Below are 288,358 nucleotides of genomic sequence, written 5' to 3' on the forward strand. Positions count from 1 at the left end.
CAAAAGTGTTTGCACACAAACATGCTGAATCAAACTCAAAGAATGTCATGGCTTAGCGGTTAGAATGCATTCACTGACATATTGAGTTCCCATTCTCCAGTCCTCTCTCTGCTGTATCTTTTTTTTTAATGTGGAGAAAAGGCACAAAAAAATAAACCATACATCAATCATAGTTTTATGTAGTTTTCTTTCTTGTAGGCTGGTTTGCGGATGTGTGTGATTCAGCATGGTCCATGACTAAGCAGAGGAAACTCTGATCAGGGAATTTCACAGAACTCCACAATATCCATCCAGTTACACATGGAAAGTCTTAGACAACACATCACTTTTCCATGAAAAGGTAAACAGAGGTTTAAACCCACCATTACAATTTTGTTACTATACAAGCATGTAAGTCAAGCAATATTTCCAACATTCAGATCAAAACCATGATAAAACCCAAACAATTGTTTGCTTTAACTTCAAGTGCCATTCTGCTGCTTTCAATAATATGTGAAACAAACCCTGGTATCTGCTAGTCCTAATGAATTGATATCTGCTATTTAAACTGAGCCCATCAGGACAAAAGATGAAGCCTCTGTGACATCGGTTTACAATACAGGTCCTGAAGCAAATTAGATTATTACTGACTGTCTTATATAGTCTCAGCTATTTCATTGGAAGAGTGTGGTCACATTTAGTATAGTATATATTTTATTTATTTATTTTTATGAGCTTATAGGAACACATGCTCCTGTGAAGTGCTTTTGTCTCTCTGTAACATGTTGGTACAAATGGAAAACGCTTGTTCATCTCAAAATTGCTAGGCATCCTTTCTCCATAACTTGCCTTTTAATTTCTTAATTTTGGCATCGATCTGTTATAATTGCACACAGTGGAGATGAATTTGTCAACACATCTCTTATTTTGGCTGCACTGAATCAAGGGCGTCAGTTGTGCAAGACTCTTTCATTCTCTACGATTCTGACATAATTCAGAACACATTGAGATTAACTAATTCAACACTGAGATACAGTTGGATTACCAGCAAAAGAAGCAGGTGTTATCTGGGCTCAATTGTGTATGCTAATATTACCTTTCAGATTAAACACAGCAGTAAGCATCTGATCTCTCTCAGGACTGACCCCTCACTTTGATCCACCCATCTTAGGTCAGCTCGCACTGACATCAACTAGAAAATAACTTCATTGTGTGGAATACCCAAGTATTGAACTTTTGTTACATCGGTTTTTTTTTGACACATCTCATGTATCACATAACATTTTAAACATGTTATTCATTATCTGGATGTGTTTTCTGATCATGTTGCTGAAGCTGATGTGACTGTAACTGATTTACATGTTTTATGTCTGGTTTCGCCGACAAGGCTTAACCCTCATATGGTCTTCAGGGTCTTTTTGACCTGCAAATGATGTTTTCTAAAATAAAATAAAAAAATGTTCTCTTTGTCCAAATGGCATGACACTTTGTATGGAGGTAAACACTTTCAAGATCTCAGCTTTTTATGTAAAATTCACTTTAAAAAAGACCCACATTTCTACCACTTTCTACCAGTAGATGGCTGCAGAGCTCCACTATTTGCTATGTGCTATTAGACTGAAAGACATCTTTTCACAAGTTTTTTTTTCAGTTGGATTCATATCTAAATATTATGAAATTACTATTATAACAATAAAAATTACTTTGTCAAAGTTCAGCATTTTTTTGTACTGAAAAAAAGTTTTTTTTATTTATTTATATAAATTTAAAAGTTATCACAATTCTCCAAAAACTGCACAAATGTTTAGTAAAAACATTAATAAACAGAGTAAAATTACAATTGTTTTAAAATATATAAATATTATATTGTTACAAAATTACATTTTGTTGCCTGGGGTCTCTGGAGACTCCAAAGACCATGAGTGTAACCCATAAACGAAGACCGCACAAGGCTTAAACCTAGTCCCAGACTAAAATGCATGTTTGAGCTGTTTTAACCGAAAAGCAACGTTCACTGACATATCTTAAAATATGTCAGTACCATTGTTTTGTCTGTATCTGTGAAACCAGGCCTTGTGTGTTATTTGTCCATATAATAAGTGCAAAAATATTCTCTTTTTTATGTTTTTTTTTAGATTAATTTCTTCAAAATCAGAAACAAATGCTCCAATCCAGAGCTCTATTTGTCACAGTAATCCAATCAAGTCCAATACAGAAAGTGTTTTTTTTTTTCCATATACTTCTATGTTACTACTCCACACTTTTTTTTATAGAGAGGCTTGCTAGAAAGTTCATATATTGTGTTTGTGATTATTCCTTCAGAGGGTAGCCAAGGATACAAGTTGAGATGGAGCAGTGTAAGGAGAAAGAAAAACTTGCTTTGGTTTGTTACATCACCTTCCCAAGAAGAAACAGTCATACCAAATACGGCCTTGGGTCTGTTTCTCATTTATGACTCTCTCACTCTTTTTTCTCCTCTTTGTGCTTTTTCCTTCTTCTCTCTGCAGAGGAAAGAAGGAGGCGTGGAAAAATTTAGTGGCTTTTCTCCAGGATTCTCTGAGTTGTGTGTTCTGTCCCAGGCTGGAGTGAGTGGCACTGCTCCTCTGGAGAGCACACAGTCAGCTCAACGGACGAGAGTCTCACAGCAAAGCTCTAGGACACAAGCTAATCAGCATCATCTCTGCCTGACCCATCAAGAACAGTTCATAGAAGGGAAATACCAGGAAGATAATGACCTAAAAGTTGTCTTTTTGCAGATATTTGAAATTCCATAGAAAGACTGCGGAATACAGCGCTCTGAATTCTGTATTCCAGAGGTAAGTGGCTTAATTGTGCAAATACATCTTTGTAAAATGAGCATTTGAGTGCATGAGTGAGACTGTGCAAGATGGTGTGGTTTTTAGTGTGGTTTGATGCATGCATTCATAAAATGTGCTAAAATCCATTTTTACTAAAATCAGCCATGGCATACACCCTTTTTACCCTATAAAGCTTGGTTTGTTTGTATGGCTTTTCCAATGCACACAATGTGTAGGCAGTTTTACTTCTTAATTATAGTTTTAATGTTAAGAATTTTCTGGGTACAGTAAATTCCAAAGCTTTGGGAGAAAAAGGGATTTTTTCTTGCACCACAGGAAGAGGCATTGCAGAAGAGGCAGAGCAAAGTGCTCTGATAATAGAATACATGAGGAGGGGCTCTGTGCTATGGGTGTGTTAAGATCGAGAACTTCAACAGGAAAGTTTTTGAGATCACTGTTACACTATGTAATCAAGTCTTTGTGATATGGTTGCTCATAACCTAATTGATTCTGTTGTGTAAAATCCACATTTTCTAGAAGGATGTTTTGTAGAATTATCACCATAACAGTCTGGTTGAGATGTTATTCTGCTTTTTGTTTACAAAGATGATATCTATCATACCCGGATGAGGATAATACTGATTATGAGGTTGTTTAATGGAAGCAAGAAGCAGAAAGGAAGTCAGGAAGCTCTGTTGCACTTTTCTACCACTGTAGACACTATTCAGATCACACCTTCTGCCCAGCACTGTAAAGACAGGGTGATGTGAAACACTTTTTCCACTGTCCCTGCCAGATGGATAAAGAATGCTGGGAGAATTAGAGCTCAGACATTAAACTTAAGTGAAGCAAAACTAGATGTGGACCCTTGAAAACACCAGAAAAATTAGATTCATTACAGTTCTTTCCCACTGACATACATACGAATACATACATCATTGTCACACATGCACAGAACCACAGTAATATGCCTCGTTTAGAGGTATATAAGGTATAAAGGTTTACCTTTGATAGGACTGTCCCAGTGACAAGCTAAAGGTACAATTTTTGCACATTTTTTTCCAGAAGTGTGGGACTTGGCTATCCAGCTTAAAGAAAGACTGTTATCCCCACTTGAACCACTAGAGGACAATGTTGAGACAACTTGTAATACTCATTTGGTTCTTTGGCCTTCAGACTTAAGGGGGCAGGAATTGAATTTTGTTCAAACATATGTTTTTCATCCATTACTGTTCGTTGGGCATTGAAACCTTGAAAACCTTTAATGAATGAGGCAGCAAAATTATGCTGGAAAATCCTGTAAGAGATTTCCATGATGTAAAAGTTCTCTTTTTGCAGTGTGCAGTTGCTTTTATTATGTTTTTGCCTCTGATCAATAGTGTTTGTAATTAATTGTATTTATTTGTTTATTTCTTTCTTTATACAGTGACAACTATTCACATGCATTTGCCAAGTTTTTCATACGGCTCTACTTGCACTTATTACTTCTCAGACAAACCACTAGTTAGCAGATAGGCCTAGTGTACATTATGTTATATAGTGTACATTTCCATCATTGTGTGCTAAAGTTTGAAAACCAAAAGAACTCACAAAGTAATCTTGTGTATGGACCTCTTTCTTTCTTTTCTTTTTTTTTTTTTTTTTTTTAGCTGTGTTAGCTGTGATAGATGTGATCAGTCCGTTTTGTTCTGATAGCATTGATTTAGCATTGAACATAAAGAAATTTATGTTGCAGTTTATTTAAATTTATTTTCTTAATTCATGTTTCTGGTCTTTTGTGCACAATGCACGTCATATATATATAATGTCTCAAATTCCTCTTGCTTTTATACTCCTTCCTTGCAATAAACTGGCTCCATTCTCACAACGCCCACTTTTCACTATCCAATCAGATCTCAAAGAAATTTTATTTTTTATTTAATTTTATATAGTTCCTCCCTACTTGTTTTCTTGTTGAATATCTTAATTATAGAAGTATAAATGTATTGTTAACAACACTTCATGATGATTTTAAAGAGTAGCCTACAACATAATTAACATAATTGCAATTCATTCTTTGTGTTGTAAAATTCCAGGTAAATTTAATGATTTATAATAAATTAATTCAAACTATGATTAAAACTGGAATGTTTGACTTGGGCCAAGAAATGATTTTTCCTCAGAACAAATGAATCTATCCCTCAGTGAGTAGATGGCTTTGGTCACTTTATTTTGTTAACAGTGAAAAAAACTGTGAAAGCCTGTTAACATGCAAAATTGTCTCTAAAAATAATATGTAGTATTCCTCAGGTTTTTTGCTTGTTTAATCATATTTGCGTGTATGGTAACATGGCAACCAAAACTAATTAATTTGTATCGTGACTCAAGGCTTCCAAGTTCAGCAACTCTGGGAGTGATGTGATGGAAAGTGTGTCATTTTCCTAAAGTCCTCCAGTCTAAAAGTTTTTACAACAGTACCTTTCAGTATGATTCTGAGCTCAACAAGGAGGGGACATTCTGTGTCCTGACATCTGTCTGACTGCATGTTGTTGCATTTTTGTTTGTGTCCAGTACTCTAGTGCTTTTTTCTATGTGTGGACCTTTTAGCGCTTTGTGGTTTTCACTGGCAAGTAAGGACAGTTGATGTGGGAAGAAATCCTTTTAAAATCCTGAAATTTGACAGCTGTGTGGATTTGGCTCATGGAGTGGAAACAGGTCACATAAATCTAACTGTGCTGCCAAAACTTTTCCTCTCCTCCTAAAAATAAGCGTAAACAGTCCAGAGGTATTTCAGAGAATGTTTGTGTCGTATTTTATGAGAAAAGATGAGAACACAAACAACCCAATAAGAGACTATATTTAAGTTATGACAAAACGGTGGATGAACAACAGTCATATGTGTTAGTGCCATTGCAAGTGAGTATAAGCTCTGTTATAAAGCGATGATGTGTGAAAGTAACAAAGCTTCAGAGGAGTATGGTGTAAATTCTTTTCAAAAACTTAAAAGCAGTTTTGTTGGTTTTTTTTTTTTTTTTTCCAGCTGTCTATTCCGATGCTTTTGTGGACAATGGGGACGAACCGGTTGTTACTGTATGCCCTCTTGGGTATAATGGCTTTTGGTCTATTCCCAAAACTTGAAGCTCAGGATGGTAAGTTTTACTGTGCTGCAGACAATACACAAGTAAATATCATAAAATAAATAAATAAATGTTTCCTTTGATTGGAAAGAGAGCTTAAAATTAGGTATTTTTTTCTTTGCAAAGTTTCATTACATCTATTTGTGCAACAGCAAGTAACAATAGGAGCATTACAGGTTGATTTTTAGAAGATCCCCATCAATGGTGGTCACTTGAATTAAAACTTTGAAATGTTTTGTTAAAGACAGTGAAGAGAAACATCTACAGTTTCAGTAAAGGGAGTTGAGCGTATTTATTTTTAATTTTAAATACTGTGTGAAGCCATTCAGAGCAGTGTGCAGTAGTTTGTTTAGAACTCCTAAATGATCAAAAACAATTAAACAGATCACTGAATTTTAAGTTTACACCACTAATCCTGAACCCTTCAGGATTAGTGGTGTAAACTTAAAATTCAGTGAGCTATTCAAGAGATTCAAGAGCTATTGTCAGCATCGGGAACGACCACAGCCAGTTAATATTGACTAAGGGTAATTCATGCAAAAATTTCCCAGAAATAACCAATTAACCATTCCCCCACACTGATAACATGACTAGTTTAGTCACATTTTCTGCATGCTGTGACTCCACTGCAAAGAGATGTGAGATAATGGATTTTAAGTGTAACAGAATTTTAAAAAAGCAACATCCATCCAACTGTCTTTCTGTCTCTTATCATCCATTCACTAATTTATCCATCATTTCTGTACTAAATTCTTAAAAAATAAAAAAGTACACTCACTTCAAATTTGATGCCTAAATTCTTTAAAGTATGACAAGGTATCACTGATTTATATCTTTGAGACTTTAGAAATCATCAGCAGCTGATGATGGCTAACCACCCAGCACAGCTTATGTCTTGAGAGCTTAATGTCTGATTCTTATGTGTGTGCTTACTGTCTTCACTGTGTAACCATATAAATAAAAAATGTTCCTCCACAACTGATACAGTGATGAACCCATATGTTTTCATCTTTGAAACGTTCACTAAACAAAAGCACATTTTTCACTTAATTCAAACATTAAAGACCCCATAAATCAAAAGGAAAAGTTTTGTCCCTTTCCTTTCAGCCATCAGTAATATTTTTCACTTTTAGCAGAACTGTATGCTTTTTAAATTTACAGTCTCTCTCTTCTGGAAAATCAGGCCTAATGTATTGATGACTTGTCCTATACTTCTAATGTCCCTGCCCCTAATATCACCTGCAACTGATTATCAGGCAGTAAATCATGGCTTATGTCTGTGACATAACTAAAGATTATTGACTATTTAAAAATGACCTTCAAGACCTTCAATACTATACCCTATATATCCTGGCAACACCTTTTTTCTTTTCTTTTTTTTCTCAACAGGAATTATGTTATCACAAAAAAATAATGTGCTCATTGAGTGATTTCATGGAGTCTTTAATAATCAAATATGTGAAAAATGCCAGTACAGCTGAGAGAAGTAACAGTAAAAGTGATTTTAAAGAAGTCCAAAGATGAGACAGAAGGGTCATGACTGGTGCTGTTATCACTGAATACTGTAACATGAGTCTGCATGGTCTGACTGAACACAAGAAGATGGAAAGATTCAATTGTCCAGGCAGCCTTTAGAGGTGCCCAAACACATATACAGAAACTTTGTAATGTACACACAACTACTCTAAATACACTGTAAATTAAAACTCTACAACACAATTCTACACAATTTTAGAGTATGAAAATGAGAAAGTTGCAGAGCATCTTCCTTGGTTCAGCAGACATGCAGTATATTGTGTTTGTGTTATGTTTTTATGATGGATTGTAATTATCCATGATTATGTTTTATGCTTGCACCCTTCCCCTGTCTCCCTCTTTTTTTTTTAACCCACACTTTTTGCATTATTTTGTCTGTCTCCCTGTCCTTTCTCCACTTCTCCTTCAAAGCCCCTGGGCCAGCCGACCTTGTACTCTTAATTGACGGATCAGAGAACGTTGGAGCTGCCAACTTCCCCCTCATCAGTGATTTGGCTGTCCAAGTGATTGAGCGGCTTGCCGTGGGCAGGGATGCAATCCGTGTAGCCCTTGTGCTTTATGGTGACGATCCCGAGATTCAGTTCTATCTCAATAGCTATGACAACAAAGAGAGCGTCCTCAGTGCTATCCGGGGACTTAAGTACCCTGGTGGGTATGAGGCAAATCTGGGGGCCGCCTTGGAGGAGGTGGCAAACAGTTTGTTGGGCCAAGATGCAGGAGGCAGGGCAGAGGAAGGGGTGCCCCAGGCACTGGTGGTAATCAGTGCTGGGGAGTCCACTGATGATGTCAGTCAGGGCGACAGGGCCCTAAAGCAGGCCAGTGTGTTCACTTTTGGTATTGCTGCGGGTGATTCTGCTACTGCCCAACTGGAAGCTATTGCTACAGACAAAAGCTTTGTTGTGTCTGCTCCTGATGTCAGAACAGTGGCAAGCATGGGTGACCAGATACTGCCATACATTAATGGGGTCACCCAGCGCACCATTGTGATTGAAGTCGATTTCACAGAAGGTATGTAATTACCGTATGAGAGGGATTCCATAGAGAAACTGAAGAAAAGGAAATAATAGAAAATAATAAAAATAATAATAATAATAAAATTATAAATAATAAAAGTACATTATCATGGGCGTGGACATCTGTTCAAGAATAATAATAATAATAATAATAATAATATTTTTAGGTGAAACTGTAAATGTCTTTTGTTTTTCTTTCTTTATTTTCCTTTTCTTTTCTTTTTTTAGTGCCAAAACTCATGTACCATATTTTGAGTACTGTAAACAATATTACACACTTTAGGCTAATTGATTTTCTTTATTTTTTACTACTTATATGATTTATAGATGTTAGCTTTATGGCAAGTAAAAATGGTTATAGTTCATACATTGTATCTGTAAAACAACAAATTTTAAATGAATGATGAGCACTAACTGCTTCATAGGTTACTTGATTTTGGTTCAGATTTGCAGAAGAACTAAGCAGAATTGTTTTTTTTTCCCCCTTTTAGCTTTGGCTGTTGGGAAGAGAGATATAATTTTCCTCATTGACAGTAGCATGGGTACCATCGTAGTCAATGCAGTGCGAGAGTTCATCAAAAGGTTTATTGACACCATGCCAATTGGACCTGATCAGGTGCAGGTCGGAGTGGCCATGTTTTCCACCACCACAAGATCAGAGATCAACCTCAACTCATTCAGTTCAAAAGAATCCCTAATCTCTGGTCTCGCAAAAATAAAACCCAAACCTTCGGTTGAAGTCAACATTGGTGCTGCCCTGGATTTTGTGAGAACCAACATGCTCAGAGCTGAGAGTGGGAGCCGCATTCAAGATCAAGTGCCACAGCTTGTGTTGCTCCTGACCAGTAAAAAATCTAAAGACAGTGTCCAACAGCCGGCTGAAGCTCTTCGTCAAATGGGTGTTCTTACTTTGGCTGCTGGCTCCAAAGCTGCTGATGAGGATGAGCTCAGACAAATAGCTTTTGATGACAGTGTGGTTTTCATGCTGAAGGACTTCAGGATGTTGCTGCGTAACCCCAGAGAAATCATCTCCCCTCTCTCTACATTGTCTGGCATTGTTGTGTCAGAGGGTCCAACTGAAACAGGTAATATTCTACAGACATAATCATTTTGTTTATAAAAAAAATGCAGATTGTGTTGCTCATAAGTAATTAATTTAAATTAATTAGATAAATGGATAAATTAAATACTGTACAACTATATATCTTTTCTTATGCACTTTTGCCCATTGATTTTATCTTATACAAAGTGAGATTCTTTAACTTCATTTAAAAAGTACTTAGATATCTAAAACTGTGGTTATATAAAATCTTCTAGACACAGTTGTGGATGTTACTACAGTCCGCACCCAAAGAGTTGTCCGAGACATTGTCTTCTTGGTGGATGGATCTAGCTATGTTGGAAGTAACTTTCAATCTGTGCTGGATTTCATAACTGGCGTGGTGAACAGACTAGACGTTCGACCTGAGCGAGTGCGCATTGGACTAATGCAGTTTGCAGAGGGGCAGAAAACTGAGTTTTATCTGAACACTCACAACACCAAACAGGATGTTCTCTCTGCCATTGCTCAGATGAGTATGATGGGAGGACGTGCATTGAACACTGGTGCAGCCCTACAGTATGCCCTAGCCAACCACTTCCAGCCTGCAGTCGGGTCTCGTAGGAGACAGGGGATCCAGCAGGTACTGGTGCTAATAACAGGAGGACCATCTCAAGATGAAGTGAAGCGGGTTGCTGACCGAGTAGCTGTAGAGGGTGTTTTGACTTTTGCTGTTGGAGCTGGCCAAGTGGAAGAGCGTTTCCTGAAAACTATTGCATTTGTTGAAGATTTGGCATACTACAGAAGTAATTTTGCTGACTTGTCAAGTGTTGTTGAGCCGATTATGACACCACTGATCACTGTTGTTGGGGAGACTGATACAACAATAACAGGTGAGCTGAATCATGCTGACATGACTTCATAAAAATCTTCAGTTTCATTATTAAAGGGCCATTGGCCTAATTCCAAATGTGAATATAAACAACAACATTTAGTTTTTTTTATATTAATTCCATGTAAAAAGTGGAATGTGACAAAAATGGCATCCACAAGTAGAACTTCTAAGAACATTTGCTAAAATGACCGTTCTCTGAAAAACTTGCCTGGAGCTCAAAAAATTAACCAACAAGTTTTGTAAAATAATTTTTTAGTTAATAAATGAAGATGTGTAAAATGAATAATATAAAATAATTATATTAATATAATATTAAAAATCTGTGAGGTGATAAGTATCACTATAAAGTCTATAAACAAATTACTTTTTGCACCTCTATTTTTTAACACTTTCATTGTTTTCACTTTTGTATTCAGAAATATACAATGTAACTTGATGTAGATATTTAAGCATTTTATTGTATTTCATTAATATTTTCTTCTTCTTCTTCTTCTTCTTTTTTTTTTTAAATCTTTCACAGAGATTGCAACACCAGGCCCCTCTGGTGGAGAACGGGACGTTGCATTCTTGATCGATGGTTCTGATGATGTCAGAGGTGACTTTCCCTACATCCGTGACTTCATTTCCAAAGTCATTGAGCCTCTAGATATAGGCATTAATAAAGTACGAGTTTCTGTGGTCCAGCATAGTGAGAGACCTAGTCCTAGCTTCTATCTGAACACCTACCAAACCAAAGATGAGGTGCTGAGAGCTGTAAATGGACTCACTCTAGCAGGTGGCAGAAGTTTGAATACAGGTGCTGCCTTGACTTTCATGAAAAACACCATCTTGTCAGCAGCACGCGGCAGTCGAGCTGGCGAAAATGTTCCCCAATTTTTGATCGTTTTGACTGGGGGAAGATCAAGAGATAGTGTCAGAGAACCTGCGGTAGCCCTAAAGACTGAAGGAGTTGTACCTTTTGGTGTTGGAGTGAAAAATGCAGACCCTAAACAGATTGAGGCCATCTCTCACAATCCATCATTTGCTTTCAATGTGAAGGAATTCAGCCAGCTCAACACGGTTCAAGAAAGGCTCAAGAACTATGTGAACCTTCCAGATCAAGAACTGAAGGTCTTTCTAGAGAAAGGTAAGAGCATTTTAGATTTGTATTTTGCTGTGGCCTTCTATATGCTGGTGCTTTATTTATTTATTTTTGCTGTGCTGTTCTTTTTTTCTAAATATTTCTCATTGGTTTACTATATCTTAGTTGATGCCAAAGATGTTGCAAAAGATATTGTGTTCCTTTTGGATGGTTCTGATGGTACCAAAAGTGGATTTGGTGCAGTGTGTGACTTTGTTCAAAGAGTTGTTGAGAAACTTAATGTGGAAAAGAGCAAATACAGAGTGTCTGTGGTTCAGTACAGTGACAATCCAGTGGTTGACTTCTATCTCAAGACTTACTCAACAAAGACAGAGGTTCTAAATGCCATAAAGGTCCTGAAACATAAAGGTGGACAACTAGCTAACACTGGTGCAGCCCTCCAGTTTGTGAGGCACCAGGTTTTCACTTCTTCATCTGGGAGTAGACGACTTCATGGAATTCCTCAAATACTAATATTGTTGAGTAGCAGACCATCTAATGATGAAATAATAGGACCTGCCATGGCCCTGAAAGATCTTGAAATAGTGATAGTGAGCATTGGTGTGAAAAATGCAGATATAAATGAGCTGAAAACTGTGTCAATCCAGTCTCAATTCACACATTATACTGATCGATTTGATGACCTCCCTTCAGTAGAGCCACAAATTGTTTCAACCCTAAATAATATCCCAAAAGAATCTAGAATTCCTAAAACAGAAATTCTAGACTCAGCTGGTAAGAGCTTTCACTATAAGAAATAAATAAACAATTATTTAGGCATTGAGTCTGCTACAAGCCTTAAATGTAAATGTCATATAAATCGCTACACAGGTTGATGTTTTAAGATGTGTGGAACTGAAAATTCCTTTTTACTTAAATCTTTCTTCTTAGGTATTTTCTCTTGTCTTCCATGTCTTTTGTTGACATCTTTTGCACATAAAGATGTTCATTCCATGGGAGTATTTTTGAACTATACTTTCAAGAGCTTTTTCTTATTCAACGCTGTTCACATCCTGACCCACAAAATAATTTTTGAGGGGTCGATGTCAATATTCTTTGATTTACTTGCATATATTTTGCTCGTGTACTCTTTTAAAGCTTTTGCTATTCAATTCATACATTGAATGATTCAGATGTGTTCCAATATCCTTTTTCTTTTTCTTTTCTTGGTAACTTGCCTGATCCAGGAATTAAAAAACGGGATATAGTTTTTCTCCTTGATGGCTCAGATGACTCCAGAAATGGACTTCTTGCCATCCGTGAGTTTATTCGGAGAATGGCAGAGGATCTTGACATTGACCAGGACATTGCTCGAGTTGCTGTAATACAGTACAGTGAAGATGCTGTGCCTCATTTCCTACTTAATACTTACAATAGTAAGAAAGCTGTAATTTATGCCATTAATGGCCTCACTGCAAAAGGTGGAAGGAACCTAAATACTGGGGCAGCGCTAAAGTATGTCAGGGACCATGTTTTCACTACTGCTTCTGGAAGTAGACATCAGCTAGGAGTCCCTCAGCTGTTGATTTTTATGACTGGTGGAGGGTCCAGTGATGATGTGGCAGGTCCCGCTGAAGATCTCAAAAACTTTGGAGTTCTGTCCATTGCCATTGGAATAAAGAATTCTGTAGAGGCAGAGCTCCAAAGCATAGCATTTTCACCTAGATTTCTTTTTAATCTTCCAGTCTTTGGTGAACTTTTACATATACAGCCCGATATTCTCTCCTTTATCAAATCTAAATTGGAAATAGAACCCCCTACTATCATTGGTAAGAATAACTACACTTGGCATTTTCCTCAAGTTCAAGCTTTTTCTTATAACTTTAAGCATTTGATAGTTTGGACATGAAAATCTACTTTCTCTTCACTAAACTTCTCACTTTAACCATGAGGCCATTTATTGATTGATTCAGCTTTTTAACATATGTTAAAGACTGGCAATTAATGGCCTTTGCCACTAAATATTTACTTTTTTCCTGTTCTGTTTATCTTTTGCTTTTTCCATCAGAGAACTTTCATGTTTTTCCACTGGTTCTCTCAACCATGGAAGAGTCTTACTACTTGCGGAGATTCCTCTTCATTTTAAGCTCTTGTTTGAGCCAATGATTTCTTAATCATTGTTGGTGTTTCATCAATAGCAACTCCTTGTTCTTACTTTTTCTATTCTAGTTGCTTGAATGATCTTATTCATGTGAGTGTGAAAAAATACTAGAGATATTCCGTCATAATAGATTTTTTGTTTCAGATATTGTCAGCATATTCTTAAAGACAGACAGAAATATAGCAAACTACTACATTACTATTTGGAATGTAAATTTGATTAAAATTGTTCACATATGAATTTTATTGTTAATACCATGGAAAATATTACTGTGTGCTGTTGTTTTGTCTTACACTTTTTAAATAAGTTAAGGCCATTTTACTAAAGCCATTTAATTTTCATCCCAGTTGAATTGGATACAGCTCAAAGAGACATTGTCTTTATCTTGGATGGGTCTGATGACACCAGGGACACGTTTAAACAAATGTGTCAGTTTGTTCAAAGAGTGGTGGACAAACTCAATATCGGGCTCAGTGGAGACAGAGTGTCTTTAGTCCAATACAGCAGAGAGCCACAAGTTCATTTTTACCTGAACACACATGCCACAAAGCAAGAAGTTCTCAATTCAATTGAGAATCTGCAACACCAGGGAGGAAGTCCCCTCAACACAGGAAGAGCCCTTGATTATACAAAAAAGAACATATTCATTGCCTCTTCTGGGAGCAGACTCCTGGATGGGGTTCCTCAGATTCTTGTGCTTGTGACTGGAGGAAGGTCTCAGGATGATGTTAGAGCTCCAGCTGCTGCTCTGAAACAGGACCAAATTGTTCCACTCAGTATTGGCAATCAAAATGCAGACGTTATTCAACTCCAGGCAATCTCGTATACTCCTGGTCATACTCTTACTGTTCCTCAGTTTGATGACCTTCAAACCATTGAGCAGAAGCTTCTATCATATGTAAAAAGAGTTCCTCGTCAGCCCAAGAGGCTTCCACCAGCTACAACAGGTAAGGAAAAATGTCTGTTTTTCTTCCTTTCTTTTTTGTTGTTGTTGTTTTTGTTTTTTCGTGGTTGATTTAAAGGTGATATGGACTTGTGACATGACTATATGTATATTTATGCTCAATTGCAACAGATGCTGAAAAAAGAGATATTGTTTTTTTAATCGATGCCTCGGATGGCTCAAAGGGAAGTTTCTTAGGAATGCAAAACTTTGTTCAGAACCTGGTTCAGAAACTGAATGTGGCACCAAATAAAGATCACATTTCATTGGTCCAGTACAGTGATGATGCAGCTTTTGATTTTCTTTTGAATACACATTCATCATCAGATGATGTTATAAATCACGTGAAACGTCTAATTCATAAAGGAGGAAGCTTGCGTCACACTGGGGCAGCCTTACAGTATGTAAAAGACAACCTGTTTACTGCTGCTGCAGGGAGTAGACATTTGGAGGGTGTGCCACAGTTTCTAATTCTGCTGAGTTCTGGAAGGTCTAATGATGACATACGTGGTCCAGTCAAAGCTTTGAAAGACATTGGTGTCATTTCATTAAGTATTGGCACCACAAATGCTGATACACTTGAGTTACAAACAATATCCCATCAACCAAACTACTTTTTCATTTCTGAATTTGAGAACACTCTTGATGTTCAAGAGAATATCTTAGCATTAATAAAAGGGGTATCTTACCAACGGCCAACGGCAACAATGACTTCTCGGGTCTCTGGTAAGAGATTTCTTTAATTTACTAATGTATGTGTGTACACCAGCCACTGGCAGCAGTGTTTTATGTATTATACGACATGATAGCATAAATAATGCCTTTATAAATTCTTAGATAATTTTTTAATTCAGTGTAAACACATGATCTAGTGTTGTAGAATATGCTATTAAAATTCTCTTTATTATAGTAAATCTCATTTCTTTGTTACAGAATCTGTTAAAAGGGATGTTGCATTTCTTATTGATGGCTCTGATGATTCTAAAATTGGTTTTGAGGCAATTCGCAGTTTTATCCAGAGGGTAGTTGAGAGTCTAAATGTGGAGGAAAATCTGGATAGGGTGGCGGTTGTTCAGTACAGTCGGGATCCCACAGCTAATTTTTATCTCAGCTCATACTCAACCAAAAAAGAGGTACTAAATTCCATACGTTCTATGAGGCACAAAAGTGGAAGGCCACTGAACACTGGAGCTGCTCTACTGTTTATTCAAGAAAATATATTTACACCATCCTCTGGAAGCAGACGTCATGAGGGTGTACCTCAGATTCTGTACTTATTTAGTGGTGGTAGATCTGGTGATGATGTCAGAACCATTTCACAGAATTTAAGAGAAAACAACATAAAAGTCTTTACAATCGGCACAAGAAATGCTGATACTCTTGAATTACAGACAATGTCTTCAAAACCAGCCTATTCTTTCTCTGTTCCTGACTTCACCTCCATCAACAGCATTGTCCAAAGAGTTGCCTCTGTTTTGATAAGTGGGGATGAAATACCTGAGCAATTTCCAACTCCTGAGGGTAAGAATTCTAATAACTGATATCTTTTCTTAAACATGCTGTTATGTTAAATGAAGAAGAGACTTACAGATGCAGATAGATTAGCTACTATATGTACTGTAAAATTTTGGCTTTGTTGTTTAAGTACTTTTGTCTTTCCTTCATGGAAATATTCTTCCCTTTATTTATTTTAGGACAGGCTTTGGATGCAGGAAGAAATATTGTGTTTCTTATTGACGGATCTGATGATGCTAGTGATAGATTCACAGCTATACGAGAATTTGTGGCAAGTTTGGCAGAAACGTTTGATGTTGGTCAAGAAAAAGATCAAATTGCTGTTGTGCAGTTCAGTAATACTGCAGCAACAAGCTTTAATCTCAGTACATACTCATCCTCTTCTGAGGTGGCAGATGCTGTACGCAACCTCAAACCAAAGGGAGGAAGGCCACAATATATTGGCCAGGCTCTACAATTTGTTAAAGACAATATTTTTACCCCTAGAGTTGGAAGTCAGCAAATGGACACTGTTAGCCAAAATCTTGTGCTTGTGGCTGGTGGCAGATCAAGAGATTCTCCTCGTGGACCAGCTAATGCACTAAAGAGTATGGGAGTAGCCATTTTTGCCATTGGGTCAAGGCTGACAGACCCCATTGAAATGGAAGCCATTTCCTCTCGGACAGATTATGCTATGGCTGTTTATGATTTTCATGACTTAAACAATGTCCGTCAAAGCCTGCTGACAAAACTTATGGGTGTAAGACAAAAAGGAGACACTAAAGTTGATGGTAAGAATTAAAAATAATACATGATAAAACTTGATTTGAAGAAGGGTATAGAAGTTCTAAAATACATGTTAAGAATACAGGTTTATAGGCCTGTGGTTTTTATTCCTGGTCCTGGGGACCCAATGCTCTGCACATTTCTCCTTTATTTAGAGAGACATACAAATAGTGCAGAGCAGTGGTTCCCATGCAGGACCAGGATTGAAAACCACTGATACTGGCTGATCATTTCAAGTTTCTGCTATTCTGAATACTTTAATTCTCTCTAAGAATTGCTATTCCCTCTAATCCTATAATTATTGCAATTCTAGGTATAGGATTTAAAAGGGATATTGCTTTTCTTGTGGATGGTTCGGACAGTACAAGAAGAGGATTTCCAGAAATACGTGATTTTCTGTACAATATTATCACAAATCTTAATGTGGGAATTGATAACGATAGAATCTCAGTAATTCAGTACAGCAATGTGGCTGTGGCAAATTTTTATTTAAATTCATTCTTAAGAAAGGAAGATGTATTGAATGCAGTAAAAGTGCTTAGCCATAAAGGTGGAAGGCCCTTAAACACAGGATCTGCCCTTCAATACGTAAGGGAAAATATCTTTATAAGTGCCTCAGGGAGCAGGCACAAAGAAGGCACCCCTCAAATATTAATTCTTCTGACAAGTGGAAAATCCAGGGACAGCATTTCTGAAGCAGCCTTTGCTCTTAAAAAAACTGGGGTATTAATATATGGAATAGGAGGAAAGTACTCAGACTCTGATGAATTAAATACAATTTCTTCTGAAAATAATGTGCTCTCATTGGCTGACTTCAGTGAATTACCAAAAATCAAAGTACAGCTACTGGAAGCAATGAAAGCCAATCCAAATTACAACAAAAAGGAAAAGATAGGTAAGTGTAATACTGCCTCTTTTAAATAATGAGTGAAATTATTTGGTAACACTTTACAGGTGCATTAAAATGCATTAATTCATACTTAAATGCACAGATAATACTGAGTAAATGTATGACTCGTGAAGAACTGTAAGTAATACTACTGGAGGCAAGTCTTGAAGAACCCAAACGTAGCTTTACTGAACTTAAAACATGATCAAACAAAACAAAGACTTGTCATGTCATGGCATGGCATGGCATGGCATGGCATGGCATGGCAAAACAAGAAACAAGAACATAACCTTACCCACAGTGGTACTAGACCAAGAACAAGGCAAACATGAGGGCTTAAATACACAAGGACTAATCACAAACAAGGAACACCTGTGCACAAACAAGACAATGAACCGAAAGGTGTGTTCAACATCAGCTGCGGCTAGATGCAACCGATCGGCGAGAGTAGCTGCATGCAGGCGGGGAGGAGCTGAAAACGGAGGAGTGAAGTCGGTCATTTTCTGCTTCCCGTAGTGACACACGCGCTGCGTTTATACTTTATCACAGCTGAAGTGAAATAAATGCAATATTTGACTAACACACAGATGTTTCAGAGACATCTTCATTCAAAAGTTTATGTACTGCTTACAGTGTCTGTTTTTTCATCAGAGCTTGTGCAGCTGCTCTTGAGAAACTGCGCTGGCTGACTCAGGCGGCTGCTCTCAAATCGCTCTCGTGGTACTTTGAAGCCATACGTCACAGTCACATGGCGTCGGTGCTGTCTCAGGTCGGACAAAATATCTTACCGACATGCACTACTTCAAGTCAGCCGCCGATTGGTCTGTGCAGCGCTGCATAAAGTCGAACAAGCCTAATGAGAACGTGAAAGAACACATGACAAAGGGAGCGCATGGCAGGATCACATGACTAGAACATGACAAACAAAGGTGTGTTCGACAATAGGCTTGTTCGACTTGATGCAGCGCCGCACAGACCGATCGGCAGCTGACTTGAAGCAGTGCATACTGGTAAGAAATTTTGTCCGACTTGAGATTTAATTAGGTTGTTTTAACATATATATAAATTAGGGCTGTCAATCGATTAAAAATTTTAATCTAATTAATTACATACTCTGTGATTAATTAATCTAAATTAATCGCATACATAATTTTTGCTGTGAAAGTATTAAATATTTCAATTCAAATTAATCAATGCAGGGTTTTTCCTGGGTCAAAAATGGTCAATAGCCTAATATTAGGGGTACTATAATGATCAAAAGATTAAAAGATATACAAGGCTTCCATAACAAATAATAGTAGGGTGCACAGGTTTCATGTTTACCCCCTTGTATTTAGATAATTACAGAGTTTTAGGGCACAAGGAAACACTACAGTACATGTGCATGTATGTTAATCTAACCACGTTTTACTGTCTGCACTGTTACCCGCTAAAATGTCACGGTTCCTACACATAATGTACATAAATAATAAACACATGTCAAAATGAAAAACACAGATACTTACATGACCAAAAGCAGTAAAGAATTTGCTTTAACATTTGCTGTTGCTTGCTCTCCGTCTCCAACGGTTGTAAAATGCGGAAATGTTTATCGCGAGATCTGGCAACAGTGATCGAGAGCTAACGTTCAAGTCTCGCGTTGCCAGTGGTCATGTCTCAGTAGAGCCACAGTTGCCATCTAGCGGTTGAGAATTGTAAATGTTTAATTAACTTAAAATTAAATACAGTCATATATGTGTGTGGTATATAATTATAATTAAATTATGGTTTGGCTATACCCTGAGATATATATATATATATATATATATATATATATATATATATATATATATATATATATATATATATATATATATGATATCGTAGAATGTAGGATTGTGTGACAGCAAAAATATGCTGTTTCATATATATACTTGCATATAAATGTATATTATACGTGCATATTTATGTATAAATGCAAGCATATCAAGAATCCCACAAGCTTTGTGGTCGAAAATAAACACTATTTTGGTTACACTCATTGGTCTGAATCAGGGCTATAGCCAAGCCGTAAAAACTAGACTATAAATTGCCTCGATTTCGCCGGGTGGACTAAAAGCAGACTACACATAGCCTATCCAATTCAGAGCTAAATCGTGACTACATATAGACCATGTAATGAAATGCCACTTAAATCTTGTAGAAATCATTGACATTGCGAACATGATGAGATATCAACCATCTCATGCACTTCCTGTCCAAAAACTACAATAAATCAGGATTGACTATATGGGGGCTACAAATAGCCGGTCTTACTACGAGCTAAATCGTGGCTACGCACAGCCTACACAATATAACATGTCAAAGATGTGAAACCAAACACCTTGTAATCACTGTTGACTTCACTTACATGATGCAATATCATACAACTCGCAAGTTATTTTGGCAAAAACGACATGTAACCAAATGAAAGATTATTTTGGCTAAAAGTGGGTTACACATAGCCGGACTATATCGGGTCTATAGTTAACCGAGACGGTGAAATGACGGCTATTGCTTGCTGGGCTCCCTCCTTCATTTTACAGTTGAATGGTAGCTAGAACGGCTCCAGGTTCAAAGGTCAATACGGAGTGGATTAATCTGCGTTATTTTTTCTCAGATTAATTAATCAAAATTAACGCGTTATTTTGACAGCCCTAATATAAATACATTTCTCTCTGGTTTTGTTTGGCAGCTGTAGTACCTTTTATGGTAAAAATTAAAATAAATATGCACAGACTAAATTTTAATTGGTAAGATGAATCTAAACTCAGTAGTTGGCCTAAAGTATATTGATTTACCCCATTACAATAGTCCATTTAGAGTAAAAAAGTCCATGTATCATAAAAATACACTAAATTGTAGGTTTAAAATTGTACATAAGGCACATTTAATGTCCAACATCAAATATTTTAGCAAAATGTATATTTTAGTCAGAATTATTGCGCTTCTATTGCATCCCGTCTGTTTAGTAGCACTCATTCACTGTGAAGTTTAGCAGCAAAATGGAAATATTTGCATGACTTTCTAACATTTACAGATTGAGAATAAACTTGTGAAAATTAAGTTATGTACTGAGGAAAACACCATCTCAAACGCATAAAATAGCACAAAACATATGCTTTTTGCTATGGTGGATCGATTTGATCCATGATCGACCTCTAGGGCTGCTTAAGAAAAGTGTGCACGTGCAATTATCTTGACTAGGTAAACCTGGATCAAATTAGTGGGACTGCATGAACTTCAATTACCTTTTATGAAACCACTTTAGCCCCAACTCATTTGTTAGGTTCATTCAAGTCAGGTTTTGGAGTTTAATCCTCACTTTTCTTAGCGTCTTTTATGAAACAGCCCTCTGTTGCTTTTATATGAAAATAAACATAATGAACAATACATGCAAAGTACTTGTTATTTCCATTCGAAAGATGTGTGTATCAATTATTTTTACTTTAATTATAGACATGTTTTTATATATTTTTTTTATAAATGACAACAATCACATAACCCATAGAGAGATCGCATTGTCCGAGACTTTGGGAATATCCGCACATTATTTTTACACATAAAAACATGGTATTAGAGTTTTAAAATTAAACATATCAGTATATCAAAATAAAACAGATCAATACATCACAGTTGTTTAAACCAATAAGCATAAAGCTGTGTCGTCATCAAGTCATTTCCCATCATGCTTTTGGTCAGCGCAGTCGGTGGAGAGCAACTGCACTCGACCATGCAGAATCCGATGAGGCCGCCTCTCCCTCGCGAGACTTTTTTGACACACATCAGCATCAGAGCAAGGCGGCCCACCCTCGGACACATTTCTAACCGGCATGCATCTCGCGGTGATCACCGGTAATTGGTTCTGTGCAGAATTTGCTCATCTCAAACAAGCCTACTTTCTGCTTCCCGTAGTGACATTCGCACTGTGTTTGCATAATTTATCACAGCTGAAGTGAAATAAGTGCAATATTTGACCACTACCCAGATGTTTCAGAGACATTGTAATTCAATACTTTATGTACTGCTTATAGTGTCTGTTTTTACAAAAATAAAGTTCAACATAAGCATATATTATTTAAATACCAATGTAGTGGGGTCTACATGACAAAACCTGACAAAATACAACATCGCGACTACATGAAAAGAGCTTTAACTATTATAAAAAATACAGATTTGTGAGCATTAGTGGAACTGAAGTTTTCAGAACAAACACGAAACACACATGATAGTTATCATGTGGTAAATCCAGTCAATCGTGAAACAGCTGTGTCATCAGAGCTCGTGAAGCCGCTCTTGAGTACTCTCGCAGTACTTTGATGCCATTCTTCACAGTCACATGGCGTCGGTGCTGCCTCAAGTCGGACAAAATTTGTAACCGGCATGCACTGCTTCAAGTCAGCCGCCGATCGGTCTGTGCAGCACTGCCTGAAGTCGAACAAGCCTCAAGAGAAGCACATGGCAAACAGGAACATGAAACATGATTAAACTTCAAAATTAAGACATGAAACATGAACATGAAAACAAAACCAAAGATAGATGTGACAAACTATGCCATTCATTAACAGTGTTGGGAGAAACTCGTTACAAAAGTAATGCGTTACAGAAACGTATTACTTTTTGCTGTAACGCAGTAGTGTAAGGCATTACTAATCAATTTTCAGTAATATTTTACTCGGTATATGTTCAGTAACGCTTGCATTACAACACACTTTTAGCCCAAAATTTAATTGTTAAAAAAAAAAAAAGTCCGCAAGACTAAAAATTTACTCACCCCAATGTCATCCATGATGTACATGTCCTTCTTTCTTCAGTCAAAAAGAAATTAAGGTTTTTGATGAAAACATTCCAGGATTATTGATTACCATTGGTCATTTTCTTTGAAAAAAAAATGAAAATATATGTGCTTTATATAGACACAAATGATCACATCACAAGTGCTTCCTCCAGACCGCGATTCCGTATTCTTCTAAAAGCTTACGCTGAATGTCCTACACCTTCCCTATTAAACTTACGTAAAAAAACAGAACTGGTGCCGCATATGGGAAGGTGTTTAAATTGATTGTTTAAAGCCCCTTGAAGCTGCACTGAAACTGTAATTTTGACCTTCAACCGTTTGCGGTCAATTGAAGTCCACTATAAGGACATGCACATCTTGGATGACATGGGGGTGAGTAAATTATCAGGAAATTTTTATTAGAAAGTGAACTTTAATGACTGAAAAATGTCGCAAGTAAGGTCTATTACCTGTTCATGGTCAGTCAATAGCCGTGTGTGGTGTCCAAGTATGTAAATAAAGACTAAATGACATATATTTGTTTAACAATTTATTTAATTCATCTCCCTCTCGCTGGTGTAACTTTGTATTGTGTGACATTGTTAAGTTCTTCTTCTGTAGTTATTTTGGTGAATGTAACTCAAAAGTAATACACGAGTAATGTAACACATTACAATTCTGAGACAGTAATATTGTGAGGTAAAGAATTACTTTTAAATAAAAGTAACAAGTAATCTATAATGCATTATAGTTTGGAAGTAACTTGCACAACACTGTTCATTAATGCCACATCAGCAACTAATAAATAATCTGATTAATAGGTTAAGCCATATATGAATTGTTATTAATTAAATGTGTCATCATGGATTCATTTCCTGTCATCATTAAGTATTAACTAATAGTATAAATGTGAGTATTATGTGGTCGAAGCCATAAATTTCAACATTCACCCATCTGATTAATAAATTTAGACATATATGAATTGCTATAAATTAAATCTGTCATCACGGATGAATTCCTTCTAAATAACTACTGTCGTATTGTTATGCATTGTGCTGAGTTATGAATCACGAGTTAATAGTCATAGAAATCGTTAAATAATGATTCATTAAAACATGATTCATTTTATGCAGAAATCTAGCAATGTATTATTCTTATTATTAAGTTAAAAAATCTGGCTATTATTATATGATATTTCAATAATAGTAATTAAACATTTGTATTTCTACTCAAGAACAACAATTAAGTTAAAACAATAATTTTCAACTATAACATTTTTCTTAATAATATGTATTGTATTGCATTGTGCTCCCCTATTTCAATGTTGAATGTTTGTTTCATAGCTGAGGGTGATAGAAAGAGGAGAGATGTTGTCTTCCTGTTGGATGGATCGGATGACACTAAGAATTTCCCAGCAATGAAAGAATTTGTGCAAAGAGTAGTGGATCAATTCAACATAGAGCCAAACAGAGACCGTGTTTCTGTGGTGCAGTACAGTAGAGACGCCGAGGTCCATTTCTATCTGAACAGCTACACGACAAAGGAAGACGTTCTCGACCGTGTCAGAGGTCTGAGACACAAAGGAGGTAGACCCCTCTACACGGGGGCAGCTCTCCAGTACGTCAGAGACAATGTCTTTAGTGCCTCCTCCGGCAGCAGACGGTTGGAGGGTGTGCCGCAGGTACTGATCCTGCTTAACGGGGGAAGGTCATTCGACAGTGTTGATGCAGCAGCCTCCTCTCTGAAAGAGCTTGGCGTCTTGACTTTCGGAATAGGATCGAGGGGCTCTGATAGCAGAGAACTGCAGAGAATCTCATACGACCCCAATTATGCTCTTTCCGTGTCCGACTTCAGTGAGCTTCCAAACGTCCAAGAGCAGCTGCTGGCCTCTGTCCAGGCTGTTGCAATTCCCATCACTCCAACTACCCCGACTCTCACCGGTATGTGCATGGCAGAACTTTACGAGAGCTAGCTCACAGCCTGTGCTTTGTTGATCTTCCTAAGTAGTTGTGAGCAGTGGGACCATTACCCATAGCTTAGGTAGTCGATGAGGTGGTTAAACTAATGTGACATTCTAAAGATGTTTTCAAATAACCTGGTGTGAATGACGCTGTTTTCTTTTCCTAGCTGATGATGCCGTACCCAGAAAGGACGTAGTGTTTCTGCTGGACGGTTCAGATGGCACTAGAAATACATTCCCAGCGATGCGTGAATTTGTGCAAAGAGTAGTGGAGCAATTCAACATAGAGGCAAACAGAGACCGTGTTTCTGTGGTGCAGTACAGTAGAGACGCTGAGGTCAATTTCTATCTGAATACCTACTCGACAAAAGGGGAGATCCTGAACACTGTCAGAGGTCTGAGGCATAGAGGAGGGAGACCCCTCAACACAGGGGCAGCTCTCCAGTACGTGAGGGACAGTGTCTTCACTGCCTCTGCGGGGAGTAGAAAGCAAGAGGGTGTCCCTCAGATTCTTATCCTCCTCAGTGGAGGGCGGTCAAGCGATAACATAGATGCACCTGCCTCTGCCCTGAAAGAGAGCGGAATCTTGATTTTTGGCATCGGCACCAGAAATTCGAGCAAAGAGGTGCTGAGAATTGCCAATGATCCTACCTATGCACAGTCCATCAATGAATTCTCTGATCTTCCCAGTGTCCAGCAGCAGTTTATCAGCTCCCTCAACAATGCGCTTGAAGAAGTCAAGCCAACGACACCTACCGTGGCGGGTAAGACAGATTCCCACACGTCTCTTTAAAACGGCACACTGAGCCCTCCTTGCAAAGTGTGCCGCAGACATTAAACGGTTTATGTTAGCAGCAATGCAAATTAGCCTAAGAAGCCATGGGTTTGAACTCTTCAGGGTGTTAAGCAGTGCTGAGTTTTAAAGTGTTTGTTTGTTTGCTCGTTCATCAGTTTAAGGCACAGTTTTTGTCTTTTGATGAAAATATCCTTTAAATTATACACCTCATTTTGTCATGTTGTATTCATTAGATTTAGGCAGCTCTACTCTGACCGAAATGAGATTCTATTTTAGCAAAGAGTAATAACATTTGACCGTTAGATTGGCTGTAAAATAGCTGAAAGGATAGGAGAGTTGTTTCCCTTTTGTAGTTGCCGAGTAGAGCACGCATACGCCCCGCAGACAATATCAGATACCCAGGGCTCACGTGACTTTGTGTTCCATTCCATTACCCGCAGCTGAGCGAAGGATGACTAGGAGGGATGTAGTGTTCCTGCTGGATGGTTCAGATGGCACAAGGAGCTCTTTCCCTGCAATGCGTGACTTTGTTGAGAGGATGGTGGAGAGACTGAATGTGTCTGAGAACAGAGACCGTGTGTCTGTGGTCCAGTACAGCAGAGATCCAGAGGCCCATTTCTATCTTAACACATACTCTAGAAAGGAGGACGTGCTTGACACGCTCAGGGGTCTGAGGCACAAAGGAGGGAGACCCCTCAACACAGGGGCAGCTCTGCAGTACGTGAAGGACAATGTCTTCACTGCCTCCGCTGGAAGCAGACTTGTAGAAGGTGTGCCTCAGTTACTGATTCTGCTGAGTGGTGGAAGGTCATTTGATAATGTTGACACGCCAGCCTCATCCCTGAAAGAGCTGGGAGTGCTTATCTTTGGGATAGGGTCAAGGAGCTCAGACAGCAGGGAACTCCAGAAGATCTCCCATGAGCCTAGTTATGCACTCTCAGTGAGTGACTTCGCTGACCTTCCCAGTGTCCAACAGCAGCTTTTCACCAACATTAACACAGTCTTTGTAGAGGCCACGTCTATCACTACCACAACCACAACGATAGGTAAGAAAAAGCCAAACCGGCTTCCTGTAATTCCTCCCATTTGAATATGGTTATAGAGACATGAGCCTTATTGTTCCTCTAGTTCTAATGAGTTGCAGAAGGAACTGTATTTCTTCCTGAAGAGTAAAACTTAATTGGAGGTGACACGATATCGAAAACACAAAAAGCATGATTGAGCACCAAGTGTGTAATACATTGTGGGTTTTTTTTTTTCTCTCTCTCTCTCTCTCTCTCTCCTTACAATGTCCCCCACCTGATCCATGAATGTCTGTTTCTTAGCTGAGGGCCGTAGACAGAGGAGAGATGTTGTCTTCCTGCTGGATGGATCAGATGGCACTAGGAATGGGTTCCCAGCAATGAAAGAATTTGTGCAAAGAATAGTGGAGAAATTGGAAGTAGCTGAGGACAGAGATCGCGTTTCTGTGGTCCAGTACAGCAGAGACCCAGAGGCCCATTTCTATCTGAACACGTACACGACAAAGGAAGAAATTCTTGACAGTGTCAGAGGTCTGCGGCACAAAGGAGGCAGACCCCTCTACACGGGGGCAGCGCTCCAGTACGTCAGAGACAATGTCTTTACTGCCTCCTCCGGCAGCAGACGGCTGGAGGCTGTGCCGCAGATACTGGTTTTGCTTAGCGGGGGAAGGTCATTTGACAGTGTTGAGGCAGCAGCCTCTTCTCTCAAAGAGCTTGGCGTCTTGACCTTTGGAATAGGATCGAGGGGCTCTGATAGCAGAGAATTGCAGAGAATTTCATACGACCCCAATTATGCTCTGTCCGTGTCCGACTTCAGCGAGCTCCCAAATGTCCAAGAGCAGCTGCTGGCCTCTGTCCAGGCTGTTTCAATTCCCATCACTCCAACTACACCGACTGTAACCGGTATGTGCATGGCAGAACTTTACGATACGCTGTGTCTTGTCTTTCTATTTGATGTCCCAACTTTTTTTTTACGCACAGCTTAGACGGTTAATGAGGTGATGAACTGATGTGTCATTATGAAGGTTATCGACATTTACGTGGTGTTAATGATGCTGTTTCCCCCCCCTCTTAGCGGAATACGTCGCACCCGGAAAGGACGTAGTGTTTCTGCTGGACGGTTCAGATGGCACTAGGAATTCTTTCCCAGCTATGCGTGATTTTGTGCAAAGAGTAGTGGATCAATTCAACATAGAGCCAAACAGAGACCGTGTTTCTGTGGTGCAGTACAGTAGAGACGCCGAGGTCCATTTCTATCTGAACAGCTACACGACAAAGGAAGACGTTCTCGACCGTGTCAGAGGTCTGAGACACAAAGGAGGTAGACCCCTCTACACGGGGGCAGCTCTCCAGTACGTCAGAGACAATGTCTTTAGTGCCTCCTCCGGCAGCAGACGGTTGGAGGGTGTGCCGCAGGTACTGATCCTGCTTAACGGGGGAAGGTCATTCGACAGTGTTGATGCAGCAGCCTCCTCTCTGAAAGAGCTTGGCGTCTTGACTTTCGGAATAGGATCGAGGGGCTCTGATAGCAGAGAACTGCAGAGAATCTCATACGACCCCAATTATGCTCTTTCCGTGTCCGACTTCAGTGAGCTTCCAAACGTCCAAGAGCAGCTGCTGGCCTCTGTCCAGGCTGTTGCAATTCCCATCACTCCAACTACCCCGACTCTCACCGGTATGTGCATGGCAGAACTTTACGAGAGCTAGCTCACAGCCTGTGCTTTGTTGATCTTCCTAAGTAGTTGTGAGCAGTGGGACCATTACCCATAGCTTAGGTAGTCGATGAGGTGGTTAAACTAATGTGACATTCTAAAGATGTTTTCAAATAACCTGGTGTGAATGACGCTGTTTTCTTTTCCTAGCTGATGATGCCGTACCCAGAAAGGACGTAGTGTTTCTGCTGGACGGTTCAGATGGCACTAGAAATACATTCCCAGCGATGCGTGAATTTGTGCAAAGAGTAGTGGAGCAATTCAACATAGAGGCAAACAGAGACCGTGTTTCTGTGGTGCAGTACAGTAGAGACGCTGAGGTCAATTTCTATCTGAATACCTACTCGACAAAAGGGGAGATCCTGAACACTGTCAGAGGTCTGAGGCATAGAGGAGGGAGACCCCTCAACACAGGGGCAGCTCTCCAGTACGTGAGGGACAGTGTCTTCACTGCCTCTGCGGGGAGTAGAAAGCAAGAGGGTGTCCCTCAGATTCTTATCCTCCTCAGTGGAGGGCGGTCAAGCGATAACATAGATGCACCTGCCTCTGCCCTGAAAGAGAGCGGAATCTTGATTTTTGGCATCGGCACCAGAAATTCGAGCAAAGAGGTGCTGAGAATTGCCAATGATCCTACCTATGCACAGTCCATCAATGAATTCTCTGATCTTCCCAGTGTCCAGCAGCAGTTTATCAGCTCCCTCAACAATGCGCTTGAAGAAGTCAAGCCAACGACACCTACCGTGGCGGGTAAGACAGATTCCCACACGTCTCTTTAAAACGGCACACTGAGCCCTCCTTGCAAAGTGTGCCGCAGACATTAAACGGTTTATGTTAGCAGCAATGCAAATTAGCCTAAGAAGCCATGGGTTTGAACTCTTCAGGGTGTTAAGCAGTGCTGAGTTTTAAAGTGTTTGTTTGTTTGCTCGTTCATCAGTTTAAGGCACAGTTTTTGTCTTTTGATGAAAATATCCTTTAAATTATACACCTCATTTTGTCATGTTGTATTCATTAGATTTAGGCAGCTCTACTCTGACCGAAATGAGATTCTATTTTAGCAAAGAGTAATAACATTTGACCGTTAGATTGGCTGTAAAATAGCTGAAAGGATAGGAGAGTTGTTTCCCTTTTGTAGTTGCCGAGTAGAGCACGCATACGCCCCGCAGACAATATCAGATACCCAGGGCTCACGTGACTTTGTGTTCCATTCCATTACCCGCAGCTGAGCGAAGGATGACTAGGAGGGATGTAGTGTTCCTGCTGGATGGTTCAGATGGCACAAGGAGCTCTTTCCCTGCAATGCGTGACTTTGTTGAGAGGATGGTGGAGAGACTGAATGTGTCTGAGAACAGAGACCGTGTGTCTGTGGTCCAGTACAGCAGAGATCCAGAGGCCCATTTCTATCTTAACACATACTCTAGAAAGGAGGACGTGCTTGACACGCTCAGGGGTCTGAGGCACAAAGGAGGGAGACCCCTCAACACAGGGGCAGCTCTGCAGTACGTGAGGGACAGTGTCTTCACTGCCTCCGCTGGAAGCAGACTTGTAGAAGGTGTGCCTCAGTTACTGATTCTGCTGAGTGGTGGAAGGTCATTTGATAATGTTGACACGCCAGCCTCATCCCTGAAAGAGCTGGGAGTGCTTATCTTTGGGATAGGGTCAAGGAGCTCAGACAGCAGGGAACTCCAGAAGATCTCCCATGAGCCTAGTTATGCACTCTCAGTGAGTGACTTCGCTGACCTTCCCAGTGTCCAACAGCAGCTTTTCACCAACATTAACACAGTCTTTGTAGAGGCCACGTCTATCACTACCACAACCACAACGATAGGTAAGAAAAAGCCAAACCGGCTTCCTGTAATTCCTCCCATTTGAATATGGTTATAGAGACATGAGCCTTATTGTTCCTCTAGTTCTAATGAGTTGCAGAAGGAACTGTATTTCTTCCTGAAGAGTAAAACTTAATTGGAGGTGACACGATATCGAAAACACAAAAAGCATGATTGAGCACCAAGTGTGTAATACATTGTGGGTTTTTTTTTTTCTCTCTCTCTCTCTCTCTCTCTCCTTACAATGTCCCCCACCTGATCCATGAATGTCTGTTTCTTAGCTGAGGGCCGTAGACAGAGGAGAGATGTTGTCTTCCTGCTGGATGGATCAGATGGCACTAGGAATGGGTTCCCAGCAATGAAAGAATTTGTGCAAAGAATAGTGGAGAAATTGGAAGTAGCTGAGGACAGAGATCGCGTTTCTGTGGTCCAGTACAGCAGAGACCCAGAGGCCCATTTCTATCTGAACACGTACACGACAAAGGAAGAAATTCTTGACAGTGTCAGAGGTCTGCGGCACAAAGGAGGCAGACCCCTCTACACGGGGGCAGCGCTCCAGTACGTCAGAGACAATGTCTTTACTGCCTCCTCCGGCAGCAGACGGCTGGAGGCTGTGCCGCAGATACTGGTTTTGCTTAGCGGGGGAAGGTCATTTGACAGTGTTGAGGCAGCAGCCTCTTCTCTCAAAGAGCTTGGCGTCTTGACCTTTGGAATAGGATCGAGGGGCTCTGATAGCAGAGAATTGCAGAGAATTTCATACGACCCCAATTATGCTCTGTCCGTGTCCGACTTCAGCGAGCTCCCAAATGTCCAAGAGCAGCTGCTGGCCTCTGTCCAGGCTGTTTCAATTCCCATCACTCCAACTACACCGACTGTAACCGGTATGTGCATGGCAGAACTTTACGATACGCTGTGTCTTGTCTTTCTATTTGATGTCCCAACTTTTTTTTTACGCACAGCTTAGACGGTTAATGAGGTGATGAACTGATGTGTCATTATGAAGGTTATCGACATTTACGTGGTGTTAATGATGCTGTTTCCCCCCCCTCTTAGCGGAATACGTCGCACCCGGAAAGGACGTAGTGTTTCTGCTGGACGGTTCAGATGGCACTAGGAATTCTTTCCCAGCTATGCGTGATTTTGTGCAAAGAGTAGTGGATCAATTCAACATAGAGCCAAACAGAGACCGTGTTTCTGTGGTGCAGTACAGTAGAGACGCCGAGGTCCATTTCTATCTGAACAGCTACACGACAAAGGAAGACGTTCTCGACCGTGTCAGAGGTCTGAGACACAAAGGAGGTAGACCCCTCTACACGGGGGCAGCTCTCCAGTACGTCAGAGACAATGTCTTTAGTGCCTCCTCCGGCAGCAGACGGTTGGAGGGTGTGCCGCAGGTACTGATCCTGCTTAACGGGGGAAGGTCATTCGACAGTGTTGATGCAGCAGCCTCCTCTCTGAAAGAGCTTGGCGTCTTGACTTTCGGAATAGGATCGAGGGGCTCTGATAGCAGAGAACTGCAGAGAATCTCATACGACCCCAATTATGCTCTTTCCGTGTCCGACTTCAGTGAGCTTCCAAACGTCCAAGAGCAGCTGCTGGCCTCTGTCCAGGCTGTTGCAATTCCCATCACTCCAACTACCCCGACTCTCACCGGTATGTGCATGGCAGAACTTTACGAGAGCTAGCTCACAGCCTGTGCTTTGTTGATCTTCCTAAGTAGTTGTGAGCAGTGGGACCATTACCCATAGCTTAGGTAGTCGATGAGGTGGTTAAACTAATGTGACATTCTAAAGATGTTTTCAAATAACCTGGTGTGAATGACGCTGTTTTCTTTTCCTAGCTGATGATGCCGTACCCAGAAAGGACGTAGTGTTTCTGCTGGACGGTTCAGATGGCACTAGAAATACATTCCCAGCGATGCGTGAATTTGTGCAAAGAGTAGTGGAGCAATTCAACATAGAGGCAAACAGAGACCGTGTTTCTGTGGTGCAGTACAGTAGAGACGCTGAGGTCAATTTCTATCTGAATACCTACTCGACAAAAGGGGAGATCCTGAACACTGTCAGAGGTCTGAGGCATAGAGGAGGGAGACCCCTCAACACAGGGGCAGCTCTCCAGTACGTGAGGGACAGTGTCTTCACTGCCTCTGCGGGGAGTAGAAAGCAAGAGGGTGTCCCTCAGATTCTTATCCTCCTCAGTGGAGGGCGGTCAAGCGATAACATAGATGCACCTGCCTCTGCCCTGAAAGAGAGCGGAATCTTGATTTTTGGCATCGGCACCAGAAATTCGAGCAAAGAGGTGCTGAGAATTGCCAATGATCCTACCTATGCACAGTCCATCAATGAATTCTCTGATCTTCCCAGTGTCCAGCAGCAGTTTATCAGCTCCCTCAACAATGCGCTTGAAGAAGTCAAGCCAACGACACCTACCGTGGCGGGTAAGACAGATTCCCACACGTCTCTTTAAAACGGCACACTGAGCCCTCCTTGCAAAGTGTGCCGCAGACATTAAACGGTTTATGTTAGCAGCAATGCAAATTAGCCTAAGAAGCCATGGGTTTGAACTCTTCAGGGTGTTAAGCAGTGCTGAGTTTTAAAGTGTTTGTTTGTTTGCTCGTTCATCAGTTTAAGGCACAGTTTTTGTCTTTTGATGAAAATATCCTTTAAATTATACACCTCATTTTGTCATGTTGTATTCATTAGATTTAGGCAGCTCTACTCTGACCGAAATGAGATTCTATTTTAGCAAAGAGTAATAACATTTGACCGTTAGATTGGCTGTAAAATAGCTGAAAGGATAGGAGAGTTGTTTCCCTTTTGTAGTTGCCGAGTAGAGCACGCATACGCCCCGCAGACAATATCAGATACCCAGGGCTCACGTGACTTTGTGTTCCATTCCATTACCCGCAGCTGAGCGAAGGATGACTAGGAGGGATGTAGTGTTCCTGCTGGATGGTTCAGATGGCACAAGGAGCTCTTTCCCTGCAATGCGTGACTTTGTTGAGAGGATGGTGGAGAGACTGAATGTGTCTGAGAACAGAGACCGTGTGTCTGTGGTCCAGTACAGCAGAGATCCAGAGGCCCATTTCTATCTTAACACATACTCTAGAAAGGAGGACGTGCTTGACACGCTCAGGGGTCTGAGGCACAAAGGAGGGAGACCCCTCAACACAGGGGCAGCTCTGCAGTACGTGAGGGACAGTGTCTTCACTGCCTCCGCTGGAAGCAGACTTGTAGAAGGTGTGCCTCAGTTACTGATTCTGCTGAGTGGTGGAAGGTCATTTGATAATGTTGACACGCCAGCCTCATCCCTGAAAGAGCTGGGAGTGCTTATCTTTGGGATAGGGTCAAGGAGCTCAGACAGCAGGGAACTCCAGAAGATCTCCCATGAGCCTAGTTATGCACTCTCAGTGAGTGACTTCGCTGACCTTCCCAGTGTCCAACAGCAGCTTTTCACCAACATTAACACAGTCTTTGTAGAGGCCACGTCTATCACTACCACAACCACAACGATAGGTAAGAAAAAGCCAAACCGGCTTCCTGTAATTCCTCCCATTTGAATATGGTTATAGAGACATGAGCCTTATTGTTCCTCTAGTTCTAATGAGTTGCAGAAGGAACTGTATTTCTTCCTGAAGAGTAAAACTTAATTGGAGGTGACACGATATCGAAAACACAAAAAGCATGATTGAGCACCAAGTGTGTAATACATTGTGGGTTTTTTTTTTTTCTCTCTCTCTCTCTCTCTCTCTCCTTACAATGTCCCCCACCTGATCCATGAATGTCTGTTTCTTAGCTGAGGGCCGTAGACAGAGGAGAGATGTTGTCTTCCTGCTGGATGGATCAGATGGCACTAGGAATGGGTTCCCAGCAATGAAAGAATTTGTGCAAAGAATAGTGGAGAAATTGGAAGTAGCTGAGGACAGAGATCGCGTTTCTGTGGTCCAGTACAGCAGAGACCCAGAGGCCCATTTCTATCTGAACACGTACACGACAAAGGAAGAAATTCTTGACAGTGTCAGAGGTCTGCGGCACAAAGGAGGCAGACCCCTCTACACGGGGGCAGCGCTCCAGTACGTCAGAGTTTTTAAGAAATTCTTGCCATAGCATTTAAAACAGCACTCATTTTGTGAGTGACACACTAAAACAGCCAGACTTGCCACAATGGTCAACGACTTCTATTAATGCACCGATACCGATACTAGTATCTATATCGGTATCGGCCGATACCAAGCTCATGTACTTGTACTTGTACTAGTAAAAATACCCCGATACCAAAGACCGATACCTCACGTGACTTAACTGACAGAATTTTCCATGCACAGAGACACTGGCGGCAGCAGCAGAAACAATGTCAGCCTCAGAGGTGTGGAAACACTTCAAAATTAATGATGACAACACACACATTGCGAACTACATGCTTTCATTATCGATCAGTGAAGGCGGGATAGGCGGAATCGCGCTGAATGACCAGAAGCGCTCTCTCTTGCATGCTCTCTCTCTCTTTCTTGCGCGCGATCCCAGTTCTCTCAGACAGCGCGCGATCTGTTCTTCTCACGCCTGAATGGTCAAATGCACAAATAGTTGTCAAAATGTCCATCGTGTGGAGTATCTCACGTAAATACAGTCGGTTATGGCTTAAGTGGACGTAAACATTTGGGTGAAAACAGGATACGTGTCAGTATCCATTTGGTCTTAAAGGGACCGTAGCCTATATTTGTCATTAATGTTAATAAAACAACAAAAGATGTTAAATAAATGTATACATTTTAAATAAACTTACTGTATCTGAAAAACAAGTTTATTTAATTTTTATCTCTGTAGTATTTGTTGTATTGTTTGTAAATTTCTTTTTATATAACAACAATTACAGTATATATATATTGGTAATTATGCCCATGGAAGTTTATTGGACACTGTGAAAATTTTGTTCTTTAAGTTTGTGACAAGCACATAAAAATTATTACTTTTTTCATTAGAGTAATGATAAAGAAACTGTCCTACATTCATTAGTCTCACTGTGTTGTGCTTGGAAAACTGCAACAAAACAAAAAGAGAGAGAGAGAGAGAAATTAATAAATGTATAGGCATTGATATCGGTATCAGTATCAGCGAGTACTAGAAAAAAGTATCGGTAGTCGTACTCGGTCCTTAAAAAATGGTATCGGATCCCTAAATTAAAATGGCACAAACAGTTCAAGTTCTTAACACTGCATCTTGAACACACAGTGTGCATGACAAGAAACACTAAAATGGTGCCAATCTAGAGCAGGTTTACATTTAAATGTACAAAATAGACTAAGAACTGATATTTACATAATCCCATAAATTGTGAAGAGTGGCAGAAGATCTTCAGGGGGTAAAACATTTTCAATGGATAAAGTCAATAAGTCCAAATTTTAAATTAATTAAATAGATTTGAGTTCTAAGAATTGACATTCTACTTGATTTGGTAATAAATTTGTGCACCTGTTTGTGAATCCTGTGGTCAGACTGTCAGATTAATTTGTGTATTTTCTTCTTTTTATTTCAAAACAGAGGTTACAATTTCAGTACCTCGCGGAGATAAGAGGGATGTTGTTTTCCTAATTGATGGCACAACAAAGATGCGCACTGAGTTCCCTGCCATAAGAGACATGGTTCAGCGAGTGGTGGAGAAGTTGGATGTGGGCCTTGACAATGTGAGGGTCTCAGTCGTGCAGTACAGTGATAATCCCAAATTGGAATTTCTCCTCAATGAGTACTCCACCAAGGAGGAAATTCGTCAAGCAATACGACGAATGAGAAGCATAGGTGGCAATCAGCTTAACACTGGTCAGGCTCTGGAATATGTATCAAAGAACATCTATCAAAGATCAGCTGGAAGCCGTGTAGAAGAGGGTGTGCCCCAGTTTCTCATCCTGGTAACCGGGGGAAAGTCAAATGATGACGTATCTGGTCCTGCTAACCAACTGAAGTTAAGCCGTGTTGCTCCCTTGGCAGTTGGAGCTCATGATGCTGATGCAGAGGAGCTGAAATTAATTTCTTTTAGTCCAGGACTAACATACACCATTAGAGACTTCCATCTACTTCCAACAGTGGAGCAACAGCTTTTGACCAAAGTCAGTACCATGACCAGAGATGAAATTTCGACCCCCCCTATTCCAAAAGGTATTCTACTTTTTCTTGTTTTATTAAGAAGTTATTTCAGGTTAATCAACATTATCAGAACGTTTGATGCCCAATTTAGTCATGTCATGTTTATTTTTACTCAAGCCCATAACTTTAATAGAATATGCAGAAAATGTATTAGTTAATTTCATTTGTGTTTCTTATCAGATCCACTTAATCTTGGAAGAAAGGACATCATCTTCCTCATTGATGGCTCTGAGAGTGTTGGACAAAGTGGTGTTGCTCACATTCGTGACTTTATCTTGAAAGTAGTTGATCAGCTTGATGTACGACCTGACCAAGTTCGCGTGGCTTTAGTACAGTATGGTGAAAGACCTAAAACTGAATTCTCTTTGAACTCCCACGACAACAAGCAATCTGTCATCTCTGCAATCAAAAGACTACGTCACATGGGTGGACGTGGCGCTGACCTTGCTGAGGCAATAAAGTATGTGATTCGAAATGAGCTCCAGGCTTCTGCTGGGGTACGTCTAGCACAGGCTTCCCAGCATTTGGTTGTGCTCACTGGTGGAAAGTCAACATCCGATGTATCTACTTATGGCACAATTCTCAAAGACGCTCGGGTCAATTGTATAGGAATTGGTGCAGAAAATGCAGACACAAGACAGCTGGCACAAATTACTACCACTTCTGATGACGTCCTGCAGGTGTCTACTTTCCCAAATCTTCCGAACATACAGAGCAAGTTTATAGCCAGACTTAATGGAACAATTGCAGAGGAACCTACCACTGAGCCTGATGATCTAGGTAAGTGTTATGTTAGACATACTGTACATGATGCGTTAATAATAATAGGCTCTAAATGTTTTAATTTTGCCTGTTTTATTTTTCTGGCTTACTGTAGATCCTGGACTCCCACAGCCCAAGGCTGCTGACATTGTCTTTTTGGTTGATGGCTCAATCAATCTTGGCAAGGACAATTTCAAAGAGGTCATGGAATTCATTCTCAATTTAATTGACCTGTTCTTTACTGAGAGAGACAAACTTCAGATTGGTCTAGCACATTATGCTACTGATGTGACCGACGTATTCTACCTAAACACCTACCAAAATAAGGATGATATTATCAATGCCATAACTCGAGCAGAGTACAAGGGAGGTCGAGAACTTAAAACAGGCAATGCCATTCGCCATGTTCAGAAAACACATTTTATTAAAGAAAGAGGCAGTCGGAAGGATCAGGGAATTCCACAGATCCTAATGGTAGTCACTGGTGGACGGTCAAGGGATGACAGTAAAACAGCGGCATTAGGTCTCAAAGCCAGTGGTGTGCGCATCTATGCTGTTGGGGTGGGTGATATAGAGGATGAGCTCAATAATTTGGGCAGTGAAGCTACTACGGTGGCCCGAGCCAGCACCTTCCAAGAGCTCTCTGAGCTGAATGAGCAGATTTTGGAAACACTTGATGATGAGGTGAAAGGAATAGGACTGTGCACTGGAATAAAGGATCCTACAAAAGGTTTGTTTGTTGATGTTGTTTTATCAAGTGAAAGTTTATGTGTACAGTAGGGGTGTAACGGTACATGTATTCATCCCGAACCGTGCGGTACTGACATCATGGTTTGGTTCATATAGTTAGATGACAAATACAGTCAGTGGTGTAATGTAACAAAGTAATAATACTTCGTTATTGTACTTGAGTATTTTTTGGGAGAATCTGTACTTTACTTGAGTTTTTATATTTCTGTCAACTTTTACTTTTACTCCACTACATTTCCTAAATAAAATGTATAGGCTACTTTTACTCCGATACATTTTTCCAAAGCATTTTCGTTACTTGGAATTACTTTCGTTACTGTTTTCATATCATTATAAAGTAATTAGTAATTAGTAGTATGTTTGCCGTCGAGTCTGAGAGGATGGTAACATTAGTATTACCTCAAGGGAGGTTAAAACAATGTGACAAAAACACCAACTGTTTAATGTCACAATTGTTACCATCCATTTGCATATAGTTTATATCCATTTGTTCGCTGTTGTGCATTTGTTATCAAGCGAAGTTGCATATTTAAACTGTCTCCTCATCATGCAGCGAGAGAAACACAAATCAGGAATGTATTCGATTTCAGTTATTTTTTTATCAGCACTGTAACATATTTTGATTAGATAATCATCAAGTTTTCTAAAATAGAGGCAAATGTGTACAAGTATACATATAATAGACCTATGCTATGCCTTTGTGTGTAAAGATGGCAATTTTTAAGCATGACTGTTTGGATTTATATGAAATGGTAACACTTTACAACAAGAGTCCATTTGTAACATTAAATAAGGTTAATAAAAGTATTGTTCATTGTTATTTTCAACATTAACATTTTAAAGTTATCTCTCACATTAGTTATAATGCACTATGAATAAACATTAATGATCTATGTATAATTAATATATTAGTATTTTTTATGTTTAAAATTTACAATAAACATTTTGCCATTTTTTTTTATTCAAAGAAAACAAAATGTAAGGAAGAGTTAAAACTGAAAACAATCTTGCTGCTCAAACTGTGTATAGAACGATTTTTAATATTTTTTTCACTGCTTTAAATTTTTATATTTACTTGTACTTAAGTATGTTTAATATAAAAAAATACTTTGAGTATTTTTTGAGTAAGTACAAAAAATATCACATACTTTAAAACTTTTACTCAAGTAATATTCTAAACAGTGACTAATTTCTACCAAAGTCAATTTCTGGTAAGATATCTATACTTTTTTCTCATTGTAGGGACATCGCTCCCCTAAACATGACAATGAACACAACGAACTGTGATTGGTTGCATAACATGTCAGTCATATGTCATCTTAGGCGGTCCTTGGCCAATTAAAGCTGCGATAGAGTCCAGACCATAGACTGTAAAAGGTCCAGACCTTCTGCCATCAGTCTCTGGCTACGCAAGACTAGTCAGTCACAGGCGATGTACTCTACAATCCAGTAGGAGGCATTAACGCAGTAATGCCACACTGTTTGCTAAGCGCCACAACAGGAAAAAGAGCAGAAGAAGAACAGCGCATGTGCGAATATATGTCTATGGTGCGAATGATCGCTTGAAAACAAGGCCTGCCTCTCAATGTGCATGCTATCCATCCTAAAAATAGTATGTGATATTAGTAATATCCAATACTATTTAGGGCGGATAGGGTGGATAGTATGCACATTGGGATGCAGGGAAGTCCTCTAGATGCACGCATGCGTCGAATGCATTTTTCTGTGCTCACGAACAAAGGAGTATTTAGGAGTCAAGTTTTTCAGTTTTGTTGCTGATTGTGACCAAATTTTTTTTTTTTTTTTTTTTTTTTTTTTTTTTTAAATATAACCTATGCAAGAGTGCAATTCTCACTATTAACTAGTTGCTTATTAACATGCATATTACTAAGATATTGGCTGTTTATTAGTACTTATAAAGCGCATATTAATTCCTTATTCTGCATGAATCTTGTTGATCTTATTCTACATCCCTTAATTACGGTGGCCCAGTAGTGCACAACACAACGAAATTAAAAAAGCAAACATAAGTTCACAACACAACGAAATCGAGACACAACACAACAGAATCGAGCCACAACACAACGGAATAAAGCCACAACACAACGGAATAAAGCCACAACACAACGGAATCAAGCCACAACACAACGGAAATGCTCCCGACCACTAGGGGGCTCTCAGAGCTCGGTAAAGTTAGTTTTCCTTGCCACTGTTCTATAGAGTCGGCAGTAATATCAATACCACGATTAGTTTAAACAGTATGTAACCACTGCATATCGACATGAAATATTAATTCAATATCACCTACGTGCAAAATACCTTCATATTTAGGCCTATACTTGTGAATGATTTGACGCGCTACCACGGCGCATGATGAAGGGAACGTCTGCCAATCCCACTAAGTGGTTAAAACGTATAATTTGTATTCATTAAAATTACTTTTAACATTTAAAAACAGACATATTCAAATTCCAAAGCTTGTCAGTCTTACCAACAGGAACTAACAACCTTTGGAATTTGAACATGTCTGTTTTTAAATGTTAAAAGTAATTTTAATGAATACAAATTATACGTTTTAACCACTTGGTGGAATTGGTGGATGTTCCCTTTATCATGCGCCGTGGTATCGCGTCAAATCATTCACAAGTATAAATATGAAGCTATTGTGAACGTAGTTGATTTTTAATTAATATACCATGTCGATATACAATGCTTACATACTTAAAACTAATCATGGTATTGATATCTTTGTAAAACTGTTGACTTTATAGAACGGTGGCAAGGAATAGTAATATTACCTCGCTCTGAGAGCCCCCAAGTGGTCGGGAGCATTTCCGTTGTGTTGTGGCTTGATTCCGTTGTGTTGTGGCTTTATTCCGTTGTGTTGTGGCTTATTCCGTTGTGTTGTGGTTTAATTCCGTTGTGTTGTGGTTTAATTCCGTTGTGTTGTGGCTTGATTCCGTTGTGTTGTGGCTTGATTCCGTTGTGTTGTGGCTTATTCCGTTGTGTTGTGGTTTAATTCCGTTGTGTTGTGGCTTGTTTCCGTTGTGTTGTGAACTTATGTTTGCTTTTTTAATTTCGTTGTGTTGTGCACTACTGGGCCACCGTACTTAATCCTACCCAGTACCTAAACTCAACAACCTTACTAACTAATAAGCAGTAATTAGGGGTTTATTGAGGCAGAAGTTAATAGTTAGTTAATAGTGAGAATTGGACCCTAAAACTAGAGTGTGACAATATTTTCTATTGTACCGAAATCATACCGAACTGTGACCCTAAAACTGAGGTATCTACCGAACCTTGACTTCTGTGTACCATTACACCACTAGTGTACCGTGTACAGTTTAAATGTTCTGAACAGCGGTTTACTCTTGATTGTTATTAATCCCAATTTCTACTCCCTGGCAGTATGCAAGTTGGATGTTCTTGTGGGGTTTGATGTGGCTGCACAGAACATTTTTGCTGCTCAGAGATCATTAGAGTCAAAGATGGCTGCTATTCTCCAACGCATTACCCAGATACAGCCCATCAGCTGCACTTCTGGCCAGGCTCCCTCAATAAAAGTGGGCATGTTAGCGATGGACTCTGCATCAGAGCCCGTTCAGCTGGATTTCACCAACAGATACACAGAGATTCTTGAGCCCTTCAGGGCCCTCCGAAATCGTGGACCTTTTGTTCTGAATGGTGCCACAATCAAGGCTTATGCTGATAGATTGAAGAATCAGCCTACAGATAGTATCAAGGTACATCCTTTTCTTTCTGGGCAAAGTTTTAACCTCAAAATCTAACCATATTGTATGTATTATCATATTTATATATATAAAAAGCAAATTATCTATGCTTTAAATTAATTGTGGTTTTACACTCAGGTTGTGATCCACTTAACTGATGGATTAGATGCCCAGTACAACATTCTGAAAGAGCGAGTTGAACTGATGCGTTTAGCAGGTAAGCACAATCATGATTATAAATATGAAAATATCTGATGAGTTGCATTACAATGCAATCAAATATCAATAGGTTGTAACAATATAATCAGTTACTTTATTGATTATTACTGTATAAGTATATTTATTTCTTTATTCTACTTTTGGAATGTTTGTTGTTGATGATTTAGACATCTTACAATATGTTACCACACACATTTTAATATTGCTTTTCTTTCTTTTTTTAAGGTGTTAGTAGCTTCATTCTTGTTGCACTGGAGAGAGTGCCACGATTTGAAGATGCAGTTCTCTTGGAATTTGGCCGTGGCTTCAGGTACACACGACCTCTGCGTGTCAATCTCATGGACTTGGATTATGAACTTCTAGAAGAACTGGTAAGAACTGTCCTCATTGCTCAGTCAAATAAGCAAACTAAGGGATGACCTACCTCAATGACAATTTTTTTTTTTCTCTTTTTAAGGATAACATTGCTGAGCGGGAATGCTGTTCCGTTCCATGCAAGTGTAATGGCCAGAGAGGGGACAGAGGAGCTGTTGGTGTTCCTGGACCAAAGGTCAAATTCATTCTTCTTTTAAGAAACAACATATTTTAGGCTAGAACATGGGTGAAAATTCTGAAATTTTCTCAGTGTGTTCTCATGTCCATGTGTTTTTGTCTATAGGGTCAATCTGGTGGTCAGGGCTTCAGTGGACATCCTGGTGATGAAGGTGGTCCGGTGAGCATGTATTCATTATCTACGATGAAATTCTAAAATGATTTCAAATGCATATATATTTATTTTTTTATTTTTTTTACTTTCTTTTGTCTGTGATTCCACATCTAGCTTCTCACTTGATTCCAATTGCCCTGTTTCTCATTAGTTAAACCTATTTTCTAGCATGCACTAATAATTAGACAGATCCTATACATACCTTTGCACAGTGTTGGGGTAACATGTTAAAAGTATTGCATATTATGTAATCAAATTACAAATAATTTGTTAATTTATGAATATAAACCACAACACTGGTGTTACTTCTATTTATTTAATGTATTTGCAAATAAAATGAATCCTCTTCCTACCCCATATCTATCATATATCTATCAGCAACCTTAAACTTTGCCGATGGTCATTAAATCAGTGTTTAATTAGAAGGCAACATTTTGTCAAAAATACAATGTTGGTGCATGTTGCATGTTTTATCTCATGATTATGATAATCCATATTTTTATAGGGAGAGAGAGGTCCACCTGGTGTAAATGGAACTCAAGGATTCCAAGGATGTCCAGGTCAAAGAGGTGTTAAAGTAAGTGAATTTCAAGTAAATCTCACTTGTTAAGAAGGCACATTATAGCTAAACATATTGATTGACTAATCCAATGTTTTTGTTGGTTTGTTTGCTTATTTGTTTTTTAGGGATCTCGAGGATACAATGGTGAAAAGGTAAGAACTCCTTTTATATATTACTTATGTTTATGCTCAATAGTAAATAATTATATAATAATATATTACTGTAATTAACATTTAACATTTACATTTCATCATATCGAAAGAATGTTTAATTGATAAAATTTGTTTTCTTTTAGGGTGAAATTGGAGAGATTGGTTTAGATGGAATCAATGGAGAAGAGGTCAGCTGCTGTCTAGCAAACATGCATAACCCCCTACAAAAAAAACAAACAAAAAACTTTTATCAGTGATCCATTGTCAGTGTTCTCAGTGAATGGCAGTTAAAATCTGTTGTTGTCTTTCAGGGAACAAGTGGCGTTGCTGGCCCTCCTGGAGATATAGGAAACCCCGGCCAAAGGGTAAGTCATGTAGAAAATAGTCATTGAGAGGGTCATGTGGAACAAATTTAAAATAAATAAGAGCTTATCTGATCTTTTTTGTGTTTCTAGGGGCCTAAAGGAGCCAAAGGCCAGGCAGGAGATGTTGGTCAGACTGGAATACGTGGTGATCCAGTATGTATTATATAAATAGTAATGTCTTACAGTAATTACTCAAGAATTTGTCTTCATTCAATAAGAAAACTTGATGTTGTTGTTGTTATAGGGCACCCCAGGAAGAGACAACAACCAGAGGGGACCAAAAGGTGACCCAGGCGATGCTGGCCCAGCGGTATGGTCAAATTTTTCTTAGTTAATCAGTCATTTTGCTGGATTCTAATGTTTATTTGATTGCGCCTTCTCAGGACCATAGAAAATGTTCATGCATCAATATTGTAAATTAACAAGCTTCATTTCAGCTTAATTTATAGTTCTGCCCTAATAATCTAATTTAAAAGTCATATAAGTTGTTATATCATCTATTTCTCATTCAGTTAGACTATTATGCATGTTACAGTATATTAGTTTCAGGCCATGGTCAAGTTCTGTAAGACTTACTTTGCCAAGTTTACATATCAGTGCTATAAAATGTGTGTTTGTATCTTTGTGAAAAAAATGCACAACTGTAATGCAATCTTTGGAGTTCATTGAAGTGTTTTCTTTAGGGAGAGCCAGGGGTGGACGGAAATAAGGGAGGTCCTGGTGAACCAGGCAGACGGGTATGTTTCCTTGACCAAAGGGAATGTCTTTTCTAACCAGTTCAGAAATCTTCTCCTAAAACCTCTCATCTTAATAAAATGTTTAGAACCTGAAGAGTCTAGAGAAATTTGACACTATTATGAGATAAACTCTAAATTTCTAATTTGGCTTTAATAACCATTCAGATTAGTACTTGTCACTTCAAGTTTAAGCCATGGTATCTATGGCAATACATGATTTTAAATGTTTTGCATCAGACCATGAAATGGTGAGTGGCAAATGTTCTGTTCATAATCTTGTTCACCTTCTCTTTTGAAAAAGGGCTCTGATGGCAGAAGGGGGCCTCCTGGTCAAGCTGTGAGTAGACATAAGCTATTCCATGCCATTTATAGAAATAAACATTATTGTAACACTCAAATAGAAATCCAACAAGATCTGCTTCCACTGTTGTTGTTGGTTTTTTTTGTTGTTGTTTTATTGATTGAATTTATTTATTAAATTTATTGATGGCCCTGTTGCATTTTTAGGGTGCTGCTGGAAGGCCCGGAAGTGATGGTTTACCAGGAGAGACGGGAATTGGAGGACCTCGGGTAAATTAATAACTTGTAAAAAGCAGCTGTGCAAAACAAAAGGCCCATGACATGTTATACATGCAAATATAATGGTTCCAATCTAGTTTACAATCTGCTCACATTTATTTTCATGCAAATTTGCACACTTGTCCTGCAATTTTACTATCAAATAGAAAATACATAATACATCATATAAATATTATGTATCTGTACTTATTTTAGGGTCCCGCTGGACCAATTGGAGCACCTGGTATTAGAGGAGAGGATGGAAACCCTGGTCCAAGGGTAAGAGAAGAACATGTTCTTTTCCTTGTTTTCTCTGATAATAAAAAAAAAAATTATATATATATGTATATGTATATATATATTTATTTTTAGGGGCCAGGAGGACTGCCAGGACCTGCTGGAGAAAAGGGTAGAAGAGGTGCCATTGGCCGTAAGGTACTGGTCATCTTCAGCATTAGCAATTCCTTTGCCAGGCAGTTACATTCTCATACTCCAGTTACCATTGGCAAGCTTAAGCATTTTTTTTTTTTTTTTTTAAAGAAAACATCTCACTGTCGACACTAAAGCAAAGTTTCTGGGAAGTTTGTATTTGTACAATTTGGGCAAAGGAAATTAACTCACATTTTTTTCAATGCATTAGTGTGAGAAGTAGGGCACTCTTTCAGCTGTTACATTTCATTCTATCTTAACCTCTCTGTGTATCACCATTTTATACCCTATTATTTATAAAATTCTAAAATTATCACTGCTTTCACTTTAAAGGGTGAACCAGGGGAGCCGGGACCTAAAGGTGTTGTTGGACCCCTGGGACCCCGCGGGGAGCCTGTAAGTGAGGAGTCACAGTCTGCACTAGTCATACAAAATATATTTTATACGTTGTGGAAAAAATAAAAAATAATAAGCATCAGAATTAATATGTGAGACATTGAGTAATAGATAGAATAATTATAAATATTAAAATTTAAATCTTAAAACATAGAGCACATTGTTCATTTATCATTTATATTAGCAGATTGGTCTAGATGAGTAGTTAAATTAAGAACACAAATAAGAGTAAAACTAAGGAGATTTCCTGTGTTTACAGGGTGAGGATGGACGAGATGGGTTTGGTGTACCTGGTCCTAAAGGAAGAAAGGTGAGAGTGTTTTTGTGTATAACAATTTTTTAGCATATTGCTTAAGTACTATTTACTCAAAATGTATTTTACACATAACACAATTTAATGTTGTTTTAGGGTGATGAAGGTTTCCCTGGTTTCCCTGGTCCAAAGGTGAGATTACTGTAGTTGACTGCAGCCTACAATAGTTTACAATAGTTATATACTAATGCACTCCTTTAAAGTTCTGCTGTGCAAAACAATAGAAGTAACTAGACGTTAAATCTTAATCAATTGAAAGGGTGAAGCAGGTGACCCTGGTTCAAATGGAGGACCTGGACCTAGAGGAAACAATGGCCAAAGGGTGAGTAATTTTGATTGAACTGTTTGTCATGAGGTCATGATGTCCATATTGCCGGTAATGACAGATAATATGTTTGTGTAGGGTACCTCAGGAGCACGTGGTGAGCCTGGTCAATTGGGAGATAATGGATACCCAGGTCCCATTGTAAGCACCATACTTTGATATAATACTGACTTCTTTGACGTTTTCAGATAAATCCTGCAACAAAAAATTACTTTGAATTAACAGTGTTAATTAAGAATTAATAGATGTGAATTAAGAGATGTTCTCTCCTCCAAAGTGTGCCATTTTCTTTGCAGATCATTAGCTTTGATTTACTCAAGCTTTTTTAACTAGTGTCAGACATTAGTTTGGTGCACAAAAATGCTCTGTGGAATAAATCCAGATTGCTCTACCCAGCTGTGTTCAGCTGTTGAGAAAGAGTTTCTTTTTTCTTTTCTTTTTTCGCCACTTATTTTTTTCTGTTGTCAAAAACAGGGCCTAAAAGGACCCAGAGGAGTTGGTCCAGAAGTATGTACTTTTCCTTTCTTTCACTTTATAAGTGTCTTTATTATTTAATCCTACTTAAATGTTTGTACCATTAATGACAAAACAATTTTTGGCCTTACAGAAATGTGATCTGGTCAAGAAAATTAGGGATAACTGCCGTAAGTATATTGACTCTCCAGTGTAAATCTAATTATGTTGCCTTTCTTATAGTTTGAGTTAGAATTTTATATACTTTCTTGTAGTTATGCTTTAAGGTTTTGAAATCTTTCTTTCTTTCTTTTTCTAGCTTGCTGCTATGGTAAGTGAACGATGAACAATCACTTCTGCATTTGCATTCTGCTGTTAGAATCACAGTTTCAAACACTCATTGTGTAACACTGTACTTCCAGTTCAGCTTTTGAATATTTAAATCCTCAGGTGCTCAGGAATGTCCCCTATACCCCACTGAGTTGGCCTTTGCCCTGGATGCATCAGATGGTGTATCACGCCCTGCTTTCAACAACATGCGGGAGACTGTTCTCCGCTTGGTCAGTGACATCACTATTGCTGAGAGCAACTGTCCCCGGGGCGCTCGTGTTGCTCTTGCGCTCTACAACAATGAGGTGACTACCGAGATACGCTTTGCAGATACCCAGAAGAAGCGAGCACTTGTTGAACGAGTTCAAGGGCTCCAGGCTCTGCAGACCCGTAAGCCGCGCAGCTTGGAGACGGCTATGAACTTCATTGCACAGAACACATTCAAGAGAGTTCGCAGTGGCTTCCTTGTACGCAAGGTTGCTGTTTTCTTTGTCAACGCTGCTGCTTCAATCACACCAGAATTCAGTGCCGCTGCTCTGCGCCTCTACGATGCAGGAATTTCCTCTGTATTCATTCTTAACCGTGAAGATCGTCCACTCACAAGAGCCTTGCAGGTAAGAGCAGCTGAAGGGCAAATATTGTAATTGGTGTAAAGAATAAGAACTAAGAACTTAATGCTTAGTTAATCTTGAAAATTTCAGGTCATATGCATAACAACTGTAATTTTAAAAATGTGTCAAGTAACTTCACACCTTCAGTCAGATAACTTCCAAATCAGTTTGCAGCTTACATAATTTTGCAGTGTTTGAAGTTAAATACCGGAAAATGTCAACTTCTTGGATAAATTAACTTGAATTAACTCTACATAAAAAAACTTTACCTGACAGGTTTAATAAGTGTTTTACTGCAACAGTAGTAAATGAAGTGAAAACTTGACACAACCATTGTTCTTATTAGATTGCTGGTGTAAATGAAACCATATCATTGTGTTACATTTACTCTGTTTCAGCTTAACAACACTGCATTAGCCCAGATTATTGTCCTACCCTCACCTGGAAGTGCTGAATACAACAATGTAATCAAGAAGATCATGACCTGCCATATCTGCTTAGGTAAAACTGTTATCATGAGTACACCACAATTTAGTATAAAAAGAAAAGCCACCAAACTAATTAAAGTCAAACCATGATCATAAATGACAAAACAGTAGCAAAAGAGAATGTCTGAATGTAATATTTCATCTGTCACAATTCTTTTAGATTTCTGTGCCCCGGATCCGATCTGTGGTAATATTGGACGTGGAGTCCGTGTCCGAGACCGGAGGGATCCCACCACTGACTTGGACATCGACATGGCCTTCATTCTCGATAGCTCAGAGAGCACCTGGCCTTCCGTCTTCTTAGAGATAAAGCAATATTTGGCTCTAATGATAGAACAGCTAGAGATGTCCCCTGAGCCAACCAGCACTACCCATCATGCTCGAGTGGCACTTGTCCAGCATGCACCTTATGAATACTTGAACAATGGCAGTGGAATACCCATCAGCGTGGCCTTTGGTTTGACAGATCACAAGTCACCAAGCAGTGTTCGAAGCTTCTTACAGGATAAGGTGCACCAGTTGCAGGGAGGACGTGCCCTTGCAGCTGCTCTTGAAGGCACTGTTGAACATGTGTTTGAGAAGGCTCCACATCCCCGGCACTTGAAAGTATTAGTTATTTTGGTGACTGGACCAGTTGAACTGCATGAGGAGAGGATAATAAGGGCCGCCACTGAAGTTAAATGCAAAGGGTACTTCATAGTGGTGATGGCAGTTGGAAAGCTGTTCAGTGCAGGTGATATCCGTGTCCTGGCCCAGGTGGCAAGCGAGCCTTCAGATGTGTTCTTTAAGAGGGTGGATAGACCTTCAGGCTTCTATGATGACCATATTCAGACATTTGCCAGACTGTTGCCCAAGTACCTCGGCCGTAAGTTAGAGAAATCATTTAACATTCTCAAAATCATGTATTAGTTTGTCATTTCGTACCAGGTTCTTCTCTAGGAACTGTTGCTGACAGTTTCTTTATTCTTTCTATATAGTTGAAAATGCTTTGTACCTGTCGCCTGAAGTCGTTAAGAAGTGCCAGTGGTATCAGAGTGACCAGCCACACAAAGTCCCATTCAATTTACCACAAACAGAGGAGTGAGTATATTTATGTGCAATGTTCCCTGTGAACTGCACATGCACGCATTTGATGTTGCTCCTGCATAGACAGACAGACAGACTCAGAAGACAGACAGTACTGTATGAGTTGCTAATTAATTTAACTCATGTTAATACTGAGTTTGTCGATATATTGTGTGAATGTCGCTATGACATCTTCCAGGAAACAACAGAAGCATTATGGACAGCAGGAGGTTCATGACAGAAAACATAAAGGTACTGACAGTATGCTTTGTAGGCTGTCTGTATTTGTTTAAAAAATAATGTTTAGGGTTTATGTCATGTCACATTGTGTGAATGTGTTTGTCCAGAAAAAGGTATGGAGGAACTGCATCTGGTTAATGTCACCTCCAGCGGATTCTCCCTACAGTGGTTGAGTGGAGATTCAAAGGCAACCCATGAGGTTACTGTGACTCGTCTGAAGGATCATAGTTTGGTACTGAGGAAAAATGTGACTGGCAGCCATCTCTCCATTACTGAGCTGGAGGCAGCCCAAACCTATCACGTAGTGGTCAACACTCACAGTGCCAATGGTCATGTTGCCAGCACCTACAAAGGCATTGTTCCCACAAGTAAGCTTGTGATGTTTTTCACATAAATTACTGTTTGTGTGATCATGAATTAAATCAAAGTACTATTTTGTAGATGATATTATAAGTATGATTTGATGAGTAAAGACTTGAAAAGGTATGCTTTAAAGGACCAGTCAATTAAAAAAAAATTAAATAGTAATCTACTTCCCTATAAAGCAGTATGATTTTTTTTTTTACCACTTTTGTGGAACACAAAATCATTATACAGTAGGTCTGCTGCAGATTAACTGTGGTACATTTATGACAGATGATGCAAGAGTTTCCTTGTCTGCATACCCTTATGAAAAGAAAATATATCTCCCTATATACTGTATGAGTGATCAATATATTAAATGATTTAATGGTATATTTGAAAATATACAGAATAATATATTGTGTTAATATATTACAATATATTGAATAATACATAAATAATTGCCACTTTTCATATATTGAACATACATTAATATGTTGAATACATTAATATGTTGAATACATTAATACATTATTTTTACTAATATATCATAATGTACGTAATTTTATATTCAGTAATACACTTCATAATATATAGATGTACATGTGATTAGATATGGTACTCAATGTGTAATATATTGCAGATATATTTATTCATGCAGTATAAACACACATATATAGAGAAATATATACAGTATTATAATATATTTCTTATATTTTATAATTATTTACATTATAAATGTTTCATATTTTCAAGCTAGTTAACAAGAACACAAGCACACCTGCATGTACTAAAGTAATTAGCAAAGAGACTATCACAAAGGCATTACTTTTTAAATTATAGTCCTAAAGGGTTAGTTCGCCCAAAAATGAAAATTATATAATTTATTACTCACCCTTTATGTTGTTCCACACCCGTAAGATATTTTTGATCAAATCTGCTGGCTCAGTGAGGCCTCTATTACCAGCAAGATTACGGAGCACCAAAGACACGTGATTTCAATAAACGAGGCTTCGTTACGTCATAAGTGTTTCGAAATTTCAATAGTTCACGTGACTTTGGCAGTTTGATACGCAATCTGAACCACTGATTCAAAACAAAAGATTTGTAAAGCTTTGAAGCAGTGTTTTGAAATCGGCCATCACTAGATATTGTTGAAAAGTCGTTATTTAGTTTTTTTGGTGTACAAAAGTATTCCCGTCGCTTTAAAATATTAAGGTTAAACTACTGTACTCACATGAACTATTTTAAATATGTTTTTAGTACCTTTCTGGGCATCTGAGAGTGTTAATTATCTTGCTGGCAATAGAGGCCTCACTGAGCCAGTAGATTTTATCAAAAATATCTTAATTTGTGTTCTGAAGATGAACAAAGGTCTTACGGGTGTGGAATGACATGAGGGTGAGTAATAAATGGCAGAATTTTCATTTTTGGGTGAACTTACAGATTAATCTAACCAGAGGCTCTACTCTTCAGCACAATGGTAACCCTAAAAATTTAGACATACCAGAAAACCTTTTAAATTCCAAAATAATAGAACATCAATCACTAACAGATCTCTACCTATATTAATATTGAGAAAAAAAAACATGAAATAACACTTAATTTTAACATTTACTCTGCTTTAACAGTTAGAAGCAAAGCATGCTGGGAACTATAAATCTGCTATAACTCATTCCGTGAATGTGTGTACACATATATGTGTGTACATACATTCACATTTATTTGGGAACATGTATGTGCAATATATGTGCACAATAAAAGATACAACTTTATGAATATTACATGTAATGTTATCTTTGTCTTAATTTTGAAATATTTTATATGTATCAATATATAGCCATACATGGTCAATGCATATATTGCAGTATATTGAAAAACATAAGCACTAGTAGGAAATGTGTTATGTAATATATCACATTATATTTTGCAGTATATTCCCATATATTTTGTTCTGTAAGGGTACAGGTGGAAACACTATGTGCTTAACTCCACAAAAGGAAGAAACTGCACTAAAACCTTATTTGGTTAGTGAAGTAGATTTGCGACCTGTGCTGGAAGACATTTTCAGTGAATAGCAACTTGTGGTGTGTTTCTCACAAACTTATTGGGTTCCTTTGACTTATATAGTACAAGACATAAACACTACTTTTCAGTGCGTTTTGGGGGATTGGGCAGCCCTAGTTCTTAATTATTTTTATTTTTTTATATATATATAAAAAAAGGAGACTGGATGTCCTACTCAAAAGCATCTTTCATATTCCCTGATCATGAAAAATCATGCAGGTTTCCGACGTCAGTTAGAGTGAACCATTGACTTAATTTCCTTTTTTGTGAATTGTTCTTTTAATGTTGGGCTTTGCAGGATGACATTAACCTCATATTCATCCTTTTGAACAGAATCAGCACATCCAAAGGTCCTTACTGTAAGTGATGTGATGGGGATTGTGCCTACTGCACCCTTGAGTAAACCAGAAACAAGTAAGTGACAGAGAATTTGCTTCACAGACTGTTTCAGTAGGATTTTTGCACATTTGATTAGTATAACTTAAAGACAAAAGACGAGGATGTATTTTATCATCCTATGTATGCTTCAAATCTTGCCAGAAAACTGAGATCTAGTAAACCTTAAATTTGTCCTTTTTAACAGAATCAGCAGAACAGAAAATTCTTAATGCCAGCAAAATGACTGGGTTGATGTCCACTGCACCCTTGAGTAAACCAGAAATTGGTAAGTGACAGAACAGAAGAATGCAATGAATAGAATATAACATAGAAAGCAGTGAGAATACTGTATTTTGATAGACCTTGCCCTGTACACAGTTCAGAGTTTGATAAGTATAATTGCATTATGATTACTGTGAACTATGATCTCTGCAGGATTTAGTTAACCTCAGATTTGTTTTGAACAGAATCAGCAGAACAGAAGGTTATTATTCCAAGTGAAGTGATGGGGAGTGGGCCTTCTGCTCCCTTAAGTAAACCAGAAATTAGTAAGTAACACAGAGTATTTTCTCTGTAATATATAAGCAATTTTTAAGCCAATATAATATAATGGGCACAGCACAGCTTTTGTAATTGGAATCGGTTTGCATAAAACAAACAAACACAGATGTAATTCATTCTTAGTGTATTACCCTTTGATTATTTTGATGGCCCTTTAGAGTTTAAATATGAATGCATTATTGTTGGCTGAAAACAATGAGCTCTGTGAGATCTGATTAATTCATATTGGTCATTTTGAGCAGAAACGGCGGAACAGAAGGTTCTTGCTCCGAGTGAAGTAATGGGGATGGTGTCCTCTGCATCTTTAAGTAAACCAGAAAAAAGTAAGTGATGCATACGATTAACAATATAGTTTACTGTATATTAGAAAAAAACTATTTTTAGTTTTTTACATATCCAGTAGAGCATAATATGTAAAACTTGATATTTTCTGTGATTCCGATCCACAAACAAACAGCACATGCATCAGCATAAATTAATGAAGGTTTTTCATTTACTTGTTTGTGAGATTCTAAGGACAAGTATTCTAGTTGAATTTTTTGGAGAACATCTTGTTTAAATCATACATGAAAGCAGCATTGTGGGTGCTTTGGGATTAAAAAAATCATGACATTAGAGGTTTCTTGTGTATCAGTCTTGTGCATAAATGTTAAAACATTAAGATCAACAATGAAATGTCTGCATATATAATATTCTTTGTACTTATTGTTTAAAAGATGAAATAACAACAGTTAAACCTGTGAATTTACAAGCCAGAAAAGCTGAGAAAACTGTATTGGAGAATCTGTACTGTATTTATTTATTCTGTTCTGTTATGATGGAGGCATTTGGCATAGCAAAGCATTGAGATCATTGTCTTATAAGTTGGTAATAGGGAACCCCTTTTCATTCAGGGCACTTTGACTTTCAACATAAATGCATCTAAAAAAAATAATAAACTAACCTAAATTACATTTAACTACACATCATTTGACTTGATAACCCACTAACAAAGTGCAATACTTACTTTGAAGGAAAACAATGGTTTTCACATAAAAGGCATGTTTACTCTGTAGGGGTTATGAAGCACACATTTGTATGATGGTCCCAGCACAGGCACAGTTAATGAGACTGACATCACACTAATTACCTGCAGATGGCGAGTGTACAATATATAAATCAAATGAACTAGAAACGACAGTATATGTGCTTCAAAGAGCTTTTGCAGACAGGGTCACTTGTTTTTTCTCGACCAACAGTGCTGATAATACTAAAGTGAATGCACTTAGAAACTTCAGTCATATTTTGAACCAAAGATATTTACAGAGGTCATACTATCTAATCTGTAAATAGAGGACTGTATGTGTTTTGGTGGCCTTTGCAAGTATAACACAACAAAGATTTAACATTACAATTTGAAATCAAGCTTTGATTTGAAATGACACATGGTTTGCATTTTCTTGATTTTGCTAATAATTTGCTAATCCCTTTCAATGAGTTATAACAATCACCTAATATTTACAGATTACATGTTCATTTTACTTACAACACTAACAGTCTTTGTCTTTCCTCTTTCATGATAAACCCTCTTTGTTTGTCTCTGTGTTTGCATGTTTCAGTTAACAATTTTATGGACCCATGCTCACTTGACTTTGACACTGGACTGCCATGCAAAGATTACCAAGCTAAGTGGTACTTTGACAGAAAGAACGGATTCTGTACACAGTTCTGGTATGGAGGTTGTGGAGGAAATGACAATAGGTTTGAGACTGAGGCTGATTGCCTCAAACGCTGCATGAAGACAGGTATGTGCGCACTTTGACCCCTTGACCTGAACACTGCAGCAGTCGATTTGTCATGTTATCTCTATTTTGTAGAGACTTCATGACTGAACAATGAAATTATGAATGAGTAAAATCAGACTATAAAAGCAGAGTTTACAGGTTGCAGTACTCATGTCAAGGTCTTAAACTCTTAAATCCCAAAATAGGATTATTTTAACAAACTATAGCTACAAAATTGTTAGTTAGATGACTAAAGCATTTACAGAGCACTAAAACATCTTAATCTAAAGCATTTACAGAACACTAAATGCAGTGACTTACTCAGCGGTGCAATGATGTATATCATTGTATGAATCACACAGTAACTCTCCAGCACACAAGTATAACTGCTGTATTAGTAGCCAAGAGACTTTCTCTAATTATGCACTCTTAAAAGGAAGTACAATCAAATGAAAGACTGAATGAAGATTTTCTCTTACTTCCACAGTGGCTGAGCATAAAGCAAGTGACAAGCAAGTCAAAGCTGTTCTCCCCCCAGCCCCAGCTCCAGGTTAGTGAACTGGTTACAATAACCTCTAGAAACCTCTTGAACCGTTTTCAAGAGTGATGAAGAGTTCAAATTCAAATTCTGAAACAAACCTGCTATTTTTCCAAAACCTCATTGAAGATCCAATATATTTAAAAAACCTTTTGCAAATAATTAGATGTTGAATATATTCTGTCATTTCTCTAATAGGTGCCCTGCACTCCAGTGTGGATATCTGCAAGCTACCAAAAGAAGAAGGTTCCTGTGCTAAATTTGTGCTTAAATGGCATTATGACCCGCTTAGTGGAAACTGTACTCGCTTCTGGTACGGAGGTTGTGGAGGGAACCAGAATCGCTTTGATACACAAGATGAGTGTGAGAAGGCCTGTGGAAAAGCAGGTGAGATTACTTCTAAAAACTGCATGTCAAAGTTATATTAGTGTAAAGACTTATTAAGGCATTACTTTAACGTTGTTTTTAACAGCACCTATTCAGCGAGGGATCATCGCTGCAGTTAAAACATAGGAACTAATGAAGACTGTAAGCTAACCGCTGACAACACTCAGAGGATATTGCACCGAAAACTAGAAGCTTCACCACAGCCAAGATGCCTGCACTGGACCCTGCCAGAGGATTTGATCCAAAGAAAACCTTGAAGTAGTATTTTCCATATAAGAGAGAAAAAAAAGCAGAACAAGTTTCTTTGTTTCGTGCTGGTGCTACAATCAGTTTCGTTAATATTTTTTAATTGTTTTATTTTTAATGTGTGTATGGGTTTGAATAAAACACAGTGTAAATGTCCAGGGCAAAATAGCTTCTTTTTTTTTTTTTGAAAGAATGTTCTGTTTTAATCACGTGGTTTGTTTTTGGAAATATCTTGATCAAAACATATCAATAAATCTTTGTAGTTATGAGACAGGTTCATGACAGTTCGATTTAGTAAATTCTGCTCCTAATTTACTGCAGTCCCCTTACTGGGTTTTTTTTTTTTTTACTGCTTGGAAGGAAGAATCTTAATTGCTCTTTCTGGTCATACCGCTGGAGATCTCCACTGAATCCACTGAATCTCCAAGCAAATGCTATGTTAATGTTTGCAAATTAGGCAATTATAAAATGAACCATCTGAAATCAATGTCTTTTTTTTTTTAAATAAGAATGAATTTTTGGAATCATTGCCTTACACACAAGTTTTGATTTCAAAAGGCAATTAGAATGTACTTTTCAAACTGTATTTTTTGGGGGGGGAGGGATGGTGGTTTTTTTAAACTTTGTATTTCACTTGGAAATGGGAAGATATAAATAAATTAGTCTTTATATAAAACTTTGATTTTGATTCATCCTTTCTTTTTCTTTTTTTTACATTTTGTAATGCATTAGAAGCTTAAAAATGATTTTACTCTTACTAGTCTGCTGTGAGTCATGCTGAGAAAAATTTCCTTTTTATGACTCTGAACTTTCAATCGAAGAACTGCCAAGAGAACAAGAAATTAAATGGACAGATGTGACCTTTGCATGCTCAAGGGAGGGCATAGTGTTTAATGCAGTATGCATTAGCAGCTTATATTTCATAGTTCCATGAACAACATTGTCTCCTTCCATTTACCTTCATGCTTCCACAACTTGATACATGGTTCAGACTTTGAAAAATAAAATAAAATGAATCAACTCTTTTACAGTGCAGGAAGCGGAGTGTATATCAGAAAGAGGTAAGCTTCTTCCTCTGTTGCACCAAGGCCGTAATTTCCTCTCCCTCCACTGAATAGTTGTATTTTTTTATCACGATGGAAATTACCCCAAATCAAGATTGTTTGGGGAGGACAGGCAGCTTCATCAACTGACGTTTTATAAATCAAAGTTTGTTATCTCCAGTTGCCATAGAACTTTAGAAACATTTCTCTGTGAACTCTATGTGACCCACTTTAGCATGCTTTCCTAGGAGCACTTCCTTATTAAACATCTGAAACCAGTTCGTCATTTATATTCACAAAATAAGGTTATTGGGTAAATTGCTTAAAATGGGAAAGTGTACAATTTCCATCAACAGTTGAGGCGATAATGCATGAATTATTATCCGTTTTTCCATTCTTAAACTGTGCGTCAATCGACACATTTTATACCATATAAACACTTTACACAGTGTCTCTATCTGATTTGTTATGCACATGTGTTGCATTTTTCTCTGCCAGTCTGTTTGTAAATCCATCACAGCAGCATATATGCATTATGTTCAATCCCGAACAATCTGCACGTGGCCTTGTGGGCTTTGCAGCAGTCCCTCTGGCCCCCTTCCCATGCTGAGATTAACTGTATAAGAAATGCATCAGTGCTTTCCAATAGGTTTCCTGTAGTGTTGAATGCCAGTTTTTTTGCTTTCATCACTGTTATATTTTACCATTTTTATATTGGGATTTTTTTTTTTTTAAATACTGATTTTATGCAATAATCCAATGTGATGGAAAGATGTCATTCTGCATTACATCAGTGTCTCATGTTTCTGTTGCTCTCGCTAATGAACGTTTAGTACTATGATCCTGTTTAGTTCTTTTTCTTAAAACAGAAGTAATTCTTTCTTGTTGTACTACACAGAATCAATGCACAATGCACTGTTGATAGTGCTAGATGTAAAGGTTTTCTAGCCTTCTCCTGCATCTCTGAAGCTCAAACAGTAAAGCATGGTGCTAGCAACGCCAACAAGAGAAATTTACTATAGGGCTGATATAAACTGTCACAGCCATACCAAACAGAATTCACAATACTCAGAATTTTCAGGTATATACTAAATCCAATATATGAATACAGTGCAGGGGCGGACTGGCTATCTGGAGCCCGTTGCTACGTAAATATATAAAGAAGGAATAATACATTAACCGTGCATCTGAATCTAACCATTCAAAGAAAACATTCACACATACAATATTTTTCTAATACTGACCTTTCAAAATGTAATTTCTGATACTGAATTTTTGTTTTTTGTTTTTTGCATCAAAATACAAATTCATCTCTCAACCACCATCACCAAGCATCAGGAAAGGAGTTCAAAAAAGGAGTGGAAAAAGAAGGGAAGAATTCATGTGTACACAAAGGGGCTACAGCAGTAGATATAGTGTTAAGTAGATATGACACTCTGAATGTCAACAAAACTGGGATTACAAAATGTCAGTGTGGTTCAGATGTCTGTGTAAGTAACAGAGTATATTTGTTCTCTTGGTTCTTTTAAATTAAATTCAGATGAGAAGTTCAAGCTCCTTTGCTCTGTGACTTTGTGCTTTGAGTTTATCCCAGGCTCATGTTATGACTCATTGTAGTGGCATTTTGGCTTTCCATTGGTGCAATAAATACAAAAACCAACTATATATTTCAAATCATAAAAGGCTCACCATAAATCCAATTAATCTGTAATCTGTGTCACATGAGAAAACTCAGTCTCCATTTGTCTGATCATGGTGGCCAAGCATTTCATGGCACTGACACCATATCTGTCTCCATGGTCATTGGCAACTTTGTAGTGTAATTTGACTCGTCTGCAATTTGTTATGCATTTTTGCTTTGAGTCTGGTGTGAACTAGCAATGAAACATTCAGGAAAACAATCATCAAACAAAAAATCAATTTGTACTCTATGTTCAGAAGATTCAAGATTCAATTAAAAAGTTACTTGTTCTTGATGACATTTTTTTTTAATTTATTGCTTATTGCTATAAATTATAGCGGGTAAATTGTATTTACCCAAATGTCCAAAATTCAGTTTGACAATTGACAAAGGTTGAAATGAGCAAAAAATAAATAAATTAATGAATACAGTTAAGTGTCTTACCTCATTTCCTTTCCCTCTGAATGATGAAATGTTTTGAGGGAAAATAGTCTTTGATCGCAATTATGTTAAACAGATGTTTGAATGCAACAATGACAGCAGATTGCTTGTTTGCTTCTTTTCTGAAAGACAAATTACACTAATTAAACTGTACTAAACATTACTTCATGAGTGTACAAACATTATTATGTATATGAAGCCATAGATATAAACAATAGATTTTTGCTGTTTTGAAGAGAATAAACAATATGCATTTAGCATTTAGGCTGCTGTGGCATACTGCTGTACATCTTTCTGAGAAATCTGCTGTCATAAAAGTATAATATGCACCAAAGTTTAATATTTACAGCTAGGTTGTTTTAAAAATAATTTAATATTTAAAAAATATAAATATATTAAAAAAAGAATGATCAATAAAAACAGTGATGCCTTAGTGACACCAATAATTATTTAGCTTTTTTACACAGTGGGGCATAATTGTCCATTAATTTATTGAACAGCGTCATGATGTCCACCTCAGTATAACCAAAATTGCAATCCCCTTTGGACTTCTACTGCCAGAACACTGATTAGCCCTCAACCCACAGACATCCCCCTGCTCTAGATGAAAGATGGGAAAAGGCTTTTTCCACTGACTAGTAACATCCTGATGCTTCTCATCTGCCTCCGTTTTGGGTCTGGAAAAAAACTGCAAGTCAGCCAGCAATGAGACACCATATGCTCACATTCTCTGGTCCAACATGACCTGGGAAAAGCAGGCCAGACTGTTTTCCCCACAGATCTGTATTTTTGACATGCAAGTATGGACTTTTCTGGTTAAATATTGTGAAATATCCACTTTTTTGTGCTACTGATTATTCTAAATGACCCACTCTATCTCAGTGATTGCAATGGAAAAGTAGCAAGGAAATGATTGGAACTAATTGTGATGAGAATTTTAGCTGCTTTGGCTGCGTGGTTAGTACATCTGCCTTTCCATATCCTGACAGACTTCAGCTTCTAGGGAGCATTATGTAATTTTTTGGCTTGTATATGTTAAGGTTTGAAGCCCACAGAAAAATTACTCTAAACTTTGTGGAGTAGTGGCAGTTTGGAATAACAAGAACTTTATCATCAATGTATAATGTGTTGAAAATGAGATGTCTCATTATTCTCAGTTTTTCTTCGCTATCACCCAACACTCTGCTTAACAATAAATACTGCTAAATAATAGTACTCACAGGGACAGTCTGTCCATGACTTTGTAGACCTTTACATTTTATCTAAAAAAAAAAGTGCATATTAGGACAATGTAAAAAAATCAAAAGTTGAGAAAACTTAAGTTTAAGGTAACCAACTTCAGGAGATTTTTGAGTTTTCTTAACTTGTTGTAAATTAAACTTGTTATACAACAAGTTGAGAAAACTCAAAAATGAAGCTGGTTGCCTTAAACTTAAGTTTTCTCAACTTTTTTTTTTTTTTTTACAGTGGATCTTAAAGGGTTAGTTCACACAAAAATGAAAATTCTGTCATTAATTACTCACCCTCATGTCGTTCCAAACCCGTAAGACCTTCATTCATCTTCGGAACACAAATTAAGATATTTTTCATAAAATCCAATGGCTCAGTGAGGCCTCCATTGCCAGCAAGACAATTAATGCTTTCAATGCCCAGAAAGCTACTAAAGATGTAGGCTATTTAAAACAGTTCATATGACTACAGTGATTCAACCTTAATGTTATGAAGCTACGAGAATACTTTTTGTGTGCCAAAAAAAACAAAATAATTTTGTTAAAATAACTTTATTCAACAATATCTAGTGATGGGCGATTTCAAAACACTGCTTCATGAAGCTTCGAAGCTTTACGAATCTTTTCTTTCGAATCAGTGGTTTGGAGCGTGTATCAAACTGCCAAAGTCACGTGATTTCAGTAAATGAGGCTTCATTACATCATAAGTGTTTCGAAATTTCAATGGTTCACCACGCGCTCCGAACCACTGATTCAAAACAAAAGGTGATTTTGAAAAAGTTGCTTCGAAGCTTCATGAAGCAGTGTTTTGAAATCGCCCATCACTAGATATTGTTGAATAAAGGTGTTATTTTGTTTTTTGGTTATTTTGTTTTTCGCCGCTTCATAATATTAAGGTCGAACCACTGTAGTCACATGAGCTGTACTATGTCTTTAGTAGCTTTCTAGTGTTAATTGGCAATGCAGGCCTCACTGAGCCATCGGATTATATCAAAAATATTTTAATTTGTGTTCCGAAGATGAACGAAGGTCTTACGGGTGTGGAACAACACGAGGGTGAGGCAACATGCAAGCACAATTTTATCTTCTTCTTTTTGTCTGCAATTTTCATGACCTCCATTATAAAAAGTATAAAACTACACAAAAAACTATTTACAATGTATTGTAGGCCTAATAAGAAAGTTGCAATGCTTAAACACTGTAATACACTATTTGCAGGGTATAATAACTGCATGGGTCCCTGGAAATGGCCGGGATATTTGAGTTTCCTGTTGGGTGGGCTTCAGGTCAACTGCCCAGGCAGCGAAGTTGATAATTACACCACTGTGTCCATGCAACTCGCCATCACAAAAGCAGACCGTATGAACCATTGGGATCACCCAGACAGCTGAACAATTTCAACAAACACAGAACGTAGAAAGCAGAAGTCATTAAATTAAGAATTGGATATTATCTTGGATGACAACTAAATCACTGCACAAAGAAAAACAATGACAAAAGATATCTGTAGAAAGAAGATAAATCTTTTTCTTTTCTTATCTAAGATCAAAATGCTGGAACTAAATAAATGCACAATGACTTGAAGCCAAACACAAAGCAGCTGCAGTTTGTTTGACTGTCTTAAAAGGATTTTATATAATCCGTGTGAGCTCAACTCACCAGAGAGGAGCACCTAAAACGTTTGCTATGGAAGTGTGTCTTGTATTTGGATGCCACCTTCATGTGTGGTGCGCTGGTGTTCATGTTGGTCTGACCGCTTCCGTAGTTTACATACAGAGACATAATGACAAAGCAATGTTATCCACCTCTGACTTTTACTGGACTAACAAGGCATGTGAAATACACAAAGATCAACTAAATCAGGGAATTCCATATGGGGCAAATTAAATGAGTCACTCTTTAAACTTTGTGAGGTTGTAAGCACTGCACATTCTTTAATCACAAGCGTCCCCTCCCCTGAACCACTTTCAACAATTAACTGTAGGAAAAAAGAAAAAAAAAACTTATAGTTTTATAGTTTATTTTATAGTTTTACATCAATTAGTCAGAACAAACAGCTTCTTCAGAATATTTTGCTATTTTAAAAAACTACTTCTCTGTCTCGCACGCACACACACTGTTTTAATACTTCATAGATTGGAAAAAAGGCTTATGACTCATCCACCCACATGGAAACATTTTCCCTTCACATGTGGCGGGACTTTTGTTTATTTAAATTCAATAAATATATTACTTGCTGTTTTGACAAATAACCCTTCTTCCTCAATGGTTCATAACACTCTCCGTCCATAAACAGAATGACGGTACTGTTGATCTGGACGATGGAGTTCAAATTTGAAGGATGGCAACACTTACAGTGCTGAATTGAAATTCTAAACAGATGGAGACAATGTGCAGTATTACAGTGAGACAAAACATGCGCAGTATTACAAAGAGACAAAGAAATCATTTTAAGAAGTAATTTAGTTTTCTGCAGCAACAGCAGGTATGTAATGCTTAAACATTGCCTACAGATTCATTTCCAGACCTTAATATTGCTACCATGTTGTTGAGAGACAAATCTATGATGACGAAATGTCTTCAAAGAGGACTGCATGAGAGAGTGGGGTGGAATAGGATTTGAAATCTGTTCACCTTTACTGCACGTCACCTCTGTGGCATGTAGCATGATGGGATACAGACATAGCATTTAACCCTTGGAAAAAGCGAACTCATTAGGAATGGCCAATAGCACTTTACGAACATCTGTCTAAGAAGAGTAAGATCTGGTTTTGTAAACATACCTCAGGGGTGCTTGTTTTATTAAGACACTAGGCCTAGGCAAAGAAAAACACCATCATATTAAGGTTGATTTATCATTTGTCAAGTACAAAAAAACTAAACAAAAACACCAACTTTCAAAGTTTAGGAATAGGTAACAGTTTCATTTGGCCTTGCAACAGTACTTAACAAATGGTTTTACGCACCCCAGCTGCTCCAGTAAAGCCTGTCTGTGACCCCTGACCGCTCCTGATGTCAAAGACTTCAGTTCAGCTGGTCTGCATTTATTACTATTTGAAGTAGTGTAAGGTCAATGATGATCTCAGATCAGGAAACATGTTTTTTGTCACTCGATCGAACAGCCCAAAAAAAAAAAAAAAAAAAAAAAAAAAAAAAGATTAAATATAGAAATATAAAATACTTAAGAAATAGGCTGGTTCAAATGAGATATATATATATATATATATATATATATATATATATATATATATATATATATATATATATATAGTGGGTACAGAAAGTATTCAGATCCCCTTAAATTTTTCACTCTTTGTTATATTGCAGCCATTTGCTAAAATCATTTAAGTTCATTTTTTTCCTCATTAATGTACACACAGCACCCCATATTGACAGAAAAACACAGAATTGTTGACATTTTTGCAGATTTATTAAAAAAGAAAAACTGAAATATCACATGGTCCTAAGGATTCAGACCCTTTGCTCAGTATTTAGTAGAAGCACCCTTTTGATCTAATACAGCCATGAGTCTTTTTGGAAAAGATGCAACAAGTTTCTCACACCTGGATTTGGGGATCCTCTGCCATTCCTCCTTGCAGATCCTCTCCAGTTCTGTCAGGTTGGATGGTAAACGTTGGTGGACAGCCATTTTTAGGTCTCTCCAGAGATGCTCAATTAGGTTTAAGTCAGGGCTCTGGCTGGGCCATTCAAGAACAGTCACAGAGTTGTTGTGAAGCCACTCCTTCATTATTTTAGCTGTGTACTTAGGGTCATTGTCTTGTTGGAAGCTAAACCTTCGGCCCAGTCTGAGGTCCTGAGCACTCTGGAGAAGGTTTTCGTCCAGGATATCCCTGTACTTGGCCGCATTCATCTTTCCCTCGATTGCAACCAGTCGTCCTGTCCCTGTAGCTTAAAAACACCCCCACAGCATGATGCTGCCACCACCATGCTTCACTGTTGGGACTGTATTGGAGAGGTGATGAGCAGTGCCTGTTTTTCTCCACACATACCGCTTAGAATTAAGGCCAAAAAGTTCTATCTTGGTCTCATCAGACCAGAGAATCTTATTTCTCACCATCTTGGCAAACTCCATGCGGGCTTTCATGTGTCTTGCACTGAGGAGAAGCTTCCGTCGGCAAATTTGCCATAAAGCCCCGACTGGTGGAGGGCTGCAGTGATGGTTGACTTTCTACAACTTTCTCCCATCTCCCGACTGCATCTCTAGAGCTCAGCCACAGTGATCTTTGGGTTCTTCTTTACCTCTCTCACCAAGGCTCATCTCCCTCAATAGCTCAGTTTGGCCAGAAGGCCAGCTCTAGGAAGGGTTCTGGTCATCCCAAATGACTTCCATTTAAGGATTATGGAGGCCACTGTGCTCTTAGGAACCTTAAGTGCAGCAGAAATTTTTTTGTAACCTTGGTCAGATCTGTGCCTTGCCACAATTCTGTCTCTGAGCTCTTCAGGCAGTTCCTTTGACCTCATGATTCTCATTTGCTCTGACATGCACTGTGAGCTGTAAGGTCTTATATAGACAGGTGTGTGCCTTTCCTAATCAAGTCCAATCAGTATAATCAAACACAGCTGGACTCAAATGAAGGTGTAGAACCATCTCAAGGATGATCAGAAGAAATGGACAGCACCTGAGTTAAATATATGAGTGTCACAGCAAAGGGTCTGAATACTTAGGACCATGTGATATTTCAGTTTTTCTTTTTTTAATAAATCTCCAAAAATGTCAACAATTCTGTGTTTTTCCTGTCAATACGGGGTGCTGTGTGTACATTAATGAGGAAAACAAAATGAACTTAAATGATTTTAGCAAATGGCTGCAATATAACAAAGAGTGAAAAATTTAAGGGGATCTGAATAATTTCTGTACCCACTGTGTGTGTGTGTGTGTGTGTGTGTGTGTGTGTGTGTGTGTGTGTGTGTGTGTGTGTGTGTGTGTGTGTGTGTGTGTGTGTGTGTGTGTGTGTGTGTGTGTGTATATGTATATATATATATATATATATATATATATATATATATATATTTTATACATACACACACACACACCGGTTTCACAGACAAGGCTTAAGCTATGTCCTGGAGTAATATGCATGTTTGAGATGTTTTAACTGAAAGCAACTTGTACTGACATATCTTAAAATATGTCACTGCCATTGTTTTGTCTCAAGGTGCACACCAGTAATGTTTTTTTTCTTTTTTTTTCTAGTGTACGTTTATAAAAGATACTTAAATATCCTAATTGAACCAAGGCCGAATCCTGGCTTAGGCTAAGCCCTGTCTGTGAAACCGAGCCTACAGTTTTAGTTTAACACATTGACCTCTCGGAAGTGCCAGGTTTCAGACTACAAAGGTCACAATAATAAAGCACAAAGGAAATGCATGCACAAACAAATGAGGAACCTGTCAATATTTTAATAACGTTTTGTGTTTTTTTTATTAGAACAAATTAGACCAAAGTGCAAAGAATCATGCTGTAAGTCTCCTTTAAAATTTTCAGAAAATGCACTGTAAAAAATGTGTAATTTTATCTGTAAAAATGCTATGGAAAAAAACGTAATAGATTAACATTAAGTTCCTGTACTATATACAGGGAAAAACCGTAAAAGCTATAACCAGGGGGTTACCATGATGGCATTTTGTGTTTGCATGAATGACTCTGTACATCTTCTTTATATTAGTATATACTTCAGCTCATGGAAAAGCTACTTTGATTCTTGGTTTTCTCCTTTACCACCTGCATTATTATGGTGGTTTTCAGTTTTCAGTATATGATAAAGATACAAAACAGATTTTAGTAGCAGCGTGCTTTGTTGAATTTACTGGTTTATATTCAAATTTTCTTGTTTGTAAATTAGTTTTATACTGTAAAATTCAGTTTTTCCTGTAATTGTGTTTACAGTTTTTCTGTATTTTTTTTACAAAATTATTCTGGCAACCACAGCTGTCAAAATTACTTATTACTTATAATTAATTATATATATATATATATATATATATATATATATATATATATATATATATATATATATATATATATATATATATATATATAAAAAAAAAAAAACTTAAATCTACACTAAACAGTTTTTTCCCAAAGGTTTTATCCCCGATGGGGGCAAACCGTGAACTTGCCTAGTGCCAGAGATCTGGCGCTTTCACAGTGACCATCATGCCCTTGACCAAGACACTTAACCTCAGGTCACTCAGATACCCAACCACAATTCCACAATAAAACGCATCTGCAAAGTTAAAGATCTAATAAGACCAGGTGCAATCTCAAAATGTAAAAAAAGATGGAAAAAAAAAAAAAGCAAAATGGAAGATAAAATTCAAAAGACAAAGAATAAAATGTATGGGTTTAATATTCTCACAGTACCATATGTGCCCATTGTTTCAGTGCATATAGAGTGCACTTTTAGTCTCAAGCTGAAAGGATGTGACAGTGTCCAACAGCTGGTATGTTTCCTCTACTTTTTAAAACCACTCTGCGTGAGAAACCAAGGAGGCAGTGCAAAACATCTGAATAGCAGACAGAGATGCACTGTCAACAAAACACTTGTCAGACAGTGGAAAACATCTTAAATACAACTGTGTGCCTCCCAAAATAAACTGCCTTAAGCTAACAGTTGTTTGCAACATTAAACAATACCTTTGCTAGTAAAGCAAGGATTTTGGGGTGGTATCATAAAATGAACTTTTCCTTTACTGCAAACTCTGCCAAATAACTTTCATGAGCTTATTTTTCTAAAAAGAACATTTAAAACTTTGTCATTAAAAAGTAAAAAAAAAAAAAAAGTCACTGCATCAACATAAGAGAATATTGTTTACATAGTATATAATAGAATGCATGGCCTTAAAAATGAGACTGGGGTTAAATATTGCAAGTAGTCATTTTGATTAACTGATCTGCCAAAATTTATAATATGATAAAATTGTAAATACACAAATGAAAATAGTTGTCATTTATTCCGTTGAGTGATTTTGTACAACAGATGTAAATGGAAGTCTTAACAAGGACGAACCATTGTCTTCGCTGGACCGAAATTACATAAAGACCAAATTTTGAACTGTAACATCAAAACAGCACAAACGGCTTAAGCAATATATGCATATAGTGAAGTATTTATGCTGAAAAATAATAATTTACAATATTGACAGCAAAGCAGATTTAAAGTTTGTACAAGTACAACCATGTCGAAATTGTCCTAAATCACTGTGGTTGATGAGTTCAAGAAGCAGAACAGAGAAAAGAAAGATGGAGGCTCCATCACTGAGCAGGACAGATGAGTGTGTGTGTGAAGGGTCCTGGACACCAGAGGTTTTCTTCTGTAAAACTCAGTATCTGAGAGGTGGTGAGGAAGAGGATGGGAGAAGATGGAGTGCTTATCAGTTCTCAAGAAAAGCCACGTAGTCAGTAAGTCTGGCCAGCTGTTGTTCGTTTGGAACCAGAGAGACCGGGGGCGGATCTGGAGAGAGGGGAAGGCAGAACAGAAACATGAGAGGAGAGGGGATTCCTTCAAGTCCTCTACGATCTGCTCTATAACACATAGACATACGAATGTAAACAAAGACGTGCCACAGAATAAACGCATGAATATGTGCGAGAGAGAGACTGTTACAGATGCAACAGCACAAGAAAGAAAAATGTCATGGCAACTGGTGAATTAATAAACTTCAGCTGCTTTTAGTGAAAGCTGCGGGGTCATCAGTACTGGGAATAATTTCTCAATCATCAGTTACTCAAATGCATTACAGACATCTGCACTGTCTCACGAGGCTCATGCAGAAACACAGATGTTGCTTGTTCCTGTTTCTTTGGAATGAATGTTTCTCGTAAAAATGGTTCTCAACAGTTACAGGCAAACACATAAAAAGCTGTGTGCACTAAAACACAAAACGCAAAGAGCACCATGGTTCAGATCTATGAACAGAAGGTGAACAAAAACTAATGAAATTCTTGTTGTTTACAGAACGAAGAAAACTGTGAGCGCCAATCAGCAATGAACATGAGAGCAGGATGAAAATGGAATTGGAGTGAAGTCACCCATTCACATGCTTGTTATGAAATAACCGTGCAGAACGGTGAACTCAGTGGAACAAGCTCTTTATACAGAGGAGGGGCCATGAATAAAAACTTATGGAGGAATGAGTCATAGAGTGGACAAAAAACATCTGTTCTTGTTGGTAATAAGAAGTGAAACAGTGCCCCCACCTGGTTTCTGTGGCATGATCATCCTGGTGTTTGGATCTGCTTGCCACCCATGGCTAACTACACCTTGAGTGAAAGAAAAATGGACATTTACATTAAAAAGTGTTGCACAATAGAGTGTTTGCACATCTCTAATCCATAGCAAGTTGCTTTTGCAGAAGATCAAGAAATCATCACAGCCAAAAGAAAATTATTTGTATTCTAATGATGACCAAACACACGTGAAAGTCCTCCAGGCTTGTTTAAATGTATTTCTTCAAAATATATGACATTTACATAAAAATCCATCTCGTGTGTGTGTGTGTGTGTGTGTGTGTGTGTGTGTGTGTGTGTGTGTGTGTGTGTGTGTGTGTGTGTGTGTGTGTGTGTGTGTGTGTGTGTGTGTGTGTGTGTGTGTGTGTGTGTGTGTGTGTGTGTGTGTGTGTGTGTGTGTGTGTGTGTGTGTGTGTGTGTGTGTGTGTGCGCATGTTTTTCTATCCCAGTATGAATTTCAGCCTGGATGCACACTGACTCATAGGGACTCGTGTTACCGTGGGAACATAAATTGAGGTCCCCATGAGGAAACAAGCTTATAAATCATACAGAATGATTTTTTTTTTAAATGTAAAAATGTATAACGTTTTCTGTGATGGATAAGTTTAGTGTAAGGGGATAGAATACAGTTTGTACAGTATAAAAAATCATTACGTCTATGGAGAGTCCCACAAAGATAGCGAACTAGACACGTGCGTGCGCGCGCATGTGTGCGTGTCGTGGCAGTCTGTCTTGTTTTATGTACCTTTGACCGCCTCTTCTACAGAGTATCCCACAAAGGCAGCGAAGTCATCTGCACTGATAGAGGTGTACGCTTGAGCAACGAGACCATATGCCCTCCTACGGGTGGACTCTACAAAAAAAAAAAAAAAAAAAACAAGAAAAAGACATGAGAGATTTTCAAAAGGTGGCAATCTCCCAAATGTAATACTTTTAATCAGCAATAATGCATTAAAATTATCAAAAGTGAAAGTAAAGACATGTTACAAAATATTTCTATTTCAAATAAATGCTGTTATATTGAATGGTTTTTTTTTTGTTGTTAATATTTTTTTGTAGGCCAGTCCTTTTTGAACGGGAACACCACAAGTGTCACTTTGGGCCATTTTGGTCAAGATAAAAGCGTTTCAAGACAAACTTACAGCAGCATGAGTGTGATAAACGATGCTATTTTTTCCATATTTTACTGAATATTGACAAAATTGGTAACACATTACAATAAGGTTCATTAGTTAACTACATTAGTTAACATGAACAATGAACTGCACTTATACAGCATGTATTAATCTTTGTTAATTTCAACATTTACTAATACATTATTATTAAAATCTTGTTAACATTTGTTAATGCACTGAACAAACATGAACAAACTATGAACAACTGTATTCTCATTAATGTTAACAAAGATTAGTAAATACAGTAACAGATGTGTTTCTCATGGTTAGCTCATGTTAGTTAATACATTAACTAATGATTAACTAATTAACCTTATTGTAAAGTGTTACCACTAACTTATCCACAGACTGCTTTTATCACTCAAATAAAAGCTCACTGAGGTATATAAGCTCAGATCAATGAGGCCTATGATCAATCAGCTCCAAAAGAAATACAAAACATATCCTAATTTAAAAAAAAAAAAAAAAAAAAAAAGGTACAAAAATCATCCAAAAAATTTTTTGGGAAGTAGTTATACCCTGTATGAGCAAAGTCAGTAAGTTTTAGTCCAATGTGACAACATTAACTAACATTTTCGGGAAAAAGAAAATCCTCTCTGGGTCAAAATGACCTGAACACAACTTTATGCAGCCTTGGTAGTGTAAGAGAGGACTTTCAAAAACATAATAAATCTTACTGACCCCCAATATTTTTAATGGTAGTATAGGTTCTCGTTATGTTTATGCAAACAAACTACTTTTTCTAGGCAATCATGTGCGTCAATCGTTTTAAACTGCTTTTCTTGTAAATATTTTTAAGTGAAAAAGTCTGAACTGTTTGTTTACACATTGAAGTTGCATTATGCATTGAGGAATTAGATTATGAAACAAAAGTAAAATCGTTTTGCTTAAAAATTAGTTTATATTGTAATAAAGAGGACAACTGTTGCGTTCATACGTTATCAAAATTGAAAGGTGATGTCTGTAAATGTATTTGTTTTCACACATCAGGGGCCTTATTCACAAAACATCTTAAGGCTAAAGTAGCTCCTAACTTGCCACTTTAGGAGAAACTCTTAAAAATAATGGGCGTGTCAGTCCTAATTTTAGGAGTCCTAAATTTTTGCTCTAAGAGTATTTCATAAAGCATTTTAGCGCTAAAACTAGCTCCTAAATCTGTGAAACGTTAGGAGTAGTCAAGATGACTCCTAAATCACTAAGACCAAATCACAAACAGTCCTAATCCACCTAAAGACACTGTACACTATTGAGGGAATAGCAATAGAGCCTTGGGTGCTGAACCTTTTCTTCATAAATGCAATACATTTTGATTTATAGATTTGAATCTACGATGAGTCTCATCTGTGTATATATTCCTCCTCTTGAGATGATTAGAAAGACCGTTTGAATGTGTTCCTCCCAAACTTTGTTTATAAAACATAATTTGTTGCGTGAATTCTGCATTCTGTTGAGATGAAGACACCCAAGAGGTGGACAATTATCTGTATATACTAGCTTAATTAGTGACACTTAGCCTACATTTTAAAACCTTTATGGCAACAATGGCAACATTTTCATTAAAAAAATATTTATTTGAATAGGGCAACATTTGTATTTTAAAACCTTTATTTTAATGTGGAAACATGACATTCTACAATATTTCTATGATTAAATCGCTGCCTCCTCCCCCATCAGCCAATCACTGTGTGTATAGTCCATAGCAACGAGGTCAACCCCGCCCTTACTCTTAGCTTAAGACTTCAGTTGATTCCTTAGTAAAAGTTTGTCCCAGCAGCTTTGTGAATAGGTTTTAAGAGAAAACTCTTAGCTAAGAACTTTTACTGCTATTTAGGAGAACTCTTAGTGGTAAGATAAAATGTTTTGTGAATACGGCCCCTGATATTATATATATATATATATATATTAAAAAAATCTCTTTAAGATAGATAGATAGATAGATAGATAGATAGATAGATAGATAGATTTTAAATGATTTATTATCCACAGTTTGCTATAGTGGAGAGAAGTATGATTCAAAGGCTTACAGACATTTCTAAACACTTTCAGGCCTTGAACTAAATAAAAAGCAACTTTCATAGCAACAGTGTTTACTAACAGCTACTGGTATACAACACCAAGGAGGTCAGCAGTGAATACAAGACTGCTGTTTGGAAATTACAGGCAGTCAACATGTTATACAAGGATGACCTCTACAGAAAGAAAACCAGATACACATGATGTGTGAAAAATGTTTGGTCTTAGCACCTCACAAGCAACAAGAGCACTTAAACACAGTTACATTCAGGGGATTCATTGTATATTGCTTATTTTTAGCAACAGCCATTCCAAGTGTTTGTCAATCCATGCCTCCAATTCGTGACTCCTCACTTGCCTTGACCCTCTATCATGAATAGCAAAAGCTGTTGAGCAAGGCAGTGCTGGGGGGAGGTGGAAGTGGTGTCCACATGTCCTATTCTGGTATCCTACCCCAAGGTCCCCCCCAGCCATATCTCATCCTCTTACCTTTTAAAAATAGAATGTGCCTTTAACCAGAGAAGAAAGTTGAGAGCAAAGAGTGCACAGAGTTCACTTGTGAACAGTTACCTTTAGAGTATAAAGATTCTCTATTTAAACTGTAAATAAATAAATAAACTCAAATCTCAAATTTGAATATTTTTATTTAATATCAAAGCATTAAGTCCACATTCGAGTAAACTGAACATATAGGAACTACATAACCACATATCATAAAATGAGACAACAATGATCAATTTCTGAGTAAAACAAATGTGAAAGTATGAAGATAACTTCTAAAGTGACAACAGCATAAATTTAACTACATTATAAAAAGTATAAAAATGGCACCTAGTTATATTGAAGTATTCTTAGGATGATAGAGCTGAAATGCTGACACTGCTTAGCAGTGATATAAGAACATTAAATCCTCTTCTTGCTCACTGTCACCGTCCTTGCTTGACGTTCTTGTCCTTCCTCACATCCTATTTAACCTCTAAGACACTTTTCCTTCCCTGCAACACATTTACTCCTCTTCCTGATCCTCAGCATCTTCAAATTCCTCCTCATCATCTGCTCCAAAGTCCATCTTGGACAACAAAGACTCCACATGTTCTGTATCCAGAGTGAAATGGTCCATTCTTTCAAAGCCTGGCTCTGGCCTTTCTTCAGCAAGTGAGCTCTTCGCCGCATCCTTTGTCTGGGCAATCAGGTTCTTGGAGGCCTGCAGGAACTCTGCGGCACCGCTTTGCTCCAGCGCCTGCACTGCCGTGTCCGTTAACTCTGTGGCTGCCTGAAGACGATCCCCATAACGCCTAGCCAGACTTCTGAGGGCAGCTACCTTCTCATCCTGCTCCTTGCCAATACGTTCCAAGAGGGCATTCTTGCGCTCTTCCAAGGCTGCGTACAGAGAATCGAAGCATTCACCAAGCCTTTGCTTGGCACTTTGAGCATTGTCTTGAACGGCTGTGCAGGCCTCCTCCATCTGGTTGAGCAATGCCTGAAGGCGACCGTTCCCTGCCACAAGAGCATCAATGGCGTTACTCAGCTCTCCCTTTTGAGCCTGATAGACACTAGCAAGTGGTGACACCTCACAGTCTTTATGTTGGCCAAACACCTTACACATGGAGCAAGTGGGAGTTTGGTGAGTCACGCAGTAGATGTTGATCTTCTCATCCTCATGCTCTTGGCACATTGGCTCCTTGGAGCTTTTGGGTTTTATTGAAGTTTCTGTGGTGCTTCCACCACTTCCACCCTCCTGCTGCTGTTTGTATATGTCAATTATGTTCTCAACTAGAAGATTTCTCTGAAGTCCATGCACACCATGACGATCGAGAACCACTTCAAATCGGCAAGTAGGGCATCGGAAGACACCACCAGAGAAACGATAAGGGTTTCGAGAGTCATAAAGATCACTAGCACATCCACGACACAGGTTATGTTGACAGGGCAGGATCACCACCGGTTTAGTGAACATATCCAGACAGATCGGGCAGCTCAGCTGTTTCTCAAGGCTCTCCATGGAGCCAGGAGACCCCAACAAAGAGGCAGTTCGCTGAATTTCCATGTCAGTGGTCGCTTTGTCTCCTTTAGCTTCAGTGGCTGTCTCCTCAAAATAAAATATGTTAAAAATAAACGGCAGCACGGCAGCAAATGATTCCTTGCAGTTATCAGGTCTGTTCTGGGACACAGTGGCCCTGGTCTTTATACTACCCTCAGCCAGTGGGTGACATGCCATTCCTCCAACCAATCAGAGCACACATTCCTATCCACTTGTTTTCAAGATTCATTTTTGGAGACGCAAAAGCCCCCACCCCTTTAAACCCATGTGTTGTGTCATGATGATACCATAACACCCCTACCCTTTCCTGTACAGTGAGATTTCAATGGTGAAACACTTCAGTGGTGACAAACAAGTTTCATATGAAGAAAACAAACTCTGTTACAAAAAACCCTTTGTATTTTTATATAATTATACATAAAATTATATAAAATTCTGTATATACACTTTTCCTAGTATTCCGAGGAATAGTATTTTCGAAGATACATTTTATTTTGAGGAACAACCTATAAATCTTTCAAAATGTGTAATTTCAAAATAATTTCTTGTTCAAATGTTCTTGAGTAATTTGTTTGTGAAAAACAACTGTTGATGTCCTACATAGTACATAGGGAACACATGAATACATGGAAAGGGTTATTTTTAACCTATCCTTGGCCTGGGTGGGTCAGGTGCTGGCACGTAGGGATCAAATGAAAGCTGTGTTTTAGCATGAGCCCCGAAAATACTATATTAAATATAGAGAAGAGATGGCATGTTTCTCCCTTAGTACTTTCCAACAACAACAACAAAAGGATACAACAAAATGTTGCATTTAAATGATACAGTAAGTTCCGACACTTAAAATGTCCCTAAAGTCAGCCATCATTCGAAGGATTCACACTTGGCCTCTGAATATGCAGAGTTAATGTCTGAGCTAAGTTTAGTCATGAACCACTTGAAATGGAATTTGAGAGCAAGATATGTGCCACTTCCTAGGGTAAATTTTTATATCTTTTTGCACATCCATCAATATTCAATGGTGATTTTTTACAAGCATACAATTTAAATGTTATGCTTGTAAAGCTAATAACACATAACCCTATGTAGCTTTAATTAAATTTGCATTTTAATTTTTTCTCTTTAATTAAAACATTAAAATTTCCTATCAAAATTATAATGCAGTTAACTATAAAGACAAAACACACAGGAATGAAAGAGCAAAAAACACTCTATCCTGTTACATTACATGCATCCATTTAGGAACTTGTTTGGCAACTAAGAGCAAAATTAGATCTCTCCTTTAATCCATTACAGACAATTGTTTGAAAAAGAGCTGAGAAAATGAGGTTTATTAATGAACAATTTACAACAACTTTTCCACTGTTTGTTCAGATTTAATTTCTTTGGATGCCCATGTTATTTTTATAATTTAACTTATTAATCAATAAAAATGTTTACCATGCTACAAAATAAAGCAGTTGCCAGAATGTGAGCTAAACACAAATAAATCCACCTCAATCTAACACAAATACTTTATAAAGAGAGAAATTGTCATGGTGAAAATAATACAAAAAAACAATTTCTTTATGAAACAGAGTCATAAGCCAAGTTAAGGATTACACCTCTGTATCTTATAATTTGTAATTTTTTTGTAATTTATGATTAACTGATGATGTCTGAATACATTGACTGAAAATCAACCACATTTTGGAAACTTCCCCAGCTCAATTTTTTGATTTGGTTACCATGTTTTTCTGTAGAAAGACAAACAAATAGTGATGAAAGCCAAAATATTAAATGTCACAGATATTTACTTGGTAGTCCACTATTTTGTAGAGGGGGGGTCAGAATTACAATTTTCACCTGAGATTTGGAGCCAATTTACAGGGGTGTAAAAATGACTTTAGAAAGATGGCAGCATCATTATTTTATTTTTACACAGAAGTGGGTAAGGTCTGTTAGTAAAATCTGTTGACTTCATTATATGCCAACAGTGACAGTTCAAAAATGACAAATAGCACTTCTTGTGTTTTTTGCCTCAAGTTGTCATGCTTGCAACTCAAGAAGTATTAAAGATATCATAATTGTACACATTTTCAATGGTCAAAAACCAAATCTGGGTCACTTTGTATACAGCTGATGCTTTTTTCTTTTAAAGAGAGTATCTGAAAAACAAATAATGTTGAAACTAGAAACATATCTCATGCTTTTATATTAACTCAGTTGCATAGAACATACCTGTCTGAGTGCCATAAATATTCATTTTCCATGCGTGTAACTCTAAAAGTATTTAAATAACTATTGGTTCATTCCGTGTCAAATCAACCAAATTTCTGAAACTTCCCTGGCTCCAATTTTTTATTGATTTTGTTAAAAAAAAAAAAAAAAAAAAAAAAAAAAAAAAAAAACTGTAGAAAGACAAACAAGAATATTAACAAAATCAAAAATTTGAGCCAGGGACCTCTGATTGAATTGAGACGGAATGACCCTATTATTTTTATTAAAGAACATACAGTTCTAGAAACTTCTGGAGTCACAAAATGAATTGTGGTTAATTTAACATATCAAAATTCCCAGTTTCTGTTAATAAAAAGTCTAAAAGACAAGAAGCTTTATAATAGACACGATTATAGCTTAAACACCAAAAATATCTAATATGGAGGGGGCCTTTTTGTAAAACAACAGGGGGGTTGAGAACCACTGATTAAGATGAGCGACCAACGATTCATTAATCACACTGTTTCATTATTACATTATAACATTCTGAAAACCAGTATATAATATATAGAGAGATAAAGAGGGCTGTGAGTCTAGTTCTGGCCAAGCATGGAACCCTACGATTTCTTAATTGTTAGATGGTAATGAGGATTTGTTTAATTAAACAGACAAGAATAACCACAGAGCAAATTAAAAGTTCAAGACCAATATATCTAACTTCATTTAAGTTTAGGAATACAGCATAAAATGCAGCATAAACCCCAAGCCACATGATCACAGTACCTCTTAAAGCTTCCATCACAGGGAGAATGCTTTCAGACCACTGGTAAGCAGCAATAGCAGTGTAGATCCCTGGAAAGTCTCGCTGCCAGATACGCTGTCCTACCGCCCATATAGCCGCCAGCTCTGGGTTTGCCTGTAATTAAAATCTGTATTATAGATTTCAAATTTATTCTGTTTTATTTTAGACTAATTGGAAGCAAACATAAAACTCACCGTTTTGATTGCTTGGGGTATCCGTTTCCAAAGATATCTGGCATTATTCCTGCATAAAGCAAGTGACTGTTATGACAATCAACTGATAATATAAATGTAAATTAACATCAAATATAATGTATGTAACATACTCACATGTCATTATGCATGAGATACAAGACTAGTAATTGAGAATACACCTGAGGTGTAGCAATGCCACCGGGAGCCTAAGATACAAGGTAACATACTTTAAAATTAATGACATTTAAGAGATGACAATGACAATTTACATTAAAAAAAAAAACAGTCAGACGTGCCTGTTGTACAATACACGTAAATAAACACGTGCACAAGGCAAATTATTACACACAAAACTTCATAGACATTTACACAGAATTTCCATATCACATTAATGAGTTTAAGAGTTAAATGTCTTTATTTTATCTTACACTGATGCCTAGAGCTGGCTTAACATTACTAATGTTGTTCAACTGACAACTGTAACGTTAGCGGTTTAATAGATAACAAACATCCGTAAAAATAAACGCATTAATAAATCAACCTCTCTGTCTGTTTTTACCTCCAGCTCTTGAGTTTCAAACTGCAACAGCAGCTTTTCATCAAGTTCAGCCATCATGACAGACACGGGCATCTTTTACAGGCGCTTCATATGCTAACGGCTAAGGAAAACAAATCGCTGCTGCTCTGGCTCTGCGACGCCACACTGACACCTGCTGGACTGGAGAGCAAACGACGCCACCACACCTCTTAACTTTGTACGGTCGGTCAACATGATTGACTGTCTTGATACTGCTGGCCAGCTGCTCACCAGGTCGTCTAGCGAGAAGAGCGTGTCTCAGGGTCTATAATCCACCTCTCATAACACTGCACTGTATTTAGAAACGTCTGTGTTTCTTGTTACTGCGTGACATCTATGCGTACACATAGAGAGGTCCTTGCTTGTTTGTTTAAAATATTAAAATATTACACTGTATTAATCCACGTTTCTTTGCTTGATCCACTCTTGTAAAACTAAGATTTCACATTGGGTTTGAGGAGATATGTTAACGTCAGTCTTATAAACAGTAAGATCAACTTACAGTTGGACCTGTCTATATTTAGATGTAACCACTGAGAACAACAACAGATGCACAGCATATGAAACTTATTAAAGTGTCAGGCATATTGTGAAAGGGGAAAACACTATTAACAGTGACACTGTTGTGAAACAATGTCAGACGACATTGCATTGGATTACCCTGTTGAATCAGAATTTGTACAGGCTCTTAAAGAAGCACAAAGTAAGGAGGACTCTACATGTGTGCAGACTCTTCTCGTGGAGGCAAGCAAAGAAAACCCAAATGTCATCATAGAGTTGTCAAATGATGATTGGATGAAAGACCCTGATGTCGAGCTCCCCCCAGTTGTGCTGTTGGGTAAGTACAACACACACAGCCATGCTCTTATTTGATCTTGAAAATGTATGATAATGGAAACTGATTTTGTGGCAAGAATATATATATATATATATTTTTTTTTTTTTTGGGGCCAAAAAATACATTTGGTTTAGCACCTAAACTTTTGCAGATAAAATCATTTAACTTAACTTAGATTAAATTGTAGTTTCTCTGGCAAAATGTGATGTATTTTTAACCTGGTCATTTCAAACTGTTATGCTAATATGGCTAGCTAAACAATGGCTGACAGGGATGGAGTGGGTTATAACTTTGAAAAGTGTGACATCCCCTTGCATACAACTAAGAACATTTTCTTTATAATTTTACAGAATGCACAGAAAATGAAAAAGAAAGACAGATAGAGATGTGTCTGCCCTTTTTTTAAAGGAATGGATGAGGTTTTAAAGAAGGGCAGGTCAGTCAGATCATTTGTGAAGACAATGTTGAAAGCTAGTGGTGAGGATTATGAGACCTTAAGCCGGGTTCACACTGTGCGATTTTGCCCATGATTTGGCCATCTGAGACAGATTTAGCAAATCCTAAAAGATTCCTCTGATCCTAGGGTAAAATCTGAAGTCTTTGATCGTTAGTTTGACATGTTCACCAACCTATTATGACTGTTGAGATCAAATTTTACCTCAGACGAAATTCCGGCACTCTGAGAAGATTTGGCGCACAGTCCTGCAGTGTGCTCACACACACATTGACAGTGGAGTATTTTTATTTATTTTTTAAATGATATGAGTTGTGGTCAGTCACAGAGAGGCATTGTTTTGTATTGCTCTTTTGTATTGTTTCAATAAACCTGTTTGTGAAGCATGCATGGTGTAGCCTCTGTTTTTGCTTTTTTTGTCTAATTGTTACAACTTACCCCAGCATGTGTTACAACCTACCCCAATACCGGCACACATATGTATTAGACATTAACTCATAAGGGCTGTGAAATTCTTACAGAGGTTTAAATTGGTGCTTTTTGTAGAAAACAAGTGTGGGTACTTTGTATAAAAGTTTGAGCACTCTAGCTCAAAAATGATGCATTTGGCACACTTAACTGGAAACACTTCAGGATTTTCGAAGTAGTCAACTGGTCGGTTGAATTCTACAGGATGTCCGAGAGATGTGTGTGTGTGTCGTGTTCTTTAATGGTCCGCCTGGAAACAAATGCTGTGACGCCAATCCCCCTTGTGGAAGAAGAACGTTGTTGTGTTTAAAACTGTGACAATGAGCGCTTACCAGGATCCAACTAAATGCTGGATTTTCAATAGTATGTGAAGTTCTTGGATCCATTGTTGCAGTAAACTTGCACAATGTTCTTGAATGAATAATTTATTCAATGCACATCAGTCTGTTATTGTAGGGACATCGACTTTTCATGCCCCTAAACATAATGCAGAACAAAACGAACTGTGGTTGCGTCAGTCAAATGTCTTCTTGGGCAGTCCTTGGCCAATGAGAGCTGCAATAGAGTTCAGACCTTCTGCCATCAGTCTGAAGGTCTGGCTATGCGAAACTACCCTCAACCAAATTGAGAAGCTAAAGTTCAGCTAAATGCTTTATTGTCATTCCCAAATCCTGAAATAAAATTAAAATGTAAATTAAAAATATATAAAATAATATAAAAATAAAGGTGTATGACTCTATCAGCAAAGGAGTGTAGAATCCAGGGATAACTTTTATTTAAATCAAAAACCACGAAATTCAAGAAAATCCAGGCAGAACAGCATCAAACAGACTATACAGCATAATACCTTAACTAAAACAAACTTATAACGTGACAGTACACCCCCCTCCCAGAAGGAGCGTCCTCGTGCCATAATAAGTCCACAGGGGTGGGAGGGTGAGGCGCCTTGGAGGTTGACGAGGGGCTGGTGAAGGGTGTGACTGATGCAGCTTAGCCAGGACAAGTAGTCTCCAGGGTGATACCGGCAATACATGCAGGGAGCCAGGAAGGCACCGGTAGCTCAGGGAGCCAGGGAGGTGCCGGTTACTCTGGAAGCCTGGGAGGTGCCGGCAGTGCAGGGACGGGCATCTCGGGGATGGCCTCCTTGGCTGTGTCTGGAAGAGCGGGCGACTCTGGAACGGCCTCCGTGGCCATGTCTGGGAGAGTGGGCAGCTCTGGGACAGCCTGCATGGCCTTGTCTGGGAGAGCTGACGGCCTCCGTGGCCATGGACAGGAGAGTAGCCATTATGGTCAGCACTGCACTCTGGGGTGTGAGCAGACTCTGGGCTGAGCTCTGGGGCTGGAGTGGACTCGGGTTGGAGCCGACACTGGAGCAGACTCAGGAGCTGGAGCCGACTCTGGACTGTGCTCAGGGGCTGGCGATGCAGAGGACTGTCTCTTCTTCCTCAGACTCCTCCTTTTGGCTTGGGTTAAAATGAATCTGGGACTGAGTGCTGAGGCTAGAGCAGACTCTGGACTGGACTGGACTCACAAATTGGAGCAGACTCATGGGATGGAATGGGCTATGGAGCGGAATCAGGGGTGTAGGGACCGGAGAGGGGAAAATTTCTTCACCTGGATGAGATAAACGCCAGATCTGCCACATTCGCTACTAGGTCAGCGCTGTTGAAAACCATCTTCTGGGCTCAAGGGAAAACTGGAGGAATGGATTTGAATGGGACTGGATGAGGGTTTCTATTGTCCTCTTTGACTTCATCAACCACAAAAACGGAGTCATTTAGCCAGAGGACGTAATTGATGAAATCAACTAAGGGTAAATAACAATGACCAGGAGACAGGAACTGAAATAACTCATCATCCATTCCCATCCGAAAGCAGACATTGAGCGTAGTATCACTCCAGCTCACCAGATGGGAATAATCCAAAAATTCCTCCACATACCGCTCCAGAGGATGTCCGTTCTGTCGGAGAAAGAAGAGATGATCTTCAGCCATTTCCATTGTTGAGTCTTTGTATTGGATTCTGTCATGCTGTATCTCAGAGACTCTCTCAACGAAGTAGTGTAGAATCCAGGGAAAACTTTTATATAATCAAAAACCAAGAACTCAGGAAAATCCAGGCAGAACAGCATCAGAATATACAGCATAATACCTTGACTAAAACAAACTCATAACGTGACATATACAGTACATTAGTAATAATTGCATTTAATTGGTTTTGTATATAGTATGTAAAGTGTGTAAATGCTTTTTAGAGGCATGCTATTCATGTTTATGATTCATTCTTAAAAAGCAACATTTAGGAGCTATTTGCATAAATTGCTTTGACTTAGTCTCACAAGTTAGTCATCTAAGTTTTTTCTTTAAAACTGGTCTAACATTTTAAGTGAGTTATATAACTAATTTGAGACCAAAAACTATGCTTTTATGCAACTGGCCCCAGTAACAAAGGTCACTTCTACTTCTGGTTCCCGGGCTTAAAAAATGTAAAGACCCCTACATTAAACCAACACAGCTAGTTGCCAATTTTCCTCCAGTGTCAACATGAAAATAGCAAACCATTAACTTGAATTTGTCCCCATTGCTTCAGCATATTTGACAGCCATAAAATACCCAGGTATGTCATCAGCTGTTTGGGAGATGTTTTAAATTGCACATAGTTACATGCGAGGTCACAGCTAATGTGTACTTTCACATGCACCTACACAACTGCATAAGAACTGCCTATAATAGCAATTAAAACCTTAAAGCCCTATGTTTAACAAATGTTTTGACTTAATTCAAGTAATCAGCACAGTTAATGCTAAATAAACTAATGAGTTTTCATCAAGGAGAAATTGATGCCCTTTCACTTGTCACTGGAATTACAGTTGACAGCTCAGGGCACTTTTGGAATTAAGGTCACAAGGTAAAGCACCTGGATGGATCAGATTCCGGGCAGCTGTGTGGTAAGTCTGATTGGAGGACAATGCTGTCACACCTCATGATTTGTTGAAATGGAGAGTCTGACTCTATTCCTGGCTTGTGTAGTGGTGATATCACCAGCAATGCTTTCCACTCAGCTGTGCATCTGGCATATTTATCGAACTGACCTCTCTGAACGCTCAGCCTCTGTGTTGTTGGTGAAAACAATAATCAAGGCACTCTTGTTATGCAATTTCCCTGCACTGATCACATGTCATTTGTACTAAAAATACAGGATATAGAGCTACTGTGATAATATAAATAGCCATAAAAACAGGCAGGTAAGAAGTGGAAAGGGTTGTCAATATTAGCCATGCTCTCCCAAGGTAGTGGGGCGTGCGCTGCGAGTCGAAAGGCCACGTTCTTGACAGAGAGAAGGCGGTCATCTTTAGACAGCAGTCAGAGGGTTAGGACAGAAAAGACCAGAGGTTATAGACAACCAGGGTTGCACTTTCTTTGTCCCCCTGTTATCAATGACCTGTTAACCCACCATTGGAGGGACATGCAGGATGGATTCTCTGATCCAGAACAGCTGAACAGAGTGTTAGAGTTTCAAAGTGATGAATTGCTGTGGACTGCTCAGAAACAGGGTGAGTCAGATTTGATGAATATGATGGAGATATAAAATGTTATTTTAGGGAAGACAATGAAGAATTTTTCATATATTTCAGCATCATTACTTTGGTCTGAAGTGTGCAGAAATGTGCACACTCAACTTTGTGCATTCAAAATGTTTTCGTGCATCCAAAATGTTTCAGAGAGGACTTTTACTTATTGAAATAGAAAAATCCAATGATATTTGTATATCAGTCAGGTTCTTGAGTTTCAATATCCTGCTGAAAAGGCATCACATGTTGTGCATCTGTTGTTAATAACGCCAACCAACATATGTTGAATTTTGGATACTGGTTCCCAGAATCGGATGCAGGTATGCTGGTGCACTTATCTGGCTTCTTAAATAGCTTAACCAGAAAGCCTCACTGCATGGTCTAGTGCTTGTTTTTTGGTGGACCAGCAAATCAATGTTGTTCACCAGCAAAATATTCCAGTGATGGATTTTTATTTATTTAATTATTTATTTATTTTGCTAGTGAACAACATTGTTTTCCAGGTTGACCAGCTAGACCAGCACAGAACCAGTTTGGACTGGCATGAAACACTGATCATTTTAGCAGTCTTATTCTGACATCACATATAGAAATCGTATTCTAAATAAACTAACTAAATAATGTCTTAAATAGTTCACTCAAAAGGAAAATGTATCATTATTGTCCTTATGTCATTTTAATCCATAAGACTTTCATTAATCTTTACAACACACACTTAGTTTAACTTTGTTAAACTTTTAATCCAAGTCTTATAAAGAGACACAAACTCTTTATATGATAAACAGATTAATTTATGCCTTTGTTTGCATATAAACATTGCTCATTGCACATATTTTGAGCACATCACATATGATAAGCGGAAGCTCAACCATACTTATTTGATATTTTCACTAAAATATCTTCGTTTCAAAGATGAACAAAAGTCTTATGGGTTTGGAGCGACATGAGGGTGAGTCAATGATACATTTCCAATCAAATTTGACATTTTTAATAATCACAGCATGAAAGTCTAGTGATCAATAATCAGATTTAACCATTTTGGTAGTGATCTGCTGATTTCGACATCAACTGGATATGTATAAGGCATATACGAGTCATACTTTAATCCAGGCTTCGACTACGACTACAGTTTGTCTGCTAGTAAACTCCCCTCACATTCCCTTCACTCCCTTTTGATGAGACAGGCATCTTACATGAGACACACTGACATATTAAAGCTTTTCATGCAAGGATAACAATGCTTGCGTCTTTTAAAATAGACTAAACGTGCCACGCTGTACAAGTCTTTTATCACTAGAAAGCCCTTAACTCATGGCATTGTGCTTCATACTGTCTGTGGGCGGATGCCACATTACTGAGGTGAGGAATCTGTGTGGAGTTGACACAGGATTTCTAAGGGATTCTGGTAATCTTCTGTGCATATGAATGCCATGCACAGATCAATACTCGAGAGCCCTGATCCCAGTTACTGTTTGGGTCTGTCTCCATGCAACACTCCTAATACTCATTCTACAGATTCCAGTAAAGATTTTCCTTGTGTGCCCTCAAAATAAATTATCTCATCCAACCCAGAGATTATGCCATTGCAATTAAACTCTGCTTCTACTATAAATATCTAACCTGTTATGCTACAGGCACTTTTTGGCATACATGGAAGTAACATATAAAATTTGATCCGTTTAATAGAGCATGTCTTAAATGTTCTTGAAAGACAGGGCTATTATTCAAATAAAACAAAAGTCAACAAATGGACATAGATGTTTGCAGCTCAAAGGATTTAGCATCTATCTCATACATCAACAACTAAAAATGGCGCCAGTAAGCTATGACCAACTGATGGAGAACAATGGCTTACTAAAAATAGAGGCAAAAAGTGCTTGAAGCCATAGGAAAACATGACTAGCACTATATAAACACAAGTCCTTGAAAGCGTAAGCCATTTGAAAATTTAGGAGGAGATGCTAAGAACTATGTGCTTTGAGAACCTCTGTTCAACCGTGCAGCTGAATGGATGGCAGGCTCTGCTGGATGATAACTGTGAGTTAGGACAAGATCATTGGGAAAGAGCTCATTTACGCTCCTTGTGGCTCTATAGAGCTGTAGTGAAGGGAGACTCCAGAGGGCTTCGAACCCTCCTTAAAAGGAACTATATTGATGTTGATGTGTTTTACAATGTGAACCGGGAGGAACTCGAGTGGCAGTCTCACACAGAAACCACATTTGGACCCTCAGGTAAAACAGTCATTTGTGGTATAGAAACTCTAGGTCAGTGTTTCCCAACCCTGTTCCTGGAGGCACACAAACACTGCACATTTTGGATGTCTCCCTTATCTGACCCGTCTATTTCTGGTCTTGGAGTCTCTACTAATGAGCTGATGAGTTGAATCAGCTGTGTTTGATTAGGAAGAGTATGAATATGTGCAGTGTTGGTGTGCCTCCAGGAACAGGGTTGGGAAACATATTGTACTTTTTTGTGTTGTGCTGGTGGATGAAACAAAGATTGAGTTATTCTCTGATAACAGAAATTAAACATTTTATTTTTCTACTGTGGATAATTTTTTATTAGATTTAAATATTCAGATTTGTTTTAGATATTGTTTTTAATTATTTTTATTTTATTTTTTTAATATTTTAATCTATTATTTAAGATTATCGTATTCCTGCTCTTATTACTTTATTCACTATTAATTATACTTTATTATTCATTATTACTCTTCTCTGAGACTTTATTTTCATTTTTTAGGATAGAATCTATTCTGAAAAACAGTAAATCATTTCCAAGTATTTCTGAATAAGTGGTTTCACTTTTGGGGTCAGAAAGACTTTTTTATTATTATTATTTCTTTGAAAGAATTCTCTTACTGCATTTAATTGATTATTTGAATACTTAAAATGTAATATTCCTGTGATGGCAACGCTGAATTTTCAGCATCATTACTCCAGTCTTCAGTTTCACACAATCCTTCAGAAATAATCACAATATGCTGATTTCATGCTCAAGAAACATTTCTTATTATTATCAGTGTTGAAAACAGTTGTGCTGCTTAATATTTTGTGGAAACAGATACTTTTTTTTCAGGATTCTTTGATGAATAAAAAAATTCAAATGAACAGCATTTATTGGAAATATTTTAGTATATATAAATATATTTTAGTAACTATTTAAAAGTCTTTACTGTCACTTTTGATCAGTTTAATTCATCCTTGCTAAAAAAAAAAAAAAAAAAATTAAATTCCTAAATTAATCTTCTAAATTAAACTTACTGACCCCAAATTTTGAATGGTAGTCAAGTATGCAATTTTGATTTAGGCTAATATTCTTTTAAAATAAGCCCTCATTTTAACATTTTGTTTTATTTTCTGTTTTATTAAAGCATATCACAGTGATTGTTTCCCATTTCAGGTCTTTGGTCTTTGGAGTATAAAAGAGAAGTGACAAGTCCACTGTGTATTGCTGCTGCACAAGGTTTCACTGAATGTCTTCAGTATTTACTGGAGCACGGCGCACACCCCAACCTTATCGCAGGAGGAAAAGCGGCACTTCATGAAGCCTGTGCAAACGCCAACACTGAATGTGTAGAGCTGCTGCTGGAACATGGAGCTAATCCTAACCAGATGACAGAGGAGGGACTGACTGGCTTACATCTCTGCAAAACACCACAATCACTACGGTATCATCATATGAATACTATACATACAACACTATAGTATTAATACACTTTATAATTATCATATTTTAAACAATGGTAAAAGAATTGGTAAAAAATTACGGTCAAATAATATGTTATTGTACATTAATAACTGATATGAAACCCATATTAATAATATTTTATCTCTAGTGCAAAATGTGCAGCAAGTTCTTCCCCCCGAAAATTATTGAACCTATTGTTTTTGCTGTGCAAACTGGATTATTCAAAAAGTAGGCCTATCTATAATAAATTTTTTAGGAAAAATCAGTTCAAGCTGCATGCAGGGTTTGTATTCTCTCATCATGAGCATTTGCTGTACATTTTTTTTTGTAGCTGTGCAAAAGCCTTGGTGAGATATGGTGCCAAGGTGAACATACCCAGTGAGGAAGAGGAAGAAACACCATTGCATGTGGCAGCTAGACATGGTCTGCCCCACCATGCACAGCTGTACCTACGATTCGGAAGCTGTGTAAACCATAGCAGTTCTTCGGGTGAAACGCCACTGGGGGTGGTTTGTGGAGTTGCCCCAGAAAAGACAGACAACAGCCAAGATGAACGGTACCTCGAGCTCTGTCGTCTCCTCCTGGCCTATGGAGCAAACATTAATTTAGCTGATAAAGAACGCCGCAGTCCTCTACACAAGGCAGCCCGCAATGTTCAGCATAAGATGGTGGAGCTTCTCTTGGATCATGGAGCTGATATCAATGCCATTGACTATAACGGATGTTCACCGCTATCTAGTGTTCTACAGAGCTCTGTGGTTCGGCAAGAATGGGAACCTCACATGGTGGTTCAGACCTTGTTAAATCGTGGCTCCATTAAAGTCTGGCCACAAGCACTGCTGAAGGTGATCACTAATAACACAAAGACAATAGCATTAAGATATTTCAATAATCTACAATAAAAACTCTTCTTGTTTCATAACTTAAAGGGTTAGTTCACCCAAAAATGAAACTAATGTCATTTATTACTCACCCACATGTCGTTCTACACCCGTAAGACCTTCGTTCATCTTCAGGAACACAAATTAAGATATTTTTGATGAAATCCAATGGCTCAGTGAGGCCTCCATTGATAGCAAAGCCACTGAACCTCTCAAGGTCCAAAAAGGTACTCAGGACGAGAATACTTTTTGTGCGGCAATAGAAAAACAAAATAATGACTTTTCAGCAATATCTAGAGATGGTGATTTCAAAACACTGCTTCGAAGCTTTACAAATCGAATCAGAAGTTCGGAGCACCAAAATCACGTGATTTCAGCAGATTAGCCGTTTAATAGGAGATCCGAATCACTAATTTGAAACAAAAGATTTGTAAAGCTCAGAAGCAGTGTTTTGAAATCGGCCATCACAAGATATTGTTGAAAAGTCATTATTTAGTTTTTTTGGCCCACAAAAAGTATTCTCATCGCTTTATAATATTAAGATAGAACCACAAACTCACATGAACTGTTTTAAATATGTTTTTAGTACCTTTATAGACCTTGAGAGGTTCAGTGGCTTTGCTCTCAATAGAGGCCTCACTGAGCCATCGGATTTCATCAAAAATATCTTAATTTGTGTTCTGAAGATGAACGAATGTCTTACGGATGTAGAACGACATGAGGGTGAGTAATAAATGACATTATTTTCATTTTTGGGTGAACTAACCCTTTAACATTTTCCTACAACTGAAAAAAAGCAGATTTAAAGTCTATTAATTTGCTGATGTCTCATGCATTTCCATTTCTTTGATCAGTTGAAAAAGTTATTAATTTCATGTTTGTTTGTTTTTGGTTTTAAGGTATTGACAGCCTGTGCAGAGGCGCCTAAAACTGTGGAAATCCTGTTTAACTCATACACACTTGTTCCTGTAACCTACAAATGGGTCGAGGCCATACCTGAGGATACCTTTCTTGTGAGTCTCTTTATCATTTCACCAGGATCTTTGGATTCATATAGATGAAATCTATGTGTAAACATGATTTATAGCATAATTGTTTTGTAGCAAAACAAGGCTAAAGGCTTAAAGGAAATCAGTCAATGAGTCAATGCATCCATGCTGTATGCATTATTGTACCATAGTGAAGTAAAATAAAAATAATAATAATAAAAAAAAATTAATACTTTTTTTTTCTTTTCTTTTTTTTTAGCTTCACCAACCCTTTTATGAGTCTCTTTTTGCACTGGAGTATAAACCACGTAGTTTACAGCATCTGTGTCGGTCTGCACTAAGAAAGCAGTTTGGGAAAAAATGCTACTCACTCATTCCCAGCCTCCCTGTGCCAAAGACAGTACAGCAGTATCTTCTTCTGGAACCGGAGGGGTACATTGACTAGAACCAGACCTTTTGGTAAATAAAACTAGACGGCTTTTTTAGTGTTATAAATGAAGTGCAGACAAAGCTGACTTCCTTACATTTCACTTGCAAAATCACAATACAGTGATATTTTTTGAAATATTTTCATATATAGCTGATATTAGTGTAAATAGCTTTACAATACATTTTATTGTTTGAATGGCATTGAATGTTGTGTATGCTATGAATTCTTCATTAATTTCTATAAATATGTAGGCCTAGTTACAGCTCATTTAATGTTTTTGTATAATTATTTAGTTAAGAAATATTTTTCTTGTTTGCCCTCCAATAAAATTATACCTTTTGACAACTCTGATTCTCCTTCATTTCTCCAGTATAAATGAGTTTGGTATAGATAGATATGTTACACTGACATGCTTGACATCTGTTCATGGACCTGTGGATTGCACTTGTTTGGTTGGCTTGTTGATGTAAGCACTTTTATGTTTGTGCTTTGTAAGGTGCCTTGTAAAAGATGCAAATCTTGGTCCTGGAGGGCCGCTGTCCTGCAGAGTTTAGCTCCTCCAACACCAATTAAACACACCTGAACCATCTAATTAAGATCTAACTAGGTATATAGAAACTTCCAGGCAGTTGTTTTGGAGCTGGAAGGAGCTAAACTCTGCAGGACAGCGGCTCACCAGGACCGAGTTTGGACACCCCTGTTGTAGGCTAAGTGATTTGCCTACATGACATCATATGATGTTAACATTGTGGCCATGAGAGGGCGACCTGCTCCATGGCTTTTAAGGCTTTTTAGAGGTTTCATCTCACGTATTTAGGCCTAAGTGTACATTATTTAAGTTATATCTCAAAAGTATCACACTGGTAATTTTCTTAATATGTAAAACATTTGACAAAATAAAGGAATGAGAGTGTGCAAGTAAAATATTTAGTAGGCTCTTAGGCCTACTGTCGGGGATTTGTCGTTGCGCCACATCCAGCATCACTGATTATATATTTAAAGGAACTAGATCTATCTCAGTGGTAAAAAGAACATTTTAACATATGTTGTGGTTCAAACTCAATGAGGGATGAGCTATCACCATTTGAGCTAGAACCCAAGGTTGCTCTTGTGTACTGTAAGTGGCTTTGGATAAATGTTATAATGAGTTCGGTGTACAGTACAGTCCAAAAGTTTGGATCCACTAAGATTTTTAATGTTTTTAAAAGAAGTTTCGTCTGCTCACCAAGGCTACATTTATTTAATTAAAAATACAGAAAAAAAACAGTAATATTGTGAAATATTGTTACAATTTAAAATAACTGTTTTCTATTTGAATATATTTCACAAAGTAATTTATTCCTGTGATGGCAAAGCTGAATTTTCAGCATCATTACTCCAGTCTTCAGTGTCACATGATCCTTCAGAAATCATTCTAATATGCTGATTTGCTGCTCAAGAAACATTTAATGTGTACAATTGTACAAAATATTTGTGTACAATATTTTTTTTACAGGATTATTTGATGACTAGAAAGTTCAAAAGAACAGTGTTTATCTGAAATCTAATCTTTTGTAACATTATAAATGTCTTTACTGCCACTTTTGATTGATTTAATGCATCCTTGCTGAATAAAAGTATTCATTTCTTTAATTTCTTTTCAAAAAAATAAAAATAAAAATTCTTACTGACCCCAAACTTTTGAACGGTAGTGTATAATGCTACAGAAGCGTTGTATTTCAGATAAATGCTGTTCTTTTGAACTCTCTATTCATCAAGGAATCCTGAAAAAAAAAAGTACACAACTGTTTTCAACATTGAAAATAATCATAAATGTTTATTGAGCAAATCAGCATATTAGAATGATTTCTGAAGGATCATGTGACACTGAAGACTAGAGTAACGATGCTGAAAATTCAGCTTTGCATCACAGGAATAAATTACTTTGTCAAATATATTTAAATAGTACACAGTTATTTTAAATTGTAATAATATTTCACAATATTACTGTTTTTTACTGTATTTTTAATTAAATAAATGTAGCCTTGGTGAGCAGACGAAACTTCTTTTAAAAACATTAAAAATCTTAGTGGTTCCAAACTTTTGGACTGTACTGTAGACAATGTTAAACTTAAATGTAGCCTATTGATCTTTTCATAATGCAATAGCTTTAGAGATACTTTAACTTAAAACTCTATCTATCTATCTATCTATCTATCTATCTATCTATCTATCTATCTATCTATCTATCTATCTATCTATCTATCTATCTATCTATCTATCTATCTATCATAATGTCTACATTCCACAGACTAAGTGCGCACTATGTTCGTCTCATGGTCCAGTGCGTAAATACTCGCTTTAGCTGCGTTGTGCCACCTGGGAGCGGTAAACGCACCGCTATTGAACTGAATGAGCGGCGGTGACGCACAAGCTTCACGAACGAACCGGATCAGACAGATTTTGGCGTGTCACTGTTAGCTGTTACTGTCACCCTTACCGAAGTCGTTTGTCCATCCCAGCTTTAAAAAGTTCTTCGCAGTCATTGTGTGGGCGTTAAAGTGCAGAAGAAGAAGAAAACGGGAGGCATGTGAAGTTACTGTCACTTTCACCAGAGATGAAGAATTCAGTGGAAGATGAGTGCGCTGATTCGGGAGCAGAGACTGGAGGGTGAGCGATGATAAAGAGGCATTATTTGCTAAGATAATTACATAAATAAATAGTATAGCGAATATAGACATAATGCACTAATTATATTAGACACCTTTGTGCTACAAACAAACATCAACACGCTTAGAAGAATCTGATTCATTAAAAGTGAGTCATTTTGGTGAGGATTCTGATACCTGAGCAGCGCAGGTCGTTAGTAAAAGCATCAGACAGCGCGCTTCTTTTGAAGTTTTCTCGTTTTGTTTCTACCTCTTTTGGCCCATTTCTTATTTAACCATCTGTTGTTTGGCATTAACACCCAAGACATCTGGCGCAGAGATTTACTGATGAAAAGTAACTGGAAAGCCAATGAATTGAGCTATTAGCGCATGCTTCTTAGGCTGCTTAGCACAAGAGAGTGACAGAAGTAGCCAATATACTAATCACATAGATCTGACATCAGCACGCTACCTGAGATTTAACTCTCTATTATTTCAAAGTCATGTGTGATCTGTACCATCATCATTCTGTGCTTTCAGCTGTGAACGATGAAAAGATGCATCCTGGTTTGTTTCTAGGTATGTCACATCATAATGGCTGTCGTGTGTTGTAGGTGTAGGTTCTGCTTTTGTAGGACAGTAGTCTTGGCACATTGCTTAAATCCTCCATTCTGTAGAACATGTGACCTGCTGTGTGTATATAATCTGCTTTGGAATATTATTTCTTTAGATATGCTCAGAATCATTTGTTGAAGAAAATGGCCTCAGCACCTTTCTAATGGTCTTCAGTTCTTCAATTAGCTGATGCATTTATCCAAAGCCACTTACAGTACACAAGAGCAACCTTGGGTTCAAGCTCAAATGGTGATAGCTCATCCCTCATTGAGTTTGAACCACAACATATCTGTTAAAATGTTCTTTTTACCACTGAGATAGATCTAGTTCCTTTAAACTTATCCTTAAAACGTACAAAATCGTATAAATTTATCTGACCTAAAAATGTGTTGTATTTGGTTGATCCGGTAAACATAATATGATGGACTCGTTCTTCCCATATTGAATATTTTCCACATGTAGTGATTGTCAGATTAGGTTTATGTGGTTGTCTTATTGCTATTGTTGTGTGCCTTATATTCTCATTTAGTTCATTTCCAAAACAGTAACTGACTGTAAACTGCATGAATGGCAGCAGATCAGAGAATTTCAAAAATGATGCTAATGATGCTCAAGAGTTCATTGTTGAAGCGTGAGACTAATACAGATCAATAGAAAATTCACCACTTCTATCGCCTTAATTAAGATTTTCATTATATACAGCACTCATTGATTCAGGATTAGCAAATGTAAAACACATTTGATTCACTGTAATGATATTATCAGCCACATTTAGAGGCTTTTATGATACTTTTCTTTGTATTAACTGTTATATAGAAACACATAAAAGTGCTTTTGCGGTTGAATGCGAAGTATAGACCATGGTATGTACAACGCACTTTAAAAGTTTGAGGTTGGTAGGATTTTTTGGTAACACTTTACAATTAGGTTCATTAGTTAACTACATTAGTCATCATTAATTAATAATGAACTGCACTTATACAACATTCATATATTCTTAAAATCTTATTAAGAATAGTTAATGCCCTGTGAACTAACATGAACAAACAATGAACAACTGTTTTTTCATTAACTAACATTAATGAAGATTAGTAAATACAGTAACAAATGTATTGCTCATGGTTAGTTCATTTTAGTTAATACATTAACTAATGTTTAACTAATGAACCTTATTATAGTGTTACCGATTTTAAGTTTTTGAAAGAAGTCTCTTATGCTATCGTCATTCTATCATTCTAATCATTCTAATATGCTTATTTGATGCTCAAGAAACATTTCTCATTATTATCAATGTTGAAAATAGTTGTGCATCTTAATATTTTTGTGGAAACCATGATTCATTTTTTCAAGATTCTATGACGAATAGAAACTTAAAAAGAACAGCATTTATTTAAAATAGAAAGCTTTTGTACCGTATAAATATCTTACCATCACTTATGATTATTTTAATGCATCCTTGTTAAAAAAAAATATTAATTTCTATTAATTTTTACTGTACAGTGCACTATATAACCAGTACAGACCATAACATTACAGCATTAAACATTCAAAATTCAAGTTTAACTACATGGAATTTCCATGTTACACTGTTCTCATTACCAGAGAAACAGGAAAGACAGCGAGAGAGAGGAAAGGAAAAAGTTTGACCAGAGAGCGATAAAAGAAAAAAAAAAAGTACAATGGAAAAAAAATACTAGGTTACTATAAGGCACATGTACATAAGGTATGAAATATTTCAAACAGGTCTTATTCTTAGTTTGTTTTTAACCTTTCTCAGCAACCGTTGAGCTGAGAGCATAAAAGGTTACTGACACAAAGCAGCTAAAGGCACAATCTTTGATCATAACTTCTGCATATATGTGTGTGTACTATATACACAAGAGGATCTACTTCACACACTATATACCATGACACCCAGGATTGTTTATCCAGATGTAGGACCTTCCTTTGAAACCTTGGGATCCTAAATCACTCTAACAGTCTCTAACAAAAGTCTCTCTCTGTTTCTCTCTCTCTCCTTTCTGTCATTCACTCTCTTCTCAGGTCTGACTACAGTCTTATGTCATCAGCAAGCAGTGAGTACATATCATTTGTTTGTACATTCCCCTATATGCAATTCAGATTAATTTTCTAATAAAACATGCCTTAATCAAACTCATACACACTTTTTCAACTCGTCATATGTGCTTGATGTACTTTAAATACCATCCTGTTGTTTTGTGCTCACTGGGGTGTTTGTAAGGGACTATTTGTAAAGCTGCTTTTGGAAAAATATATATTTTGGATGCACATTAGAAATTACAAGTGAAAGATTTCAGTCATTTAAAACACACTTGACAATTGTTGCCATGACAGTGAGATTAGTTTGTTCTAGAAATCACAGCTTGAAGAGCTTCGAGAGCTCTAACACCTCCGCTTGTTTGTGTGTGAGTGCCTGCTTGTGTGTGTGTCTGTGGCTGACCTTTCCCTGTGGCTGTGTTGGGCCCAGTCTGTTTCCCTATGGAGGGATTAATGTCCAATATTAGCCCATTAATCTGGGCAGCAGGAAACACTCCTCCCAGTGACAGCACAGGAAGCACTCTCTCACTCACCCACTCACATATAGACACACTCACCTACTCACACACACACTAAAATACCTAGAACCCATCAAGGACACCACATAATAGACTGTGTATAATTTACTGAAGAATGAAGAAAAGTGCTTCAATGTGGACTCGGGGACAGAAAATGAAGAAAACAGAATGAGACTGTTTGAGAAACAAGGAGGGGGAGAAAGAGAGGGACTGTTCTCACATATAAAATATATTTTATATGCAATTTATATATATTTATAAAAGTTTTAGTGTGGATCAGTGTAGTAGAGCAGTAGTCGTTTTGAATTCATATTTATCGGAACACCTCCGCATGGAAGGGAAATGTTTTTCACTTTTTCCACCACATTTCCCCTCATTGTTTCTGCATTCTGTCTCTATCTCAACAGTGTGACAATATGCTTTCTTGAAATGCTGCCATGAATAACTGCTTACTGCTGCATCATCAGTCATGTCAGCATTTCATCGCTTCTGCAGCTCATCAGATTTTCTCTGTATCCATGTGCACAACACTTTCCTCTCTATATCTTTGTTTTGTCACATCACTAACAACTTCAATGTTCTGCATAAACGGAATCCGGAGTCAAATGCGTATTCTCTGAAATCTGTTTTTCCTCTTTAGAGCTCTGTACACTTTTCTACAACATCTAAATGAATTGATTTTAATTCAAGTCAAAAATATTATTTAAAGGTGCCCTAGAATTAAAAATTGAATTTATCTTGGCATAGTTAAATAACAAGAGTTCAGTACATGGAAATGACATACAGTGAGAACTCCATTGTTTCCTCCTTCTTATATAAATCTAATTTGTTACATAACAGTCGGGGTGTACGCCCCCAATATTTGCATATGCCAGCTCATGTTCCAGGCATTAGACAAGGGCAGCCAGTATTAACGTCTGGATCTGTGCACAGCTGAATCATCAGACTAGGTAAACAAGCAAGGACAACAGCGAAAAATGGCAGATGGAGCAATAATAACTGACATGATCCATGATATCATGATATTAAACACTTGCAGTCTGTATAATTCATAAACACAACTTCATTCTTTATAAATCTCTCCAACAGTGTGTAATGTTAGCTTTAGCCACGGAGCACCATCAAACTCATTCAGAATCAAATGTAATCATCCAAATAAATACCATACTTACGCGATTAGACATGCTGCATGACGAACACTTTGTAAAGATCCATTTTGAGGGTTATATTAGCTGTGTGAACTTTGTTTATGCACTGTTTAAGGCAAGCGCGAGCTCCGTGGGCGGGGGAGCGTGAGCATTTAAAGGGTCCACAGCCTGAATCGGTGCATAGTTAATCATGCCCCAAAATAGGCAGTTAAAAAAATTTATAATAAAAAAAAATCTATGGGGTATTTTGAGCTGAAACTTCACAGACACATTAAGGGGACACCTTAGACTTATATTACATCTTTTAAAAAGACATTCTACGGCACCTTTAATATCACTCAGTCAACCTAAGTGCATTATGTTACATCAACAAGATGAAATGTAAGGGGTAGATAAGAGAGAAATAGACACAAGTAACAACTGCAGGTCACCACTTTATACAGTGTTGGAATGACACCAGATTGGGGTGTATATTAAGGTTAAGCTGGCGCTAAACATGGCGTCTTATTTAATGGTGTTGCTTAAGTCTCACACAGCCAAATAGATTACATTCCATTACAGACTCAACTGAGATTACAGATGGTTTAAAGTGATCAAGTCTTATTGCATCTAGCTGAACGCAGAGCTGTGTCTCAGGAAAGATACACAGACACCTACAGACCAGATTTCCTGTATTCAGACATCATTAACATGAGAATATGCTGCTGCATTTTTTTATTTATTAGTTAATTTATTAGTAATTTGAATAGATAACTTAAATTATGGTTTTATCATTACTGTGTAATAATTCACAAATTATAATTGAAATATGAAACATTGTATATTTTTATTTTATTTTTTATTATCTGTGTCTTGTCGTTGTCATTCTGTCTGTACACTGAAAGCTTCTGTCACCAAGACAAATTCCTTGTATGTGCAAACTAGAGCTGCACGATTAATCATATCGCAATCGCAATCGCGATGTCAAGCTTGTGCGATTATATGACGCAAAATGCTGCGATTTTATGAAATAAAATAATAATAAGTTAATAAAAAAAAAAAAATACATGTGTGGACACAACAACCCATTATCTGAGAGCTGTTTGCCCATTTTATACACCGCTAATAAAAAGAAGACCAGTCAGTTTCAGTTTAGGCAGTGGCATGTGTGGCGCGCACGGTCATGACTTTTCCGGTGTGCAGCGCAGAGAACGGGTAAAGATGGATGCGGAGCAAACGGTCACTGAACTGGTGGCAAGAAAAAACGCTACCTCTGTTATATGGCGATATTTTGGCTATAAGATTATAAACCCAGATTAGTAGTGGTTGAAGAGGAAAGAGAATTTAATTCGGTATCGCACGCAGCGCTGTTATCGGTGCGCACATGACGCACATACATACAAGGCTCGCGCGCACAGAGAGAGAGAGAGGCGCGTTATAGCTCGCGAACTCCAAATTGATTTCTCTAGCTGCGTTCCATTCGACAGGGTCCCTACGCAGTGTTCACTGCTCCCTACTCCCTGAGCACGTTGAAGTGAACTTCGCTGACAATAATCTTTAATTTGGAATGCCCTGCAAACGTCATCAAAGAAAGTCAACGACAGAGTCGCAGAGATTGATAACATAAATAAATACATAAATAGATATTTTAATTTACTTTCGAATTTAAAATGGACTCTTAACAGATTTGAAGCTGTAACTGTCATGCCATATGAAAATAAGTTCTCATTTGGTTAACTGTATAAATGTATTCTTAATCCATGGTCTCCTGCGCTTTCTTTTCCACGCGCAGCCGCATAAACACTCCTGAGGTAACGTTAAATAAAATAAAATAAAATAAAATAAAATAAAATAAAATAAATGATAGAGCCTTAGCTGCTTTTCAACACTTTTACTTTGTCATGCCTATTCATACAATAAAATATACAAATGTAACACTCATCGCCATAACCATTCATACTTTCGTTCGTATAAAATGTATGAATACTCAAAACCAGAGAGCCATTAAACTCTTTCAACGGCTCTGCTTCATCGTAGTTCTGAATGGTGACGTGGTGCGCAATGACAGTTGGGTAATTTTACCTCTCTACTTCCTGTGAAGTGATGTATCGATGTTCCCTTATTCCCTATGCCGTTCGCAGTGCCCTTCGAACTGAACATGTTCGCTCCCTTCGGAATGGAATCTCACTTAAGATGGCGAAATACCCTGTATAGTCCACTTCGCAGTCCACTTACGATCGAATGGAACGCACCTACTTTCGCATCCTCAGTGCACTTTGGATGGTCACATACACGCATTATGTCAGTCAAAATACCCCTCTCAGCAAGTATTCATGTAAACACATTCAGTTATGTCTTAATTGAACGAGGTGAGAATTCGGATGTATATCTGTCCGATGTGTGCGTGCAGGTCTTACTCTTAAAGTGACAGCAACCTATAAATACCTGCTGTTGTCTGTCATGTAAATCAAAGAACAAAACACAGCTTTAACAAAGATTAATCTATATTAAATTTATACAATGAACAGTGTCATTTTACATTTAATTATTACATATCTGTGCATGAAAATTAATACTACAGTTAGACCTTATACCAGTGGTTCTCAACTCCAGTCCTCGGGACCCACTGCTCTGCACATTTTGTATGTCTCTCTTATATGACACACTAAATTCAGTTCATGCAGACTCTCCTAATGAGCTGATGATCTAAATCAGGTGTGTTAAATAAGGGATACATACAAAATGTGCAGAGCAGTGGGTCCCGAGGACTGGAGTTGAGAAACACTGCCTTATACTTTATTTGTAACTTTATGTAGTATTTATCTATGCTTGTTGTAATTGGTGTAGTCTACAGTATTTGTTCTTTTTACAGTCTGTTCACTTGCCTTTAATAATGTATTATTTAGACTAGTAGTTTATGCTATGGTATCAGAATAGTTTAAGTGGGCTAAGTAATAAATGCAAAGTTAAGTTACCCCTATCCAATTTTTTTTTTTTTTTTTGTGCTGATCTGAAAAATGATCTGATCCGTGACGTCATAACCGTGATGTGATCCGAACCGTGAGTTTTGTGATCCGTTGAACCACTACAGATTAGTAAAGAAACAAATATCTTAAATGGGATTATAACAAGTTTGCAGTAATACAAAGATGTTATTTAATTTCATTTTAATTTGAAAACGCTGTGCATTTGTTTGTTGTTGTTGCTAGTTTGAGTTGAGAAATACACATTTCAGCATTATCAGTAATCTGTGTGTATTTTCATTGAGAACCAAGCAAGATGACTCATGATACTATTTGTTTATTATATCGCTATCGCAAATCGCAATCGCAATATTGACCTCAATAATCGCAATATGACATTTTCCCCAAATCGTGCAGCCCTAGTGCAAACATACTTGGCAGTAAAGCTTATGATTATAATAAAAAAAAAAAAAAAGAAATTAATAACTGATATCATTCCTCTTTTAATGTGTTTCATTAGATGTTTGTGCTAATCATCATACATTGAAAAGATTTTAGGGTTGTCAAAGATTGCAATAGCCACATTATTTGCAGTCAATATTTGGTCAAAATAAAAAAATAAATAAAGTTCAACCATTATAAAATACTGATAAAAAGTGTATGGTCAAAAGATGTCACTTGTCAAGATGTCAAATATACTGTCAAAATGACAGAATGATCAAAACATTCATTTAAAATGGGGAAATATCACAGGATAACTAAAAATTCTTTAAAAAACAAAGAATAAAAACAGTTATTATTCAGTATAAGCCATTAACATGATAAATTGGGACTTGCAAACTGGCCAATATGCTAATGAAAAAACAACTTTTAAAAATAAAACTTCTTTTATTTTAACATTTCCTTTGAATTAAATCTATCAAACAATGTAGAGACGTTCAGTATCTGTGATTTCTCCTCTTAATTGCATCAGTAATAAGTCAAATGATTCTGTTTCCTGAGAATCAACCATGTGTCTGCGGGGCAAAGTGCCATATCATTCACATTTAATTTCTTCCAGCTGAAAGCTTTTAGTAATTGAAATTAATAACTGGATCACATTAGGTCTGTCGTGAGACTGTCTGCATATGTGCATTCAAACTCGAGGCCATACAGTAGAAGAAATATTGTGTGGTTTTAAGTCTGAACAAGTACATTTGCTTAGCAAATATACTGCTTAGTTTTCCTACACTGATCAATTGAAAGGATCCTTCATTGAATGATGTGCGTCAGTTACACCTGCAAGAGTGCAGTGCAACTAGAGAAGTGTGTTTACTTGCGTGAGTGTGTTTTTGTGTGTACGTGTGTAAGAGCATAGCGTTCCCTCGGCCTCTGGTGCCCCCAACCTTAAACAACAAACAAACTGGGACAAGTCCCATGAGTCAGGAGACAGAGTTTGGGGGGGAAAAAGAGTGGAGGAAAAGAAAAAGGCAGGTGTCCATGCACTGCCACTTTCTGCTATATACTGAGAAAAATGTTTGATTCTGTGTTTGTGAGAGCAGCTGGACACTAACTGTGTTCTCAAAATAACAACACAAAGATATCTACAGCTGTTGCTGCTATAGATGTCAGCCAGACAGATGAATATACACCGATCAGGCATAACATTATGACTTCTGACAGGAGAAGTGAATAACACTGATTATCTCTTCATCACGGCATCTGTTAGTGGGTGGGATATATTAGAAAGCGAGTGAATATTTTGTCCTCAAAGTTGATGTGTTAGAAGCAGGAAAAATGGGCAAGCGTAAGGATTTGAGTGAGTTTGACAAGGGCCAAAGTGTGATGGCTAGACGACTGGGTCAGAGCATCTCCAAAACTGCAGATCTTGTGGGGTGTTCTCGGTCTGCAGTAGTCAATATCTATCAAAAGTTCTCCAAGGCAGGAACAGTGGTGAACCGGCGACAAGGCCATGGGCAGCCAAGGCTCATTGATGCACGTTGGGAACGAAGGCTGGCCCGTGTGGTCCGAAATGTAGCTCAAATCTGTAGCTCAAATTGTTCAAGAGAAGTTAATGCTGGTTCTGATAGAAAGGTGTCAGAATACACAGTGCATCGCAGTTTGTTGCATATGGGGCTGCATAGCCACAGACCAGCCAGGGTGCCCATGCTGACCCCTGTCCACCATCGAAAGCACCAACAGTGGACACTTGAGCATCAGAACTGGACCGCAGAGCAATGGAAGAAGGTGGCCTGGTCTGATGAACCACGTTTTCTTTTACATCACTTGGATGGCCGGGTGTGTCGCTTAGTGCACTATGGGAAGAAGGCAAGCAAGCAGAGGCAGTGTGATGCTTTGGGAAATGTTCTGCTGGGAAACCTTGGGTCCTGCCATCCATGTGGAGGTTACTTTGACACGCACCACCTACCTAAGCATTGTTGCAGACCATGTACACCCTTTCATGGAAACTGTATTCCCTGGTGGCTGTGGCCTCTTTAAGCAGGATAATGCGCCCTGCCACAAAGCAAAAATGGTTCAGGAATAGTTTGAGGACACAACAACGAGTTTGAGTTTGTGTTGACTTAGCCTCCATATTCCCCAGATCTCAATCCAATCGAGCATCTGTGGGATGTGCTGAACAAACAAGTCCGATCTATGGAGGTCTCATCTCGCAACAGGACTAACATCTTGCTGCTGCTAACATCTTGGTGCCGGATACCACAGCGCACCGTCTAGTGGAGTCCATGCCTCGATGGGTCAGGGCTGTTTTGGCAGCAAAAGGGGGACCAGCACAATATTTGGAAGGTGGTCATAATGTTATGCCTGATCGATGTATCTATACAAGGGTTTGTTACATTGTGCAGTATTACTTAGTATGTTGAGAGATCATCAGTGTTGAGATGTTTTTCACATATCATACAATTAGAATCGTAAAAGTTTCCTATGAGGCATTCTTTAATTCCTGCTCATGAATATTGAGGTTTGATCTCTGCAATCGTAAAATGTCACATATGCCTTTAGCACTTTGTTAACTTGGTCTTTTATGTACTTTTCTGCTCAAGGATATTGTGTGTGTGTGTGTGTGTGTGTGTGTGTGTGTGTGTGTGTGTGTGTGTGTGTGTGCACTAAGGTCTGGTCAAAGGTTCAGTGGAAGGGCAAACCTTATTCAGAAGTCCTGCAGGGAGCCAAAGCATTTCTCCAGGGTTACTAACCATCCACTAATGCAACTAATGAGGCTGTACTGTTCACTATACAGCCTGATTACAGAACATGGATGAAAAGATTCCATTCAGTCTTGAGAGCCCATCCTTTTTTTTTTTTCATTTCCCGCAGTGCTTTCCTTTATAGAAGTCAAAGTTGAAGAAGGTTTGCAGTGACAACTAAAGCGAGAACAAAGCAGAACATGTAACACACAAATACACCTCATAGACAGAAAGGCAAGAACTAAGTGTGTGGTAGACTTGGTAGCAGTGCACAAACTGAGGGAAGTCTAAGGAAATATACAGTACAGTTCAAAAGTTTGGAACCACTAAGATTTTTAATGTTTTTAAAAGAAGTTTCGTCTGCTCACCAAGGCTACATTTATTTAATTAAAAATACAGTAAAAAACAGTAATATTGTGAAATATTATTACAATTTAAAATAACTGTTTTCTATTTGAATATATTTCACAAAGTAATTTATTCCTGTGATGCAAAGCTGAATTTTCAGCATCGTTACTCCAGTCTTCAGTGTCACATGATCCTTCAGAAATCATTCTAATATCTAATATCATTAAAAATCTTAGTGGTTCCAAACTTTTGGACTGTACTGTATATCCCAAATAAGGGATATACAGTAGGACTTCCCATAAGAAGGACAAATATACTTGGGGGTCCCTAAATGTTTTTGTAGTAGGAAACATAATGACAACATCAATTTGTTTTAAACAGTCAGCAAAAGGGTAAATGTAGTGAATTAGACATGTTAAAGGGATAGTTCACCCAAAATGAAAATTATCCCATGATTTACTCACCCTCAAGCCATCCTAGGTTTATATGACAATCTTCTTTCAGACGAACACAATCCGAGATATATTTAAAAATATCCTTAGTCCTCCAAGGTTTATAATGGTTGTGAATGGTAACCCACATTCTGAAGACAGAAAAAATGCATCCATCCATAAAAAAAGTAATCCATACAGCTCCAGGGGGTTAATAAAGGCCTTTTGAAGCTAAGGGATGTGTTTTTGTTAGAAAAATATCCATATATAAAACTTTATAAATTCAAATATATGAGCTTCCGGCAGACAACCTTACACATATTACACACGTCAATTTGGGCGGAAGAGCAACCTTTGACCCGAACGCAATGACGAACGTGGAGGCGAAGAGGAGAGAGCAAAACAAAACACTGGTCACAATTTAGAAGTCTAAAACGAGAAATTTTAAAGAGAAATGTTGGAGGATTTTAAATAGAAGAGAAGCTTGAGTTTGTTGCCCAGCCGTATTTGTTTGAACTGTGAGAGGCATCTAAGCTTACGATACTCCTACATCGCATCAGAGGATTACTCATTTGGCACAAGTCAACTTGCGCATTCTGCGTGCGCAAGTTGAAAGTTAAATATTAATTTAACTTTAAAATTGATTTAAAGTTTAATGAAATGAAAATTCAGTCTATTTTCTAAATGTTCGGTATTGGTCTTTGTGAACAATTCATCCATGCGTGTTTAATTTTTTTTTTTTTTTTTTTTTTTATTAATTTGACCTTGTAATACAAACCCGATTCCAAAAAAGTTGGGACACTGTACAAATTGTGAATAAAAAAGGAATGCAATAATTTACAAATCTCATAAACTTATATTTTATTCACAATAGAATATAGATAACATATCAAATGTTGAAAGTGAGACATTTTGAAATGTCATGCCAAATATTGGCTCGTTTTGGATTTCATGAGAGCTACACATTCCAAAAAAGTTGGGACAGGTAGCAATAAGAGGCCGGAAAAGTTAAATGTACATATAAGGAACAGCTGGAGGACCAATTTGCAACTTATTAGGTCAACTGGCAACATGATTGGGTATAAAAAGAGCCTCTCAGAGTGGCAGTGTCTCTCAGAAGTCAAGATGGGCAGAGGATGACCAATTCCCCCAATGCTGCGGTGAAAAATAGTAGAGCAATATCAGAAAGGAGTTTCTCAGAGAAAAATTGCAAAGAGTTTGAAGTTATCGTCATCTACAGTGCATAATATCATCCAAAGATTCAGAGAATCTGGAACAATCTCTGTGCGTAAGGGTCAAGGCCGGAAAACCATACTGGATGCCCGTGATCTTCGGGGCCTTAGACGGCACTGCATCACATACAGGAATGCTACTGTAATGGAAATTACAACATGGGCTCAGGAATACTTCCAGAAAACATTGTCGGTGAACACAATCCACCATGCCATTCGCCGTTGCCGGCTAAAACTCTATAGGTCAAAAAAGAAGCCATATCTAAACATGATCCAGAAGCGCAGGCGTTTTCTCTGGGCCAAGGCTCCTTTAAAATGGACTGTGGCAAAGTGGAAAACTGTTCTGTGGTCAGACAAATCAAAATTTGAAGTTCTTTTTGGAAAACTGGGACGCCATGTCATCTGGACTAAAGAGGACAAGAACAACCCAAGTTGTTATCAGTGCTCAGTTCAGAAGCCTGCATCTCTGATGGTATGGGGTTGCATGAGTGCGTGTGGCATGGGCAGCTTACACATCTGGAAAGGCACCATCAATGCTGAAAGGTATATCCAAGTTCTAGAACAACATATGCTCCCATCCAGACGTCGTCTCTTTCCGGGAAGACCTTGCATTTTCCAACATGACAATGCCAGACCACATACTGCATCAATTACAACATCATGGCTGCATGGAAGAAGGATCCGGGTACTGAAATGGCCAGCCTGCAGTCCAGATCTTTCTACCATAGAAAACATTTGGCGCATCATAAAGAGGAAGATGCGACAAAGAAGACCTAAGACAGTTGAGCAACTAGAAGCCTGTATTAGACAAGAATGGGACAACATTCCTATTCCTAAACTTGAGCAACTTGTCTCCTCAGTCCCCAGACGTTTGCAGACTGTTATAAAAAGAAGAGGGGATGCCACACAGTGGTAAACATGGCCTTGTCCCAACTTTTTTGAGATGTGTTGATGCCATGAAATTTATATAACTTATTTTTCCCTTAAAATTATACATTTTCTTAGTTTGAATATTTGATATGTCATCTATGTTGTATTCTGAATAAAATATTGAAATTTGAAACTTCACACATCATTGCATTCTGTTTTTATTCACAATTTGTACAGTGTCCCAACGTTTTTGGAATCGGGTTTGTATTTAATCAATATGTCATAACTTCATCTTCCAGTGAAACAACAGACTTCTTTCTGGTGATGTATTTTGGACTTCTCCAATCATTTAGTCCGGTTAAACCCCACACCTTTCTTACGATTGACTGCAATCTCTCATTCAGATCCATCCAATTTAACAACCGATGGATAGAACCAAGTCTCCAACCTACATTTTCCCATAATCTGTTTCGCTTGGATGTTTTTCACAGTACAGAAGAAAAGATGTCACTACATTGTTTCATTGGAATTAATTTATTGTGGATCATTAATTATTAATTAATTAATTAATTAATCATTTATGGATCATTTTCTTCTTGTCTCTCTATCCACCCACCTCTTGTTATGTCTTTCTGTTAGGTGATTTGTCCATGGGGGACCTACAAGACCCTTTCCTAGTTTCTATCCACATCATCACTGACCCCGGTCAGGCCAGAATACTCCAGCAAGCTGCTGATCAGGTCCTCTCCTGGCTCCACCCGGATCTTACCCTCTTCAGGGTTTCAGAACGGGCAGGTGGTCTCTCTCGAAAGCCCAAGGTCCGCCTACAGCGCATCACTGAACCGCCATCACACCAGCCAGCCTTGGCCGTCATCCTGTTTCTACAGGATGAATATGGAGGTGAAGAGAGTCTTAAACGTCTCCACAGTCAGCTGAGATGCCCACCATGGCGATACCACCACACAGAGCGTGTAAACGGGCGAGGGCTGTTACCCCTTTCGCCAGCCAGCCAGGACTTTGTTACTTTGGCACCAGGCACACCACTATGGGCGCTTCGCCAGGTGCACTACGGCAAAGAGATTGTGCGCTTTACGGTCTACTGTCGCTACGAGACCTACACCGAACAGGTGCGTCTGTACAGGCTGCTCCTGCGCCGAAGGCTTGCCCAGAAGAAGGAGGATTTCTGCTTCTGTGTGGTCTACTCCAATCCTGAAACAGAAATCCAGCTGTCATTCAAGCGGATGCCCCGTGGCCAGAGCCCCGCCCCCACTGAAAATGCAGTGATGGAGATTCGAGTGAGGGATGTCGGTGAACTTGTGCCACTGCTGCCACGCCCCTGCACGCCCATCAGTGACGTCCGCTGGCAAACCAACGATTATGACGGGAACAAAATATTGCTTCAGGTAAGACAGAGAATATAGTATTAGAAAATTAACTTAAAGTAGCCTTTTTTGTGTAACAAGTATATTTGAAGTCCTAAAAAAATTTACGGCATGTAAATAGCATACCATATACTGACTTCTTTCCATGAAATGTCTGCAGTTCTAGAAAATGTCTAAACAATGTGAGCAGAAGTGTTGGAAAATGATGTTTTATTAACAAAGTTCGGGAGGAGCAGGTTCAGATAATTAACCTAATTAGCACAAGTGGAGAGCAGTCAGTTAATCAACTCAAACATTGACAAGACGTATATATACCGCAGACTTACCTCTGTTCATTTGACAGCTTATCAGAAACCCTCCACCACCCCATCTCCTCACTTCTAGTTCTGTCTATTCTTACTACAACCAGGGGGAGTACTCTGGGTTTGGGCTGAAATTTTGAGGTCCCCTCCCCCAGGACAGCACGCCAAATATGCATAACTTTTACTCTAATTATTTATATGTAAATGTGAACTTGTGAAATAAAGATTCAGAAAGAAAATGTATGAATCCAACAGTGACATACTATACTTCATATATTTTACATAGCATTGTAGTCAAGAGTCTATGTGGAATATTTGTACATTTATAAAGTATTATCATTTTTTCACACCACAGTACTGTTGAAATGAACTAGTGAATGCAATAAGGTGAATAAAATGTAAAAAAAAAAAAAAAAAAAAAAAAAATGTTTAGTTGAAGACTTCCCAGCAGTACACTACTTTTCCCACAATCCTATTGATCTCCACAAATCAGATAAGTCACTGTTACCATGGAGATGAGAATCATTGCAAACAGTTGTGGTGACTTTTGCAAGGTGAGACTAACTAGATAACAATAGCCAAATGTTAGCTAGCTGTCTGCCTAACTTTAGTTAATATGATTTGCAGTAGTGTGCAGTGTTAGGCTACACAATACATTTGATGCCTTGCAAGCAGAGTCGTGAATCCGTTTTTAATTAGTGGTTTCCTGAGATTACCTTCAGTGATTGGCTCATATTCTTTGCATCTCTTGCAGTGGTGTCCTAAGGGTGTTTTTGGTAGAAACCAACAAACCAAAAATTAAAAAAAGTGAAGCAGTGTGTTACCTTTGCTGTCTTCTCTTTCTGAATCATTACCTAGCTACAGCAGTAAACAACTGCTGCTAATACTTACACTGATGACAATAATACAGTGTGAATGCCAACCAGAGGGGCATGAAATTGAATTCAGGTTTAAATGAATCAATCAAACTAAGCATTAGTGCTGAAAGGTTTAGTTTACCCAAAAATGAAAATTATGTCATTAATTACTCACCCTCACCCTCATCTCAAAATCAAATTTGTTTCAAATCTGCCAGAGTCACATGAACTATTGAAGCCTCGTTTACTGAAATCATGGGATTTTGGCGCTCTGAACCACTGATTCGAAACAAATGATTCGTAAAGCTTTGAAGCTTCATGAAGTTGTGTTTTGAAATCGCCCATCACTAGATATTGTGGAATAAATTTGTTATTTTTGGCGCACTAGAATGTTGCTTTATAATATTAAGGTTGAACCACTGTAGTCACATGAACTGTTTTAAATATGTTTTAGTAGCTTTCTGGGCATTGAAAAAGGGAGTGTTATTGCTGGCGATGCAGGCCTAACTGAGCCATCAGATTTTATCAAAAATATCTTAATTTGTTTTCTGAAGATGAACGAAGGTCTTACGGGTGTGGAACGACATGAGGGTGGGTAATAAATGACAGAATTTTAATTTTTGGGTGAACTAACCCTTTAAATATGCCAAGATGATAGTGGAATTTAGTATACTGCAGAGTTGCATACAGAAAAAAAATAATATGAAAACAGCAAGATATCTCATAAATACAAACTGATTTTTAAAAATGTGTATCCTGGTTGGGATCCAAACACCTCCAGCCTGTTTGTGTGTGGAGTGTATTCAGTGTAAAAATTCTAAAAACAAACCTAAAGACATGCAGCTAAATTAACTAACATACAAACACATACAGGTCAATTCTGCCTGACCTGGATTAGCTGCGATCAAAGCAGGTTTGGCTCTCGGTCACAACTACAGCTTTATTACTAATCAACCCCTGCTGGTGCCAAATGGCACAGGGAGGATTTCAAGCGTAATACACATTATCTCTCTAATGAATATGCTCAGTTTAACTGGGTACAGACTTATAGACAAACTCTCTCACTTTACTAAGTCTCCTCAGAATCTGTGGACTATATAGTAATATAGACTAGTCACTAGCAAATTCAGCTATGCTATCACAGGAAATAATTCATGATATAGAAATGTACTGTTTTACTGTATATTTGAGAAAATAAATATTAGAGAAGACTTTTTTCAAAAACAAACAAAACTTTTGAACAGTAGTGTAAATACATTAAAAAACTGTCATTTTTACACGTCAAAATTTCACACATGTATTTCACTACATTTCCTTGCCAGTGACCATTTTTTTTACTCAGTGCTCAGTGAGTGTTAATTTGACCCTGCTGGGACCCATGAGGAATCCCCAGAGTGAAAAGGAACATATAAACTATTCTGAGAGGGAGATATAGCACATAAAAAAAAATGAATAGAATGGCAATGAGAGAAAAGTATGAATGTGGAGAACGTGGGAAATGTGTGAGTGGAACAGTGAGAAAAAGGGGCACAAAGAGGCTCAATGATGGATGGAAAACCAAAAGACCTAGAGGAAAATGATCGAGGGAGAGGTAGAGGGATGGAAGGGAATGTGCAGTGAGGTGTGAAGCAGAAAACAGTGGAACTTTGTTACCCTCATGCACACACACTCAGCAATGCTTAGAGAAATTTTCCTCTCTCACTCTTTCTCTCTCTCACACTCCACAGGTGTACAGTTACCTTATCGGATCCATATTCCCACATTGTGTTTTGTTTGGCAGTTGCAGGAACATGGCTTCTTTTCCCAAGATATTTTTATTTAATGTCAAACTATTATGACAGCTCACTGCAGAATCATCCTCCATGTTGTTCATCATTTTGCCATGTGAACAGTCAAGATTTAAAGCAGCTGGTATTCAACTAGTTTTGATTTAGGACCCAGGTTTTACATTTATAGATCATCAAGTGGGAACCCAATGTATTACATTAAAAAAAAGTAAAGAAAAATGTCAAACATTGAGATTTATTAAATTGCCATGCACTGTATAGGCCCATCAACATTCAAAATTATTAACAGAACACAACACAAACCACATTGTCCTTGTTATATTTATCCTTGTACACTACCATTCAAAAGATTTTTTAAAGTCTCTTTTGCTCACCAAAGCTGTATATATTTGATTATACAGTAAAACAGTAATATTGTGAAATATTAAAAAAAATTCACCTTCATTACTCCAGTCTTCAGTTTCACATGATCCTTCAGAAATCATTCTAATATGCTACCACAAAAACCCACCCCAAACTTTTGAATGGTAGTGTATGTCTGCATTTTGTTGTCAATATAGTTCTTTAAATGAAGAAATTAGGTTGCCTACTAATTGCAAATAATTTCATGCTCTCATTTTGACTTTGTCAGGTTCAAGGTTCACGCTATTACCGCAGACATACCATTGCAAAGTTCTATCACCTTCCTCCTGAAGATCCTCCGGTCACTTCCCTTCCTCCACCAGAGCTGCCCCCTCCTCCACCTCCACCATACGGTCGCGGCCCTGCTTCCTATCGGAATCGCCGTTACCACCGGAACTCCTCGTGTTCGAGGAGCCAGACCCTTCCGTCTCCTGTCACACACGCCTCCAGGACATCTCCACCGACGCTGTGTGATCAGGAGGGCCGTGTGGAGAGGCTCCAGAGGGATGTGGAACTCTTTCGGGCTGGATGGACAGGCCACCGCACACAGTCCCTCTTTTCTCTGCCTACAGATGAGTCCCGCTCCTCGTGTGCCTCTCCGTCAAGCTTCCGTCCTCGCTGCTTCTCTTCCATGGCTGCTCCAATTTTCCGTGTCAATGTCGATACGCTAGTGGGAGCCGAGGAGACAGATGTGGACACGGGACAAACCATCAGCGGTAGCTCTGTGGACCTGTCGGTGGTCTCAGGTTATTCCCATCCACAGCTGAGGCCCCGTCGAAAGGCCCCAGCCCCACGGCCCAAGTCTGCTCCTCCAATAGATGGAGGTCTTGACTTTTCTGAACTGACCTATAATAACACCTCCTTCTCTATAAGACAGACACCTGTGCCATTTAGAACACAGAGCGTCTCTGCAAAATCCACACCTTGTGTAGTACACAAACCCCAGCCAAAGAATGTGTGTGTCTCACAGCCGGATGCGTTGCAGAACAGAGGACAGCAGAACAGCAATGGTATCACAACAATAGATGACTGTAGTCAAGAAGGCACTGCGGAGGATGAGCAAGAATTTTATATCTGACACGTGCAGGACACTCATCTCATAAACATGTATGCAGGCATTTGGGTAAGAAGAGGGAGATTTTGATGTCTTTTATAATTGTTAGCTGAGTATTTAAATGTGGAAAACCCTTAAAGTGAAAGATCAGCTTAAAATGAAAAAATCTCATTTACTCATCCTAATGTCGTTCCAAACCCATAAGACTTTGGTTCATCTCCGAAACACAAAGTAAGATATTTTAATGAAACCTGAGATGTTTCTGTCCCTTCCATTGAAGGTCCAGGTGACCAAAAGATCTAAAAGGTCACAAAGGGAAGAGATACAATCAATTTATATGAACAGATTTAATTGAAGCTTTTCTTTGCATCTAAACAATGAACGACATGCATAGAGCACATTAAATATGTCGCAGTGGAGGGACAGTAGGAAAGTCTTGTGACTTTGGAATGACATGAGGACAAATAAATTATGACAGCATTTTTGGGTGAATTATCCATTTTAAAAGCTTTGTTCTATAGCAAATATGTTTTATTAGCAACAGGCCATGCTTAACAATGTGCATTCATAATGAATGACTTCAAGACTTAATAAAACTGGCTTTTATTTGTTGTATGTGGTGATATTCTGTAGTATTTCATAATAGTTGTAATAACAAAAGAGCAATTGCTTATGTCAGAGAACTCAATGAAGAATAAAACTCTGCCACCTGGTGGTTGAACATGGCAAATACACAGGTGCTAGACACTTGTATTATGCCACATCACAACATTATTAGAGAAAATATTAACTTCTCTACTATCTGTACAGTTTCACTATTTGTTCTGTATAAGAGTTTAGGAAATTGTTTTGTTTCTGGCCTGAATGTAATGCTTTACATTATTATGCATTTTAAATTATATGTAAATACTTTGTTTTAAATACCTCTGTCAGTGACCGAGATTTCATTAGAATGACTTCTGTGCAAAATATCAATGATTATATGGATAGACAAGAAAAATAAATCAAGGAATTCATTAATGTCTGTGTTTACAAATATAAAGTAATTATAATCTTTGTCATTTCATGGTGTGAATTACTTGCTATTGATGTGATGTAATAAAACCAAATAATTGTTATGTTTATTATTGGGGTTAGCAGCTGTTTTCTGGAGAAAATAATAAATAAATTGTGGGAAGTTGCTACTTCTACTACGATTGGTCCTGTTATAAATTATTTAGAAATTCTTTATCTAAATTTATTGCATGTTATCCCTAATGTGTCCAATATGTTCATCTGGTAAAACACAGGAAACAAGATATATACTTCATGGTAAAGAAATATGTATGCCTGTTAATCATTATTAGCTAATATTACACAATATGATCTGATTCAAATACTGGTTGCAAATGTGATTATTGAGTCATGTAAAAAAGTGACTAATTTCTCATGTATCCCTTTTATTTCATCCACCCCTGTACATTTCTTTTTTTCTTTTAAACAAAAGTTCAAGTATTTTAATTAAGTGAATTTTCATCTCACAGTTCTTTCAAAGCATGGTTCAATGTAGGGTCAAAGGTCAAAGATGTTTTCAACAGTCCACACCTTAATATTTCAGTACATTCATGTAACCTGTAACAAGATAGACATGCCCGGGTTTCGTCCTTGTGAGTTGCCCCTCTCTCAGTGCCAGAACACCCCCCCTCCCCCAACTAATCCCATGAGCGTACCTGGCACATCGCTACGGCGATACCGGCTCTCAGTGCTACCGCGCTCCGGCACTGGACTGGGAATCTGTTAATCCGGTCCAGCAGCCACAGAGCTATGGAAATAGGGCAGGAGAGGTGAACGACAGAGAGCACTCACCAAATATCACAGAGCTTCAGTTCCAGCACACAAATCTCGGACAGACCCTGCTAGAACATAAGTGACTTCTAATAAAGTCAGTTCCCATGAAGCAGTTGTGGATTAAACATGTGGGATCACACAAGGTTACAATGCCAGAATAATCAGTCAAGAATAATTATAATCATAATCATCATCATCATTATTATTACTACTAATACTACTACTATTAACATATTACCTACTATCACTATTACTACTACTGCTACTACTAATAATAACCCATTACCTACTATTAAATTCTAATATACATTAATAATAATCATAATTATTGTTATTTATCATACATAACACTTTATTTTACAGTGCCATAGTTACACGTTGCTACATGTACTTACTATAGTAATAACAGTAAATTATGCATAATTACAAGTAACTAATTTGTTAAGTTATTAGTTGTAGTAATAGTGCTGAAATACAATAATTTTATAATAATTACTAGTATGAATATTAATATACAGTTATTAATAACAGAATAATAATGCACTAATAATAATGTTATAATTATTAATAGTTATCATTATTATTAGTAGTAGCAGTGCTCAAATATAATAATTTTATTATAATAATTACTAGTATGAATATGTTTAATATCAGTTAGACTCCATCAAATGCACACTTCAGAATCTTAGCGGAAGTAGTAGGTCATCCGGGGACTTTTCACCTACTGTTTTTCAAATACGCTGTGTCCCAATTCAGAGGCTGCATCCTTCGAAGGCCGCAAAGGTCGGACCGAGCATTATTAAAGGTCCCGTTCTTCGTGATCCCATGTTTCAAACTTTAGTTAGTGTGTAATGTTGTTGTTAGAGTATAAATAAAATCTGTAAAAATTTTAAAGCTCAAAGTTCAATGCCAAGCGAGATATTTTATTTAACAGAAGTCGCCTACATCGAACGGCCAGTTTGGACTACATCCCTCTACTTCCTTCTTTAATGACGTCACTAAAACAGTTTTTTGACTAACCTCCGCCCACAGGAATACACAAGAGTTGCGTTTGTAGAGTGTGTTTGTCGCCATGTCGTCGAAACGCTGTTATTTTCATCCCGCAGTCCAATCACCGGGTCTGATTCCGGCTCAAATTTATAGGTTAAAATTAAAGACATGTTTACAATAACACTGAGCGCGTGCATCTCCACGTTATGGTAAGAGGCGTGACTTTTCCGGGCACGGTGCGCTCAGAGCTGTCGAATCACAACACAGGAACTCGTTACGTATTTCTGAAGGAGGGACTTCATAGAACAAGGAAGTCATCAGCCCGTTTTTATGACAGTGGAAACAGCGGTATACAGATAAGTAAATTATGTGAAAAATACTGTGTTTTTTTACACGCGAAACATGAACACATGTTATATCGCACACTATAAACACAATCAAAGCTTCAAAAAACCACGAAAAACGGGACCTTTAAATGGGACGGCCTAGCCTATGGGTTTTTTTTTTTTTGTCGCCTCTAGCAAATGTGACAGCTGCCATTGATGAGTGGCAGTAACGTTTGTACTGGACTTTTTAAAAGTTATATTAAACTGACTGAAAACAAAACAGGGTTCGAACTGTCTAAATATATGTTCACCATGGTCCATTTCTGTCTATAATAAAGAGTATAAACTATATGTAATCTCATCTTAAGTCAACTTTTGAATGACTTAAAGGTTTTTCTTATTTTCTTTTTACATTTGTATCATTTGAGTAAGCTGAAACCCAATACTTGCATTTAAAAGTGTAATTCGGCATTTTCTCTCAAAAAAAAAATTGTGTCGTCACTGGCGTGCAATGAATTCTGGAGGCAAGGCCGTGAAGGATACATCTGTTGTATTCTTTATTGCACGGGAAATGAAGGATGCATTTGGAGGCTGCATTTGAAGGAGATTTCGAATTGGGACAGCCTTCGTCACACCGCTGTGATGCAATCAGCCTTCGAAGGATGCAGCCTCTGAATTGGAAGCAGCTACTCTTTTGCCGTACTGTTTTTTTTTTTTGCATACTATGTAGTAGGGAAGTATTCGATTTCGGATTCAGCATAGAGTGTTTTTGCTGCGGTGAGCAATGTAGCCAGTCACAGACAAGTTTGTTGATCTCTTGAATGCAATGGCCAATCAGGGGTGTTTAATTTAGTCAGAATCCACTCACAGGTTTTTGTTTAGTGCCGAGTTCTGCACATTCGCGAATGTAAATAAGACACAATGTAAATAAGTTGCAGTGTAAATTTGTGCAGTGTAGACAACTTCATTGATTATAACGGAACTTTGTGAGATCGCGATGAACTGAGAAAAGTGACAACTTTTAGTGATTATAAAGTGCTTTCTAGGCCAATTACATGCTGAAAATGTTCAGAAGTGACATTCACATATAAATGCAGGATTCATTCTCGAAATTGCAGTGATTGACACATAGCACGGGACAAAAATGTCAAAGTAGATAGCCTACACATTAAGAAATAAATGCAGACTAAGAGATTGATAGAAAAATATTTGAATTTCCATATCAATATATTTGAAATTCTATTCCAAATTATGGAATTACTTGTAAATAATCTTAAATGTCTCACTGTGCATTTCTATTCTTGCTGGAGCCGTTGCTTACACATTAAATCTGCACTTCACTTATTTCAGAAGCACCCTCAGTGATTTGATTCTGAATTGGGCCTGGTTAATACACATATTTCATATAAATATAGCTACATATTTCATATTTAATAACAGTAATAATTATAGATACATGATGATGATTAGGATTGTTGTTGTTGTTGTTATTGAATGTTTTATGATCATAATATTTTTGTGCTTGTTGTTAATTTGTCATTATTATGATCATCACCACCATCATCATACTAATATATTAACAATTAAATAAGACAATAATGCAAACACAGAGCCTGTGTCTCTCCCACTTGCCCCTGCCTCTATCTATTTGCAATCCTTCTCCACAACATATTAATTGTGAGAATGTAATGCTGAAATTATATGTCCAGGCAGTATATGTCAAACACTGATATTACTCCCATTAGGATTGCCTAGTTGTAACTTTTTCATAAAGGACTAAAGAGAGTGTAAAAATTGTAACATTTAAGGCATATTTTTCAAGCTTTTAATGTTTTAGTCCATCAATAGCCTATTTGGCCCATGAGCAAACCTTCTGTATTCAAAAAATGTTTTCATAGCTAATTTTAAATATCTGACCTTCAAGATGAAAGAGGAGTTGTTTACTTCGGCAGCCATTCCTTTGGGTGCATTGTCCTTGCTCAAGTGACCGTGACTTTCCCATCATCGTTTCCCATCTTAAAAATTCAAATTCCATGGACGGAATACTGGAATTAAAGAATCTGTCTTCTCTACTGACTGCTGCCAAGTTGGCTGTACTAATTAACATGCCTTCTGATGGGCACAATCCAAATACCTGATGCTTACTGATCATTTCCCGGTTGCAATTTACCATGGGAAAATGTGTCTTCAATCCATTAGGGTCATTTATGGAAACTCCAATTATGGTGATCTGACTTTGACAATGTGAAAATACAATAGTTAAATATAACAATTTCTGAATGTTATAATGCAAACAGGATTGTTTAAAAATATAAAAAGATTTTCATGTTAGTGACCCTGTTCAAAAGTTTAGGGTCAGTAAGATTTTTTTTAAAGAAATTAATACTTTTATTCAGCATTAAATTGAACAAAATTGACATTAAAAAACTATATTTTTTACAAAAAAAAAAAAAAAAAAAAAAATCAAATATATGTTATTCTTTTGAAATCAAATAAACTTTATTAATCAAAGAATCCTGAAAAATATATGTATATTGGCTACCACAAGGATATTAAGAAGCACAACCGTTTTCAATTGATAATAAAAAGAAATGTTTCATGAGCACCAATTCAGCATATTAGAATAATACTGTATTTTGATCCAATAAACACTCTTGGTGAGCATAACAAACGTATTTCAAAAACATAAAAAAAAAAACCCTTAACCATCCAAACTTTTGTTAAAAATAAACAATTCAAAATAGGTTCGAAGTGTTTAAAAATAGCAAACATAACTGGTTAGACAAATGGCCAAGCACATGCAGATGTTACCAGTATGGTAAAACCTCATAACCTGCATTACATGAGAATATTAAACATTGCATCTCATGCAGAAATGCTGATGCAGCATGTTTACCGTGAGTTTCTGTGTGATGGCATTTTTTCACTCTATCAAAAGAATAAGCTGCTTGTGTAATGACTTCCTCTCTTTATTGTGTGTGTGTGCGTGTATGCGCGTGCGCGCGCGCGCGCGCCTTCTTCTCGAGTGCGGATTTGTTGGTCGGGCACATGCCTCCCTCTGCCTGGCTCCTTATAGTGCCGGGCGGGAGGCAGGAATTCTGACCGAGTGGTACGGACATCGCCGCCAGAGACCACAAACACGGAGCTCTCCCTTTAAACAAGGTCTCATGATCGACAGCTCTTTCAATCAGTTATCCTGGCGTGGAGGATCAGGGAGAACGCACGTCCTCCTACAATTTAAGCAAAGCGCGTGAGTGACAGTGACAGTGGAGCTGAACATCAGTAGAAGAACCGGAGCAGCTGACACTCAAGGAATCTACAGAGGACGAGCCGGCATGTACGAAGATTTCTTAAATATTTTAATTCAGTTATATACTTTTAATTAAATAGATTTTGATATTCTGTTTAAATGTAATAAAGATTTCTGTTCAGATAAATAACTATTTCTGTATTGTGGTTCACCCTGTGTAAATCACTGCAATTTTTCATTGCATTAATTTTGTTTTAATTCATATGAATGCTGTGGACTTAAAGGGATAGTTCATCCAAATATGACAATTTTCATCATTTACTCACCCTCATTTTGTTCCAAACCTGCCAAACATTATATATAAACATTATAGAAGATATTTTGAGAAATGTTTCAGTAGGCCTATTTGTTTGTCTATACATTGGAAATCAATGGTCTTCAAAACGGTTTTGTTACCAACAATCTTCAAAATATCTTGGTTTGTGTTCTGCAGAAGAAAGTCATAGAGTTTTGGAATGGCATGAGGGTGAGTAAAGGATGTCAGAATTTAAGATTAACCAACTTAAAGCTTACAGAGTTGAGCTGCTAAAAAAAGTGGCCGATAGTGGAAATGTATTTTTCATTGATCGTCATCATTATAAAAACACTTTAAAAAAATCATTGAACAGCTCTTTCAGCTTACAGCCTGGCTGAAATATACCAAATAATTTCACCAAATTATACATTATGCTGTGTTTATGCATTATGCATTATGCATGCAAATTTAGTAGTAACTTTTTCCAGTGTATGTAATGTTTGCAGATTTTGACCTGTTGATCATGCATCAGCTGTCTGTGACTTCCCTGTTGGTCTGTCTGTGGCTGGTGGAGCGCTGCCATGGCAACAGTAGCTTGGGAAACAGCCTCAATGATCTACACACACAGTTTGGCGTCAGCCTCTACCAAACACTCACAGAGACAGAGAACAACTCCAATCTGATCGTGTCTCCAGCCAGCGTCTCATTGTGTCTGGGTCTTCTGCAGCTAGGTGCCAGGGGGAACACTTTAGCTCAGCTTGAGGGAACTCTGGGATATGATGTCAATGGTAAGAGTAAACTCTATTATTGCTGAACTAGCAACACACTTGTATGTTGGCGTCCTAAATGTTGCAAAATATAAATCAGCAATGCCCTGACTACCTGCCATTGTCCAATACTTGAAGACAGTTATGATGATATAATAATACAACGGTGTCCTCGTAGATGCTCGTGTACAGGACATTTTGTCTCGGCCACAAGGAGACCTGGGCAATTCCAGTGAGGGGGTGCGGCTTCAGCTTGCCAATGCCTTATTTGTCCAAAGTGGTGTGAAACTCCTGCCAGAATTTATCCAGCATGCCTTGGGATGGGGTAACAGTAGTCTACTGAGTGTAAACTTCAGTAATCCCAACCACACTCATAGTCGGCTACAGCAGTGGGCACGTTACCAGAGTAAAGGTGAAAACTAATTATTGATTTCCATTAAAATTGTTTTATTATGACGAGACACATGATACTAGTATAGTTTATTAATTATTTAATAATTATGCTTTCTAAAGCAGATGACCATCTCCAGACAAGAGAGGAGCAGTTTCAGTCCAGCGAGGCCCAGGAGGAATCCTCCGGGGGAGACAGTTTGCTGCACATAGCTCTTCTGAGCACGGTGGTATTTCATGGTGCCTGGCAGAAACAATTTCTCTTTACTGAGACTCAGAACCTGCCCTTCACCCTCTCAGACGGCAGCACAGTCAAAGTGCCGATGATGTACCAGTCAACCGAAGTCAATTTTGGTAAGGGAAGGAACAAGACAGACACGAACCAACCAACATTTCCATGTGGGCCCCATGTGGGGTTCTGATGGACTATAACCCAAATGGGGCCCATTAACATTTGTCCATCGGCTCCACATGGGCCCCATGTATGTTAGCCCATGTTAGTGGGCTCTAAGTGGGGCCCATTTAGATGTTCATTATATGGGCTCACTTGGGTCCCAAATAGTGTGCTAATAATGGGGCCAAGGTGGGCTACACACAAAACCCTTATGGAGCCCACATGATCACATTGGACCCACAAATGGCCCGATTATGTTGTTTGCTTTGTTCTGCTTTTGTGGGACCACAGATCCCTTGACACGCAGGTGATAGTGTCAAAGACTATAGAATAACACAAGACGTGTCACTCGTATTGTTTTGAATGGGAGAAAGTGTAACGTGCAATATGGCGGAATAAGTCCCGCCTTCTAAATAAGAGCCAATCGCCGACTGGTAAAGTCATCGCGTCACTGCAGTGGCCGTTAGAAGCACTGGTTTCTATAGAAACAGTCAGACGCGCGCCTCAGAAATGAGGCACAAGAAACGCGCATTTAGGTCTGCGCATGAGCATTAGCTTGATCCAGCATAAAAATACAGGTTTTTTTGTCATGATTCGAGCGTTTGGAAAAAAAATATGAGACAGTTGTTGTCAGATTTCATTGGTGATTTAAAATATGAAATTTAATCGAAATCTTGGCAAACAGCTTTGGAGCTGCATGATGCCCAGGATGCCAAGAGAGGCGTTTCAAAGATGGCCGCCGAGTGACATGTCTTAAAGGGACTTTGATAGTGTTTAAATGGTGAGTGTGGGGTGACCGTTTTCTTTTTATTATTAATTAAATGAGAATGCGGAAAGAAAGAAAGAAATACTACTACTACTACTACTACTACTATTATAAATACAGTCTATTATAGCCCAAATGTGGCCCACTGACCCTCAAATAAACAATAATGGGCAACCAAACATGGGACCCACAACTTTAACCAAGCTGGAGCCCACATTCAGTCCATTAAAGTGCCCACTTTGACCTCATGGCCAGATGACGCCCATAAAACTCCTGTTTGGCTCACATGGACATGTTGGCTGGGCAGTTAAATTGAAGCCTATCGATCCATTGTTGTCCTAAGAATCATATTGGAGGTTTAATTTTTCTTTTTTTAAATGAAAGTTCCCTCGCTTTACCTGTCCACCTGTCTCAGGGCATTTCCGACTGCCTTCAGAGCAGGAATACACTGTGCTGGAGCTGCCATACCTGGATCGTTCACTCAGGCTACTGGTGGCGTTACCTGGTGACCGGAAAACCCCTCTGTCACAGCTGGAAAAGCAGCTCACCGCCCGTGCTGTGGGACTGTGGGATACTGGATTAAGACGCACTAAGATGGATATATTTATGCCTAGGTAAAAAAAAAAAAAAAAAAAACTACACATGAAAAATGATTTTATGCAGTTGGGATTCAAAATGAATAATACTTATATCCAGGTCTTTTGTGTATTTCAGGTTTAAGATGCAGAGCAGGTTCAATCTGAAGCCTGTTCTACAATCTCTCGGTATCTCTGATGTCTTCAGTCCCTCAGCTGCTGATTTCAGAGGCATCTCTGGTAGGAAAGTGGGTCTGAAAACAGTTTAAACCAATCACAGATGCCGAGAATATAAATAATTACAAATATCATCAGTTGAAATCAATGATTGCAAGTTTGCTCACTCTGTGAAGATTAAATCTGTTTAATATACCTGCAGATGGGGAAGGGCTTTTTGTATCAGAGGCTTTCCATGAGGCAAGAATAGAGGTGACAGAGGAAGGGACAAAAGCAGCTTCAGCTACAGGTATGTGATATTTGTTTGCTGAAAAGGATTAGTAGGGAACTGAAAATAAGAGAAATGTTTAGGGGAATACCTCTAGATATGAAGTTCTATCTGTTTAATGTTAATGAAGACTGTATATTGCTGTTTCTAAAAGAGGAAAGTCACACCTGGAAAGTCACGATAAAGTGGAAGTAGTGGCAGATCTTTTCTTCTGTATTGTGCTGTACATCCAAGAGTGACAGATTATTGGAAAAAAAAAAAAAAAAAATATGACGGGGACTTGGTTCTATGGGTTGCTGATTGGATTTTGACAACCGATGGAAGCAAGTCCCTGTCGTACATTTTTTTTCCCAATAATCCGTCACTCTTGCTGAAAAATGGAGGTAGATGGATGTGAGCTTGCAGGGATAAGGTTTAACTGGACTAAATGATTGGAGATCTTGCATACGTCATCAGAGAGAAGTCTGTTGTTTCACCTGAAGATTACGACATTTTGTCAAAATACAAGGCTGAATTATTCATAGTGAGATCAATGACATGCATTGATAAGATGACAGAATCACATCTGTATCATTTGAAACTGATTATTGTAATTAATTCACACCCCTGTATTTTTTGTTGTTGTTTTTTTACTTTAAGATGTGTCTGTTTTATATGCTCAACAAAGCTTCTCCCTGGGGTATGTGTGTGTGGGCCTGCTTGAGAATCAGTTGTAGTCAACAGATGGGATATAGTTGAATAGTCTGTTGAAGCTGTGAATCCACTGGGAAATAATGACAGCGCTTTCTTTCTCTATCTTTCCTTTTAGCAATGGTGCTATTGAAAAGATCCCGTTCAGCAGTGTTTAAAGCAGATCGACCATTTCTATTTATCTTGCGACAGATTAATACAGGTAAATACTAGAAACTATAATTAGCATTCATAGCATTTTTTTTCATATTTGATCAAAAATACAGTAAAAACTGTAATATTGTGAAAAATTATCATTTAAAATTTCTATTTTGATATATTTTAATTATTCCAGTCTTCAGGGTCACATGATCCTTCAGAAATCATTTTAATATGCTGATTTGCTGCTCAAGAAACATTTCTTGTTATCAGTTGAAAACTGATTTTTTTCCCCCCACAATTCTTTGATGAACAGGAGAACAGCATTTAATTAAATAGAAATCTTTTGTAACATAAATATCTTTAGTTTAATGTATCCTTGATCATTCATAAAAAATTTAGTGTTTTGAAATTTCATTTGTGGGCTTTCATTTCACAGGTTCGTTGCTGTTTATAGGCCGAGTTCTGAATCCAGCTGAGATGTCTTGAGAAGATCCATGCAATCACAACTGCTTCGTGAACTTTATGAACTCACACACACAGAGGACACTTGGCAAAATCATACAAATGTATATTAACAACTCAACACACCCCTCCTCCCTCATGGTTGGGGGGTCAGAGGAATATTTGAGGACCCTTAGGAGGGTCCACTGACACTTCAGGAAGAGGGACAAGACATTTGTACATATCTGTAAATAAAATTTTATTACATCAGGGTTTTTTGCACATCACAGCGTCTGCTGTCATTTTTTCCCCCTCTACCCACAATAAATTTCCTCATTTCTAATGGAAATGTTTGGTTAGCATCCATTACTGATTTAGTATTCAGTTGATCTGGCAGTTTTTTTTTTTTTTTTTAAACCAAGGTTCTGATTTCACACATACTGAAAAATGTAAAAAGGCTGTATTGAATTACAATGTGGCATTTAAGATGCAAATATATAGCATCAAAATAACTGAATCCCAATACGATTGCAAATTCACATGGGAGTTAAACTTCTAAGGTTTCAAGAATAAGAGCTCCGACCATCAAGAAAACACGGTCAATGTTAGTCACGAGTCAAAAACACCAAGAGGAATAACCTAAAACTTGACAAGACAAACACTTTATTGCATTACCTCAAACATCCATAACAGATAATTATATTTTAATTATACCTTTGATGGTCTCAGATTGGGAGCTCACAACACGACACTACTAAATGATGAATAACTCTGGCAGTTTTGGTTCTAGATCTCACAAATTTCAATAATTAGATAAACTTACTGATATATGTAACAGACAGATGTAAGTTAAGATCTGTGGTAATCAATAGAAAAAAAGAAAAAGAAAAAAAAAAAGACATTGCAATATGCCACTTGAATAACTTGTCCCTGCAAACGTATAGGTATAAGTGTAGGGAAAAAATACAATGAACATGGTAAGATTTGCAATCCTTTTAATGACATTGTGCCACTGAGAAATTAATGACAGAAAAATGTCATTTATTTACATGACTATTCACAGTGTAAAATAGACTTTATTCAAATACTTACAAAAAATGCTTTCCACCAAAACATTCTCTTAAATAATATTTTCAATGTCACCATGTACATATATACAGCATATTAAAAATACTTTTTTTTTTTTTTTTTTTTTAGAGAAGCCACAGATTCATCTTTATCTATAACATGTATGATGAAGATTTGGTCCCTACATTAGGGTGCAGGGTTAGGAGGGTGAGACGCACAAAGACCAAAAGAAGCAAAGGGATCCTGAATATTTGGCAGTAATGTAGGAATACATTAGCAGCAACTTCCCATGTCAATGAATAAGTGGCTCTTAACTATCATGGATGTTTAAATATAATTTTTACATTGTTTGCATGTTTCATTATTATATCCTTCCTGTTGTTCCTTCTGTAAATCAAATTTGGTAACTCAATGCAGAACTGTCATTTGCAATTTTCAGCAAAGTCAAGAAATCAAAGTTCAGATAAGTGTTGCAGTCCTTACTTTTTCAAAGAACTTTGCCATGGTTCTGTGGTCTGAAAACCAGATGACATGAACCCTTTTTTTTGCTAGAGGCAAATTTCTCAAAGCCATGTGTAATAATGGTGTTTTTCTTCTTTTTTTTTAAATCGATAAGAGCTTTTTTAAAGTATCAGGAAAACAAAACTTCAGAAAGATGTTCCTCTGCTGCCAAATGCTAAATCTTTTGCACCATCATCGTTCCTGAGATGAGATATTTTAATCATCAATAATTATTTTTGGAGTGTACAAGACTACATTTAATTATAAAACCTCAAAGTCACTCAAACCTCCAACATTAAAGAATTGCTTTGTAACTCGCCTTTTTATTGGTGTGGAATATTGCTGATTTAGTTTCTTTATTAGAGAGATCCAACCAAAGAACCACTTTCTAGTAAATAATCTTTTCTGAGACTGAACGCAGCAGTGAGTTTGCAGAGGTGCTATTCCTGAATGAAATGAAAAGGAAAACATGTTTATATTGGTGATCAATGCCTCGTGTCAAAATGTCACAGGGGACTGTGGGGGGAAATACAAAAATGCAAATGAGCTGAGGTGGAATCCGATGCCATTCAACCAGTTCTCTTTGGCACAATTAGATGGGAAAAAAAATGTCTAAGAAAAAGAAAAAGGAGCAGTGCGTGTTTATGACCATCTGACATAGAAACATTCCCATATCCCCCTAGTCCTGAGGTTTAGAGACAACCCATCAAGTCCTCATCGATAAAATCAGCTTCAATACTGATAAAAACTGGAGACACACGAGTCCCAAAAAACGTTACATAAATAGTGCAGATCTGTGCGCGAGTCTTTCAAGTAGGGCAGATGGAGTGCTCAGAAACCGTCCAGATGATTCATGCTGTTGGCTCTTAAGTGAATCTCCTCTAAGAAGTTCTCCAGCTGCTCAATCAAGACCCTCTTCTTAAACCTGTGCGCGCGCACACACACACAGTGTAATTAATTAGTAATTAGATGTATTAATAGAAGCATAATGTTTATGGCTTAATGCATTGAAAGTGCAGACATTTGTGTTCTCACATTAAGCCCAAAGTACACTTCACTTTGACGCAAGTGCTTAGGCAAACGTATAAGTATACCAAAAGTATACTTCTTTTGATAGCATACAATCACAGGCACACCAGAAAGATTAATCCTTGTCCAGAGTCTGTACTATTTTATATTTATTTCACACTGGCAGTTTAGTTCGAAACGGGGCATGGATCTCAAGAAAAAAAAACTCGCTAATAACTCGAACTGTGGTGCGGTTCGCGTGAATATGAAAGCAACACGGACCCTGGTGCGCACTTGTTCAGGAAGCAAAGTAACCTGCGTATGTATTTTAGCCAATTACGATGTATTTACTTAAATAAAACATGTAAGAGATGAGTGTTGACGATCTACCTTGGATTCGAGCAAGAGTTAGCCTGCAGAGTATTCGGGCGTTGTGAATGCAATCAGAGCAGCAAATGAATGGCAATTAGCTACCTCCACACAATAGTCTTTTTGCAAGCAGCAGAAAGCCGTCTACGTGCAACACACATAAAGCACACCCAAGTGTCGCTTACTCTGCTGCACATAATAGCACCAAATTAATAAACAATTTACTGACCCGCGTTCTGTTTTCTATCATGCACTGTGCACGTTTGTGATGACGTAAAATGAGCGCAAACGCACCAGGGCTCGACAGAATCAAGTTTAGTGTGAAACCAGAACAAGGCTGTGGGAGGCAGCAGGAACAATCGCTTCCAGGCTTGGACCACAGCAAACAAGCCCAAACTCGCTAACTTCCCTCAGTCCTGTTCTCTCGGATGTACGTCATTGTGCCCAATCTTCAAGTGCCCACTTCTGGCTGAACCCTTGAAATGGGTTTAAATGGAAACCCTAAGCCTTTGATCTCTTGTGGGTAAAATAAGTGGCAAAGCATGCATCTATTGTTGATAAAAAAATTTTACATAACATGCACCGTGAGTATACCCTATTGTATGCATAAAAACAAAGCTTACTTTGGGCTTTACTCTTCATACAAATACCAAATGTGTAGTCAATCTACTTAATTTTGAATCTGAAGGAAGGAGTATACCTGGCAGCCTCTTTGATTATGCTTTGCAGGAAGATCAGACGTGTTTCCAAACTGCCCTGGATTTGCTTGAGGAGGTAGAAGATTTTCTCATAACCTGCGTTAAGGACATGGGTAGAAAGCTTTGATGTATGGTGTCATGAGCAATGTCAAAAAAATAATTGTAAAACCACAGGAAAAAAATCAAATTTCCCAAGACCTGTAATATTCATTACAATGTACAAATAAAAATAACAAATGGAAACCAGCTGCAATACTATTACAGCTTTTCACATTGAGCAAAAGAAGCCAACATGTCCAATTGATTTCACAAGGCCCAAGACAAAGCGTTGGTGGGAGGCCTCCCCTCCTTTGCTAACTGGACACCATCCAGGAAAGAGCATCAAGAGAGGAAATGATGGAAACACTTGAACAGTGTTTAGTTGAAGACATCTGCACATGTGTGTTGTTACTTACGTCTTCCAGGTTTCCTTATCTCCTTGGTGATAAGCACTCGGAGTTCAGAGTTCAGCTCCTGGCTCTCTTCGTTTCTGATTTTTTTCAGCTGGCAGGGTGAAGGGTAGCGGCGTGGGGCCTCCTCTTCACCCTCACTGCCCAGAGAGAGCTCACTCTCGCTGGACTGGCCATTCTCCTGCACTCCGTCCTGCTGGATCTCAATCTCATTTGACTGAAGGTGGTTCCTTTGCTGAATCGGTTCAGACTCTGGCACAGGACTCAGCTCCTTGTCCAAGTTGTTGTTTGACTCAAGATGGTTGGTGATGTGGTTTCCCAATTCTGTGTGATCATTATCTGGTGCTGTTTTGGATCAGACATGAAACATGCATGAGTAAAATTGGAGCTTCTATGTTTTAGACACTCAAGGAACCAGAATTAAGTGACACTACTAAATGATTTTACTTACTTCTGGGTGGTGTTTTGGGAGGTGTATATGCCCGTCCCGGCCGAAGTAGTGGAGACATGCAGCGCCTGCGTTTGGGGGCCCCTACCCCAGCAGGACTGCTGGACTCTCCAGGACGTTTTCCTTTGCCTTGAGTGCCAGTAACAAATTCATCTGCCTCGTCCACCATCATCGCCTGACACAAGGAGAAGAGAAAAAGAGTTATTTGCCTGAAAGTCATATCTGTATAGTGCTTCTTTTTGAAAGCCTGAGATCTAAAAGTACCTTCTTGTCCAATTTGAAGGGGTTACCAAAGGTGTGCAGACGTTTAGGCTGATCGGGGTCTGCCTCTCTCAGAGGGGCTGGGCAATGCTTCAAGTAGTCCTGATAGTTGCCCATCTGAGCTATAGGCACACTGTGAAGCTGATCTAGTGTAAAAAAAATAAATAAATAAATATATCATGAATATAACATTATTATATAACAAATTGCAGTCAGAGGCTTGCAGTTCTTTCAGAAATCAGAAGCTACATTTAATTGAGTGAATCGCCCAGACATTCAGGAAACTGCTCCAAGGAAATCAATAACCATTCATGCCTGTCTGAGTGTTACCTTGATCTTGTCCTTTTAGAATGCAGATGCTAGCGTGCAGAAGGTTCCGCCTCATGCGACTCAGCTGGTCCAGCAGATGAGCCCTTGGGATATCATAGGGGTTCCGCAATCCTTGTGGTTTTAATGCCTGTGTTGTCAGAGGATAATGGCAAAGATGAGGGATCTGAATTGGCAAGAACTGACCATGGATCATTTGCTGAACAGTTCCCTGTTAAAAACATCAAGTGTGCCATATATGAAAAACACTTGCAATCAATTCCAGCCTTTTAAACATTAATCTCAGTCAGACTTGTTTTAAATTTAGATATCATATGTATGTGTATTCTTTGTGGATCTCCTGGTCTCCTGAGCACATAACAGTACAAAACATCTACAAAGTGTGCAGTATTTACAGTAGTGTAAATGTACACACTTTATTCAGAGCAGCTAGTTGAAAGCCAGCAAACTCCTTGGTGTTTGCCTCCATTGGCAGAGCTGGCCCATCTCCCATGATACTATGCAGCAGTTGTGTGAAATCCTTCCTGTGTGCCAGAGAGAGGGCGGAGCTTCTGCAGCGAAGTTTAATCCCACCTTCTGGTACAGTCTTTTTCCCTACTGACGCACAAACTCTGTCTGCCTCGACCTTCGTCTGTAATATACACAATTTAATAATATATAACTTCATGAAGCACTTTTAAGAATAAAGACTCTAGAAACAAGCTATATTAGAACACACCTGCTGACTGAGCTTTTTGAGATAGGACACAACACTATAGCTGAGGCCGTACTCCATGTTGTCAGCCAACAGGTTTGGAGCTCCCATCATTCTTAGTGCCTTCCGCAGGGCCTGGGAGAATCAGGATGAAGAAATAAAGAAAATAAATTAATTTAATTACTTTTGTAATGTTAAAATGAACATGATTGATTCCATTACTTACAGTGATGTAGTAGGGCGGCATTGTTTTAAGATAGTTTTCAAAAGACTGTCGCCACTTCGCTGGAGGCTTGAACTTATGCACAGTAATCAAGTCATCTATAAATGCATGATGAACAGTTATGTGACTTGTATCCATCAACAATCAAAAATACAAAAGCAAATATAGAGTGTCAATTTTGTTTTTACTTGAGATGTTAGATAGGACAAGAGAAAAATCAACCTTCATATGATAAATTCTAATAAATGAGATATTATTAATGAAACTTACCAAGCAAAGGCAGCACCACAGGGTAGTTATAGGGCATGACGAACAGGTTGACACAGGTGAGAGCTGTGCTGGCCTTTAGATAGCCAAACGGCTGCCCGAGTTCCCCATATTTAGCACTATTACACACAAAAACCTGAAAGAGAATAAAATGTTATAGCAATTAACATTCAGCCATAGCAGAAGTGCAAGTTAGTGAAGTCTGAAGATGCTTTCACACTAGCGTTTTTGGTGCCGAGTTCGATTCAGGTCAGAGTTATATGTAATCAAACCTTCCCAGTGATGAACTGAGTCTCTTGACTTATGCTTATGGTGAAAGTGCAATAATTATGAAGTGTAAAAATAATTTCTTCAAATGACAATCATTGCAATTATAATTTAAATAATTTATAAAAAAAAATAATTTATTGTGATTGTATGGCGCTAAAATACTAGCAGTACCTGCCAGCAGGTGTGCGGTGATTTCCTCTCCAGTATATACTGAGTGAGTGGGGAAGGCTCTAGCTCGTACTTGTCAAAGGGCACTTTATCAACCACCATGGGCTCTGAATCCACACATGAAAACTTTACTTGTGGGTGAGCTGCACGTGGAGGCTGCAGAGAAACAGAGTCAACTGAGCAAACAGCACACTAACAAGGCTTACAAGTTTACAATACACTAGAAAAATACAGTTTTTAATCTATCGTTTAACACCATACCAGCAAAGGCTATATTTGTGGCAAACTTAAGAGTAAAAAACATTTACAGTAATCATAATAAAAATAATATTTCAGTTAATTGTATACCATCATTTACATTATACTAGAAATACCAACACTGCATATAAACATTGCATTAGATATAAAAAGGACTGAACTACGGTGGCCCAGTAGTGCACAACACAACGAAATTAAAAAAGCAAACATAAGTTCACAACACAACGAAATCGAGCCACAACACAACGGAATAAAGCCACAACACAATGGAAATGCTCCCGACCACTAGGGGGCTCTCAGAGCTCATTAATATTAGTATTCCTTGCCAATGTTCTATAAAGTCAACAGTCTTACAAAGATATCAATACCATGATTAGTTTTAAGTACGTAAACGTTGTATATCGACATGAAATATTAATTCAAAATCACTTGAGTGCACAATAGCTTCATATTTATACCTGTGAATGATTTGACGCGCTACCACGGATGAAGGGAACGTCTGACAATTCCACCAAGTGGTTAAAACATATAATTTGTATTCATTACAATGACTTTAACATTTAAAAACAGGCATGTTCAAATTGCTTGTTACTTCCTGTTGGTAAGACTGACAAGCTTTGTCATTTGAACATGTCTGTTTTTAAAATGTTAAAAGTCATTGTAATGAAAACAAATTATACGCTTTAACCACTTGGTGGAATTGTCAGATGTTCCCTTCATCATTCGCCGTGGTAGCGTGTCAAATCATTCACAGGTATAAATATGAAGTTATTGTGCACTCAAGTGATTTTGAATTAATATTTCATGTCAATATACAGTGGTTATATATTGTTGAAACTAATCGTGGTATTCATGTCACTGCCGACTTTATAAAACATTGGCAAGGAATACTAACAATAACGAGCTCTGAGCGCCCCCTAGTGGTCGGGAGCATTTCCGTTGTGTTGTGGCTTTATTCCGTTGTGTTGTGAACTTATGTTTGCTTTTTTAATTTCGTTGTGTTGTGCACTACTGGGCCACCGTACTGAACAGATGGTACAGCATACACAAATTGAAACATGTTTTTTCTCGTACCAAAGTAGGAGAGTTCTGGTCAGGCCAAAAGGACTCCGGGATAGGCCAATGGCCAACAGGAACACCAGTTTTAGGGTTGGGTCTAACATAGATCAACTTATGACAGCTGTGCCATGATTGAGGTCCATACTTTATCTCTGTTGGACCATCTAGGAAAAACAAAACAAAACAAAAACAGTAGTTTCATTAATAATGGCTTGGTTTATTTATTTTTTTGTAAAGCATACACTACTGTTCAAAGGTTTGAATGCATTTTAAAAAGCGCTATATAAATAAAGGTGACTTGACTTTGAAAAACACTGCTCAAGTGTGGGGAAAGTACTTTTTTTCTCTTTGTTTTAGGAAAGAAATTAATACTTTTATTCAGCAAGGACACACTAACTGATCAAAAATTACAATTTTGTTACAAAAGATTTCTATTTCACAATTACCGTTTTACTTTTTGATCAATTCAAGCAGCCTAGGTGAACAAGAAACTAAAAAAACATTACAAATTGTTTTTACAGACCCCACATTTTTGAACAGTAATGTGGTGTTCAATCTGTGCAATTTATAAACATTTTTGTATTTTTTGTATGCTGCATTTACTGTGTAAACTGCATATTGTCCTGTGCAGCCATACAGCATTTATGTTTTGTTGTAATATCCAATAATCTACATAATATCAAATATCTAATATCCAATGTTTAGATTAAGTACCCATCTATCCATTTACCTATACTGGTTAAGCCTACCAGTAATGTTATCATTAATAAGTACTTTACTAAAAAAAAAAAAAAAAAAAAAAAACCTGCAAAAGGTCCTCCTTTACCTTCAGTAGGTGGAGGATCAGGTCCAGTCTTCTCAAAATTGATGACCACACCACTCTGGATCTTCTGCACCAGAGACTCCAGACACTGGTTCAGCATTCTCTGGGAAAACACGCTGTACGAGCGGCCTAAACATACAGTGGGAAACACAGTTTAATTGCATCTCACGTGAAATAAACTTGATTTCTTAAATGAACATTCTATTCACTACTACACATTATTTGAAGTAACTTATTACTGTCTGCTTTAAGATGAAACCGTTTACTGTGGCTTTTTTTTCTTGTCAGTTTACTGCCAGGCCACAGCTATTCAAGGCTACACACACACACACACACACACACACACACACACACACACACACACACACACACACACACACACACAGTAGCCGCCCTATTGTGTTTAGTATTTGATCAACATGAGAGGACAGACGTTGTTCTTTTCTCTATAGTAAAGTTCAGTTTGTCTCCATTACACAGATGAATTAGTCAGCACACACAAGTTCAGCAGAATCTGCACTTAACCACAGTTCAGCAATTCTCTTTAATTCACAATTCAAACACTTTTTCACAGCACTTAAATGTCACCCGATAGGTATGATCTGACATTTACTCAGCAGGGCATGTACAGCTTTTTAAAAGAGTAGGGCTGCCCCCTAATAGTCGACGTTAGTTGCTGAGAAGAGGCTTGGTCGACTAAATTTTAATCAGTCGGTTAGTCGCCGAAAAAACTTCACAGGAATTGGCGAAGTCACGCAGATCTGTAGCGCTGTTCCATGCGTTGATATGCAAGGAAGGAAGTCCAAAGTGTGGGAACATTTCAAGAATGAACACAAAAAGTGATGTGCGATCTCAAACATGACTTATTAAAAACATGCAAGTAGTAGCCTAACAATAACCACTTTACATGGCCACATGTCTATCGTTAACATTAACCTGGATAAATGTATGCTAATATTAGGCAAATATCCAAGTGTTCGTGTGAAAGCTAAATTATTACCACACTTTTTGCACAACGTTTAACTTAACTTTCACGTCCATGCCATCAGAGCACATCTTAAAAGCCAGCTTTACTGTGAGCAAGACAAAAAGCTCATTTCTCTTTGAATGTGGACAAACTTGTGTTCCTTTCTTATTATATGAGAAGACTGGAGGGGATGAGATTGGAGGGAAAAAAAAAAAAAAAAAAAAAAATTATATATATATATATATATATATATATATATATATATATATATATATATATATATATATATATATATATATATATATATATATATATATATATATATATATATAAATAAGTGATGAGTCAGGTAAAGCCTAATGGTCCATATTATTGCTGTTAATATGCGCTATTTATTTTATATTTGTCCTAAATTGGAAAAACATTTATCATATTTATTTATTTTTTTAAGATAATATAAATAACATCCTTATAGGTTACTAATTATTTTGTTTGCATTCTGATCTCAGAAAAGTTCAAGCGATGTTTGGCGGTGTCACTGCGGCAAGTTTTACGTGAGTGTTGGAGCACATAAATTTACATTGTAAATGCTCATTATTATGGTTTTGTATTTCACCCCCAACTAATTGACCAATGGCTTATATAAACGACTAACACTGTGTCTACACCAGATGAGAGGAGCGCGACGTGTCGCGTCAAAAGACAATAGAACCCATTATAATCCGTGATATTGTCTACAACTGTCGCGTCTGGTGTAAGAGTCGACTAGAAAATCTTTAGTCAGGTGCCCAAATTGACTTTTTCTTTAACCTCAAAGCTACAAACATCTATCTTCAAAATTTACATGTAAAGACCTTTTGTGATCTCAAACATTCTTGATCATGAATAATTCTCACACACACAACCAAATATTTCATGGTGGCTATAAAGCACTAGCACTAGAACCACTAAACATTGCCAGTTGACTTAAAAGGGTACTTCACCACTGGGAAAATGGGCTTTCAATTAAATTCAACTTAATTCAACTGCCGATGCAGTAGAAAGGTGAAAAAAATAAAAAATAAAATCGGTGACTAGAGAAAAAAGGTTGTTGTCTTCCCTTTTGTCAAATAGGTAGGAAAACTTCAACACCCATAATGTACTGGGCATGTTGCAATCCAAGGTCACTCCCATCAGTCTGCTGAAAGAAACTGCTGTTCTGTCAGTCCCGCCCAACAACCCCGCAAAGCTGTTGCATACAGGAAAGGCTGTTGCCATAGTGTTACATTATTTTACCATAATGCTGTTTAAAGAGAAGTCATAGTATGATCAGAGGTTCTCAACCTTTTTTCCCCCAGTGGGCCACACAATGGTACAAGTGCAAGTCTCACGGGCCGCATATAATTTACATATGACGTCACCAATGCAAACCAATCAGATTTAATGTTATTGTATTAGCAGATAATACTATTTTTATACCTAGATGTTGCACACAATAAGTAAATAAAAACTAACTTACTGACATTAGCTTTACAATAATAATAATAATAATAATAATAATAATAATAATCAGATAGTATTGCTCAATGAACATACACAAACTATACAATTACTTTAAGTTGCTATTTAATTCTGTATGACTCTATGACTCTCTTCAACAGCATATCGCAACAGTCACCAAACAATCACACAAACGACTTAAGCAAATGTTACTCAGCTCTTTTTACAAACAACATTGAGCGCATTGTAATTACAATCTCTGACGATATCAAGCATTCTGTCATGTCGCAATCCCTCGCACAGCATCGGATTCGTGAGCGCGCGTAGAGTTGGGCCAATCCAGCCGGTTATTTGCGGTTATTTTTATTGATTTAAAGTTCAAGTACATCAAATTCACTGTTCAGTCTTTAGAAATGGTAGGTTTTGCAGGTCAAGTTAGTACTTTACTACAGAGCAAACAGAAAGGCTGCCCATCTCACTCATTAACAGCAAACTGATTCTTCCATTCTTCGTAACTTTGCTGCTGATTCTACGACTCGTTTCCATGTGTTCCTTCATTGTATGTTCCTCATTTAGTTTTTCTCCTCTAATAACAAATTTGAGCATTTTGATCCCTAAATTTACAAAAATAATGGCTACTGTTGGAATTCTGCCAAAGCGCCCGCTTGTAAGTGTTCATTAACTGAGTGATTGCGTCATTACATTGCCTAGGCTATAGGTCTGATGTCTGAAAATAATAAATGCTCACCAAAATGATTTTATATGACAAATAAAGCATTATAGCTCATTTATATGTTTATTTCCCTTTAATTTAAATTTAAAAACAAAAATAAATTGTAAAGCTGTAATTTATTTTTTAATTGCGGTCGGCATATCGCGGGCTGCATTTATATTCGTGGTGGGCTGCGGGTTGAGAACCACTGGTATGATGCATTTTTCAGTGATAAACCTACCCTTACAATAACTGTTCTGTTAATAACCCTCTGTCGATCTGATTGTCTGTGGTTACACTTTCATTTGAGTTTACTTCCAAAACATGCAGTTCATTGTTTTTCTCTTTTCCACACCTTTGTGATAAAATTCTCACTTAAGTAGTTAAAATGCATACACACCTCCAGTGACCTCACACATGGGCGTAATAGGGGAGGAGTCAAGTGGAACTCCACCCATTGGTTCAGGATCAGAAGAGGCGTGGCCTGGAATGCGGAGCACTAAAGAGAAGAGTCGCTGGTCCCATCTGAAAGGCTCTTTGGTCAGCTCACTGCCAGGCAATGGTGTTGTCAAGGGTAAATGTAACTAGAGCAGAGAAAAAGGATGAATTAATTCATGTCAGCACATAAATGGAAAAATCCCTGGGGAAAAAAAAATCCTGTAGGAGACACTGACTTGACTAGTGCTCATTTTACCAGCTACTTTCACAGCTCTGCAAGCCATACTGTTAAAGAGAACAACAGATGATATGGGAAGGGAGGAGCAAACTATATCAAGAGAAAAAAAACAAGCAAGGGATAGAGAGGACAAAGCAAAATAGGAAACCCATGACTAGACAGGATGCTATCACGGAGGAAGTCCTCAAGTCTGGCCCATTCTGACACATGACCCACCTCATCTTGCACCCCAGAACTGCCGGTCAGTTTACTGCCATCAGTTATGGCCAAAATGATAGCAGGCTCCAAGAAAAAAGGGTTTCTACCCTGCAAAACACGAGACAACAAAAATTATAAAACAATAACCATAAAAACTGAGCACCTGCAGTGGAGCTCATTAGACAAAGGCACTTCAAATACACCCACTGTTTTTGATGTTAACACACCGATTTCATTATACAAGTCATAAACACTCCATATATGCACTGATAAAATAATGTATAATCAATCAGTTAAATGCTCTGCTCTTTCAATTTATTACACTTAATTGTATCTTCAGCACAGTGCAGATTTTATGGATGAGTCATTTCTGATACGTGAATACGTGAACCAGAGACAAAAGAGATCCATTACTAAGCATTCCAAATCTAAATTTACCTCAGGCACGCAGAGAAAAGATTTAATGACCCTGTTTTTCTTGTGTCATGTCACTACATGCAGCTCTATAACATGCCAATAATAAACTCAGAGACAGAATATATTGTCTAAATCATAATATGAAGATATATAGCATATATAAAGAATATGAAGCATATTTTAAATTCTCTTCTTTTCTGTCAAAAAAATAAGTTAGTTATGCTCCATGGCTAACCTGCTCCAGGATAAGTTATATTCTAGGTAAGACATGTCAAACCGAAAGGTTTGCTGACCAATTAGTTGTGAGCAAAGTGACACAGCTCTCATAAACAAAGTCACTATCCCAGTTTCTCTTGCTCCAAATTAAAAGGTCACCACATAATACATTTTTAAAAACAAAATCATCTGGCTTTTAGTGATGAGTATTATAATTATTTATGATTTATATAATTATTATACCCTTAAGCCATTACACAAGCAATTTTAGTTTAACGATTATTAAGCATTTAGTTTTAAATGTATAAATACATACAATATATACAAACACGCTTTAGAATCAATAGACAAAGCTTTAAAAATTACTGAAATCTGTATTATATATATATGTGTGTGTCTGCGTATCCTTGACAGCTGTGAAAACAATAACATGAAGACTGAACTGCAATCTTTGCTGGCTTTGTAGTAATTTTTAGCAGCCATTGTGCAATTTTTAATACTTCAGCTGCCTACATGCGAAAGATGCAACTGTTTACAGTACACGCATGCCCAGTGTGCATAAACAGTCATGTGACATGCATTTTTGGCCGTGTAGTGTAGACGGAGATCGTTTCTGAAACACTGAAAACGCCAGTGTAGACGAGGACCGTTTTCATTTAAAATGCCATTTAAAAAAAAAAAAAAAAAAAAAAAAAAAAAAAAAAACGCACTAGTGTAAATGGGGCCTTAATGTGGGGACACATTTCAAGTGAGAGCAAGGTTACATCTTGTTACCATGTAAGATACATTGTTACAGTTTTCATGTGTCAAACAAAACTATGAAAAAAAGCGTTTTTTTTTTGGCCATATGACAGATCTAATATTCTATGTCATAAAACTGAAGACTACTGCATAAAACTGAAGAATATTCAGTACATCCTATACTGTATTCTAAAATGATCTGATATTAACTTTTGCATGGATTTTATTGAAAAGAGCTTAGGCTCACGTAACCAGAAGTTTTAAGGTATATATGAATATGCTTAAGTTTTTCTGGCCTCATGAGTTTACATCTGTGAAATGTTGAGGTACCATCGTAGTAGTTTCGCACAGGTGTGAACGACATGGCAACGTACAACACAAAGTACCTCACGTGGGAAACACTGTAACACGTAAATGCACGTAACTAATGTAAATCAAGCAAGCTAGTATGCATAGGCTACGAAGTGTTGGCGAAATAACACATTGGCGGACTGGAGGTAATATGGAATTTTTTCCAGAAAACTTTTTGCACAAAATAAATTCAAGCACTTTCAAGGAACTGTATCCATGTATGTTTAATTTCAAAAACTTTCCAGGGCCTTGAAATTTTTTTCTTTTTTCTTTTTCTTTTTCAGATTCACAAACTTTCAAGGACCCGTGGGAACCCTGTCTTAATCTTCAGCAGAAGAGAAATGAATCGTGCTGACTCTTTTGTGAGAAGTGGATCTCTGATATCACACTTTCATGTGAAAACATTCCACAAACTCAGGATCTGAGTTGAATGAGAAAGTTGATGATCAGAGTCATGAAACCAACAAAGCCTGACTGGATTGTTTTAGTTTCATCAGCTCTAATCCCGTAACCCTGAGTTTGTTCAACTAGCACAAAAAAAAAATAATAATAATAAAAATTTATATATATCTGTGTGGGGAAATCTTTTGTCTTCCAGCAAAATTCCTCAACGTGTGGATTGCTACAGCAAGGGATGTGAATTTTTTTTAAATTACATGATAGGTTATATAATTCAATTTAAGTAACCTGAATTCGAAGGAAAAAAAAAAAAAAAAAAAAAAAAAGTGAATAGCATAAACTTGAGCTAGTAAATAACCACTGAGATGACCAAAGTAAAGCCCTTGCAACCTCACAGAAATGTGCTTAAAACCAATAAGAACCTTCAGTATGGCGTATTGCACAAATCACCCACATTTTTGACAAAATAAATAAAATGTAAAAAAAATAATAAATAATATTCTTTAAATTTAAAATAATTTATTCTTTCTTTCTTGCATATCCACATGGGTTCTATCAGCAATTTTCTCAGAGAAAAGTAATAATCGTAATAAATATCATGAGTGATCGGTCTCACCACACATAGCCTCCAAATCTTATCAGTGTGAGGTGATTTTGCATCTGTTGCAGTTTAATAGCTCAACATGCAAGAGTACAAGAACTGTGTCCTTAAGAAAACTCCTGAGAATTTCTCATTTACAACCAATTAAGCAAAATAAGACCAAGCTCAACCTGGAACAATTTTAACTAGAGCACACTTACACAGCATAACTGAGGTCCCACTACAAAACCTGCTTTAGTTAATCATCACCCTTATTTGCATCCAAGATGCAGTTTACTTATTACTACAGTGTGTCACCAGGGGCCCTTTGGGATTGTGTTGGCACAGTGTGAGCCTACTGGGTGCTTGTTTAACTGAGTTGTTGGGGATGGGCTCATGGGGTTAGGCCAAAGACTTTATACCAGTCCCTGGTTTATAACATACCTGTCCATAGTTGTCTATCCCCGAAACTAATCTATTGAGATTGAGCAAATCAAAAGCGGTCCTTAAAGACTGGCCGATCGATGTCAATCCAACTGCTTGCAGGTTCCTCAGCTCGGTCATAAAAGTGGCATGACTGTCCTTCCATCCAGCCTGAAATTAAGACACAGCAAATGATTAGTTATGCTTCTAAAGATACCCTCACATCACATCACTTCAGGCAGACACATTGATCTGAAATTGGCTGAGGGAATAGTGTAAAGGGCAGTGAAAATTCCTCTCTCTCTGGGTGGGAAAACTAAGTTAGGTTAGTCCCCCATCTCTCTTTCCTCAAACAAACACACAAACACACACACACACACACACACACACACACACACTTAGAGCTCTCTGCTGCCACACTGAACAAAATGTCGGCCATATTTAAACACACAAATTCATGCTGGGCAGAATGTTTTCACACCACATATTTAGACGTGGTGTTTTGAAACGCAAACAGACGAAGCGAGCGCTGAAAGTGTCTGGAGTAAAATAAATCAGGTTTGGAAAGAAATAAGAGTTTGTACCTTAATTCCAGCCGGTGCTTCCTCAAAACTCACTAACATGTATCTGTCTCCCCTGCTGGCCGGATCTCTGCTCCTCAGCTGTGGAGAAAAGTGGATGGAAACGTAGGTTTTTCGTAAGTTTTCAATAAAGTAAGAATGTGGAGCAGAGACGTGTATTCATTTACCTTCAGGAAAGTCTCAACTGCGCCCTTCGCTATGTCCAGATAGCTAGTGCCCAGATGGGAGCGCTGGTTCATGGAGGCGGACGTGTCTATCAGAAAAAGTAACACGGGCATTGTGTTGATAATCGCCCCTTCTACATGGACCGAGTGTCAATGCAAGCGGACAAATGCAGAGCAATCTTTTGTTCGCCTCCTGTCGCTGCTGTCAGCACGCTGCTAGCCGGCTAATGCTAACTGTCTCGCGCATTCTTTCTGTCAGAGTGTAACTGTAGTTAGTGTTGAAAGAGCGATGCCTTGTAAACTTAAGCAAACCTCAGACCCTGGGGGGAAAAGGTTGTTGATTTACAAGGGAAACGGGTGTTGTTGCTGTAATTTGAAAGAAATGCCTAACTTTTATCATGGTAACTTTCTGTTTAGTTTACGTCCATGATTCTCCTCACACTGAGGTCTGCTCGCGGGCTGCAGTGGTTTTATTCTGCGTTCAGCACTTGACTCCGCCTCCCAAGCCCTGCCCGAGTGCCATGCGTCAAAACGCCTCAACTGATTGGCACCTGAAAATGAATAATTTGCATATTCTCAAAAAAGCGAAGCTCAACGAGAGCATGCGCATTTGTAAACATTGTTTTTTATTTAAAGTGTTAGTTCACCCAAAATGAAAATTATATCAATTATTCACCCTCATGTCGTTCCACACCCGTAAGACCATAGTTCATCTTCAGAACACAAATTAAGATATTTTTGATAAAATCCAAGGCCTTTATTGACAGCAATAATGTCCAGAAAGCTACTAAAAACATATTTAAAACAGTTCATGTGACTACAGTGGTTCAACTTTAATATTATAAAGCGACTAGAATACTTTTTGTGCGGCAAAAATAACAAAATAGCGACTTTATTCCACAATATGGGCGATTTCAAAACACTGCATCATGAAGCTTCAAAGCTTTATTAATCATTTGTTTCAAACTGCCAAAGTCACAAGAACTATTGAAGTTTCAAAACACTTATGAAGTAACGAAGCCTTGTTTACTGAAATCACGTGACTTTGGCGCTCCGAACCACTGATTCAAAACAAAAGATTCATAAAGCTTCGAAGCTTCATGAAGCAGTGTTTTGAAATCGCCCATCACTAGATATTATTGAATAAAGTCGCTATTTTGTTATTTTTGGCGCACAAAAAGTATTTTCGCCGCTTTATAATATTAAAGTTGAACTCACTGAGCCATCGGATTTTATCAAAAATATCTTAATTTGTGTTCTGAAGATGAACAAAGGTCTTACGGGTGTGAAACGACATGAGGATGAGTAATAAATGACAGAATTTTCAATTTTTGGGTGAGCTAACCCTTCAACATTGTACATGTACTTTCGTTCAAATGCAGATACTGAATTATGCATACAAAAATTGAAGAAAAAAAAACAGACTAATACAAAATAAATAAAAAGTATTTATCAAATAAATACTCTATAAAGCTCTCAAACTTTTAAAGTCTTTATAGTTTTCTTATTCAAAGAGTCTCTAAGTCTCTACAAAAAGTAGCCTACAGTTTATATGTGTACTTTCTGTAAATAATGATTTACTGGATAAAATTAGTTTATACATTTAAATGAGATTTCTTTAACCTTGTTTCTAATATGGAACCACACCTTTTTCTTAGTAAATCACCTTTCCATTTAATAAAGAGTTCAAAGATTTAACCATGGGAAGTATAGAAGAACATAGTATTACGATGTAGTGACATGTTATTGTTGCTTTATTGACATTTATTCAGTTTTTTTCCCTTCTTTTTTGCTAGTAGCTGTTGAATGTCATTGTTCTCTTTATACAAAGTGACAAACAGAACTTCCTGGAAACAATGATAGCAACAACAGAAGGACAAATTTATCATGTTACTTTCCTAAACAATATGCACTTATGGTTATAAAAAAGCCAGCATATGTGCATGAATGACATGTTTGGTCACATAATCTGCAAAATTATTTGGGATATGCATCCATTTAGTTTGGCTTTCTTATCTTGAGTTAAGAGAATGTACAATAGTTTTGTGGTGTCTGTCTGCACATGATAAGGCCAAACTATAAATAGAACAACTTCCACTCTGTGTTTTTATTTTTTAGACCCAAATATTAATAAAAAAATGTGGAGAAACAAATTAAACTAACATAAAGAATGAAACTGATTGTTTCAATTGAACAAATAGATTGTGGTACAATTAAACAATGCTGATATACAAATGTCAATGAAATGGAAAAAAAATAATGACGTTCAACTTCCTGTTCTACAAATTTGGTATTCGCCAGAGTCAACACTGCACATCGCAAACGCATGCATCTGTGATTCATTTAAGAGTCGGATCGTCTGGTTACATAGGCAGCCAGAGAGGAACAAGCGTATGTATTTAGATGACATGGCATAGAGATCGTGTTTAACTGAACAGAAAACGCCGTGAGAGGTAATCAGCTGACCTGCAGCATCCCCGATCGTCACACTTCACCGTGCTGCAGCCAGGTCTAATAATCGACCTGCGCTCAGCGTGTTATGCAGCCGAGAGAGAGAGCTCAGGTGACGGAGAGACCACAGCGCCATGGCGGCAGAGATTCCCCGTCCGCAGACGCGAAAGCCCGTCCTGTTGAGTAAGATCGAGGGTTTCCAAGATGTTGTGAATACGGCTGTGATCATCCCCAAAGAGGACGGTGTTATCAGCGTATCTCAAGACAGGTCAGCACGCGTATGATTAGAAATACTAGAATTACAATGCAGGATATTCAAAACACGTCGTAATCTTATAAGCAGCACTGGCACAATAATAAATAACTTGTAATATGCAATACATGTGATATGTATTTGTTTTTGTTTTGGTTGAATAAACGATATTCGGAGGACTAACACGCAGTTAATTATCTCATAGGGAGCACAATAATAAAGAAGCTTAATATGCAAACACGTCCGGCTTATTTAAGCTGCTGCTATCGACGAACTGCGTTTGCGCGTATCGCGACTCGAGCATTCGTCTGCGGTTATTTTCTGAGTGGTGAATCGTTTGTGAACGAATCGGTGTATTTGAGAGAATCTTTTAAGTGAACGATTCGAATTTGCTCACTGAAGCGTCCCCTTTTTAAGCGCGTGACTACCTTTTCCTGCCTTTAAAGATTGACAGGAACGAACAGAAAGCATTTGAAATGTGAAGTATATGCTCATTGGTAACCTACTGAACAAAAACGCTCTTTAAATGAAAAAGAAAAATTGAATAAAGAGATTTGGAGCGAGACATCTCTTCCATGAACGAACTGGCCGAACGAAACATTTTGTTTGTGAACGAGGTCAGTTACAGTCTTGTTTTCAATAAGGAGGGAAAAAGTAGAAGAATTAATAATGTGTAAAAATGAATAATGACCATACACAAATACATTTATATAAGGGCTTTGCCAATGCCAAGCAGTTCAATGATGAATAGATCTGGGGGTAATAGATCTGCATTATTGTGAAGAAAACGCTTGGGCATAAAAGTCTCTTATAGTAGATTTGAAGTAAAATATTCCTCAATAAAGTACTTAATTTGGTTGTAAATGACTGGGCATATTTTAATCAACCGTTTGAATGAATGATTCAATGACTCGTATTATTGGCTCGTAATTAACACACAAAAAGAAATTCACTTGTCGCCACCTTCTGGGGTAACGATGTAACATACAGAAAGTGTCATTAAAGGGTTAGTTCACCCAAAAATGAAAATTCTGTCATTTATTACTTACCCTCATGCCGTTCCACACCTGTAAGACCTTCGTTAATCTTCAGAACACAAATTAAGATATTTTTGTTGAAATCCAATAGCTCCGTGAGGCCTCCATAGGGAGCAATGGACATTTCCTCTCTCAAGATCCATAAAGGTACTAAAAACATATTTAAATCAGTTCATGTGAGTACAGTGGTTCAACATTAATATTATAAAGCAACGAGAATATTTTTGGAGCGCCAAAAAAACAAAATAATGACTTATTTAGTGATGGCCGATTTCAAAACACTGCTTCATGAAGAATCGGAGCACAGATGAATCAGTGTGTCGAATCTGGTGTTTGGATCGCCAAAGTCACGTGATTTCAGCCGTTGGCAGTTTGACACGCGATCTGAATCATGATTCGACACACCGATTCATTTATGCTCCGATGCTTCCTGAAGCAGTGTTTTGAAATCGGCCATCACTCAATAAGTCATTATTTTGTTTTTTTGGCGCTCCAAAAATATTCTCGTCGCTTTATAATATTAATATTGAACCACTGTACTCACATGAACTGATTTAAATATGTTTTTAGTACCTTTATAGATCTTGAGAGAGGAAGTGTCCATTGCTCCCTATGGAGGCCTCACGGAGCCATCGGATTTCAACTAAAATATCTTAATTTGTGTTCTGAAGATGAACGAAGGTCTTACGGGTGTGGAACGGCGTGAGGGTGAGTAATAAATGAATTTTAATTTTTGGGTGAACTAACCCTTTAATTCATTAATGGAATCTGTGAAACAAGCTGTACTTTTTTTGTGATCGGATTTTAAATAGTTACTAACATTATATGTATATTTAAGGTGTTTCTACACAGGAAAAAATCCACAAAATTGTTATTATAAATATTAATAATTATTTTAAATTACTTTTAACAGCTTCTGTTCTTCACATAACTTTACATAATACATATGGCAGATTTTGGCAGCCCTTATCCGGGCTACGTTTTTTTTTGTTTTTGTTTTAAACTTTGCAACCAAATTTAGTTTGAGGTCTTATCTTGTCTGCCGATTAAGGTGATTAGGACTTATCTTAGCCAGCGACATTTATTCTTAACTATTCTTAAATTGTGCACTGTATTGCATGTCACTTCGGTAAGAATGTTTCTGCTAAATACATGACATTTTATAATCAAGACTATTAATTTATTTGCTTGTTTTCATTTTTTAGAACAATCCGTGTGTGGCTGAAGAGAGACAGTGGTCAGTACTGGCCCAGTGTCTATCACACAATGCCTGGTGAGTCCAACACAGTTCCTGGGCAGCTTTCTGATAGCCAAAACAGCTACATAGATAGAAACATTATGGGATATGAAACCACATAACTTCAAGAATTTTACTATCAAAGTAAAAAGGTGAAGTGAAACCAGTATGGGCATGAACTTCAGCTTGTGTTCACGTTCAGACAGGAGTTTCATTTCTCAGCAATGATGTCACATTTTTTGCTTGCTTTCTAGTTAACTATTGCAGACTATGACTAAGAGGTCACTGACTGTCAGTAGAGGGTTTGTGTTTGTAGTTGAATGCCGATCGATAGATTTAGTAGGATAGAAGATACTCATACTCGTTGTCTTTCTTATATTGCAGTGGCTTGTTCATGTATGTCATTTAACCCAGAGACAAGGAGGATCTCTGTAGGGTTGGAAAACGGCACTGTATCGGTATGTTAAGTAAAAAAGTATTATCGTCAAGCATGTTATAAGTGGCACTGCTGCAGTATTCTTACACACACCTGTTTTCTGTAGTAAAACATCACTAGCAGGTTATAAGATACGTTCCTAAGCTTCATTAAGACAGGAGTTTCTTTTTCCAGGAGTTTGTCCTATCAGAGGACTACAACCAGATGACTCCTGCACGAACATATCAGGGTAAGTCACAAATCTAGTCTTGCACAATTAAGTTTCTTAACTTAATATAAATCATATAAACATGTGCAAGCATCAAATGCTATCTATCGCTGTGATTTGAAATGTCAGAAAAAGTCAAATTTCTTTTCCTCTTGTTTTATTCTATGTTGATACACTTAGAAAAGTTTTGAAACAAGTTCAGAGTTTAGAATTTTAGGAGAAAATGGGTCTCAAATATTTGATTTAGTTTCTATTTTAATAACTCAGGCATGGGTTTCATATTTCATAGTATTTACAAAAAGGCCTAATTAGTAAAGCATCTGGTCATTTTGGGGATTTTATTATATTTTGTATCTTCAGATTTCACCATGACCATCATACATTAACTTGCTGTTATAAGCTTTTTTATAGAAGTAAAAGGTGAAAGAATTTTAATCCTATTTGGATGTAATTCTAGAACATACAGATGATTTATATTTCGGTTCCATTCATATAACAGCAACCAAAGAACAATGGATGACTGTTCCTTTAATAGCCATGTACACAACTGTAGTCAGGTCAGTTCTGTAGAAAGGAAAATATACACAGGGCAACTTTATTATTCAGTACTTACTCTGAACATTCAGCTCTCAATCACAGTATGTCATTATGGCCTGAAATGACATTAGCGTGATACGGCTAGAAAACCTTCTTTAAAAACCATGGCTTTATGTAATGCTCTCAACACAGATAAATGATAGCATTAGTGATATAGATACAGACAGAGTGATGTATAATAAGTGCTTTGGTTTTAGTTTGCTGGTTCGTTAATGAAATCCAATCTCTTGTGATTATTTGACTTTCTGTATTATTTGTTAATATTACATGTGAGAGCATAATTCCCTATATTTTTGAATGTGGTAATGTAATCCCTTCCTGCTTTGTTTATTGTGTTTTGTTTGTGTTAGCTCATCAGAGTGGCGTGACTGTGGTGCTGTTTGTCTTAGAGATGGAGTGGGTTCTAAGCACAGGTCAGGACAAGAGCTTTACGTGGCACTGCTCAGAGAGCGGACAGCAGCTGGGCACGTACAGGACCACCGCATGGGTGTCTGGACTACAGTATCCATTCATACGCTACTTCCAATATGAGATATCTCACAAAATCCCCAAGTTTTTATTCAGTCTGTATAAAATATGTAATCTCAGCAAAGTCAGTCACTGTCACTGATATTATCAGATTGGGCTGTCTTTCCTTTTGCTTTATTATAGGAAATTAGCTTCCTTAGATTATTGCTTGGTTTTTCTGCTTGAAATCACAACAATAAAGTATATTTTATGTTACAAATATAACTAGATAAAGGGATAGTTCACCCAAAAATGAAAATATTTCTTTCGTCTGTGGAAAATGAGAAATGTCTCAGCATTTTTTGACCATCTGAGGGAAATCAGTGGTAACCAAAACCAAATACCAACATTCTTCTTTTGTGTTTACCCAGAAGATGGAAAGTCATACCGTTTTGAAACAACATGAGGGTGAGTAAATGATGAGAAAAAAAAAAAAAAACATTTTTGGGTGAACTTTTAAATGCTGTAGGAATACAGGAATGTTGCTAGTATGTTTATAAATGTGCTGAAATCTAGTGATGCAACCAAAAATATTTGGCCAAAAATTTGACCCGAACATTGGCGTTTAATTAGCGTTTTTCCGATGACTAGTTTTGACTGTGTCACTGTCTATTTTGAATTACCAAAACTTTAATTTTGGTTTCAGAAAATAAATTCACTTTGGTGCATCACTACCGTATTGGTCTAGATAGAAGAGATTCAGGATGGGTTCCAAAATTTTGTAGCGTGAGCTTCTTGACGAACTGTTTAAGATTTGATGTGGAGACCAGACATGCCTTCGTTGGAGATCATTCCGGACAAGTGACAATCCTGAAGCTGGAGCAGGACAATTGCAGCCTTGTTACCACCTTTAAAGGCCACACAGGTGCTTACGCAAACAGCACTTTACAAATAGACACACAATAAAACTTTTCACCCGCTTTTCACAGGTGTCAGCACAATCTTTAACCATTAGCCCAGACACATTTTGCCATTGGCTGGTCAATTGAAGTGTAGAGATTCACACAAAATTTTGAGCACTAAAATGAATTAAATAAAGTAAATACTTTATCAAGCTTTAAGTTACAAACATAAACTGCAGAAAGCTAAAAAAAAAACTGATCAGCAAAGGGGTAGCATGAAAACAAGCAACAAATAGGTTAATAAATGGTTGCCTATTAACAATATAAGTAATAGAGTACCCCAGGGATGACGTTTTTTTGTAGGCCAACCCGGAAGTTAGCGGCGCACGGGTTCCCTCGATTGAAAGCCTATGCATTTTTTCCCATAGACTTTTGGAAAATCGCAGAAAATAAGCTCTGTGTTTAACAAAGGGTTATGACACTTACACGTTTTGTCTATCAAGATCATCTTTACAAGTTAACACAACATTTATAGATTTTGAAGCCTAAACAAAGTCGTCAGATATAAAAGGCTAACAGTAGGCTATAAACGGACTACAGCACACCATGGTCGCGGATCAACATCACCACCACCAAGCTTCCTCAAACTGTATTTAGAAAACGACTTTATTTATAAACATGCTCGCTGATTATGATCTGTGCTGTTATGAATACTTATCAACTTTTTCATGAGAAATGCTGTCCAAATGTCCCGTTTTTAATGATGACGTCTAAAGTCCCCGCCAAAGGAAGTAGTCCCTTTTAGCAATTTGTTAGCAACCGCCGATTTTAAGACACAGTAAAAGTTTAAAAAAATCACAAGTGGGTTATAACTGGTGTGTTTTATGTCATAGATCAAAACGTGAAAATATTTAGAGGCTTTGTTAACCACAAACCTTATTTCAGGTGATTTAGCAAAAACCCATAGACTTTACGGCGTTTGAACCGGAAGTCCTAAAATGCTAACTCTCTTCCGGATTTTGCCTACAAAAATGCGTCATCCCTGAGGCACTCTATTAAAGCATTAGTCCACTTTTAAATACACTTTTCCTTATAAATTTACTCACCCCCATGTCATCCAAGATGTTCATGTCTTTCTTTCGTCAGTCGAAAAGAAATGAAGGTTTTTGAGGAAAACATTCCAGGATTATTCTCCTTACAGTGGATTTCAATGGCTACCAACAGGTTGAAGGTCAAAATTATAGTTTCCGTGCAGCTTCAAGGGCTTTAAACGATACCAGATGAGTAATAAGGGTCTTATCTAGCGAATCGATCAGTCATTTTCGAAAAAAATACAACCGTTTATGCTTTATAAACAAAATATCACCTTGAACGTACTTTCCGCTTCCGCATTCTTCATAACGCTTACGCTGAATGTTCTACGCCTTCCCTATTCTACTTACGGAACGAACGCGGCGCCAGTTTCGTTTTTTTTCCGTAACTTGAATAGGGAAGGCGTAGGACATTCAGCGTAAGCGTTATGAAGAATGCGGAAGTGGAAAGTACGTTCAAGGCGATATTTTGTTTATAAAGCATAAACGGTTGTATTTTTTTCGAAAATGACCGATCGATTCGTTAGATAAGACCCTTATTACTCATCTGGTATCGTTTAAAGCCCTTGAAGCTGCACTGAAATTGTAATTTTGACATTCAATCTGTTGGTAGCCATTGAAATCCACTGTAAGGAGAAAAATCCTGGAATGTTTTCCTCAAAAACCTTCATTTCTTTTCGACTGACGAAAGAAAGACATGAACATCTTGGATGACATGGGGGTGAGTAAATTTATCAGGAAAAGTGTATTTAAAAGTGGACTAATCCTTTAACATGGCTTGGAAGGAAATCAGTTGGTCAGCACAAATAAGCAAATTAACCAACAAACAAGTCCTCAATGTACCATTTAAATGACTACCTCCAAACATTCTGGTGTGGCTGGCGTCCCCTGGTGGCCAGGATGACAATACTGTGCCAGAGTAACAGAAATATCATAATTTCCCCCTTGAGAAGCCTTAAAGTCCTCAAAACCAAAGTATTCCATTATTTGCACTGTAACTGACCCTGAACACTGTAAACGAACATCTTATTGAATCTTTTAACATTGACCCTGTGTGTGTTTATATGTGCAGGCAATGTTACAGCCCTGTCTTGGGACCCTGTGCAAAGGGTTTTATTCTCTGGAAGTTCTGATCATTCAATCATCATGTGGGACATTGGAGGCCGTAAAGGCACAGCCATTGAACTGCAGGGACACAAGTAGGACATTGGATAAATTGATGTAATGTATTTAAGAGATAAGAATTTAGAAAGCATGCTTGTGATGTCCTAATATTTGTGTCTGTGTGTGTGACAGTGATAAAGTGCAGGGCTTGTGTTACGCTCCTCACACTCGTCAGCTCATTTCCTGTGGCTCAGATGGAGGAATAGTTATCTGGAACATGGACGTCAGACGACAAGAGGTGAGAGAGATATTATAAAGATAAAGTATCATCTAGGACAAAAGGGAATGTCTCTGTTAACAGGATGTGTGATATTTATGTTAGTTACATATGTCTGTTTACATAGTTTTAGCATGTCCTCATCTGTTTTTTATCTCAGACCCCTGAGTGGCTTGACAGCGACTCGTGTCAGAAGTGTGAACAGCCGTTCTTCTGGAATTTTAAACAGATGTGGGACAGTAAGAAAATTGGTCTGCGGCAGGTACTACACACAAAAACATAGATTGAACATGGCAAAAAGATCAAATAAAATAAGATCATTTTTAAATAATGATCAATATTTTGTCTTGTTTTACAGCAAAATCTTAAATGAAAAATCTTTAAAACAAGATAAATTAGCTAAAGACGTTTATAGAATATACATTAGTTTAAAAGATTTTTTCATGTTTTTGAAGGTCTCATGCTCAAGGCCACATTTATTTGAATAAATTCATACAAAAATATTTATACAATGTAAAGTTACCTTTTTATTTTAATATAGTTGAAAATGTAATTTATTACTTTGATGGCAACATTGAATGTTCAGCATTATTACTCCAGTTTTCAGTGTCACATGATCCTTCTGAAATCACTCTGATACACTGATTTGCTGCTCAAGAAACATTTCTTATTAGTAATGTTATAAACAGTTGTGCAGCGTTATATCTTGGTGGAATCAGTGATTTTTTTCAGCATTTATGTAAAATAGAAATCTTTCATAACATTATAAATGTCTTTACTGTCATTTTAAATTAATTTAATGTATACTTATGTTTTATTTATCTAGTTTTATTGGCTCAAAACTTTTGAACAGTACTGTGTATTGAATTAAGTTTAAAAATATATCTTAAAACAAGTTTTAAAATATATATATGTAATTAAGTTTAAAATAAATTGATCTGAGAACTGTAAATGCATGGAGAATTGTTTTCAGAAAATATACCTCAAATTATGTTTTTCTGGTTAAGTTAAATGATTGTTTACAGTCCTTTATTTAGCCAAATCTTTAAAATAATATGAAGAAGCTTGATTTTGCGGTCTTTTTTTCAGCATCACTGTAGGAAGTGTGGCCAGGCCGTTTGTGGAAAGTGCTCCTCTAAACGTTCCACGATTCCTCTCATGGGATTTGAGTTTGAGGTGCGGGTTTGTGACAGTTGTCACGACTCCATTACAGATGAGGAGTAAGTTAAATTTTGATTATCTTCAATGTTTTGAGTCTCTCAAATGGTAGAATCACCCAAAGCTCTCTTCTTGAACCCTTCCCACATCTGGTTCAAGTCCCTCCCATCTAGGAAGAAGCTGAGAATCATCCAGGCCAGAACATCCAGACTCAAACACAGTTTCTTCCCGCAAGCAGTCAGACTTCTGCACCTAACCATCCCCCGCCCCGTCAAAAGACTATGACCATAACCCCCATTCTCACTTAATTCTACACAAATAATAGTTACCTACCAACCATGATGTATCAATAACATCACTCTACCTCATCAAAAGACTTTTTTATTTTCTGTTACATACCTACAGTGGCATGAAAAAGTATGTGAACCCGTTGCAGAATCTGTGAAAATGAGAATTATTTAATAAAATAAGAGGGATAATAAAAAATGCATTTTATTTTTTGTTTAGTACTGTCCTGAGTAAGATATTTTACATAAAAGATGTTTGCATTTAGTTCACAAGACAAAACAATAGCTGAATTTATTAAAATAACTCCATTCATAAGTATGTGAACCATTGATTCTCAATACTGTGTGTGGTTACCTGATGATCCACGACTGTTTTTCGTTTTGTGATGGTTGTTCATGAGTCACTCGTTTGTCCTGAGCAGTTAAACTGAGCTGTGTTCTTCAGAAAATTCCTCCAGGTTCTGCAGATTCATCAGTTTTCAAGCATTTTTGCATATTTGAACCCTTTCCAGCAGTGACTGTAGGATTTTGAGATCTGTGTTTTCATACTGAGGAACTCAAACACAACTATTAAAAAAGGTTCAAACATTCACTGATGCTCCAGAAGGAAACACGATGCATTAAGAGTCGGGGTGTGAAAACTTTTGAACAGGATGAAGATGTCACAATTTTTCTTATTTTGTTTAAATATCATTGTTTTTCATTTAGTACTGCCCTTCGGAAGCAACAGAAGATACTTGCATGTTTCCCGGCAGAAAAATTAAGTACAATTTACCTTGATATTTGAATTCAAAAGTTTTCACCCCTCGGCTCTTAATGCATCGTGTTTCCTTCTGGAGCATCAGTGAATGTTTGAACCTTTTTTAATAGTTGAGTTTGAGTCCCTCAGTTGTCCTCAGTGTGAAAAGATGAATCTCAAAATCATACAGCCACTGCTGGAAAGGGTTCAAATATGCAAAAATCCTTGAAAACTGATGAATCTGCAGGAGCTGGAGGATTTTTCTGAAGAACAGAGCTCAGTTTAACTGCTCAGGACAAACAAGAGACTCATGAACAACCATCACAAAACATAAAAACAGTCGTGGATCATCAGGTAACCACACACAGTATTGAGAATCAATGGTTCACATACTTATGAATGGAGTTATTTTAATAAATTCAGCTATTGTTTTGTCTTGTGAACTAAATGCAAACATCTTTTATGTAAAATATCTTACTCAGGACAGTACTAAACAAAAAATAACATGCATTTTTTATTATCCCTCTTATTTTATTAAAATAATTCTCATTTTCACAGATTCTGCAAGGGGTTCACATACTTTTTCATGCCACTGTATGTGCAATACTGTAACATATATACACGTATTTAAATATTTATTTTCTAATACTTCAACTCTACAACTCATACCTCAATACTGCTACACTTTATGTATATTTTGCCTTATTTATTTGTCTTATTTAATTGTCTGTCTTACACTGTACACTTATTATCTATATGTACTGTTGTCTTTTCTTAGTCCTTGTAAATATCCACTATGTGTGTCACCGTTGTTCCCTAAAGGAACTGGGTTTCGTTTTTAACCATTGCCTTGCTTTTGACTTTGTCCAGACGGGCACCCACTGCAACATTTCATGACAGTAAGCACAGCATCATACATATGCAATATGAACCAACCAGGGGTTGGCTGCTCACCTCCGGGACAGACAAAGTCATCAAGGTCAGTCATACCTGAGTGCGAGTGTACTGTTTTATAAATTGTGGAGATTTAATTTATTTTAAAATCTGTGGTGTTTACATGCAGCTATGGGACATGACTCCTGTGGTATCATGAGAATCATATGTATCATCTACAAGCAAGTCTGAACCTGAACCGAGCACCATGGAGAACGTTCAGAGTTCAGGTCACTTCCCATGGGCAGCTTCCTCTCATGGAGGGAACACTCAAGGATATCATGGCATTGAACTGATGTTTTAAACTGAGCATGTGCATTTGTATGTATTTGTGCATGTGGATTATGGGAACAAACTTGTAAATATTGTCCAGTCTGCTTAGTTCAGGTTGTTTATATTGACATAAACCAATGTTGTTATGTTGTCTGTAAAAAAATATCTTCGCCCTCATTTTATCATCATCTTATCTCTTATCCCAAACACAAATGAATCCTCATGATATTGCATCAAAGCATGCTGGAACTGTTTCTATATTCAAGTGCCTTTACTGCACATCAATCAGTGGTTTTGGCATGGTAAAAAAACGTTTGCTATTGACTCTTGGTCATGATCCGTTGACTCTTTAAATGTAAGCACTTAGTTTTACTGGTATTTTTACACCAGTAAATTTATTGGGAAAATTAAACATGCACATAATCACAAATGTTGTTGTTTACACAGGGTAAAGTTCAGTAATGCTTTATTGTAATAATATTGTGTTTGGTTTGATTAAAGCTGATGTTTCATAGACATCTCATGACTGTAAGAAACATTCACGGTATTCCATTCTTTCGATGGCTGAGAAAATATTATGGTGGTTTAAACGATAATTTGACATCTTTCCTCAGGCACAATTTCTGCTGTATGTTGAATCAAACAAAGATTCCATAATGAGTGACTTGCAAGATTCCAGTGAAGTTGAGTTGAAGTGAGTTTCCTATAGCACAATATGGACATTTGAGCATTTTTAACTGGTTATTGTAAAGCCACAATATGTAAAACACTACAGCTGAATGTTTGCAGAGTACGGATAGATAAAACAGCAGGAATATAGATGCTTTACTTTGGTGTAACCAATTGCAAATGGGGAGGTTGGATTACCAATTAGCATTTTAAAAGGACTAATCTGACAAATGAAAACTGGTTCATTTTGAAGCACACTGTTGTTGTTGTTTGGGTTCAGTAAGATTTTTCTTTTATGTTTTTGAAGGAACATTTTATACTCACCAAGGCTGCATTTGTTTTCTTTTCTATTTGTATATATTTTAAAAAGTAATTTATTCCTGTGATGGCAAAGCTGAATTTTCTGCATTATTACTCCAGTCTTCAGTGTCACATGATCCTTCAGAAATCATTCTAATATGCTGATTTACTGCTCAAATATCATTGCTGACAGTTGTGCTGCTTAATATTTTGTGGATTTCAGGACTCTGTGATCAAAAGACTTGATTATTTTAATGTGTTCTTTCTTGCAAAATAAAAATATTAATTAAAAAAAAATCTTACTGACCCCAAACTTCTAATGTAATCAATGTGAAGTCTTTGTTCATCGTGAATTAAAAGCCCACAATTTTTGTCACAGGATAGTCAGATTCTTTTTCTGCTTGTTATGGCTCTTTCTATACAAATTAATCATTTCAAATCCTGTGTATTCATCTCAATTACCAGCTCATCATAAACATGATTTGGAGAAAATGTCTCTCTTACATGTAATAAAAATGTAAATAAATAATAATGATTCCCCTAAAAGATTTAGACAGAGATTCATTGTTATTATAGTTTATTAAAAATCATGTCAATAGCCACAAATTTACATAAAAATACAATATTTTTAGTTAATAATTAGCTAGTTAATTGTAAACTCATTTGTAAGTGTGCATACGGGGAAAAATAATCTGCTGATGCAATGTCTGCAGTGTTGTCCAATTCATCAAGCATGTAAACTCAAAACCTTGTGGTAGCTGTACTCCTTATTCAGTACCTTGCTTAAAAAAAATAAAAAAAATAAAAAAATCTAACACTTTACAATAAGGTTCATTAGTTAAACATTAGTTAATGTTAACTAACATGAACTAGCCATGAGCAATATTTTTGTTACTGTATTTACTAATCTTCGTTAACGTAAGTTAATGAAAATACAGTTGTTCTTTGTTCATGTTAGTTCACAGTGCATTAATGTTAACAAGATTTTAATAATGTATTGGTAAATGTTAATATAAACATTAACAAAGATGAATAAATGCTGTAGAAGTGCAGTTCATTATTAGTTCATGTTAACTGATGAACTTTATTGTAAAGTGTTACCAAAACATCTTTAACATTCATGTTTTTCATGTTTGAGGTATGACTGTGTGCAATATATGTAGAAAAACACATTTGAATAATGTTAACCACAGACGCCATTTTACATCAAGAAACTCAAACACTGCCATTCCAAAAACAGAAGTGGGTGTATTAGTTGCTTGCCTCGAACTAATATAATAAAAAATAATTAGGAGTGTATTTGTTCAGAAGAATGGACCATAAGTTTGACATATTTCAAATATACATTTTAGCTCATTTTGGTTAATCTTTGTGGTATAGAAATCATGAGCTTCTCACATCTCTGCAATTCTCACCATTATTTAGAATGAATATCACAGTCTCTGTGAGGAATGATTTGGCCATTAACTCCACCGATTAACACTTGAATTTCACAGCAAACTCCTCCAGTGTGCTCATCAGCTTCTGGTCTTCAGCTGGAGAAGACCTGGAGAAGGCCAGCGGCAGATGCGTAGAAACCGCTTTTCTGTCTGCAGATGAATCAGTGTGTGGAACAGAGGTCAAAGTTCAGTTACATGTTAAAGAGACATTTAGTCTGCTATATATATATAGACATGTTTAAAAGATGATGTGTACAGCAAACTAACGCACACTTTCTGCTAAACAGAAAGGGAAGTTGTTGGGGAAGTTACTTTTAAAAGTAATGCATTAAAATATTGCGTTACTCCCTAAAAAGTAAGTAATTGCCTTCCTTAGTTACATTTTACAGTGAGATAAATTACATAAAGTATATTTGTGTTATTTAACATATTTAAATACAGCAGGTTTGCGTAATGTCCAGAATTTGCATTTCACTGTTTTAATTCATTTGAAGGAATACTGGATCTGTTTTGTGCAAGTGAGATGAGTAAATGCATGCTCACATTTAGTCTAGAATTACAGTAACCATCATGTTTACACAGCGCACACAACACCTCTGCACTTCACTCCAGATTTCTCTCAACACGGGGACAGGAAAGGTGTCGGTCAATACATTTTAAAAAGTAATCTGCTTAAAAAGTAAGTTGGACATTTTGTTGTAAATTTAAAAGCAATGCGTTACTTTGCTAGTTACTTGAAAAAAGTAATCCGATTATGTGACGCATGTTACATGTAATGCGTTACTCCCAACACTGCTGCTAAATGACAAATAATTTTATAAAGATGCTTGACCTTGGAAGAAGAGGCCACTGGGCTGTCTGCTGGCAGCATCTGATATGGCCAGCCACACCACTGTGTCAGCTCCCTGAGCTTCAGTACGGAGTTTATTCTTCATTTTCTCATAGAAATCTGGCATGGATGACCGTACCGCTGTGGATAGAACACAAATCTTAGTGGCTGAGGTTGCACAATACCTTTATCTTATAAGCAAGACATCTGATTTAAACACACTGCTCACCTGGGGTGTCTGCCCAGCCGGGGTGCATGGATGAGAAGTGGATTTCTTTGTGCTGAGCTGCCCATTGCTCTGTCATGATCACTTGTTGCCTCTGAGAAAGGCCAAAGTTTACACTAATCAACTCTAGTATTTTTACTGAAAACATAACAATAAGGAAAAAACTCAGCATAAACTCAGCAATAACATGAGGACAGTGATCCAGGCTGCATGATGTAAAAAAGCTTACACAGTGACCATAATAATGGTCATTGTAACAAAAGGCAGAGTGGTGATGCTGCTGGAATATGTTGTCTTGTGCCACGATTATTTTTTTAACAGCGATGGACTAGATTGGTAAGCCACTAAAAGTATGATGATTTTGTGGTCTATGGAAGTAATAATAAAAGTAAAAAAAATAAATAAATAATAATATATATATATATATATATATATATACACATATAAAATGCAAGTTGCAGTGCAAAGTTTTTACTGAAGATGAAGAAAAAAAAACAGATTTGAATTTGAGTTTATAATTTATAGTAGTACCTTGTTCTGTGCATAAGCCATAGTGCCGTCAAAAGAATCTTTCTCAAACTGAAGATCCTCCACATTCAACTTCTGAACCAGCATCCCACCAGATGACACAGTGATCTGTAATAAAACAAAAACATAATAAAAAAAAAACACTTTACAATAAGGTTTCGTTAGTTAACTACATGAACATGACTACGTTAACATGAATTAACAATGATGCTTCTACAGCATTTATTAATCTTAGTTAATGTTAATGTTAATCTTAGCATTTACTAATACATTGTTAAGAAAAGCTGTGAGCTAACAGAAACATTTTTATTAACTAACATCAATAAAAGGTATAAATGCTGTAAAAAAATATTGCTCATTGTAAGTTTATGTTAATTAATTCATTAACTAATGTTAACAAATGAGACCTTATTGTAAAGTGTTACCACAATGATAAAAAATAAAAAAAATAAACATGTAATACATGAAAATAATGAAATTTGAGGGGGGATTCTGTTTCTAGATTCATAAACTTGCCAATATTCACTAAAGTCATGGAACTTTTGTAACTACTAAAAGATAAAATAAAAAAATAATAAAAATAAATGTAAATAATGACAATGGAAAAAAATACGTTTGGGGAAATTCTGTTGCCACATTCAACACATAGTTACCAACGTCATATCTGGTGTGAGTGTAAATGTGTTTGGAAACATGGAGATAAATGGCGGCAATGTCTCAGTTTGAAAACAGCATGCGTTTATTACACCACTTATTAGGACTCAGAAGAACAGGTGCTTTTCTTCACACTCACCACTCTGGGATTCTCTGACTTCTTCAGTGTGGGAATCAGTGCTGTCGTCAGTATATAAGTCCCTGTAAAACAAACAGGATCAGTGAGCCACATAGTCACTTTTATCTCGTCTTATCTCTAGATCTCAAGAGGTGACACAAAAACATTCTGTACCAGAAGGGATAGCCTCTGACCTTTGTAACTCAATACTATAAAATAGACAAAACTACAAAACTTAAGTAAGAGCTCATACTTTGTGGTCCATATCCGAGAAATGTTAAGATATGATCAATATCAGATCAGTAAAAAACATGAATTAACTTTCCTACCAAGTGTGTTTGTCGCAAAGTTTTTCTCCAGACCATCCTCAGTCAGTTCTCTCTGATTGACCATGCAACCCGCATTATTGATCTATAAATCACATGTGGAGACAGCATGACAATGTACATGTTTTTGTTGTACACTAAAAAAATGCATAGTTCAGACTAAGATTTGTCATATGCTGTTGTTAGCACATTAAAATTATGATAAAAATATATTATAATTATGATAAAAAATATGTCTGTGCACAATAGCAGTGATTTTACGATGCACACAGCCTCTCTAAACCTTGAATACATTTACCAAAGCATGTAGATTGTGTTTCTGAGAGAATCCATTGGCAAACTCCCACACTCTCCTGGGGCTGGACATGTCAACTAGGTGAATATGGACATTCTGAAAGCACATGAGACAAACTCAGGCCAGAATTAATTTCAGAAGCATGTGAAATCATTTTAAAGCATAACATTTACCTCATTTTTACTTTGCTCCACGATCTCTTTTCTTGCCTCCTCCGCACGATCTTTATTTCTGCACACCAGATGTACTGTCCCACCTGAAGAAAAACAAGTTTGTTTGAAAGAACTTTGAATTGCTGTGGTTTTTAGTAGCACTACACATTATTTGCCAGTAGGAGTCACTGTTGTGCCCTTTTTTTGTTGGTTAAACTTGAACCGTCCAATTGTCATAACAAAGCTGATAGATTCACAAGATCTTCTCAGTTGATCTGTTATCAAGGGTAGAATATAATGGCAGTAATCTATATTCTGTTTTTGTTCTCACCTCTCTTTGCGATTTCGCAGGCGGCGGCTTTACCGATGCCGCTGTTCGCTCCGGTGATGATAAACGAGCGGCCGCTCACACTCACCTCCAGATCCGCCGCGCTGAAGCGCCTTTCTGCTGCCTCATAACCGCCCCTGATCACAGAGTAAACTAGACTTTACCTAGAGCACTGCAGAAACTATCGATGCTGAAATTAAGTCTATGACTTGTCAAAGTGTTGTGCAAGCTGAGACGAATATAGACAGACTAATGATGACTTACTTCGTATATTCCTGTAGACCCTTCAGGAACCAAACTGTGTTTCGGTAGAAAGACATCGGTACGATTTTGACTTGTTTCCTCTGGAAAGCGGTGTCATAACATACGAGACACGAGCACGCTGGTAATCAGAGCCACGCCCCTGTGGCGTTTAGTAACAGATCACATGTTGAATGTGTTGTAATAAGCATGGTTGCCAATTCCGCGTTTTTACAACGCAATATCAAACTGTTGCCGCGGGTTTGCATAAAATATATTTGCATAAAAATGCTTGTAAATATTTCATATTCTACCAATGATGAAACTGTTCTATTTTGAGTTTTGTTAGGGAGGGGCACTGGGGAGTCTTTGAACTCTGTGTGCTGAAAACAAAATGTGTTAATGATTAGTACTACTATATAGTCAAGTTGAAGTTGTGTGCATTACAGTGACTGTAAAATATGAATTTTAGGTATGGGAGTGGCATGTTTTCAGTTTTTATATTTGGGCTTGGGTCGTAGTTTTGACTTTTGAACTATTTTTAATTGGCCATTGGTCTGTTTTTTTATATTATTATTGAGATAACAATAGGGGAATACTAACACATTTGAATCTGTAAACCAATAAAATAAAAATTCCGCATCTAATATATTACAAATCAATCATGTTCCTTTTCAACAGTTTAGATGTTGCTCTGGTTTTGTTACGCAGACATGGCAACCATGGTTGAATGCGCGGTTACAAGACGCATGCGCAGATTCCTTGCGAATCTGCTCCATAAAACGATACATTTGTTCTTTGTTCAGTGAAAACGTCAGTTTTGTACACTTATTTGAAATAGTTTCTAAAACATAAATGATAAACATAAATTATTAGATTCAGGTTTCACCACTGGAGTCGTGTTTTTTAGGCAAAGTCGAGTGTATCAACCTAAGTGTACCTAAAAGTGCACTGGTGCGCAACATTCTCTCTTATACATCTTTTCAGAAAACGAGAGTTAACAGTTTTCATCCATATGTATAGCGGACGTATTTATTAGTGTTTTTCAGTTGTCAGGATGGCCGAGTGGTCTAAGGCGCCAGACTCAAGGTTCAAACCTTCCCTAAATACATGGGTATTCTGGTCTCCGAATGGAGGCGTGGGTTCGAATCCCACTTCTGACAGAATATTTTTTCATTATGATTAAAACCGGGATTCCTCCATAAAACGTATTTGAAATTCATTTACATAGTTAAAATGAAAGCAAATAAGCATTCAGAGGAAATGCAAAATTTATGTGTGGTTTAAACTATAACATTTACTAAAAATATTATCTTTGTTTATCATTCTATCAGCTTTCAAGGCTGGAACGACAAAAAAATAGTCTTTTACTAAAACCAAACTGTTCACGTCATTATACTTTTTTGTCATGCTCTGTCATGTGATACAATTTTCATGTGATACAAATTTTCAGTGGTCTTTCTGTATAATTCTTTCATCAATTTTGAGATAAATGCTATGTTAAATAATGAGTACCAGAGGTGTAAAGAGTACCTGAAAACCATACTTGAGTAAAAGTACAGGTACCTTACAGCGAAAATTACTCCATTACAAGTTACAAGTCACCAATTCCAATATGACTAAAAGTCTTAGAATATCTGATTTTAACAGTACTTAAGTATTTTACTCATGCTGAATGTCAGCAAAAAGATGCACTAGTCCTTGACGCCCGAGAGACATGCCAGTGAAAATAAGAAACAGTTGATTTGTAAGATGAGAAATCATGTTTATTTTCTAAAATCAAAATAAAACTGAACACCTCAATATTGCAATAAATCAAGGTCGACAAAACAACCTCTCCAAACGTCTACAAACTCTTAAGTCTCAGTTGAGCTTGAGTGCTCAAAAAGGCCATAAACCAAAATCCATCAAAAGGATCTTGTCAATATAGCAGATAAATAGAATAATGTTAAGTAAAATCAAAAAGTCAAAAAAGTCTACTTGCACCGGATGTGCTGGTTTCGACCTCATCACTGGCAGCAGTCATGACCTTATCTCATAAACCAAACATCTGCAATTCACAATTACCAGCTAATGCACTCACATTCATGTAAAGTAGCCTTGTTGACAAGTTTGAGTGAGTAAAGGCAAAATGCACAAGATATAGTACCTTCAATGACCTTAGAGCTGATATTGCTTCTTTATAGCAGTACTATTGCATTACTCATTACAAATGTATTGGAGTAAAAAGTACATTTACTTGCTGAAAAATGTAGTCAAGTAGAGAGTAAAACTTGCCAATATCTTTGATACTCAGTACAACTACAAAGTAGCCTAAAAGATATTTAAAGGGATAGTTCAACCAAAATTAAAATTCTATCATCATTTATTTACCCTCAAGTTGTTCCAAATCTGCATAAATGTCTTTGTTCTGTTGAACACAAAGGAAGATATTTAGAAGAAAGTTACCAGGCCACTTTGGGGCACCATTGACTTCCATAGTAGGAAAAAAATTACTATGGAAGTCAATGGTGCCCCAGAACTGTTCAGTTTCTCACATTCTTCAAAATATCTTCCTTTGTGTTCAACATAACTAAGAAAATTATACAGATTTTGAACAACTTGAGGGTGATTAAATGATGACAGATTTTTCATTTTTGGGTGAACTATCCCTTTAAGTACAGTAACTAATTACATTTACTCAAATACTTTACACCTCTGAACTATTATCAGTATCACTAAGGCTTATCAGTATAGGCTATAATGATGCTCTTGTATTGCACTGCAGTGGCTTTGAAGCTCCTCGAGATGGCACAAGACAAACAAGGTTAAATTTGTACAAACTTCATAGTAGTTGGGTTCTTGGAAAAAAAAGAGGAAATCGCATGAAAATTAATGCACAACTTGATCAATTAATAATTACTCTCAAATTCTTTAAAACGTTTGTTATTAGGGGCAATTTTTGTAATCTTGAAATTTCATATATGTTTCACGTAGGCTAGTAGCCTAAATATTTCATATATTTTGAAACGGTAACACTTTACATAAGGTCCCATTAGATAGTTAATGCATTAACTACCATTAACTGACTGTTTTACGGTATTTAATTAATGAAAATACAACTGTAGTTCATGTTAACTCAGATCCAACTTTTGATTTTATTTATTTATTTATTAAAAGAAAAGATATTAGTAAAGGCTGAAATTAACATTAATATTGTTAGTTTATGATAACTAATGTAGTTAACTAAAATTAACAAATGCCGTATTGTAAAATGTTACCATTGAAACATCCACCATTACCAAATATAAACATTTCTTTAAAATCATTTTCTTAAATGTTTGGTGTGAGAATAATGACAGCAATATTCTTTGCTAAAGACAAATAAATAAAGTTTATATGAAAGTTTAAAATGCTATTTTTTAAAAGAAATTAAAGAGACAATAAAAAGTTTAAAGCCATTATAATCTGTAATTTAAACGAATGCTGATTCTTCTTAATTTTCTATTGTTGTTAATTTCTTAATCACGTTTCTTTAAAATAGTGGTTCACCTAAGTAAACAAAAAATCCCCCTGCACTAAATCTCGGCCGCGCACTCTTCATCAGCTACTAATGATGTTGTCTTCATACTTCCACGAACAGAATACATTTTCAATCGTTTTAGTTTGGTGGCAGATCCTGTCTGTCAACTTACTACACGAACGAGATTGTACTTTTTCTCATACACAGAAAAGGGTGGAATTTAGGCGTGTCTACGTAGAGGCCATACCAGGTAAAAACCCCAATGGATGGGAAACACGGAAGTTCACAAAAACTGATAGAGAGAGCCTCCTCAATCACAGTTGGAGATGGACTACCTGTGACGATGCTGAGCGCGTCTCGGTAAATGTTTTGTTTACAGTCTCGATCTGATGATTGGATTTGATCGCAAGCACCCTGTAAACCAACAGCGATCGATCGACAGGAGATGCGTCTCTGATGTGAATATAGACGCTCTTACTTCTACCTAGTAGCAACTTCAGACGTTTAAATACTAGTCAGTCTCCATAGTCACAATGAGTGCCGCAGTCACTGAGGGTCAAGAGCCCTCCACCTCTGCTGGAAATCCAGAGGGACTCAGCGTAAAGGATGTCAGTCAGATGATTATGGAGTTCCTGATGTTCATGATGAGAGCGATTGTCCTGTGCTATCCCGTGTATCTGACCGGCTCGCTTGGACTCAGCATCAGCTGGATTCTTCTGAGTATGCTCATGTGGACAATGTGGAAAAACAACCGCAGGTGGAAAGATCAGAGGATCGATACAGCCATTGGCTTTTTGGAAAACGAGAAGGACGTGATCAGCACTGAACTCAAGGCTATGAACATGCCAGCTTGGGTGGGTGGTCTTCTTGCCATTGACCTGGAATAATACTAGTTTATGTGCAGTGTGCAAAATGTATATTTGTGAGTTGATTCTGAAGATGCAAACCAAAGCTTTTGTGTATTAGACTATTGCTTAGTTTCCAAACAATACTAGATGGTATTGAACTGTCAGAGGTGTGGCTTCTTGTTGTGTTGCTTTGGGAACATTACACACAAAGGTGTCAGCTTGAGTTGTTTAATTAAAATACCCAGCCCTTCATACCTTAAAACAAGAAACTGACACACCCTTTAATATGGTACCAATGCTGAACGAAATATATAAAATGGGTTATGGTGTAAGACCATTTTATTGCACTTGTAAAGTTTCAAATGACAGTTTCCAGGTTTTATATTAGCTACAATTACTCCAATCTAATCTTAAAGGGTAGTTCACCTAAAAATGAAAAAAGAAAAGTAGACGTGAGGCTGTCAGATATCAGAAGAATGTTAGTACATAAATTAATTATGACAAAATTTTCACTTTAGGGTTAACTATCCCCATCCTATCCTAAAATAATAGCGTGAAATAACACACCTGATCTTTACTGTTGATTTTGATTTAACTGATTACAGGTCACAGATATCCATGATCATACCATGAATAAAATTAAAAATGCCTGACTGAAGATCTGAAAACCTGGTGTTTTGTGTTTAAATAACCCATCTGAATATCATAAAGTGCCTTATGAATATTGCTTCTTTTACAAGAAAAAGTGGCAAAAAACTTGATCTAATTCAAATTTCATTAAAAAAGCCGAAAGGAAAGCATCATTTGGTTAATAGTGTGAAAATGAATTCATGTTTAAGCAACTTTTGATCTTGAAACTGGTGGAACAACATTTTGTTGTGAAATGTTTAACTATATTGTGTTCCTTATTCTTTGCCCTGATAGATTGACTTTGCAGATGTTGAGAAAGCTGCTTGGATGAACAAGGTAAGATTTCTTCCTCAGAAGTGAATTTGCCCTTGACATGTTTTTGCAGACATATTTTTGCAAACCTCTTTTTCATAAATTGTACTATTTCGATATTTCTGCCTTAAATGCGTGTCTCTAAATGTACTTGTTTGTTGTAGGTTCTTCAGCAGGCATGGCCATTCTTTGGCATGTACATGGAGAAGCTTCTCATTGAAAACATTCAGCCGGCCGTAAGAACGTCCAACACCCATCTGAAGACCTTTACTTTTACTAAAGTTCACATGGGGCAGAAGGTATAATTCCACAACCTGAGGCTTTGTGCCCTTAATTGGGAATAGAGTGTAATACCCCACGACTATAACTATTTCAGCAATCATTAAAGAGTTTACGAGGGTGTATTTGCATTTCAGGCTCCAACTATTACAGGGGTAAGAGTGTACACACATGAGCTGGAAACAAGAGAGGTCATCCTTGACCTCAACATTGTGTAAGCTATGACAGCAAATGTCATTTTGATGTGATATTATCATGCTAACCCACATATGACTGCTATAATGTGTGGTTTTACTACCATCACTTCCTGAAATGTTTTAAGACTCTCTTTTTCTTTGATCTACTGCAGTTACGAGGCTGATGTGGACATTGATGCAGATGTTAAACCAGCCATCAAAGTAGGAGTCAAAGGGTTTCAGGTTAGTGAAGGAATGTAATGAATGTTAAAACTGCTTGAATTTAATAATAGTAGATGGTATTTTCTTCAGTTAATTTTCAAATGTTGACTTTTAAGTCAGACGAGGTGACATTTGTGATAAAGACTACCATTCAAAAGTTTGGAGTGAGATTAGATTTTTTTTTTTTTTGTAATTAATTTTTTAATAAGAAGTCTCTAATTCTCACCAAGGGTGCATTTATTTGATTAAAAAATACAGTAAAACAGTAATATTGTGAAATATTATTACAATATAAATTAAGTTTTCTTTTTTTACTGTAATTTAAAGTGTAATTTATTCCTGTGATGGCAGAGCTGAATTTTCAGTGTCACATGATCCTTCAGAAATCATTCTAAAATGCAGAATTGCTGCTCAAGAAACATTGTTGAAAACACTTATGCTGCTTAATATTTTTGAGGAAACATTTTTCTCAGGATACTTTAAGGAATAGAAAGTTTAAAAGAACAGCATTTATTTGAAACAGAAATGTATTGTAACATTATAAATGTCTTTACTGTCACTTTTGATCGATTGAATGCATCCTTGCTGAATAAAAGTATTAATTTCCTTTAAGAAGTCTTGCTGACCACAAACTTTGGAATAATAGTGTACATTTGTGAGTTATTTGTTTTTTAAATGCTTATCCTGCAGATCCTTCAGCCACAATGTTCAAAAAAAAATTACATAATGATTTGATTGGAGTTTATCTGTGTCTGTGTGCATCATTTGAGAGTATTGACAGTAAATGTACCAGCAAAGTCCCCACAGCACTAATGTAAAATAATATGAAAATGTCTAACAACTATGAATGTGTGTACATTTTTTCGTTCAGCTTCAGGGGATGTTACGTGTAATTCTCGAGCCTCTGATTGGCCAGGCACCTCTTGTAGGTGGAGTCACCATGTTTTTCATTCGCCGACCCGTGAGTATGGACATTGCAAGCAATTGGCTTCAAAAAAGTTCAAAGTAAAAAATAACAAAAGTGTCATGAGTTCATCAGCAAAACATGAACATTTTAAATTACATTTCCAGGTTCTGCAAATCAATTGGACTGGAATGACTAACCTTTTAGATGGTCCAGGACTAAGGTAGTTCATAGATTTTAATAGTTTTGATTGTCATTCAATAATATGTATTTATGAAAATCTGTCAGAATAATAGGATTTTTTTTTGTAGTTGACAGTTCTCAATACACATGCAATCTTACAAGTATTAAAGTATTATTATTGTGTTATTTCATAACTTAAGCACGTTAAGTTGTGTTTTAAATTGTGTGTATACTTTATCAAGCAGTCAACCTTATAATAAGCATAAGTCACAGTAAAGCTGGAGTGGCTAAACAAACAATGACAAAAACAAACAAACAGTAAACTAGCTGGCCACCCTACACTCATCTTCAAAACTGCTTCAGGACATGGAATGTTGTCATACGAGTTTATATATACATGTCTGTGTATAGCATGAAAGCCTCCAGTACATGGAGGGATGAATAGTACAGGTAGTAATAATTAGGATTTAAAGGGATAGTTCACCCAAAAATGAAATTCTGTCATCATTTATTCACCCTCAAGTTGCTCCAAATCTCTATGAATTTCTTTCTTCTGCTGAACACAAAAGAAGATATTTTGAAGAATATGAGTAACTAGGGATGCACGGAAATGAAAATTCTGGCCCTAAACCAAAGATTCTGGATGCACTTGGCCGAAAATGCTTATTAAAAATTATGTATTTATAATTTTAAATGAGCTTTTTTTGTATAATTGTATTAATATTAGACTTTTTAATGAAATTCATTCATTCATTTAATGATACTAAATTTACAAAATACAAGCCAATAAAATAAAATAACCACACTTTTATTGAAAGTAACACACTTAAATTTTACAGAAAATATATTAATATTAAATATCAATATATTATTCTTTATTCAGTTCTATTCAACAGAACAAGATTGAACAGATTTATTTTTTGACCAATTATCAAAAACAATGGATAGTCCCAGAAAACTATTATCATCAGAGCATGTGAGCAGAGCGTATCGGGGAGCGGATCAGTGAACGGTAGCTTCATTTTACCAGTGTTGCCCAATATGGCTATACACAACATGTTACAGTATGGCTATTACAAACAGAAACAAGTATACTACTACATAGAAATTTCATGTCGGCGCATTACTTGAGTGGACTTGTTTTTCCGATGAGCATGAGCGGTACACAAATGAAGCGTTGAGATGGTCCTCACTGCAGAACACAAGATCCAGGGGGCGGGGTTGGATCTAGACTTTACATATCCCTAAACCTACCCATCTCCGCCCCCTGGATCTAAACCTACCCATCTCCACCCTCTGGATCTAGATCCAACTCCTCCCACTTTACATATCCCTTAACCTACCCGTCTCCACCCCCTGGATCTCATGTGTTTTGCAGTGATAACAGCTAGAGCGAGCGTGAAACTTGAGTGCTGAGGCGGCATTCATTTTCGGCACATATTTTTGGTCATTTTTGTCTTTCGGCTAAAAAACTAAAGTGTCATTTTTGGCCGATAATTTTCAGCAGCTGAAATTTCAGTGCCACATGGGTAACCAAACAGACCAAAAAAAAAATACTATGGAAGTCAATGGTGCCCATCAACTGTTTGGTTACTGACATTCTTCAAAATATCTTCTTTTGTGTTCAGCATAAGAAAGAAATTCATACAGGTTTGGAACAACTTGAGGGTGATTAAATGATGACAGAATGTAATTTTTTTTGGGTGAACTATCCTTTTAAGTTGTCCTTTTTCCAATATGTTAGAAATAAGATTACTGCATACTTAACTGTGCTCTTTGTTCCAAGTTTGCCATAATTGTATATAAAACGCATAACATGCTGTCTCAAAACACAATTTATTGTTATTAGAACAAATTGGAAAAACAAATTTTATTTCTGCTAACTCTTAACTCTTAATCTCTATAGCAATCAGACATTTATCTATATATCCTGCAACTCAGGACAGATTTTACCTGGCTGTAAAACTCTTAAGGTGATGATACACAGGGCAACTTTTTGAGCAATGTTGCCAGGCAATTCTGCTAAGCGATGTTGCTTGGGCATTTTCCCATTGAGAATGGGCAACAAATTTCAATCTAAAGTATCCAAATAGAAATTTGTCACCCATTCTCAATGGGAAAGTGCCCAAGCAACATTGCCCATCAACTTTGCTCAAAAAGTCGAAAGTTTTAGTAGTAATTGAGTAATCCAGGCACATTTAATTCCTTGATCTCAATAAACTGAAAAAACATGATATGTAGTCTTCCACCATCTAAATCTAAAACTCTCTTTACTCCTTAGTCAAATGTCAGAATCAGCCATTGTGGACATCATCGCCTCTCTCATGGTTCTGCCCAATCGGATGTGCATCCCTTTGATTGATCAAGTCAAGGTTGACCAAATGAAGTTTCCTCTTCCTCGAGTAAGACTGGCAGTGATTGGCTCCCATTACCAAATTCAGTCAAACAGCTTTTTGTGTTTGTTTTCAAACTGGAGAATAAGTTACACCTTGTGAACATCTTTAGGGTGTTGTACGGGTCCATGTTTTGGAGGCTCGGGATCTTGTAGCAAAGGACACGTACATGATGGGACTAGTAAAGGGCAAGTCAGATCCATATACTGTGCTGAGGGTCGGGAACAAGCAATTCAAAACAAAGACCATCAAAGAAACTTTGAATCCACGATGGAATGAAGTTTATGAGGTAATTATGAGCAGTCCTCGATCTATCTGGATAATATAAATAATTTCAGATGGGAAACAGGAAATGCAAAGAGATCTCATTAATGTTTCAATAGTTTGTCATTCATGAAGCTCCTGGACAGGAGTTGGAAGTGGAACTTTTTGACGAAGACACAGACGCTGATGACTTTTTGGGCAGGTAATGATTATTATGCACAGATGCTCATTATTTTACTCATTTTATATGATTGATTGTGAGATGTTGGATTGTCTGCCACAGGTTCAGTTTGGATTGTGGAGATGTGAGAAAAGACAGAGAGATAGATGAGGTGAGCTTTGGAAAGATCAGAATCATAGTGCTCCTTTACGGATAGTTGATTGGAATGAGAACAAAGACTTTATCTGTAGTTCTCTGCACATAAATATACCATGATATAATCAAGCTTTTTGTTGTTGTTGTTGTTGTTGTTCACCAAGTTCTGTCTTTTATTTGCAGTGGTACACTCTGGAGGACATTGAGAGTGGTCAGATACATATGAAACTGCAGTGGTTTTCTTTGCACACAAACCCAGAACTACTGAAGGAGGTAAGCTTGTATTTATTGCATTTATAATAGTTACCTTGTTGTATTACCTTGTTATATGTGCTGTGATTGAAGTGATGTATTTTCTAACAAAATATGTGTTTTATGTGAATATCTAAAGAATCAAACTGTGTCTGGATCAGATTTAAGGTTCGTTTAATATGTTTTCTTCTAATTTGTTCATTTTCATCTTTTAGACTAGTGATGGGCTTGCTTGTGCCATGCTGGCAGTATATCTAGATTGTGCCTCCAATCTGCCTGTGAGTATATACTTGTACAATGAGAGCACTTCTAAAAGACTACCAGCCTATCATAACACAAACACAGCATATGAAAACAAGTGTTATTATGTGATATTTTTATCCAATTTCTTTGCCTTCAGAAAAACCAACGTGAATTCACCCATAATGAGAAGCATGGAAAACCACCCAAAGAGGCTCGGGTAAGAAATTGTTTACAGTCATTTCTTAGTTTATTAAAAAAAAGAAAAAGAAAAGAAAAAACTTGCAACAGCAGTAATGGCTAATTACTTTCATCCACTATTGTCCCAGACATTATGTGGGAAGAATCTATCTTTAGGCTTCTCAGATTCAATCCAAGCACAGCTACATGGGTAAATCAACAAACTTATCAGATAGGCTTAATGCAATAGTGAAAATGTTGTCATCATTTACTCACCCTTGTGTTGTTAAAAACCTGTATGTTCTTATTTCAGTGGAAGACAAATAGAGTTTAAAAATAAATAAATCTATGGTTCATAGTGACCAGCTCCAAAATGGTTCCATAAATTACAACATAATAAACAAAATAAAAAATACCAAAAGTAGTCTTCTGAAGCCAGATGACAGGCTTGTGTGAGGAACAATCTGAAATTTAAATTCACTGTTAATTTTGCCCTTCATGGCAGTGAGTAAATGATGACCATAAATTAACATTTTTGGTTGATCTGTTCTTTTAAGCCTTTCTGAAAAGTTTGTCTATTAGGTTTCCTCATGAACAAGGTGAAAAAAATGTTTTTTCTGTTGTTGGGTCAAAATGCTAGATCTCAAGGTATTTCACTCTTCCATCATTCCATCTCATGCATTTGGAATGCAGCCTTCTGCCAGCACTGAATAGAGAGCATTCCAGAGATTATATCATATCGTTTTAACTGAGCATGATAAAGTCAAGGCACAGGTTTTAGTTTCTGCTTCTCTGTAATTGTAACGACCTGTTCAGCTGGTTTTTATCAGTGGCTCAACTATGAAAATTATCACGTTAACCACATATACATCATGCAAATTAAAAGGTGAAACATTAGGACTTTTTCATGATGTCAGAGTATCATAATATCACCTCATTTTCAGTGGATCACAATTTGGTAGGTTTTTATATTGAGGGTACATTTACAAAAAAATACATAAAACTGGAAATGTTTTTTCTTTGTACAGATGACAATGTTGTCAAAACAATCCCCATTCACACGGATCCACGAAAACAACTAAAAACGCTGTACACATAATATGCATGCCGTCAGCATTTTCACAGATTCACGTTTTTGTAGTTTACACGGAGACATGGTATATAACTGTATCTTTTCAAAAAACTGCACTTTGAAAACAGTTTTCAAATGCTTGCTTTTTCAGGTCCCAAAACGCTGTTGTCATGTAAATGAACAGTCAAAACGCATAAAAAGATTTCTGTTTTTAGTTAAAAACTGTGTTGTGTAAACGACCCCTTATGTAGTGGAGTGATCTGCTGGTCAGGACATAGAAATGAAAAAGCTTTCCTGCACGCATTCTCTGAATTCTTTCTTCAGTCAAAAATGAAAGCATTCTTTTGCAGCTGCCAGAACTGCTTTTGGCATAATGTGGTTTTTGATGCACCACTACACTAGCTAAATCATCCATGAGTTGCATTTCAATTTTTTTTTTTGTTTGTTTCACTGAAGATGTTTTTTTTTTTTTCACTAATGTGCATAACAGTTTGAATATATCACTTGCAAGGATTGGTACAGTACCTGACATAAATGAAAATCTGTGTTAGATTTGTAAAAATCACAAACAACTGGAAAGTTTAAGGAAAAGTCATGGGAATTTATTGATTTTGATTTATTGATTAATTTCAGCTCACCAGAAAAACTAATGATCCCAACTCATATGTGGAGTTTTCCATTGATCAGCAAAGTCAAAAAAGCAAGGTATAACTTCTTTGGAATATAATTCTAATGCCAATCCCCTGTTTTCACTTTTTTTTAAGCATAGTGGATCAGATATTTTGAAGCTGAAGTGTTTGTATTTGTTTTGACAGATTGTGTATGCCACAAAAGACCCGAGTTATGATGAATGCTTCACATTCTTTGTGCACAGTGTGAAAAACCAAGTGTTGAATGTTGAGGTAAACCAGGTCTTAAAATAATCAATTTTACAATATTAAAACAGACTGAATGATTCTTGTTCTTCCATACAAAAGGCTTGATAAATATAGCAAAAATCAGGAATTTATAGCATTATTATGTAATATATAGAAAATAAATCTATCACTCTCTTTTTACCCTGTGGCCTCAGGTAAAGGAACATGACAAGAAATCCTCACTGGGCAAACTCACTCTGCCATTGGTCCGGCTGCTCAATGTTTCTGACATGACAATGGATCAGCGCTTTCAGCTCGAGCGCTCCGGAGCCAATAGCCAGATCAAGATGAAAGCTGTTCTCAGGGTGAGCGAGTGAACTAAAGCTGCTGTTTTGTTTTTGTTTTTTTTCTTCAGCACCTGGATTTTACAAGCCCAAACAGTGTTTGTTCACAATACCTAATTGATTAATTTTAACAAATTGAAGAACAGATTGAAAGTGTTACCATTATATTTGTTTTTCAAGAATTCCTATATGTAGTTAGCACAAACAATGTTTATCTTTGTTGCAAGTGAACCTGTATTAGTTCCTTTTTTTTGTTACTTTTCTATGGTTTTGTAGGATAAGTGTATGTCACACAACCTGGCCATGTTAACATCTGCTTATCTTGACTAGCTTCTACCAAATAATAAATGACTTGCAGTTTGACTAAACACAGCCTTTGGCATCAACAACTTGAAATATGGGAGATTTTTCCTCCAACATTTTGAAAGTTGATAAGCCAATTTATTTTGCTATCCTGCCATCCATAACCCAGTCAGGATTTTGACTTGCAACTAACCAGTTTAGAACCACTGAAGGACAGTAAAAGACTCTTAAAAGGATATTCCTTGCAAAAATGAAAATTCTCTCATAATTGCCATCCCAGAAGTATATGACTTTCTTTCTTTAGATGAACGCAAATAGATTTTTGGAAAAAATAATCCATCTCTGTGAGTGTTTATAATGGAAGTGAATAGGCCCCTGAAAGTTGACACTTCAAAAACCACACAAAATGAACATGGAGGTAATCCATACATCCCCAGTTGATGCGTCATCTTAAATGAAATGATAGGCATGTGTGAGAAAACAAACTATTTTTTTTTAAATTTTTAAACTAGAAACCATCGCTTCACCAACAGTCATACATGTGTTCACTTGATGTAAATGTCAATAAATGTAAATGTGTTGTGAAACTCACATCACGTCTCGTTATGTTTGTTTTGTATGGTTTTTGAAACGTCAACTTTGAGGGGCCTATCCAATTGCTGTATATGGAATCAAAGAGAATAATTATTTTTCTAAAAATCTACCAGTTTGTCCGAAGAAAGAAAGCCACATACAGTGAACGGCATTAGGATGAGTAAATGACGAGAGAATTTTCATTTTTGGGTTGAGTATCCCTCTACCGAAAGGATTTGTTGTAAAAAAAAAAAAATAATAGTTCTATTGTAATATATGTTCTATTGTATATTAAGACATAAATTACTAAAACAATGACTGTAATATTTGTTGGTAAATGTTTAACAATGACTTCACACTTTTCACTTAATTTAGATTCTTACATTGGAGAAACCGGAACCAAAGGTTGTCACTCCACCAGCTCAGGATAAGACAAAACCCTTATCGACTCAAACTCGCCCTGAGCCTCAAACTCCAGCTCCAACTCCAGTTCCAGCTCAACCTGTACAGAGCAACCAGAAGGAAACGGTGCCCGTTTCATCTGTCCCACTCTCCAGAACACAGACTGTTCCTGCCCCTGTGCCATCTTCAGTCAGCTCCTCTAATGACCTCCAAGCAGAGTATCCCCCCTACCGACGGAGCACTTTCGTGGGCACAGAGGCGCTGCATTCGACCCCTTCCACCCCCAGTCAAATGCGTCGCTACGATTCCCACAGCCTGTTGTCAGATAACTCAATAGCTTCTTCTCGCTTTGATCTAACAGACAGCGTCCCTTATCCAGAGTATGTACAATATAATGCATTACATTTATTTACTTTTTATTCGGATATATTTTTTTATTTATAATGTGCTTAATACAATACAGATTGTTTAAAAGCAGCTTCACAATAAAATAACAGTGTGAATGTTGCAAAGTTCTTTAGTTATAAAGCGAAATCAGTTTAAGTATAAAGCAGCACTACAGAAAACAATAATGTCTTTATTCAATTCAAGTCAGTTCAGTGTAAAAGGATAGTTCACCCAAAAATGAAAATTCTGTCATTTACTCACCCTCAAGTTGTTCCAAACCTGTATGAATTTCTTTCTTCTGCTGAACACAAAGGAAGATATTTGGAAGAATGTTTGTAAACAAACAGACATTTTTGGGTGAACTATCCCTTTAATCAAATTATGAAACAAGCTTATTTCATCTATAAGCAAGTCTACAGAAGACAATGGTGTTGTTATTTAGCTCAAGTCAGTTCAGTGTTGATCCAGTTCAGTTCAATAACTGACAAATGTTTTGTCCTATAAAAATCTTCAGATTTCACCAATGAGTTTATATGTTAATTTCAAGGGCCATCTTGAATCACCAGGGCAGCTTTGGGCAGATCCAACTCACATTGCGTTATGCCACCTTAAGGAAGCGGCTCATCGTGATGGTCAACAGCTGCAAGTGAGATGCCTATGTCTCTTTTTTTATATACCTTATAATTATTTTACCACACAGCTGAAAGAATCCTAAAAATGATTATATTTCTTCATGGCTTCTTAGGGATCTGTTCTCCTGCAGCGAGAGCGGCTCTGATACTTACGTCCGCATGTATCTGCTGCCTGATCAGACGTGGAAACACCGCAAGCGCACTCCAGTTAAAAAGAAGACTGTGAACCCTATCTTCAATGAGATGTTAGAGCCATTTTTCACTTCCTGAAACCAACTATTTTCATTGTTTGAAATGTTTTAAAGATCTCTAAAATAACTCTTCATCTCAGATTTGAGTTCGCCGTGTCACCGGAGGAAGCAAGAAACAGAAAGTTGGACGTTGCAGTAAAAAACAATAAAATGCTTCACAAAAGAGAGCGAAAGGAGATTGGAATGGTAAGTGGATGAAGAACGTGGATTGACATGAATATATGAGGCAGCTACAGACTAAACTTGGATAAAAAACATTTTCTAATTATCGGGATGTTGACATTTTACATTTTTTCCCCAAAAGGTTTTGATTGATATGTCTGAAATAGATCTGGTCAAAGGCTCCACAGAATGGTAAGGGCAGCAAATGTAATCTACATTTGTTGTTGCATTAACCTTTATTGCACAGCTGAGGATTTTTTTTACTAATATGGTTTAAGTAAGTGTATACAGATGGTGTATGCATGTTTGTTTATTTACTTTTTCTCTCCAAACAAACAGGTATGAACTCTCTCTCCCTGGGCTAAAGAAGACAAACTAGCAAAATTGAGGTCAACTGCACACAAAAAAACAGCAAATTTATTATTTATCTTATAATTTTATTTTGTACCTATTGCTGAGAGCTACCCAGATGGACAGACTAATGACTTTGACACTGACTTTTAAGATGATAGGAATATAATTCCTAAAAATACACAATAGTTCCTCTTCATTGCTCATGTTGACTGCAAGCCACACTGTAGGATCCAATTTTATACTTTTTCCACCATCTATTTTTACATTCATACATTGAGTTTTATGCATTTGGAGTCTTTTTTGTGTGATACACTGAATCTTATCATGACAGGTTGTGTGGCTTTTGGTCTTTTTCTATTTTTCTGTTAAAAGTCGTCAAAACAGGTTTGTTTGTTATTTTTGTGCTGTTTTTCATTTATAATTTTAAAATATATATGTATGAACTCATGGAATGGTAGCAAAACCGCTTGAATTCCTAAATATATAGACAGATATGACTTTAAAACTTAAAGCATGAAGTATTATTTTCAGTTGTTACAATGGAATTCAAAATTCCATTCCAAATATCTTTACTTTCTGCACAAAGAGGAAATATAAATATATTAATTTATTTTTATATTTGTAACTAAGATGTAGAAAAGCAAACATACTTGTGGATTGTGCTTATAAACCTTTTTTTCATATGCCAAAAGTATCAGTTGTATGTTGTGTAGGGGTGTAAGAAATTACAATAAAACTATTTGAAGGTTTAAGTTCTTTATTTGCAGTGCAGTTTGTTTAAATGTGCTGGCAGACTGTCTTGTTTGTGCATATTTGTAGAGAAAATATCACCAGAATTAAACTTTACAGCTAAACATTTCACAGCAGAAACAACATAAAATAAATTCATTATAAGGCATGTGTATTTTCCATTATTAAAGCCCTTTAAAATTTTGATGATTCAGTAAGAAACATTATGGGAAATACAGTTCTATTTAAAAATATTCTCCCTGATTGTATCTGATGTGATTAAGTGCTCACTGTGTAAAATGATTACTTATAAGTGACTAAGTGAAGGTGATTAAATATTCAGGATAAGCATTATCATCACGAAACACCACAAAAATGGTCGGAGCATTAGGGTTGTCCACAACAGTGTCGTACAGGTCACAGTTGGCATTTTTTGCAGGTGGCACAATCATCCCTCCTGCTCCGTTTGTGTAGTCTCCCGTAAGGACTCTGCAGAGGTACATGTGCTTATGTCCCTGAGCATTAGGCACTGAGTATGTGTTGCTAGAGGAATATCTTGCATTAAGTGCAAAGTAAGTGCCGTTTCCATATGCTGCAGCTATAAGAAGAAAAATGAAGAGATGAAAAATTAATATATACACAACTTCAATTAGAATAATGGAATGTGAATATTAGTGATTGTAGTAAATGATTTACCATTTTTCCCTGCATAGCTGCGATTAAATCCACTCTTATTGATGTGACCGATAGTCTGCTCACTGGTTCCATGAAATAGTCTTTTCTCATTGTTTTGATGACCATTCTTTTTCTCCATGACGCTTTTGTTATTCTGGTAGTTCTTCCACATGCCAGGATTCTGGATTCGTTCAATCTATAATCAAAAAAAAAAAAAAACAGGTGTAAAAACCATATAAGAATCCCATAATGAATACGAGTTTCAAACTGAGTTGTTCGTGATGTTGCCATGTGTTTTTTCCTTGTGATTTACAATGTATTGCACTGCCTAGTTACAAAATTACATCCACCTACACACATCCTAAGAATTCTATATATAACTGGGGTTAAAATCCTGTAAATTACTATGAACTTTTAGGAGGGAAAAGCATTAGTATGTTCAAACCTGTAGACCATCGGATATAAAGAAAAAAAACAATATAATAAAATGACACGCACCTTCGAGACATTGTTGTTTGGACAAGTGGCCTGGAAGAGCCCCAATACTTCTTTGTATTCTGTGCTGGTCGGTTGCAAATTAAACCTTTGGAACAACTGGTCAGACGCCATGGCATCCCAATACTGTGGGATACTTTCAATTGCTGAAGAAAAATGGTAATGAAATTAGTTCTAGTGCAATTAGACAAATCTTATCCAATTTGCATCTTTTATTTATTATGATAAGACTTTAATTAATTTATACATTTATTCACTTTAATTTATATTTTATATATGTATTATTTTCTTTTTCATATTGATATGATATTACACAGCAAATACCTTTCAGTCTGTCAATCCGTTTGATGTTCATCTGGTTTCCACCAGTGGTGCTCACCGCAGGACCCTCAGGCAGTTTGACCTGGTACGTTTGGCCTTGGAAGGAAATTCTGATGTCTGGAGCTTGACTGCTAAGGGCCTTTTCCAACTCAAAATTTGTTAGTTGTTCAAAACTCTTATATTGCCCACCTTGTTCATACTGCCAATCCACAAGCTCACTTGTGTAATCCAGGTCTTTTTTTAGTATTTCATTTTCTTTGGCTGTTTTGAGCATTTCTTGGATTTCTTGAATGGCTTTTAGAACATCTCGGCTGAGACCTTGTACTATGAGTGTGGCCTGTCCTGAGGTCCCTTCTGAACCTTTCTGGGCTTTGTATTCTAGCCTTATAGTCACATCTATACTGCTTTGCAGGTCCTGGATTCGCTGTTGGTCTTTATCTGTTAAGCTAAGGATCGCTGTGTCTGTGATAGACTCGAACACTTGTTCGTGATTGATCATATCCTCTAAGAAGCGCTTTGTTTTATCCACTTCTGCTTGTGATGGTCCACAGATAGAAAAAAGCACCGGATGTACTTGCACGCCATCAATGACAAAGTCTTTGCCACCATGTTGTTTTATTTCTTTTTCCCAAGATCCACTGAAGAAGGATTTTGCATATGCTGCAACATACACAATGTTGGAATAGAGAAATATCTTCAGTCAGGTCGTGTTTGATATGTTTGAATATTTTAATGTTTTAAAGGCTACTGAGAAAATGACATGTTCTATGAAATTAGGTTAAAGTGAAAGTAATGAGATTCATACTTTTGATTTTTGACCATGTACTCTCTTTCTCTTGTTTGGGAGGCCCAGTTTCTTTATACTGCATACTTTTGAGGAATTCAGGAAGCATGGGGGCCTGGAACACAACCAATCTGATCAGCTTGATAGTGGACTGGGGAGTTTTTCTTACCATGTCCAACACACCATCCATCATGGAGTCTGCTACTTGACCTGGAGACAAGCCCGCTTGTCCTAAGAAAAGGAAAGCAACGTGACTATGAACCATGTTCATGTTTTTAGTGAAAGATTTGCATTGACAACATAAAATATTGTAGGAATTTGGGCTGCTAAAGTTATTGTAAGATGAAAAACCTTTCTGACCACTATTTATTTATAATGCTAAACCAGAATTTGAGATTACTCACAATCGATTCAGTTAAACCCAAATTATAACAATTTAACTAACAGCTCTAGAAAAAAAAGATTTTAAATAAATAAATGTATTGTACAAATAATAAATACAAATATGTTTTGTAAAAAAAAACAAGTGGAAAAATAAATAAATAAATTTATGCTACTTATAAAAATTGAATTCATATATGCTTTATATTTTCTATATAAGGACAGTCATTGTGTGACATAGATGAACAACAATAACACTTTCCCTCTCATAATTTCCTGTTTTTACCTGTGCCAATAGCTGGGAAGGCAATGGAGGTTAACTTTTCCTTGGCACACATTTCCAGGGCCTTTTTAACATGTTTTTGGATCATAATAGCATTGCTTTGTGCTGCAATGTGGATGATCTTTTTACACTGTAAATTCCCAGCTTGAGTCATTATCAGTCCACTGTTAGTCTTGGCCCCTGGAAAAACACATGGACCGACAATAATATTTAATATTGAATTCGGAAATATTTTACTCCAGTATATATATATATATATATATATATATATATATATATATATATATATTTATAGACACACACTATTAGTCAGAAGTTTGGAAACATTACTATTCTTGATGTTTTGCAACGTAGTCTCTTATGCTCATTAAGGATGAATTTATTTCATAATAAATACAGAAAAAAACAATAATATTGTGAAATATTATTACAATTTAAAATTATGGTTTTCTATTTTTTCATATACTTTAAAAAATAATTTATTTCTGTGATAACAAAGCTGAATTTTCAGCATCATTACTCCAGTTTTCAGTGTCACATGATCCTTCAGAAATCATTCTAATATGCTGATTTGATACTCAGTTATTATCAATGGTGAAAACAGTTGTGTTGCTTAATATGTTTTTTGGAACCTGTGATACTTTTTTCAGGATTCACTGATGTATAAAAGGTTAAAAAGAACAGCGTTTATTCAAAATATAAATCTTTTCTAACAATATAAATCTTTAATATCACTTTTTAACAAGTTAACACATCCATGCTGAATAAAAGTATTAATTTCTTTAAAAAAAAAGAAAAAAATGACTGACCCCAAACTTGAACGGTAGTGTATATTGTTACAAAAAAATTCTATTTTAAATAAATGCTGATATTTTTTTAACCTTTTACTCATCAAAAGAATCCTGAAAAAGTATCACAGGTTATAAAATAATATTAAGCAGCACAACTGTTTCCAACATTGATAATAAATCAGCATATTAGAATGATTTCTGAAGGATCATGTCAAACTGAAAACTGGAGTAATGATGCTGACAATTCAGCTTTGCATCACAGAAATAAATTATAAATATATATTTTAAAGTATATTAAAATAGAAAACCATAATTTTAAATTGTAATAATATTTCACAATATTATTGTTTTTTCCTGCATTTATTATGAAAGAAATGCAGCCTTAATGAGCATAAGAGACTACGTTCAAAAACATTAAAAATAGTAATGTTTTCAAACGTTTGACTGGTAGTGTGTATAATATAAATATATATATATATATATATATATATATATACCAAAATCTATTTAAAATACATTTATTTCATACTAATATACTTGAAATGTATCAACATATTTATTGACACATCATGATCTTTGTATAATATCAGTCTTTAAATGCAATATATTTAAAGTGTACCTAAAGTATACTTGCAATAGCTCCACTTTAGCACAATCAAATATACTTAATTATATCTTTAGTTGGACCTCAGCACTACTTCCATACAATTAAAAAGTGCATTAAGTACAAAATTAGTTGTTCCAATTTAGCAGATTTTAAGTATACCAAAAGTATAATTGCATTATATTTTATTTAGCACATAAATATGTAAATGTACTTGTAGTATACTTAGCACAAAATAAATGTATTTCAAATTCATTTTAGTATACTTTTTTCACTTGGGTAGTTTAGGAATTAAAACGTGCTTCTCACCAAGTTGCTGGCACTCAGCTTCTACGTTTGGTCCAGCCTTATCCAAAATAGCCTTTGAGACACCTTGACAGTTTGAGATAAAAGTTTGTTTTATGTTCTAGCTCATTTATTTCTATCTTATGAAATGAAGCAACAAGCAATTACAGGCAAAATGCTTGAAAAGTCATGAGTAAGATAAAACATTTACACCCTTCTACTAACTCAGTAAATTTACCTGATTTCAGTGTGAACTCTTTATTGCTAGAGTTCACGATGACATCAGTTTTCTCTGCAGTAATATCACCATTCAGGACCTGAAGTGTTACTCCTCCCACTGTAGTCTCATGAATCCCAGATTTTGTAGTGACCTTTGAGAAGGGGCCTGTAAACATAAAACAGAACTGAATGACCATTATGGTAAGGTATCATATGAAGGGGAATTTATTTCATACATCCACTAAAAATTACCTTGAGACAAGTTAGTTATAGGTAATTTGGATATGAAAAGTACAGTTTTGGGCACCTGTGCTCTGGGGCTGTGTGGGGTTACTTGCTGTTGCAGCGGCAGACTGGCCCAAAAACCTTTTGCTGAACTCATCTGTAAATACCTGCAATGAATGACATATAGTATTACAGAGGTGAAAATAACACATTATATAAGAGTCAAAAATATCTGCAGAATGTGGAATCGTGACTCCATATGGATCTTAAAAAGGCTGAAATGAGATCATATATCAGGTACCTGAATGGTTTGCGTATCTTTGGGGTGAAGAGCAAATACCACTTCCTTCACATGCTTTGAACTTCTTTTACTGCTAAACCTGAGGGTTGAGTCCAGCATTGTGCAGACCACCATTGGCTTTGGAAATCCCAGATTTCCTGTGCCAATGGCAGAGAATACAATGGAGCTCTGCTGACGCTGCTCTGCCTGATCTAAACACTTATCCATGATATCCTCCAGCACCTGCTCAAAGAGAATAAAATATCATTAAAAGCATCAGATTTTTTTCTACTAATCACTAAAAATCAATCAATGAGTATTACCTTCTGCTCGTTCCCTTGTCCCTGATTATAGTGTGGTACGACTGCATGGAACACCAGTTTGTTCTTCAGGTTTCCACCTGCAGTTTCAAAAACTGCTCCAATGTTTGCAGTGCCTGTGACTTGCTGATTGAGCAGAACCTGAAGCTGTGGACCAGCTGCTTTGAGAAGGGCATTTGAAATAGCTCCTACACCAAGATTCAGGTCACTGCTAAGTGTGTTCACAACGACATCCATCTATACAAAAAAAAAAAAAAAGAGCAGATATTTACAGATGATTTTTTAGCTCAAATCATGCTCCAGCATTTTACTTTGGCAAGGGGCCTAACTATAAATAAAATCTTATTTTATATAAAAAAAAAAAAAAAAAATCTGTAGATATTTTTGATATTTCAAATACAAACTACACTTCAGAAGAAAGCAATACACCAAATAATGCATAATCTGTAAATATTGAACTCACTGTTGTGTCCTCAATGTTTCCTTTCATAAGGGTGATGGTTAAACCTTCTTTTGTTGGAAAACTTTGAGATGCCCCTTGAAAGTGTGTAGTTATCTGTTGTTGGTTTGGAGAAGAACTTGCTTGGTTTTGCTGCTGGCTGCTTGAACTGCTTCCAGCTGTCATGCTGTTGGTAAGTGAACTGACCCCATAAATTTTCTTCACAGCAGCTTCTAAAGCTTGAACCGTTTTATCATTATTGTCAACTAGGTGAATCTTCCTCAGTGCAATGTCCCCTTCAACAAAATCACAGAACTCTTTTATAGCTTTAACAATGGTTTCTGCACAAAGGTCTAATGGGAAACCAAATGCGCCAGAGCTAATGGCTGGGATTGCCAACGACTTGAAGCTTTCTTGATCTGCCACATTCAGACTTTTCTTCACAGCTTTCTTCAAGAGCTTCTCAGACTCCAGAGGTTTTGAAGAATTATAATGTGGTCCTATTGCTAAGATGACATGCTTGCATCGCAGCCGCCCCCCTGCATCGAGGAGAACTGCATCACCTGTTGTCAACTTCCGTGCTTTGACAAGCTGGTTGCAGGAGTTCTGAAGTTTAGGACCAGCAGCATCTGAGAGAGCCTTTGCTAAACCTCCATCCAGTAGGAGGTTCTCTTTACATGCACCGACCACTGCATCCGCTTGAAATGAACACATGTCAGCTTTGTCTACTGTAATCTCAATTCCTTCATGTGTTTTATAATGATAAACAGGCTTTATTGTCTGTGACTGAACAGTGTCATGTGGGTGGTCATACTCGTCTATTAATTGGACCAAACAACTCATATCTGTCTTGGCAAGTGTAGCACACATTGACTCTTTCTCCTTGAAAAACTTCCTTGCCCCTGGTTTAACTATTTTCATGGTGCAGTGATGTGCAGACTTAATCAAATCATCAAACATAGGCACAAACTCAGCGACACAAAGCCTTGGGCCACTGATCACAATGGTTTCATCTTTGAAGTCCACATTCACTTTACCTTTCACCTCTTCAAGCCAATCCTGCGTTTTGTGATCCTTAATGAATGTGACAACGGTCTTGTGAGCCTTCAGAGTTTTCTCGAAGTGTGAGTTTTTCTGAACAAAATCATGTAACTCTTGTTCAACATCCTTCATAGACTCAACAAAGCCAGAAACCATCACCTGGTTGACTGATGTCTGTACTGTAACATTTTTATCATTTTTTTTAATGTGAGACACAAGGTCTTGCCAGTCTGATCTTGTTAGAACACTGGGATCTTCTACATTGAAGCTCACATGTCCCAGATCTGTCTGCAGTCGCTTCTCACCAACATCCAAGTCCTTGTCTGTTTTTCCAACAAGCAAAACTCTCTTTACATCGGCTTCTAATGCTACATTGATTCCTTTGTTAAAAAACAAAACTTTGGACATTTCCTCCAGATCATTCTTGTACAGAAAATCTAAAACAGATTGGTGGAGCTCAGTTGGTTTACGAATCAAACTAAGAACAGTCTCCAGTATCTTGTTTTTTGTTTCCAGCATCTCATCTTTTAAACCATAAAGAGTTAACTTTTGGCTATGCGCAAGGTATGTTATGTCCATTTCTGGAAATCTGTCTTGAATTTGCTGCTCCAAACCATCACAGAGAACAAGCTTGTAAATGGATGGTGTCATATTTATTTCATCAGTCTCACTGCCCTTCTCCCTTTGGATTCGTTGGGTGACTCTCTGAACTATTTCTCTCAGAATTCCCTCAATCCCGTTCACATCTTCATTCAGGCCGGCTACAGATATTGTCCCTTCATCTGCACAGGCAACCATTGTGACTGCCTCTCCCGCTACTGCTTTTTGAATTTCAGGCTGTATCTCTGTCCATGCATCCTTCTGAATGTGGAGCTCAATGGATTTAAACTTAGACATTGACAATGAGAACTCAGAGAGGGCATTTTCACTCCATGTCTGAATAAGTTTTCTTGTCTGCCCGCCTTGGTTAAGTAAAGAGGATGAAGGATTGATCTTCACTGCTGAGGATCGAAAATCTATCTCACAAAAATGACTGGACATATCTTGTGTGACTAAACCCAGAGATTTTTGGTTTTCCTTTAAGTGGTGCCATACAGTTTTATCAATCTTCTCAGTAAATGCCTCTGGGAGTCTCAGAGTGGGTCTGTCTTTACCATATAGAGCTGTTTGTAGTGTGTCATAGTATGGCAGTACTCTGAAAGGCTGCTTTTTAATCTGATGTTGCTGGTCAATGACTGTTTGCACATCTGAAAAAGCACACATCGTATAGTTTATGCATATGCACAAATTAAATTCAATGAAAAAAATCAAATGTAACCACTTTATGTACCTTCAGGATTTTTAAAAGTGATGATTGCTGACTGATCCGTTTCAAATGTTACACCATCATCCACTACTTCTCCAAATTTTTCAAAATAGAGCATGAGGTAGTCAGAGTTTGTGTTTGGAGGTAAGCCTTCAGCTTTCACCTTTGATGTCATCTCAAGTAACCGGACTTTCATGTTTTTCCTCTTAATAATTCCATTGCTTGGGCTGGATATAATGAAGTCTTCTGCATCTATTGAAGAAAATATAAGTAACAATGTGGGTTAGGGGGAAGGTGATCAACACTCAGACGCCCTCCCAAAAGGGCTAGTTTTTTGCATGTACATCTGAAGAGTATATTCTCCTGGGGAACACAACCCATGACTTACCTTTGCTATAGGAAAAGGTTACCACAGCACAGTTGCCCTCTGGTATCATCTCAATGCTGAAGTCATTTGCCTCACCAGAAGATCCTTTCTGTACATTTTCCACCAGCATTGTCAGAAACTCTTGACCGCTGTTTTGGATGTTTTCAATTACAACTGATCTATGGGTTGTATCTTCTTCTTTTTCCTCAGGTATCTCAACCTTCTCTTCTTCTTCACTCTGTGGTTCACCTGAATATAAAACATCATTAATTTGAAAAGATTTACACATTGTCTACAAGTGCTGTGATGCAACACAACAAAATACAGTAGACCCCATTATAATCAGTGATGCTGTCTACACTGGATGCGATGTGGTGCGACAAATCTCAGACAGTAAATTGATGCCCCATTCTATTTCTGATGTACTCCAAGCACCTATGCTACTTCTGACACAAAAGACAATTGGATTTGCAATAGTTGCTTTGTCACGTCAGGTGTAGACAGATTGCAACTGCCTGTTGAAGCACAGTGCTACAAGGCATTAGTTGTACTTAAGATATCATTTATTAAGCTTGGTATCCTGTTTGTGCCGAGGTATCATGCACAAATAACCATGCTAAAGCTGAATAAAATCTTTGCTATAATATTCGTATCACTTTATTTTTGATATCATTGCACCTGCTTCACCCAAAGTTCCTTATTACATCGGAATGAGAGTATAGTTCCTAGCCATATCAGCCTAGAAAATCGCAATTTTTCATTTTCCTTCGGTCTTAGTACACGATGTAACTAGAGAAGAGTTAAGTTTGAAATAGGAAAAATATTGAAACTCTTTGGTCATTTTTGAGCGAGATGCTAATGGTCTAATCAGATTCAATGATCTATGCTAAGCTATGCTAAAAGTGGTACCACCAGACCCGGAGATCGGCTGAATGGATTCGAAAATGGTAAAACTCAACTGTTAACTCTAGGGGAGTGGGAAAATGAGCCTATTTTCAAAAAAAGTGGAGTGTTCCTTTAACCACGCCCTGACAATCATATAATAAAATATCATATTTATTGTTACTACTGTAAAGCCATATTAAAAATCCATTTTCATTGCATCTCCTTCAAAGCTTTTAGAATCTTTAGTTTTTAAATATTTTTTCCTTAAAAGATACTTAGATTGTCAATCATGGCTTCTCCATTTTGGCCTAGTTTTCATTAAATATATAATGGCACGGTGTGATATGTCATGTGTTGTTGTTCATCTGAAGTTTTATGTTCTAAATTTTAAGACCTGCCTTCAGATGATTTCCTAGGATGTCCTAACTTTTTCATATGATTATATGTGTGTGTGTGTGTGTGTGTGTGTGTCTGTGTGTGTGTGTGTGTGAGAGAGAGAGAAGCACACTTTTCTTAAGGTGTGATTTTAACCCCATTGTACCCTACCCAGAAAAAGTACAATTGACCCTTTTCACATTTCCGGGTTTCTCAGAAGCGGAAGTCGTCATAAACTTCTATAGTGGGGGTGAATGAGAGACTACATTAAAAATATTTTTCCCATTGAAAATTGAGAGATATTGATAACAGTAGTCAGAAGAGAGAAAGATGTCAATTTTACCATCACTCCCATAGCCAGTGTATTAGAAACACCACAACAGCATTAATTTGTTTTTTTGTTTTGTTTTGTTTTTTTTAGGAATTTGATGCAAAGGTAATATAATACAAAGTCTAGCGTTATAAGTGTACGTACATTTTAAAAAAATTAAATATAAAAAAACTTAGCAGGATTTATGATGCTGATGGCCATTAAAACGCATCATCAGTCTGTGAAAAGGGTCTATACAGCATTATCAATTGTACTGAAAATTATAACTTCAGAATTATTATTTCTGTAATATTGTTGTAGTGTTCATCAAGGCTAATTTTATTAAAGCTATGAAAAGCGAAAACTTTAACTGTATACATGTAATTATAAAATTTCTACTTAAATCAGTAAGGTTACTCCAAGTTATGAACAAATGTTTTTTCTAATAATGTTGACAAAATTGTAGCACAAAAATGTTTATACATCTTTCATGGAACTTTTTTCTGAAATATTTTTTTTCAAATGATATTACTACTTGTTTTAGAATGTTCGGAGAACAATCAAAAGTACATAGTAATGTTATGTGCAAAATGATAAAATAGAACGTTCCATCAATGCTTTCTCTAATGTCTGAACAACCAAGGAAAAATGTTTTTAAAACCTGGACGTTTTGAATTTTTAGAGAAATAACGTTTTCATAACTTCATAACTTGGGGATTTTAGCCAAACATTCTTACAACATATTTGTGTTAGCTGGGGACATACTGTGCGACTTTTTGTTAAATTATAAAGGATTTGCATGACAAAAAAGAAAGTATAGCCTATGTCTTTCATGTCTGGCATAAAATTGTGTACTGTATGTGATCATAATTTAATGAATGTTAAATGACAACTTGCATCATCTAAATCAGCTTGTTTAGTTTGATAGGCTATAACGCCCACACAATTTTCATCTGTGTCATGGCCGATAAGAAGGAAAGTGTTGTAACACTTGCCAGTGTAAGAAAAGAAAAGAAAAGAAAAGAAAAGAAAAGAAAAGAAACACCCAACAATAACATAAACAGGCCTATGTTGGAAAAAAAGGTTTCGCGGGAAGCAAGCAGCAAGTCTAGGCCTACATGCTGGCATGACCAGCAGAGGGCAGCAGAACAGCGTTTATTCTGATCCCGAAGGACTTACCCGACGTGATTGTGCTGCTGACTGAAGAGGTTGATTCCTGGAAAACAAAGTTTACTTTTTACTCCAAGTCAAAATATTAGCTGTTCGCTTTACTCAGTTGTGATATTGAATACTCACATGAGGAACTGATGCTTCTGATGACGGTAGACTCACAGTGATTTTCACAGTTTTTTGACCAATCTTGAGCTCATGCGTTTGTTTGTTCAGAACCCGCTGTCTCACTGAGACAAATATTAGAACATACATGAGTGAACAAACATCTTGATTTTCAGTTGCACTACGCAAAAATTAGATCAGTTTCGTTTCTGGACTCCTCCCACTGTAACTCCACAACAGGTTTCGATATAATCAATAATTATGAAACTTTTAACGCGAAAATATTAACGCATCACTTTACGATTTATTCGTGATATATGTAACAGTGATTCAGAATTCTTAAGGAGTTTAGGCAACTTTACCTTCCTCTGCTTTGAATCGAACAGTTGCTGTCTGTCCTTCAGTATCACAGTGTTCCACCACACAGTCGCCTCCGTCGGATTTCCTACTTTGGAAATAGATGATAAGTTTATTTTTTAGTTTGGGAGTGTGGGGGTCCCACTGGCCCTCCACGGAGAGAGCGTAAGGGAACTCCTCGGCCATGTCCGCCTGTCTTGCTGTGACTGAAGTGTTAGTCGAACTCAGTTTTAAGGCTAAGCTTTCACTTTTGATTTCTTTGCAGCCTGTCATGCATCGGGCGGGGTTTTTCCCAACAACGACAAAAAACATTTCAGCTTCAGGAAGAAACCTGTTTAGTCGCTTCTTTTCGAAACGTTGAAACCATCGCTGTTTTGGAAAAACTAGGAAAGCATTGCAGTAAATGAAATAAAAAAAGGTGAGTGAACAGATTCTTGTGGGTTATTGAGTAAATCGACATCTGTTCGCATTTAATTCATTGAAGGTCGCACAACTCTTTCGCTTTCGATTTCAATTCAACAAACTTTTTATGTGATTTTCATTGTCATTGATATGCATGCCTTGATAGAAGTTAGTAAAACTACGGTAAGATTTGTTTGTAATTTCAAAAACAAGTAGTCTACTATACTTAGGCTAAGTTGCATGGATCTTTGGCTCCTGATCTTAGCGATCAGGATTATTTGCAGCTTCGTATGACGACGTTTCAACATTCACAAGGATTAGGCTTCGTTGTGTAAAAACACAACGTTTATGCTTTAATTTTACTTTACGTCTATAGTTTTACTCCTTTAATTTTTAGTGTTTTGTTAATCGATTTTTTAGGTTCTTGTGTTGCGGAGTTGGCTAGTGTTGTTAGTATAGTGGATACGTGCAATTTAAAGGGATAGGTCCCTCTAAAATAAAAATTAAGTGTTATGGTCTTTGGTCAAGGTCAGGGTGTAACATAAATGACAAAACAATGCTTCTTTATCATCAGTTACTCACCCTCATGCCTGTCTTCATTTCTTACTTAAGTTAAACAGAATGTTAGATACTAAAAGCCTCTGTCTCCATTTACTTTCATTGCATTTTTCCTTATAGGCCTACAATGAAAGTGAATGGTGACTAGCTGTTTAACATCTTCTTTTCAGTTTGCTTTCTAGCTGAGATATATATATATATATATATATATATATATATATATATATATATATATATATATATATATATATATAGGCTAGGCCTATAGTTATACAGGTCCTTCTCAAAAAATTAGCATATTGTGATAAAAGTTCATTATTTTCCATAATGTAATGATAAAAATTAAACATTCATATATTTTAGATTCATTGCACACCAACTGAAATATTTCAGGTCTTTTATTGTTTTAATACTGATGATTTTGGCATACAGCTCATGAAAACCTAAAATTCCTATCTCAAAAAATTAGCATATTTCATCCGACCAATAAAAGAAAAGGGTTTTTAATACAAAAAAAAGTCAACCTTCAAATAATTATGTTCAGTTATGCACTCAATACTTGGTCGGGAATCCTTTTGCAGAAATGACTGCTTCAATGCGGCGTGGCATGGAGGCAATCAGCCTGTGGCACTGCTGAGGTGTTATGGAGGCCCAGGATGCTTCGATAGCGGCCTTAAGCTCATCCAGAGTGTTGGGTCTTGCGTCTCTCAACTTTCTCTTCACAATATCCCACAGATTCTCTATGGGGTTCAGGTCAGGAGAGTTGGCAGGCCAATTGAGCACAGTAATACCATGGTCAGTAAACCATTTACCAGTGGTTTTGGCACTGTGAGCAGGTGCCAGGTCCAATGTTCCCTCTAAGCTGCGCGCGTGCGCGGCCGCGCAGAAAGAATAATTGCCGCGCAGAGGACAAAAATCATGTGTGGGAAAATCGGGGAAAATCCATTCGATTGTAGTTTAAATGAGAAATAAGTGCAGTGCTCTGGTCAACCGCTATAGAGTTATTGTCGCTATAGAGTTAGAACCGGTTTACAGGTTTCATAGAAAGAGAACGATGTGAGCGTGTGTGAGCAGCCGCGGGCCTGAGCCAAATCAGTCGCGGTAAGAATACTGTCATGTTTGCGGAGTAAATACTTCAATACGAGAGAGGCAACGCGAAACGAAAAGAAATGTGAAATAAAACGTCATGTTTTAATGAAAAGTGGCAGAAATAACGGATGATGGGCACAGAATGCTAACAAAACTCTGAGACATTTACAACTACACCCACCACAGGTGAAGCGTGCAAACTCAAAATACATCAGTTATATAGGCTACCTCCGTTTAAATAGATTATTGTGTGTGATGGTGGTGTGGGTTTCAGGGATGTTTAGACAACTATAAAAGAGTTAACGTTAATTTTTCTTAAAAATATTTAGCTATCAGATCTGTTTAAATGCTTCAGTTTTCATATTATAATATATTAAAACAAAATGAATTTTTCATTTAAACTGATATAATACTGTATATCAGTTTAAATCCTTCAAGATTATAATATATTTTATTATATTATAATGTAAGCCTAATAAAAAAATGATCTCACAAGGGGATTGTTTAGAGCTCCTTGCCACTAAAAATCTTGAAACCTCCTGGTATAGAAAATCTGGGAAATTCATAAGCAATAAACATGTAATTTTGATGGTTTAACACTGTTTGTTGCTAATAATTGACTGTACAAAAACACATTATGGTTGTCCCAAACCATCAGTGTAACTGCTTATATTATTATAAAGAATTGAACTGTCCTGCAGGAGGACAGAAATTATTTTTTAATAGAATTTCTTGGTAAAGACTGGTACAGTTAATACAGCAATGTGAAAAAATCTCAAGTAACCTAAAATGTGCTTAATTTAGTGACTGAACTGCTTGTTTTCAAACATATTATTTAATAAATCACTAAGTTACATCAAGGGTCAAATAAAATAGAAATGGCACATTAAAAAGTTAGTTGTATGATAAAACCTTTTTTTTGCGTGTGTGTGTTTACGTTCATTGTACAGGTCTGATATAAAGAATGTTTTTGCTCAGGTGCCCAAAATGTGCGCTCAACAGAGAAAAGTTTTGCTCAGCGAGAAAAAAAAATTAGAGGGAACATTGGCCAGGTCGTGCTGAAAAACGAAATCTTCATCTCCATAAAGCTTTTCAGCAGATGGAAGCATGAAGTGCTCCAAAATCTCCTGATAGCTAGCTGCATTGACCCTGCCCTTGATAAAACACAGTGGACCAACACCAGCAGCTGACATGGCACCCCAGACCATCACTGACTGTGCGTACTTGACACTGGACTTCAGGCATTTTGGCATTTCCTTCTCCCCAGTCTTCCTCCAGACTCTGGCACCTTGATTTCTGAATGACATGCAAAACTGAGCAACAGTCCAGTGCTGCTTCTCTGTAGCCCAGGTCAGGCGCTTCTGCCGCTGTTTCTGGTTCAAAAGTGGCTTGACCTGGGGAATGCGGCACCTGTAGCCCATTTCATGCCTGTGCACGGTGGCTCTGGATGTTTCTACTCCAGACTCAGTCCACTGCTTCCGCAGGTCCCCCAAGGTCTGGAATCGGTCCTTCTCCACAATCTTCCTCAGGGTCCGGTCACCTCTTCTCGTTGTGCAGCGTTTTTTGCCACACTTTTTCCTTCCCACAGACTTCCCACTGAGGTGCCTTGATACAGCACTCTGGGAACAGCCTATTCGTTCAGAAATTTCTTTCTGTGTCTTACCCTCTTGCTTGAGGGTGTCAATGATGGCCTTCTGGACAGCAGTCAGGTCGGCAGTCTTACCCATGATTGCGGTTTTGAGTAATGAACCAGGCTGGGAGTTTTTAAAAGCCTCAGGAATCTTTTGCAGGTGTTTAGAGTTAATTAGTTGATTCAGATGAGTAGGTTAATAGCTCGTTTAGAGAACCTTTTCATGATATGCTAATTTTTTGAGATTTTTTGGAATTTTGGGTTTTCATGAGCTGTATGCCAAAATCATCAGTATTAAAACAATAAAAGACCTGAAATATTTCAGTTGGTGTGCAATGAATCTAAAATATATGAAAGTTTAATTTTTATCATTACATTATGGAAAATAATGAACTTATCACAATATGCTAATTTTTTGAGAAGGACCTGTATATACAGAGTTTTTTTATTTGGTCAGTCGTAGTTTATCTTAGTCTAAGAACCCTTTGGACTTTCTATCAGAACACTAAAACATTTTCAGCTGGTTAAACTTAGAAATGAAAGTTCACCTGCTGCCTTAAAAATGTGAGTTAATTCAACTTGAAAATAACCTTTGTTTCAACTCACAAATAGTCAAGACAATGTTTTACTTTAAGTTTAATTTTTAACTTAAAATAATGCATTGTCTTGACTATTCGTGACAAAATAATTAATATAAAATGAATATAAAATCAAAATAATTAATTATAAATATATATATTTTTTAATAACAAAGATAAAATAATGAACTAGAAGTTAATTATTTTATCAAGATCATGAATTGTGATCCTGCCTGAAAGAAAATCGTGATATAATAATTTTGCCTTATTGCTCACCCCTATAGCATCTTATTAGATTCTTAAAAGAGGCTAAGTAACCTTTAGCATTGGTTCCAAAAAATGAAAGAACTTCTTATAGAAATTTTGTACACAATCCAATAGGATATTTTGACTAATGATTCTGCAGTCAGAATTCTGTATAAATTGTTGATATTTTTGTATAATTGTTGATAATTCATTCATTTCCCCTTCCACCCAACCCATAGAGGTTTGTATCCAGAGGAAGCTAAAAGCCATGAGTGACATACAACAGATACCACTAGTTCCAGAGCACACTGCCATTTTGAGAAAGTGTCAGTATGCCTTTTGCTATGCTGTTAAAGCAAAATTTAATTGCATGGCAATTCTCCACAACATGGAAGAGGCTGGCACCTTTGGTAGTAACAGTGGTGTCTTGCGTGCTGAGAAGAGGTACTCCACAAAGCTGTCCAGTGGAGTGGAAATATCAATCTGGAAAGATGATCTTACCCGTCATCAAGTGGATGCTGTGGTCAATGCAGCCAATGAGAAGCTAAACCATGCAGGAGGTCTTGCACAAGCCCTGAGTGATATTGGGGGACCAATGATCCAGAAATGGAGTGATGATATTATACAGCAAGTGCAAAGAGTGAAAACTGGTGATGCTGTGCTCACTCTTGCTGGAAATCTCCCATGTAAATATATCATACATGCTGTTGGTCCCTGCTTGTCTCCAAACCCAACCAAGAAGGATATTGATCGAGCTATACCCTTCTTACATAATGCTATCCTGAGAATTCTAGAAATAGTTGTAATAAATAACATTTCCTCTGTTGCTATTCCTGCTCTGAGTTCTGGCCTTTTCCATTTTCCAAGAGGTCTCTGTGCAGACATTATTGTAAAGGCTATAAAGCAGTTCCATGACTTGAATGGGTTTCCAGGCAAGAACTTAGAAATCCATCTTGTCAATAATGATGAACCCTCTGTCCACGAAATGGAGAGAGCTACTAGAGCAGTTTTTGATCCGTCCAGCACCTCTGGCTCATACAGTGTAGCTGTGCAAGGAGGAAACCAGAGCAAGACTTTCTCTTCAAGCAAGAGTTTGCAGTTTGGCAACGTAACACTGCATCTTAAAAAGGGCTTTATTGAGGAGGAAAAGGTAAGACTATAATGTCATGGACTAGCTAGCAACTCATGATTTTCAGGTTTTTAAAGAAAAGGTTGTTTTGTATAATAATATAAAAATGTGTTATATGGAAAATATAAAATTTATTTTTCTCTGTTCTTTGATTCAATCTCCAGGTTGATGTAATTGTGAATACAATTGCAAAGGACTGCGATTTGTCACGTGGAGAAGTTTCAAAAGCTATTTTGAACAAAGCTGGCAGAAAGATTCAAGACGAGATTAACAGACAAAGATACTCTGGCAAAGGTTACACAGGTGCTGATCTTTATGAGACAAAAGGATACGACCTTAAATGTAGAGCAGTTTTTCATACTGTATGCGCCTTTAGGTCTGACCCTAATGCAGAGAAGGTAGATTGAATTTTTATCAGCACGCTTTATTCAGCTTTATTCATTTTTTCATGTCTATTATTATCACTGACCACTCTCTGTCTTTTGTTGTTATGTAGATCCTTTTCAAAGGGGTCTCAGAATGTTTGAGAAAAGCTGCTTTGAACCACACATCCATCTCCTTTCCAGCTATTGGTACTGGTAATCTGGGTTTAGACAAATATCAGGTGGCTCGAATCATGATGGATGCTGTGGCTGGATTTGCAAAACAGAGCTTGAAACTGAACATATACTTTGTTGTGTTCCCAAAAGACGAAGAAATGATGAAGGTGATATATGATAATTGCATATAACTTGTCACATTTAACTTTTGTGTCTCTACTGCAAAAAGTGACAGCATTAAAAACATTATGATGTGCAGCATAGGTACAAAAATAATCAAGCAAAGAATGCAATTTAGCAATTTCACATATTTGATTTCACTGCATGTTCAGGCTTTCGAAAAGGAGATGAAGCGAAGAAAAGAAGGAACAATGTCCCCAGTCTTACCCAGTGACATGACAACAAGTAAGCAATATATATATATATATATATATATATATATATATTCATTTTTGCTTATATTTCATTTCACAGCATCACAAATTTGCCCAGATTAAGAATACTGTTCTTCACTATCACCGTTATTTTGTTAAGTTACTCAGATATTATTGAGCCTTTATTTGGTAAAGTCATGATGATTGGACTTTAACAATACAAATACTTGTTAAAACTACTGAGATAAATGTTCTTATATCACTTTAAAATACTTTCAGGCTTTGCTTTTGCAGCCAAAGAAACCACAGCAAATGAAACACCCAATGTTGAGTTCCACAGTGTCTCCAAGGAGGCTGAGAGAGAAGCAAAAGCATGGACATTTAACATGCTTAAGCAAGCAGATAACATGACAATAAGGAATAACCATGTTATATACCTTGACCAAAGAGACCATGAAAACCTGCTTTCTCTCCAAGCCATGTTTCGTGTTCACATCAAGGAGTTTTTCAGGAATGGTAATGGTGGCATAACCATCACTGGAAGTCCTTCAGATGTCAGCTGTGCAGCAATTGAGGTGGAGTCCATGCTCTGTAAGGCCCAGCAGGACTTTGCCGAAGCTGAAGAACGTGACATTCTGTATTCTGTGGTTCGCTGGAGCTGTAAAGATGAACCTTGGATACAAACACCTGAAACCAGTGCAGTTTTGGAGAAAGCTTATCTGGCAGGGAGTGAAGAAATCACGTTCAGTAACCACAAATTCAAGTTTAAGTCCATGGTTTTGATTGATAACAGTGGAGGATTGAGCTCAATGAAGAGGACATGTATGTTTTTAATACTTAAAATTTAAATATATTGCAGATAATAAGTTAGTGTTGGGTGTATGTCTCTGATGACCTGATACAGTTTTTACTCCTTGACACCACAGGCCTGTTGGATCCTTTTAAGCCTCTTAACAATTCATTTTATGCAAGAATTCCTGTGAGTGAGGAATATGTTGACAAAGAAGGAAGGAGAGCTTTAGAGGATTTTGGGCTCCGTGTCGTCAAGGTGAGCGAGTTGCCATTCTACATCCAATATTATGTTTTATTTGCTGAGAGAACATCATATTATCTTTATCTTGATATTGAGCAGTTTTTGAACCTGTTATGTGTCAAGCATGTTGTTTTCACAAAAAACAAACAAACAAACAAACAAACAAACAAAAAAACCAATAAATTGTTTTTTCTTAATCTATTCTATGTAATTATGATTTTTTTATGATTTTTGTTTCCATATTATATTTTTTGTTATGTACTATGCATTATGACTTTTGTATGTATATATATATATATATATAAATAAATAATGTTATGACCTTCATTTACATAAATCTTTTCATACATTTCAAACCTTACAGACTTCCATATCACAGCAAAATAATAACTCCAACTTGCAACTACTATAAATATATCCAGCACTATCCCCATGCATACAGTACAATCACATACATCAATAAATATAGCAAATCTCAGATGTGGACAATTAGGCATTAAAGTATATAAACATTAACATAATGAATTTCTATAAAGCTGTTTTGAATAAGCGTGTATTGTGAAAAGCACTATAAAAATGACTTGATTTGAAGTATAGCAATGTGTTGTGATAATAATAGTATCTAATGACATGTGGTTGCACTGGTTGTTGCAGGTGGAGAAGCTAGAGAACATCGCACTACAGCAGCTGTTTAACAAAAATGAACAGAGAGTGAAAGACAAACCGAAGCACCTCTACCAGCGTGTGTCAGCTCAGTTCTGTGATCTCATCTGTAGAGTAGGCTTTCAGAAAGAGTTCGCCCCTCCTGCAGGTAACACAAATGTGAAGACATTGAGAATAATAATTAGGTTTTTGTGTTCTTCTCTGAAGGCATTTCCTGTAAAAGTTAATTTACTATGTGTTTTTAAGGTACAAATGATATATTTTGATGTTTGGAATCAGGTTACAATATTTTCAATAAAGAAGTTTTCCTTCATTTAGAGCAAAAGTATGGCAGTGGAATATACTTCAGCAGTACAGTGGACGGAGCCATGAAGCTGTGGAAGGAGCAGGATCATGAGCAGTACATCTACATCATTCAGGCCCGGGTCCTCACTGGGAAATCCACGGATGGTTCTCGAGATTTTGTTTTGCCCCCTGCCTTAATGGGAGACCCTTTGAATCGTTATGATAGTGTGTTTGACAGAGGACAGACACATATCATCTTCAGCGGTCAACAAGCTCTTCCTGAATGTCTGATCATATGTGACAAATCATTTGCTGAGCAGCAATATGAACACATTACAAATTATTAGGTCAAATTTGTGGCTTGAAATTTAGATTTTCATTCACTAATTTTTCATCAATTTCAATCAAGGCATCAAACAATAAATACTGAACTATACAAATAAAGAATAAAGGTCTTTGTAATCATTAGTCTAAATCACATATTACTGGATTATTGATGGGAATAGAAGATGGTGAAAATTATTATTATTATTATTATTTTTTTTTTTAATGTACTAAGCCAGAATGTAACCAGCTTCGACTAAAACTGTTCTGACAGTTTCTCACAGGTCTTGCTTTGAGTACTATACAGTTGTTACTCTGCTTTGTCTTAAATAAATGCTAAATTTCAATCAGAATTTCTCTTGTGATGTCTTTTATCTGTTCAACATGTGAGCCATATATAATACAACTTTCTTTAGATTTAGACAAGAAAATGTGTAACGAAGCTGGACTCAGGCAGGGATCCATGTGCAAAGCTTTATTAAAAGTGAGCGTGGTCGTACAGGCAGGGTCAAACGGGAACGAACAGGAACAGCAAGGGACAGGCAGAGTCGTGGTCAGGATACAGGCAATGATCAGGACAGGCAGATATCACTCAGAACAGAAAACCAGGCAAGGGTCAAAGGCAGGCAGCAACGGGTCGAAACAGGTAACAGGCAGGAACGGTAACAACAGACAGGCAGACAGGATATAAACGCTCAGAACTGTACACTGGGTGAAACAAGACTTCGCAATGAGGTGGTGTGTGAGTGAGTCTTAAATAGTCCAGATAATAGGCTACAGGTGTATGTGGCAAATGATGATTGGATTGGAGTGTGCATGTAACAGGCAGGGAGGATTATGGGAAGTGTAGTCTAGGAACTGACAGGAACTGACGGTGATCGTGACATAACACCCCCCATTAATGGCCATAGCAAGTTGTAATCCATAGACGGCCATAACCGTTCGGAGGCCGTAGACGGCCATGGCCGTGCAGGGTCCCCACCCACAAATTCCAAATTATATGGCCCCCCCAAAAAAAGTTCTTGGGGAATTCAACGGAGGCCGTGGCGGATTCGTGGGCAAGGAGCTCGGGTGGCGCCGGCAGGGCAAGACGCTTGGACGGCGCTGGCAGGGCAAGGAGCTCGGGTGGCGCCGGCAGGACAAGACGCTTGAGCTCTGGAGCGGACTCAATGGCTGGAACGACCCCTATGTTCACAGACACAGAAGGGGCGGCCATCTTGCCCGTGGGCACTGGCGAAGCGGCCATCTTGTCCATACCATACCAAACAAACTTTATTTGTTAAGCACTTTACAACAACCAAAGTTGACCAAAGTGCTGTACAGAAAAAATAAACATATATACAATTAATAACCACACAATAAAAGCATTCAAAGTAACAAATTAAATCAAGTAAATAAAGTCGACATCTTACTAGGTGTCAAAAGCCAAAGAGAAAAGATGGGTTTTAAGAAGGGTTTTAAAAACAGATAAAGAAGAGGCCTGCTTAACATGCAAAGGCAGATCATTCCATAGTTTAGGGGCAGACACAGCAAAGGAACGGTCCCCTCTGAGCTTACGCTTAATTTACTTTTAGGCACAGTCAGGAGCAGCTGATCATCTGATCTGAGAGAGTGGATGGGTGTATAAGAGTGTAGAAGCTCAGAGAGGTATGGCGGGGCGGGGCATTTAGTGATTTAAAAGCAAATAACAGAATTTTAAAATGGATCCTAAATTGAATAGGCAGCCAGTGTAATGAAGCTAAAATAGGGGAAATGTGCTCATGTTTACGTGTGCCCGTTAAAAGACGTGCTGCTGCATTTTGTATCATCTGGAGACGGGTGATGGAGGACCCACTAACCCCCACATATAGTGAATTACAGTAGTCCAGCCTTGTAGTTACAAAGGCGTGGATTACAGTTTCAAAATGTTGTCTTAACAGAATTGGCTTTATTTTGGCCAGCTGCCTCAAATGAAAGAAGCTTGATTTGACAACAGCTTTGATCTGACTGTTAAATTTAAGCTCAGGGTCCACTTTAACTCCTAGGTTAGTGATACTAGGTTTAATATAGGGTGCCAAGGAGCCCAGATCTACAGGCGGGGTCCCAGTGGTGCCTCCAAAAACCATCACTTCTGTTTTTTATCATTAAAATTTAAAAAGTTCAGAGCCATCCAGGCCTTTATGTCATCGAGACAATCGAGTACAGGTAGTTGTCCAACAGAGTTATTTTTCTTTTTCAGAGGTACATAAATCTGACTGTCATCTGCATAACAGTGTCCATTGCATCCAGAGAGCTTGAGTGCGTGGCAACCGGCGAACTTGTGTGCGAAGCGTCTGGCGGGCTTGAGTGCGTTGCAACCGGTGAGCTTGAGTGCGAAGCGGCCAGCGGAGGCTTAGGAATGCCACACTGGAACGCAACCCTCTCCGCTCCCGGACAGATCCAGAGACGTGGCGTGATTCTAGACGATCAACGGAGACTTGACTTGGCTCTGGAAGATCAGTGAAGACGTTAAGTTGCCCTAGGAGATCTGCAGAGACATGACTTGGCACTGGAAGATCAGCGAAGACGTGATGTTGCTCTGGAAGATCAGTGTGACGTGTTGTTGTTGTGGTAGCCGCCATCTTGTGAGTGTTCTCTTTAGTGGCAGCCATTACGTGATTCAGCAAGGTGTTGTGTTCCTCCGCGACACCCACAGTAAAGGGAGATCCACTCAGTTGCAAAGCCAGCTCTATATACTGTTCTAAAGTCCCGTTAGGATCATGTAATGGCATGATGGAACTGAGCGGTTCAGACAGTCCCCCGCGAAAGAATATCATGAGACATACAGTGTCAAAAGTTAAGTGTGCCAGTCCAATATCCAAAAAGTCCTCGACATAATCCTCAATCGTTCTGTCTCCTTGATGGAGGCACATTAACTGGACAGATGGACTCATATTAGCTGAGACAGGAACACTCACGAAAGCTACTGGATCTCGGTGTGGATCCATGTGCAAAGCTTTATTAAAATTAAGCTTGGTCGTATAGGCAGGGTCAAATGGGAACAAACAGGAACAGCAAGGGACAGGCAGAGTTGTGGTCGGGATACAGGCAATGATCAGGACAGGCAGATATCACTCACAGAACAGAAAACCAGGCAAGGGTCAAAGGCAGGCAGCAACGGGTTGATAACGGGTAACAGGCAGGAACGGTAACAACAGACAGGATATAAACGCACAGAATTGTACACTGGGTGAAACAAGATTTTGCAATGAGGTGGTGTGTGAGTGAGTCTTAAATAGTCCAGATAATAGGCTACAGGTGTATGTGGCAAATGATGATTGGATTGGAGTGTGCATGTGACAGGCAGGGAGGATTATGGGAAGTGTAGTCTAGGAACTGACAGGAACTGACGGTGATCATGACAAAATGTTTATTACAGAAATATAACAATAAGACATATTTTAAATTGAATTCAACTATGCCATCGAATTGAAAATTGAATTTACCTCGGCATAGTTGAATAACAAGAGTTCAGTACATGGAAATGACATACAGTGAGTCTCAAACTCCATTGTTTCCTCCTTCTTATATAAATCTCATTTGTTTAAAAGACCTCTGAAGAACAGGCGAATCTCAACATAACACTGACTGTTACGTAACAGTCGGGATCATTAATATGTACGCCCCCAATATTTGCATATGCCAGCCCATGATCGAGGCATTACACAAGGGCAGCCAGTATTAACATCTGGATGTGCACAGCTGAATCATCAGACTAGGTAAGGACAATAGCGAAAAATGGCAGATGGAGCGATAATAACTGACATGATCCATGATAACATGATATTTTTAGTGATAATTGTGAATTGTCTTTCTAAATGTTTCGTTAGCATGTTGTTAATGTAAGTTACTGTTAAATGTGGTTAAAGTTACCATCGTTTATTACTGTATTCACGGAGACAAGAGCCGTCGCTATTTTCATTTTTAAACACTTGCAGTCTGTATAATGCATAAACACAACTTCATTCTATCAAACTCATTCAGAATCAAATGTAAACATCCAAATAAATACTATACTTACACGATTAGACATGCTGCATGACGAACACTTTGTAAAGATCCATTATGAGGGTTATATTAGCTGTGTGAACTTTGTTTATGCAGTGATAGAGTCGAGAGCTCGGGAGGGGGCGGAGAGCGTGCGATTTAAAGGGGCCGCAGCATGAATCGGCGCATTTCTAATTATGCCTCAAAATAGGCAGTTAAAATAATTAATTTAAAAAAATCTATGGGGTATTTTGAGCTGCAACTTCACAGACACATTCAGGTGACACCTTAGACTTATATTACATCTTGTAAAAAAAACGTTCAATGGCACCTTTAACATTTGTAGTGTAAGAGTTGCTCTACATATAAAAAGTTGAAATACATCTGGGTCAAAGAATGATTTTAACAGCAAATATACTCTCAATACTGATGCCACCATTTTAATACTTTATTTAAATGAAAATAATATTTTATTGAAATTTGCATTAAGGAAAAACAAAAATGTTAAACTGTAGTAAATGTTTAACTTATTAGGGAAACATAGCTTGATTTATATTTAGATTGAGATCATTTTTCAGTTCCACCTAAGCATTGTTTAATAGAATATGTCATGATAAAATATTTCACATTTAAGATCAATGTTTCAGAAGGATGTTGATGTTAAAGGTGCAATAGGTGATTCTCTACAGAAATATTTTATATGCTGGTTGAATGTCTCCTCATATCCTGATAGCAATCACTATATTAAGTGGTCTAAATGTATTTTTATAAATATACATCATCTGTAGAAGGTGTAGGACCATAAAATGTTCGTTCAATCATTGCATTCAGTTCAAACTAAATGATAGCATGTGTTCTCTGTTGGTGAAGGTGTGTTTGCATACCACTGTGCTGCCTGTTCACGCAGGCATGAGACGTCATCAGACCATTTCTTGTATGCTGTGCAGACAGAGCAAGAATGGCAGGCAAACAACCTAACTTTCCTTCTGAACTGTGGCACTGGCAAAGGATCTACGAAAATAAAGACATAAAAATAAAGACCTTTTCTTAGAAAAGGTAGTTGGCAGTTTGACAGTTGGTGTACCTTTATGAATTAGCTCAATAAAAACAGCACCCAGCATCTAATTAGGAACTATTTTTATGTTTTCAAAGTTACTCACTGTACTGTAAATTTTTCTCACTGGTGAATGACACATGATGTAATCCAATAACGCTGTCTCTAGTCGTCTCACTTATGATCTGAGCGCATTCATGTGTTTTGGAGGAGGCGGGGCTTTGGATGGCAATTTGCAAGGAGGGTGGGATCATATGCTTTCAATGCTACCAGGCTAAAGTTAGCATTTCCCAGATCACCTACTGCACCTTTAACAGAGGACTAGCATGTCACAACACCTTGAATTCACTAGGCACAAAGACTGAATGAAAAAAAAAAAATCTTGCTTGTCACATGGCCTTGAGCCAAAGTGTCTAAAAACACAGTTACATTACAGTATATTTCCTGAATAATGTTATTGCTGAAGTCTGATCCTATTTATAAGTCGGTCACTGAGATTCTGGACAGAATACTCTAAACAAATACACGTTCACATTTAATCCACTCTATGCATTTAAGAACATGATTGTGCTACCGCACAAAGAATAAAAAATTTGACATCAACAGTCTTGTCTATACATGACATGGCCATCATAACAAACTATCTAGTAAAGGTCCAGCCATCATCACATCTTTTTGTGTCAAAGTTAACTGCACTGTGAGAAGAAAAAACACATTGACATCACATTCAGGAATTAAGAAATTAACCGTTTAGATGGTTAAAACACTTTTTCTAATGTTGCTATGTGAGGTATATAGAAATATTACTAAACTATATGTTTGTAAGACACATCTGTCTCTCATGCCTCAAAATGGTCCATTTCTGAACCAGCACATGCTGTGGTCAGACTGGTCACAAATGAGCACATGCTATCCCAATATCCATATACACACTTCTCATGAGGATGGATAATCCAAACACTCACACACATTCATTCACACAGATCATTCTGACTCTGAGATTTCCATGCCGTCCACCAGCAGTGTGTGAATGATGCCATCTCGTCTCTTGCCACTGCTCACAGCCTTGATGCAGCAGTCGTGGTCGCCCAGAGAGAAGTGCGTCTCTGTGCCGTCATCAACAAACTCACCCTGAGGAGCAGGAAAGATTAATGTTTTTCTCTTGAATTAATGGTAGTTATGGTAGTCACGTATGTTGCTGAACCAGTACGCTCAGTAGGGTTGTGACCATCTACTCTCACAGAGTCAAACATCAGTCACTGTGAAAAAATCTAAACTATCTGCATTTTTACATTCTCTTAGTCCTGTTGATGTCAGAGAGATTAATCTAACCTGCCTTAGTTGTATAGTAGTGTAGTTTTAGAGTGAGAGAATAAATAGACTTTAGACTGATTTTATTAGTTGCACAAGTAAGTTGTTCAATCTGATGGGATTGTTTTTCATCCACAGTGAACCAAGACTGCAATATATGATGTCTTGTTGAGACTGAATTAAAAGCTGCTGTTTACTGTATTCACACCAATTTTAAAGAGCAAGATCTGTTTGGTTACTGACACTTGAGAGTGAGTAAATGATGACAGAATTTCCATTTTTGGGTCAACTATCCTTTTAACCTAGATTAATTGATGTGTTAAAAGTATTGTTCATTACTAGTGACCTAATTATTAAAGTGTTACCAAAATAATAAAAATATGGGCTTTAAAAATAAATTGGACTTACAGCTGTTTCCATTTTCTGTCCATTGCACCATATATCCATGGTATCTTTCTCTGTTGAGGATGGAAGAGTTTATAAGTGATGAATTAGCAGTTTGCAGGATGAGTGATAAAAGTTAAAACAGCAATATAAACACTACTAACTAGTCTCACTGACTCTTTAGTGAGACTGTGGCTTACTGTAAATCTAGAACCTCAGCCTTATCTTATGCATTTTTGCCACTGTGATTACGTTCTTGTGTCTTGTGCTGAGCCTTTCTTTTTGACACTTGACTTGTATTTTTAACTAGATTGATTGTCAGTTATGAAATACAATATCTGTGCTTCATTGTTGTTTAAAATCATGAGCCAAATGACTGCAAGTAATGATTAACCTGAATAACATAACATTTTATGATGATAACATGCAGTTCAGAGGATCTGAAAAATGGAGAATTCTCAATATAAGCCTGTGGCCTCCTATGTTTTTTATTGATAAATCAGTGGCTAGTCTTAAAGCAGTCCTAGCTCAACATTTGCTGCTACACCCTGGATGAGCCATATAAACATAAATCAAAGGTCTGGAAAGTCCTTGGAAATTTCTCTTTCACAGTCAACAATGTTTATAGACCAAATGTTATCAAACTAGGTCATGAGCTGATAAATGTTCACTAAAGCCAGATATCCACCTGCTCACTAGTGCCCTCATCAGGTTGACAAGACTGTTGGAGAATGTTTGTTTATTATTAGAAGCGCCTCCTATTGTTAAGAACTAATTAGTTAAAGGGATTTGTAATCTTTTTTTAACCTTTATTTAAGCTAAGGTTAATCACTACTGCTGTGCGGCAGGTCACAAGTGAGGAAAGGCTTTCAGCATTTCAGAGATCAGCTGTACTTTAGGGGCAAAACAGAGGATTGCTTTACATAATACATATATCGTTCACAAGTTCTTAGCCTACTAATATTCCTGTTAAAATTAAAACTTGCTTTTGGATGCTACATTCTAGAAAAATAGAGGAGTGGAGGAAATAAGAGGGACAACTTCATCACAGATCAATCAAATCCCATATTTATTTGAGGAACCTATGATCGGGTATTTCTTACCCAGAACCACTCTGCAGTCGATGCCATCCAGGTTGAGGAGCCATGTGCTGGTAACTTTGGAGCGATTCTCCATGTACTTCTTCAGGCTCTGTCCGTTGATCTCTAGAGTGTACTCATATGCAAAGCCACTCACTGCGTCTATGTTAATAGTGGCCTTCGTGTCTGTGCCACCCACGTGAAAAGTCTCCTTTCCAACAAGTTTGAACATCCAATCTCTTCGTATAACTTCCTATGAAAGTCATGAACAAACCAGTGAGGCACCTGCACTTATTTTCCCATCATTATTATGAAATACTCATGTCACATATTTCTGCATAGAGAAGAAAGTAGTGAGTGCACATCCCAGCACAACTTAGAGCAGGTGCTCGATCAAGAGAACCAATGGCAATGGGATTTTTTTTGGTCCTTCAACCGTATATTACTTCTGTGTTCGGCTATATGAGTTTTTAAACAACGCTTTGTTTCTTTTGTTACTTGTGTTGAATGGTTTATTGGGTTATTACTAGTTTGATGACTTGTATCAGGTGTGATTGATCATGTTGTTAAAATGAATTGTATCAGGTGTGATTGACCTCGTTGATAAAATAAGTAATTGTCGTCTTTTGATTGTTTACTGTTTGCCTGACCTGACAAAGACCTTTTTGGTCGAAACGTTGTTTTTTTTAATAAATTTTGAGGGCAGCAGTGGCTGTGTGCCGATTTTTGTTTGTTTACATATTTCTGTATAATCATCATCATCTACTGACAAATAAAATCCATAATTAAAGGACTCTCTGAAATACAGATTCTTAACTGCATAATTGATCACATAATTGTCCCTGGTAACTGATTTTCTACATAGATTTTCTTCAGTGAATTAGTGTGCACTAGTTTGTTTGTTTTTTAACACCATGCCAGCTTCTGTGGCTATTTTCTTGGCGAGAAAATTTATGGTAAGACTAAATTGATTTTTCACAATCTATTTTTGCTAAAACTTAACCTTTAAAACTGTATTTGGTTTAACTTTGTTCAAAATTTCTTAAACAGTGTTGAGTAAAAAAAGGTTTCTCACAGGGTTATAACCAGCACAGTATACTAAAATATGAACAGGGATAAAGTCAGGTTTTGTCAGAAAAAACATGTTGGTGGATCTTCTCCTAAAATTAAAAACTTGTTTGTCATCTGGAATGGCCTACTCGGCACAGGGTATAAACAATCTGGTTTAGTGTGCACTAGAACAGTAGTGTACACTATCATTCAAAGGTTTGGGGTCTATTTAACAATGAATCCAGAAAAAACAGTTAAAATGGTTCACACAAATCTATTAAGTGATATAAATCTTATTAATAATAAGAAGATTTCTTGAGCAGAAAATCATCATATTAGAATGATTTCTGAAGGATCATGTGACACTGAAGACTGGAATAATGATGCTAATAATTCAGCTTTACAATTTACATTAAAAAAGATATTAAAATATAACATTTTAAATTCATTTTATTTTTAATTAATTATTTGTATTATTATTTTATTATTAATCATCAATTATTTTAAAATTAAATTTTAAATTTTAATTTAATTATTATTATTACAAATGATTTTCTACATAGATTTTCTTCAATAAATTCTAATATTACAAATGGCAACAAAATAACTGCAACTTTTATTTACATACTTGGTTTGTTTTTATTTTAATACATTTATTTAATAACACGTTTTCATTTCGTATTTTATTTTAATAAACTGTCATTCTACAAGTACTACTAAAATTTAACAAATATTATTCTAGTGTGTCAGCTATGCGTTCTAAAAGATTCTTACTTTTCCATCAATGTAAATAACCCGTTTTCCTGTGGTTGTGCCGTGCTCAAATTCAATCCTGTGCACACCATCACTCAAAGCCACTTCCCACACAGCTACAAGATCTCCTGACATCCTCTGCCCTCCAGTACCTAACAGAGATATGAATATAGATATGAGGGAATTGCTCATTACATCACATGGTAATAGTAAACACGAGAATAGACTGAAATGAACAGAGAAGATGAGCAGTGTAATTACAGTGTAAATGCACAAGTGTTGCTTCATACCCAATAAACGCTAGTATAATACTAATAAATACAACACTAACATCAACAATCGCATTGTTAAACGGCCTTATTGTCTGTAAATAATTTGGTTACATGATTTACTATTCTTAAGGAAGAACATTTAAAAACCTTAACTAAACGTGTGGTTGACGATGTGTCAGAGCCATCAAATCTGTGATACTGAACACACTCTCGGTCATTCAAAACACAGATTCAGAGCAGTAAAGACAGTAATAAATACATGTAATTACCGATTCCAGTCAGAGCAGAAATAAAGCGCTTCTCTGTATATTTGACAAGGCAGCAAATATTAACACAACTGACGTCAAAATCATCAACACATTAGCTCCAAAATTAGCCAACAACAAATCTGCGCCAGCTAACAACAGTTACCATGGCAACAGCTTATTCTTCTTCTGTCGCGTTAAACGCCACAGCCAACTCTACTGACATCTATTGGCAATAAATCACGAGCCGTTATGATGCACGATGGGATGCTGCTGCCCATGGATAATGGGTAATATGGTTACATATATATCCATATTCAGGTACTAACATTGTCCAGCACAAAAATTTGAACATACATTTCTTTTCGATTTTTCCACGTTCAGAATATCTTCAGAGCCAATCTAAACTCTGAACTGTGCGCGATCTCACCGCACATAAGCCAAATACACGGACAGGAAACGAGTGTAGCGCCATCTGGTGGTGATGGACAGCTAAAAAGATCACATACTGGACCTATCTGGTGATAGTAAAAAAAAATTGTAATCGATTATTTTATTGGTAGCACTTTATTTTACAGTCCTGTGTTCCGCGTGTACACACAATGCACGCAACTAACCTAACTTTAATCCAAAGTTACCACGTACTGTAAAATAAATTGCGTCCCATTGATTTACGCTTATTTCATTGTAACACAGTGTCCAAACCAATTTTGTGCAGAAATGTATGCTCTGCATAGGCTATAAAAACATTCCGTAAGCTGTGTAATCTTTTGAGCACCCTTCTGTAATGTTCTTTTGACTTTTTTCATTATTATTATCATATACTATTATATACAATGTAAATATAATATAGCCTGTGGTAGAACAAACAAAATAAAGAAATGCAAGAAACAATCCCAATTAATCAATAAGAAACAACGTGTTTAAAACAAATCAAACAACTTTATCATTTTTAAATATAATTTTGGGTCAGGGCATGAAGAAACCACGTGACGCATCGATGACGCAAAACTCCCGCGACGCGTCGCAGAGATCCTTCGGCGACATTGAGGATCATCAGACTCGCTGGAGTTTCTGAAGTTTCGCGATGGCGTTGAGGTTATTTCGGCTGGTTGTGCCCCCGGGTGCAGCAGCTTGGAAAGCATTATCGCCTGTGCCTACGGTAAGATTGAAAAACATCTTTTACACTCCAGGCGACAGGTTCATCTGTTCTGTCGGGCCTCATGTAGTCCAGACTGAAGGACAACAGCAGAACTACAGCTGTGGAAATCACCTTTTACTGTTAGATTAACGCATCTGTTCATATGTTTATTGAATCAGTGTAACGTTTATATAAAAATACATTCACGTTTGTTCAGACACGACCAATATATAACAATAGATATCCGTGTGCGACTGACACTAGTTCTGTCAATACAAACTGTTTTATAGATTTGTTTTTAAGTAATGTCAGCAGTCATTAATGGCTTGACTCCATAATAGAGATACTGTAGCTGATCACGACAACATGTATACTTGCTGTTAGACTACATCACCTTTATGATATGAAATATAAAAGGATATTTTGATACCTTTAAGGCTCAAATCCACACAAGTGCTGTCAGTAACCTGCGGTATGGATGGTGGGCTTATGCTCTGGGGGAGAGGACAACAACCCGCTTCAAGGAAAACAGCAAGATCATTACCATTGATGGCAACTTGGCATCTGGAAAGGGAGCACTTGCACAGAAACTGGCTGATAAAATGGGTAAAACAATTTCTGGCTATATATCCATCCAGGGAGTAGTTATATTTATTTATATATCCACTGCCACCATAATATAAGTAAACACTTAGTGCAATAATGACCAAATCCTATCTTTCTGGCATGTTATATGTTTGGCAACAGTTCTTTTAACCCAAACTGATGCAGCAACCACCACAGTCCTGAACTTAACCCCACTGAATGTCTTTGGGATGTACTGGAATAGAATATTTTACTATTCCTAGAATTATTTGTTCAGTATTCGATGTTTCTCTCATCAGGAATGCTGTACATGCCAGAGCCAGACACGCATTATGTTGACAAAATGACAAAGGAGAAAGTTCCTCTAGATCAGGCTTTTAATGGAAACTGCAGTCTGGAGAAGTTCTACTTGGATCCCAAAGCCAGTGACGGTAACTCTTACCGCCTGCAGTCTTGGATGTACCTGATGAGGCTGCTGCAGTACTCTGATGCTATTGAGCACCTGCTCTCTACAGGTAACCAAAGCTGTTGATATTGTGATTAAAAGTTAAAACCCTACAGCATGAAGGGATTTTTCTATAAACAATTTGAATAAGTTGTCTGTGAACACAGTAACACGCTGCATTCACACGGGGCGCCGGCGTTAACGCTTCTCATTTACTTTGAATGGGTGACGTCATGCGTTGCCGAACTGAATTGTGGGTTCCGTCGCGTCGCTTCACTCGCGTTGCAAGCGGCAGAAGTTGAAGATTTCTCAACTTTTCAAGCGCCAACGCAGGCGTCATCCAATCAGATCGCCCTATGCAAATACCCTAGAGCAGTTGCTAGCCAATTGCGTTTGTGCAACACCGGAAAGTAATGTGATTGGCTGTTATCACTATAACGGTCGCGTCAACACAAGCTTCAGACACGCCCTCCGTCAAGCGTTGATGCTGACGCCCCGTGTGAATGCAGCGTTAGGCTTTTTATGTCATTCTCTCTTCCCTTTTTCCCTTTCTCAGGACAGGGAGTTATTCTGGAACGATCTCCATTTAGTGACATGGTTTTTTTGGAGGCCATGTTCAAAGAAGGCTTCATCCGCAAGCAGTGTGAGTGATTATGTCTGAAATTCATATTATAAAATAATATAAATAAAAGGCTGTTGGTGACTAAAGTCATATTGCAACTGATAATAAAGCAAAGCTGTTTTTTGTTGATTGAAATGAACAGGATGTATGTGTTGGTTGCTATTCTGCAGGTGTGGAACACTATAATGAGGTTAAGAATATCAGTATCTGTGAGTTTCTGCCTCCTCATCTGGTCATCTATGTTGACTTACCTGCTGAAGAGGTCCAGAAGAATCTCAAGGCATCAGGAAAGGTGTGTGTGGGGATCAGACTATATGTTTGTCCAAATAATTAATCTTTTGATTATAATGTACAAAAATGACACCTTGACAAAGATTTTCATAATCACAAAATAATTGATCACAAAATTACTAAATTATGGCTGGGTTTAATGTATGTATGGGTTTAATGGGGTGTAACGGTTCTTGGTAAAAAAAAACAAACAAACATCCGCACCGTTCTCCACCCACGGTTCGACACACACTTGCACATTTAAAAATAAGAATGGGTAAAACCGACAGACAGAGTTCGGCTAATGTATGTTTTTGTTGATGGATACACATTCTACTTCCCAATACATTACAAAAACAGCGATGATTGTCCAAAAGCGTGGAAAAAACTTTTTTAAAACCTTTTTCACTTTTTTTAAACTTTGTTCAATACGAGTGCCGTACGTTTGAATATGAGCAGTGATTTACGTCGTTATCACCCAGGTGAGACCTGAACAGCGTGTGTTGCTGTCTGTTTTTAAACTAAACTCATTTAAAGGGGTACTCAGTGATATTTCAAATACACTATTTGGAAGTTAGTCAGGCCGAGTCAAACAACAAATGTCTACCCAATCAGCATCAAGGGGGCATCAAGGAGCAAGAGGGAGATTTGAAAATAATAAGAAAAAAAAAAAACCCTGCAGAACGAGAAATGGGACACCATACAAAACACCTGAAAAGAATATCACTGGAATGAAGGTTTAAGCCTGGGGATGGGGATTCGAGACTGACTCGGAGCAGGGTGGTTAGGATTGGAGTGTGAGTTTTCGAGGTGGAGCAATGAAGAGAGGAGTGTGTTTGTTTGGGTTGATTTCAAATGTCAACAATGTCCAATAGCGTAGTTTAAATAGTACTTACTGCACCTTTAAGCCTTGCCAATTTAAACATTCAAGAGCCAGAAGACATGAATGAGAACTCACGTGAGCGCTGTGAGAAGATTTGTGTGTGTTCATCCAAAGCGCACAAACCCCCGTCTTTTAGTTAGATTATTTGTTCTTATTTTCTTTTAGTTTTATTTGATAGAAGTCCTTTTTTCCCTGAACATAGCACATACCGAACCGTACCGAAACCGTGACCATAAAACTGTGATACAAACCGAACTGGAATTTGAACTGTTATACCCCTAGTTTAATGTATAGTTTTTTTTGAATGGAGGCTTTTATACACTGTATAATTGGAAGAAAAATTTACAAGCAGGTTAAGAAGTGTTTTATGTTTGAATTCTATTCAAGCTTTTATGCTAAACCTATCTCAAGCTTTCTGATTAATAAAGGTCCAGAGTGAAGAACTAAATATTTAAAGAGATTTTTATTAATTCAGGAAGTGCTGATCATACAGTGATGACTGAGTGACCAACATCACTTCAGTGAATTTGACTTTTCATTGCCTTACTTATACAGTCATACCTCCAGAATGTTCCTTTAAGCTACCTGAAGAGCATTGAGACGTCGTACAAGAAGACCTTCCTTCCTAAAATCAGGTGAGTACCTAATATCATTATATTTATTATTTGTATATTTATAATTTATATTTGTATATTTATAATTTTCTGTAATTATATAAAAATATAATTGAAGATTATTAAATCATTAATATTATATAAATAAAATTTATGTTTTTTTTAAGTTCAAAGCAGGTGCATATTAACCTGTGTGTATGTGTGTGTGTATATATATATATATATATATCAAAGTTTTCAGTTTTAGTTTTGAAAAACTGTGTCTCATTTCAGTGAAGAGGCAGAGGTTCTTGCCTATGACTCAACCCAAGCCCAGGACATTGAGAGGGTAAGAATCAAACCTGCATTTGGAGCACATTGTGGCAAGCAAATGTCACTCCTCTCTGACTCGATTTTGCCTTTGCAGGTTGCCGAGGATATTGAATATCTCAAATTTGAGAAGGGCCCTTGGCTGGAGCAAGATGATGTTACTTTCCACCATATGCGAATGCTGTAAGTGCTTGATTTATTTACATTTCACTTATGTTTTTTTCTTCCATAGACTTTTGCTAGTACTAGCTGTAATTATTATCTTTCCAGGTTGGCCACATCTTTAAACACATTGAATAAATTTACCCTTTTCCCTCATTCACTAGGGTGGAAGACAAGCAGAGGGTAGCCACCATGACCTGCATCCCCAGATATCTACCAGAAGTCACAGTCGGTGCTCATGAGTTTGATGCTGCCTACTATGCTTTCAAATCGGTATGTGCCTTCCACCGAAACAAGTGTAGTTGGCTTGTATGTGCTTAAAGGGATAGTTCACCCAAACATGAAAATTCTGTCATCATTTACTCATCCTTAATTTGTTCCAAACCTGTATGAATTATTTTGCTGAACACAAAAAGATATATATTTTTTTAAAACTGCAGTCCACGATTTTTCCTCTTTGTCGCCATCTCTGTTTGAAACCTGCGATTGCAGTCATATGCGGAACAGTTATCTGTACGTGCGTTGTGCCTCAGCACAGCTCGTCAGCGCGGATGAATCTAATGCTTGCTGTCAATCGCCGCACCGGTGTGTACTGTATTTCAGAATCACAGATTCTACATCTTGAAAGTATGACCAATATAAGAATTTTCACTGGAAAATATAATCTGAACAAGTAACATGTCTGCCACTTTTGTTCTGACCAACTGAGGAAAAAAGCATTAGGCTTACAATAAATTGTTCTGCCAATGATGATTAAATCTAACGATCGCTTAGCTTGGATCATGCTAAACCATGCAAATTATTATTACTGTTATATTGTTCTCAAATTGTTAATGTTAACAACATCAACATTACTATGACTATGTGTATGTTAGCGTTACCTGTAGATTTCAATTTCTGTAGCCACTTCACAGTCCAAAGTCTTTTGTTTTTTGACTATGAGTGAATCTCCAGTTGACACTGATGATTGTCATTTGGATCTTTCTGGATTACAATCCGCCATCAAAACGATAAGTTTAATTATTTCAGCTGCTGTGAGAAAGGGCTATAAATGTGCTGCTACAAGCAGCATCCTCACGTGATAAAACCGACTAGCCTGGACTCCTTCCTTTCTGTTTACGGACGTGACGTAATGACGCACAGACGAGCGGCTGCATGCTCGAATTTCCTGCGGAAATCCACCATGGTTGCTCTTATTATAAAACATTATTACAAGCTTACCGTTGTGAATCGAGACAAGATAATTAGATAGATTTGAACACTGGCTGGTTATGTACTTGCTCAAAAATTGATTTTGGATAATTTTTAACCAAAAAAAATTACGGACTGCAGCTTTAAGTTATATTTCTGGGCTTTTGTGCCTTTATTTGGAGAGCAGTCAGGAAAGCATTGGGCAGAGAGAGGGAGGCAGGATCAGCAAAGGACCTCGAGACGGGAATCGAACTCGGGTCGCTGTGAACGCATTTTGTGCCATATGCCAGCGCACTAACCACTAGGCTATCAGCGCCGACAGCAAAAAGATATTTTGAAGAATGTCAGTAACCAAACAGTTGATGGGCCCTATTAACTTCCATAGTATTTTATCCATACTATGGAAGTAAATGGGGCCCATCAACTGTTTGGTTACCCATATTCTACAAAATATTTTCTTTTGTGTTCTGCAGAAGAAAGAAATTGAAACAGGTTTGGAACAACTTGAGGGTGAGTAAATGATGACAGAATTTTCAGTTTTGGGTGAACTATCCCTTTAAGACCTAATTATGGCCATGTGCAGCTATGCATATCTTGCCTAAACTCTGTTAGCCATTCTTTATTAGTAGTGGTGGTTAATATTAACTCCATTTTATTAAAGAGATTATAGAAGCAGTGATGCTTTAGGTGTCTCACTGATGATAGATCTACCTTAAATGACGTTTCTGTCAGATACGTTTGTGTACAAGTAATTGTGTACGTCCAGGAGCCCAAACAGTGTCCCTTCAAATGCCTGCACAATGATTGAGTGTTTTCACAGAGCAGGAGTGTCACCTGAGGACATTCAGTGATGTCAGTGGCATTACAAAATCAGTAGACAGACAGACTTGGGTGGGTGGATGACAAAAGCACTTTGTATGGCCATTAGTGATTCCTGGCAATATTATCTTGATCTTGGGGAGCGCTGTGTTCAGCCATCAGTTTTTTCATCTTATCATCTACTCATCTGATCATCACCTTGTCAGTTTTTGCCCTAAAACATATTATGGAGCTTTACCTCAGCCCATAGAACATGCGCCCATAGTGGAGCTCATGAATATAGATTAAATGTCTAGTCTTTTATTTTATTTTCAGTGTATTTCTTTAAAGGTCACAGTAAATTGTTGCCATTGCACACCAGGGCTTTAAAGAATCTAACATGTGATATGAAAATCTCTCTTTAGCTCCCAGGAAAGAAGTACGCTGAAGGTTATAATGAAGACGTTGGTGACAAAGGCATCTGGCTGAAGTGAGAAACGCCGGTGTCGCTGGAGGGAAGGACATCTGAAAGACAGATTCCTTGTGGTATTTCAACCATTTGTCCATGTCCCATGGAGAAAGATATATTCTGCTCTTCTGCAGCTGAAGATATCATTGTACATTGCTATTAAAACATTTATTGTATATGTTAAAAAAAATTGTTTCCTTTTAATTTTGAGTCAGTGTTGTTCTTGGGTGGGATCTTGTTGAGTTGAACTTAATTTCTGGCTTCAAGGTCATGATCTAATGAGGCCCCTGGGCACGACTTTGCGCTCCCTTATATTTTCCCACTCTGTGCCCCCTGGTGGTTTGTTTCTGCTTTAAGAATAAAAATTGTCTGTACTAATTTTGGGGCACAAGACGGGTCAAACTGAATGTGCTTAGGATACGCTGATCAGTTTCCTTTGGCAGTGTCAGGCCATGTGGATTTAGAGGCTCCTGGCAATTCTGTCATTAATTACTCACCCTCATGCCGTTCCACACCCGTAAGACTTTCGTTAATCTTCGGAACACAAATTAAGATATTTTAGTTGAAATCCGATGGCTCCGTGAGGCCTTCATAGGGAGCAATGACATTTCCTCTCTCAAGATCCATAAAGGTACTAAAAACCTATTTAAATTAGTTCATGTGAGTACAGTGGTTAAATATTAATATTATAAAGCAGCGAGAATATTTTTGGTGCGCTAAAAAACAAAACAAAATAACGACTTATTTAGCGATGGCCGATTTCAAAACACTGCTTCAGGAAGATTCGGAGCACAAATGAATCAGTGTATCGAATCATGATTCAGATCGCGTGTCAAACTGCCAACGGCTGAAATCACGTGACTTTGGCGCTCCGAACAGCAGATTCGATACACTGATTCACTTGTGCTCCGATGCTTCCTGAAGCAGTGTTTTGAAATCGGCCATCACTAAATAAGTCGTTATTTTGGGTTTTTTTGGCGCTCCAAAAATATTCTCGTCGCTTTATAATATCAATATTGAACCATTGTACTCTCATGAACTGATTTAAATATGTTTTTAGTACCTTTTATAGATCTTGAGAGAGGAAATGTCATTGCTCCCTATGAAGGCCTCCTGAGCCATCGGATTTCAACTAAAATATCTTAATTTGTGTTCCGAAGATTAACGAAGGTCTTACGGGTGTGGAACGGCATGAGGGTAAGTAATAAATCACAGAATTTTCATTTTTGGGTGAACTAACCCTTTAATCCCTTTAAACCCTTTAATATTGATTGACTATTCAAACTAGATAGGAGACTAAAGTACAGCTTTAAAGGATGAGTTCACTTTCAAATGAAAATTACCACTCACCTTCAAGCCATCCTAGGTGTATATGACTTTCTTCTTTCTGATGAAAGTTATGAAATAAAATATCTAGCTTCTGCCAGACCACCTTCCGTATTCAATTTGCGAAAAAACGGAACTGGTGTTGTCAATTAAGCTTTTTCTGTAAGTTGAATAGGGAAGGCGTAGTACATAGTGTAAGCATTTTGAACTGCAAGAGTTTTACACTTTCTTCTTAAGATGAATACGAAAGGTCTGGCGGAAACTAGATATTTTACTTCACAACTTGTTAAATATCGATATTTTTTTTACACAAACGCATTGCTTCGCTTCAGAAGGCCTTTATTAACCCCCCGGAGCCGTGTGGAGTACGTTTATGATGGATGGATGTGGATGGAAGCACTTTCTTCAGCTCATACTCATGACCCCTGTTCACTGTCATTATAAAGCTCAGATGTGTCAGGATATTTATATATACAGGTGCTGGTCATATAATTAGAATATCATGAAAAAGTTATTTTTTTTATTGTAAATTATTTTAAAAAATGAAACTTTCATATATTCTATATTCCCTACATGTGAAGTAAAACATTTCAAAAGTTTTTTTTTTATTTTTTTTTTTTAATTTGTTGATTAGAGCGTACAGCTCACGAAAGTCCAAAATCCAGTATCTCAAAATATTAGAATATTTCCTAAGATCAATCAAAAAATGGATTTTCAAAACAGAAAAGTTCAAGTTCTTTAAAGTATGTTCATTTGTGCACTCAATACTTGGTCAGCAGCACATATTACAGCAAATGACTTGCTCCTAACACAAATTACAGCATCAGTGAAGTGTGGCATGGAAGTGATCAGCCTGTGGCATTGCTGAGGCACTATTGAGCCTTCAGATCATCTGTATATTGTTGGATCGACTGTTTCTCATCTTTCTCTTGAAAATATCCCATCGATTCAGTTCAGACATGTTGGCTGGCCAATAAAGCAGTATTATCATGGTCAGCAAACCACTTGGAAGTGGTTTTTGCACTGTGGGCAGGTGCTAAAGTCCTGCTGGAAAAGGAAATCAGCATCTCCATAAAGCTTGTCAGCAGATGGAAGCATAAAGTGCTCCAAAATCTCCTGGAAGATGGCTGCATTGACTTTGCACTTGATAAAACACAATGGACCAACACCAGCAGACGTCACGGCCCCCCAAATCATTACTGACTTCAGAAACTTCCCACCAGACTTCAAGCAGCTTGGATTCTGTGCCTCTCCAGTCTTCCTTCAGACTCTGGGACCATGATTTCAACATGAAATGCAAAATTTACTTTTATCTGAAAAGAGGACTTTCGACCACTGTTCACTGTCCAGTTCTTTTTCTCCTTAGCCCAGGTAAGATGCTTCTGATGTTGTTTCTGTTTCAGAAGTGGCTTGGTAGTCCTTTTCCTGAAGATGTCTGAGTGTGGTGGCTCTTGATGCGCTGACTCCAGCTTCATTTGACTCATTGTGAAGCTCTCCCAAGTGTTTGAATCGGCTTTACTTGACAGTATTCTCAAGCTTGCGGTCATCCCTGTTGCTTGTGCACCTTTGCCTACCCAATTTCTTCCTTCCAGTCAACTTTGCATTCAATATGCTTTGATACATCACTCTGTAAACAGCCACCCCATTCAGTAATGACCTTCTGTGACTTACTCTCTTTGTGGAGGGTGTCAATGATTGTCTCCTGGACCATTGACAAGTCATCAGTCTTCCCCATTAGTGTGGTTTCAAAGAACAAGAGATACCAGGAATTTATACTGTAGGGATGGTTATTTAATGAAACTCAAATGTAAATATTCTAATATTTTGAGATACTGGATTTTGGACTTTCATGAGCTGTACGCTCTAATCAACAAATTTAAAAAAACTTTTGAAATGTTTTACTTTACATGTAGGGAATCTAGAATATATGAAAGTTTCATTTTTTAAAATAATTTACAATAAAAAAATGAACTTTTTCACGATATTCTAATTATATGACCAGCACCTGTATAGGGGAGAGTGGGGTAAGATGAGCTATTTTTTACTTATGTGGTCCTCAAGATAACGGAAAATGAGGCAGAAGTACAATGAAAGTATTTAAAGTAATTTCAGAATGTTTACTATCGTTTTAAATGGTCAGAATACATCTATGACAAAGGCTTCTAAAAATATGGCTTCTTATAAAAAAGTGCTCCTGTGGCTCAATTTGCCCCAGGTTAGGGGTAAGTTGAGTCAAGTCAGTAGGTAAGTGTAAACTGAATCTGAATCAAACCCATGTGAAATTTTAAAGATACTGTACCTATTTTAAAAACTAATTTAAAAATCAAATTTCCTTTTACAAATATCAATTTTTCTTTTTTAAAAGCTAAATTAAAATAAAACCAACCAAATGAAGTTGAAATTTCAGTATCTTTAATTGTTTGCATTTCTGAAACAATATGTTGAACACCAAAGTTGTAACCTTCCCATAAACAGACTAAACAGAGAGTTTGTTGAGTAAAATTAAAAAAAAACTAAATAAGAATGAATAAATGTCACTGACTAAAATGTTTATTAGTTTCAAACGGTTCTTGACAAGGTAGTTTTTCTGCAATGTCGACCATGTTAGGCCATTAGAGACTACAGTTGGAAAAATCTATATGATTAAACATCCTCTGGTTCATATCAGAGAAGGATTTGGTGTACTTGTACACTGTTCCTATCAAATAAACTCGAAAATAAAGATAAACTAAACCAGTTACGTAGTATTACATTGAAATGACACCAGTTAATACTTCAGATTTAACTTAAATTCAATGCCTTATGGTGGGGTAAGTTAAAATGCTGGCTCAATTTACCCCACAGCATTTGGCTCACTTTGCCCCATCGCTGCCATTTTAGGAAAAGCTAGCTAGCTTACCAATTCAGAATAATATTTAGCTAAATGACTTATACGTTGCTAAATCACCAATATGCATCATAAATAGTTTTAGACCTGGACAAATTTGCTTTGATGAAACAGCCATTACATCTGTTATGTTAAAATTTTACTTTGAGAGCAAAAACAGTTTTTAAAGTAAATAAGCAACTTCCACTCTTCCCATGTGCTTCTCCTTTTCACAATCTGGTAGAAATGATGGATGGCTCTAAAATATTTGGTCACATGACAGTAAAATAGTAAAGTTGCCGAGATACAGGGGGTGGGTCAACTTACCCACTGGCTCATCTTACCCCACTCTCCCCTAATCCTTTAAGTCCTATTATTATTATTATTTTATTTATATCGTTAGAATGAAAATGATTCAACGAATTTGCCATCTAACTGAGGAGGTAGTATGTAAGGACAAATCAATCTACCGGCCGATATTTTATTTGTTTCATTGCGGTGAGACGGTGACTAAACACCCCAATTAAACTTTTTTTTTTTTTTTTTTAAATAGCTCAGTGCAAACTGGCCGCAGCTCATTAGACACCCGAAACCAGTCGTTTCTCGTCACTCAGATGAGATGAGAGGAGATGATATGTGTCTGCGGCGGGATTGCGCTGCTGCTGCCGGTAAGAGAACGGCCGCGGATCCAGGAATAGCGCCGCTGCTCATTTGTTCCTGAGCGCTTCTCATGTTACCATCATTTCTCATATTCTGGCCTTTATGGGTGATTATTCACCAAAATCTCCAATGACGCTGAAATAAAAGTGGCTGTTTAAACAACGCCGGCCTTCAGATTCCCTTAGCTTTCATCAATATTTACAAACCTCTGAGTCCTTCTATCAAAAGGAATGGGATTCCATAAATTTACATTCATTTAATACTTTGGGGAAATCAGTTTTCCTATAAAGCTGAAAATATTTGAGTGGAGAAAATGAAGAAAAAGAAAGTACCAAAATTAGTCTAAAAGGAGATCCACGAGGACTGTAAGTACAAGTTTATTTCAGTTTAAAATGACTAAGAATATCATTGAGGTGTGGTTATGTTGGCCGCCATTATTTCTCATTTGTTGTTTACGTTCTTAATCATGTCAGCTTGGCATTTTTAATGTGTAAAAAGTAGTTTTGAATGCAAACCACCAGAGGGCGCTTAGCAGTTTGAGAATCACTACAGTGCCTCAAGAGAACTGTTATTATCCTGCTTTTGTGTTTGTCCGAAGCCCTAGGAAAGGGATAGTTCGCACGAAAATGAGGATTCTGTGATCATTTATTAATGTCGTGCCAAACTTATGATTTTCTTTCTTCTGTGTAACACAAAAGGAGAATCTCTCAATCACAATTCACTTTTATTATAAGGAAAGATGCAATAAAAGTGAATAGTGACTGAGGCTGTCAGACCCCATTCTGCCTAACATCTGTAGAATTTAACAGAAGAAAGAAAGTCATAAGAGTCTTATGACTTTCTTTCTTCTGTTAGAGTTTGAACATGAAGAAAGTGATGCTAGAATGTTAATTATCGGATGATTGTCCCTTGAAGTTCTATTTGTCTTTGCTTTGCTCAGAGGAGGGCACTGTTGTACTTCCATCCTCAAGAAACCACTCTTCAAGTCTCTTATGGATTCATGTCTCACAGAGCAGAACACTTTCCCTTTCTCCTCCACTTGTTTCTTGTGTATTTGTCTTTATGGGGCTTTTATTTTGACAGCGCTCTTTTAAGTACATAAATATTTCATACTGATAGATCCTACCACAGCTGTTATTATATGTGCTCTTTTAGTAGATGTTGCAGTGCAGGTCTAGTAATAACTTGGCACGGCAAATAGGGCTCTGAATTTAAATTTGAAGTGGTTATTAAAGTGCACATCTGCAAAGTGCTACATTTGAATTAAACTATGTTAATGCATTTTCAAAAAGGGTTTAAAGATGCTGAATTAAAGCAGTTAATTCTAGTGAAGTTGCTGGATCTCCGTATTTAGTGCTGCTGGATGGAGGACTGTAACATTGCTATTTGAGTTGTCGGTTGTTGGTGGTGTTATCAGGCAGCTTGGAGGGGTGGTCTGCTAAATGAGGAGGATGGAAAGATAAACAAAGCTATTGTGGCAGTGCTGACAGACAATAGACACACAGCAATGTCCTGAAGCAGCATGAATGAATGTAAAATGAACTTTGAATAACGTCAACGACAAAGCCAAATAAACTCAACCTGGGAGATAATAGCTTCAACTTCTGATTCTGCATAATTTTTCTTACATATGATGTACACAAACGATCTAAAGATCGACAGTAAAGACATAATATTACAGAATATTTCTATTTCAAATAAATTCTATTGGACTTTCTATTCATCAAAGAATAATAAAAAAATGCATTTCAGTTTCCACAAAAATATTTAATATTTACAACATTGATGATGATAATAAAATATTTCTTGATCAGCAAATCCGCATTTCTGAATGATTTCCGAAGGATCATGTGACACTGAAGACTGGAGTAATAACTGCTGATAATTTAGCTTTGCCAAGTTAAAATTAAATTACATTTTAAAAGTTATTACATTTAAAAGTTATTTTAAATTGTAATAATATTTCACAGTATTGATATTTTTACTTTATTTTGATCAAATGCAGCCTTAAAGGGATAGTTCACCCAAAAATGAAAATTTGATGTTTATCTGCTTACCCCCAGAGCATCCAAGATGTAGGTGACTTTGTTTCTTCAGTAGAACACAAATGATGATTTTTAACTGCAACCGTTGCCGTCTGTCAGTCTTATAATGCGAGTGAATGGTAACACAATTTATAAGAGTCAAAAAAACTTGCATAGACAAATCCAAATTAAACGCTGCGGCTCGTGACGACACATTGATGTCCTAAGACACGAAACGATCGGTTTGTGTGAGAAACCGAACAGTATTTATATAATTTTTTACCTCTAAAACACCACTATGTCCAACTGCGTTCAGCATTCGCTTAGTGAGGTCTGATCACGCTCTGACAACGGCAGTGATGTCTGGCACTCATTGAAGTATATGCGCGAGACATCACTGCCGCTGTCAGAGCGCGATCAGACATCACCAAGCGAATGCTGAACGCAGTTGGACATAGTGGTGTATTAGAGGTAAAAATTATATAAATAATGTTCGGTTTCTCGCACAAACCGATCGTTTCGTGTCTTAGGACATGAATATGCTGTCACGAGCCGCAGGGTTTAATTTGGATTTGTCTATGCATATTTTTTGACTCTTATAAATTGTGTTACCATTCACTCGCATTATAAGACTGTAAGACGGCAACGGTTGCAGTTAAAAATCATCATTTGTGTTCTACTGAAGAAACAAAGTCACCTACATCATGGATGCCCTGGGGGTAAGCAGATAAACATTAAATTTTCATTTTTGGGTGAACTATCCCTTTTATCCCCCACATTTTAAAGAATTATACAGACCCCAAACTTTAGCGTATGAATGTACAATGATGAATTCTCACTGGCATTAGAATAGATGTGCTGCTAAATCAATTGCAGAGTATTCAGAATATCTGACATTATTTAACCTTGACATTGACTATAACCATTCCCATAAAACATGACACAAGCGATATTATGTTTTAAATACTCGATTATATTTTAAGAAAGAGCCCAAGGTCACTTTTCAGTTACATTCATCTAGCAGTTCTGTGTCCTTCTCCAAATATTCTCAATGTAATTACTTTTCTTTTCTTTTTTTTGATAGTATGAATTTGCTGGAAGATATAATAATTTCCCATCTCTGGCTGAGATCTGCCATACCTAAAAGTTCAAGACCTTTTGTGTCCCTCTAAAGAGAAGCTTTCACACTGCTTGAAAACCTGGGGCCACAATTTCACAGTCAGAACATCACGAGTGGGTCTCCTTTTGACAACTCTCAGTTTTTCCTCATATGACTTTAATCAGATTTCACACCTCGTTTTAAGTGAATCATTAACATGAGAGGAGAGAACATGATTTGCTGGCCTTGATTACTTGTGTACTCGTGTCAAAGTGATCGTGGGTTATTTTTGAATTTCTGCCACTTCATTTTATGATGAGTTTTAAGAAATGTTAGAGCGAGTACATACTTATATCTACCAAAACAGGAGCAGAATTTGTTGCTGCCACAGTGTTTATTCACATAAAGTGAACATTTAGAGAAAGTGTCACGCAACCAGCGCCGTTTCCAAACATCAGCCCCTTGTCAAATATTTATGTCCCCCACAAAGATGGTAAAACCACAATTCATCTACAGGACATTGTGATGTTTCTGTGAGCATTAACTTAGTTTAGAATACCGTAAAAACAATAGACCTCATAATCATAAAAAAATTTGTGCGTGTTAGAATCAAATTTTTGAAAGTTAACTAACAAATAGTAAAACCCCAAACATATTTATGAGTGAAAATGATGCAAGTGTGAGAAAGAACAAACATGCTAATTCAAATTAGCAACTCGTGACAACTTACAAACTAGCCTCTCAGTAATTGCTTTAATGGTCAGTCTACTTTTATAGGTTATGCTATCACCTTTGAGAATGGCGTCAGATAACCCTCTTTGATGTGTCTCAGCATCCATATTTCTCATGTTAGGAGTCAGACTTGTTCTTGCCGATTTCTACAATGTTACTTGGGCGCTATAAGCTGCCGTGATGAAAACGGCTTTCATTGTCAGGTATTCTTACCTCATCTTTTATCAGATAAAGCATTTGTCAAAAACTGTTCACGTTGAGGCGCTTTTATGTCAAATCTTCAATTCAGGGTATCATGCTTGGATGAGATTTTTGTCAGACCTTGAAGTCAATGATATTACAAACAAGTTCACGTATTTCAGCTCCTATTAACAAAGTCTTTCACATACATTTGAATCGTCTGGGCTTTAAATAGATGTTTTAATCATATTTCCGTATGTTAAGCACACTCAATGGGGAAAAAAGAGGAAGTTTCTTAAGGGAATCTCTGGAAATCCAGTTAATTTGCTCTCTGGCTAGAATTAAGCCTGGAGCCATCATAAATTACCATTTCATTAAGATTCAGAAGCCAAACAGATTTAAATATTCATGGATTCCCTCCTTTCTCTGATTAGATTTTAATTACACGATATTGTCTTAAACAAATGAGGGATGTTCGCATAAAGGAGCTATTTGTTTTGAGGGATAATGAACACCTGAAAGGTAGAGCTGCTTCAAAGAGCAGAAGCATTTACCCGTCGAGACACAAAGGGCCCCTCTGAGCCCTGTGTTTTGTCTTGTTTCTGTCAAAGAAAAAAAGAAATAAAAAAATAAAAAAAACACCCTACACCCCAAGCACTCTGCGTCACACCTGGTCAGAACCTTCCCAGTGTGTTCTTCAATCCATTCATTCATTCATTCCTTCCTTTGCTCCCTGCCTTTGTTGAAAATTTAATGACCTCTAGCAATTATTCAGTGGTGCGATACAGGACTCGTGCACACGATGGTTTATTTTATGATGCAAGTTACACCCATCAGCTTTTCGGCTCTTTTCCCCAATGAGTATTCAGATATTCATGTAAATTTCTCCATTTTAAATTCAAGGCAAGAGAAACATGATGCACCTGTCGTGACCAAGGTCGATGTAGAGGTTGCTGTAGACACGGTGTTTGCAACAACGTTAAGGGCATTTACTTTCTGTAACCAGAGCATCATTCTTGTTTTCTTTTTTTTTTCTTCTTTTTTTTTTTTTTTAAATAAAAATGATATCACACACACACACACACTGTAGCTCTGTATGACCATTCATTCGTTTAATAAAGCGCCTTTTTTCTGGTGTCATTTCAGCTTGTTTTTCAGCCATGATGCTGTGATGTTAAACCAAAAGCAAACTAATGAATACTTATCAACTTTTACTGATTGCTTTGGTTTGATGCCAGGCTTCACAGAAGCAATATCCAAAGGTTACAAATAATTGCTGTAATGCAGCAGTTCCATCTTGCAGTACCACGAATACCTCTCTTCAGAACAGAGATGTCAGCTCTTCGCGGTAATAGCCTCATTATATTCACTTGCAGGTGAGCAAAGTGTACAATGCTGTGAAGACATATCAAAGCCACAGCATGTTTGCCACAATAGTGCTGTCCAAAAATGTGAACGAGCACTTAAACGAGCATGTAGCTTGTTTAGCCCAATATTTATGAAGTATTCACACAGAGCTGAATGTCCAGGGCGGCCACTTCCACCCATTATAAATACAGCACCACTTTCCCAATAAACAAACAAATCGACTGCTCTTTTCCATAAGGCGGCTGTCTTCCCCAGCTAGCACTCTTGGTTTCAAGGAATAATAGGCTGTGATGAGCGGAGATAAATCAGCTCATTCAGGTAATTGTGCCTTATGGGGATTTGCAGCCTCTGTGTAATGGCCCTCTTAAACACACCGCATAAGATGACCATGGCTGACTCATCAGGTTTGAGCCGACTGCACACATTTTCTTTCTCAGAAAATATCCTCTGCTTGAAACTATGTGATGGTTTTACTGCACATTGTGTGCTGGGAGAGGCTAAAATCTCTGATTCATGCAGAACGAGTCAGAAGGTGGACGCTTTGAGTTATACGTTGAGAGGCAGTAATGGACTTTAAATACTTCAAAGACTCACTATGAATGAATTGTTAATAGTTTGCATGTGTCGTCTGTGCTATTTTAGTGCTTGGTACACTATTATGCAAATTAAGGTTACAATGCAAACACGGCCAAAATATTAGTGCTGAACCGAACACAGTTTGCATAGCTCAATGATCTGAGTATTAAGTTATGGAGGATGCAGCAGACTACTGATATCTGATATACTTAACAGTGATATACTCCACAATCTTAATTTAAATACAGCACAGCACAATTTAGCACCTGGTTAAGATGATTTGCTGGACTTTTTTTTTTTTTGCGCTGCAATCTTGTTTAGTGAATTTGAACCTATACGTCTTCATCATGAATCGATTCAGTGTTACTCTGATGTATAGATGATGAACTAAGAATTCATAATTTTGTTAAGGAATGCCAAATGGCTGAATTGAATAGTAAAGTTTATGGTATTTTATTAATTCATTACACTGGAGTCACACTTTTAGAAACAAGATAAATGGCCATTTTAAAGTGTTAGTTCACAAAAAAATGAAAATCCTGCCATGCTTTACTCACACTTATGTCGTTCCAAACCTGTGTGACTTTTTTTCTTCTGCACAACACAGAAGATATTTTGAAAAATTGTGGTTTTGGTTATCATTGAATTCCATTGTATGGACAAAAAACACTGAGACATTTCTCAAAATATTTTATTTTGTGTTCCACAGAAGAAAGAAAGTCATACAGATTTGTTTTAAATATAGCTTTAGTGCTTAGATTTCTGTCCAAGAGTTCTTAGTGTAGTGGAACTTAGCCCCATTTTTCAAGAAGTGATATCCACAGTTTTACTAGGTGAAAATCTGCTTTAAAACGTCCATTAGAGCTTCAGATCTGGTCATTGGGGAGGTCAGGAAAAGTTCTTTTCTCAACTTGGAGCTCATGAAACCAAATTCTAAATTCTTAAATGCATTTAGCAGTTTTTATAGGAGCACCATCATCATTCCATATTGGAATATCCTGAGGTAACCGTGTTAGGAACATATCATGTACGGATCCTGTAAAAACCTCATACTTGGCTGAGCAAACATCCGATTTAATGACTTTTCCAAGACAACTGCCCACACCAGTACAGATTCCTCACTGCATTTAACAGCTAACATCTTTTGTCCAGATGTAAACCTATCAGGGAGTCTTGGTTACAAGCGGTTTCCTTTTTCATAGTGTGTTTATGTTATTTCATACATCCTCTGTACTGTCTAATGATCTGTGGTGAGCAGTTTGTTTCCTCTAGAGTGTTAACACTGTTCAAGAATGCTGACTCGATATGGAAATTTCATCAGGCGTTTACAAATGGCACAAAGTAAGTGTCCTTTAAGGACCATTGGTCATTTTTAAGTATTTTCAGTCTCAGTATGTTTCTGAAAAGATAATGAAAGACTGCCAGAAAAGCACTGTCACTGACATTACTTTCTGTGAAGATGAAGATGACTGTCGTTTTGCAACAGATTGTTTAAGCTAACAGGGATTTTATGGTGCAACTTTGAAGTTGTATTTCATTAACATACTGTGACAGTATACTGATGCAATAGGATATGAGGACTGTGTAGAATATTTTCACACTTTTTGCATAACTTGAATAAAAATGAGGCTTTTTTTGGTTTGTTTTTTTTATATTTACTGTACGTTGATTTCTAGTTCATCTCATATCTCAGGTTTCAAGCATGTTCACTGACACTGTTGTCTTCTTGCTAAATTATAAAAAATATCTAAAAATATGATGACAAGAAATTTAAAATTAATTTTGTGATAATGTTATGATGGATTTTTTTTTATAGTTTGTTTGATAATCTGCATCTGCAAAACTCTAACAGTAGCACTTATAACTTTACTATCTTTGTTTTGAAAAGAAACTTTAATAGTAAGTGGTGGTGTTTGAAATCACACGCACACACATTGGGACTTTACATAGACAACATAAACTGTATATTCACCCCCATCCTCGCCTCGCTGCACTGGCTTCCTGTTCGATTTAGAATTGGTTTTAAGATTTTATTGTTTGTTTTTAAAGCTCTGAATGGACTGGCCCCACAGTACATCACGGACCTCATCCAAATTTACACACCGGCGCGTTCACTGAGGTCTGAGGGCCAGCTCTAGCTCGTGGTTCCTAAGACCAGACTTAAAACCAGGGGGGCCCGGGCTTTCTCTGTGATCGGCCCCAGACTGTGGAACGCTCTGCCTCCCCAGGTCAGAATGGCTCCCACAGTTGAATGTTTTAAGTCTCGTCTTAAGACCCACTTTTATTCCTTGGCTTTTAACTCTGCGTGAGTTGTGTGGTCCTGTGTCTTTTATTGGTTTGTTTTATTGATTTTATTAATGCATTTATGTGCCTTTTTATTGTATTGTTTTAATTTTGTGCAGCACTTTGGAGACTGGTTGTGGTTGGTAAAATGTGCTATAGAAATAAAGTGGATTGGATTGATTGGATATATTCTATCCCCCAAGCCTACCCATCATAGTAAACTTTCAGCATTTTTACAAAAACATATAATGTCACCACAAGGTCAAAGATTTCTGGTATTGCCATACGTGAATCACACAACAACAATAACAAATGATTAATAAAGACAAACCAAATCCACATAAAGACATCATCAACATAATAAATATATAAGGCACCATCAGCAAAATCCACCTGTTACACACCATTTTTTAACCGTAATTAATTTCAAAGTGAAAGACCAGTTGTTCATCTCAGTTGTCCTTTGATCATCTTGATTTAAAAAACAGAACCAAAAAAGATTCATTCCAAAAATGCAGTCCAAAAAGCTGCTCTCCACCCACCTGAGTGAGTAAAGTTCTCTGATAACGGAAGAATCAAACCACCCTGGCTGTGGATTTAAGCGAGTTCAGTAAACGGAGCCAGGCCACGCTATCCTGTGGAGCTGCAGAGGGCATCAAGGTTGCACAGAGTCACAGTCATTTTCAAGATGAACAACCTTGTCCTCGTGGTCTAAATATATCTGCTGGATTTCCAGTTGTGCAGACCAGCTCCCTCAAGCCACCCCACTAAGGACAGATGTCAGCCTTCTGTGACCCTGTCAGTGACACACAGCTGGATGAGGCGAGCAAATCTGGAACAGCCTCTGCAGTGCAAAGGCTGAAGATGGTATGTTGTTTTGAGCATTATGTCAGAGTGTGATCCCAGCGCACCGATGGCTGATTTCAGAATGAGGAGGGGAAAGTAGGTTAATGGAAATCATAGTGTGTGGTACCTCTCACCTTCTCTTTCTCTCTCTCTCATACAGGTTTGTAAAGATATACAGCATGGTTCATTATGGCTACAATTCAGTCTTACAAATCTGTCTCTCATTTGAAATGGAAAAGAAACACTCTGCAAAACACAAACCAAACCTTTGAGGTTTACATCAGAGGATGCATGAGGCTGTCTGGAGCCAAAGGAAGGTGCCTTGCTGCTTCGCTGCCTAGTCGGTCAGTGACTTCACAGGCAGCGTGTTTGTATGAGGGAACCTCCTAGGGAAACTGCTTTCAGACAGACGTCCAAGGCACCATAATGTCATGTCTAATGATCAAGAATAAATTCAAGTGAGCTTAAAGGAGCCTCAGAGCCATACCTACATCATTGCAACGGACCAATGGAAGGTGTTGGTGTTTACTATCTGGAGAAAACTTTTTCGGAAAGTTTGCTTTGGCAAGTTGTTTCAAACTCCAGAAACAAAATCCGAACAAACTTCGATTTGGCCTGGTTTTGTTTGAAATGACGTCACACCGGTTTTGGGGCCTCGAGAAAAATGAATAAGAACTTTGCAGTGAGTATATTGAGGCCTTTAGGAGATAACCAAGAGAATATTGAATGACTACAATGCTTGTTTGTCAGTAGTAGTCGGAAATTGGAATTGTAACCTAATTATAATTATAATTAATTAATATCAATGTTGAAAACAGTTGTGCTGCTTAAAGGTAGGGTAGGCAAACACTTTTTGTCATAATAGTTGAAACTCTCTTCACATCCGATAAAAAGTCAAGTCAAGTCAAATTTATTTATATAGCGCTTTTACAATTGGTAATTGTTTCAAAGCAGCTTTACATATTAGAAGCACAGAAAAAAGGGAAGTGGTTAAAAATAAGCTGTACAAACAAGCGTGGTAATATGTAACATATACAAGATGGTGCTACATTAAGCCAATGTCGGCTGACTCCCAGGGGTGGAAAAACCCCCCTAGGAGAAAAACCCAGCGTGCTAACACTGGGAAAAAAGTCCTAGGAGGGAAAAAACCCCTTGGAAGATATATATATATATAATATATGTAAATGGATATGGAGATCAAAATCTGAATTATACATTTTTATTATAGAGATTAAAAATAGATTATATATAAATATATGTAAGCGGATACGGGGATTAAAAAGTACCTATAGGTTTCTTTCAAGCGTCACCTTTATCAGATGTTTCTGAGAAACTAAAATAGACAAATGTTAAATGAATACAATTAATGTGAATATCATAATTTGGTCTTTAAAGGCTTTGATTACAAATGTTTAAGTTTAATGTTAAAATGTTGAAATCTCTGACAAATATGAGCTACACTCAAAAAATAAATCATTGAATGAACATGATTTAATCGTAGCACCCATTATGCATCTAAAAAAATCAAGTAAACTTGGATTGCTTTGAATATTTTATATGAACACAATATACATTTGTAGATTAAACATGATTTTAATATGTCAATGTAACTTTGCCAAAGCATAGTAAGCCTAAGTTAATCGTAGAACCATTGCCACCAATACAGCTAGGATCAACTTAGGCTTGCGATGTTTTTGGGAGAAACTACCCAGGGTAGCATTTCCCAAAAGCATCGTAAGCCTAAGTTGATCGTAGCTCCATTGGTTTCAATGGAGCTACGATCAACTTAAGCTTACGATGCTTTTGGGAAACTCTGCCCAGAGCACTACCATAGTGATCACTTTATTATTAAAGTGATATAAATTCTTGTTAGCTGGTCCTCAACCCTAGCACAAGCTCAACACTTCACCACAATGGTAACCCCAAAACCGTTAACAACAGAAACTTTTAAAAACCAACATAATAGAACAGTAACCATTAAAAAGACTCCATTTTCTCATCTTGCTAAAAAATGCTTAAAATAACACTTTATTTCAACATTTACTCTCTCAGTTCAGCCCCTTTGGAAAGCATGATAGGAAGTAAAAGTCCTGTTTGATTAACTCCTGGTTGGGTTACTTGATTAAAACATGTTATTTCAATATGAAAACATCAAGTTAAGTCAAAGAGTAGCATTTTCAAGTCAATTTAACATGAATCAATCACATTTAAACCAGAAACATGATACAATGGTGTTGAATAAAAATAAATTGTTTAAATAAAGTGAACAGCATCAAAAATCAGCAATCAATAAAAATTAAAAAAATTTAAAAATGGTCTAAAAATTTAAAAATGTATATATATCGTCTGTGGAAGTCCCAAAAAATGTTTGTCCAAACATTCAGTCCGAATGCAATGATACAATGTCCTACCTGCCTGTCAGCATATGTATTTTCATACCTCCGCGCAACCTGCTCGCGCAGACATCACACGTCATCAGCATCTACATAAAGCTATGCAGAGCTGTAGACACATTCAACGAGCGCTGCACACAAACAGCAGACACCTTTTATAGTTATAGATTTACAGATTTAGAATAGTAAATAGAAAACAGTGATACATTTTTTTTTCCTTGCTGAATAAAACTATTTATTTAAAAAAAATAAAAAACTTTTGAAGAGAATTGTATGTGCCCTTGTGGCAAACAAGCAAACTTTACAAACTTTTTAAAAAGATGAAATGGGAAAGCAGTGCTGATAGCAGAAGCCTCTCTATTGAAGCTGCAGCTTTGATATTCAACATATGTGAATTAAAAAGCCTGTCAAGCTTTAAACTCAGTTGGGGACAGTCTTGAGAAATTATTCCCCTCCAGTGTTATTTTTGTAAAATCAAAATATGTTACAAAAGCAATTTGTTTGGCAAGAGCTACTGTATTTCATGTGAAGAGAGATTCTGAATTCTCAATCATCAGAAATGTCACAGAGGAGTGTTCTGCTTGAAAAGTGAAAACTGCTGTGCTGATGGCTTCTTTGTGTCCATTTGACATAGTTTCAGTTTTCTGTTCACTTTTGTATAGTTTTGTTAACAAATCCATGTCTGATTTCAAGTCTGCTTGACTTCCTCACAACTGAAAAAAAACTGCATTACTGACATTCTGCTCATTGCAATAGATAATTTCTGTATAAAACATACTATTCAAATATTTAAATACTGTAAATATACTATTCAAATGTTTTAATGTGACTAATCTCGAGGAAGAAAGACACCCTTAAAGTCACCATGAAATCAAAATCGTCAATTCTTATCTTTTTATGGAATACTGCAGTAGGCCTATTTATTATAAATGATTTATCCGTACACATAATTTATTTGAATTCATGCACACTCGTAATCTTTTAATGAAAAATAACTTCCCCTCCCTTTTGCAACAGCATCTCTTCTCATTTCTGATGACATGTTTACTGGCACGAGGGCGGGACAACCTGTCACTCACATGACATTACAGCAATAACAAGCCACAATGATCCAACGATCCAGTCAATTCCCAATGGACAAAATCAAGTCCTGTCCTACATATTTTCTCCTTCAAGAAGCTGTTTCACTCGGATATACATCACAATAGGGAAGAAAAGACTATTGCAACTTCAATTTCATGCCGAGCATTGCTGCACTAACCTTTCCAGAGCAGGTCTTACAGTTCACTTGAAAACGACAACCAGGTGTTTTTAAAGCATATGGAGTGTCAGGTTTGCTGGTTCATAAGGCTTGTTCGAGATGCGTCGGCGCTGCGCAGATCGACCGGCGTATGACATCAAAGTACCGCGAGAGTGATTGGACAGCATTCAACTCCCTGTGCTTTTGAATCGCTCTCGCGGTACTTTGATGTCATACGCCGATCGGTCTGCACAGCGCCGATGCATCTCGAACAAGCCTATTGACTTCACAGGCTGTATGTTGTGCTTTGAAATAGGGGTAAACGTACCTATTAAGCTCAAGTACCCATTAAGCACACTACCATCTTTGAGCTCAGATTATAAAAAGAAAAAATAATGTATTATCCTACTTGATGTCTTAACCAATTGATGTGTTTGTTACTACATACCTCCTGTAATTTCAAGGAAATCAGACCATTGCACACTGAGATATGGGTATCCATGTGTTCACACTGTCTGGCGGCCATTTTGAAAGCTGTCTGAAAACTTTCACCAAAAGAGTAGCCCCTTAAATGTGCATTTTTAAGGTGCTTAAGCCTTTTTTTGGGGTAGTTATAACTACTTACTCCAAAATTAAGAGATTAATGTTTAGACTTTTGCATATTATAACCTGGAACCTGCATGTGGAAAATAATTACACTTAGATCCAAAAGATAGTTTTAGCAACATAGCGCAGATGCTACAGAACATAGTTAGCTTACTAGCTGTATAAGATTGTTTGCTACACTAATATATTACTGTACAGGCATTACTGGCTTACTTTTAAATTTACAGTTTATTGATAGTCTGTGGCTTTACAATGCTGCAATTTTTAAAGACTTCATATTATTTTTAGGCGAGCTTAAAGGGTGCACTACTATGAAAATCACACTGCTTAAGTGTGACATCAATAAGAAAAAGTATAATTTCATAGATATTGTCAATAATAGTTGTTCAATATGTATAAACGTAATACATGACCTAGATTATTTATTTTGCAAAATCTTGACCTTTGAATTTAATGTAATATTTATTAATTAAAAATTGTTGCTGCTCCAATTAAGCTCAGTGTGCTCCCTTTAAGCTCATCCACATTAAACGTCTATGTAAATACTTCATAAACAGACTTTAAATATTAACTGATGGTTGTCACTTTAAGTTAATCTTTATAAAATGATTAATAACTCATTTTCACAGCCTTAAAGGGTTAGTTCACCCAAAAATAAAAATTACCCCATGATACTCACCATCAAGCTATTCTAGGTGTATATGACTTTCTTCTTTCAGACGAATACAATCAGAGTTATATTAAATAATGTCCTGGCTCTTCCAAGCTTTATAATGACAGTAAATAGAGGATGAGATTTAAAAAGATATCATAAAAGATATCCACACGGCTCCGGGGGTTAATAAAGGCCTTCTGAAGAAAAGCGATGCATTTGTGTAAGAAAAAATATCCATATTTAAAACTTTAAAAACTAAGATAACTAGCTTCCAACAGACGGCTGAACACATCGATTTACGGCAAAAGAGTGAGCTCTGACTTGACTTGACACATGACGTAATGACGAACACGGAAGCATGGAGGACTGAACAGAACAAAACACCAGTCACAAATTAGAATATATAACTGATCAAATTGAATGCCTTAGTGTTCTGTTTTTTTTTTTTTTGTGATTGACTCTTCTCTCAACTTCCCATGGAAGCAGATGTTGAAAGGTGTGAACAATGTTCTTCAGTTTCAGCTGATCATTCTTCAAAAAAATAAAGGAGCTGATTTGGTTTTAGTGTAAACTGATTAAGTGGAATATTATTATTATTATTTTTTTATGTGTGGTGCAACTGGCTAATGTATCCAAGTTAGTATTATGAATGAATGAAGGAATAAATAAATAAGTAATATGCTTTTGGAAAGCATATTTACTTTTTTTTTAATCTTCACAGTTCACTTTTGTAAAATTCTGGGAGCATGTTTGAAGTTTAAAGTTTAAAGTATAGGCTAATTTAGATTTTCACAAACACTTAAGAAATGATGTGATTGTAGGAAGCAAACATTTATGTTGAAGCATTGTTGGAGGTGATAATTGTGTCTTCCTGCACATCTCACTCCTGTTTGTGGATGGTTAATCATAGACGTGTCAGTGTTGATTATCAAAATATAAGTGATGACAGGCAGTCTAGTTATTACACAAAATTGTCCTTTCATTTGTTAACTTCACTGTCAAAAAAAAAAAAAAAAAAACGCAGCAGAAACCTTTAGTGGTGAGGTGTCATTAATCAAGCGCGCTGGACGGAGGAAGAGGGGGGTGAGAAGGTGAGATGAGATTTGGTGCTCAGGGCTTATTTTCAGCCTCCATCCTTGAAGCAAAGAATTAATCAAAAGTGTCGGATTCTCACAGTGTAGCTCACCTCCAAAGTGTCTGGCATTTTCATTTTGTTGCATCAGCATCTATACTGGCCTTTGAATAATGTGTACATATTTTGGTAAAAATCTTCCAGAAGAGATCTCATTGAAAAATTATATATCACGGTACACATCAGCTGAAATCATATTTATAGTACTCCATGTCCCACTGCCATACGAACTGTTTGCTTGTGATAACATTTCTGTTTGCCACGAGTGAATAACGCAACACCTGTACTAAATACTCCCCCATGTAGATGAACTGAAACTATCAATGCCTGAGGCCTGGTTGTTTGATCCAAAATCATTAAATTAAGCACAGCATGAGCTCTCTTTACTGCCAGTTTCTGTGAGCTTGAAGGAAATAGTTGACCCAAAAAAGAAAATTGTCATCATTTATGTACCTCATGTTATTCCAAACCTGTATGACTTTGTTTTTTCTGTGGAACACAAAGGGAGATGTTCAACAGAATGTCTGTTGCTCTCTTGTATACTATGAAAGTGGATGGTGACCAAGGGGCCATCAAACTCCAACAAAGACAATACAGCAGACTTATACCGGTATACAAGTATGCAAACAGTAAATTCAACTATTATTTACTGAAAAATTTGCTGAACAGCTATGGTCACTATTCAATTTTATTGTATAGAAAATGTATCTGCTATAAAAAAAAATACAGTGATACTCAAAGTTTTGAAAGATACAAAGCGGAGTAAAACGTGACAGACTTTTAATTTTTGTGTGTAGTATTTTTCTTTTCACTTTTTTTTATGCTTTTTCCTTTAAAGGTGCCATCGAACGTTTTTTTTACAAGATGTAATATAAGTCTAAAGGTGTCCCCTGAATGTGTTTGTGAAGTTTCAGCTCAAAATACCCCATAGATTTTTTTAAATTAATTTTTTTAACTGCCTATTTTGGGGCATCATTAGAAATGAGCCGATTCAGGTTGCGACCCCTTTAAATGCTCACGCTCCCCGCCCACGGAGCTCGCGCTTGCCTTAAACAGTGCATAAACAAAGTTTACACAGCTAATATAACCAAAATGGATCTTTACAAAGTGTTCGTCATGCATACTGCATGCATGCGTCGGATCATGTGAATATAGTATTTATTTGGATGTTTACATTTGATTCTGAATGAGTTTGATAGTGCTCCGTGGCTAACGGCTAATGCTACACTGTTGGAGAGATTTATAAAGAATGAAGTTGTGTTTATGAATTATACAGACTGCAAGTGTTTAAAAATGAAAATAGCGACGGCTCTTGTCTCCGTGAATACAGTAAGAAACGATGGTAACTTTAACCACATTTAACAGTACATTAGCAACATGCTAACGAAACATTTAGAAAGACAATTCACAAATATCACTAAAAATATCATGTTATCATGGATCATGTCAGTTATTATTGCTCCATCTGCCATTTTTCGCTATTGTTCTTGCTTGCTTACCTAGTCTGATGATTCAGCTGTGCACAGATCCAGACGTTAATACTGGCTGCCCTTGTGTAATGCCTCGATCATGGGCTGGCATATGCAAATACTGGGGTCATACATATTAATGAGCCCGACTGTTACATAACAGTCGGTGTTATGTTGAGATTCGCCTGTTCTTCAGAGGTCTTTTAAACAAATGAGATTTATATAAGAAGGAGGAAACAATGGAGTTTGAGACTCACTGTATGTCATTTCCATGTACTGAACTCTTGTTATTCAACTATGCCAAGATAAATTCAATTTTTAATTCTAGGGCACCTTTAAAATACTGATAAAATTGGGAAATTTAAAAAACGACTATAAACAACAAGAAGCAACGTAGGTAAATTTATTTGTTTGTAAAGCATATATATGATATCAAAAAGTCAAGGCATCCACAGAAGTTACATTCCTATTGTCTACATAAATGTTCCTGTTCTCATATCCTGAATTTCTGACTAACAAGTCCATTTTTAAAGAATTACAGTTTTTTAATATTTGCACTTAAAGGGTTAGTTCACCCAAAAATGAAAATTCTGTCATTAATTACTCACCCTCATGTCATTCCACCCTCGTAAGACCTTCGTTCATCTTCGGAAAACAAATTAAGAAATTTTTGATAAAATCCGATGGCTCAGTGAGGCTTGCATTGCCAGCAATAATACTCCCTTTTTCAATGCCCAGAAAGTTACTAAAAACATATTTAAAACAGTTCATGTGACTACAGTGGTTCAACCTTAATATTATAAAGCAACTAGAATACTTTTTGTGCACCAAAAATAACAAAATAGTGACTTTATTCAACAATATCTAATGATGGGCGATTTCAAAACACTGCTTCACGAAGCTTCAAAGCTTTAAAAATCATTTGTTTCAAATCAGTGGTTCGGAGCGTGTATCAAACTGCCAAAGTCACATGAACTATTGAAGTTTCAAAACACTTATGACATAACAAAGTCTCTGAAATCATGTGATTTTGGTGCTCTGAACCACTGATTTGAAACAAATGATTTGTAAAGCTGTGTTCCGAAGATGAACGAAGGTCTTACGGGTGTGGAACAACATGAGGGTGAGTAATTAATTATATAATTTTCATTTTTGGGTGAACAAACCCTTTAAAGGTGCAGTAAGCAATTTCTGAGTTCTGAAACACTGTTCATATTTGAAATCATCCAAAACAAACAAACCCCTTCCTTCACTGCTCCGCCCCCAAAATGCACAAACATGCAAAAAAATGCTTCGTGAAAAATTAAGCAAAGATGATGAACGAATGACAAGAAAGAACAAAAAATGAACATACAGTACTCAAGAGTATATACAAGCAAGAGATATACAAGCCAGAGTACATACAAGCCAGACAAACAATGACACTTAAAACTGACCTGTTATTATAGCTACAACAACAGCATATCTTGGTTCTGTGAAACATAGCAAAACATGTTACTCCCATATGGAGCAGAAACAATGCAACCTTCCCACTTATGTCTCTCCAGCGCTGGAAAGCTTTTCTAATATTACAGTTTTTCTCCATTGGTTTGGCTCATTTCTTGAAACAGAAATTACTTTCTCAAAACTCTAAGATCATTTGGCAAAACTGTCTTACATTTCAGCACAACACTATAGCTCACTTGCAAAAGCTCATTTCTCTCTGAAAACAGTTCACTCATGTGTCAAAACTAAATTTCCTTCTCATTTAAACAGTCAGTGCCCCCAAAATGCTTCGTCCCTTTGGCATTGTGCCACTGCAAGTCAAAATGTTTAGATGTTTTGTCACTATGGCAGAGGACCATTGAAATATCCCTCATGTCCATCTTTCAGTCTTAGCCCAGTCCTTCATTGACAATGGTTACTGTACTGTTTTTTTTTTGTTCGTTTTTTTGTCTAGCTAACAGAATACAATTGTGTATAAAACTGAAAAAAAGAAATAGGATTTTGGGGTAAGAGTAGCCTCCAAGCTTTGACATCACACATTGCACTCATACTGCCAAGGAAATTGTAACCATTATCATTCACACACATAAAGTAACTTCCATACATCAGAGTAAAAAGAAAATGTATACAGCATAATATACTGTAATATAAACACACAAACAAAAAACAATGAAAATTACATACAACCTATAGTGCTGTAAATAAAGCTCCTTCGTTAGTCAAGTTCTAGTTTCACCTGACTGTCAATTGCTGTAATAAATTGATCAAATGTTCCAAGGATTCATATATGGTATTCATGGTATTATGTTCTTGACTAATTTTGACAATTGAACAGACTATTGTGCATGTGATGACTTATACAATGAAATGACGCTGACACGTTTTGGAGCGAACAACCATTAGACTGAGAATCTACAATCAGTTTAGATCAACAAGATCTATTGTGGAATTGTTCTAAATGTAGGCTACTTGTACTTAATCATTTGCAAAGATGTACTGAGACATTGAGACATGTACTTAGACATTTGCAATTTGATGAAATGAATGAGAAAATCAATTCTGTTGTGAACAATTGCCAAGTGGTTTGGAGGTTTGTCCATGTTGTTTTGAGAATGTAATTTCTGTTTCATGAAATAAGCTAAACCAATGGAGAAAAACTGTAACACGGATCCTAAAGCTCTTGCCTGATCTTAACCCTTCTTTTTCTAGTGATATTCTTCTTGACCTTTTCTCTTTTGTAAGAGAAACCATCTCTCTTTCTACAGTCTTTCTTCAAATCTCCCTCTTGCTCACTCTCTCTCCTCCCCCATCATGAGTGTATACGTCCCCTACTGCTGATTGGCTACAAGTGTGTTGTGCTGCTTGGTCCGATCCACTTTCAGCAGCTTTTCTAAGAAATCACTTACTGTACCTTTAACTAATAACATTTTTATGAAGTTCTTATAATTTAAATTAAACTTCTTAACTTCTTTCTGAAGAAGGTTTTCATGAATCTGGCCCCCTACAGTATATAGATATATGAGAGACCAATTAATGTCACTTTTTTTGGAAACAGTTATCACTTGCCATTCTGATTCAAATCCTGTCTAATAATACCAATGACTTTCCTTTCCTTCACTTGAATACTATCACATTCTCCTGAGCTGATGTTTGTGCGAACAGTCAGCTTCCAATACAAGGAGTACAGAATTTTCTTCCATGTATACTCAAATGTTACCTCTTTTTTCAGGAAAAAAACATATATATAAAGAATGTCAGATATTGAAATATAAAGGAATTTCATAATACTCTTCTTGTCTGTTTCTGTTTGCGTAGAGCTCTGTCAGCTACTTCACTGCTTGAGCAAACAGGATTGAGGCATCATGTGAGCCTGTAAGAGTTTGTTATATGATGTGTATAAACGGCTATCTATTGTGTCTCATATGAAATACTCTTTCTTGCTCTCATCCATGGCGTCCTGCAGGGCTGGGTCTCCACGAAGAGCAGCGTCTGCTGTCTCGGCAAACTCTGTGCCCTTGGCCTCATTGGTATGATATGTGCCCTTGTGCTGGTACATGTATCGCAGAATGATGGCCAGGAGGAGGAGAAGGACCAGACACACTGCAGCAATGACAGCTAAAGACAAAGAGAAAGAGAAAGAGAGAGGTTATATATTTGAAGATAACCTGTGGGCTGCAGCTATAAGGTTAGACTGAACTCAGTTTATTTCAGGACATTCACAGGAGTATACTGTATGGATGTTTATTAGTGAATAAAACGGATACATTTTTGTTTTTCTAATAGGAATATTCTGTGTTCATTACCACATTTAATGTTACACAAGAAATTAGTTTTTTGTGGTACTAGCCAACATTATGGCACAAATGCTGTTGATTTTACTGAACCTGGAACATTTTTCTGATTCAGTAGCTGATGCCAACCCATTTTGGAAGGGACACTATAGGCGGAATGACTACTTTTGTTTATCAGCATCTCCATATGCCCAGTTTGCCGATTATGTTAAAATGGCCAAATAATGGCTGATTAATTGGCCTATTGCTTGGTCTACGACTAGTTTTCAAGTTTATTTATTTATTTATTGTGATTAATTGGACTTCTTGACTCATTTTTAAGCTATAGTAAAGTGGTAATTTAAAAGAGAACCATGTTCAACATCGTTATATTAAAGGGTTAGTTCCCATTCAGTCAGTCACGTTCAACGTTACGTCGATACTGACGTAATGGGGTCTCGCTAGGGAGCCCAATCACCTCCAAGGATACAAAACAAGCCAATGGGAATTGGCCTGTGAGATTTACATGCCGGGCCCCTCCCCCGGCATCCGGGTATAAATAGGGCCGGCATACTCACCTTCATTCATACTTTTGCTTCGGAGCCGATCACATCGGATCTGCGCACTTCACCTCTAAAGGAAGAGTGAATTTCTAAGGAGAGCAAAAACAGCAATTATAATTGCTACAAGGACACGGTCCTACAACAGCAATTTTAATTGCTACCTTTGTTGTTTTTGTTCCGGTGGCCTGCTCGAGTCTCTCCAGCTGGTGGGAAGGCACATTCAGCGGTGGGGGTGACGACGCGCTGCCCACAGGACGGTGCTACGCCCATCCCTGGGTGCTTCGGCTGGTGAGGTATACTGAAAGAGCAAGCACGGGCGATCAGCGTCTTTTTCAAGATGGCTTTGCGTCCGTGTGTTTCTGGATGCGGTCGTTTCCTGACCTCTTCTGACGGCCACGATCACTGCCTCACGTGTCTGGGTAGACCGCACGCTGAGTCGGCGCTCGTGGATGGTGCATGCCCTCACTGCGAGGGCATGTCCATGTTGGTGTTGAGATCGCGTCTCTCCTTCTTTAACACGGAAGTGAGAGGCCCCTCTGTCACTACCCGGTGCCGGTGGCTGTAGCGGCCACCGGCCAGGTTAGTGCTCTGGGAGATCTGAGGATCACAGTGGGGGCCACTTCGTCGGGTCCGTCCCCACGAACCTCCCACTCCTCAACAACACCATGTGCCGTTGAGATGCCGCCTGCTGCCGCGGGGCCCTCTTCGGGGGTGCCCCACGTCACTTTCGGCGCTCCGGAAGAGGATCGGATGTCGATCGCTGCATCGGGGAGTGGGTTGAACAGCTCAGAGTCCGACGATGACTCCGAGCTTCCGCCCTCAGGGGCGGTTGCTCAGTCGGAGGCGGACTCTGAGTTAACAGCCATGCTTGCCCGGGCCGCCACGGGCATCGGGCTCGAGTGGAACCCTCCACCGTGTCCCGAGCGCTCGCGGCTGGATGACTGGTTTCTGGGGTCGGGCCGTAGCGCTCAGCTGCGTCCCGCCCCAGTGCCGTTCTTCCCGGAGGTGCATGAGGAGCTCCAGAAGACCTGGTTGGCACCTCACACTGCCAGACTGCGGTCTTCTGCCTCCTCCACTCTCACTACCTTCGATGGAGGAGCCGCCAAGGGATACGTGGACATCCCGCAGGTGGAACGTGCGATTGCGGTGCACTTGTGCCCGCAGTCCGCGGCCACCTGGCGGAATCGTCCGCGGCTCCCGTCCAAGGCGGGTAAGACCACGGCCGCTCTCGCTGCCAAGGCTTACTCTGCTGCTGGACAGGCGACTTCTGCCCTGCACGCCATGGCTATTCTGCAGGTCCATCAGGCTAAAGCCCTGAAGGACCTGCACGAGGGTAGTGCTGAACCAGGGTTGCTTCAAGAGCTGCGCGCCGCGACCGACCTCGCCCTCCGGGCGACGAAGGTCACGGCACGCGCCCTGGGTCAAACGATGTCCACCCTGGTGGTCCAGGAACGGCATCTTTGGTTGGACCTGGCTGAGATGAGGGAAGTCGACAAAGCTCGCTTTCTTGACGCCCCCATCTCCCAGGCCGGCCTCTTCGGCGACACCGTCGAGGACTTTGCCCAGCAGTTCTCGGCGGTGCAGAAGCAGACGGAGGCCATCAAGCACATCCTGCCCAGGCGTGATGATGCCACCAATCCGCCTCGGGCTGTGCCTCCGTCTGCTCCTCGCCGAGGGCGTCCCCCTGCGGCTCAGGCTCCTGTGAGGTCGGAACCCTCCCATCCTCCTCGAGCCACCCGCAAGAAGGCTACGCCCCCCGCCCAGACCGCCAAACCGCCTTCTAAAAAGAAGAAGGCGAAGAAGCGGCCCTGAGACGGGAGACCCGGAGGTTTTGGATGCTGCTCGGGAGACGGTGACCGCACCGCTCCCTCCCCCGGGACAGGGCCCGGGGGAAAATCCTGTGTTGTTTTTTTCTGTTCCGCCGCTGGCCTGCCTGAACTCGTTCTCGCGGAAAACAGCGGTCCCACTGAAACAATTTCAGAGGCTCCTGGGGCATATGGCATCCGCAGCCGCGGTCACGCCGCTCGGATTGCTCCATATGAGACCGCTCCAGCACTGGCTTCACGACCGAGTCCCGAGGTGGGCATGGCACCGCGGCTCACTCCGTGTGGTCATCACACCGGAGTGTCGCCGCACATTCAGCCCGTGGTCGGACCTTGCTTTTCTACGGGCCGGGGTGCCCCTAGTACAAGTGTCCAGGCATATTGTTGTCACAACAGATGCCTCCACCACCGGCTGGGGTGCCATATGCAGTGGCCAGTCGGCGTCGGGCTCCTGGACAGGACCCCGTCGCCATTGGCATATCAACTGCCTCGAGTTGCTGGCAGTACTCCTTGCGCTGCGCCGGTTTCGACCGCTGTTGCAGGGCAAGCATGTACTGGTCCGGACGGACAACACATCGACTGTAGCGTACATCAACCATCAGGGTGGTCTACGCTCCCGTCGCATGTCGCAACTCGCCCGCCATCTCCTCCTGTGGAGTCAGCGCCGACTCAGGTCGCTGCGCGCCTCCTACATCCCGGGCGAGCTCAATCGTGCGGCCGACGCGCTCTCACGACAGCTCACGCTCCCGGGGAATGGAGACTCCACCCCCAGGCGGTCCAGCTGATATGGAGCTGGTTCGGGGAAGCACAGGTGGACCTGTTCGCTTCTCGGGAATCCGCCCATTGCCAGTTGTTCTATTCGCTGACCGAGGGGACCCTCGGCACGGATGCACTGGCACACAGCTGGCCCCGGGGCCTACGCAAATATGCGTTTCCCCCAGTGAGCCTCCTTGCACAGACACTGTGCAAGGTCAGGGAGGACGAGGAGCAGGTCTTGCTAGTTGCGCCGTACTGGCCCAACCGGACCTGGTTCCCGGAACTCATGCTCCTCGTGACAGCCCATCCCTGGCGCATCCCCCTGAGGAAGGACCTCCTCTCTCAGGGGCAGGGCACCATATGGCACCCACGGCCCGATCTGTGGAACCTCCACGTGTGGTTCCTGGACGGGACGCGGCAGACTTAAGTGGCCTACCGCCCGCGGTAGTCGACACTATCACTTCGGCTAGAGCCCCCTCTACGAGGCGTGCCTATGCCATGAAGTGGAGTCTGTTCGTTGAGTGGTGTTCCTCCCGCCGGGAGGACCCCCGGAAATGCCCGGTCGGTGTTGTGCTTTCCTTCCTTCAAGAGGGTTTGGAACGGAGGCTGTCCCCTTCCACCCTGAAGGTCTATGTGGCCGCCATCGCAGCGCATCACGATGTGCTTGATGGCAAGTCACTAGGAAAGCACGACCTGATCATCAGGTTCCTCAGAGGCGCCAGGAGGTTAAATCCCCCTAGGCCTCGCCTCATTCCCTCCTGGGATCTCTCCATCGCCCTCTCGGGCCTTCGGAGAGCTCCCTTCGAGCCCCTCGAGACAGCTGAGCTGAAACATCTGTCTCTCAAGACAGTGCTCCTGACCGCGCTCGCCTCCTTCAAGAGGGTTGGGGACCTGCAAGCATTTTCGGTCAGCGATTCGTGCCTGGAATTCGGGCCGGCTTACTCTCACGTGATCTTGAGACCCCGGCCTGGATATGTGCCCAAGGTTCCCACCACTCCCTTCAGGGACCAGGTGGTGAACCTGCAAGCACTGCCCCCGGAGGAGGCAGACCCAGCCCTTGCGTTGCTGTGTCCCGTTCGTGCCCTGCGCGTTTACGTGGACCGCACGCAGAGCTTCAGAAGCTCTGAGCAGCTCTTTGTCTGTTTTGGAGGTCAGCAGAAGGGAAAGGCTGTCTCCAAACAGAGGTTGGCCCACTGGATAGTGGATGCCATCGCCTTGGCGTATCAGACCCAAGACGAGCCGTGCCCCCTCGGGTTGCGAGCTCACTCCACTCGGGGTGTTGCTTCTTCCTGGGCGTTGGCGCACGGCGCCTCTGTTGCAGACATCTGCAGAGCTGCGGGCTGGGCGACACCGAATACATTCGCGAGGTATTATAACCTCCGAGTGGAACCGGTGTCCACCCGTGTGCTTTCTACTCGTAGATAGCCAGGGGTGTTCGCTTGCTGTGCCATTTCCCTCGGGAGAGGGAATGCGTGCACTTTTCCCGCTCCTCAGTTCAGTTCCCCATAACGGCGAACCCTGTGGAGTTCCTCCTGCATCCTGCGGCGGCCAGACGTGGCGGAGGCGTCCGGCGCTAGGTCCAGTACTCGTGTGTATGCCCGGTTGGTCTGCCCTTGTACTGGGCTAGATGCCCATATGCTGTGATTCCCCTCGGGTAATCCCATATGTGTTTGTCCACGGTAAGGTTTCCCTGACGGTAAACCCGTGTCTTTCCCTGGGCGGCTTCGCTTTGCCCCGTCTCTGATTGCTAGTCATTCCTCCCGGAAGGTAGGACCTACATCAGAGATCTTCCATATGCGTTACTGTTCTCTGACCAGTCCATATGTGTCTTCCACACGTTACCTCCCTTCGGGCAGGGTGTGCTCTCCGTAGCTTTCCCCTCCTCGGGGAACGCTTTCCTGGCGTTTTTGTCGTTGCTGAAAAACGAGGGATTGAGTTCCGAAGCACTCTTCCCCGTGGGGTAGGAACAGCAGCTTCGACTTCTCCATGGTAACGCCCTGTCCTCTCCATCCCACCGGTATGGAAGACATTCCTGGGCTTGCCCTGGGCGCTGGAGGGTTGCGAGTATGGGCCGCATTTGCATTGACACGCCTCAGCCTGCCAGCACCTGCCTCCCTAACACTCGTAACGTGGTTTAGTTGCTATGGCGTTTTCCACGGGACCCCATTACGTCAGTATCGACGTAACGTCGAACGGGACTGACTGAATGGGAACGTCTAGGTTACTAGTGTAACCCCCGTTCCCAGAAGGAGGGAACGGAGACGTTACGTTCCCCTGCCATAGCTTTGAGCCACCGCTGAGCGGCCAGATACCTGTCTCGGCTCCTCAGCAAAAATATGAATGAAGGTGAGTATGCCGGCCCTATTTATACCCGGATGCCGGGGGAGGGGCCCGGCATGTAAATCTCACAGGCCAATTCCCATTGGCTTGTTTTGTATCCTTGGAGGTGATTGGGCTCCCTAGCGAGACCCCATTACGTCAGTATCGACGTAACGTCTCCGTTCCCTCCTTCTGGGAACGGGGGTTACACTAGTAACCTAGACGTTCACCCAAAAATGAAAATTATGTCTTTAATGACTCACCCCCAAACCCGTAAGACCTCCGTTCATCTTCGGAACACAGTTTAAGATATTTTAGATTTAGTCCGAGAGCTTTCCGTCCCTCCATTGAAAGTGTAGGTACGGTGCACTGTCCATGTCCAGAAGGGTAATAAAAACATCATCAAACTAGTCCATGTGACATCAGTGGGTTAGTTGACGCTGCTTCTTCAGTGACGCTACTTCTTCTTCTTCTTCTTCTTCTTCTACGGCGGTTGGCATCCAGCTTATTGGTGCATTACCGCCCCCTTCTGCTCCGGACAGTGACGTTGATGACGTGTTATGTAGTGCGCCCGAGCTTCGTTTACAGTCTGAGGGAGACGCACGCTATTTTCAAGCTATTCTACATTGTTTGTATTTTGGTATTGCTATATTTTTTAAAATGGTGCATAGGTGTGCATGTCGCGGATGTCCTAATCGCGTCACAGTCCGGAGTAGAAGAGGGCGGTAATGCACCAATAAGCTGGATGCCAACCGCCATAGAAGAAGAAGAAGAGGGTATGCACGTGACGTCACTGTTGACCGTTACGACTGCGGTCACGCCCACTGAGTGGCAAAAGACTGAGCGGCAGCATTGGTTTCAGCGTGAATGTCGCGAAAAACACACAAAACACATCCAAAACAGGAAAGAGCTTTGCGACTGGCTGTACAAATAACTTTGACACAAAACCCGAGGTATATATTTAAAGAGTGCCGAAAGCTACAGAAAAAAGAAGCAAATGGATCACTGCAATTCACAGAAACAGCTGGACTCCAGCAGAGAAACATGGATTTGCAGTTATCATTTTGTGTGGAATTGTTGGATTTTGAGGTAAAAATCATACCGTATATATTGAATTGTTATATATTATGTTGACAACTCATCAATGAAATATTTTCCATCTTATATTCTGCATCATTGGGTGTTTTTAAATAAACACTGACAAAAACTATTCTATAAAACTATATAAGTTTCAGGGCTGGACAATATGACGATATAACATTGATATAAGTGATTACTCGGATTTAAACCTACCTGTATTGTAGTTATATAAAATATTCACAGGCAGATTTGCTTTATGTATTTCCCCGGCGTTGAAATCAGGCACATATAAATGTCAGGAAACACGATTCCTGGCTGCATGTCAATATCCATCGATTAGGTTTATTTGACAAGTTGCAAGGAACACTTTCGAGTCCAACCTTTAGTGTAATCGTTTGTTTTACTCGAGTTTTCGCAGTTTCCCCAATTAAATCCAGTCATGCGGCAGGTTTTTTAGCCACTCAGTCCAGCTGAGGGAGCACGTTTTCGGCGGGAAAGTGACGTTGATGCATACCCTCGATACACAGACCCGGAAGAGAAGACAATGTTGAATAAAGTCGTATTTTTTGTTATTTTTGGACCAAAATGTATTTTAGATGCTTCAAGAAATTCTAACTAACCCACTGATGTCACATGGACTACTTTGATAATGTTTTTATTACCGTTCTGGACATGAACAGTCTATCGTACAAACACTTTCAATGGAGGGACAGAAAGCTGTCGGACTAAATCTAAAATATCTTAAACTGTGTTCCGAAGATGAACGGAGGTCTTGCGGGTTTGGAACGACATGAGGGTGAGTCATTAATGACATAATTTTAATTTGGGTGAACTAACCCTTTAAGATGTTAGGACAGGGAACTGAGTGTAAATTTCGCTAATAAAAATATTGACAGACTTAACCACTGAAAGCAAAACTTAAGAATGTCCTGCCTGTAGAGAACAGCAGTAATTCACACAGCACAAACAAACTAATATGCACAATGAAATACACAAATTTTATCCTGATATGCAAGACCAGTTATCTGAAAAAGGTTTTGAGTGCACGTATCATTAGAACCCTGCTGAGGTTTTACTGACTCCAATTACTTCTGTGCATGAGAACAAACCCACACACTGATTATTCATGTGTAAATGAGCTAAAGTGAGACCACGGTGGTCTTTTCTTTTTTTTTTGCTCAGCCACAGATCTTTGGAGGCCAGGAAACATCTTGTGCACAAATTACCTCTCATTTGTACAGAAATCCTCCAAGCCTCTCTGACCATCATCAAAGTGCTGTTCTCAAAATGTTCTCATAACTACACCTCGGACAGCCATGCATTCTGATTAAATAACATTTTTTTTTTGCAAGTAACACATTGATAATATTTCATTATGGTATATGAGATATTTTATCAGTGCCTAGTTTTGTTTGGAGAGCTCATAAATGTGTTAAATGGACTGGATATTCAGAAATGAAAATTGATGTTTTCCCCTGCCTGCTGCCTTTCATATCACAGCTCAGAATAGCTGTTAGAGAAAGGTTTTGGACTGTGCGTGTTCCTGTCGTGCTATCTACCACATAATTTTTCTGTGCCTTCAAAGCAATTAGTCACATGACATCTACAAGTTAGGTGCTTTTTTTAGATTTGCACAAAACAATTGTGCCCAGAACTAAATGTACCCATCATAAGCCTAAGTAGACGGAGAAACAACTGGCACCAAAAGTCGATCTACTAAGGCCTAGCATACTTTTGGGAAATGCAGCCCTGACTTTTTTAAGTTACATCAACGAAAGTCATTTTTAAGGGTCAGAGCAGGTAGAAATAGTGACTTCAGGCAAAAGCTGCACATTTTTACAGTGTAGGTGAATTGAGGGCATGTTGGATATTTGAAAGTTTGTGAGTTGTTACAACACTTACCCCCAACTATGGCTTCAAAGTATGATCCCCCTAAAGACAAAAAGGAAATATTTAAAAATTGGTTATTGTACATGATAAAACAGAATAGTCATATCACATATCCCCTTGTCAGTTTTGAATTTTTAATGGTTTCACTCATACATTTAGGTAAGAATTTCTAATAGAAGTACATATAATGACTAAACAGAGTAAGGCAATAAAGTATGAAGAAACTGTCATTAAACGTTCCAGTTCTAGTACTGTTACTGTCATGCTGATTTTAAGTGTACATGTATTTACATGTAATTAAAGTTTAGTGCTCTGTTGGATCTTTTCTCTATGGCTAGAGTTCTGAAACATTTTCAAGATAAATGATTTTTTAGGAGTGCTGCATGCAGCCACGTACTGTATCTCTACAACAAAATCTTTCCACGCCTCACTGATCCCTCGCCAAACACGTACTGTTGACTTTCTTCCTGTGTTGTAATAACACACGTGAATCTTTCATGATGCTTTGTTTTTATAGACAGCTGTCTCCCCCGCTGTATTGTAGCGAGACTCATTCTCTCCATCACCATGGGGACAAAAAGCTCGTTAAAGAAAGTGATTGAAGATAATCATGAATTATTGCAAAGGCAACATCTGCTGCCTTGACTTGACTTTCACTGAAGGACAGGCAAATCAAAGATGTTGCTTTCAAAATGGAGATGGATCTAGTGAGACCCCAAAACTATTTTTAAACAGAAAGGATAATGCACGTTTGACCAAGCAGATGCCCCCAAAACATGAACAATTAAGCTCCCTCATTAGTGTCTAATAACCTGTTACATTGTGATTAAAAGCTCATTGTGATTTGGTGTTTACAGCGTGACTATATGTGGAGTAATTAAGGAGGCATAGAACATTCACATTTGGGTAATGTGAAGGGTATGAAGGTGTGTTTGAAGGTATAACCGCCACTCATGTGATCTTTAATGTTACCTTATATGACTTCAGTAATTAGTTGTCCTTTAGAAATGGAGGAGTAATATAAAAAATATATAAATAAAAATAAAAATAAAAATGACAACCTCACAGAGGCTCTGAGCCAGTGAATTATTTATAAATCAATCAAGTTCTTCCAGCTCTACCAAACCACATTTCAGAAAAAAATAGGAAGGCTGGATGAAATATATCTCTCTAATAGAGTAGGGGCTGGTCTTGGTTTCACAAAGTACTGCACACTTTTACTGTAAGTCATCATCATTTTAACACCCAGATGTGTGACCTCAAAACTATCCTTAGCTATGAAAATTCACCCTATTTATTTTCTAAATGCATGTTATTCATCTTATTTTGTACGATTCATTAATGCATTTATTTTTGACACATTTTTATTGACTACACAATTTGTTATTACAATATCATAAAAAATTTCCAATCATTCTCCAATTTTTTCCAGTCAACTCCAGCCAAAACCTCCCCTTTCTTACAATCAACTGCAAGCTCACATTCAGATCAGCCTCCATCTATTCAGCAACCAAGATTGAACCAAGACCCCGCCCTATATATATATTTTTTCATTTTTCAATAATCTGTTTCATTCAGATGTATGTCACAATTTGGAAGAAAAGATCTGTTGCTACTTCCATTACATCGCAACTGTAATGGTGCATTCCTTATTTTTCTTTCTTAAAAAGTTTTACAAATAAATGTAATAGTAGTATTTTTTTTTTTTTAAATCTTTAAAATCATAATACTAATGGAGACTGCAGTTGTATAAGTAAACAAATAAAAGCAGTTTTTGTACATGGAATGGCCATCTAATGGAGTTTGTGATTGAGGTCACATGACCAGTTGAATATTATACGCTTTATCTTACAGTGCATTCCAAACGGGATATATCGCCCTCCGCCCTCATGGCCGCCATATTGAAGGTTCGTTCCAAACCGAAGTGCTCAAAACTGGCCACTTCAAAGGGCCCTTCGGAATGAAGGATTTAATTGTCTGGTAATTGTCTGATGGACACTTCGGGCCCCCATGATCCTTTGCACAGTGAAGTTGTTTGTCGTCACAGAATGGGTACCGGAGGCTCGGAGTTCGATTTTACCTATAAATGTATGTATAGTATTTACTATACTACTGTAATATTTATACGAGTTAGATTTAGTACATTATTATGGTCAAAACGACATTGTACTTCAACAAAAATACTTTACAGCTCCCTTTATCAGTCCATTCAAATGTTACAAATACATAGACACAATATACAATATGGTGCGATAAACCAAAAATAAATAAATATATAAATTAACCTAAAACAAAAAGGCGCAGCTTGCACAATCTACTCCTCCTTGATTGTTACGTTAAGATGACACAGAAGTCTGTTCCAAAAAAAGATTTTTTTTGACCCCTACACCCTTCATCCCTTCGAAGCTCTCACTCCAGAGGGTAAACCCTTTGAAGGGATTGGGGCATAGGGATGAGCCCTTCTGAATGGAACGCAGGGTTAGTAATCCCTCTGTTAGTGTGGCATTGGTAACTGAAAGTTTTCTTTTGTAATGCTACATCCACACCACTAGGTGTCAATATAAGCCTAAGACAACTGTGATGTTAACCAACGAGCAAAAAATGAGTGCACCTTTAGGCTGCGTCCGAAAACTGTAAAATGCTGCCTTCTGAGGATACATTTCAAGGTAGGAAGGCATCAAGGCATGTCCGAATCCAATGTTAGCTTCGCTTCCTGTTTCCTGAGATACCTTCATCTGATCGATTTTTGAAGGAAGCATAGATGTATCCTTAGCTGCCTTTGATATCCCAATATATATTTGATATATTCCATTCTGTGACAGTTGAGCTAGAAAAATAAAGATGGCGTCCGAAAGTTGCGTTTGCTGCTCAGTTTGTGTATAAATGTACGATTTTGACCAACATATTTCAATTTTGATATAATTTCTATAGAGAAATTACAACTGTAATAATAAAATATTTGTTTAGTTCTCACCAAAGCTCGCGCTATATTGCTGTATATCATTAAACTATTACGCTGCCTCAGAAGTCTGTCCGAAATCAGTTTCGTGAGGTACCTTCATGTACAAACGCTGCCGTACAAGTCATTCTCTTATAAGACAGTGAGGCAGCAAGACAGCTACCTAGGTTTTCGGACGCAGCCTTAGAGTCGGCATGAAATGGCAGTTACTAGTCGTTTTTTTTCCCTCTATTGTGGTGTATATAAAAATGTAGGATGGGACTTCAATTCCGTACTCTGGAATTGATTGGATCATAGGAAGATGGAAATGCAGATCTGAATGCCAGTTTGCAGTCATTTGTGGGAGATATTTAGAGAACAGATGTTGTTTCGAGGAGGAGGAAAGGTTAATATTTTTGATTTAAGATTACGAGATCATTTGAATTTAAAAATTAAATGTGCACGCATAAATCATTTATAATAACCACTGCGACATTCTGTGACTTTAACAGTGCTAAAATGTCCTATGGTTTTAGCTGATAGAGAAGTTGGGAAAGTTGGATCATTCAAAAGGAGCATGAAGAACACAGTTGTTTTTATATCTCATAGGTCACATTTTCATTTCTATTCAGTGAACAGAGAGGCAAACTGTTGAAATCTATTTAGGACTTGAAGCTGAAGTGTGGAATTTCTGCACCGCTAGCTTCACCGAACCAAATTGCAAAAATAATGATCGCTTTCAAATAGAAAATCTTGCTACAAACTCACCACTGGCTGAGCCAAACAGAGTGATGTTTTGACAACAACACAAAACAGAGGTGTTGCACATATTGGGAACATCAACCAACACATGGCTTACTCTGCATTAAATTTGGATAGTATAAAGTATTTTAATTATACTCTTCACAGTTAAATCTAGCACATGAAGTGTAAAGTGTGGGATGGGGAATCTTGAAATTTCAGGCTAATATATACTTATCTTCTCATTCTACTGCTGAAATACTTGGTATAGTGGTTGTTAAGCCCGTTATAAAAGATCTTTCTAAGTTACACTCAGTGTAGAGCCATAACACCCCAGGACGGATTAAATCTCTGCTAAATTTGCCATGCAAACACGAGGGAGCCTGTCTCGCCTGGAGGCGTCCCCTCGTTAGCCTCGTTAGTGAAATCCGCCAGCCGCTGTGACATGGAGGAGGACATCTGTGCTGCGTGGCCAGATCTGAAGAACAGCTTTTTTTTTTTTTTCACAGCCTGCCATGAAACCCGATGGGTTGGACCTGAAAGATGATGAGGGCCAAAGGCATTCCACCCTCTCTCTCACTTCTGCCACACAGACCCAGGGCAGAGCAGACCCAGCAGCAAGACATTTGCTTTCATCACCTTCCCAGAAGTGGAGCTAATCTTGCCCAAAGCCGGCTTTTGAAGCGCACTGGTAATTGTCTCCCGATAGGATGGACAGCAAAACCAGCAGCCAGAATGAATTCCAGTCCCTTCAGTTCTTGGGTGGGAAACGCATTAAGCTGATAATTTTCCAGCTTGAATTAATGCAAATTTCTCATTGTTGCTATGCCCAGTGCCCAAACTGTAAATCTGTCCAAATTTCAGCAAACTGGAGAACTACCAAAGCAATGGCATTTAGCTTTGATCGGAACATTTTATTCATGGGGACAACCAATGATCTGGCTCTCATCCGTTAGCCTCGTACACATTGGATAAGTAGGTAAACAGCCTTAAATATCTACTTTTAAGGTATGGTCATATTAGGCGCACATAATCAGGTGCACGCAAAAGTCACTTTCATATGAAGCAGCAATTTCACTGAACAACAGTAAATGTGATGAGTTTTTTTTATTGTTTTAGAATTTTATCAGATGTTGAAGTCATCAGTTAATTTGCCTAACAGCAGGCAGAAGACACCTAAACTACTGTTTCCTCTTGTAATTTGCTAGCAGCACTTTGCATGCTGAGTTTGATACTGCCGCTCCCTTTGATTTCACTAAGGTAAAGTGTATCATAAAAGGCCCATCACCTCCCTGGGTGTACACTAGACAAGCTCTATAGTACATTGTCGAAACCACACGAACGGAGGTCCTTGTCTCATCATTGAGGTGATGAAGTGCCAGGGCAGGCCTTCATGTTTCATGTAGAGAATTAACAGCTCCTTCGATGTCTGTCAGGAAAGCACTCAACTGTGGCCAACTGCCTGTGCCAAAATGAGAGTGAAAACAGCCACTAAACGCCTGACTAAACTCTCTATTAGACACTTCTTTCCTCTCATTCTTTGTCTCTCTGGCACCTCTCAGATGATGTCTGTTGTTTATTATTCATCATCCTTTTAAAAGAGCAGTTTAAAAATGGACAGACGCAGGTACACTTGAAAACTGGAAGTTCATTTCATTCAGGCAGTCAGTCTTTCTAACATTTTTTGTTTGGTATTGATTGGCAAACAAAGATCAAGCAGGGTTGCTAACCATAAAATTAAGCTTTTAAACAAATTATTTGCCAATGGTCAGACAAACAGGCAGTCCTAGTCCAAACTTATACAGCTGGTTGAGCCAATGTTGCTGTGCTGGACTGGTTGGGATGAAATGTTTTGACAGTGTTTTCTGGGAAATCAAATGGCTTTCTTACAGTTACCACTGAATATTTTAATACAAATACTGAAAATTACACACTTCAGCTTTAGACCAGCTGGTAGTAAAATGTAAGCCCAAAAACTGCTCTGTGAGGGAGCATTAAAATCTAAGCAGCTTCATCTTAGTTTTTTTTAATTGCTTTGATGCAATTTCAACAAGCAAGTGTACAATTTTCAAAACTCTTAGTACTAATATTATAACAGATCATTAAAAGTGCACTTTTTTTCAAACATTTTTCAATAGTGTTAGTACAATACACAAAATGTAATTTCACTACACAAAATAAGTGTTTCATCTATATAAATGTTTCATTCACAGTAACTGCCTTTCATAATGCTCTTGCTATCAAACTTTTGATTTGCATCTCTTCTTGTTCTGTATAATATATTTGTCTATTATGTAATCCAACTGAACCTAATGATTAATCAATGAATCATTTAGTACACCTATAGATTTCTATAGATGTTGATTCTGTCTGTGTGTGTGTGTGCGCGTGCATGCGTGTGTGTGTGTGTGTGTGTGTGTGTGTGTGTGTGTGTGACAGACAGATTTGCAATTTGTGAACATAGAGCAGGATAGAGTACAAGGGAGAGGAAGCCAATGACTGTGTAACATCAGACTGATCAGAGATGCATCAGGAGAAAGGAGACAGATGGCATGAAATACAACATTTTACATTACAGTATGCCATACTGTAACTCACCCTTCATCTTTAAAGTTCAACTACAGTAGCGCATATGGCACAGTGATAACATTTACTGTATTGGCAGCACACCTCATGGCCATTTCATAGCTTCGTCTGAGCTTTTGATAATACACTGAAAAGATACTATTACAAACATTGTGGATTTTATGTTACGTAAGATATATAATGTAAGTGTATTTTCTGTTTTCTAATGTGGCATCTGTAGCCTGTATTACTTTAATTATTTCAGCAACAAGGGTGATTTGAAACATGTATCTTGCATTGTTTGCTATTGAATTAACTGAATTGAAAGAAGATCATGCTGTTGTTTCCGTGATTAAAACAAATGTTCTCATTACATATCAAAATTATCTTCTATTTTGAAACAATGATTATGTAGAATGAAAATATGTACAACTAGAATGAAAGCATGAGATCAGGTTTTGAAAGAATTACTAGCTGTGTTACAAGTGTCAGTGTGATCAGTTCAGAGTTTTGAAAATGTACAACTTGTGAAAATAGTACCAAAGCGAATAAAAAAACTGTAAATAGCCCATTGCCAATGAGGACATTGACAATAGATGATAACCTGAGGGAGCTGCAGAGCAGCTTCAGCTTATAATGAACCTCTAACAAACCATACAAACGCTCAGTCCTAGTTAATCAACATATTTTAATTAGATACACTTTCTGTGGTGCAGTAGTCACAGCAAGCAAGAATAAGGCCACCACATTGCTGAAAGTCTATGTAGTACCCTGTAAAAATGACTAATGGATTTCATGGATTTACATATTCTCTGCTCCCCAGAGAAGGTAAGAATAAGAATTCATTCCCACAGTCCTTTAGTGCAAAGGTGTTCAAGGGAGTCCAAAGGATGGATGAATGGATGGATGGATGGATATAAATGGTCAGATGATTGATAGATAGATAGATAGATAGATAGATAGATAGATAGATAGATAGATAGATAGATAGATAGATAGATAGATAGATAGATAGATAGATAGATAGATAGATAGATAGATAGATAGATAGATAGATAGATAGATAGATAGATAGATAGATAGATAGATTCTCATGTATAAAGACCTACGGATAAGGATGAAAACACTGTGAACTGTGATAAATTATAACTAACATTAATATATATGTATACATAACAAATAAGAAATATAATTGGTAAGGATCATATTTGTGTGTCTATGCAATTAAAAAAAGTTTGAAGTTTTAAAGTACAACTGACCTGCTGTGTTCTCAGTAATATATTTTATGTATTAAGCTCAGAATGACTTGTAACACTTTATCAGACTTGGGATTGTAAAAAGGAAATATTGATCATTACATTACTATGTCTGCAATGCACAGATCCACATTAAGACAGGCCTCAAAACAGTCTTGAGTGAAAGTATGTGAGCCCATCAATAAATCTCTCATTTACTGGTCAGGATCTCTTCTCAGATTCCTCTATACCACCAAGGCTATTCAGACCTTTAAATCCTCCTCTTAAACAGGTTTTACGATAGTCATTTCTGTCAGACTTGAGAGAACTAGCCACTGTATTTCTGCACTGTATTGTTGGAGATGCGATTGCCTTGCCAGATCATATAAGAAAATTGATAATTGAGGAAGCTTGTGTAATTTGAATTGTACCATTTTTCCTTACCGTTTATTCCAGGTAAATCTTTACATTTCTTTTATGAATTAGCAAACAACCCAATGTAAATTAAGAGAAAAACTATGCGTATTGAAAATACTTCAGTTTTGTAGTAATATTACACCCGATGGCCATGTATAGTACTTGGATAATTTCATTTTGGTTTAGAAATGAGTTATTCATTGAGTTGGTAGGCCAGAGCTGAACTCTAGGTAGACTGGCATAAGGAGGTTAATCACATCAAGCTATTGCATTGATTTACATCATGCAACACACATGCAGCTCACTGAGCACACGGGCAGCCACCAGGACAGCACAGGTGCAAGCATATATTACACAATGGTGATTATAGCCGTAAATTCATAACCGTACTTGGATGAGATGGCGGAGACAGAATGAGGAAACCACATGCTAGTCTCCCTCCATTCCTAAAAGAAAAATGAGACACGGAAGGAAACAGGAGTAACGGATGTGACTAATGGAGTGAGATTTCAGCATGTCTTGTAGGAGGAGAGAGGGTGGGAAACGTGCTGAAAGCTTGTGCTGTTACATTGAAGAGAGGAGAGAGGGAAAGCTTTCAGTTATTGAGTTGGGCAGTCTCATAAGGGAATGGAGACTGTAGAAAATTTTATTCTGCCTCACCTCAACACAGCTCTGCTGACATTCTCATCTCTGTTGAGGATTATGTAACGGCAAACGATATAAAACAAATAAATATATATTGATATTTTTGAGCCTCTAACCCCACTACCTAACCACTAGACACAACATCAAATATTGTATAAAGGTCGCTCGCACCAAAATGATAACTATAAAGATAACTATAATGATGTCTATATTATCATCCAAACCAATGGACAATAACTCTTTGTTTATTATCAACACGCACTGCAGTTATGTCTGCCATTTTAAATGCACAAACTCTTTAAAGTCAGGTGAATTCTGATTAGCTGTCAATGTTTTTTGGCATTTATTGGCTGGAAAATTCTTAAAGTGATTCCAACAAAATAGTTCCTCTGTGATGTAATTGGTACAGCTGTAGTGTGGACTTACCTATTCTTGTAGAATTAAAATGATTATACTTTATACATTATACATTATTCATTATACATGAACTGACCTTAAAGCTTGGCATCTGTAAGATTTTTTTTTATGTATTTGAAAAAGTCTCTTATACTAATCATAGCTGCATATTTGATCAAAAATGCAATAGAAACTAATATTGTTAAATATTATTACAATTGTATTTTAAAATCAATTCCTGTGATGATTAAAGCTGAATTTTCAGCATAATTACTCCAGTGCTGATACTTCAGACTGATTTGCTGCTCAAGAAACATTTCTTATCAATATCAATGTTGAAAATGGTTGTGCCGCTTAAAGGTGCCCTAGAACCAGTTTTTACAAGATGTAATAAGTCTAAGGTGTCCCCTGAATGTGTCTGTGAAGTTTCCGCTCAAAATACCCCATAGATTTTTTTAAATTAATTTTTTTTAACTGCCTATTTTGGGGCATCATTAACTATGCACCGATTCAGGCTGCGGCCCCTTTAAATCGCACGCTCCCCTCAGTTATCATTGCTTCATCTGCCATTTTCGCTGTTGTTCTTGCTTGCTTACCTAGTCTGATGATTCACCTGTACACAGATCCAGACATTAATACTGCCTGCCCTTGTCTAATGCCTTGAACATGAGCTGGCATATGCAAATATTGGGGTCATACATATTAATGATCCTGACTGTTACGTAACAGTCGGTGTTGTGATGAGATTCGCCTGTTTTTCGGAGGTCTTTTAAACAAATGAGATTTACATAAGAAGGAGGAAATAATGGAGTTTGAAACTCAATGTATGTCTTTTCCATGTACTGAACTCTTGTTATTCAACTATGTCAAGGTAAATTCAATTTTTGATTCTAGGGCACCTTTAATATTTTTGTGGAAACTGAGAGATGTCTGTTCATGCATAGACAGCTACGCAATGACCACTTTGACGCTTCAAAAAGTTCATAAAGAGATCGCAAAACTAATCCATATGGATCGAGCGGTTTAGTCCAAATTTTCTGAAGAGACTCGATCGCTTCATTTTTATGATGAATAGATTTGATTTAGGCTCTCAGGTTTCATCAAAAAGATCTTCATTTGTGTTCCAAAGATGAACGAAAGCCTTATGAGTTTGGAACGACAAAAGGGTGAGTAATTAATGACAGAATTTTCATTTTGGGGTGAACTAACATAATACGTTGACATAATACGTCCATCTACTAATCCACCCAACAACAGTTTAAATTTGGTGTTTATTGGTGCAGTGTGCACTAACTTATGAAAGAGTGTTGGATTGAAAGAGGATCCACCCCAACAGCTGTGCAACTAAAAACACGGGGAGCTCGCTCTTCCACACCATTTCACAGTTACACACCTCTTTTTACTTCTCTGACACTCTCGCTTTCTAACCAAAATCTTTGAAAAACCCTGTCTGTAAGTGGTCAATAACAGTAATTAATATTTTAGATTGACATCTATAGATTTGAAATGGCAGTTACAGTTTTTCGGTTGGTATTTCTTACTCCAGTCATAACAGGTCACTTGGCTTTGTCAGCATCTCAAAACTTTTGACTCTTTAGACCCTTACATAAGCTGGTGTGAATTGCCCTTGAGAAACTGTAAGCACAGAGCGAATCCAACATATTCCTTTGAGCGGCAACACAATGAATCCAAATGGCCTCTGCTGCCTAGATAGCTTCATTCATCATCTGGATATGTCTCACAATGCCATGTGCCATAATCAAAGCAGCATAATTATTATTATGATATTCATTTCTATAGACAGCACTTGCCCTTAAGAAGGTCAGTCTATCATCTTTGGGACCAGGACATCTAATCTTTGCAAGCGGCGAAAGTGTGAGAAATAGATTGAGAATCGCAGAAAAATATGTAAGAGAAGGAAATTGCATATGACCCCCAGGTCACTCGGCCACAGATACAGTTATTCAGTGGCCCAGAAATCAGATTGTGGTGCTGAGGGGGAGGAAAAATCAAATTGAGAAAGAGGACTGGAGGCGACACAGTGCACGTCTATGAAGATAAGAGGAATGTGGAAATATCCACAGGGACCTAAACCTGAGTGTACAGAAAGGGTTTTAAAGTTTTCAGACTTTCCATTGCAAGTTTATAAGTATACACACATGACATTACCGTCTTTATCCACCTGTCCTGCAGGTAAAGGATTAGCCCTGTTTCACACCGCAAGCCTCAGCAGCGCATATGTAAAGCAGAAGCATGACTGCAACTGCAGTCTCTACCTGCACCTACATTACTGCTTTTTTCAATTCTTTTATCATACTAAAGGCCTTTGCACACTGAGTCCGAAATTTTTGTATGTGTTTTTTCGTCATGCACAGAGACCTTGCACACTGAGTATGATGCGTATTAATGAATCCGTTGCGAAAAAAAAAAAATGGCAAAACGATACAAAATGGAGTCTTCAAGCGGTGAGCATGATTTAGTTGTCCTCTCTCTTCTTAAAAAGAGAAAAAGAAAGAGGAAATATTGGGTCCATCCAATCCCGAGATTGCATAGAGAGAAAGGAGAGTTCACCTCATCAAGGAGCTGTGAGCGTTTCAAAGTTTACTTCAGGATGTCAGTGGCTCGGTTTGATGCTTTGCTACTGGCACAATCTGTCTTTATATTCTGTCTCTTTGTATTCCGCACTTTGTTTGTCATACAGTGCTGCTGCTTTGTGCTGTAGACGACATGGATCAACTTGTCAGATGGTATTCGGGATTTCGGGGGTCAAAATACTTCCCTTATCCGCGTTCTGCTCCGTCACCAGCACAGTCCGCTGATGTCCACGCACACTGTGCTGCCATATTTTTGCACAGCGCATGAGTGAGTGATTTCAGTGCACAAAAACAAAAGGTCCACTAGGTAGTGCACATGCACCGAACACGTCTATCTGCTCATTTGTGCGGTAAACTGAGCAGAACTTGGAAAATATGTAGGTTGAGGACTTCTATCCATTGGTTGTTAAATTGGACAGGCAGATCTGAATGTCAGGTTGCAGGTTGCATGAAAAATATTTTCATGATTCATTGTCACAATTTTTTTTCTTTTGTCAAATCAACTTAGATAATTAATGTGGTTCAGATCACATAATAATGCATTTCTGTTGATTAAACCAATTACCTTCATTGTATTAACACGTTTTTTTTTATTTCAATGAACTCAAAATTTTAAGGCAACCAGGTAACACACTTTTAAGTTAAACTTTTTTTAAGTTAAACAATTCTTTTTTTCAGTGTACATCACCATGGAGGAGTCATTTTACAAGATTGAGTTTTTGGAAGATCAACATTTGTCAAAAAAGGGATGGTTAACAAACAAACTGGCTTGTCTGTTCTTGACACATATTCTTCCAAAAAGCAAAAAGAACTCCTTGACATCTTGGAATGTTCGTGTCAGATTTGAACGTATTAATGGACGATCACATACATCACAGCGTCTATCCCAAATACAGTAGACACCAAAAGTCTATCAGCAGCTTTCTAACATCTTTCTGCTTCTGCTGTGAGGTTCATCATGACCACAACACTGAGTTCAAGCTAATTTGTTCATGGTTTATGGGCTAGTCATGAGATTCTGAATATGGTACACATACACACACACTCACTCACACTCAGTCCTGTGGGAGCCTCAGTTAAAGAGCTCTTCACTTTTCCCTTCTCTGTGCTTTTCTGCAACTGATTTCCTCAAACAATCTGGTGTTTCTCTCTGCCTCTTTCTTTCCTTCATGGCCTGAGGTCGCATCTGCCTGGGAATTGAGGCTGAAGTGGTAAGCGCTCCTATCTCACCCAACCATATGTCACGCATCTTGCCTCGAAAGAATACCTCTCCCTCTCTCCTCTCTCTGCACTCTCAGATTCCCTCATTCAAGCTGAGAGTCAGTGATTCTCTGAGAGAAAAAGCCTTTTCAATGAGTTTACTAATGGGCATGTGCTCTCATGAGCCAGTCAAGTGACTGCAGGCCCACTGAGGTTGATTATAGACAGCTGGTCGAGAACAGCGCCTGGTTTTGTCAGTAATAATATATAAGGCATCCGCTGTTGATTCTCCAACATTCCTCTGGAGAGACATATATGGCTGTGTGAATCACAAGAAAGTGCTAAATATTGCTGCAAAGATACAAACTGTTTTTTTAAGCTGGATATCATTCCTAATGCTGATCAGTGTCTAATGATGCAGTGCTCGTTCAACAGACTCATAATTTAACTGAAGACAGCAGCTACATTCGCTAACTGCATTGCATCAGTGTTTTATTTAAAGAAAAGCAAAATATTGTAGCTGAACTCAAATTGTTTGACAGCTTTTTAATCAAGTTTCTCAAATGACTCTAAATTTGTTTATTCAAAGTGTTCATATAAGCAGGCTCATATATTGCAACTTAATCTAAGAAATATTTGTTTTGTAGTGGTATTAGAGATACATTTTAAAAATGATATACAACTATTGCCAGTAGAAACAAAACAAAATTAAAAAATATATATATATTTTTTTTAAATGTTAAAGAATTGTCATTTTTAACAGGTTGCAAACAAAGATCAGTCATCTAAATTATCCAACTATAAAAAATTATTTGTTCCAAAATCATAAAATCAACCACTAAAATTATTATTATTAAAATAAAATTATAATTCATTATTATTATTATTATTATTAATAATTAAAATGTACACCATAACCACCCATTACTACTTCAGTAACCCCTGCTGGTCCATTAAGGCCACAAACACAGATGTGCAGACTGCCCTTCATTTAACAGTTCCCAATTAAAATCAATGTCAAGATAAAGTGTCAATGCAAGGTTAATGCACATGCAGCTGTTGTACTGTGTCGAGATAAAGACCAACAAGCGTTTTGTTTGCTATTTTTTCCATCGCATACTGGGGGACTTGGATGTGAGAGTTTTCAGAACAGAAGATAAATCAACATTTTGGCTTGCTGTTTTGTTCCTCTGAGGAACACATACACACACTCACTCAGCATTTGTCCTGTAGCTGGAAAATATCTACAACCCCTCTGGTTCCAACTTTGTTTCATCCTCCTCCAAAAACAAAGCAGAGTCTTGTCCTATTTCCCTTTTTTTCTCTCTCTTCTCTCGGCTTAGCTTCTTCCCTCAAACGTTTCGATCTATCTTCTTCCCTGTTTGAGATCTATTTAATTATATCTCCTTCAAAATGAAACTAAATGTAAAAACTTAACATGTCACATCAAGATGTCATCAATTTGCACTCCTTCGTCTTCAGGGACACAGAGAGTCGGCTTATGCCCCGTTGCCAACACACAACAGGTGCTGGCCTTCTGGGTTCTTTGAAAATTGATCCAAAGCCTCTGATCTAAAATATAACCTTGCAACTTGTCACAGTTTCTGATCTGTGGCAAGACTTAATCACAATACACACAGCAGCTTTTAGAATGACAAAAAAGCAAAACAGAAAAGCATACAATAAGATGGGGAAGATGACAAACAGCATTGTCATTATATTGAGCACAAACATTTTTCTTGAGACTCATGAATCCCTTTTCCATTAGTCACTGGTTTGTTTGTTTTTCAGTTACTTTTGGAGCACAATAAAAAGTCAGTATTCTTTTTTTTTTTTTTCAGTTATTTGGAGTCCCAGTCTTCATTATTTTAACAGGCTGCACACAAACATCAAATGATCAAATCAAATGAAAGGAAGATGCTGAGTGAAAGTACATTTCAAGTGCTATAAGACATCTATGAGGGTCAATTTGTATTAGTTTCAATATGAAATATCCATTAAAATATCAAAACATACAGAATACTTCTGGAAACATCAGAATATATGAATAATCAATGTTTGAAATGCATCTTTGAAAATGCTTGAATCTTGAAAATAAAAATCCCAAGTCCCAAATTTAGTTTGCAAAGTATTATTAGATATGAAACAGTGGGGGGCTACATATATATATATATATATATATATTTTTTTTTTTTTTTTTTTTTTTTAAATGGGCTTTTTGTGCCTTTATTTGGAGAGGACAGTAAAGAGCAGACAGGAAAGCACTGGGCAGAGAGAGGGGGGCAGGATCGGCAAAGGACCTCAAGACAGGAATCGAACTCGGGTCACCGTGAACGCATTTGCATCATATGTCAGTGCACTAACCACTAGGCTGTCAACACCAACATAAATATATGTATTTTAAAACATTTTAATGGACTACAGATTTTCTGATACTCTTTAATCTGTTTTGATGGGTATTTTAATCTTTCTAATAATATTGAAATATTAGAAATATTTCAATCAGTGTATTCCACACGTTTTGTTTTTCCAATCCTGTGGCCAATGTAATTCACAGCTCATTCATTAAAAGGGAGGTTATATTTAAAGGGTTAGTTCAACCAAAAATGAAAATTATGTCATTAATGTTTCACCCTCATGTCGTTCCAAACCCGTAAGACCTCCGTTCATCTTCGGAACACAGTTTAAGATATTTTAGATTTAGTCCGAGAGCTTTCTGTCCCTCCATTGAAAATGTATGTACGGTAGACTGTCCATGTCCAGAAAGGTAATAAAAACATCATCAAAGTTGTCCATGTGACATCAGAGGGTCAGTAAGAATTTGTTGAAGCATCGAAAATACATTTTGGTCCAAAAATAACAAAAACTACAGCTTTATTCAGCATTGTCTTTTCTTCCGGGTCTGTTGTCAATCCGCGTTCACGCCTCCGCAGTGACACTGCTGACGTGTTATCTGGTGTGCCCGAGCTTCGTTTACAAGAAGGGGGCGGTAATGCACCAAAACGCTGGATGCCAACCGCCATAAAACAAGAAGAAGTAGAAGCTTCGTTTGCAGTCTGAGGGAGATGCATGCTGTATTCAAGCTATTCTACATTGTTTGTATTTTGGTATTGCTATATTTTTTAAAATGGTGCGTAAGTGTGCATGTCGCGGATGTCCTAATCGCCAAAAACAACCACGGCGACGTAAAAGTGCATTACCAACGCCGACAGATGAAAGGATTCAATGGAATCAATTCAATGGAATCAATTCAATGGAAAGGATTCCGGAAGAGAAGACAATGCTGAATAAAGTCGTAGTTTTTGTTATTTTTGGACCAAAATGTATTTTCGATGCTTCAAAAACGTCTAACTAACCCACTGATGGACTACTTTGATGATGTTTTTATTACCTTTCTGGACATGGACAGTCTACCATACAAACATTTTCAATGGAGGGACAGAAAGCTCTCGGACTAAATCTTAAATATCTTAAACTGTGTTCTGAAGATGAACGGAGGTCTTACGGGTTTGGAACGACATCTGGGTGAGTCATTAATGACATAATTTTCATTTTTGGGTGAACTAACCCTTAAAATTTTGTCCAACCCTGTTTTGAACATTATTCGTATGGATCATGATATATAATGTCGTTTTCAATTTCTCTTTGTATGTTTGACTTCATACCTTTGTAGCATCAATTATTAGTAGTTACTAAGACACCTTTTTATGTAAATGAATTAGCCTCATTATTGATTGCACCTCATTCACAAAACTTGTCAGATCATAGTAATCTGCTGCAACCCCCATTATTCAGAACTGGCCTGTAAGATTGGAAATTTCACCATGCAAACGGCACTCAACATTAATTTTGGGGGCGTGTATTCACAGTTTCCCGATTTGCATAATTCCCTGAGGCGATAAAACCATGTAAACAGAATGTGTAAATAAAGGACGCTATCAGCTGGTACAATTCATTCATGGTGAATTATCCCCTAAGTGTACTAATACTTATTTCTGTTGATTATCAAGAGCCTTGCTGTATTTCGACTCTCATGTGCTTGTTATGCTGTCGGCTATGTTTTCACAGCTGGTTGTTTCTGATCTAGTAAACATATTCCATATCTCACATTCAGAGCTATGACACCGCCATCACCCACTGTCAAACAGATCTCTGGTGTGCCAGTTGTTAGAAACAAAGTTGTTTGGGGAACAAAGAAAAGTCAACAAATTGGTTTGATATTTCAGTTGTTCCAAGTTATTTTCTTGTGATACAGCACATACTATTTATGTTCAGATATTGTACAAGACAGGCAGAAATACATAGCATATGCAGTTTTTATTAATATACCGTTCAAAAGTTTGGGGTCAGTAAGATTTTTTTTAAAGAAACTAATACATACTTTTACTCATCAAAGACAATAAATTGACCAAAGGTGACAGTAAAGACAATGTTATAAAATATTTCTCGTGCAAATAAATAGTCTTTAGAATGTTCTATTAATCGAAGAATCCTGAAAAAAATGTATCACAGTTTCCACAAAAATGTTAAGAACGACTGCTTTCAACAATGATAATAAGAAATGTTTCTTGAGCACCAAGTCAGCATATTAGAATGACCATGTGACACTGAAGACTGGAGTAATGACTGCTGAAAATTCAGCTTTACCATTTAAAATATATAAAAATAGAAATATTTGACTACACACACAAATGTGTATACCACATACGTGCTTGCATTTCATTGCCAACATACACAAACCACAAGCCCTAATTTCAGTTCCACATGGTGTGTGAAATTCAGAGCAGTCTGCTGATCTAAATGCCACCAATCCACATCCAAACACACCCACTTGATAACCTTTCACTGTTGTCACAGCTTGTGCTGATTCTCATTCAGAATAGTGCACAAAACTACAGAATACTTACGAGCAGATGTGTCAGCGTTCCTTTCAGAAGAGGTTACGCTAAGTGCTCGCGCTGTGGTGTTGGCCATTACAGACATGTGAAGGAATATTTGGCAGTCAGATTGAGGGGGACAGCTGTGGGAGAGTGTTCTCAGGGATGATGAGATGTCTGTAGAGAGAGAAAGAGAGGGCAATTGCTTCACTCCAGTGTGCTCTAAGGAAAACAGTGGGAGGAAATAGCAGGAGAGGTTTGTTTCTGGTTTCTGGTTTGAGATAAAGCACATAACAGATCCCAATCTAAATTGAAGTTTGAATATTGAATAATATTTGCACTTGGTTTTCTAATGTTAACCATTATTTATTTAGGCCACACTGCATGTTTACATTTTCATTAAGACATTATTTTGAAAAAACAAACAAAAAAACAAAAGTGACGTGACATGTGGCCAAGCATGGTGTCCATATTCAGAATTTGTGCTCTGCACACACACCGTGAACACACACCCGGAGCTTGCTGCAGTACCTGGGGAGAGATTTGGGGTTAGGTGCCTTGCTCAAGGGCACCTCAGATGTGGGTAATGAGAGTGGAAGAGAGCGCTGTTCATTCATTCCCCCCACCTACATTTCCTTCTGGTACCGAGACTTGAACCCGTGACCTTCGGGTTATAAGTCCAAAAAACTGCCCCAAAAACTGCCTTAAAATAACTGCATGTTTATTAAAAGGATAGTTCACCTAAAAATGAAAATCCCATGATTTACTCACCCTCAAGCCCTATGACTATCTTCTTTCAGACAAACACAACTGGAGTTTTATTAAAATACATCCTTGCTCTTCCAAGCTAGATAATGGTAGTGAAGGGGGTGTGAGATTTTGAAGCTCTAAAAAGTGCATCCATCCATCATAAAAGTAATCCATACGATTCCAGGCGGTTAATAAGGCTTTCTCAAGCAAAGCGATTGATTTTTGTAAGAAAAATGTCCATATTTTTAAACTTTATAAACTATAACAACTAGCTTCCAGCAGACAGCCATAAGGATCAATTTACGCCAAAAGAGTAACCTCTGATGCTGAATATTGTAAGCTTACTGTGTGTTCACACCGCCAGCGGCGAGAGCGTCAAAATGACAGGAAGTCATTCATTTTCAATGAGAGCCGGGCGGCGAGCTCCAGCGAGAGCGGCGTGGCGCGTCTTGGACGGTGAGAGCGTCGAGGAGAGTTGAAATCAAGTTAACTTTATGGTAATGAGCTATGGCGTGGTTCGGCGGCAACCAATCGGAATGTAGAGGTCCTCGCTTGAGAGGATTCCGATTGGTTGCCGCAACTTGTCATTTACTTTGACCCTCCCGTCGGCGGCTGTTTGAACGAACAGTACAGCGTTGTTGGCATAGACGTCTATGGTTGTTGGCAGGGCGGCCAAGGCGAATGTGTGAACGCACGGTTAGACGCCTCTTGTGGTTCAAACAAATAGGGCTGTGCAACAAACTCAAGCACCTCTACTCTTATATCGAAATCCTCTGACATTTCTCGTTAAAAATTCTTGCTTTATACTTCCAATTCGTGACCGGTGATTTGTTTTGCTCTATCCTCTGCGCTTCCGTGTTTGTCATTGCGTCAGGCGTCGGGTCAGAGGTTACTCTAAATCGATGTGTACAGCTGTCTGCCAGCAGCTAGTTATTATAGTTTTAAATATAAATATTTTTCTTACAAAACCCATCACTTCGCTTCAGAAGGCCTTTATTAACCCCTGGGGCCATATGGATTTTTGAAAGAAGATAGCCATATACACCTAGGATGGCTTAAGGTTGAGTAGATCATGGGATAATTTTTGGGTGAACTATTCCTTTATGTTTTCCTTTAGCTCATACCCACAATGTAGGCGATTTCAGGTCAAATGTCCCCATAATTAAACAAAACCTGACCCCCCACACACAATGTTTTTGCTATTAGACTATATAAAGAGAATGTGACCTGTTGGTAGCAAGATGCCACATCCCCATCCCCAGTGAAATTTAAAACAATGCATTAAATTGACAGTAAAAACAGTAAAAAACATTTATAATGTTACAAAAGATTTTTGTTTCAAAGAAATGCTGTATTTTTTGATTAATAAAAAAAAAAAACAGATTTTTTTTATTGTGTCCACAAAAAATATTAGCTGTTTTTAACATTGATGATAATAATAAGAAATGTTTCTTGAGCACAAGATAATTTTTTTTTCGGAATGATTTCTGAAGGATCATGTGACAGTGCATCATCGATTCTCTTGTTATTCTCCTGTTTATTACTGTGAAGCTGCTTTGAAATAATCTGTATTGTATTAAGCACTATATAAATAAAAGTGACTTGACAACTTGAACTTGACTTGACTTGACAGTAGACTGGAGTAATGGCTGCTGAAAATTCAGCTTTGCAATCACAGGAATAAATTAACGCAGCTATGATGAGCATAAGAGACTTCTTTCAAAAATATTAAAAAGTCTTACAGGCCCCAAATTAGGAAGTTAGTGTTGATACCCAGCTGTCAGCCCTAACATCCAGTATATGTTTAGGTACTATAGACAGAGGTTCTGTCAGCTGTAGATCTGATATGTTGTAAACATTATAGTGCCTTGTGACACATTCGATTAAACTCTCTGACTCTTATTTAGCCTTTGTTGATCTTTCTGGCAGTTAATAACAAAGAAAGAGGCATTTAAAGACCCTGGGCCTTATCGCTCACAGTGAAACAAAGGAAACCCATACAGTACATCCTTCTCTTTCCACCACGTGTCCACACCCTGTCCTTCCTTCCTGAAATCCAGCAAAGTACTTCTATTTACATATCAAATTTATTATACACTGACATTCTTGTGTTTTTAGTTTGTAATATATAAGAATGCTAGAGACTTTTTGCAGTTTGGATGATGCCATTTTTAAAAGATTTGACAAGGCTACTAATTTATAACCTTGTTTGACTCCTTGAAGTTGTGTCAATGTTTATGCCTGTGGCTTAATTGAGAGCTCTCATAAATGTTATATGTGTTGATGGGAAACAAATTCTAATTTTCACTCCCTAATTTAAGAACACTGTTTTTTTTACTTCCCTCATCATTACTCAGTGCTAGAATAAAGCAATTTTCAGCTTGTTTTCATTTTACCACTTCATTATTTAAAGACAGCAGTGTTAATGTCAGCTGTGTTTAATTTTAAACTTTATATACAAGCATAACTGGCTTTTACTATTTACACTTTCACACAAGCCTAAGGCAACAGGACATCCTAGTCCCTGCGTGATATCAAAGCAATTTAAATCTAACTGTTTAAAGATCATTTGCCTATTTTTTCAATGTTAGTCTCATATGTATTGACAGACAAAAAAAAAAAAAAAAGGTTTCTTTTTTTGCAAAACGATGCTGTTGGACTGGATAGTGAAGAAAAAGCAGCCAACCACAAGTTCACAACAACGAATGAATTAAAGACCAATTAAAAGCATCCCAAATGGCACCTCATGAAATTGGTTGACAGAATGACCAGCAATCTAAGCAAAAGGTGGCAACTTTGAAGTGACTAACAAATAAGTTTTGATAGTTTCGATTTTTGGTTATAATACATTATATTGTACACAATTAAATATAGTTCACCCAAAATAATAAAAAAGACAATTATGTCAAAATTCACACATCCTCATGATGTTCTAAACCTGTAGGACTTTCTTTCTTCTGTGAAATGTAAAAGAGGATATTCTGATCAATGTTTTTTGTCCATGCAATAGAAATCAGTGGGCTTCAATGTTGTTTTCAATGTTGTATCTTCTGTTGTTTCAGAAAAGAAAGTCATTCAGGTTTAGATGAGGGTGAGTGAATTATGACATACTTTTCATTTTTGTATGAACTACCCTATAAGATAAACATAATTCAAAGATTTGATTGTCAAAGGGTCAAATATTAATAAACTAATTTAAAAAAAAAACATCAGTATCATAAGATATAATTCTCTGTGTGTTTGGAGTATAATGGAATACATGTGCAGCTTAAAATAGCAGGGCAGATGTCACTCACAACTGTTTGCGGTTATTTGCTGACCTGGCATGTTTCATCTCTGTCACTCAACAACTTTAAGCTACAACCATTTCAAGGACCAGACACTCTTTTAGGTATGAAGGAAAGCCACAGTTTTATATAGAAATTTAACACTTTGTTCTGACCATGGGAGAAAAGCTGGGCAGATGCAAATAGTAGAAATACTTTTGGACAGTACTTGTCATCATCTAAAATAAAGTCTTTACTCATTTAACACTTTAACTAAAACTTAATTCACAACTTACCACATTTTAAATCTTACATTTAAATCTGCAAAGCAGCATGTTTCATGACAGCATGCTTTACTTTAAATACAGAAGTGAAGTCTAACTCACCAACTTTTCCTCAGCAGTTCTGCAACAGTTCTCCCACAGCCTGCAAGCTGTTTCTAGGAACAGAAATACTTCTTCTACTCAGGCTGAGTTGTTCTTTTCACTTTCTAACAGGATGAGAATAATATTATGAATCATAGCAGGGGTCTTTTTTTTTTAAAGACCTGTTAAGTTTAAATGTATAGCACGTGAACTTTCCCTTTCAGTCCTCTCCACCCTCAGCATACTGCTTTACTAATGGTTTCTTGTGTTTAACCAATGGCTGGGCAGGCTCCTCCTCCTGAATAAGGCACAGCTGAATAGACTCCTCCTCAGGAATAACACACAGCTGTTGTCGGACTGAGCTCAGGGAAGGGGGAAGATTGTTTGGCTGTGAGGAGGAAAGACAGAGGCAATAGTTATGCAAGAGTTCAGACCAAGCGCATGCTGAAATTTTGCATTTTTCGAGAAGGGTCTGTCTGCATCCCGAAGTACTTCAAACCACACTCTTGCAAGTTACGGCTACTGCTATAAGTTATGCCTCCTGCAAAGAAACAAGCATGGATGTCATTGCCTAAACAAACTTTTCAAAAACAGTTATTTTATGTTTTATGTATGAAATGTTTGTAAAGATAACTTATATTGTTTTCGAATCTTATGAAGTATGAAATAACAGCTATTAAATTACACAATCAAATACAGATCTATGGTAATTATAACTAAAAACCTACCCCTAACCCTAAACCTTACCCTAACCATACACCTTCAATAAAATTAAAATTTACTGTATAGTTTCAGAATTAAATTCTTTAAAAATTTAAGAAAAAACAAACAGGATGACTTCTGGTGATCTATGTAATATGATTTGTATGCTTTATCACTAGGTGGCGATATTGAAGGTTAAAAAAGCAAGAAAGTGAAGTAGAAGAGGAGAATTGATGACATCCCCAGTGGTGGGCTGCATCTTAAATTGAATACTCTTTTGAGTAAGTTTTTATTTTGAATAAGTAATTACTTCACGACCAATAAAAATGTATGTTCTATATAGTATGAGTGTGTGTAGTATCCGGATGTACTACATTCGGATGTACTACATTCACTTGCTGTCATCATTATCACCTGACCTACCAGCACCAATTACATCGCATCACTGCCTTTCACAAATCTTCTCCCGTGGCCTCATGGGACAGTAAAGTGTCCATCTCATGCACGATTCAGAATCTCGCCAAAAGTAGCAAGTCACCCGGGTACTTTTTGCCTACTCTTTTATGAGTACTGTGAATTCATACTTCTTTTGTTACATACTGTTTTTCCACCTACTCTATAAGTATGGTATGTGATTTCGGATGCAGCTGCTGTTTCATTGTAGGGGGTGTAACTTCTAGTAGGGATGTGGTTTGTAGTACTTAATTAATTAATTGAATCATCTATATGGATATTTGCTGAGAAAAGCCCATATATATAATTCAGTATATTATTTTTGTGTGCCATTCTTGTAAGTATGCACAAATATTGTAATGTTCAACAGCGATGCTGGTTGCATGTCCTAATTTTGCTGAGTTAGATGAGTTTCTGGGTCAACATTTTGTTGATCCTTGAACAACAGCACTTGAGTGAACACTCCTGTTTGCCAAATCTGAGCCACAGCAATGCCACATGTCAGCCAAAAGCAAAGAAATAAACCAGAATTGGACCTTATCTGAGCCACAAAATCTTCAAATATTATTTATAGAATCATCTTAACACTAAAAAGCCTGTTAAAAAGCAGAATCACTGAAGGAAAAACAGAAAACACAAAAACATTAAGAATCAGCACATGAATCTCAACAATGGTGACAATCAAAAGTGTCATGCCAAAATACATGCTTGGAACAATAGTACAAAACTCCCAGCATGTATCACAGCAGGTTTAGTTTGAAGTCACCATCATTGTGATCAGTGTTTACTTTAGTTGTACAGTTTGACTCTTGACTATGGGGCTCTTTACACAACACCACTTTCAACTTAAAACAGACAACTTTTTGTGTGTTTTGGCTCCTCATTTACACGACAATGGTGTTTTGGTTACCTGGAAATGCAAACTTTTGAAAACGGGTTTCAAAGTGGACATTTTGCAAACAATGGTGTTATCATTTCCTTGTAAACTGCAAAAATGTGTATCTGTGAAAAATGGTGACATCTTGCACATGCGTATTACATGTTTAGTCCATCCACATTATTTTTCAAGCGGAAATAAGGTGTTTTCTGTGAATGTGCCGCTTTTATTAGCCGCCATAGGGAAATAAATAGAAGAATATCAATGTGCAGAAAAATAAGGTGCATAGGCATGCGCGTTTCTGTAAAAGAATGTGTATATATGCATGCGCATAGTCTTTCTTTACAAAGTAACGTTGCTAACTACTTGTCTGGCATGTATAATACAGCATTTTTAGTCATTTGCGTGGATCCGTGTGAACGGGGATAGTTTTAATAACGTTTTCATCTGTACAAAGAAAAAAACGTTTCCGTTTTTTGTCGTGTAAATGTACCCTTAGTGATAGTTTTTCTCTTGCTGCTGAAATTATGTTAGCTGTGGCAAAAATACAAAGGCAAAGTCTGCTCAGGTGATGTTGACAACTTGATGAAGAAGAGGTTGTCATCATCAGTGCTTCATGAGGCTTCAGTTGCCCATCATTACTAACCGCCCCGCTCTGAGTGGACTCAAACATGGATCACCAGCGGGTAGGCGGGCATGCTAAAAAAAACCTGACATCTCGTAATTGAACATAACCGACTGACATGAAGATCACTGAAACCTCGTAATGGAACAAAACTGACACTGAAAAACAACCGTCATTGAAATCTTGTCACAAAACAAAACCAACAGTTTAAATCGTTTCAAACTTGACTGTCATTGAAATCTCATAAAGGAATAAAACTGACCATTATTGAGATCTTTTAATGGAACAAAACCGACCATCATTGAGATCTCATAACTGAGCAAAACCAACCATCACTGAGATCTCATAGCAGAACTGTCACAGCCACCAGCACTTGCACTCCATTTACCAGCATCCCTCCGGTTCCTCACCTGCACTCACTCACTAATAACCTGCACCTGCAAGTCATTAACTCCCTATTCAGCACTCCCTATTTAAGCAGTCACTTTCCTCACCACAGTTGTCTGGTCTCGTCTATGGATAGCACAAAGTCATATGAACCTTGGACTACTTACCTGCTACTTACCTGAGCCATCCAGATCTTCCTTCATCCGTGTTCCATCGTCTGTTCTTCTTCCTGTGTTGATCCTTTCCTGCAAAGAGACATTACCCCATTACTATTTAAGCTAAGTGACTATTTAACATGCTTGTGTCCATTCTCACCTGCATGATCCATCTGCCAGTTTCCATGCCTCTGTTTTCAATAAACAACCTGTTTCACACTTACCTGCCTGCCTCCGTCTGTGTCCTGACAAGAACAAAACCGTCATTAAAATCTTGTTAGGGGAAAAAAAAACCAATTGGCATTGCAGTCTTGTAATGGAAAAAAAATGTCTGTTATAAAGGAGCAAAATCAAATGTCATTGAAATCTCATAATGGAACAAAACCAACTGTCAATAAAATCTTGTAAAAGAACAAAACTTACTTTATTGAGATCTCGTAACTGAACAAATGATTGACAATGAAAACCGACTGTCATTGAAATCTTGTGATGGAACAAAACCGACCATCTTTGAAATCTTGTAATGAAACAAAACTGACAGTTTGATTTGTTAACTGACCCATTTAATTCTCATAACAGAACCAAACCTGTCATGAGATCTAGCAAAGACTATAGAATAACACGAGACATGTCACTTGTATTGTTTTGAATGGGAGAAAGTGAAACGCGCAATATGGCGGAATAAGTCCCGCCTTCTAAAAAATAAGAGCCAATCACCGACTGGGAAAGTCATCGCGTCACTGCAGCGGCCGTTAGAAGCACCGGTTTCTATAGAAACAGTCAGACGCGCGCCTCCGAAATGAGGCACAGGAGACGCGCATTTACGTCTGCGCATGCGCATTAGCTTGATCCAGCCTGAAAAATACCGGGGTTTTTTGTCATGATTCGAGCATTTGGAAAACAAATTATGAGACAGTTGTTGTTTGATTTGATTGGTGGTTTCAAATATGAAATTTAATCGTAAGGTTGTTGAACAGTTTTGGAGAATTTGATGTTTCCCCATTCAAAGAGATAGGAGCTGCATGATGCCCAGGATGCCCAAGAGGCGTTTCAAAGATGGCCGCCGAGTGAAATGACTTGTCTTAAAGGGACTTTAGATCTAGTAAAGGACCAAAATCAACCATCGTTGAAATTTCGTAAAGAAACAAAACCGACCGTCTTTGAAATCTCATAAAGGAACAAAGGAAAAAAACCAACTGTCATTGAGATCTTGAAAAGAAATAAAACCAACCATCATTGAACTCCTCATAACGAAACAAAACTGACCGTCTTTGAAATCTCGTAATGGAGAAAAAATAAAAACAACCATCGTTGAGATCTCATAATGGAACAAAACCGACCGTCATTGAAATCTCATAATGGAACAAAGCTGATCGTCATTGAAATCTTGTAAACAAATTAAATCAACCGACAATGAAAACCACCAATCAATAAAATCGTCAAAGCCTGACTGGCTTGGTTTGGTTTTGTGAGCTCAAAACTAATCTCATAACCCTGAGTTTACCACCATCATGGTGCGAGACCCTGAGTGTACATCACATTTCACCTTAAAGTGTGTCTGTTGAATGAATTAACTTTTCATTTAAACCTTTCATCTGCGATTCGTTTCACATTTTCATTTTAGAGGGGTCTTTATTTTTAATGATGGCATAAACATCAGACTCTAACTTTAATGTACTTTGAATGAAGCAATTAATTTTAAATGTGATTATTTCAGCTAGTTAAGCACAGTGTGACAATACATAATAAGGGCTTTAAATATCCATCAAATTGCAACACCTAGGACATGCCAAGCAGTATGTTTAATTAAATATTATTAAATTAAATATATAATATCCTAAAAATATAGTGTGATCAGTATAAACATTTATAACCAAATTAAATACATTTCTGTTTCCAATTTGCACCCTTCTTGAGGAGTACTCAAGAGTCTCAAGTGCTATTTTGATTGACTGTGATATTGTGATAAATTCAACTCGGTTATGTCAGAAGAGACTGGGATTTTAATTGCTGTCATTTTCCTCCCTAAAAAATGAGGGGTGACTTGTGACTGCTGGTTAGCACATATGCTGTGCAAACTGTTTTTCATTTCTGCTTTGCAAGGACCAGATGTTGTCCCATTCTATCCCTGAACCTCCATCAATGAATTGACATTTCTTCTGCATACAGTGCTTTTTTGAGGGGTGCCATATCTGTTTAAAGACTTCTTAATTAATGATTTTGTTCATTAGCACAGAAAATCTTACACACCTAAGAGAAATCACACCTAAAAAAATCTGTATGGAGATATTTAACCAACCAAGGCCCATTGGAGAACATGCCTTTGGCAACATTTCTAAAAAATGATATTGCGTTCCTAGCACGTTTTGCAACACTTTCAAAGTGAGTGTCATTAAAAGTGTTTAAAAGTGCATGAATCTGGCACCCTTAACCTAACCAACAGTGTTAAAAAAAGCGAACGTGCGGAAAAGCACATTTGCTGAGGCAACAATGCACTTTAGCTTGCTTCTATGAGTTTTTCAGCTCTTTTATCACGATTTGTGTTTCATGGGACTCATACTGGGGCGTTCTGTATCACAAGTGCAATGCTGTACAACTGAGTATCAAAAAAGCTATACATATGGACCTGGTCAAGCTAGTCATAATAGTTTACAAATTGTGCAGTATGGTAAAAATGTTTTGAGGTCATGTGAAAGCATGCAAAAATAAGTGTTTATTAATAACAGATAATCTGCCCCTGTAATCATAATTTGTGTGAAAGGGAATAAAGTTTGTCTACATAGTAATTTTAATTGTAAACTGCAGTGAATTTATGTATAGGTATGTTTTTTGCATAAGTGTAGGTGGAGGCTATTTTTTTTTTTTTTTTTTTTTTTGTTTATCCATTGAGCCAAGATACTGTCAGAAAACAGAGTTTTCATTCTTGTTTGAAAAATTGCTTTAAGCTATATGACATTTGTATGACAGCACTGCCTGTTTTAATTTACAGAGATAACAAATGTGTTGCAGATTTATTGTGCTGTGATTAATAGATTCGGTAAGTTTGTTGTGCTAATTAGTTAAATCAGCCAACATTAATGATATATGACACCCAAAATGAATACATACTCAAAACTCCCAGAAAGAACAGTCAGTTGGACATATTCATGTTCTGGCAACTTTGTGTTTCAAAGAAATTAGTATCGTTTTTAGAGATACAGTCACTACAAAACTCCCAAGAAATCCTCAGGTGTTTCTTGGCTTTTGCGACAGTCATTCTCTTCCATTAGTGAGATGGGTGTTTACAGTAATTACAGAGAACAAGGTCTCTCATTCTCAAAGGCAAGAGCGTTTAGACAGACTTCTGATTGGCTGCCAGTGAGAACATTACAGCCTCCTCACACATAGACAGAAATCAATGGTGGGGAGATTGTGCTAAGAATTTATGCTGGCAATTCTATCTGCAACAAGGTGTTATTTTAAATGGCATATACAGTAACAGTATATACTTGTTGGTAATGACCTGAATTTGAAGTGTTTGGTATAGGAGTAAGTGGTCTGATGTCTTCAGCAGAATTTAGATGGGAAAATATTATTACATAAAATTGAAATCTGCCAATTTAACACCAAAAAAAAAAAAGATAAAAAATGAATTCTGACCCCTTACCTGGAATTTTCCTACCATCAGAGTAATTCAGTCTTAAAGTAAACGTAACTTAACGTAAATCCTGTTTTTGTCTACATTAAGTCTCAAGGCATGCAACTTGAAACAGTATCTTAAAACATGCATAGTACATGGTGCTGTATAACAGAGAGATTGACAATGACCAAAGACAGCAGTACAATAAACAATGACAAATAATAACAAATAATCAGTCAAATAAAATTATTTTTGTCATGACAACTCTTGGGGTGTTTTCGCATGTTAATGGGTACGACAATGCTGATATATTTGGTCTTGGCGGAATAGTTCTGCTATGCTGCTGCTGCAAAGCAAGTATGAGACTTGCTACTGCCATTACATACATGACACATGAATTAACCCTACAGATCTACACAGGTGGAGCTGGGGAAGGTGGAGGGTTTCTGAAAGCGCACTGCACTGCAATAGCAAATGCTGACCAAGCATTTGAAGGTTGAGCATGTAAGCTCATTGGTTCCTGCTGTATCAGTAGCCAATCAGCTGTGCACTACAGAGAATTATGTCATTGCAAGCAGGTTGAGTTAAGGACCTTTTAGCCTGTGCCATTTGGAGTTTTGTGACAGAACTTAGTATAAATTAAATATAGTGCAGATGTGTGTCTTCCACAATAATGTAATGTGTTTGAATCATTGGGGAACTTTTCTCAGCAAATATTGATATATCTGGGGTATTATGATTATTTGATTAGTTAATCAGCAGTATTTCAGAAAATATAGTTTTTTTTTAATGTGTTAAACTATTTGAATTTGCACTTAGAGGAAATAGAGGAATTTCTCTTTAGAGAGCCCAACTTATCCATAATCACTACAACCCCCTACAACAAACAACCTTGAGAAAAAAATCAATTTTAATTGGTTGTGTTGACAAACTTCCTCTCTTGACATTGGTTTGATGGTTTCAATCAAAGACAGTGAAACTCCTTCTGTTTCAACTGCATCCGAGGGAGCACTTGAGGGTATGTGTACCATGATGAAAAGTTGATCATAAATAGCATCGAAGACAAATATGATAAACATGCATTGAAGACGATATAAAGACTTTTCAGGTAGCTCCAGGAGTGACTCAAAAAGTTGTTAAATTACAGACTGACATGAGTATAGAGAATCAGGACATGTGCACAGTCAATCAGAGCATGTCAGTTCATCAGCACTAACAACCCAGGACTATGATGAGGTACTAAATTAAGACTCCAGTACAAGATTCCACCTACACTTATCAGCTTCTCTGTTTCCCAGCATTGATAGAATTCGGAAAATCAATCTATGTCACCAAATTCACTAAAAACATCACCAACAGCAACAATGTTATCATGCTCCCAATAGGGGGTGCACTGATTCCCCATCACAGAACCAGGAGGGTTCTTGGGCTCTTACATAAATCAATACATAAAACAACTTGTTACTACCAACCTAACTTCTATCTTTTTGCTGACTCTAAAATTATGTGTATTTAAAAAAACAAAAACAAACAAAACAGTAAAACAGAAAACTCTGCAAATGGACAGCATTAATGTCTTAAGTTCAGCCAAAAATAAAAATTCTCTCATCATTTATTCACTCTCATGCCATAAAACCCATTTATGCCATTATGTCTTTCTTCTATTGAACATAAAAGATATGTTGAGATATGTCTCAAAACATAGTTTGTCGATGCAATGGACGTCAGTGGTCACCCAAACTGTTTGGTTGCCAACATTCTTCAAAATATCTTTTGTAAATAAAGTAAATGAAGACAGAGTGTTCGTTTTTGTTTTGTTTTTGTTTTGTTTTTTGGTAAACTATCCCTTTCAAGTCAAAATGATTTTTTTTTTTTTTTTTGCAACCCATTTTCTATCTGTAATTGCCATCATGTTTTTGATTAAAACTGGAAATTCAATAAGAAAAAATGTAGATAGGAACTTTATTTTATCTATCGCTGAATTGACTGAATTATGAAAAGTGGACATTATGTACCAGAATGAAACCAGAATGAATAAAGTTTGCTCAAACAATGCCTAAATAGCTGGTTATTTGTTAATATTATGAATGTCAATGCAAAATAAGTTTTTTGTTTTTTTTCAAAGGACGAATTAATTACTACGAAATAAGTATTTGATTAAGGGATTATGAAGACTTCAAAGACTAACTTTTGGAGTAAAATGCACTAATGAATCTTTCACAATAATAGCAGGAATGTGCATGAAAAAAGACAACAATTTCAACTTACTAGTTTTAGGCTGAATGAGTTTGCAGGTTATTATCCTTACATAACATAAGGTTATTATTACATAACCAGTCGACTCCCCTTCAACAATCTAATTATCCCCTGTCACTGTCCTTTTGTCTTCCTTTTCCTTTTTCATATTCCCTGTCCATTTTCCCCCAGTTCACTTAAATCCCTTATTTAATTTATTTTCATTGTCTCTCTCTCTCTCACTCACACACAAAGATGAGGCAAAGAGTCAAAGGGCTAAAGGCAGATGACTAGAAATCTATTATGTTTGTTTTGGCGCAGTGATGGACAACAGCAGCCAACACATGAGTGCCAGCACACACTCCAGACACTGGCTGCTGGAATGAAAATGAAGCTGAGCTGTGCGTGACTCTGTGGGTGTGGTTTATAAACTTAATTGACAACAGTACTGATACCCAGACTCCAATAACATGTCATATAGCTTCCATAAACAACAAACAATAAGTTTATATTGAATAGCCTGATTGATATTTTAGAGATGACTTTTCCTCCTAAGCTACTTTGTCTATTTTTGGTTTGTCAAAGAAAACCACAAGCCACAAGTACGGTCAACTATTGTGCGTCTCTGAGCAATACACGATTCCTGTGTCATGTAGTGGACTCTTATTTTGAAGTGCATTTTCTGTTCCCTTTCCTGTTTATTTCCTGTTTGCCTTTGTTTCTGTCAATCGGCAACCTCCCTGTTTCTCTTAAAGCCAATACCGAAGTGACTTAAACTGCAATTCATCGACTGGCCGCTAGGGACAGGCTCTAAAAGAGAGTAGAATCTCATTGAGGCCCATGTTAAAATGCCCAGCTTTACAGCAGAAAAAAAACATGTTTACAGCCTGGTACAAATTGTGGTTTTGGTCTATTTAGCTCATTTTGTCCTTCATGACAACTGTGAGGCGGGTGAATTTTTTTTTATAACTCATCAGTTTAAATTATATTAAGCCTTAAAGTTCTGCATAATTATGGGCGCGGCCAGGTGGATTGCTACTGCTGTCACCACTAGCTGTTTGTCTGTTGCCGTCAGCTCCACCCACTTCCCGCCTCTTTGCCCATTTTCTGTTATTTGGGAGTGAGAAGCGATGGCAATGGCCAGCTTTAGGTTTCAAAAATGCTCTTCAGAAACCTACGGGTGACGTCACGGACACTACATCCATATTTTTTTATGGTTTCTGTAGATGTCTTGTTTGTTACTATAGTGATTAATCTGTTTCAGATGTGCCTTGTTAACCTTTTGTTATACTCTGTATATATTCCCTTTTTGTCGGCTGTTGTCTTTGCATGTTATGTGAAGCTGTTTCTTTTTTCATTTCTGTCCTTTGGATTATGTTGTGGTTTAGTTCATGTTCCTGGTTTTGAGCCTATATTTGGATTGTCTTTGTTTTGTCTCCTATAAATATTGTAGCATATAGTAGCCTATAATAGTGGAGTTTTCGTTCTTGATTGAATCAGTGTTTTTGAATGAATCGGTTGAGTGATTTAGTCGTGACTCACTTACTTTGTCTATTTTTACTCTATCAGCAGGGGCGGATCTAGAAAATTATTTATAGGGTGGCAAAGGGGTGGCAACACCAAAGCAAGCACCCATGCATAGTTTTTGGAGATTTATGGCCTGACATACACAATTGTGTTCACAAACATTGCATTACCAAAATAAATAACAAGATTTTAATATCCATCATGGCACCAAGTAAAGGCACTATATGAAAAACATCAACAGATTTAAAATGAGTCTGACCTTGTATCACTAAAGGAGATGAGCAGTTTTATTAATATTACATAGGTTACTTCAATGGCATAAATCACATGTTTTAGTGCAAGTTAAAGAGCAACAAAAACTTGTTTTTTGCAAACAATTTTTGAGTTTCTGTTGTTAACAGATGTCACATGTGGATGTCAATGTGTTCTAACGCAGTGATTGTGCACTGCACCTCAAGAGGGAAATTCAGAATAACAGAATGTCTGTGTGTGTTCACCCAGAACAGCCTATCAACTACATACTCTAGCAACACCCCAGCAATTGCAGCAAGAGCCTAGCAACCACCCAGAATCTCCTAGCAACCACCTAGCAACACTTTAGCAATCAGCCAGAACATCTATATTCTGGCCAAATTGACCAAACTATTTATGTTTTTTAAACAAGACTTTAAGTTGGCTTTATGACAAGCCAGCATAAATTTGTCTTTCAAACTTTTTAATCTAGTTGAAATGAAACAATTCAACATTTTCTCACAACTATATAAACACAATCTCAAAACTATCCACCAACTTGTACAAACCTCAAACTTCCAGGTCAAAATAAAATGTTTTAGTCAAAAACTTATTCTTGTCTGACAAAATCAAACTTTGGCCTCAGATGACACACAAAACTTAACAAATACACAGACTACTGCACTGCCCAGTGAACACTAGTGAGATCAATTCATGTAACACTGTAACAAAAATACAGCTTACTGGGATTCAGGAATTATTTTGCAGCTCACTGTCTACTACACTATACAAAAATAAATTTACAGATACAGTAAAATACAGCAATGATTTTTTTTCTTTCTTTTTTTCATTTTACTATTGTAAAGTGATCTGGCAGTAGATATGTATGAACTTGGAATGCACCACAATACAGTATACTGTCAATTACAGTAAAACTAAATTCAGCATCCTCTGCACATTTGGCCAAATTTTATTACAGTATGGTACTATAGCAGTGTATTGGTCTTCTGACACAAGCCAGTAATTTCTCAGTTCTTCAAAATACAGTATAACAAATGGCTACAGAGAAAGTTGACAATCACAAGTGTTCATATAGTGAAATTTCCCTCATCTAAAGTACTGGTACTGTGTAAGTTTAAAACCCCTGTAAATTATTCATTCAGCTCTCTCTCAGATTTTGACAGGTGTGTGTCATCAGTTTTGCTACCTAATGTAGTCATTGTTAAACGTTTTGAGAAATGTGTCTTAGTTTTGAGAACTGAACGAATGGTTTGGGAAACTGGGCCAACTGAATCACTTATAATGTGTTAGCAATCGAGAAAAGCTAAAATACATTTAGATTCTTACCTAACTAGTTTCTGTGATCGGGATCTTCTTATTGATTTCATGTTACCGTTTCGTCGGATGGCAAAAAGACCTTTATCCATGATGAAATTGGAGCGGGCGGTCGGTGAATCAACTCACAAAAAATTACGAAAATTCGAGGACTTCTGAGTTAGCCGAGAAGCAGTAATTTTCCGATTCACGAACAAATGGAAAACAATTCGTAAGTGAACTTGGCTGCGCTGTGTTTTTGACTCCCAAAGAACCGGTCCATAAGAGTAATTTGTTAATGAAGCTGACTACATTGGGCGCGCTGCATGCAGCTTATTGAAAGACGTGTTTTCTTGCCATTATTTTGCAATACGCTGTCTTTTTTATGTCATCACATTGAAGCGCCGCTACTGAAAAGCAGTAGTACTTGAAACACTGCTAACATTTATATTTTATTCTCTGATAATTTTGGGGTGGCAGATGGGGTGGCAAAGCTTTTTCTTAGGGTGGCAGTTGCCACCCCGTGCCACCCCGGTAGATCCGCCCCTGTCTATCAGTGAAAATAAATTTAAAGAAGCTACAATCAACTGTCGCAAGTCACTGAGCAGCAAATACAGTTGTTTTTTCGGTCCCGATTGAATAGGCTATTTTTTAACGAATCGGTTGAGCGAAATAGTGTTTTGAATGAATCGATTGAATGAACGAATCAGTTACTCACTGATAAAAAACGTACTTGTCGCTACCTACCGACGTAAGTATTTAAGGAGTAGTTATTGTCATTTTAGTCAGAAAATGTTTACTTGGTATTTTGCATCAGTTCATTCATCCAGACCTATTAATTAGCTTCAATACTATCTGAATAATAATAATAATTATATCCTGTTAGTTGCCACAGAGTCTTGTGTCTCTGTGAATGTTCACTTACCACGTCTTCCTGTCCATCATGTCCAAATTTTTCTGTTCATGTTCTATCAAACACAATTAGTTAGTGAGTGACAAACATACAAGGTTATAATTCTTCAGACCTGTGAGCTTCAGTTTAGCCACACGGGAGGCAGTCAAATCAATTACAGCAAGTGTTTGTTCTCTCTGACACGGCATGGCTGAGTAGCTATGACCTTGTGGAGATACCCTCTGTTCTTCGCCTCTATCTTTAGGGATCAGTAATCATTTAAATGGAAATTTCCTCCCAACAGTGTGCAAAAACTGGGGCAAACTGCTCCCTTCGCTTGACACCGAAGACCACCCAGTGGCTGGCACTGAGTCTTATAAATGTAAACTGCTTGGGTTATCAGTGCAGAAAAAAATGCATAGTTATTTTGTTCCCATACGATTAAGATTCTGATTGTTTTGCACACTAGACTGCCCCAGTATGGGTTAAAAATCCTTTCTGTGCTCACTCAAAGGGACAAATAATATTGAACACATTCTGCAGAATGAAGGGAGGGTGAAACCTTTCATTAGTGCTGCACGGGGTCTCTTGAGCTGTTTAACTCGTGGGTGACATCCCGACCTCAGCTTCCTTTCACTGACAAAGTAATTTCCCTCTTGAGGTGCAGTGCACAATCACTGCGCTAGAACACATTGACATCCACATGTGACATCTAGCATGATATATTGACTATTTAAACTTTGGTTTGGGAATTAATTGGACGGTGAGTAAAAGCATTATTGTGTCTCCATAGGTGTGTCGCTGGAGAAACAACATTTTACATGATATTGATTACAAATTAGGTCACATTTGTAGGATATGGTCTTCAGAACTTTGCAGTTTCTTTGAAATCCATTTACCAATTATTAAAACTCACCTAAGAGACATCATCCCATATCTGCAACAATGAGTTCAGCATCTAAAATATCAAAGTTGCCTCTGGTATCAAGTATTATGGAACATAACTATAAGGAGCAATTTTAGTATATAAAATGTGCACATAAAGTCATTTTTTCAATATATATTTTTATATTTTAAATTTGTGAAACTCAACACCGTTTCTTGCCATTTTAAGCATTTTGCATGGGCAATGTCAGTCTTTGCCTTTGGCAAGAGCATTAGCCAAGAGAAACTGAAAACTGTCCAGGAATGTATCTGAATGTATTTGAATAATTACCTAAAAGTGACCTTTCAGTGACTCCACTGAACTGATTCGGGGAGCTGATCCAATCTGATTTCTTTTGATTTCTCACAGCTGATGTCAACTGATATTGTACCACTGTTTGATTCTGTCACACTTATGTTAGTGCCTCTGTGTCAGCTTTGTTCAAAGGAAGGAGGAAGTCAATGCTTTTAGAAATGGGAGGCAAATCAACTTTGTATTAAAAGGTTTCAGAGTGTCTGTGTTAGAACAGAACAGCAGAACTAATGCAACTGAGCACCAACCAGCAGCTAATGTGCAGATATATCAGAATATTGTGTGGCTTATTGTGAAGCTTACTAATGCATTTCGAGACTGGTGCTTAAAATTCCCACTGCAGAGCAAGTAAAAATTCATTCCTTTTGCTAATGTGCATGAAATTGGCTGATACGTATTCCTTCTTCTTGTCAGACAGTCTCTGTTTGACTATTTATGATGCTCTGTGAGATGAGATGCACTCAGTATTACAACTGCAGCCCGAAAATTTAAATGTTTTTTTGGCCAAAACATGCAAAATTGGACACAGTGTGTTAGCACACCATATGTTAATGTGATCGAAGGTTATTGCCGTGCTAATTTGCCAGAAAATGTCTTAAGTGTCACTACAGTTTAATGTCTATTTTAACAAGCAAAGTGTTGTATCTTTATACAGTTATGCTGTGAGAATATAAACTGTTTTTTAGTTGTTGTTTTTTTTTTTTTTTTTTCAGTATCTATGATCCTTGATTTTCTTCAAAAACTGAAACACACTGGGGATATGTTTGACTATGGTTACCCAAGTAATTTTTAATACCAGTGAAGCAATACTTTGTAAAAATGTGCCTGTGTCGTACATTTATGGTCATCACGTCTGCTCCCTATGGAGCCTAATGTGGTTTTTGTAATGATAAACACTGTATAGAGAACAATAACTATATGCCTTACACTGATGCATTCCACACAAATTGCTGAAGAAGTGAAATAGCTTTACAATTAAACAATTGAATCTTAATTTTTGAGCAATAAAAGCAACATTTTCTGTTTTGCTTATATAAAAGGTGGAGCTTTAAATCCCTCTGTGCTTGTCTGGGCTCCAATATAGGCATCTATCTTTTTGAGTATAAGCTTCCTGTAGTCTGTCAGAGTGTCTCTCTCTCTCTCTCTCTCTCTCTGTAGGTTATTTTCCCCACTGAATGCTCAAATCAGTGCATTCATAACCTCTATAATGAAGCCTGGTCACTGGCCTGTTATTGACCACACGGGGACTCCAATAATCACAAAGTAATATTTCTCCATGGGGGATGAATGTGGGCTGTAATTTGAGAACTGTCAGGGATCTCTTCAGTAAAATCTTGAGGGTTGTAGTGGGACATATTCTTGTGCATTTCTTTCTGACATTATTTTCTGTTTATCTGTACAGGACTAAAGGCTCAGTAGCAAAATTTTGCAGCTGAAAAAAGGTCCATTGTCCATCATCAATAGTATAGCGATGATGAATGATGCACTGATTACTCAGAGGTGATTTCTAACTCCAAACTAGTTGCTTTAAATGCAAATTCACGTTCATTATTTAACAAAATTGAATGCAATGAAATATACACAATGAGAAATATTTCGCCTCATGTGAAATTCCAGATTGAGTGGATTCGTTTTGAGATGAATGCATTTGGCCTGCGGAATTTTGTTCTACAAAGGTAAATGTGACCTTAGACAGTATATTTATTGCATTAATACTGCAAGTAGCCATTATTACATTCATTCACTTTTAAACCAAGTAAGCAAGCTTCTAAGAAAGGACATTTAAAAATCATTTGTTTCATAATCTCTCTTTTGACTTTAAAATTAGGTGGAGAATGAGCGAGGGGAAGAGAGAAGAAGTGCTGCAGGTCTCAAGCAAAGTGATTGTTTAATGACTTTGGGGTTTGTTTAAATCAAATTACAGTTGTGTGTTCAAGTACAAGTACATCTTACTGTTTAAGGCTTAAAGGATTAGTTCACTTTTAAATAAATTTTTCCTGATAATTTACTCACCCCCATGTCATCCAAGATGTCCATGTCTTTCTTTCTTCAGTCAAAAAGAAATTAAAGTTTTTGATGAAAACATTCCAGGATTATTCTCCTTATAGTAGACTTCAATGGGCACCAAACAGTTGAAGGTTAAAATTAGTTTCACTGCAGCTTCAAATTGTTCAACATGATCCCAGATGAGAAATAAGGGTCTTATCTAGTGAAACCATCGCTCATTTTCTGAAAAAAATGGAAAATTATATACGTTTTAACCAGAAATGCTCATCTTGAACTAGCTCTCTTCTTCTTCTCCTCTATTTGAATTCCAGCAGTGTAGATGCTGCTAAGTGTATTACTGCCCTCCACAGGTCAAAGTTTGAACTAATTTTTATTTGCAATATGCTAGTTCAATAGTGTATAACAATTAGTTCAAACTTTGACCTGTGGAGGGCAGTAATACACTTAGCAGCGTCTACACTGCTGGAATTTACATTTACATTTACATTTATTCATTTATCCAAAGCAACTTACAAGTGAGAATTCTAATAGAGGAGAAGAAGAAGAGAGCTAGTTCAAGATGAGCATTTAAGATTAAAACTTATATAATTTTCAATTTTTTTTTTCAGAAAATGAGCGATGGTTTCACTAGATAAGACCCTTATTTCTCATCTGGGATCATGTTGAACAATTTGAAGCTGCAGTGAAACTAATTCTGACCTTCAACTGTTTGGTGCCCATTGAAGTCTACTATAAGGAGAAAAATCCTGGAATGTTTTCATCAAAAACTTTAATTTCTTTTTGACTGAAGAAAGAAAGACATGGACATCTTGGATGACATGGGGGTGAGTAAATTATCAGGAAAAGTTTATTTAAAAGTGGACTAATCCTTTAACAGACTATAAATAGATAATTGAAGATAATTTACTTTCCCCTATTTTATGGGATGATTAATTATAAATAAAAAATAGAGGCAAGCTTAGTACTGTATGTTGAATGTTTTTGCATGGTGCCTAGCTTTAAAGATGGATGGATTAGGGCATTTTCTCCAAATCAAAACAATAATCAAACCAGTTATACATGATACATTCCCTATAGTGCTGCTGTAAGATATTTTCCACTATTGGCAGCAGATTTACTCAACCTTGAATACACAACTCAGTTGTTTGCAGTAGAACAACAGATGGAAACTCCATTGAACAGCTGTCATTTTATCCTAATAATATCAAAGCCTGCTGATGCGATGTTTGCACATGTAACATTGTCCTAGGCTCTGTGATGTTGGGGTGATACCCACACTAAATGTCTTTATATGAGTATGTTTGAAGGCCCATCTTTAATAATGTTGTTCCAAACCCCACAAAATCGGGCAACAACTCTGTCATCATCTAAGTCATTAGAAAAAAAGACTAAATATAAGCAAGCAATTCCCTTGGTCTTCTCTGAAATCTGTAACTGTAGAACATACAGGGATGAATTCTTCCGGTCCCTCTGGCTGCACTGATGTGAAACTCGGGCGCACATCAATGAAGCTTACAAAATCCCTGTGCAAATGTCCTCCTGTTATTATCGCTCAGAACTTACAGAACATCTCTCACTGTTGGTAAGTTTAGGAGCTCCAACTTTCATGTTGTTTCAGCTTCTTTACTGTATATTTACCTTTCACTGGTACTGCAGGGACGTCTGCAGATTACTGTCTCAATCAGACAGTGTTTACACTTAAGCTCTTGGGTTTGAAAAGAGAATGGGTAGGTTTTCACTTCAGAACTACCTCCAAATATAAATTGTCTCTCAGTATGAGGCCTTGAGAACGATTTAAGTTTGAAAAGACTTTCAGTCAGGCTGCCGTTTCATTGCATAATTGTGCCAGTCGACCCAGAGGAACAAATGTTTTCTTTATTTCTTTATTTTTATTTATTATTAACCTTCACAAACTTGCTGTTTGCTTTTAAATATTTTAACGTCATTCTGCAAATCAAAACAATGTTACACTGAAATGTCTTAAAAATATCTGAAACTGTGACGACATCTCATAAAACACAATGTGAGGCCGATGGCCATAGCAAAAGGTGCAATATCCTTCTTTTTATTCTCAACAATGGCCATTAAGGTGCTCCTCATCAAAACACTTACGCACACAAGAGGGCTTTTCATGCATTCTATGGGCTCCCAGGTGGAAGTTCATGCTGAAAAACAGATGACCTTTATCCGTTTGCCTTTATTTTCCTTCAATTTTTGCTGACAGAAAGCTCTTTAAAGCTATAAGTGCTGACCATTGGGATGTACTTTGCTTGGAGTGTGTTGTCTTATTATATAGGTCAGCAAATTTCCATATAAGCATACCTCTAGATAATAGGAAAATCCATTAGAGATTCCCAGGTGGCCTGTCTGAAATGGTTTGCAGTGGAAAGGGAATGCACATCTACATAAGCATACAGAGGAAAAGGCATGGTGCTGATGAAGGATGATTGTTGGAAAAATTAGAAAATTGACAAAAATCAGTTTTCTATTGTTATTTTAAAGTTACACTAGGCAGCTTTTGGCCCCATGGTTTAACCCTTAAATGCATGACTGTTTTGCCAATCATTCTTACATATTCGGGTCTTTATCGACCCGGATCTATATCTAACACGGATGGATCTCTACCTGACGCGATAATATAAAACTCCTCTGATATTAGAGTAACAATTACAGAAGAATAAAATAAATCATATTTTGTTACCTTTTGGAGCTTGAAAGGGCTCAGTTTGAGCAGATGTTTTATGCCATCATCACTGTCTTCGTCAGAGCTCATTTCCCAGTAAATTCAGCAAATAATGGGCTAGTTTTATGTTTGAGGTCGCGAATATGAGCCCATTCACGATCTCAAACATATTCTCAAAACTATATAATTTTCAGCATCTTCAAAATCAATATTTCGATCGCTAACAGCTTCACCAGATTCATCCAGTGACAGTTACAGTCATATTTGATTGCGTTCAGTACTTGCTCTGCAGTAAATCGCTGAGCCATTTCATGTTTCGCTTATTCTTTAGTTTTTTGTCTGAATGAATCGTCACTTCATCATTGTGTATCAGACATTGCCACCTTGTGGAATAAGATTCAATTATTGCTGTGCAGAAAAAATATACGTACACCTATACACACGATAGCGACCCGATATAGTTTTTTTTTTACAAAAAATGAATACAAAAACAGGCATTCTTTTATAATTTTATGATTTTTTTCTTGTTATATTCTTTAAAATGAATTGATTGAGGAATACCAAGAAGGTTGATTTCTAACTTTAAAAAATGAACGAGGAGGAGGATAGTTAATGACCACTAGATCACTAGAGACCCGAGGTATGCATTTAAGGGTTAAAAAACATAATTTTTCGGAAGAACATTATTTTGGTTGTGCTTTGGCTCTGATTGACTATGTGGATGAATATG

The 288,358-nt window shown here is 37.6% G+C and overlaps 14 protein-coding genes and 1 non-coding gene across 31 annotated transcripts; 9 read left to right on the plus strand and 6 right to left on the minus strand.

The window, feature by feature from the left end:
• The first annotated feature begins 2,536 nt into the window (after positions 1 to 2,536).
• col6a3 (collagen, type VI, alpha 3) lies at positions 2,537 to 56,104 on the plus strand. Its single transcript, XM_048192551.1, has 65 exons — positions 2,537 to 2,795; positions 5,797 to 5,905; positions 7,841 to 8,437; positions 8,934 to 9,527; positions 9,760 to 10,374; positions 10,897 to 11,502; positions 12,684 to 13,265; positions 13,945 to 14,544; positions 14,673 to 15,266; positions 15,474 to 16,061; positions 16,235 to 16,825; positions 17,134 to 17,715; positions 23,848 to 24,444; positions 24,632 to 25,228; positions 25,701 to 26,306; positions 26,586 to 27,185; positions 27,358 to 27,957; positions 28,145 to 28,741; positions 29,214 to 29,819; positions 30,099 to 30,698; positions 30,871 to 31,470; positions 31,658 to 32,254; positions 32,727 to 33,332; positions 33,613 to 33,893; positions 35,279 to 35,966; positions 36,135 to 36,734; positions 36,832 to 37,446; positions 40,875 to 41,209; positions 41,336 to 41,414; positions 41,642 to 41,787; positions 41,874 to 41,966; positions 42,075 to 42,128; positions 42,628 to 42,699; positions 42,810 to 42,836; positions 42,980 to 43,024; positions 43,148 to 43,201; positions 43,292 to 43,354; positions 43,446 to 43,511; positions 43,885 to 43,938; positions 44,240 to 44,275; positions 44,446 to 44,508; positions 44,713 to 44,775; positions 44,869 to 44,931; positions 45,259 to 45,321; positions 45,581 to 45,631; positions 45,731 to 45,766; positions 45,894 to 45,956; positions 46,038 to 46,100; positions 46,434 to 46,466; positions 46,567 to 46,603; positions 46,732 to 46,743; positions 46,863 to 47,356; positions 47,752 to 47,854; positions 48,002 to 48,706; positions 48,819 to 48,921; positions 49,106 to 49,158; positions 49,254 to 49,514; positions 51,889 to 51,969; positions 52,139 to 52,219; positions 52,401 to 52,481; positions 52,737 to 52,817; positions 54,093 to 54,278; positions 54,745 to 54,807; positions 54,994 to 55,182; positions 55,268 to 56,104. The coding sequence occupies exons 2-65, from the start codon at positions 5,809 to 5,811 to the stop codon at positions 55,306 to 55,308; spliced, it is 19,029 nt and encodes a 6,342-aa protein (XP_048048508.1). The 5' UTR covers positions 2,537 to 2,795; positions 5,797 to 5,808; the 3' UTR covers positions 55,309 to 56,104.
• A 10,071-nt stretch (positions 56,105 to 66,175) lies between these two features.
• cops8 (COP9 signalosome subunit 8) lies at positions 66,176 to 77,265 on the minus strand. 2 transcript variants are annotated; one of them, XM_048194048.1, is made up of 7 exons: positions 77,057 to 77,265; positions 76,633 to 76,703; positions 76,498 to 76,546; positions 76,285 to 76,417; positions 68,819 to 68,926; positions 68,044 to 68,106; positions 66,176 to 67,297 (listed from the first exon to the last, which is right to left on the minus strand). In XM_048194048.1, exons 1-7 carry the CDS (start codon positions 77,126 to 77,128, stop codon positions 67,218 to 67,220), a joined length of 576 nt encoding a protein of 191 aa, XP_048050005.1. In that variant the 5' UTR covers positions 77,129 to 77,265; the 3' UTR covers positions 66,176 to 67,217. The 2 variants fall into 2 exon arrangements, with proteins under 2 accessions (XP_048050005.1, XP_048050006.1); XM_048194049.1 differs by lacking the exons at positions 66,176 to 67,297; positions 68,044 to 68,106; positions 68,819 to 68,926 and adding an exon at positions 71,888 to 73,319.
• A 27-nt stretch (positions 77,266 to 77,292) lies between these two features.
• On the plus strand, positions 77,293 to 88,741 carry asb18 (ankyrin repeat and SOCS box containing 18). Of its 4 annotated transcripts, none has more exons than XM_048194047.1 (6): positions 77,293 to 77,337; positions 77,804 to 77,912; positions 85,809 to 86,076; positions 86,428 to 86,941; positions 87,877 to 87,990; positions 88,226 to 88,741. In XM_048194047.1, the coding sequence occupies exons 2-6, from the start codon at positions 77,870 to 77,872 to the stop codon at positions 88,409 to 88,411; spliced, it is 1,125 nt and encodes a 374-aa protein (XP_048050004.1). In that variant the 5' UTR covers positions 77,293 to 77,337; positions 77,804 to 77,869; the 3' UTR covers positions 88,412 to 88,741. The 4 variants fall into 4 exon arrangements, with proteins under 4 accessions (XP_048050004.1, XP_048050003.1, XP_048050001.1 ...); XM_048194044.1 differs by lacking the exon at positions 77,293 to 77,337 and adding an exon at positions 78,263 to 82,387 and having other exon boundaries at positions 77,788 to 77,912; XM_048194046.1 differs by lacking the exon at positions 77,293 to 77,337 and having other exon boundaries at positions 77,563 to 77,912.
• A 1,721-nt stretch (positions 88,742 to 90,462) lies between these two features.
• On the plus strand, positions 90,463 to 111,203 carry LOC125270438 (protein FAM124A). Of its 3 annotated transcripts, XM_048194052.1 has the most exons (5): positions 90,612 to 91,045; positions 91,564 to 91,602; positions 93,682 to 93,713; positions 105,007 to 105,770; positions 109,327 to 111,203. In XM_048194052.1, exons 3-5 carry the CDS (start codon positions 93,698 to 93,700, stop codon positions 110,173 to 110,175), a joined length of 1,629 nt encoding a protein of 542 aa, XP_048050009.1. In that variant the 5' UTR covers positions 90,612 to 91,045; positions 91,564 to 91,602; positions 93,682 to 93,697; the 3' UTR covers positions 110,176 to 111,203. The 3 variants fall into 3 exon arrangements, with proteins under 3 accessions (XP_048050008.1, XP_048050009.1, XP_048050007.1); XM_048194050.1 differs by lacking the exon at positions 91,564 to 91,602 and having other exon boundaries at positions 90,636 to 91,045; XM_048194051.1 differs by lacking the exons at positions 91,564 to 91,602; positions 93,682 to 93,713 and having other exon boundaries at positions 90,463 to 91,045.
• A 4,715-nt stretch (positions 111,204 to 115,918) lies between these two features.
• On the plus strand, positions 115,919 to 121,735 carry serpine3 (serpin peptidase inhibitor, clade E (nexin, plasminogen activator inhibitor type 1), member 3). 4 transcript variants are annotated; one of them, XR_007185346.1, is made up of 9 exons: positions 115,919 to 116,631; positions 117,328 to 117,627; positions 117,785 to 118,018; positions 118,120 to 118,350; positions 119,572 to 119,770; positions 119,871 to 119,979; positions 120,111 to 120,197; positions 120,985 to 121,068; positions 121,444 to 121,501. XR_007185346.1 is itself a non-coding variant. In XM_048194058.1 (9 exons), the coding sequence occupies exons 2-9, from the start codon at positions 117,336 to 117,338 to the stop codon at positions 121,491 to 121,493; spliced, it is 1,275 nt and encodes a 424-aa protein (XP_048050015.1). In that variant the 5' UTR covers positions 115,928 to 116,631; positions 117,328 to 117,335; the 3' UTR covers positions 121,494 to 121,735. The 4 variants fall into 4 exon arrangements, 3 of the variants coding, with proteins under 3 accessions (XP_048050015.1, XP_048050014.1, XP_048050016.1); XM_048194058.1 differs by having other exon boundaries at positions 115,928 to 116,631; positions 118,123 to 118,350; positions 119,871 to 119,971; positions 121,444 to 121,735; XM_048194057.1 differs by having other exon boundaries at positions 115,929 to 116,631; positions 119,871 to 119,971; positions 121,444 to 121,735.
• A 1,407-nt stretch (positions 121,736 to 123,142) lies between these two features.
• ints6 (integrator complex subunit 6) lies at positions 123,143 to 138,826 on the minus strand. Of its 3 annotated transcripts, none has more exons than XM_048194053.1 (18): positions 138,247 to 138,746; positions 138,083 to 138,160; positions 137,520 to 137,669; positions 134,390 to 134,479; positions 133,898 to 134,081; positions 130,343 to 130,468; positions 129,532 to 129,680; positions 128,203 to 128,355; positions 127,765 to 127,897; positions 127,498 to 127,592; positions 127,296 to 127,406; positions 126,993 to 127,208; positions 126,581 to 126,788; positions 126,254 to 126,396; positions 125,993 to 126,164; positions 125,548 to 125,886; positions 125,095 to 125,188; positions 123,143 to 123,942 (listed from the first exon to the last, which is right to left on the minus strand). In XM_048194053.1, the coding sequence occupies exons 1-18, from the start codon at positions 138,355 to 138,357 to the stop codon at positions 123,849 to 123,851; spliced, it is 2,646 nt and encodes an 881-aa protein (XP_048050010.1). In that variant the 5' UTR covers positions 138,358 to 138,746; the 3' UTR covers positions 123,143 to 123,848. The 3 variants fall into 3 exon arrangements, with proteins under 3 accessions (XP_048050010.1, XP_048050011.1, XP_048050012.1); XM_048194054.1 differs by having other exon boundaries at positions 126,581 to 126,707; positions 138,247 to 138,725; XM_048194055.1 differs by lacking the exons at positions 123,143 to 123,942; positions 125,095 to 125,188; positions 125,548 to 125,886; ... (9 more) ...; positions 130,343 to 130,468; positions 133,898 to 134,081 and adding an exon at positions 134,173 to 134,220 and having other exon boundaries at positions 138,247 to 138,826.
• A 1,745-nt stretch (positions 138,827 to 140,571) lies between these two features.
• Positions 140,572 to 152,211, plus strand: wdfy2 (WD repeat and FYVE domain containing 2). 3 transcript variants are annotated; one of them, XM_048194060.1, is made up of 12 exons: positions 140,574 to 140,962; positions 143,190 to 143,257; positions 143,606 to 143,679; positions 143,832 to 143,886; positions 144,813 to 144,963; positions 145,722 to 145,834; positions 147,975 to 148,101; positions 148,199 to 148,304; positions 148,444 to 148,545; positions 149,373 to 149,503; positions 151,338 to 151,446; positions 151,531 to 152,211. In XM_048194060.1, exons 1-12 carry the CDS (start codon positions 140,829 to 140,831, stop codon positions 151,558 to 151,560), a joined length of 1,200 nt encoding a protein of 399 aa, XP_048050017.1. In that variant the 5' UTR covers positions 140,574 to 140,828; the 3' UTR covers positions 151,561 to 152,211. The 3 variants fall into 3 exon arrangements, with proteins under 3 accessions (XP_048050018.1, XP_048050017.1, XP_048050019.1); XM_048194062.1 differs by lacking the exon at positions 140,574 to 140,962 and adding an exon at positions 141,356 to 141,564; XM_048194061.1 differs by lacking the exons at positions 151,338 to 151,446; positions 151,531 to 152,211 and adding an exon at positions 149,601 to 149,927 and having other exon boundaries at positions 140,572 to 140,962.
• A 1,659-nt stretch (positions 152,212 to 153,870) lies between these two features.
• On the minus strand, positions 153,871 to 157,962 carry dhrs12 (dehydrogenase/reductase (SDR family) member 12). Its single transcript, XM_048194063.1, has 10 exons — positions 157,802 to 157,962; positions 157,541 to 157,674; positions 157,231 to 157,313; positions 157,061 to 157,153; positions 156,766 to 156,847; positions 156,458 to 156,519; positions 155,668 to 155,772; positions 155,140 to 155,230; positions 154,914 to 155,051; positions 153,871 to 154,231 (listed from the first exon to the last, which is right to left on the minus strand). Exons 1-10 carry the CDS (start codon positions 157,855 to 157,857, stop codon positions 154,119 to 154,121), a joined length of 957 nt encoding a protein of 318 aa, XP_048050020.1. The 5' UTR covers positions 157,858 to 157,962; the 3' UTR covers positions 153,871 to 154,118.
• Positions 157,963 to 158,828: 866 nt separating this feature from the next.
• trnal-caa lies at positions 158,829 to 158,940 on the plus strand. Its single transcript has 2 exons — positions 158,829 to 158,866; positions 158,895 to 158,940. It is a non-coding gene; the product is annotated as a tRNA-Leu (tRNA).
• Positions 158,941 to 161,489: 2,549 nt separating this feature from the next.
• Positions 161,490 to 174,575, plus strand: esyt3 (extended synaptotagmin-like protein 3). Its single transcript, XM_048194066.1, has 23 exons — positions 161,490 to 162,133; positions 163,052 to 163,093; positions 163,234 to 163,368; positions 163,486 to 163,562; positions 163,698 to 163,767; positions 164,618 to 164,707; positions 164,818 to 164,873; positions 167,115 to 167,235; positions 167,339 to 167,515; positions 167,610 to 167,692; positions 167,774 to 167,822; positions 167,990 to 168,079; positions 168,274 to 168,336; positions 168,459 to 168,518; positions 170,184 to 170,255; positions 170,366 to 170,452; positions 170,623 to 170,772; positions 172,003 to 172,409; positions 172,964 to 173,062; positions 173,162 to 173,293; positions 173,380 to 173,485; positions 173,604 to 173,653; positions 173,801 to 174,575. Exons 1-23 carry the CDS (start codon positions 161,813 to 161,815, stop codon positions 173,838 to 173,840), a joined length of 2,577 nt encoding a protein of 858 aa, XP_048050023.1. The 5' UTR covers positions 161,490 to 161,812; the 3' UTR covers positions 173,841 to 174,575.
• Positions 174,555 to 186,812, minus strand: parp14rs1 (poly(ADP-ribose) polymerase family member 14-related sequence 1). Its single transcript, XM_048194064.1, has 17 exons — positions 186,568 to 186,812; positions 186,227 to 186,330; positions 186,110 to 186,146; positions 183,382 to 183,609; positions 183,018 to 183,245; positions 180,671 to 182,934; positions 180,211 to 180,444; positions 179,909 to 180,130; positions 179,690 to 179,774; positions 179,402 to 179,548; positions 179,188 to 179,250; positions 177,487 to 177,663; positions 176,841 to 177,050; positions 176,039 to 176,695; positions 175,718 to 175,860; positions 175,241 to 175,415; positions 174,555 to 175,142 (listed from the first exon to the last, which is right to left on the minus strand). Exons 1-17 carry the CDS (start codon positions 186,746 to 186,748, stop codon positions 174,862 to 174,864), a joined length of 5,436 nt encoding a protein of 1,811 aa, XP_048050021.1. The 5' UTR covers positions 186,749 to 186,812; the 3' UTR covers positions 174,555 to 174,861.
• parp9 (poly(ADP-ribose) polymerase family member 9) lies at positions 186,125 to 195,765 on the plus strand. 2 transcript variants are annotated; one of them, XM_048194067.1, is made up of 10 exons: positions 186,136 to 186,252; positions 186,828 to 186,980; positions 191,305 to 192,215; positions 192,359 to 192,592; positions 192,691 to 192,900; positions 193,066 to 193,138; positions 193,387 to 193,929; positions 194,034 to 194,155; positions 194,795 to 194,951; positions 195,122 to 195,765. In XM_048194067.1, the coding sequence occupies exons 3-10, from the start codon at positions 191,334 to 191,336 to the stop codon at positions 195,433 to 195,435; spliced, it is 2,535 nt and encodes an 844-aa protein (XP_048050024.1). In that variant the 5' UTR covers positions 186,136 to 186,252; positions 186,828 to 186,980; positions 191,305 to 191,333; the 3' UTR covers positions 195,436 to 195,765. The 2 variants fall into 2 exon arrangements, with proteins under 2 accessions (XP_048050025.1, XP_048050024.1); XM_048194068.1 differs by lacking the exon at positions 194,795 to 194,951 and having other exon boundaries at positions 186,125 to 186,252; positions 195,122 to 195,326.
• Positions 195,766 to 199,868: 4,103 nt separating this feature from the next.
• faima (Fas apoptotic inhibitory molecule a) lies at positions 199,869 to 205,766 on the minus strand. Of its 2 annotated transcripts, XR_007185347.1 has the most exons (6): positions 205,590 to 205,766; positions 205,070 to 205,200; positions 203,270 to 203,498; positions 202,191 to 202,240; positions 200,578 to 201,602; positions 199,869 to 200,428 (listed from the first exon to the last, which is right to left on the minus strand). XR_007185347.1 is itself a non-coding variant. In XM_048194070.1 (5 exons), the coding sequence occupies exons 2-5, from the start codon at positions 205,181 to 205,183 to the stop codon at positions 201,456 to 201,458; spliced, it is 540 nt and encodes a 179-aa protein (XP_048050027.1). In that variant the 5' UTR covers positions 205,184 to 205,200; positions 205,590 to 205,766; the 3' UTR covers positions 199,869 to 201,455. The 2 variants fall into 2 exon arrangements, 1 of the variants encoding a protein (XP_048050027.1); XM_048194070.1 differs by having other exon boundaries at positions 199,869 to 201,602.
• A 795-nt stretch (positions 205,767 to 206,561) lies between these two features.
• On the plus strand, positions 206,562 to 213,244 carry ndufa10 (NADH:ubiquinone oxidoreductase subunit A10). Its single transcript, XM_048194069.1, has 10 exons — positions 206,562 to 206,727; positions 207,144 to 207,312; positions 207,591 to 207,806; positions 208,293 to 208,379; positions 208,529 to 208,650; positions 210,067 to 210,146; positions 210,399 to 210,453; positions 210,532 to 210,617; positions 210,761 to 210,869; positions 213,011 to 213,244. Exons 1-10 carry the CDS (start codon positions 206,653 to 206,655, stop codon positions 213,077 to 213,079), a joined length of 1,068 nt encoding a protein of 355 aa, XP_048050026.1. The 5' UTR covers positions 206,562 to 206,652; the 3' UTR covers positions 213,080 to 213,244.
• A 23,174-nt stretch (positions 213,245 to 236,418) lies between these two features.
• Positions 236,419 to 268,961, minus strand: gypc (glycophorin C (Gerbich blood group)). Of its 2 annotated transcripts, none has more exons than XM_048194073.1 (4): positions 268,706 to 268,961; positions 264,334 to 264,525; positions 246,708 to 246,737; positions 236,419 to 238,109 (listed from the first exon to the last, which is right to left on the minus strand). In XM_048194073.1, the coding sequence occupies exons 2-4, from the start codon at positions 264,407 to 264,409 to the stop codon at positions 237,913 to 237,915; spliced, it is 303 nt and encodes a 100-aa protein (XP_048050030.1). In that variant the 5' UTR covers positions 264,410 to 264,525; positions 268,706 to 268,961; the 3' UTR covers positions 236,419 to 237,912. The 2 variants fall into 2 exon arrangements, with proteins under 2 accessions (XP_048050030.1, XP_048050029.1); XM_048194072.1 differs by having other exon boundaries at positions 264,334 to 264,480; positions 268,706 to 268,957.
• Between the last annotated feature and the right edge of the window lie 19,397 nt (positions 268,962 to 288,358).

This window comes from Megalobrama amblycephala, linkage group LG6 (genome assembly GCF_018812025.1).
Source record: "Megalobrama amblycephala isolate DHTTF-2021 linkage group LG6, ASM1881202v1, whole genome shotgun sequence".
Classification (NCBI taxonomy): domain Eukaryota; kingdom Metazoa; phylum Chordata; class Actinopteri; order Cypriniformes; family Xenocyprididae; genus Megalobrama; species Megalobrama amblycephala.

Excerpts from the sequence above, each read along its gene's own strand:
- col6a3 (XM_048192551.1), top strand. The coding sequence starts at position 5,809 with ATGCTTTTGTGGACAATGGGGACGAACCGGTTGTTACTGTATGCCCTC. Across the intron at positions 9,528-9,759 it reads AGAGGGTCCAACTGAAACAG|ACACAGTTGTGGATGTTACT; the intron begins GTAATATTCTAC and ends AAAATCTTCTAG. Across the intron at positions 16,062-16,234 it reads GCAATTTCCAACTCCTGAGG|GACAGGCTTTGGATGCAGGA; the intron begins GTAAGAATTCTA and ends TATTTATTTTAG.
- cops8 (XM_048194049.1), bottom strand. The coding sequence starts at position 77,128 with ATGCCCGTGTCTGTCATGATGGCTGAACTTGATGAAAAGCTGCTGTTG. Across the intron at positions 76,704-77,056 it reads TTGAAACTCAAGAGCTGGAG|GCTCCCGGTGGCATTGCTAC; the intron begins GTAAAAACAGAC and ends CTTGTATCTTAG. Across the intron at positions 76,418-76,497 it reads TACCCCAAGCAATCAAAACG|GCAAACCCAGAGCTGGCGGC; the intron begins GTGAGTTTTATG and ends TTTTAATTACAG.
- asb18 (XM_048194044.1), top strand. The coding sequence starts at position 82,111 with ATGCTCTCCCAAGGTAGTGGGGCGTGCGCTGCGAGTCGAAAGGCCACG. Across the intron at positions 82,388-85,808 it reads GTGGACTGCTCAGAAACAGG|GTCTTTGGTCTTTGGAGTAT; the intron begins GTGAGTCAGATT and ends TTCCCATTTCAG. Across the intron at positions 86,942-87,876 it reads GGCCACAAGCACTGCTGAAG|GTATTGACAGCCTGTGCAGA; the intron begins GTGATCACTAAT and ends TTTGGTTTTAAG.
- LOC125270438 (XM_048194050.1), top strand. The coding sequence starts at position 90,993 with ATGAAGAATTCAGTGGAAGATGAGTGCGCTGATTCGGGAGCAGAGACT. Across the intron at positions 93,714-105,006 it reads TCTTATGTCATCAGCAAGCA|GTGATTTGTCCATGGGGGAC; the intron begins GTGAGTACATAT and ends TCTTTCTGTTAG. Across the intron at positions 105,771-109,326 it reads GGAACAAAATATTGCTTCAG|GTTCAAGGTTCACGCTATTA; the intron begins GTAAGACAGAGA and ends TGACTTTGTCAG.
- serpine3 (XM_048194057.1), top strand. The coding sequence starts at position 117,336 with ATGTTTGCAGATTTTGACCTGTTGATCATGCATCAGCTGTCTGTGACT. Across the intron at positions 118,351-119,571 it reads GTCAACCGAAGTCAATTTTG|GGCATTTCCGACTGCCTTCA; the intron begins GTAAGGGAAGGA and ends CACCTGTCTCAG. Across the intron at positions 119,972-120,110 it reads TGATTTCAGAGGCATCTCTG|ATGGGGAAGGGCTTTTTGTA; the intron begins GTAGGAAAGTGG and ends ATATACCTGCAG.
- ints6 (XM_048194053.1), bottom strand. The coding sequence starts at position 138,357 with ATGCCCGTGTTACTTTTTCTGATAGACACGTCCGCCTCCATGAACCAG. Across the intron at positions 134,082-134,389 it reads GTTCTGGGGTGCAAGATGAG|TTACATTTACCCTTGACAAC; the intron begins GTGGGTCATGTG and ends TCTCTGCTCTAG. Across the intron at positions 123,943-125,094 it reads ATAATCAAAGAGGCTGCCAG|GTTTAAGAAGAGGGTCTTGA; the intron begins GTATACTCCTTC and ends GCGCGCGCACAG.
- wdfy2 (XM_048194060.1), top strand. The coding sequence starts at position 140,829 with ATGGCGGCAGAGATTCCCCGTCCGCAGACGCGAAAGCCCGTCCTGTTG. Across the intron at positions 148,102-148,198 it reads ATTGAACTGCAGGGACACAA|TGATAAAGTGCAGGGCTTGT; the intron begins GTAGGACATTGG and ends TGTGTGTGACAG. Across the intron at positions 148,546-149,372 it reads AGAAAATTGGTCTGCGGCAG|CATCACTGTAGGAAGTGTGG; the intron begins GTACTACACACA and ends TCTTTTTTTCAG.
- dhrs12 (XM_048194063.1), bottom strand. The coding sequence starts at position 157,857 with ATGTCTTTCTACCGAAACACAGTTTGGTTCCTGAAGGGTCTACAGGAA. Across the intron at positions 157,154-157,230 it reads TGGAGCAAAGTAAAAATGAG|AATGTCCATATTCACCTAGT; the intron begins GTAAATGTTATG and ends ATGTGCTTTCAG. Across the intron at positions 156,520-156,765 it reads CTTTGCGACAAACACACTTG|GGACTTATATACTGACGACA; the intron begins GTAGGAAAGTTA and ends TTTGTTTTACAG.
- esyt3 (XM_048194066.1), top strand. The coding sequence starts at position 161,813 with ATGAGTGCCGCAGTCACTGAGGGTCAAGAGCCCTCCACCTCTGCTGGA. Across the intron at positions 168,519-170,183 it reads AACCACCCAAAGAGGCTCGG|CTCACCAGAAAAACTAATGA; the intron begins GTAAGAAATTGT and ends GATTAATTTCAG. Across the intron at positions 170,256-170,365 it reads AGCAAAGTCAAAAAAGCAAG|ATTGTGTATGCCACAAAAGA; the intron begins GTATAACTTCTT and ends TTGTTTTGACAG.
- parp14rs1 (XM_048194064.1), bottom strand. The coding sequence starts at position 186,748 with ATGGCCGAGGAGTTCCCTTACGCTCTCTCCGTGGAGGGCCAGTGGGAC. Across the intron at positions 179,251-179,401 it reads AGAGTTCACACTGAAATCAG|GTGTCTCAAAGGCTATTTTG; the intron begins GTAAATTTACTG and ends CAAACTGTCAAG. Across the intron at positions 177,051-177,486 it reads CTTCCCAGCTATTGGCACAG|GACAAGCGGGCTTGTCTCCA; the intron begins GTAAAAACAGGA and ends TCCTTTTCTTAG.
- parp9 (XM_048194067.1), top strand. The coding sequence starts at position 191,334 with ATGAGTGACATACAACAGATACCACTAGTTCCAGAGCACACTGCCATT. Across the intron at positions 192,901-193,065 it reads AAGACGAAGAAATGATGAAG|GCTTTCGAAAAGGAGATGAA; the intron begins GTGATATATGAT and ends CTGCATGTTCAG. Across the intron at positions 193,930-194,033 it reads GAGCTCAATGAAGAGGACAT|GCCTGTTGGATCCTTTTAAG; the intron begins GTATGTTTTTAA and ends TTGACACCACAG.
- faima (XM_048194070.1), bottom strand. The coding sequence starts at position 205,183 with ATGTCAGGAGATCTTGTAGCTGTGTGGGAAGTGGCTTTGAGTGATGGT. Across the intron at positions 202,241-203,269 it reads CGACTGCAGAGTGGTTCTGG|AGAAAGATACCATGGATATA; the intron begins GTAAGAAATACC and ends CATCCTCAACAG. Across the intron at positions 201,603-202,190 it reads GACAGAAAATGGAAACAGCT|GGTGAGTTTGTTGATGACGG; the intron begins GTAAGTCCAATT and ends CCTGCTCCTCAG.
- ndufa10 (XM_048194069.1), top strand. The coding sequence starts at position 206,653 with ATGGCGTTGAGGTTATTTCGGCTGGTTGTGCCCCCGGGTGCAGCAGCT. Across the intron at positions 207,807-208,292 it reads TGAGCACCTGCTCTCTACAG|GACAGGGAGTTATTCTGGAA; the intron begins GTAACCAAAGCT and ends TCCCTTTCTCAG. Across the intron at positions 210,147-210,398 it reads ACCTTCCTTCCTAAAATCAG|TGAAGAGGCAGAGGTTCTTG; the intron begins GTGAGTACCTAA and ends GTCTCATTTCAG.
- gypc (XM_048194073.1), bottom strand. The coding sequence starts at position 264,409 with ATGTCTGTAATGGCCAACACCACAGCGCGAGCACTTAGCGTAACCTCT. Across the intron at positions 246,738-264,333 it reads GAACGCTGACACATCTGCTC|GGGGATCATACTTTGAAGCC; the intron begins GTAAGTATTCTG and ends TTTTGTCTTTAG. Across the intron at positions 238,110-246,707 it reads CTTTGAAGCCATAGTTGGGG|CTGTCATTGCTGCAGTGTGT; the intron begins GTAAGTGTTGTA and ends CTTTGTCTTTAG.